Raw genomic sequence first — 245,249 nt, 5'->3', positions numbered from 1 at the left:
TAACTGCTCTTCTGATACAAGGTCATCATCCAGCTCCAAGGTCACATCTGTCATCGCGAAGGCCTGAAGCTGACTTGGCAGTTAGGAGAACATCAGTTCTGTAACCATGTACCCCTCCCCCAACAAAACGTACCCTCCCCCAGTCTCTGCCTGACGAAGAGCCTAAAAATTATATCCCTGGGAAAATCCCTTTCCATCTGCACGAATAGAGCCAAAGCCCATTCACAGCCTCATATCCCAATTACTCCTGGGAACAGTCATTGTTCCTAACAATGTCAGCCTCCAACAATGAGCTTTGGGCATCCGGTTGACCTGGGACCCAGTTGCTTCCCCACGCTGAAGACGTGTAAGGTGTCTCCCCTGAGGAAAGTCCAATTGTCCTTGTATCCTGACGCCACATCAGAGGTGGAAACATTCCCAACAGTTTACCTTCTGGTTCTGGAGGGGTCAGCCTCGGGCCGGTGGAGCTAGTAGAGAGAAGAGTAAGAGACAAAATTAGAGCAGTAACAGGGGCCAGGTCATGAAGGACCTTGCGGCCATGATCAGGACTTCTGCTTTGACTCTGAGCTGTACAGCTTTGAGTCTGATTGATGCTGAAAAGGGGTTCTCTGGCAAGGGGTGAAGCAGAAGATTGGTCAGGAGCAGTATGGCCACTGGCAACTCTATAGACATGAAAAGCAGTCACCTTGGTCGCCTGGGGCTGAGGTGGGGTGGCAAACGTGTCCTGAAACTAGATGGTGGTGGTGGTTGCGCAACGTGTTAAATTTATTACAAGTTATTGAATTGTACACTTAAAATGGATGAGTTTAATAGTCTATAAATTATACCTCAACAAATTTGTTTAGAAAAAGATCTGTATGCCTGATACACAGGAAATTTATTCACAGAAGCAATAGTGATAGATAGCCGGTGACAAGTTAGCAAGAATTCCAGTCGCTCAGGCAAGAACGATCAACCTTGAACTTGGGTGGTACAAGCAGAAGGAATTTGACTGTTTCTAGGCCAGTTCTTTTAGGCCAGGGATTGGCAAACGTTTTCTGTGAAGAGCCAGATAGTAAATATTTCAGGCTTTGGGGGCCACAGGTTACATTTCCTCTCCCTTGCCCCTGTAGCACATACCAAGCCTTGCAGGGTATGTAAAGGAGTGAGCCTGGCAGTGTTCCGATAAAACTTGACTTGTGGACGTTGAAATGTCCTGTTATTTTTATATGTCACGAAATACTCTTATTCTTTGGATTTTTTTCAACCCTTTAAAAATGTAAAATGATTTCAGTCCTTATAAAAAGAGGCAGCAGGGCCAGACTTGCCCACCCTGCTCTGGGCACCTGCTGAAAGTGACAAGCGGTGCCTCACCATTTGTTCAGAAGACTTCCGCTGACCTGCATGCCAGGTGATGCTTGGCTCACAGACCTTTACAACGGGAAGGGGAAATCATCACCTAGTGATCCTGTTCTGTTCCTTCAATATACATAATTACTGTCAGAAGAGATTTCCCATCCCACGCTGAATCGCTGCTTTGTCATGCGGCTCATAGTTGCTATTCAGCCCACAGCCCAGGCATGTTTCTCCAGTGACGTTGATCCTATTTCACTGCCCTGAGTTCTTGGTAGGATTATTATTCCATTTTTTCCCCCAGAGGATTTAAAGCAAAGTTATCACGTCTTTTCCCACCCCCACCCTCTGTATCTTTCACTAAAAACTCATATAAACCCCACAGCTCTGACTTCGCCATTAATCTTTCTGGTTGCTTAAACTCTTTGAAGTCATTTATCCCGCTCAGGAGACAGGTAAGTCCTATATTGGTGCTATTTTAAAACCCTTCGGTTTCTCTCCTCCCCAAAGAAGGAAGCCAGCTAAGGAATGCATCCGCTAGCATTCCCAAGCTTTGGGTTCCTGGATGCTGAAGGAGAGGAACAGGAGGAATCTGGGCATTTCTACCACCCACTATCTACATTGCACTTCAACTAAACTCCACCCCTCAATCACAGTCTGCTTCTTTCATTTTTTTTATTTAGTTGTTTAAGATTTTTTAAATTAAAATACAGTTAACATACAGTATTGTATTAGTTTCAAGTGTGCATCATAAGTTATTCAACAGTACCCGCCTAGCTCTATATAGTGTCATTACCACATTATTGGTTTTATTCCCTATGCTAAAGAAATGATCACTGTAAGGCCAGCAACCATCTGACACTGGACCGACCGTACTATCACAATATTACTGATCTTTTTCCCCCCTTTTTAAATTTTTCAATTAGAGTTGACATTCAATATTATTTTGTATTAGTTTTAAGTGTATAGCACATGGTGAGACATTTATATAATTTAGGGAGTGATCCCCCGACTAGTACCACCTGGCACTATACATAGTTATTACAATATTACTGACTATATTCCTTATGCTATACCCTACATCCCCATGACTACTGTGTAACAACCAACTTGTACTTCTTAATCCCTTCCCCCTTTCACCCACCCCTAACCCTCCTCCCATCTTAAGGAAGTCCCTCTAAGATTCCTCGTAATACTGGTTTGATGGTGATGAACTCCTTTAGCTTTTACTTGTCCGGGAAGCTCTTTATCTGTACTTCAATTCTAAATGATAGCCGTCATGGGTAGAGTAGTCTTGCTTGTAGGTCCTGGTTTTTCATCATTTTGAATATTTTCTGCCAATCCCTTCTGGCCCGCAAAGTTTCTGTTGAGAAATCAGCTTATGGGGGCTCCCTTGTAGGTAACTAACTGCTTTTCTCTTGCTGCTTTTAAGATTCTCTCTTTGGCTTTAACCTTTGGCATTTTAATTATGATGTGTTTTGGTGTGGGCCTCTCTGCACTTCCTGGGCTTGTATATCTATTTCCTTTGCCAGATTAGGGACATTTTCTGTCATTATTTCTTCAAATAGGTTTTCAATTCCTTGCTCTCTCTCTTTTCTCCTGATACCTCTATAATGCGAAAGTTGGTATGCTTGATGTTGTCCCAGAGAAACAAACTCTCCTCAATTCTTTGCATTCTTTTTTATTTTTGCTGTTTTTGTTGGGTGTTTTCTGCTCCCTTATTTTCTATATCTATGCTGGTTCGATCCTGTGCTTCATCTTATCTACTATTGATACCCTGTAATATATTCTTCACTTCTGTTATTGTATTCTTTATTTCTGACTGGTTCTTTTTCATGTTTTCTATCTCCATTTTTATATTTCCTATCTCTTTGTTGAAGTTCTCCCTGAGATCATTGAGCATCCTTATAACCAGTGTTTGGAACTCTGCATCTGGTAGATTGCTTGTCACCATTTCGTTTAGTTCTTTTTCTAGAGTTTTGTTCTGCTCTTTTATTTCAGACATGTTTCTTTGTCTCCCCATTTTGGCTGCCTCCCTGTGTTTGTTTCTATGTATCAGGTAGGGCTGCTATGTCTTCCGGTCTTAGTAGAGTGGCCTTATGTAGTAGGTGTGCTGTGGGGCTCAGTGGTGCAGTCTTCGTGGTCACCTGAGCCAGGCATTCCAGGTGTGTCCCTTACGTGGGTTGTGTGTGCCCTCCTCTTGTAGTTGAACCTTGGTTGATAATTGCACATCAATGTGAGGGACTGACCCTTGGGCTAACTGGTTGTGAGGACTGACCTTGACTACAGTGGAAGGGTGGTTGTGTAGGGGCTGATCCTAAAGAGCAGGATCTGTCTCAGCAGGACTCTGGTGCCTGCCCAATCTGCCCCTTGAGTGCGTCATTCTTGGAAGTGGCTAGGTGATGCTCCAGCTCGTTTTGAAGCTGGCCACTGGGGGCACCAGCCCCAGGACCACCTTGGAAGGAATCCGCTGCTATAGGTCAAGTTCAGCTACAGCCTGTGCCCCACCCAGGGCCACCCAGCAGGAGCCACAAAGGAATCCACAGATGGCTGCCACTGTGCTGTTGGAAGCACCTTGAGAGGCCAAGACTCGAACCAAGGCCGGCTGCCACTAGTGCTGGCCTAGGGTTGCTCAGCCAGACGTACAGGACACGCTCAAGCCAGATGCTACTTGTCTGGGTTCTGAAAACCATTGAGAGACCCTAGGAAAGTCTGCAGCATGAGCCAAGGCGGGCAGTTTATACGAAAAAGCCACTAGAAGTGGCTTGGGTGTGCCTGAAAGTTGGGTGGGGCAGAGTCTCGAATCGACAGGGTGTGGTCAACAAACAGCGGAGACTCAGATATGGTGGCCACCTGTGTCCACACGCTGGGAAGAGGGACCGCTCAGCAAAGAAATATGGCCTCCTCCAGCACCTCTGTCCAGGAGAAAGCTGCCTCTCCAGCCCCCGTCCCAAGCCAGACGACTTAGTTCCCCACCATTTGTCCCTGCCACCTTTACAGCTGCTGCCCCAGCGCTGGAGCTCAGAGCGAGTGATTCCATTGGTGGGTAAGTCCACACACGGTCCCTTTAAGAGCAGTGCCTGGGAATGCCGCTGCCCTCAGTCTCCTAAGTCAGGATCTCCGCTGGTATTCACAACCAGAAATTATGGGGACTTCTCTCCCTGGCACCGGAACCCGGAGCTGGGGTGGGGCTGGGACTTCTTACTCCTCTGGGGGGTTGGAGGGACCTCCACAGAGGTAATATCCCTCCTGATCTTTAATGGTCACATGCAGGTGTGGGGCCAGCCTGTTCCGTGTCTCTGCCCCTCCTACCAGTCTTGAGGTGGCTTCTTTTGCACGTCCTTAGTTGTAGGGCTTCAGTTCAGCAAGATTTTAGGTGATTCTCAATGATGGTTGTTTTGTAGTTTAGTTGTAATTTTGATGTGGTCATGAGAGAAGGTAAGCAGTATTTACCTACTGCACCATCTTGTTATCGAGTCCACAGTCTGTTTCTTTTATTTATTTTTTTTCCTCTTAATCTACTGATTAGAATCTTAATAAGTCATCAGCTGGGAGGATGGCTTGTCCTCACAGCTGTGATAAAAGAAACATGATCTTTAATCCCAAGACTTGGCATGAGGATTGAAAAATGCCCTAAAAAATGGCTAGCAGCAAGGCAGCAGCTAAAAAGTCATACTTTCTTAGTCAGTGGCTAACAAATCAGGGATTTGGGCTGCCAACAGATGGGGGTCCCAACCTGAGCTCTCCAGCTGTGTTCCCTTGGGCCAGTTGTTTGTCTGAACCTTGTGTGGGGACAGAGCCAGCAAAGCATTTCCAGGCTCTCGACCTCACGTGGAAAAGTGCTGGCTCGGGTAGTAAATGGCCATCAGCTGTAACTAGTTGGCCTTTAGCTGTAACCAGTTAGCCATTAGCCACTAATAGAACTGCCATGGCTACGCTGGCAAGGGGATTTGGTTGGTTGGTTAGTTGGCAGAGAAGCAGACTGCGGATTGCAGCTAGCAAGTGGGGTTAGCAAGTGCGGATGGTGGATTGCAGATTGTAGGTATCCTACTTCCTGTGTCTTGCCTGGCCGCCAGCGAGATTGGGGTGCAGGAAGACCTCTTGTTAGGGTACTGGCGGATGTTTGCTTTTGTGTCTCGACCAGCTGCCATCGAGAATATAGTGGTATGAACCCCCTATCCATGGCTCCGTATCCATGTTGTTCCTTTTTGGCCTCACGATACCCTGCGTTCTTGTGCGGGGAGCGGGACCAGAGATCCTACATGACACCTCGGTTTCCTCAAACTATAAAATAAGGATAATCACAACTAAGTAGGGTTGCTTCAGGGACCAGTGGATTGCCACATGGAACATTCATTATACGTCAGATGGTCAACAAATATTAGATTTTGCACCTCTTCTTCTGCCTTAACTATCCTTGAAAAGGCATTGGAGCTGACTGCCTGAGTGTGAAGTCTGGGGCTGCCACTCACCTGTTTGAGGATTTGGGCAAGTTGTCTGTCATCCCAAGCCTCTGAGTCCTTCTCAGGAAGAGGGAGCTGATACGGATGCTGAAGGTTGCTGAGTGAATGGACCACCATACTGTACATAAGGCGTAGCATTTCCTGTGAGTGGCCCAAGTGAGACAGCACTTCAGTGAGTGTTCACCTCTCTACTGAGTGTTGGAATTAACTCTGTGTCTGACTGGGCATCCTTCAGCTGCAAAGTACAGTGTGGAAGGTAAGTTTACTTGGCAGGCTAAACTGACTTTGGTTGATTGGTGATCCTAATTACTTGGAAGGAACACAATGTTGAATTAGGCTCTCACAGCTTTGTTCTTACCATTCACATTCCCGGCGCCAGGGCTATTGCCAATAAAACACACACATATTGTGAATTTATTTCACAAGACTGTTGAGCAGAATCCTGGCTTATCGATCACAACAGCACTTCTTAGCCCTTCTTCCAGGAGTGGGACTGGCTCTCTAACCCCTTCCATCCACCAAAATGCTTTGAAATGATCAATTCTGTTTGTTTTCCACATCAAACCTGTTCGTGGCAGTCCAGGATGGTATTTTGAAGGGCAGGGGAGTAGAGTAGAACATGGTGAAAAAGAACACAGATTTTTGTATCTGAGGGACCACAGTTCAAATCCCAGTTGTCCCACTTACAAGCTGTGTGACCATGACAGGGTACTTCGCCTCTGCTCCCCAGGTCCTTCTCTTGTATAATAGAATAATCATTTCACAGGGTGATTGAGATGGTAAAATAACAGAGAAGAATCAAAAAGCAGAAGAAATAACAGAGATGATACTCCAAATTGAAGGCTATGCATTATACTGTTGGAGAGGAAAAAAAGAGTTTCCTCTACCCTCTGAGGTGTAGGGACTGGGGTCCTGCAAATTCAACTGACAAAACACAGATTTACAGAAGGAAATGTTTAAGACTCTAGTTCCTTTGTAAGTCCTGTCTCTGTCCAGAAGAAACACCATTGACTGTCTACCAGTAATTAAAAAGCATTTTAAATGTTTATTGAAGTATCTTTCAATAAAATTCCAAAGGCGGGTCCATCGCAAATGGACAGCAGAACTTCTTAAAATTTAATTTACCATGAAGATGTTTAGTTCCTAAGACATTATCCTCAACCCTACTTTCTCTTGACTTTTTATCCCCTCCCCAGTTCACCTTCCAGATCTATTTAATTCTCTACCAATGGCAACTTTCTGCTCTTTTCAAATCAAGTCTGCGCAGCCTGCATGTTAAATGAGCATTACATTAATACCAACACAGAGATTTTATAGTTATTCAGTGATATTGTACGTCAGACAGCATTCTGTGTGGTGTCTGTCACACAGGAAGCACTCGGGAAATAGTCACCATTATTCTTATTAGTCTCAGCTTTACAGCTTTAACTGTCATGCTGATTCTGCACAGCAAATTCTCAGGAGAATTGCTGGGACACATTGCTGCAGAGAAGGAAAGAAGGTGTGAACACTCACGTACCCTCGTATATTAAATTTTTTCCTATTTATAAGCAGCAGCAATGTTGTATTTGAAGGGCATTTCCCTTCTACACAACCAGAAAAACCATGGAAAAGACATTGATTCTCCCTGAGTATGCACGCACGCTCCTCTCATATTCCCAGATCTCCTGCAGTTATGTAGGGCCGCATGAGTAATTCTGGCATGGGCTGTAAATAAAAGTGAGTGTGTCACTTCTTGCCAGAGCGTTTAAAAGTTGGTGCATAATCCTCCAGCTCTCTCCTTTCCACTGCACAGTGAATCAGTGACTAAGGAGGCTACAGGGACAAGATGGTAAACTCTCAGACAGTGGAGCCTCCATTTACTGGGGTCCCTGAGTGACTGTTGGAGCATAGTTCCCCACCAATTTGCAGCGACTGTGGGCGACAAACAAGAAATCAACTTTTGTTGTTGAATTAAGTCAATGAGCTTGTGGAGTTAACTTGTTACCTCAGCATAACCTAACCTACCCTAACTATACAAAGCCTTTTATAGATTGTGTTTCTAATGACACCCGTGAGAGTTCTCAAGGATATTCTGCATTCGTGTGGATAGTAATCCAGACTGTTTCCTCCAGGGCTTGCTTGCTTGTTCCAGGTGGTCCAGAATATCACGAATATGCCAGGCTTCCTGGTACACGGTCCTCCAGTGAGGCTATGCATGGGCGTAGCATGTGTCCTGTCCCTTTGGAACACAGGTGGGTCAAGAAGTGGCTGTTCTAAGTTTGGGTATTCATTGTGCTTTAGAGACTGGCGGCAGCCAACATCTCAGGCCAGAATCCTAAGTGAGTTTGAGTGAAATGGCAATAATAAATTCCCGATTTCTGGTTTTGTCCTTTGGCTTTTTGAGTGTAAGTCCCATTTATGCAACAGAATTATCTGCGACCTCCATGGTTACAACTCTTGTCCAAAGCATCATCTGCTCTTTCCTGGAGCTCTAAACCAGCTCCCTGCTTCTCCTCTTGTCTCTCCATGATCCATTCTCACCAGCCCGAGTGATCTTTTTGTGTCTCATTACATCACCTTCCAAGTTCTTCCCTCATGTCTCCCCACCTCAAAAATAGTATTCAATGATGTCCTACTTGTTTTGGGCTCCTATCCGAAGTCCTTTACACGATCTGCATGACCCTGCTCACCTTGCCTCTCCCAGTTCCTACAATCCCCCATCACCTGCATTCTCCTGTTCCATCACTGCTGCCTCTTTCAGTTCTTCAAAGTAATACTCATGCACATCTCAGATCCTGGGCACATCCTGTTATCTGTGCACTGAATAACCCCGCAGCGGGTTAACCTACTCAAATGCCATTCATCCTTCAGGTCTCAGCTGAATGTCATCCCAGGAAAAGCTTTCGGATCATTGAGATTACATCAAACTCCCTGTTACACACCCTCAAAATGCCCTTCTAAGTATCTGATATTGTTTGTAATAATATCCTGAGTCTTCATTTCCTTGATGTCTGCTTTTCCAACTAGACTATATGCTCCAAAAGGATGGAGTCGGTATCCATTTATTTATCATACTATCCCTGCATCTAACACACTTGTCTATCAAAGACCAGTGCTGAATAACATTATAGATTATTAGTATTATTACTGTTGGTCAACAAATATTTGATGACTAAATGATCGAATGAATGAACAAACCACATGTGGGATTTTAAGCAAGTTACTTCACCATTCCAGATCATAATTTTCTCATCTTTAAAATGAGTACTTTGGATAAATTCTCTCGGAGTCATCTCTGGATTATAATCGTTCTGATGAAAACTTTTTTATTTTAGTGTCTGCTATTAAAGAAGCAAAAAAGGAAAAGGTCATGACCTTCCTACCTGCAACAGGTAAATGGGTAGGTGCTCCTCTCTAGCTCACTCTGTTTTGGGCAAATTCCTTGGCTTTTCGGAGCCTCACTTTCTCTATCTGTAAAATGGAGATTGTGTTTGTCTTTCAAGCTCTGACAGTCATAGTTCATATGAGTCACTGCTTTATGGTTCATGGAACACCTGGATTTTCATAATCTTATTAAATCCGAAGACTGTGACATTCTATTAGCAACAGAAGATTTCATAATGGGAAGTACTGTTGTGTGCCATCATCACTTTTGTAATAATGCCATCTTTCTTTGCCTTTTTGTTTCTTTTCTGATGGTCTAAAACTGGCTGTGCAGCAACATGGTGAATGCACTGCAACATGAAGGACACAGGAGTCACGGGCTTGCATTTCTGTTCCTAACTTTTTGGTAAACACACTGAATAGTTTTTTGGTGTGTTTTTCATTTGGGGAAGGGAGATGAGGATTACTCTTTATTTTTTTAAATTTTATTTATTTTTAATTAGTACATGCATGTGGTTCAAAATGCAAATGGTACACAAGTAGGCAAAGTTGAAATGCTCCCCCACTTCCCTTCCCCACCAGAAAACAGTTGCACCAATTTCTTGAGTCTAAGCACAGTACTTTTCAATCACAATTTCCCGTACTTGAGCCTCCAATTTTCTCCTCTTTACATGGGAATGGCAATTCCTGCTCTACAGGTAATCATAAACGATAAAAGATGATAAAATACGGAGCACAAATGAGTATGGAAAGTACTAATACCTTCTATTTTAAAGATACTTCTATGGTGGTCTTTTTATCCAAAAAGAGAACAATCGTTTTATATTTTGTATTTGAAAAACGCTTCTGTGTAGCATCCTATTCAGAAAGTCCTGCTTCAGGTGTGTTTAGTTCACACTTCAAATATTGTTTTCAAAACCCATCCATGGGTTTGTAACTATAAAAAGGAGTGGCAGAAATCGTTTTTTCTTCATGAAAGGAGTGGTGTTCAAGAAACGTTCTTAGTGAAGAAGATGGCACAGGGCCCATCATTCTGGCTTGGCAGGTGTAGGCGTCCTGCGAGTTCACCATCCCTGTCGCCTGGAGATCTGAACCCAATTGTCCTAGTTCCTCACCTGTATGGAGCACTCTGATTCCTGGCGAGGTACCAGGCAAGGTCCATCTCCGATCTCCCTGCGGCCACGTCAGAGTGGACCGTTCAGGCAGAGTGTCACTCAGAGCGCCTGAGCGCGGAGAGCCAGACTCTCCCAAGCCAGACTTCCTTTCGTCATAACATAACCACCACCCGTCGCAGCCATATTGTTGGGAAGGGAATCCATAGCCCCCACCTACCCCTAACCCCAAAACTCTGATATTTAACCAGAAAGCTTGATAATCAGTGAAAGACCAAATTAGCTGACAACAGTTAATTGGATTTGAGTTCCAACAGTGTACTTGACAAGCAGGGGACAACCTAAGTGTCCATCCACAGGTGAGTGGGTGGAAAGTGTGGTATTCATATATTGGGGAATATTATTCAGCCTTGAAAGAGAAGACAATCCTGCCCTCTGCAACAACATGGGTAAATCTGGAAGACATTATGCTGAACGAAATAAGCCAGCAGAAGAACAAATACTACCTGATGTCATTTCTATGAGGAATCTAAAACCATCAGACTCACAGAAACAGAAAGAAGAAAGGTGGTTGCGGGGATGGGAAACAGGACCACTTCCCTTTTCTGGGCCTCAAGTTCCTCATCCTTCAAAGGGAGTGGTGTACAAGGTGACGTGTAAGGCTTGTGTGAGGCTGTGGTCCCACAATACTATTTTATTCATGAAAACTTTTATTTCAGTGTCTGGAAATGAAGTTAAGAAGGAGAAAGCTGGAACTCTCCTTAGTGCAACAGGTAACTAGGCCAGCCTTAAACAGGTAACAGTGTGACTCGGGCATGCATTTTTCAGCCTCTCTGTGACTTGCTTTTTTCCATCTGTAAAATGGGCATTAAGCACTGTGGGGACAGAGTCCCGGAGAGCAGTTTTCAGGCTCTCGGCCTCACGTGGAAAGGTGCGGGTAGTAGATGGCCATCCGCTGTAACTAGTTGGCCCTCAGCTGTAACCAGTTAGCCATTGGCCACTGACATAACTGCCGTGGCTGAGCTAGCAAGAGCGGAGTGCAGTTAGCAAGGGGTTGGTTGGTTGGCTAAGAAGCGGACTGCGGATTGCAGATTGTGTGGCTCCTGCTTCCTGTGTCTCCAACCCAGCCACCAGAGAGAAGATAGTGCTATGACTCCCCTATCTATGGCTCCGTGGGTGTTCCTTTTTGGCCTCACCGTGTCCTGCATTCTTGTGTAGGGAGCAGGAGCTGAGACCACACATGACAAGCATCTCCTCCATTGGAACGTAACCTGAAAAAGAATCATTGCAATAACAATAATAGTAACAAAGACTGTGTGATTAAATGGCATCTCATCCAAAACAGAGGGTCTTTCAGGTCTCGGCTTTACGTCCCTTCCACAGGGGGCTTCTGTGTCCCCCAGGCTATGTTGGGTGCCCTGAGACAGGTGCTCACAGCATCCCATTCCTCAGGTGCAATTACATGTGAATCTCCCTCCTCCTACCTGAGCCACAGGCAGTAAGCTCCACGGAGGTGCGGGAACACCTGGTCCTTTCCCCTGACTTCTTTACACCCAACACCTAGCGTATTGCTTGGCCCTCACTGAGTATTTGTTGAATGATAAAGGATGAACACCTTTGGCATTTCAAATTTTCCTTTGTCATTTTCTTCATTGGTACCACAAACTTTGCCGAGTGGGCAAGTGGCCTGATATTTTGGAAGAGCCCGTGCTCTGCCGCTCTAGGAAGTAGGTTCTGATCCCTTCTTTACCAGGACTCAGTTGTGCAAGTTTCTTCTTCTCACTGAGCCTCAGTTTTCCTACCCAGTAAAGGGGTGGGCGAGATTAGGCCCGCCGCATCCAAATCCCCTGACCTATTTATTAAATGATTCTCGGGGTCACTGCAGTAAAGGCCTCTGAGGCTTCTCCAACAACGTGTAGCTGGAAGTGGAGCCCCCACTTCTCCCCTGAAGTCTTTTCTCTTCCCAGTGTCTGGCCTTGGAGGAGAGGAGAGGAAGGAAAAGGGGGTGGCATTTCTGGACACCACAGGTGAGTCCCTGCCCTCCCAGGGCTCCGTGGGTGGGCTTCGGCTGCTGAGCAAATTCTCCCACTTCTGTGGACCCCACTCGAAACCCCCACGGCGAGATAAAAGCATCTCTCCAGTCTTCTGAATACCTTACCGACACAATGATCTGAACATTAAGTAAAAGTTGTAAAAGTCAACGTTTGTAAAAATATAGAGTGTCCACCACTATTTCCACCTTGTCAACTGTTGTTTGCAAGCTTCAGGGAATAGCTGGAAGAAGGGCAGATTTTTTTTTTTAATTAAAGTTTATTGGGGTGACAATTATTAGTAAAATTACATAGATTTCAGGAGTACAATTCTGTATTACATCATCTATAAATCCCATTGTGTGTTCACCACCCAGAGTCAGTTCTCCTTCCATCACCATATATTTGATCCCCCTTACCCTCATCTCCCACCCCCCAACCCCCTTACCCTCTGGTAACCACTAAACTATTGTCTGTGTCTATGAGTTTTTGTTTCTCATTTGTTTGTCTTGTTCTTTTGTTGTTTTTGATTTATATACCACATATCAGTGAAACCATATGGTTCTCTGCTTTTTCTGTCTGACTTATTTCACTTAGCATCATACTCTCAAGATCCATCCATGTTGTCACAAATGGTCCTATTTCATCTTTTCTTACCGCTGAATAGTATTCCATTGTGTATATATACCACAACTTCTTTATCCATTCATCTATTGAAGGACGGTTTGGTTGTTTCCATGTCTTGGCCACCGTAAATAAAGCTGCAATGAACGTTGGAGCATACGTGTCTTTATGTATAAATGTTTTCAGATTTTTTGGGTAGATACCCAGGAGAGGGATTCCTGGGTCATATGGTAATTCTATTTGTAGTTTTTTGAGGAACCTCCACACTGCCTTCCATAGCGGCTGCACCAGTCTGCATTCCCACCAAGTGTATGAGGGTTCCTTTTTCTCCACAGCCTCTCCAACACTTGTTACTATTTGTCTTGTTGATGATAGCCATTCTGACTGGGGTGAGGTGATATCTCATTGTGGTTTTTATTTGCATTTATCTGATGATTAGTGATGTTGAGCATTTTTTCATACGTCTATTTGCCATTTGTATGTCCTCTTTGGAGAAATGTCTCTTCAGGTTCTCTGCCCATTTTTCAATTGGGTTGTTTGTTTTTTTGTTGTTGAGTTGTATGAGTTCCTTGTATATTTTGGATACTAGCCCCTTATTGGAGGCACTGTTTGCAAAAATCTTCTCCCATTCAGTTGTTTGCCTCTTTATTTTGTTGATGGTTTCTTTTGCTGTGCAGAAGCTTTTAAGTTTGATATAGTCCCATTCATTTATTTTAGCTTTTACTTCCCTTGCCTTTGGAGTCAAATTCATAAAATGCTCTTTGAACTCAAGATCCATAAGTTTAGTACCTATGTTTTCTTCTATGCAATTTATTGTTTCAGGTCTTATGCTTAAGTCTTTGATCCATTTTGAATTAATTTTGGTACATGGTGACAGACAGCAGTCCAGTTTCATTCTTTTGCATGTGGCTTTCCAATTCTTTGCCAGCACCATTTATTGAAGAGGCTGTCTTTTCTCCATTGTATGTTTTTTGCTTCTTTGTCAAAAATTAACTGTCCATACTTATGTGGTTTTATTTCTGGGTTCTCAATTCTATTCCATTGGTCTATGTGTCTGTTTTTCTGCCAGTACCATGCTGTTTTGATTATCATTGCCCTTTAGTACAAGCTGAAATCAGGGAGTGTGATACCTCCAGCATTGTTCTTTTTTCTTAGGATTGCTTTGGTTATTCAGGGTCTTTTGTGGTTCCAAACAAATCTGATGATTTTTTTGTTCTATTTCTTTAAAAAATGCCATTGGGATTTTGATGGGGATTGTATTAACTCTGTGTATTGCTTTGGGTAATATGGCCATTTTAACTATGTTGATTCTTCCAATCCATGAGCACGGAATGTCTTTCCATTTCTTTGTGTCTTCTTCAATTTCTTTTAAAAATATCTTATAGTTTTCAGCATATAGGTCTTTCACATCCTTGGTTAAGTTTATTCCTAGGTATTTTATTCTTTTTGTTGCAATTGCAAAAGGAATTTTTTTTTTTTAATTTCTGAGATTTCATTGTTAGCATATAGGAATGCAATGGACTTTTGTATGTTGATTTTGTAGCCGGCAACTTTACTGTATTTGTTTATTGTGTCTAATAGCTTTTTGATGGAGTCTTTAGGGTTTTCTATATATAGCATCATGTCATCTGCAAAGAGTGATAATATAACTTCTTCATTCCCAATTTGGATGCCTTTTATTTCTTTCTCTTGCCTGATTGTTCTCGCAAGGACTTCCAACTCTATGTTGAAAAGCAGAGGTGATAGGGGACAGCCCTGTCGTGTTCCTGAATGTAGAGCAAAGGGCTTCAGTTTTTCCCCGTTAGTTATGAGATTAGCTGAGGGTTTGTCATGTATGGCCTCTATTATGTTAAGGTATTCTCATAAGGGTGGATTTTAGCCAAGCAGTGTCTTGGCACTTGTCTGCATACTATCCACATCTGGACGATGGCTGATTGATCGATGATTGATTTTGGTCCTGATGTCTGGGCCACATCCCAGAGCTGAACTAAATCTGAGTCTCTGAGGTTGGAGCCCAGTCATCAGAATTATGCTATTAAAACGATCTTTCCAGTGACGCCAGTGCCCAGCCAGGTCTGAGCGCCTGTCAGACAAGGTGCTTCTTCCCAAATACAGCAGCATGTTGAGAATCCTACGCTTTCCTAGGGCTTCCCGTTATATGTGCACATTCCCCACCAATCTCTACCCTCTCCACAGAGATCCAATATTCCCTAAAATAGGGGGTCCTTGTGCTGCACCCGGACTTCTTTCCTCTACTCTGTCTTGTCACGATGTATGCCATTGGCTGTCTCCTGCTGAGAGCAGGCACTGCCTTTTATCTTCAAACTCCTTGTGCCTGGAATAGGGTGTGAGTTCAGTGAATGCCCAAAGAGGAGGCTCGTCTGCCTGGACGTTGGAAATGAGGAACTTTTTCTGTTACCAACAAAAGCCAGCGGGTGACATTATCTTCGAATCTCTTTCAGAGCTGCCTGCAAGGTCGGTCGATCTGTCAGAACTGAACCTGACAGAGCTAGTGAACGGGATGCTGAGCAGAGCCTTGAAAGGTAACTTTTTCTGAAAAGCACAACCCAGGCCCATTTTTGTCTTGTAGCAGCTTCCCTTCACGGACGCTCTGTGACCTGAGCAAGACACCTCACACCACTGTGTCCCAGCTTCTCCGTGTTCAGAGTGGAGGGTGGTTTGTCCTACCTAAATCAGGATGAGACTGAAAACACCCAAGTGAAGTAGGAGCTTTGCCAGCGTTTTGAGAGCAAGCTAGATTCCAAATATGGCATATGCGCTGGCATTTCTAATCATAACGATATTGTGAGAGAACGGCCAGAGCTTAAGGACCGATAGGGAAATATAGCCAAGTGATATCCATGTATTTTTGCTTTTTTGTTTGTTTGTTTTGCTTGTGTTTATTATTTTCGGTTTCTATTGTTGTGTTGTTTATTTTTGTTATTGATTTTTATGATTTGTTCATTGTATTATGAATTTCTATCAGCCATTTACTCATGTACATTATCGTTCATAATACAAATTTGCCTTTCTTTATCTTGATATCATTGGCAGACAGCCAGAAATTTTTCTCCTTGCTGAGCATCACTTCCTACAGCTCCTTCGCTTTCCACAAGCTTTCTGTGACCATTTACAACAGTAAGTGCTACCCGGCTCTTCTTGGTGGCACCAATGGTGAGCGATGCAATACACTTTCCCCCTCTACCAAGTCAAGATTGCTGTGTGGACTGTTTCTCTTCCCAGTTTCTAACCTGAAGACGGTGGACCCAGCCAAATTCCCTACACGGTACTGCTACTGTTTAAACAATCGGACCAACGACCTGTCAGGTGGGAGGAACTAACCGTGACTTTGACACTTTCCTGATGTTGCCCGTGCTCTTTTAAATAAGTTGGAATGAATTTTTTCTCCTCAGAGCAAAGATAGGAAAATGCAGACGCTATTATGCTTAAATGTGTACACATGTCATCGTCCGAGAGAAAGAATTCTTTTCTTGGTTTACGCTAGAGACAGAGGGGTAAGAACAAAATGTGTAGGCCGCTTTACTTTAATAGCAAGATCTGAGAACAAGCTAAAATATCCGTCTTTGGGAACATAGTTAAATAGTCTACCATATAAACAGGCTTCAGAAAAAACAGCCATAGACAATATTAGTGAATGGATGTGGCCGGAGCTGGTCTACATATGGAAAAATGTCCATATTTTTAATTAGAAAAAGAAAGTTACGAAATAATATGTAGAATTGTACAATGTCACTGATGAAAAACATACGTGTGTGGGCACTGGATGGATGATTACCTCCGAGGAGATTGGGGTTTTGGAGGGTTGGTTAAGGGGGGCTCGTGTTATCTGATTTCTTTTCAATGAGAGTGTATTTGTGTATTAGTTATAATTTAAAAATTAAAAATATTACATGTTCCTTATATTTAGGGAATCAAAATGAAAATTACTCTCCCACCACTAATTCATCATTCAACAAATACGAGTCACCAGACATGCTTCTGTGGGGGGGTTACCACACTGACCAAAGGGGACACCCCTCCCCCCTGCTCTCATGAAACTTCGATTCTGTGGGAAGGGACAGCAAGTAAATAAATAAAGTGAAAACACACAGTATGTTGACTAATAGTGTGACAGTGAGAACAATAAAGCAGGGGAAGAGTAAGGAGGGAAGTGATGGTGGGAAGAGCTGCCGTGTGTAGGACACGCAGGGAAGTCTTCTCTAATGAGATGACGATCGAGGGGCAACCTGCAGGAAGTGGGGAGACAGCCCTGTGGTACCTGGAGACAGAGTGTTCCAGGCAAAAGCCCAGGCAGCAGAGTGAGAACTGCAGAGGCCAGTGTGCTGGAGCAGGTGAGCCAGGGCAGAGAGTCGTGGAAAATGAGCTCAGAATTGTGGGGGTGAGGCAGGAAGGGTGTTGCAGATCATGTAGAAGTTTATAGGGTAACAGGAAAACAAATCAGAAAAACCAGTATTCCACAATATGGTCTTGCACAGCTTTTCGGTGATGGAAAAAGAAAGGGGATGATAGGAGGGGTCCAAAAGTTTTCTGCCTGCCTGAAGTTAAGACTATTTTTATAATTAGTGACATTTCTCTATACGACTGTTAATTTTCCTCAATTCACTGAACTGAATCAAACTTGTAAAATCTACTCTGAAAAATCCAAATGCAATATACTTCCCCCCTCTACCAAGTCTCAGAAATTTAAACCTCCTCATTCTGTCTTGCAGATTTCACAGCCCTACTGGTGGACCTCATTGGAAATTCTACCAGCTACCTCACAGAGATTTTTAAGTCAACCTCTATCCTTTCAGGTATGTTTATCTTTAAAATGCTTGGTTATTTGCTATTTGGCATCTGTCGGGGAAGATTACCAAACCTAGTAGACACCCCCCACTGCAATCCCTGCCACAGGCCAGGCTGCCAGCAACGTTAGTGTAAGTTTTATTCAGACAGTCAGTATGGTCCAGTTTCAACCACCAGTATTTGAAGGTTCCATCTTCCCATCAGAGCTATTCCTGGTGTCCAGAATATTGGAGGAAGAGTCCAAGGCTCAAAGTTGGGGGAAATCCAGGCAGACTCAAGAAAACAGCTGCTGTTGGACAGCTGTGCCCCCATTTTGAATGTGACAAACCTGAGGTTCAGAAGGGTTGTCTTTTTGCTCAATGTTGTTCAGCATTCAGCTTTAGATTTACGTGGAGCCAGCCTAAGCCCATGTCTGACGGACAATTGAGAAAGACCTGCCTCGTTTCTAAGATGGCTTCATACAACTTCCAGGCAATTCACATTCCCGGGAGGACCCACTTTACAAAGCGCAGATCTAGTCAGCAGCCCAACACTTGGTGTCATCGGCTACACTATAGAGTAACTACTGTTTTCGAAGCAAGGAGAGAGGGACAGAGAGGAATATGAGCAGACGCTGCTTAAGCGGCAGGGCCTCTTCTAAGGGCTTTCCGTGAATTCTCTCCTTGGAGCCTCACTACAACCTCACTGGGTCGCTACTCTATGTATCCCCCACTTTACAGGTGGGGAAGCTGTGGCACAGAGAGGTTAAGTAACCCGCCTGAGATCACTCTGCAGGGACAGAATTCTACCCCAGGGGACCCGGTCTGAAGTCCATGGTCTTGGTCACTATGTTGACAGTGACATGTAATAATAGCAGCACATCAGCAGTAACAATAGTCTTATTATGACTATTTCCTGAGCTCGTCTATCGCCAGGCACCATCCATAGCGCTTCACACACATGATCTCATTGGACCGTCATAGCCATCTTATCAGGGATGTACGGCCACATGTCCACCGTCCTTTAGGCAGCATCTTCAGGGACGAGTATGTTTAGGAATTCAGAAGTTTTCCGACTTTTGGAGGTCTGATAGGGTGTCCGCACCATACGTGATATAACACCTCCAGCAGCATCCAGGACAGGGTGCTGTCATCAAACACATTCGTAGTCATTCAGCGGAATGGTTGACCCTTTACATCAAGAGGGATAGTTAAACAGCCTCACCTCTGTCAAGTCAGGTTTGGCCACCAAATGAGTTTGGGTACCAAACTCACCTGAAATCTTCCAAGTTACAGAGATCTGGGGATTTGGAAATGGCAAATAAAGGACTGTGGTATTCAAATCTTGACCATTTTAAAGATGGGTAAACTGAGTCTTAGAGAGGTCAGCAGTGCACTTATGTTCATAGAGCGAGTAAGTGACAGAGCTGATGTCATCAGGGAAGCTGACCCCAGAGGCTGTGCCCTTAGCCATTACATTGTATTGCATGCCACCTCCCCCAGAAACTCCAGGAAATCAGGGTCGCCTCAAAAGTAAGGAGTTAGCCCCATTTTCCTAGAGCGTCCTAAGCTAGAGGTTTCCAGCTTATTTTTCATTTCGACCAAGGACTTCTCCGCTGCAGACCCATTGCTAAGTCTTGTGTGCTCATTTGTCTTACAGTGAGTCAAACGAATGAATCCGACTGCACCTTCATCTGTGTGATGACAGGAAAGGCAGGTGAGCCCTCAGCCCTTCTTTGACCAACTCCCTGGAGAATTAAACACAGCCTTCCAGCAGGCACGCCCAAGACTTCATCCGGTTGGTGGGACTTTTGCAGGAAGGAACCTTTCTGACTTCTGGGAGATGGCGGAGAAATCTCCTGTCATCAATTACACCTTTACCAGCAGCCTGTCTGGGGTTCTGGGTGAGTGTCACCTCCCAAACCCTGCTCTAAATTCTCCAGACCACGGTCCCATCTAGCAACCTGAAGAGTAAATGTGGCCTGCGGGTATCTTATTTAGCTATACTGTGTTAAAATCAGAGGATGTTGTCAGTTTTAAAATGTTTTAAATTTCTAGATTGTTTTGCAAAAGAAGACCTGGCAATCTTGGATGTCACCCCCCTCCCCCCCCACACACACACACCATCAAGCAACTGGAGTTTGCTAACTGCCGCTCCCCTCCCCGCCATGAGGAGGGGGCAGCTCTCTCCCATTTTCCACAGTCATTTCGGCTCCCTGCTACCTTGAGCTTTTTTCTCATATTAACTACCTGGCTTTGTTTGTATTTGCACGTGGGACCCTCTAGAATAATCAGCCCCTACTCAACCATTCTCTGCCCCTCCACACACTCACCTACTCGTCCTGCCTTTTCCATGGCACCAGCTGGCATTTTTGCAATCACTTGTAAGCCCTCTTTCTCCCCTACTTTTAACTGTCATTTCTAGCTGAGTGAAGTTTCTGGAATGTGGGAGGTCCTCTAAGCTTAGGTGCCGGTGCTGTGATTATCCAAATTCAAGTCCTCGTCATCTTCCTTAGCCTCCTGCAATAGCCTCTTAACCAGCCCCCTTGACCCAGTCTCTTATTTCTCGAAAGTACCCATCCATTGCCAAAGACGGGTAGTCTTAAAATACGATTGGGTTGACTCTTCACTGCTCAGAACTCCCATCAGCAGCAGAGGGTCCAAAGGCCTTTGCGTGGAGTACACCGTTCTCTGTCATCAAGCCCACCCTCACCTCCTGCTCTCGTTTTCCATGAATCTTGTTAAAACTACACTAACATTCCTTCCTACATCTCCCTGTCCCTGCAGCTTTGCTCATCTTAGGCTCAAACTCCTCCTTTACTTTTCCATATTTCAGAACCTAAAGTAGTCTCTAATTTGTCAGAGGCCACCTCCTCTTTCGTAAAAATCCCCCCGAATCAAAATGAATCTTCTATGACCCGACATCATAGCCCTTGTCTGTCGCTGGGACTCTGTGTGACCCCAGGGTACATCACAGTTGACCTTGTATGTGTGTCTCCTCCCTGACTGGTACTTGAAGGCAGAGACTAAGTCGGCCTTCCCCCTCAGTGCTTTGCACAGTACCTTGTAAACTGTAGGTTCTTTATGAATGTTTTGGAGCAAAATAATGTTTATGAGGAATCTCCAATCCCATTTCTGTGGGCTACCTCGATTTGTTTTTATCGTAGGACATCTCTTCGTTACGCTGAGGAAAGAACCTCAGTTTGTGTGGAGCGAGGCTGCTTAATAAGGCAATGAAATGGGCACTTGGTGGGCTCTCTTCACCCATCTAATTCTGAGGACAGATCTGATGGTTGAATCAATCTCACTTCTAAGAGATTCCTTCCATGACCTTCCCACCCCCAAACTCAATTCTGTCTCCTCTTTGGTGTTTCTTTAGTAAAGCTCTCCAAGCAGCAAATGCTTGGGGAGAGAGAACAAGCTGACACTAAGGTTTCTGTGCCTGATAATCAGTCACCTGGCGGAGTGATCGTTTGATTGGGAGGCTCTTAGTCCCAGGTGGAATCAATCTCGGCGCAAGGCCCAGGCCTCCGCTGCATGGGGAGTGTTACTGAGCCCAGAAGTAAAGCAGGAGAGAGGAAATAAGGCTACGGGGCCGTCTCCAATTGTACGGGCTGTGCCCGACACACGGTTACCTGCAGAAAGGGCAGGTGGGGGCCGAAATCACACTGGTCTGCAGGCCAACGTTCGACCACCCAGAGAAAGGGACCCGATGGGCGGGGGGGCCTGTCCTCCTCATATCCAGCCCCGATCTCTTAAGCCTTCCTGAAGGGAGAAAGAGGTAAAATGAACACTTGAGCCTCTTCTCCCATTTCTTCATGGATTGTCCACAGGCACTGGGTAGAGCTCCCTCTGAATTAAGCCTTCCTGCTGTCTCTGTGGGGCTATCTTTGAAGTGGTTGCCACCTAGCAGCCTCTGATGCCCCTAAATTCCACCTCTGGTCCCCAGTCGCAATGGCAAGGCACATGAAGCCACCCTATACTATTTCCAGGGACAAGTGGCAGAGTCACGGAGGGGCTGAGGGCGGAAAAGTGGGCCAAGAACTCTGAGGATTCAGGTTCTGTTCAGGAAACACATCAAATGCCTGATACTTTTCGGTCTGACAGCTTTGCATTCTGTTCACAGCGCTTCTTCACATGGCTTTTTGGGGACTGATATTTTAGACTCATTTGCCAGTGAAGGAGAAACCTTACTTTGGGGACATAGGGTGCTGGTCCGAGAAAGGTTTGAATCTCTGCATTCTGAATATTTGCTGTGTGGTGACTTTTCAGGGGCACAGCAGTTGTTTGTGTCCAAAGCGTTGTTCAGCATATTAAAGCTGTCACGATATCTCCCTTGAAGGTGCAGCGACCAGGGGGACAGCTGTGGCTTCGAAGCTCACACCTGCCAGCCAGGAGACACCACCAAGGACGAGCCCTGCACGCCGAGCCCAGAGCACCGGCGTGTCTGCTCTGAGAACCTCGCCCTGGACAGAGCCAACTCATCCTTCAGAGGGAGGACAGCAGACCGTGAATACAGACGGGCTGCCTGAGCTTCTCGCCAGGACCACGGCCGTGCCAGGCAGTGCCACTCCCGTGCTCCCAGCCTTGGGTAAGAAGCTTTCTCACCCTTTCCTCTCCTGCCCCATTTCTCCCTCCTGTTCCCTCCAGGCTCACGTATGTCAGCGAAATCCTCCCTTAACCCTGCTCTACCAACCCCTTTCTTCTTCAGCCTCCCTTAAGTAAAACATCGATGGGAGCCAGTATGGTTCCACACAAACACAACACACGTCACTGGTATATGTGCTTCTAACATTTGTTTGTATAATTTTTTATTTTGAAATAGTTTCAGACTTACAGGAAGTCGCACTTACAGTACAGAGGGCTCCCTGGTATTCCATCCAGCATCCCTCACTGAGAATGTCTTACATACTTGAAGTATGTTATAGCATAAGGTGTTTTATTTCAGCAAAGCATTTACCAGTATCTCTCCTGAAATTCACACTAAATGCTGAAATGCAGTCACTTTATGGCAGGATTAGGTTACTCTGTAGCTGGATGTATAATGACGCCACGAATATGTTAATGACTTGATGCCAGCAGGAAAAGCTGGTGGTGTGCCAAGAGGATGCCCCTTCCCCACAATTTGTGGACACGATCAAACAGTGTGCTTATATTTGGAAATAAGATACAATTGGGATAAGTCTTTCATTACGAATCAGTCCTGTCTCAGCGAGTTCCAACAATGGACCAGTCATCAGAATTCATTCATTCATTCATTCATTCACTCATCAAAACATGTATTTAATACCAGATACCAGGCTAGCTGTTAACAATACAGCTCTGCCAATGTTCTCTTTCTTTCCTGAGCTCGCAGACCAGGGAGGGAGACATAGGCAAGTAAACTGATAGTTATGATCAAGCCTACAAAGCGTTATTGTCCTGGAGAGGAGGCAAGAAGTGGTAGGAGGCAGGTAGGCAGGGAGACAAGAATGGAGAAAAGCAATCTAGAAAAGTCCTTAGTACAATAGCCGCATTATGAAAATTACACAAAATTAGAAAGCTTTCCAGTATAATGGGGGAAAAAACAACACACAAAGATGTGATTGCCAGTGGCAAGAAAATTAATAAAATGCCTAACTATATACCTAACAGAAAAAGTGATGGTTTTGTGTAAGAAAAACTACAAAGCTTTAATGAAAGTAACAAAAGCATATTCAAATAAATGAAGTGGTATACGGTGTTGTGGATGAGAAACCTGAATATTTTAAAGATGGCAAACCGTTCCCAACTTATCTTAGAGATTTAAAGTCTTTCAAGGGGACTCATTTTGTAAAACTTGAGAAAAATGGATTTTAATTCCTACCTTGAGAATGAATAAGTAAGAATATCTAATAGTTGTTTAAGAGACCAATGAGGGAAGATTTGTCTTAATAACAATCCTGTGATATTGTAGGGTATTATTATTATTAATTATTATTAATTATTGTTATTGTCATCATCATCGTCTCCATTTTAATGATACAACTAAAAAGAGTTTGGTAACTTGCCCCAAAGTTCACAGCATGGAAAAGGCAGAAGCAGGATTTACCTCTCCAGTCCACTGTGTCACATGGCTAGAAATGTATTTCTTAATATTGGGAGAACCTATTGTCCCCCAAACACACACCCTCGCCGATTGTTTGAGTGTCCAAGGGATTTGGATAAATTTTTTTAATTGGTAGTGAGGAAAATAAAGTTGAGTTTGGCCATTCATTCCAGCTCAGGGTAGAGTTGAAATTCCCACGTTGCCTGTATTATGCATGCCCGTTGCATTTATCTTTTGACTACATTTCAATGTCTTGTCAATTTCATATCTGAATCCATTTTATATCTGAGTCGAGCATAAAACACCCTGTTGCCATCCCTTGCGCAGCTACCAGGAGAGTGGCCGGAACTCCATGGGTGACAGCCAACAGGCAGGCCTGGGCTTCTACGACACCAGTGCCCTGGGCTCAGACTGATGGTGAGAAAACAGCTGGAGGGCCTCCTTGGGGAACACTTTCCTCTATGTCAACATTGCCTGCAGAGGCCGTGACCACAAGTGGCCCTTCTGGGCCTCCTGCTAGGACAGTGGCCACGCATGGCAGCCCATCCCAGACCAGCCCAACCTCAGGTAAGACAGAATGTTCTCTCCCATCACCCCCAATTTTAAACTAAATGTAGCGTTGTCTGTTTTTAAAACCTTTTCCAAATTTTTGAAATATAATACATGTATAGAAATGTCATAAAACATAAGTTAGCAACATAATTAAACATCTTGCCTCCTTTTCTTTACCTCATTCCTTTTCCCACCTTTGAATGAATGAATGAATGAATGAATGAATGAATGAAAACCCCCTCTTCACCGGAATCTCCCACCTCTTCTCTCTTTTATGTACCCTCTTGACTATTTTTTCTCCTTTGCCCCCTTTCCACTGTCCATTAAACAAGTGACCACAAGAAGCTGACATTGTTCACCCCAGATAATTCAACTGCCTTTTTGACACAGTGCTAATGTGTATAATGTGTATGAATATTATTATATTACTTACATATACATTAAGTATATGCAATGTAATGTACCACATATATCAATTACATATATAAATATAATTATAGCATATACATTAATGTAATATGAGTAAGGCCTGAATTCTAAAAGGCAGGAGAAAAATTGTCGAGTTGGGATCCCAGTTTTGTATGTATATGTACTTATGTGTGTGTGCATGTGTGTAACAAATATACATAGAAATAGAAGGTAAAGCAAAATAAGACTGGAAAGAAATTCACGACATATTCACCCTGACTATATCTGGGAAGTAGATAAGATTTTTATTTTTCTTCACTCTAGCATTATGAATTTTCCATGTTCTCTACTCTTATAAGCAAACAAAAAAGGTTGGTTTATCTTAATCATTTCCTCCGATCCCTGCAGCCAGAGGCCCTTCTTCCATGCTCAGCACAGTCAATGCATCATCGCTTTGCTGTTTAGGTCCATGAACTTGACCTTCCTCCCCTGTGGGCCAGGCTCTCCTCAAGGGCCTGTGTCATTAGTCTCCAATTCCTGCGCAACGTAGCAGGCTTTCAGCTAAAAGTTTGTTGAATTACCTGAATTTCTTAAGAAATGGGGTGGAGGCAGGAGGAGTAGATGAATTTTAATGAGCATAAATGTAAAGTCTTGACTTTAGGAGCAAAATCTCAGTTGCACAAACAGATCTGGAAATACAGCGTTGATAGCTTTAATCAGCAAGACACCTGACATAATTGAATGGGGAAAAATGAAAACTAATATGCTTGGGTTTGGCCAGCTGGACAGCAGCAACCAGCACAGCCCTGAGGCAGTGAGCTCTGGTCTTTATTTCAGACACAGCAGGGCTGAAATCCTGATTCTCCCACGGCTGTGTGTCCCTAGGCAGTTTTCTTGACCTCTCTGAGTCCCCGGTTTCTCATCTTTGAAAAGGGGACGATGATACTTGCTTTTCAGAGTGGCGGTGATGATTAAATTAGGTGACATCTGTAAAGTGTTCAGCTCAGCACGTAGCATCTTGAAATCAATCCATCAGTGGCATCCCCTACCAACCTGTGCCATTGCACTCACAGCAGTGCGGCGTGGCCACCTTCAGGACACACGCTTTGGAAAGGGTGGTGACAAACAGGACGCATGCGAGAGGAGAGCACAGGTCTGCTTCCGCCCAGGTCCCTTTCAGCTTTGATCCTCTGTGATTCTGTAGTGACTTAGGTAAACTGTGAATATCAATGACCAAAAAGGAAACTCTGGGTTTGGGTTGTGGTTAAGGCTGCTCTGTTTCTAAAAAAACACCCAGGCAGCAAGGGTCTACGGGCGCCTCATTCTGTGTTTATGGGCTCACAGTCCAGTGCCTGAAAAGGAAGCAACAGCAAATGCTGACCCACTCTAAGAAAACGACAGACGTGGTCGTTTGTCTGTAAATGTGTTTCACAGCCCACCTCCGGTGCTAACGCGTGGTCCTCGTAGAGCAGAAGCGTGCTAAAGTACCACTGGGACACCCACAGTCCTAGTAACATAATCATATGTCACTGGGAGCATAATAAGGAACGAGCAGTGTGACAACACCAGGTGGGGTTGAGCCCCACACTCTGAGACCCTGCTTGCTTCTCACCACCTCCCTTCACCTCTCCACGCCATCCTCCAGACTCCAGCCATGGCAAACTATCTCCCTCTCACTTCTTTGTGGTTCTTCTGTCTCGAGACAAACAGACAATGTCACCTGTCCCTCAGGACCCCGCCCCAGCTGAACTGGGTGCCCACCGTCCTTGCTCACATTGCATGCCAGCCTCACCCCTTTCCTTCCACTTTGCCACACGAGTGCAATGACCTGTTTTAGCGTCCTCCCTCTCATTGCCTCTAAGGAGGATACTTTGCTGGTTTTGCCAGAGGCCAGAATCCTGAGCGCAAGGATCACTTCCTGAAGCAGTCCTCAAACCAGGACTTGTGAACGTGATCCAAAGAAATGCTCTATCATGAAATGGACAGGCAATTCATAGGGGTGCGGGGGCGGGGGGTAAATGTGTGCACTCAGACTCCGACGATGAGAAGCGTATCATTCTCTCTCTGCCCACGAGTAGCCGTGCTCAGACACTCACTGCCTGGGTAGCACCATTACGCTCCCATATAGTTACCAGTATTAACATTATTCCAGGGGCACCAACACATGGTCTCACAGTTACTGATGCGACTTGCCCATTTCCTCCTCGACACGGGGAGTGCCTCCACTGTGGGTTCTATTTCTTATGCATTTCTGAATCCTCAACGCCCTGCCTGGTACCTGGCTTAAAAACCAACATTGGATGAATAGGGCAGGACTGATGGCATGGGACCTCTTCTTCCAATCAGGCATCCTGAGAAGAAACACAGGTTCACCTCTCTCTCATCTTATCCTAGGAACGTTCACCCCTGGCACACAGACTCCAAGTCCAACCAAGGCACCAGCCCCCAAATATCCACAGACAGGTAAGAATGCGCTAGAAAGAGGAACCTAATACCACAGACAAGAAATGTAGCTTAGGGGCAGGGCTAAGCTGGTTATTATACTTTATTGTTTCTAGCAGGAAAAGAGGCAGGAAAACTAAGCCTTGCTCTTCTGTTAAATTGCCCTGTGATCTTGGATAAATCGCTTCGTCCTTTTTGGCCACAACTTCCCTGTAGGTTTCAAGAACTCTCTTATCCTTAAGGTGTCATGATTCTCAGCTCGTCTGTATAACCCTAGGCTATTTCATTTTGATTTTTTGAGGCCATCTTGCTCTTTGCAGGTGATCTCCCTGCAGCATGGCCATTTACCCCTGGAGAAGAGCCAGCCCTGGTCCCAGGACCCCACCAAGTTCAAGTTTCAAGTATGTACCATTGCCCTGTCACTCCTATTGCTTTTATTTGTTTTGGACGAGGTGGCGCAGCGTAATAAAAAGGGGTTCGTTTGATAAATTGAGATTCGCACTGCTGGGATTCAAAGCTTAGCTCTACCATTCACTGGTAAGGTGACCTCCGGCACTCAACTTCTGGAATTCAATGTCCTCAGCTGTAGAGCAAGAATAACAACAATTATTATGGGCACTAAAAAGGTCCTTTTCCCCCACAGGGTTTTGTATTAAGTAAGATAATGTGTGTGGAAGTGATTTGGAACTCTAGAGCTCTGTGTAATTTAATTCAGTCAACTTTTATTGAGTGAGTGACCATCTATGGAAAATGTGCCATGCACTTACTTGCAAACTGGAAGTTTTTACCGTATTTTTATAATGAGCGTGATGTCAGCAGAGGGAGAAGAAGGAGTAAAGGATGACTCCAAAATTCAACCCTCCTTCACCGGGTGCCTTACTTTTGTTCCGTTTTAAAGAACAGCCGGCCTTCCCTGTCCCTGCACGCTACTGCGTACGGGATTCTGCAGGAAACCCTGTCCTGGGTTTGGACCTGGGTTCTAAGGACGTCTGACAGACTCAGGGCTTCGAGTTTCTGTGGTTTGTGCTGCATCCTCCCAGGTTGTGGGTGTCTCACTCTCCTCTTTTCTGTTGAGCCAGTTTCCGTGAGGGAGAAATGGATACAAAGTGAGTCCTTCAAAGCTGGTTGAGCCCACAGGCCCCTCCCAGTCCTGAAGGCCTTTCTATACTAGTTTCCCGCATGTCCCCGGTGCATCCAGTCGTCTGTCAACGGGGCATTATTAAATGGCTGGAACCGGCAGTGTCCTTTTTCATATCACCTCACATCTGCCTCAGCCCCACCCTCAACCTGCAGTGAATGGTGAATGGGCTTTTCAGACACAAAGACATGATTATGCTACCATCAGAAATCATAGCCCTTTCCTTCCCCCCAGGGCTTCAAAAGAAACTCAATAGTGTCAGATTGTGTTTTAGGAAACAAGCTGACTACATGTTTTTGTGGTTTGTGACATTGTCAGCTCCGACTCCTGGAGACCCTACGAATGGGTGACGTCCACGTACCCTGTCCTCACACTCCTGCTCAGCTCCTGGAGACTCAGCCTATGGCTTCTTTTATGGAGTCAATCCATCTCATATTTGGTCGTCCGCTTTTCCTGCTGCCTTCAATTTTTCCCAGCATTATTTTCTTTCCAAAGAACCCCGCTTTCTATATCTACCTGTATCTATATATCTTTATCTGAATCTACATTTATATATCTATATCTACCTATGTAGCTCTATCTGTCCATCCATCCATCCATCCATCCATCCATCCATCCCTGTAATGAGAAATAGAAGTATAAAATAAAGGGGTTGTGGCATCTTCCAATAAATGATTCTGCCCGTCTACAAAAAACGTATACCACACAGTCTTGACATTCACTCCTTCATCCACTCATTAAATATTTATTGAGCACCTACTGTGTGTCAGGCACTGTGCTATGCCTATTTTTACTTTTTCTTTGTAATAATTCTGCAGGGTAGGTAATGTTATCTTCATTAAGCAATTTGAGTGAGTCCTACAGATCAAAAGTGACTAAGTTTGAGGCCCAGATCTGTCTAATTCCAAAGTCTTGTTTAATATTTCCTGCTCAGTGAAATCATCTTTCATTTCCTCCAGGAACCGGACCCCCTCCATCTATCTCACAGAACTCTCACAGCAGCTTTACCAGGCAGTGGTGAAGCAACACCATGTTTACCTGTCTGTCTCAGAGCAACCTGAGATCAGGGGCAGGCCTGTATTCACCTAGCACGGTACCTAACAAAGGAAAGATACTTGGTAAATTCTTATTGACTTAAATGGTCTGGGATTGTGTCTCGTAGGGTGTCCTCAGAGGCTCTTCAAAGAGGGGGCCATGACAGCTGCTCCTCCCACCCTGGCCAATCAGAAGCTCAACCCTTGCCTGATGGAGCTGTGCCGCTTTCTACAGCAGTGCCTCTGCGTGAGCCACAGGAGGGACCCAAGGATGGAGGCCATGAGGTAACCCGGGCCAGTTGCTGCCTTACCAGTATTTAGAGCCTTTTTATTCTGCCTGGCTTCTCTGCAGGCCACCCGGCATTACATAATCCACAGAGAGGTGACAGGGTACCTCAGTGTGGTGGACTCTCCGGTGAGTCGTCTGCTAGACTGTCACCTTCTTGAGAACCAGCATGGAAGCTCATTCATTTCTGGGTCTCCAGAACCAAGGGCAGAGCCTGATATAACAAGTACCATCGAGTCAAGCGGAGTCGAGTCCAGTTGAGTCAAGTCAAGTCGAGTTGAATTGAACTATGGCTTATCTGATAGAATGATTACAGAGAATATTGAGTGGTCCCCCAACTCCAATGCTGTCAGCCTGGTCAGATTTGCTAGAAAGTATTAATAATAATCAGAGGATGTGTCCATCTCTATCCCAGTTCTTTCATAAATCCCTAGCAGTCATTTGCAGGCCACATGAGAAGGCTGTAAAAAGAAAATTAGAGGGCAGACTCCATCTTATAGTAAGAACGCCTCGATGTGGACATTTTCCTGCTCTGGAATGCTGGCATACTATCTTTTCTTCTGGAATTTACTCTTGGCTATACACCCAGAACCAAGCAACGTAGATAAATACCTCTGCTCCAGTGGCTCGAGGCCCGTCTGTCAGATGTTTAATGTTATTTTTCAGGTCTACTCAGGAGATCCTTCAGCTTTTCAAATCTCCCTTATCCATTGGCTCTGAGCCCCGAGTTCAGGTTCTCAGCGGTTTCCCATCATGCCTTTCTGGCCCTGGTCTTCGATCCCTTGATGGGTATGGATATTTCCTCTACCCAGAGAGGGAAATGAGCAATGTCCATAGACCTGAGGGTGTTATCAAGCAAGGTGGTGGCATTCATTCAGGTAGAAAGATAGCAACATTCCCGCCTACATTTCCAGACTGTGGTGAGAACAAAATGAAATGGAATAATGTACTTACCCGTTCCTGCGCCTGGACAGCTGCACTCAGTGGTGGCTGATGGATGAATACGTTTGTGGTCGTCGGTGACTTGCTCTCTTTTCCACTCTCATAGCCAAGTCTGAACCCTGTCTCCAGAATCCCTGACATGTTGTAGCTATGGCAATGAAATACCTGGAGGTCAGGTCAGCTGCTGACCAAGCTTGATGTGTCAGTTGTTGACCAGGGTTTTGAGATGTCACCTCGAGAGCAGGAGGTCACAGGCTCACAGCAAAAGTAGCTCTGGTGGTCGTCATCGTTCCACTCAACTGTCAGATCCACTCTCTGTTATTTCTCTAGTCTGCGCTGCAATGTGGGGGTCTGACTGGGACATGCAGCACTTCCCAGAATGCTTGGCCAGCCAGCTTCCTGTAAGTTTATCCAATGAGAGATGCCTGCAGGAGATCGTAGGGCAGCAGAGGGGAGAAGCGAGGGGGTTTCTCCCCTTTTAGTTCTACTTTGCCTAGAATTTCCCCTGTTGGCTCTTTCTAACCTTTTTATAGGTCAGAATTCTTCCAACCCTTTTATAACTAACTCCCCATATGAAAGTCCCTCTCCACAACCACCTGGGTTCTGTTCTTTCTGCCTGGGTCCTGACTCATATCGGTCTTAGTGCCTGTTAGAATGGCAGTGTATGGAGTGGAGTACCTGGGTTAAAATCCAGTACTGCCATTTGAAAGCAGTGCATCCTTGGGCAAATCCATTCATCTCTGTGCCTGTTTCCTCAGACTGACAGTATCTCATAAACTGAGGGTGATAGAACCTGGGACATCTTTACAGCTAGCTCCCCAGAGTATGCTAGAATCACAGAATAATAGAGATGGACTAGAAATTAGAGAATGTTGAGGGCCCTCCCCCCGAGGTGAGGCATTGAAAGGGAAGTGAATTCTCAGAGTCCTACAATGAGTTAGTGACACAGCCTGCCCTGAAAACTCCTCTTCTTCCCAATAATGTGATCAGGGCTCCTTTTACTGCAGCCCCTTGCAGCAATCTGTGCAGTCACCAGCCAAGAGCAGGATATTATTGTGCAAAGTATTTGCTGCATTGTAAACTATAACGGCACTGTACTCTCACTCCATCTCACACACGAAATAGACAAACGGACATCATCATGTATCGAGCACCTATTATACACCAGGCACTGTTCAGGAGCTTGGCAAATGCTATCTCGTTTAATCCTCATGATAACCTATGAGTTATCACAGGTTCTATTATTGCCTCTCCTTTGTAAATAAAAAAGCTAAGGCCCAGAGAATTAAGTAATCCGCCCGAAGTCACACATTTTAGTAAGTAATGATGCTAGGACAAAAAATAAGCCTTTCTGACTCTAACGTCTAAGCACTTTTCAACTCAGCCTCATTCTGTACCTTTCCTCCCACACTCTGTAAAGCTGGTGAGGGGGTTCCTTGCTGTGAATAATTGGCCATTATCACTTTTTAAAATTCTGGTTGCCTTCCAACAGCCACAAAAGATAGTGATTGTTCTCAACTGTGATTTAAATTTTTAGGTACTGTCTTGAATACTATTCCTGGTTTCTGAAGAATGCAACATACATCTGTCAGAGGGTGAAAAGGGTGTCCCACTCACACAGTGAGTATACAGCTCGACTATGTGGTAACTTGGCAATAAATGCATTCTATGAAAAGGTTCTAGAACTCTGAGTGGTTTTAGTGCCTTAGCAGGGGGCCATGAACTTATCTAGTCATCACTAATTCTAGACAAAAAGAGTCAGATTCCTCTTCACCTAACAGCTTGATGTTGGCAATGAGGTATTTATAAAAAATAAAAAAGCAGGAGTCAGATGGACCAAGTGCTGTAGCTTTCTGTGTGACCTTACCCTTGCGAAGTACCCCCATAAGCTAAAAATACAAACAAAGAAAAATCAAACAGAAGACAGGCCCTACATCCACTCAAATTCCTGACCAAAGCAAATGTATACAAATAAATCAAGAAAAGGAAGGCAGCGTGAGGTGCTAAAGGAGGGTGTATGGTACCTCTCTGCTCGTCCCGATGGTATCAGCACCCCATTTGATCTCAGGGACGTCAGACATCTTTGTTTTTCTCCCACTCCTGCAGACAAAAGCAGCTGCTCAGTCTGTTTGGCCATTTTATTATATATCTACCTAGACTACGTATCTGATCAAGGATAGTCTGGCCTTCTCAAAATCATGTGACTATTTTGAACAGTGTGAAAAACGCCTTTTTAATGTAACCCAAATATAGGGTAGGAGACCATATGGTCCATTCTTTTTTTTTTCTTTAAAAAAAAAAGTTAAAATAAAAAAGCTTAGCCACTCAGTCCTTCCTTATAGCATGTAAAGAATAGCAAATGGAAATCATAACACTTCCTAGACACTGTTCTTATTCTGTTACCCTCCAGTATCCCTCACTTCCCACAAGCTACCATCTCAAAGCCTCTATCTATCTAGGCTGTATTTTCCAACTTATCACTCAATAACTCTCCTAAAATCAAGCTTTCTGGTTCCCCGCTTGGTTTCCTTATACTTCCTCCATTTATTTTCATTTCGTTTTGCCTCGATACTTTCTTCTCTCTCAAATGCATTCCTTTCTTTTTTTTTTTTTTTTTTTTTAATTATAAATTATTCAGCTCATTTATTATAGTCTCGATATTTTACAATTTAAAGAAATGCTTTATATATATTGTTAGTCATAGTTGATGAAAATTCCTTTCCTAGTTTATTTATGTTAAATTTAACTTAGATTTTCTGGTCTAGAAATTTTGTATTTTTATATAATTTAATTGGTTGATAGGTGTTTTCCAATTTCTCCTTTTCTTTTTTTTTTTTTTTTTTTTTTTAATTTATTGGGGTGACAATTGTTAGTAGAATTACATAGATTTCAGTTGTGCAATTCTGAATCACATCATCCATAAATCACACTATGTGTTCACCACCCAGAGACAGCTCCCCTTCCATCACCGTACATTTGATCCCCCTCACCCTCATCCCCCACCCCCCAACCCCCTTACGCTCTGGTAACCACCAAATTACGTTCCCCAGATTAATTTTCAAACCCCGTGGCCATCCTGTGGTCACCGACTGCCCTCCAATCCCCTCACCCTCCCCCCCACCCCCCACTCCCCCCGCCCATCTAGCAACCCTCAGTTTTTCCTCATTGTCTCCCAGTTTCTGATTAGGTCATTCACTTATTCTTTTCTTTAGAATCCGCAAATAAGTGAGATCATATGGAACTTAGCATTCCTTTCTTACTTACGCAAATCCATCACCCCACTTATCCTGTCTTCTCTTTCCGTTATCACTTTTATTCTGCCTCACAAAAGCCAGGCATTGGAAGCATCGAATAGAGCAGTCCCTTTACCAGGTACGGAGAGAAGGAATAGGAAATCTTACAAACTACTTATAACTGAATAGCTCTTCTTCTTCCTTACCACATTAAAATTGCCACACAAACAACAGATTACATTAACTGAGCAATATAATAATGAGTTTAGATTAGCTTGATGCAAACTAGGGTGATGAATAGATACAGCCCGGAATTAGCTAAACATCTCTGGGCAGAGAATGGAGAAGGAGCAATGCTTTCAACTTGATTTTGCTGCTCCCTGGCAAGGTGGTCTTGCACAGGTTCTTTCTAAGAACACGTTCTTTCTAAGGATGCAAGTGGAAAGAACTGACTGGTACCCCCCTGGGTGGTGCATTGCCACGCATTTGTTCTCGAGAAGAGTCTGGCCCATCACTGGTGCTGTCAGAATTGATGTCTCTGTAGCATTTCCTTCTCACAACTTGAGCTCCCTCTTCTTTTTTTTTTTCAGCCTTAAAACAAATATGCCTTGAGAATATCTGCAAGTCTGTGTGAGGCCTTGAAAAAACAATGGGACCTAACAGTCAGTTGGATGACATCGCCTCACCCAGGCCCAAGATGGCGACATTTGCAGAATTCACCTAAGCTCCAGCTAGATCATCCATTAATTGAAAGTGGTTCTTTTTGAAAATAGCGTTTTTTTTCTGTCCTGTGAATCTGTGGAAGCTATGGAAGGTGGAAGGCCACATGATAGAAGCGCCACAATGAATGCAGGAATGCTAACTCCCCTGCCTGCTCCAAGGTCACAGAAACCTAATATCTATGCTCAAGAAACTTCTAGGATGAATGCAGCAATCGTAAGAATGTAGAAATGGCAGGTAGGGAGACACACTAGCGTGAACAACAAGCCAGTCTGGGCACTGGGACTGACACAGTACCTGACTTAAGTGACTTCAACTAGGGACTTTGAGAAGAAAACTGACCCCATACTCTGCAGACACTCACGTATGATTTCTCTATACAGTTAACTTAAACTTGGTCTGTGCAGCTAATCAGACTTGCGGCAGCCAGATAATCTTCCAAGCCCCCAGAGTCAGAGGGGACGAGAACCTTCCCTAGATTCCTCGTGGGTGTGTCCCACGGTATTTGGGGGTCCCCAAGAGTACCCCCACCTGCAATGATTCACCAATAGGATTCACAGAACTCAGAAAAGTGGCTATATTCACATTTACCACTTATTATAGCAAAAGGGTACAGATCAAGATCAGCAAAAGTAAAAGGTGCAGAGGGCAGGGTCCAGGACAACCCAGTTGTCCTCTCCATGTGGAGTCGCATGGACAGCATTTATCCTCCCAGGAATGATGCGTGACAACACGTACAGAGGATCGTCAACCAGAAAACCTACCCGAGCCTCGGTGTCGGGGGTTTTTACTAGGGGTCGGCCATGTACGCATTAAATACCCCCATGGATGACCTTAGTTAGTCAACTTTCAGGGACTCCAGAGGTCAGACTGACATTGCGTGATTCAAGACCCCTTTTCCCCCACTATAAATCACATTGTTAGCTTAGACTATGCCGTGGCCCAAAGCCCCAGGTTTGCTCTCTCCGGGGGCCCTGCAAGGACCCCTAAGTTCCTCACTATGGAGATAGCTTCCCTCCAGATGGGCCCGGAGTTTTTGGTGCAATCTCTCACCTTAGTGCTGCCAGGCCATCAGGTGCCACCCCTTTGTGATCTGTGCCTGCCTTTTTGTGAGAAAAGTCGAAACAGTTCCCCCATCGGGAGACGCTGCCGTGTCTTTGAACTACCTGGGAACGTAGGTTCTTGAGGAAGTAGAGCTTGAACTCTGGAGAGAGAAACAGCCAGCGGCTTCCCTGTCTGGTCAAACACAGAAAGATTTCTTTTTAGTCTCCAGCACTGGAGAGAACTTTAAAGTTATGCAAATATCAAGCACATAAAGATCTGTTGTCATGATTTGGGGGCCCAGGAATGGGCCCTCTCGTTTGCAAAGCTGCGGAGGGTACAGGAAATTTGCTGGGGCACCAGGGACGCATATCTGGATGGGAATCAAGAAAACAGCCCCATTCATCAGGTGTGTGGGTTAATCTGACGGACGAAGTTGATATTAATCAAAGGCCTCTAGCAGGAAAGGATTCTGGATGTTTCCCAAAGAGTAATTTATCACCAGAGAGTGAGGACTGATGACTTGGCCCCAATACCCAGCTGTCCGCTTGGGGGACGGCCTGTGTGGACTCAGCCTCCCCACCCTTTGGGGATAATCACTGAGCACCACTGTAACTTGTAAGAGCCCAGATGTGGAGGACCTCGGAGGCCCGTGCACGGCTCTGACCTCGCAGAGGGGACAAAGGCTCAGAGGACCACATGGGACTGGTTTTCTAGGGTCATGCCAGCAGGTCTGGCAGGAGGAAAACGGGCCGGAGAGCCAACGGACCAGAGCCTGAAATCCACAGTCTCCTGGAGTTTAAGGGGGACTTCCCCCCACCTTTAACTGAATAAGTCCTGATTGGGGGGTGCTTAGGGCAATGGGGAGGCCTCAGGGTGCTCCCACACTGGAGTTCCTACTTATTTGTGCATGTGTGGCCACCAGTGCTTCACTGATGAGCTCAAAGAGATGGGACAGTTATTGTCCCCCAGCTGATGAAGGAGACTGTAGAGTTACACGGGTGTCATCATTAAACAGGATTGTCCCTGGAAACAAAGGCACAGGTGCATTTCTGACTATTTCATTCATGCCCAAAAGACAGGGCATGAGAAAGAGAGGGAGAGGGAGAGGGAGAGGGAGAGGGGTGGGAGGGAGATTACATGACGCCATCTGTAATTTTGAACTCTAATACAACAGCCATTTCTCTTCTGCCTGAGTTCTTGTGAAAGGGCCAGTATCACCCTACTCCACCAACAGAGAAGTGAAAAGCCCGAGTTCCAAGGATACTGTAGGCCCGTGGTTCTCCATCAGGGGTGATTTGGACGCCCCCCCCCCCAAGGGGCATCTGGCAATGTAGAGAGACATTTCTATTTGTCACAACTTGGGGACAGGGTCTGCTACTGGTATCCAGTGGGTAAAGGCCTAGGGCCGTTACCTACAATGCGCAGGACACTCCCACAACTTAAAAGCATTTGGTCCCAAAAGTCAGTAGAGGTAAGGCTGAACTACCCTGCTGTAGGCTCTGGAGAGAAAATGACGCTTCTTATCCTGTGAACTGTCTAGAACAACATACCTAACCAGGGCGGTATCAGGCAGTGAGCAGTGTTTACGCTCTGGAGATGCTGGAAGGATGAGTTTTGCCCCACGGACCTCATAGTTTTAGATATGGTGCGTCTTCTGTGCTAGTCAGAAAGCGTGGGTGCAACGTAGCTTCATTCCTCAATGTACGTGAGATACTGAACCATAATTCATGCCCTAGATACGAAAGCCTCAATGCACAAGGACAGCTAATTACTTGAAGAAACTCTTCAGCGGAGTCTGTAAAGGCTCAGCTCTCCCCCAATGTAATCGCCAGGAGGCAGTGCTAGAGTGAGCATGTCACAGGGTTCGCAGCCAGACTCACCTGTAAGCCAGAAATGGTCCCATCACCTGGGAGCTGGGACAAACGCCTCCACCTCGACGACCCCACTGGTCCTGTCTGTAAGACGGAACTAATGTCCCATTCCCCTACTGTAGGGATAACACAGACAACATCCTGTAAAACATATTTATGATGCAAAATGGGTGCTCAATGAATGTTAGCTCTCCTTGTTAAAATGTGGGAAGGACACAGTTCTCAAGGGGGCCAGGAGGGGGAAGGGAGGAACCAGGATTTATTAGCCCCACTACCATCCCACACACTGCTTGGCTCATTTCATTCTCACAACCCTCGTGGGATGATTCCCAGTTAACGGACGTGGGAGCTGAGACTGATTGGGGACAGGCTCAAGGTCCCGTAGGTCATGAGTAAGCAGGGCTGGCACCGGAATCTAGGACGTCTGAATACAAAGCTGCATCTCGCCCTGCCACACAGCTTGGGCAGAAAATCCCGCAAGGAAAGAGGCATCACATTCCTAGGCCCGAGGCCGGAAACATGTAGGAAGAATCACCCCAGAGATCCTCTTGCTGAAGAATTAACTGGAGCAGACAAAGCCAGCCCTCTTCTTAGCAGGAGAGCCCCTGTGACTTTCATCCGTCTTTCATCCCTCAGAGTTCCCCTGAGGACCCTGAGACCTAATCCCTGGGCCTCTAAGCCTTTGAGGTGAGGTGGGAGAGTGGGACAGGGGAGCCTTTGTTCTCTAATGAGAGCCTGGGTGTCCTCTGAGGTTCAAGATGGGGCCTCTTACCAGGGAGCAGGTCACATAGCATTAAGATGCCTCCTCCCCCGAGAGGCAGCCCCCTGCCGACTTCATGAAAGTCTTGATGTGCGAAGGGAGGGGGGTCAGGTGACCAAGGGTCTTTCCTTGGGGTATAAAGGACTGGGTCCCCATCTTGTTCAAAGCCGAGCCTCGTTCATCCAACTGCTTTAGAGTGGGACCTGCACGGTAGGTACCCCCTTCTTCTCCTGATGGGGTGGGGAGCCAAAGAGGGAGGGAGAGAAGGATGGAGGGAGGCGGGTAAGGGTGGAAGAAGGAAGGGAGGGGGTAAGGGAGAAAAAGGGAGGGGAAGATGAAAGAATGGAGGGAAAAATAAATAATGGGGAGGACAGAGCGGTGGTGGGGGGTTGCTCTCAAGGGGTGTCTGAGACGTGGATGCTACTCCAGGATGTCGCTAGGAACCCAAAGGCACTAAGCCCTGTACAAGGCGCTGCAGTGCCAGAGGGACACACCTGGTGCATTTATCTGGGGACAAAACCCAGCACACCACATCAGTGAGGGTCCTGCAAACCTGTGTGGGCCAGTGAGTCTCCCCAGGGCACCTGGCGTGCAAATATAATCATCACTAATTATGGGCCGACCTTACTGACCGCTCAGGACACGCCAGGCACAGTGCCCCAAGTTTACAAGGATTATTTGTTAAACCCTCATGATGGCCTGGGGAAGAACCACCATATGGGCATTTTACCGGCCACAAAACGGTTCCAGGCAGCTTCGGTGCCTGGTTCAGGGCACTCGCTGAAGTGAAAGGCAGAGCCTGAGCCCCCCCCACCCCCCACCCCAGGTCTGCCCACCTGGAAAGGCCTTGCTTGCAGCGACAAGCTGGCCGCTCTGGGGGGGATCTCCTGAGAAAGAATTGTCAAAAATCATGATCGTGACACAGTGAACAATTACAGCTTGTTATGGATTTCATGGCCAGCATGGCTGTTTAGGGAGCAAAGACTTAAGTCGGGCTGGCTGGCCTCAGTTTGAATCCTGCGTCTGGTGCATCATGGGGAAGGAAGTTTGACAAGTCACTGGACGTCTCTGAGCCTCAGGCCCCCACCTAGAAGCGGAGGCATGTGACAGTAAAAGTCCAGGGTTTCTTTACAAGCTGGTCCATGGAGAACGCAACGCCCGGGGTCGCACTGGGCGTGAAGGACAACCCAACCAAGAAAGGGGGTGTTTAAAGGAATGAGGTTCTGAACTCCTCTGTGTCTAGTGGTGGTAAAATACACATAACGCAAACTTTACCATTTTAATCGTTTTTAACTGTGCGGCTCAGCGGCATGACGGCCTCTCACGTTGTTGTGCAGCCGTCACCACCATCCACCTGCACAGCTTTTCCATCTTCTCCAACTGAAACTCTGAACACATAACACACAAACTCTCCATTCCTCCTCCCTCCAACCTTCTTAAACACACACACACACACACACACACACACACACACACACACACATTAGGTGTGTGTATATATATATATATATATTAGACATAATATGTATATTATGTCTGTAATAAGGTCACTTTTGCTTATTTGCATTCTAATAAACATATGCTTGAAAATCCAATACACACATCTGCAATTTCAATGACCGTCACCATCAGCTTCTCTTCTCTGAGCGTCAGTGCAACCCAGGGGAGCGTCTCCCTGACAGGAGAGTCACATGAAGACACAAAAAACATCCACTGAGCTCACGGGCCCACCCTCCCTCATGCACCAGACAGAGGCTTTTCCTCAAACAGGGAATCGGGGTCTTTCTTGTAGCACCTGTTATTTATTGAGTGTGAGACACAGTGGTTGTAATGACTAAGGTTTCTGAGCCTCTTCTCTCCACCGGGTTCTGTTGCAAGTGTCCTGCACGGATTAACGCATTCCCTCCTCACAACCACCTAATAGACAGGCACTGCCATTACAATGAGCCCTGGAGCTGGGAAGTGGGGCATTTTTGCCATAAATTGCCAGTCTCTGAGTCTCCATGATCTCATCTGTGACGTGAGAGTTTGGACTAGATGACCCCAGTGCCTCACCTGAGTTCGAACATTCTGGCATTCTCTCATGTACGTGATGGCAACAATAAAACCCCTGACTTACTGCCAGGGGGTGACACTGGCCACAGTCGTGTGGGCACGACTTCAGTGGGGTCATCTGAAATGCTGCCAGCTGCTCACTCCTGGGGCTTCCAGGGCATGCCACTTTCCATCTGGAGATGTCCCAGGCCTCACCCTTAACTGTCAATCTGCTTTCATGGCCTTGACAAGGAGTCATTCAGATCTGAATCTCCGCAGGACAATCAGAAAGCCTGTCTAACCTTGACCGTTAACCTGCTCTAAGAATGCGTGTGACTAACAAAAGCTTATAAGCAGAGCATTATGCTTGAGCAAAATCAGAAAATAATTAGAGGATTAGAGAATGTTTGAGCCGAGTGAGAATCCCAAAGCACTCATGCCCTACTCTTTTGCATTCATTCAACAAACATTTATTTTACAACCACCAGCGGCTGTGCTAGGCCCTGAGACAGGTTCATAGAGTAGTGATCCGACAGCCTACAATTGTCTTCTCCTCTGGGACACATTCCCCAATACCAAGCCCTACGTACAAGGTAGAGTGGCCCACCACGGCCCTGAGTACACACACACACAGGGCCATCAGGACATGGGGCCGCATTGGGCTCTGGGAGGACAAACTGTGGAACGTATTCCTTCCTCCAGGTTGCTGCAGCCCTGCAGAGGCCAAGCTTGGGAGTTGAGCACTGGCTGCCTTTCAGCCCCTACCTGCCCCTTTCGGTGCAACACCTTTGCACAGTGCAAACATGTACAACCCTACAGCAGCCTTGTGTGAGCCACCGGATGTTCACATTGTATTATCATTCATACTTTGTCCTAAAAAACACACCCTAAAGCAGCATAAGCACAAATCAACTATCCATCTAACATTCTTTAGGGAGTTATATTCCCAGGGAGCTAAATCCCTCAGGTTTCTCCCTTCCCTGCCAAATACATGGTTGACCTGCTTGAATGCAAGAAGTGCCTACTGAGGTTAAATATTTGCTCATCAGAGCACAAGGCAGCCACCAGTGAAATGTGGTAGGTTCCCGGACCCTGCCCGCCTTGCCCCTTTCCCCCACGGCAGCCCGAGGTACATCTCTCAAACTCCTAGTGCAGCAACAAAGTATTCGAACGGCTTACAAACTAAGGAAAAGAAGAAAGAGGGAGCTGCTGCAGGAAAAGCATAGTTTGCTAGCAGGCAGCGCCTCCGTGTGATCACCAAATGTATTCATGTCAAGAGATGTAGGTAAGAAGGTGCAGAGTCAGCCTTCTCAATAGATATTCGGAACGCTAGCATATCGTGACTTATGGGTTATTTAAAATTCAATTTGTATTTCTGTCTTAGTATATAATTTCATGAACACTGGGATGTGTTGTCACTTTTCATCTGATTTGCTTATTACTTTATCCCCTTGCCTAATGAGTGATGGAAATCAAATATTAATTCGCAAAAGTCAAACTAGAGCACTTTTTCGATTGCCTCCCTTCCCTAGAAATCTCCGAACAACCCACAGGTCAGGAGAGTGCTTTCATCACCTTGCATCCCTGGACCCACCCCTGCAACATGCCTGACACACAATACAGGGCCATGGAATTAATGAATAAATAAAGGGGACCACAGAGGTGTCCTCAAGGAGCACGCAGCTAAGTTTCCATGCTACAGATGGATAAACTGAGTCTCACAGAGGGCACGTGATCTCTTCAATGTCACACTGCTAGTTAGTGGCAAAGCTGGACAGAAACCCTTTCAAGGCTTTCTCCTTTTACCTCACTGCCTCATGGGACAAAGGGCTCCTGTGGGTTCTCATTCCTGAAAGCACACTCGCCATATTCCACGGACTTCTTTCCCAGGAGCCGTTCCTGTTGAGGCCACATTCCCACCCTGTGCTCTCCTGCTATGGTTGTGCTTCTTCTCATGGGGATGCTGATGGCCCCGCATGTCGGTGAGTATGGGTACTTCACACTGCATCTCTGTCTCAAGATATAATGACATGAACACTGGGATGCCTTGTCAAATTTCATCTGATGCCCTTCTTAGTACTTTGTCCCCTCGCCTAATGACTGATGGAAATCAAACATTAATGAAAATTCATAGGTTTCATTGAACTGATATTTTTGAGCAAGTTGTAGAGTGCATGAAGATGCGAGGAGGGAGATGAGGTGGAGAACGGGGAGAGCAAAAGGCAAGGTGGCCGGCGAATAATCTCCTTCCCCGTTGGCTCACTGGCCGCGGTGCCTGGCTTTGCTGATGTCCTTGGATTGGGTTGGCCTTCCAGATGTGCAGCTGCCCCCTTTCCCCTTTTGCAGGCACGTGGATTAGAAAGCAAAAACTCTTCCACCCCCACACTCTAAAGCTGGGTCTCATGCTACCAAACCCTGGTCATCAAAGCAAAGTTCTTGGTAGCCTGGGTTAATAATTTCAAGTTCACTTAGAGTCTTGGTTTCAAATCTGAGACTTCTTGCCCCATCCTCTTTTCTTTCTTGTTTGCATGTTTGTGCAGCTATCAAACACCCCAACTCACTTGTTTCCTTCCTACAACGGATTGGGCATCACCAGTAACTGATATCACTCATTTATCCAGACATTCTTCTCCTTCCTTTCTCATATTCAGGTAAACTCTGGATCAACACACTTATCCTCCCCTCTCTAAGTAAGGTTTCCTTCTAAACACAGCAGTGAAAGTGAGGCAAAGTGAACCCACAAATATTACGGGTAATTTATCTTGACCATGACCCAAGCTAGTGGATAATACAAGAGATGAACATGTTACCCAGAAGTTTGTATGTTGAAATGACAGTATAACCACTGTACGTGGGACACAAAGTCTTCCCTCGGGTCCAGACCCTTCCAAACACTACCCCGGACCTTCTTTCCAAGGCAGAGTGGACCAACCACCTCCAGAAGTGGCTGGGTTTCTACTGATTCATTACTTCTTCCATATATGATTTTTCTCCTTATTAAAACATTTTTGTCATGACTGGGGTCCCCACCATCAGAGTGACTGGGACTAGTAGGTCAGCTGCTAAAGCTTTACCAAGACCTCAAGTCAACTTGATCAAATTGCAACTACGCTCTTGACCCGCCTCATTTGGGGGGACAAAATTCGGAAATAGCCTCTAGTTTTTCAGAGCTTTCTCATGGTTGCCCCCAGTACAATCTGAGTCAGATGTGAAGACAATGCTGGTTGATCTCTGGGGTAGAATACATAACACTGCGAAGTCTCACTCACGACCACTAATAGACCTTATCCTCCTACTTTCTAGAGATGACATCTTGTAAATTTGCTTCAAGTTTTACTAGATGAGGATTTCTGTGATGCTAGTGGGGCATCACTGGTTGGCTCATAAGTTGCTCACTGGCACAGTTCAACCACGGGAACGCTCCTTCACTCACTAAACAGGCCACGGAACTTGCGCTTCCATCTATCATAGCGCTTGCACACAACGAGTGCCTAGTGTAGTTGAGGAAACAGTTACAGAAACGGATCATTGCAACCTGGGATACGTACAATGAGAGAAGGCTGCCTGGCAAGAGGGGAGCACAGGAAAGTTATCCCTAACAGACCAGTTTGGGGGTGAGGTAGGGCTCCTTGAACTTAGAGGGGTACCCTAAAATGTCAGGGAGAGTCAGTAATGCAAAGGGGAGCAGACAAACAGGAGGATACCCCAGGCCTAGGGCACAGCACAAGCAAAGGCAGGATGGCAAGCAAATGACAGGCTTTTCAGCATCGCAGGAGCATATGGTTCAAGGTAAGAGATGGTCTGTCAGAGCCGGTAGGGGCCAGATCAAGAAAAGTCTAGATACCTGGTCAGAAGATGCTAGAGCTTCATCAGTGAGTCTCAGTTTCGTTGTCTATGAAATGGGAATGACCATACGTGCCTCACAGCACCGGGCAGAGGATGAGAGGAGGTCATGCAAAGTGAGCCTGGAACGAGACGGATGCTCGTCCCCTTCTGCTCACGATGACACGCTTGCTAAGTCAGAATCAGTTTTATTCTGCTGAATTTTGGCCTTACATTTCCTCTGCCTGTCGCTCTCTCTCCCAACCCCACTCCTCTGGACAGTGAGGGTGAACTAACTCAGTCCCTCTGGGAAAGCAATTTAAAATCCAGGGTGACTTTTTGGGTTGCTACAGTGTTTCCCCAAAAATAAGACCTAGTTGGCCCATCAGCTCTAATGCATCTTTTGGAGCAAAAATTAATGTAAGACCCGATCTTATTTTAATATAATATAAGACCGGATAATATAATACCGGATCTTATATTTATTTTTGCTCCAAAAGACGCATTAGAGCTGATGGTCCAGCTAGGTCTTATTTTCGGGGAAACACGGTAAGGAAATTTGTGGGTGGTGACATCCTGAGAGTGGGCAGGAGTGTGGGGGCGCAAACACCCCCTATCACTAATAGGGGCACCTCCCCCTCCAGGACAGGAACTTCATTCTCAGCTGTGTAAAGGAATCACCACGGAAGAATTCCCAAGGAGCAGGCAAGGTTTTACAATCGCTGCTTAACTATTCTTAGCTGTTGGCTGGCATGCTATTAAATAGTTTCCGAGGCAGTCATGCCAAATCTAAGATGTGCCAGAGAAATTACGTGGGCTCTGGGATAAGGTTTCAGATGGAATGGAAGTCCCGAATCTCCCTCCTGGTTGGAAAGTCTGCCTTATTTTGTTCAGAAGCTCGCACAGAGACCTGGCACATAGCAGGTGCTAGAAAAATATGCACAGACCTGAATTTGCGTGTTTCCATGTTGATGTCCTGTCTGCCACCTTCCAGCCTCAGCCCAGCAAGTGGGCTGTGACAGCGTTTGTACTAATCCTGCATTCCTGCTTATAGGGGGCCACCCTCTGGACACCCCACACCGCCCACAGGTGCTGCCTCTGGGACTCTCAAAAAATCTCAGTATGTATTCGTTGAACTTTTCTTCGGAGACCTATCCGGGTAGAAAGTTGTCTGGGATATTGGCAGAGAAAATGAGCCCTTCTGAATACACCCTAGAGCCACTTACTGTATGATACTGACAGGTAAAGGGACTCAGGTGAGACTCAAAAGCCTCTCCCCTGGTGTCTGAGCCACCACGGGTCTCTCCTTTGAGACAAAGTACTAGAAATTTCCATCAAAAGATAAATGTCAGCTGGAAGGGGAAACCAGGAGAAGGAAGTAAATGGGCTGATCATAATGATTATATGGTAACTGTATTTTAGCTTCCAATGAGTTCTGAGCTTCCTAGGGCAGAACAAAAAGAGACAGATGATTGATTGCCGGGCTCTAGTTATTAAAAAGAAGGATGTATAATGCTCCTTGGGGAAGGGAACATTTTCCTGGTGATGGATGATAAAGATTTCTCAAGTGGGTTCTTCTGTGGGTATCGCTGAAGAACTTAATACACAGTGAACTAGCGGATGAATTAAAGGTTCATTTTCGACCTTTCAGGGAAAAGGTGAGTTGAGTCAACCACATTATTTGTACGTGAGCCGCTGTAAGCAAAGTGATCAGTCCCATCTAGGTCCAAATGACAAGCAGCCCCTCTCCCAAAGGTATAACCTCCATGGGAAGTCCGATGCCCACCAGGAGGTGTTAAGTAGACTTTCAGACTTACAGGCCACGCTCGGCACTTAGAAGGATCCAGGCCAGGAAACACAGCATGCCAAGCAGGGAGAGTGGCCTTGGCAGCGACAAAACAGTGGCCCAGGAGCCCTACGTGATGAGTCAGGTGCACGAGAGTGGGGCTCGCGTGGGGCAGCCACGGCCCCTGCTGGCCTCGCAGCCTCAGTCTCCGTAGGAATCAGTGCCTCTAATACCAAGTTCATAGCTATCATTTCTAGGATGCCCAGAAGGGACATGCCCCTTGCAGGAGTCATCACACTGAGAGAGACCCAAAACAGTAACTTCCCACCTGGTATTTATAGTTCATCCATACTTCTTGCCAGTCCAGAGACAACTTACCATCCAGGGGTCTTTTTTTTTTTTTTTAACCATGGAGCAATGTTGCCTGGTAACACAAGTCCTATTTCATCTTATCAGGTCTCCATGGTAACATGTGTTACTAGAAACTTAGCCCAAGGTCAAATCTATCCTTAGAGAAAGAGAAAGCGTTTTACTTACTCTTTACCCCGCCCGTGGATGGGGAGGGTAAGGGGAGAGACCACAGCTCTGTGATTTTTTTTCTCGTCCTTCCACTTAGATATCACGTTCTTCAACGGGGTGTTTAAAAATGTGGAAAGTGCGACAGAAATTTTTGGTAAGTTAAATCTGAAATTGCTGTTATCCACCAGGTGTCAGGACATGGAGGGTGTGTGGGAAATCTAAGGGAATCACCGGGCCTGGGTGTCTGCCCTCTGAGCTCCCATGGCCTCCCAGCAAGCCCCAATCAATGTGATCCTGAAGAGAGCAGTGGTACCTAGAATGCAGGGTGCCTCCCTGAGTTGCAGAGTGACTTCACTAATTAGTCCTGACCACAACTTGGCAAGAGGGAAATGGCATCCCCATTTTACAGATGAGGAAACTGAGCCTAAGGGAGTTAAGTGACTTGCCCAAAGCCACACAACTAGAAGGGAGAAATTTTCCTCTGAGACCAGAGCTCAGTCGCCCTACACCAAAATAATTTTATCTTTCCTCCTTGACTAGTAAATATACGTGAAGCGGAAGAATTTCAGAGTGTCAAGTATCCCATTTATCAGTTATGTATCTATTATGCAATCGTATCCCATTTATCAGTTATATATCTATTATGCAACTATCGATTGCAGGACACCACAATGGATCTTATCAGTGATTAGTAAAAGTGCCTAAAAAATAAGTTTATAATATGATTGACATGAGTAAAGAGACTCTGAATTGCTATTGGATTAGACAATGGTGGATATAATACTTAAATGTGTATATATATATATATATATTTATATATGTCAATATCACACACACACACACACGTGCACATGCACACACCCATACCTTAGAGTGGCTTTTTCCATCAGCATAGAATAATTTCTTCATGTTTCTGATTACGCTGTGTAGAAACAAAACATGAGAAGGAAGTTTGCTTGAGGCAGAAAGAAGCTAGAGCCGTCAGAGTTAGAACTGGTCCTTACAGGCAACTTGAGAGGCCCCCAAGCTCCCTCTCATGACCCCGTGCATTTAAATCAGGGCTGTGAGACCAGCCCACTTGGCACCTACTGGTCTCCCAGTCAGAAAGACAGAGAATGGAAAAGTGGGCAAAAGGCAGCCCCAAAATCTGGGTACTGTCTTCTTGCCAATTTTGTTTGCAAGAGCATTTTTGTTTAGGGCAAGTCATCATTGCTGGCAGGTACCTTGGACATGTCTCTGACCTTCAGTTTCTTTACCTGTGAAATGGAGGTGATAGAATAGCATCTACCTTGCAGGATTAACATGGGATTTATGGGATAAGAGACAAAGCGAATGCTTTCTAAAGCATTAGTTGCTCTATCCATCATCACTATGCTGTTATTTAAAGCACATAGTACAGTTTCTGGCACATAGAAGGTGCCCCCAAATTATTAATGTCTGTACCTCTTCTCTCCCTGCACTGACTTACAGTTCTCCAGTGCTGGTACTGTATCATTTGGGATCCATTCAGCAAACTAAGAGTGACCTAAATAATAAAGACATTAAATTATCTCCCACAAGCTACGTGAAGTCACCAGGACCGGTGCCGTAGCTCAACACGGGTATCTGAGAGCCAGCAGGCTCATTCTACCTCACCCCACTGGTTTTCATCGTTAGGCTTGGGGCCTCAAGGTTGCAAGGGGGTTGCTGCAGTTCCAGCCAGCACATCCTCACTCACATTCAAGGGAGGAGAATGGTCGATCAAAAGGATCTTCTTCACGCCTTTGTTCTTTATTAGGCAATAAATATTTCCCCAGAGCCTCTAGTGGACGTCCCCTCAAGTTGTTTTGGCTAGATCTGGGTCCCCTGCTCAGCCCTAGGCCATCATGGAAACGTGGGATTACGATGATCAGCTGAGAATGATCATGTGACATCCCCAGGGATTTGGGGAGAAGGCCCACCTTTCTGGAGGCCTTTTCAGGTTTGTTGGTAAGGAAGACGGGATATTGGCTGTTAGGTGGGCAATCACCAGGGACCCCATCTTACAAACCACTTCACTTTAATTGCTTAACACAGTCCTGAGTCCCCAGGAGGTGTTTAGTAGGTTGACAAGGTACCATCAGCTCATGCTGTAGGGAGTCCTGGGGATGGGGACTCCCTCCTCGCCCTGGCCCCAGCACCCTCCCTGCTGTCCCTCCTGCAGACTGCCTGGGCTCCCATTTCACGTGGCTGCAGGCCGTCTTCACCAACTTCCCGGCACTGCTCCAGTTCGTCAGCGGTCTGAGGTGTGTGGCTGGGCTCTGTCCCCGAGACTTGGAAGACTACGGCTGTGCCTGCAGGTTTGAGATGGAAGGGCTGCCGGTGGACGAGTCTGACAGGTGAGAAAGACCAAAAGGAAGGCTGTGGCAGCCTGGCTGGTCCTTGGGCGGAATGGGACACAGAGAGCTCCCTGGACTGGGGACTCGGGAGGCGTGGGAATTCTACGACTTGCCTGCTGGGTGACTGCTCTCCTCATCTTTAAATTGCAGAGCGATCTGTGATCTGCTCATGTTCTGGGAAGTTATCATGATCCTATGTTATGTCTGATACGCAAATCTTCATTTTTGTTTCTCAAAGTTTGGGTCCACCTGTGTCAGACCCACCGGAATGCTTGCTAAAAGTGCAGATTCCAAAGGTCCCTCCCAGACCTGTGGACTCAGACTACCTTTAGGTAGAACCTGGAGGTCTGGATTTTCAACAAGCTCTCCGAGTGACCATTAAGCATAACAATATTTGAGAATTATTTTTATTCAGGATAGTCCTACATACCAGGACTATCATGGCTGCTTCAAAGCGACTATGGAGGTTTCTGTCCGCTTTTCAAGAAACACGCACCAAGTCCAATAATCTGTGAACACTGTACTCGATGTAACCAGTCCCTGCTTCAAAGAGGTAAATGCCTAGCAGGGAACATGGGAAAAATACAAGTGGCCAATAAAGACGTACTCCCTACACACAAGGGAAGTGAATTAAAACCAGATACCAATTTTACCCATCAGATTGGCACTCAAATTTAAAACCTTAGTAGCATCAAGCATTAGCAAGGACATGCCAAACCGACACTGGCCGCAGGGAGATCAGTCAGGAAGATTTAGTGGAATCTGTCAGAGTTTTAACACATATAGCCTACGACCCAGTAATTCCAGGTCTCTCTTCCTATGGGCTCCATGACCTTAGGCATGCCATTGTTTTGTGCTCCAGTTTCTTCGTCTCTAAAATGGAGGTAATAATAATGCCGGCCTCCTAGAGTTATTATTTAGGATTACATGGCCAAATACAAGTTAAATTGATTGGGATTCTGCCTGGTGTATTAAGTATTCAAGAGTATTAGTGGTTAAGCAATAGTAATAGTTGTAGGAGGGCTCTAGTAGGAGTAGTGATAGTAACTATAGTAGTAGTTAGAGTCGTAGGAGCAATAGTGACAGTCACTGGAGGGCCGTAGTGGTAGGAGTAACAGTACTCGAGTAACAGTAGTCATACTATCAGTAGTAGTAGTAGTAATAGTGGTAATAGCGCAACAGCTGCAATACTACTAGCAGTAGTAGGACTACTAGTGAAGCCGGAGTAGTAGTACTAGTACTAGTACCAGTAGTTGTAACCATAGCAACAGCAGCAGCAGTTGTATGAAAGCAGAAAATTGAACCCTGGTCTCAGTTCTACTCCAGGCACCATGTCCCCCTCCTGCTGGTGCCTCTATCTAGTGTGATGGCGTGTGTGCTGTCAGCTACACAGACTCCCAGAAGGGACGGAAGGACTCCCCTTTGTCATCCAGCGGGCAGCCCATTGTCTCCCCTGGCATTTCTCCTCTAGGACACTCTGTGAACGCCTTGCCTCAGAGGCACAGGGCAACCTCTGGGCTCCCAGACACCTGTGCTTCCGTTTCTTGCACCTACTACCACCTGGGAGAGTCTGCACGCATGGCCTCTCTCCCGCTCCACTCCACGGCCTCTAAGGAAGGTCTGCATAGTACTATTTCTTTGCACCCACAGCCTGGACCACAGCCCCTGGCACATAAAGCTCAGTAAACCAACTGATGGAGTAGGTGGTCAGCCTCCAGTTGGTTTTCGGAGATGAAAAATAAATAAAGGAATCAATCAAAAAGTGATATCTCCCTAATTGATAAGGAATAATAGCTTTGGACTTAGACAATAGATCTGTCCCATCTCAAAATCTCTAAGACAGGCTGTAAGTCACTTCTGGACCCATAGGGCAGCTTCCCATTTCTGGGACCAAGAGCAAACCGACCCCTGGAGTCAGCTCATTGAGATTCAGAAAGGGAGAGGCTGGTCCTGTATGGGCCTGGTGCTACAGCCATTTCTGGGAACAAGTTCTCCTGTCAGGCCCTCCCTTGCCACCTCCTGTAATTATTCAAACACCTTGCAAACCTAGAAGTCAAAGAAATGAAGCAGCAATTCATCACTGTCCCCAACCCAAAAAGAATGATCAAAGCACTGAGGGCAAGAAACTGGCAGAATTGTGGGTCACACCCAATTTCAATTACTTTATACAGTTCAGTTGATGGAGATGGGGATTCCCAAAGTCCTGGAGGACAGGTTATTGCCACCTTGAACTGGTACCTTAGCTTGCAGAAATAATTGCTACCATTTCCTGAGTGCCCACCACGTGGCAGAATCTACAGATGTTTTCTTGAATGCCCAAAATTCTTATGAGCTACATAGTAGGAGAAACTCAGTAAGTTGCCCAAGGTCACCAGCTGCCTGTGTATTTTTTTCTTCTTTCCATTGTTCTCCACTGATGTCCTGTGTGCAGGTGCCACCTGACCTCCCACATTGAGTGTCAGCCACGCTCTGTGATCAGCCTCGACCTTGGCAAGTTACAGAGCCCTGTGTGTTTCAGTCCCACATATGGAAAGGCTCATAATAACAACAGAACCTGCTGCCTAGATGATATCATTCAAACCGTGTGTGTGTACTGAGTATTACAAACAGACCACTGCCAGGCACCATGCAGAGACATGCGTGATCACTGGCTGCCTCCCTCTCTCCTGACCCTTCCCCTCCCTGCATAGTTGCTGCTTCCAGCACCGCCGGTGCTATGAGGAGGCTGCTGAAATGGACTGCTTCCAGGACCCTGCCAGGCTTAGCACAGAGGTCAACTGTGTCAGCAAGAAGATCACGTGTGGTGAGCATCCCCAGGTGTCCTGGGGACTGGGCGGAGAAATGACAGTTCAGAGACACCAGGTACACAGTGAACACTCAAAGCACTATTCATTCATTCGTTCATTCATTCATTCATTCATTCATTCAACAGATACTTACTGAGCACCTACACCAATTGCAAGATAAGCATCAAGGTGCGGAGATAACCTGACCTTCTGGAATTTTCTCATGGTTGTCTGACACTGAAAAATACCAAAAACCAATGATAGAGTATGTTAGGTAATGGCAAGAGCTGTGTCAGACAATAAATCAGGGAAAAGGCACAGGGAGGCTGGGGGGGGGGTGTCCACTTAAACAGGGAGGTCAAGAGAAGCCTCCCTGAGAAGGTGACAGTGAGCAAAGACAGAGAAGAGCAGTGCAGATGGAGGAAGCAGCACGTGGTAAACCCCGGGGCTCGAGGTGCCTGAGGTGTTTGAGAAACAGGGGGACCGTGAGTCAAAAATGGAGTGATGAGGCGGGAAGGAGATGATTTCTGAGAAGGAACTTTGAGTTGGGGAGTTGTTGGGGGATTCTGAACACAAGAAAAGACCTGGTGCGATAGTGTGACCTGGGTTTTCAAAGGACTGCTCTGCGCCCCCAAACCTGGGCAGCAGGGAAAGAAGCGGAGAGACTAGTTTGGAGGCCACTCTCATATCCCAAGTAAGAGATAATGGGGGGTGGTCCAGGGCAGTGAAATAAAGAGCGGAGATGTGTCGGTCTGTTAATAGGATGAAAGGAGAGCCAATAAGACGGCCTGATGGGTTGGGTGTGAGTGTGACAGAAAAGGAGTGTGTCAGCTCCCCGACTGGACCCGCGCAACTGAAGAGATGGAGCTGACACAGGACACGGGGCTGACACAGGACACGGGGCTGACACAGGACACGGGGCTGACACAGGACACGGGGCTCACACAGGACACGGGCCTGACACAGGACACGGGGCTGACACAGGACACGGGGCTGACACAGGACACGGGGCTGACACAGGACACGGAGCTGACACAGGACACGGGGCTCACACAGGACACGGGGCTCACACAGGACACGGGGCTCACACAAGAGAAGAGACACCTGCAAGAGGCATGGGGCTTGGCAGGGGCTGAGGGAGTTCAGGTTGGGAGTCTGTGTCAGTTACCTCAGGATTCCCAGTGACATCTTCCAACTGGCTGTGCCCTTGTTCTGTGCACAGAGTCCAGAGACCCTTGCGAGCACCTGCTGTGCACCTGCGACAAGGCTGCCATAGAATGCTTGGCTCAGTCCAGCACCAACTCCTCCCTGAACCTCCTGGACTCCTCCTTCTGTCTGCTTCAGCCTCCGGGTAGGAAGGACTGGACCCTGCATGTCTGACGATCAGGGGCAGAGCTGGTGGGGGACCCTCAAGGGGGTGCTGTGTATCTTCAGGTGCCAAGTCCAGCTCCTTCCAACATCCCCCAAGCCCACTGCTCTGAATAGACTTTCCATTTTTGTTTTTGTTTTGTTTTTCAGAGACAACCAGCAGGAAGGAGCTGACGACCCTTCTGCCCAGAGGTAAAGCCTCCTCGGGAAGCTTCTCTTACTTAGACCACAGGGGCCAGACGCCTGATGGGAGCCAGTGGATACACACTGGCTCCCATGAATTGTACACATACAATTCATGCCTGTCATTCCTTGTTCACCAAAGTTCCCACGATCTCTCAGCCCCGGTTCCATGGGTACCTGGGCCGGGAAGTTCAGAGGTACACCTTGGCAGAGCACCCCTCCTTTCCTGGGACTGGCTTCTCCTTCTCAGAACGAGTCCTGCAGTGCTTGGTAAAGAAGAAGCCGGTGTGTGTGTGTGCGCGCTTGTGTGTGGCTGTGGGTATGTGTGTGGGGGCACATGTACACGTGTGTAAGGGGGGTGTACACGTGTTGTGTCTTCACGTATCTTCTGAGTCCCGCGTTCTTTTTTTCTCTGCCTTCTGCCTCCCCCTTTGAACAAAGGTCTTCTCAAGTCGAGATACCATACTCCATGGCCACAAACCTTTGGGGTTTGCAGCCCTTTCATTGTCACAGGCCGCGTCCGATACTGTCACCAGAACCCAGAGCCAGCTGGAGTCCCTCTTGAGCTGGGGCCTTGCTGGGCACCCCTGCATTATGGGAGGTGTACGCATGAGAGGCTGGGGCTCCTCAGGCAGGAGGGAGAGCCCTTTTCTCATAGCACCTGGTACAGCCTGCTCCTCCTGGGTCCTACGGTCCCATGGCCTGTTCTCATTTGAGACCTCTGGCACTTGCTGTTGACACTGCATCCATCAGTCATTGCTGTTGGGGGCTCTCTTTTTCCAGTGGATCCCATGGAGCCCACAGAAAGCAGCCTGATGGCCCTCTCAGGAGAAGGTGAGCACGGGATTGGGGAACTGGCATGCGACCCGCAGGCCCACATTTTAATTGTACCCTCACCGACTTGCTATAGAATGAACTCCCCTACGACACCCCCTGCTGGGCCTTCCCTGGAATGGCCTCAAGGACTTCCCAGAGCCACCCTTTGTTCCTCCTGACCCCAACCCTCTTCGCTTGCTCAGCTTTCTCCCACAGCCCTACTCCCGACTCAGTAGAACTGTCAGATAAAATGCAGGACGCTCACCCTCCACCATCTGAAGCCGAACTTCAGATGAACAACAAATAACTTTTGAGTGTAAGGGACATACTTATACGTTACTTTAAAAGTATTTGTTGTTCATCTGAAATCCAAAGCTAACAAAATACAGGGCATCCTGTATTTTTATTTGCTAACTCTGGCAACTCTAGGCCTCTCTGAGTGGCCTCAGGAAGACCCCTGGGCACAACCATCTCCCGAGAAGTTTGTCTATTTCTCTCTGCTGCTGCTGCTATGACGATAGAAGCAGAGGCTCATGGTTCGTTCGTCTCACCCCCGGCCATGTCCATGTCCAAGGGCGTCTCACTCTCAACAGCTCCAAGACCGCCCGTGCCTTGGGGCCCAGGTCTAGAGAAAAGAGGAAATGGCACCTACACCAAACCAAAGCTCCACCAAACCACCACCACTCCCAGCACGGTTGGCAGCCGCCACTTCCTTTCTAAATCGAGGATACGCTGTGGACATCATGGCCCCGTCAGACAACCACAGAATAATCCCAAATCGGTACATTTTCCATTGTGGCCTGACCGTGGGAAACACGCCAAGGAAATAAGGGTCTTCAAGGAGTCTAGAGACTGACTGGAGAAAGGGAGTGGATTCACTCACACCTTCACCCCGCACACACGCACTCACGCCCACGACCTCGACAGTGCACACCAATGCCCTTCAGAGGCGGCGGTGACCTGAGTGCAGGTCGGAAACCAACCACACAGGTGCAGGTGGGACACTGTGAGGAAAAGCCATCGGGCTCGTACATGCTGCCGCCATCATGTCCTAGAACAATTAATGTTTTAGAGTCAGACAGATTGGGGACAGAATCCTGGCTCTCCCATGTTTCGGCTGTGTGACTTTGGGAAAGTGGCTTACCACGCTGAAGCAAATAAGCTGCCATGTCTTATTTGCATAAAGCAGCAGTCGGCAAACTTTCTGTAAAGAGCCAGAGAGCAAATATTTTAGATACAGGCTCTCTGGTGTAAACGACTCAACTCTGCCATTGTAGCAGGAAAGCAGCCATAGGCAATTCATACCTGGGTAAGTGTGACTGTGTGCCAATAAAACTTTATTTACAAAAACAGGCCAAGAGCCAGGCCATTGATACCAGCCCCTGGAAAGGGATGATTACACCTGTCTTTTAAGGTGGCAGAAGGATGAAAGGAGAGAGAGCATGGGACGATGCTGGACCAGCATCTTCTTCCAGAAATTCTAGTGTGACTATAAAAACAGCATATACCATCAAATCATATACAGGATACTGGACAACTTGCTTAAAATATGTAATCTCATTTAATGCTCACATAGCCCTATGAAATAATTGCTATAACCTCCACATAGAGATGGTAGGTTGAGATGATGAGAGAAGTCGTCCCAGGTACAGACCTGAGTGGTAAGGCTGAGATTTGAGGGTTCGTCCTGACTGCTAGACTAAACTCCCTTTTTAAGGTGCCTGATCCAGCCGGGGGAGATAATGGCCCCTTCTCCCATTTGCTGGTTTCTTTGCCTGAACACAGGACTGACCCTCATCTGGCCCCTTGCCCACTGAATCCAGACTGAATTGAGCACCAATGTGCAGACTCCCCAGTCGGATTTCCATGGGCCTTCTCTCCTTAGTCCCTCAGCCCCAAAACCCGTCTGGTTTGCAGGTGATCCCTGGTTTGCAGGCTAAGGTGCTGAACGGATGGTTGAAGTTGGGTGGTTTCTTTTCACAGTGGCTGCTGACACCAGAGCTGACCAACTGACCAATCTTTCCAGGACACATCAAGGAACCACTCTCTCCAGGACAAGTAAGAATAGGGGACTTCACAAAGGACAGCATGGAATCCAGTGGAGAAATGTCACCTAAATATGTGTGTTCAGTTTGGTGACCACTTTTTGGCAGGACCCAGAGGAAATAGGAAACTGAGGCTCCGGGAGGTTAAATGTTCCACAGCATTCACCAAGTGACTGACTTGTTGGACTGGTCTCTAACCACAGCCTTGAGGCTGCAAGACTTGTTTTCTTTCCATTACACAATAGTGACTCATGGAGAACAGCCCCTTCCCTAAAAATGTCTAGGCTGACAAGTCATTGGAACAATGAACCTAACCAGATACTTTGCTTGTGGTGATTAATAATCATGGCTCCTTTATTAGTTAAGTGTAAATTACTGATAATAACTACTCAGTAATTACTAAGAATGGTTGAGGGCAGTGACCTTGTGAGGACCTCACTGTACCAGATGGGTCCAAGCCCCTACACCTTGTGTTGTCTGGACCGTCCTTCCCTGGCCTGGGGGTCCATTGTTATCCTATTTTACAGATAAAGGAGAAGCTGCCAGAGGTGGGGTCATGTGCCTGGGGTAGCACAGCTTTGTGTTCCTTTCCTTTGAATCTATACATTTTGCCTTTGAAGAGAACCTTATGCCCCAGCTCAGAAGGGTTCAGATGCTCCCTGTGCTGGAGGACTTGTGTCCCTCAGTCAATGTCAAAGCCTGATTTTCACATCACATCATCATAATCTGGGTCTTTGACACACTGAATTTCAGGCAGTCCCTTTCCTTTCCCAGACATTGTGAAGTTACCATCTCTAGCTCTTGGTGGTACAGCCAGAGTGAGATAGTAACGTGGTGTCATGGTTCGGAGGGTCAGCTTTAGCCAGGTGATCTGGGTTTGCATTCTGCCAGAGTCTAGCTCCTGACCTTGAACAAGTGTGTCCCCGTTCTCATCTCGCAGTGAGAGCAAGCATAGTCCTAGCTCACCGGGTTGTCACTAAGTTGATACAAGAAAGCACTTGACGCTGTATGTGGCGTGTAGGAAGCCTTAGTCAGTTCGGTACTATAACAAAGTACTAAAGGTACTACAACAAAGTACCTCCCACCGGGTGGCTTATAAACAACGGAAATGTATTTCTCATGGTTCTAGAGGCTGGAAGTCCGAGATCAAGGCACCAGCACATTCGGTGTCTGGTGAGAGCCGGCTTCCTGGCTCATAGCTGTCTTCTCCCTGTGGCGTCACATGGGGGAAGGGGTCAGGGCACTCTCGGGTCTCTATAGGGCATTAAACCAATTTATGAGGGTTCCGTCTTCATGACCTCATCACCTCCTAAGGCCCCCACCCCCTACTATTGTCACATTAGGGGTTAGCATTGAGGGGACACAAATACTCAGGCTACATAGCACAGTATGAGCTTAATTACAGTTAAACAACAAACGCCATTTCATAGAAAAACAGGCTCAGCAACCTTCCTGCAGCCAAGACATAGCCAGCAACTGGAATCACACAACTCTACTGCTACCTTCTCCTCTGTTCAAAAAAATAGGACTCGAAGACATTTTTCTTGTGTAAGTTCTGCAGAAATCGGTTTTTCCGAAGTATTTCAACAGACGCACCCACAGCTGAGTGTGTCAGCAAGCCTGCGTGTGTGCACAGAGGGGGTGGGGGAGTCTCTTTCTGGCGCAGCAGTGACCTGCCATCACCAGCTGTCCTGGGAGGTGGGCAGGGGCAGAGCCCGTGCTGCTTCCTGCGCCCTGTGGGATGGGAGCTGCCTCTGGAAAACAAGGTGGGACAGGCTGGGGTTGATGTTCACCCTGTTTCTCTTTTTGGGGGGCAGAAGCAAGCCAAGAGCAGGAAGGCAGAGAAGCAGTGAGGACCACAGCCCCGCCAGGTAAGCACACTCAGTTTCTTCCACCTTTGTATATATCATTGTCCCCTATACATTTATGACATCAGGTGTGTTCCAGAGGAGCCTTGGGGAAAAGACCCCAAACTCAGAATGGAAGAAATCGGGAAGCCAGTTTGCTTTTCCACACCCCAAAAGCAGACAAATGAAATTAAAACTTAGATCTGTTAGGAGGAAGACACGGAAGGGTACCTGCTAAAGAGATGCATTTAGAAAAATACAGAAAGCTGTATTTTGTTTTCTATGTCAACCACCTGCAATTCCACATTATAAAGACACTTTTAGTACTTAAAGATGCTTTCTTCTTGTCTCCCCCCCAAGCATTTCTATGAAGACGGCCAGGATTCACCCAGTGCTCTGAACTGAGCCTAAGTCAGCAGATGGGTGGGGTAGGGCCTACTGCTGCTTCCTTTGTCTGGATGGGTCTGGGCTGGAGATTTGGCCTGTGGGTTGGCGACCTGGCTGCCTGCAGCTAAGAGGGCAGAGGGGACGGACACAGGAGATAGATCCTGGCCGGGAGCCTGTGTGAGAAGGCAGGGCCAGCTCACCGGCAGCCTTGCTGGCCATGGTGAGGACACTGTACTTAATTCTGAGTGTGATGAGAAGCTGTTGCAGTGTTTTGAGGGGTCTGAGGAGCTTCGCTGGCCTACACTGTTGGGGGCCAGGAGTTGGCTTAATTTCTCCACCATTCTTAGCTCTTCACTGGGGAGCACCATGATGGGCCTGCACTGGGGGAGGGGCACAACAGTGAACGTGACACAAATGTGGGCCTGGGTGGTTGTGACCGTTCTCATCCAGACGTCACCCACAGTCTAGCACAGACTCCTGCCCGTGTTAAGGTTACAGAAAACTTGGGATCCATGCAGCATTCATGGATCCCTGAGACTCTGCCCTGATGTTGGCGACCCCAGTTTGAGGACACCCTCCTGATGCTCTGTTGCTCTGAAATATCTGCCTGCACTCAGCCTTGACCGTGTGCTCACCTGCAAGTCCCGTCTGGAACCACCTTTTAAATGGGGACCATAATGTGCGTTTTCAGGATCTGCAGAGATCATTGCCGCAGCTAGAAGTGCAACTGTTGTCCCCTCTGGCATTCAATCTTTGGGGTTGGCTGTGTCATCCATCAAAAGCGGTCCTGAGGAAACAACTGGAAAAGGTGAGCAGAAGCAGGCAGGCTGAGAAATGTCTGTCCTCTCCCAGCCTTGAGATCCTTTGGTTAGGTCGTCAGCAAAGACCCTTAGGCCACTTATCACAGTGGACTAGAAGGTGCCATCCCCCTTGCAGATGAGAGACTTGGAGAGGGTGTGACTTGCCTGTAGGCATGCAGCTGCCGGGAGGCTGGGCCAGGGGAAGGAAACCCCTGACCTCCCCACTCTCACGGGCCCAGAAGGAAAGGGCCTGGCATTGTCCACCCCGTGGTTTCTTGGAAAGAATAACACACTGGGGTTTCATTCTTCCATGGCTCTCCTCCCTTGGGGTGCCTTAGCAAGGACACACGGGTGGATGACACAGACGAAGGCTTTGGCACGGCCATGACAGCTTCCCACAGTGTGTGATGCTATGGAGACAGCTGCATCTGAGCAGACTTTAGCCTAACTTACCCAAAGTTTCAGGCGGGGGGGTTGGGGGTAGGCTAGCAGTGGAGAGAGAGAGAGGGAGGGAGAGAGAGAGAGAAACAGAGGCAGAGGAAGAGAAGGAAAATCAAGGTTCTAAAGGCAATCCCTGCCAGCGTGTGCTTAGCTGATGGGGCCAGAAAGCCTGAAGACAGCCAGGAGTCCCCCGGGGGTCTGAGTGGGACACGGTCACTCTTCTAAGAAAAAGTGTGGCCCGAAGGGCATCTTTGGTCCTGACTGAGTCCCCATGCCTGGGGGGATTTAGCCAGGAGTCTGCACAGAGCATAGACCTGCTCTCTGAACGACAGCTCATCCCAGACGGGGGCGAGCCACAGAAAAGTTCCCCAGACAGCTGGAGACGGGAGCTGGAGGACACGCTCCTGGTGTGACAAGGGCAGTGCCACAGGTAACACTGCCCTCCTTCTGAGGCATGTCCTGCCAGTCCTCACTAGCCTGAGTCCTTGTTTCTCGTCAGCCTGTGACAGGTTCACCTTCCTGCACTTGGGGAATGGGGACAACACACAGGTGATGACCCAGCTTGGAGAGATGCTCTTCTGTCTGACGTCCCGATGCCCAGAGGAGTTCGAGTCTTATGGCTGTTACTGCGGGCAAGAAGGACGAGGCGAACCCAGGGACGCCCTGGACAGGTATAGCCGGCGAAAGTGTCAGGCCTGCAGCACGGAGGCGGCCTGCAAAAAGAGGTCATAGCCTTCCCCGACCTTGGACCTCACTTTAGGTTTCACAAAGAGCTTGTTGCTTGCACGATCTCACCCAGGACGGCCCACCACCATTATAGGCCCATTTTCCTGATGAGCAGCCGAGGCTCAGACTTGTCTGAGATCATTCAGCTACCCAGGGACAGAGTCAGACAGCCCCACATCTTTTGATTTGGGGGTCTAGAGCCCCATCACAAATACCTCCCCGTTCCCTGAAGAGAGTGAACCTGCAAAGACACTTCAGAGGACCCCAAATTTGCCTATTTTGCAATGAACGACATATAGAATGAGGGTGTGCAATTGATTTGTTCTGTAAGAGGCCACAACAACTTTGAAGTGTAACTGCTAAATTTTATATTTACCACTCTCGGGAGAATTTTCACTGACTTCATTCATTCATTCATTCATTGAGATATGTATTCAACCCACATTTCTTGAGCTTTTGCTCTGTGCCAGCCACTACGCTAGGTGGTAAAAGACACAAAAATGATGAAACCTCAACAAAGCAGATCAAAAGCAATGACCTGTGCCCAATAGGAGATTGCATAGGGAAAGAGGTGGGCAAGTAAACAAAAATCCCGCCCAATGTCATCAATGCAGTGGAGAAAAAAAACAAAAAAAAAACAGAGGAAGTGATGGAGAAGTCGACCTGGAGATGAGTTGGAGGAATATTCTGAGAGTAGAGCTGATAAGGTTGAAAGACGGGTTTGCACATGGAGACGGCCCCGGTCAACTGCGAGCCATGCAGTGAAGGGTACGCCCCTCTCAGAGGGTGTGATTCCCAAAGGAAAATCAACAACTATTGCTGAAATTTTTTTAAAAAAAGAAGAGACAAAGCCTGTCGTAGTTAACTCAAAGGATGCAGTTAACTCAAAGGTCGTGGTGGGCATGTGGAACGTGTCATCCGCAGGTCAGATGGCGTCTGGTGGCTGCAGTACTCACCACGCACCCAGCCACCATCGCCACCACAGGTTTTCCTCCTATTCTACTGCAGTCATACTTGCCCCTTCAAAATTTAAAATTTACCTTCCACTGGGTGACACGAAACAAGTTTTTTATTCTAGCAAAGTGTGTACCACACTGTGAAATCATAGCATGTTTACACTGTGAAATTCGGTAAGACAGAGAACAATTTCTTGTTCTTCACTCTCCACGACAGGAACAATTTATCATTCCTGAGTCCACAGCCCTCAGTGAGCTGAGACAAGGCACAGAAATCTCGGCAGCAGCCGTCACTGTGTTCTGCTGCACTCCATGGAAAGAAAGTGGGGATGCTTTTGAAAAGGTCTTCTGACCGTCTTTCACAAAATGATGAGATTTGACCAGACAATTGAGTCAGTTACAATACGGCTTCCCCTGAGATCCATAAGGAAGAAACTGAAACACTAAAATCCACAGCCTTGACGAAGCAAGAGTGAGTCAAACGGATAGTCATTTTCTGCAAGGGTGTCTTTTCAAAACCATGCATACTTTACATTCTGGGCAATTCAAGTGATTTTCCAACGACATTTTTGATCATACGTGATTTCTGACTCACTCAGACTTTAAACTATTGTATTAACGATCCACCGCCACGCACCCCAGCCAAATGCACACAAGAGTGTGGCTCTGCTGCAATGACAGTTGAATGGGGGCTGCTGTTCGCAGCTGACACCGACCTGCAGCCATTGGCTAATGAGACACGTGACATGGGGTGGTTCCCCTTCATTGCTGGCAACATGGAAAGGTTGGTGAAACTGATACTTAGCTGAGTACGAGCTCTATCAAAAAGATGCAAGAATCTAAGACTAATCCCTGCCCTGGCTGTGGTCTCCATGATGGACTGAGAGTTACTAAAGGACAGGCAAGAGTTGAAAAGGGAGGATTTAAGGAGCAATGGTAGCCCCTTCATTGGCTGGGGCCATCACAAGGTCCCTCCCTCTGGCTGGAGGGACACTGGAGATTGTGAGGCTTTATCAGGCCAGATGGCTGGGTCTACAAAGCAAGACCCCGTCTCACCCCTATGTTTACTGAGGTCACGCCGGGCACATTTATAGACACAGTTCTTTATTAATGTTCAAGATAGTTACTCCGCTCGCGCTCTTTCAAGGGTGGTGTCCTGTGGATGTGCGATTAATGGTTCCATTACGTAAAAGGTTGGAGGGAGTGAGGTCACCGCTAATTCGTACCTTGCTGTAAACTAAAAAGAGTTACCCCATCCTCAAGACCCTTTATTTCCATAGGATGGAAAATTCCTGTCAATGACTGTGACACTCTTTCATCTTTGCAGTCAACAGAATCATAATGAAAATATAAAGAAAATGTTTGAATTATAAGATGTGCAGTGTCACTCATACTGCCTTTGCTGTGGTGCCATTGTGCAGTCCACAACCTGAACAACCGTACGTAGTGGCTCTCGGCGTGCATATAAATCCGTGCTGTGTGCACTGGAAACAAGGCACTGGCTTCTCTCACTGCAAGAGCGTGTGGGAGAAGAAGGCCTTGAGGGAGAGCCTGGGGCAGCTGGGAGCTCTGGGCAGTAAAGGGTTCTCCTTGGTCTTAGGTGCTGTTTGTCCCATCACTGCTGCCTGGAGCAGGTGAGAAGGCTGGGCTGCCTGCTCGAGAGGCTTCCTCAATCAGCGGTGGTGTGCGCGGATGGTGTACCCAAGTGTAAGTGCTGCGGGCCTGCACAGTGAGTTACTTTCTTCAGGTCAGCCTCGGGACCACAGCTCATGCCTTCAAGTGCTTTCCCCAGCACTTTTCGTCTCTCCTGTGACTTAATATTCGTCTGAACTTTCAGGTGCCTCTTAGGACCCCCATTCCACTGAGGAGGAGACTCAAGTTTGAGAGGCTAAGTCAGCTGCCTCAAGTCCCAGAGCTGGTTGGAAGCAGGCCAGACACAACAGAGCCCATGCTTGTGGAGTGCTCACTAGGTGCTGCTCTAAGCGCTCGCTACCTATTAGCAGACTGTATCCTCACAGCCACCCCAGGACAGAGCCCGGGGAGTCTCCCCATCGTGCCGAGCTGGTGGCCGGGGCCCGAGGTCACCGAGGCAGAAGTCAGTGACAGAGCTGGGATTGGGACCGTAAAGCCACACGGCCTCAGACCTAGACCCAAGGGTCTGTGCCCGTGTGTCTTTTCCTAAGACGCAAACGCTTTTCCCAAGTGAGACATTCCCAGGGATCCCAAAAAGGAGAGTGGCTCTGGCTGGAGGCAGAGGTGCGGCTGCAGCTCTACTCCCCCCTACCCTGGAAGCTGGAGGCTCCTCTCTGACCACTCGGGGCCTCAGGCGGGGATGCCTGCCCGAAACGGGCACAAGTACCAAGCGTTGGTCTTAACGCAAATCCAGGCTTGCTTTCAGCACTGGCCTTATGGGCCTCCTTTGGCTCCATTTCCTCCCCCACACCAGTGGCTGCATTTCCAGTTTAAACGCTTTGCAATTTAAAGGGAAATGCTCCCTGCACCGCAGCATTTCACAGGAGCGCTGCGAGGGTCTGTTCTCATCCTCGTATTTCATCTGGGGAAGCCGCTGGTCCTTCCATCGGTCCCCCTTCCTTCCTCTGCAGTCCTTCAGCAGGTCGCACGCACCTCCAGGTTGTCCTGTCCTGCGGGATCACATGGGCCTCTCACTTCCCAGGAGCTCTGTGCTTATGTGTCACTCATTCATTCACTCATTCACTCACTTACCTACTTATGCAACAAACCTCCACTGGGAACTAGGAAAGCAGTGAGCATGCAGGATCCCTGCCTCAAATCCCTCATAGCCTGGAGGGAAGAGAGAAAAACCAGGACTTCTCTAATCTCATGGAGCAGACAGGTGTCCTGGGAGCGTGTGTAAGGGGGGGCTGGAGCCTGCAGAGTACAGCAGTGAGGACGGGGGAATTTGGGAGAAGTCAGAAGAGGTAGTGAGGTGAGCTCTTACAAGACGTTAGCAGGTTTCCCGACGGCCATGCTGGATGTGGATGTGCCAAGAAAAGATAGAGAAAAATTGTGGCCTTTTGGGGACTCCTGGCAGTTTAGGATCAACAGGTGGTTCTGTATTGCCAGAAGAGAAAGTGGGCATTGGGAGGGCGGGGTAGGGGGGGCTGTAGTGCTTCCGGGGGACGTTGGGGAGAGAGACAGTTTCCAGATCATGAACCCAAGATGGACACATTTACCTTCTGTCACATTTACAGGGGACGAGGGGCAAGGGTGGGCTTAGAATCTGGCAGGACCAGATTATGGTTGTCACATGATGCAATCATGCCATGAGGTGCCACCTGCTCAGCTGAGGGTTACCCCGTTCCTTCTGTGTCACAGAATCCAGGGCACTGCATTTGTAGCTTGAGCTCCCACAGAGCTCCAGTAACCAGTTCCTACCCCGTGAGCTCTGAGCTCAGAGCCGTACCAGGGGCAGCTGTCAGGTGACGAGACACGAGGGCATCCCGGAGCCTGCACTGCTCTGGGGGGAGCTGGCCAACGTGTGTGTCCCCTCTGCTCTGCTTCTCTCCTCTCTTTGCTGTTGAAATATGAGTGTGTCTGGGGCTGACGTGAAGGCCAGTGTGGGAGGCTCGGAGGGTCAGTGTAATGAGAAAAAATCTGATCTGCTGCATGAATACTTCATGGTAGGACCAAGACAAAAAAATTCAACAGACTGGAAAGGTCTTTGAAAACTACAGATAACAAGGATAATATTTGCAGAATGCTTATCTGTGTCTAAGCACCTTGAAACACATTATTTCATTCGAGCCACACAGATGCTATCGACGGCCACCCCCATTGTGTACAACTGAAACGTTCAGGAAGTAGGGCAGGGTGGCCAGATCTAGCAAATAAAAATACAAACAGAAAATTTAAAAGCATCTGCTGTCATAGAACCATAGGGTAAGACTGGATGGGAACCTGCAGGAAAGATACTCCATTGTAGCCGGGGCTCAGGGAAGCTTTCTGGAGGAGGTGACGCTAAGGCGAGTACAGTCGCACCTCAGTTTTCAAACCCTCCCTTGACGAACACTTCAGTTTGGTTTTCGAACACACCTCGGAAGTCGAACATGTCACGCAGCTTCCGCCGAGTACAAGATCCTGAGGCCTAGCTGTCGGCTGTTTTCAAACGTTTCAGAACTCGAACGGTCTTCCGGAATGGATTACGTTCGAAAACCGAGGTACCACTGTATTGACACAGGAGTTCATCAGGAGGAAAAGTTTGTATTTCCAGTAGCAGGATCAGTGTGTGCTGGACACCAAGTTCAAGATGGGGGGGGGCGGGGGCGGAAGGACCACCACGAGGCCTTCACCTGCCACCCTCCCCCGTCTCATGTCTGCTCCTCTGTTCTTACCCTCTTTAGGTGCGGGGCAGGGCCTGTGCACGAAGCTGCTTTGTGCCTGTGACCACACAGCGGCCGAGTGCATGGCCTCGGCGGCCTTTAACCAGAGTCTCAAATCATCAGGGAGCCAACAGTGCCAGGGAAACATGCTACCCTGCGAGGACGGCATGCACGCAGGGCCTGCGGCCTCCTCCCTCGGCTCCAGCTCTGAGGAGAACAGCGAGGAGGCCATGCCTCGGACGGTGCACCTGAGAAGGACCAGAAGATTTCTGGGGAAGTCACTTGGTCCCATGGGGACCAGGCTACCACAGGGCCCCAAATAAATCCCCCGAGAAAACGACAGGCACATCCTGTTCTGTTCCTCCCGTTACCATAACCTCTTTGGGTCTCAGTCTCCTCGTCTGTCCTCTGAGCAGAGGCTCAAAGGGAAGAGAGGTGGCGAGACCCTTGCCCACGGCGATCTGTTTGTGAGCTCATATTCAAAGGTGCATTTGGAGAAGGCAGACGAGCTGTGGTTCCAGACTTCTTGTCGTGCACTGTGGAAGTTCAATAAATATGCCAATCAACTTTTGTTTTGTTTTGTTTTTAAGAAATGTTGTGGATATCGGTGAATAGGTGGCGAAGGTGACAGAGCAGCAACAACAGAGGGAAAAAATATCTCCACTCCCTAAACACGGAAAGCTAATTTTTCCTATAAAAAAAAATAGAAGGGAATATCTTTAGTTAATCTTATGAGATCACCTATGGGTCACCAATAACCCACGAAGGTGTATGCCAAGAACTGAGATGATAGCTTTTTTGGGATGTGCTCTAAAATTACACTTGCCATTCTAGATAAGAGGGTGGCCACCACAATAAAGAACCACTACCCACAATGTCTTGGGTCCTGGATGTGATTTTTTTTTTGGCTTTACCCCATCTTTAAAAACCCCACCCTTGACTCATTAGGCAAGATGGCAGAAATGTGACACTGGTCTGATGTGTCTAGGTTTGGTCCTGTCCCTAAGTATCAGATTGGGCCGTGCTGCACTGGATGTCGTTTGCCTGGCCCCACATCGGCTAGTCCCCACCTTGTCCCCCAGACACCGCTGTGATCACCATTCCACGCAGGCTGACCAGGCCTGCTTTCCGTGCTTCCACACTTCCTGCGTTCTGACACAGGACTTCTCAGAAAGAGGTGACCCCTTGGGAGACTGCTCAGCACTCAGGCACACACAATCCAGAAATGCGGGGGAGTTCGTGGTAACAGGGCTTTGACCATGAGCGGAAGCTCAGGGATCCGTGCTTCACTGACTTCCGTCACCTGGGGTCAGTTCTGATTATCGCGAGACGCCTTAGACGGCCCCGTAGGACGGATCTTGTCACCCCCAGTGATGGCCAAGCCCTACCTGAAGCCACTTAATGAGATTTTCCTCCTTCCATTTCAGGGGTTCCCCGGGATCACGTCCCAGAGTGACCCCTGAATGTGAGCTTTGGTCTTCGGCTCTGCTTTAGAAAACCCAGGCTAAGATAGTACCCTCTTCATCGTCTGCCTCTGACTCAAAGTGTCAGTAAAAGGCAAATACAGCAAAACGAAGAGGTGGTTTGGTCTTCCTTTTTCCATCATTGGAACTTGCTACTTGAGATCAATAATATATCAGATGAGAGAATAGGTCACAGGATCCAACATGTCATCAGAGTTGGAAGGAAAGCATGAGATGGCAAATGCTACAGACTGCTCCTTTTATACCTAAAGGAAGGGTTCCAAAACATGGCGTGACTGGCCTCAGCCCACATAACTGAGACAGCCACCCAGGCTGCTTAGGTCCCAGCAGAGGGAACCCAAGGAGGGCTGTGAACAGCACCGAGCTTATACTGTGCCATGTAGGCACGGCAGTGACTTACTCCTCGAAGACCTCTCCCTTGGGTTCCAGACGATGGCTTCAAAGCTCACAGTTCAGTCTCCTGCCTAAGGCCACTAGGCCAGGAAGTGGGAGGCTGGGTTGGAAACGCTTTGCTGAGCTGCCTCAAGGGTCCTGGAGCCCAGGAGGCTGTGATGTGCAGCTGCGAGTGCTGCAGGCAAACCAGAGTCGCTATTATTTTAGAGCAGGGCTTCCCTGCGTAATTTATACAATGAGGAGAGAGGGTTGGAACGTAAGAGCAGGGCAGAGAGGGCTCTCGCCGTGAGCTTTACCTCTGTCTGTCTCAGCATAACCGGCAGTCACAGGCCGGAAACTTCCAGAGTCTGTGAGGATGGAACCCTCCTGGCAAGCTGATTGTCACTAAAACTTTCCATTTGGAACTAAAGCAGAATAGTGAATAAAGTTACCTTAATAAATGTAATAATAACTATTATAGAAACATACTTATACAGAAGTATTTTGATTTTGTTTTATTGCTTACATATGAATTGCAAAGTGAATTTTTACATTTCAAAAAAACTCACTTCATTACATTTATTACATATATTGGCATGAATATGACAAATTCCATGTTCAGACAGGAAGAAGAGACATATTTTGAGGAGGGGAAGTTAATTGCTGGTAAAGTGTAGTATTATTCTAAAAGATAATGAGTTCAGAAGTATTAACGAAGTGTGTGTGTGTGTGTGTGTGTGTGTGTGTTAACTCCAATGACAAACTATAAGCAAAGACAACACAAGTACAGGAGAACCATTTAAATGTCAACAAAACAAGAATGATTTAAGCAACTGTATACATCGAAAAGAGAGTGACTATCAGTTTACTAAGAGTTTTAAATATCTATAAAAATACAGCAATACAGTAAACTTCAATAAATCCTAAACTTTCAGTCTCTACACTGGCTAGACTCCAGTATGACACCTATTACCTGCGGGGTCCCCCCAATCTCCTGGAAGGGACAAGCCAAAGCAAAGATCCATTTCTAGGGAATCACTGTTAACAAGACCAGTTTAGTAACGGAGGACATATAGAAGTCTACTGTGATTTAAAAACAACAAGAAAAAAACCCATGAAACCCAAATCAACAGTTTACAAACAGACCAAGAGAAAGTCATGATAAACATTAATTGAAATGGTTTTCCTTTACATGCAATACATGCATTTATAAATCAGAGAAACATAAAATTTTGTAGAGCAAAGTTTTTTCTGCATGAGTGCAAACGAATATATATTTCCTTTTCGTATACTATTAAATTATATATTTTTTTCATACAAAAGCACACAGTGTTAATCTATAAAATGGCATCCAAGTGGATGATGATTGTTTTTGCATGTCCCCCTGCTTTTTCTTTTAAATGACGTCAAAAATTAAATCCTTTAAATACACAGAAGACAAAAAGGAAAATAAAAAACATAATATTAAATGGTGAAACATTTTAGCTGATCAAGAGGCCAATTTACAGTGACAGCGGCAATAGGGCGACTTAACACCCCCTACACCCCCCCACCCCCCCGTAGTGACTGCACTGTTACTCTGAAAACAAGGTCTTCTTTCACCTACATTTGATAAAGCGCCCAGGATGTCTGAGTATCATTTTATAGGTTCAAATGACTAGGATCGTTTGCAACATGTTTTAAGATGCTGTACTTTGGTTTAAATATTCAAAACATTTCGAGTATGCTTCTTTACTTTTTTCTGTTTCCACCACAGGTGTCCAACTAATCATAAACAGAGAGTTATAACATGTCTTTCTTCACTGCAATTTCTCAAACAAGAACAAAATCTAAACACTGAATTGTTTTTGAGCTAAAATTTTTGATAGGTATATTTTTATCTAAAAAGAAATGAAATCTGAAAAGGCAGAACTATAAACAGGTTTATTTTATAAAAATGTCCTAAGAGAATGTTATGAGTTACAAAGAAAGTCGTTCATTTTGCTGTGTAATGGAATTCACTAAAAGACATAGTTTTAAGAAAACAGGATAGGTTTGTCGGCACGTGCGTAGAGCGTCAGTGCAAGTCATCTTAGGCGCTTAAACCAACAGAAGCTTGCACGGATGAGCCTCCGCACACTTGACTGCTAAAACCATCGGCACCCTTTCAAATGTAGTATCACAAACGCCAAACAGATCCACACAAGCTACAGTTCAAATCTTATAAATTGAAAGTATATTTTGGTCATTTTCTGACTGTGAGGATTTAAGACAATGTACAGTATAAAAAGGTAAATTAATGTGTTCTTAATAAAAATCAAAATGTACACTCTTCACAGGTGAACTACTAGCTGTTTTAAATGTCTTTTCTTTTTCTATACTAAATATATAGCTCATTTAATTAATGGAGCCACAGCAAAATACTACTATAAATTCAAAGCATAGTCTGTAGACTAATACACCTCGTGATGTAAAAAATATTGCACAGTTCGGTATTCCGAGAGTAAGCTCTAAGCCTCCTAAGAACGGTCAAACTCTCGGCAGAAAATACAGTATTACAAGGACCAGACACTTTACAGTATGGCGACTGTAGGATCACATTCTAGGACTATCATTCAGCAACTGTCACCATAACAAGCTGACTGCCTATCACATACTATTACGGTACATAAACACACAGATGCCCATCACAACGTCAAAAACACAGAAAAAGCCACAGAGCAGTTTTGCAGCCCCAGGATTAGAATATATTTGTGTGTTTTTGCTTTTGCAGATAACCAGCATCAAAAGCAAGTTTACTTCTAAGCAGTTGTGTAAATGTGTAGAAATACAGCACATACTTCAAACATCTTCAACCCTTATAAGGCTTAATTTTTTTTCTTAAATTACATGTTTGTGAAAAGTTTAAAATATACTGTTTAACAATGAAATAATGCAAGACCAACACATGTTCACTTTTAAAAGCCAACAGGAACCTCAAATGAAATCAACGTGGCATAAATCTATCTTCAAATCAAATATAGTTTCAAAATTTCTCATTCGGTATGCCAAGCATTTGGTTAAAGGTTAAGTGCCATGGTTATTTTCAAGAAGTATGTTACAACAAACTAAGCACACCCTGAAAACAGCCTGACCTTAATTTGTAGGCTTTGAAATCCTGTGCTGAGTCTTCCTGAGCACTCAGTACACACAAAGGTCTGGGAACTTCATCTCATAGACCGGGACAGACTGGTACTGGGCATGCCCAGAAGTAATGGTCAGTGTTCCCGACGGACTGGGAGGAGGGCTGTAAAAGAGGAAGGAGGCGTTGTCAACAGGTGTATTGAAAAGCTGTTCATTCCATCTAAGCATTCTAATGACTACCCTCCGACAGCTGAATGAAACGCCTACATTGCAGGGATCCACGTGATGCACGTTACTGGACAGCTAGCTAGATGGATGCATGGAAAATAAATTATGGCGGTATTGAGTTGTTTTTTTAAGTCTAAACCAGACATTTTTCTTTGAATTTACATACACAATTTTTCATAACGGGTTTATAATATATACCCATTCTTGTAAGCTTGCTCTGTTTCACTTGTAAAAAATCTTTCATATATAGTATTATTCTTTTTTGATGACAGCGTAGTATTTCTTTTTATAGATATATCATAATTGATTTAATTCAGTGGATTCATTTCGATTTTTCAAAATTATATTTAATGCTTACTGGTCTTTTCTTACATATACGTAATTTTATCCTCTCTTCTTGATTTATAGTCTTACCAAGAGAATCTCTGGATCAAAGTGTACTTACAATTTTGACTTTGGACCATATTGCCAGAATACCAGTAATTTAACATTTGAGTGTATCTATTTTCTTATACCATTATAAATCTTGGATATAATCAATCTTTTTGTGTTTTAAATCTTTGCCAATCTGACAAGCAAATGAGAATTCATTCTTATTTTCAATTTTTGGATATCATTGATGCTAAATATCTTTGTAGATTTAATATCCATTTTATGTTTCTTTTAAAATGAATTGTCTATTTGTGTCCATTGCCTATATTTCTACTCAGATGCTTTTTTCTTATCGATTTAGGAAATTAATCTTTTGTCATATGATACAAATGCTTTTCCACAATTCATTATTTAATTCTCAACGTTGGGGTTTTGTTGTTGTTGTTTTGTTTTTTTGCCAAACGCTTAAAAACCTTACAAAAACTCAACTCATTTCTTATGATTTCTAGTTTTCATGTTATGCTAAGGGAAACTTTCCCCAAATCAAGATTACAAAAAATACTCTCGTATAAATTCTAGTATTTATTTGTATTTTTCTAAACACAAACAGTTTTGGTAAAAGAAGCGGGTGGATAGTCTTTAGCAGTTGTCCAAACAGGAGTGAGTAAACATTTGTTCTTTTTCCCTTGTCTTTTTCTTCCACAGCATTTTCCTGACTGCTTTATATGTGGATTCTTCCACACTGTCTTTAGCATCATTCGTTCAGAGGTTAAAAAATAATAATTGTGAAGATTTTGAGTAAAACTATAAATTAATATGCAGAGAACTTACGTATTTAAGACACTAACTTCCTATTCAATAACAAGGTATGAGTTTTCCATTTATTTAAGTATTCTGTATATTTCAGACTTGTGGTTATTTCATATAAGTCATATAGTTCTCTGAGTTTGTTAGTATGTTAGAGTCATGTCATGAATGTAATTCACATAGCAATGGATTTTCATTAATTATGTATAAATATAATTATCTAACTGTAAATGGTTCTCAATTAAGTCATTCCAGCTGGTTGTCTTATATTTTCCTGATATACGACTGAGAAGTGGGGTTGCAGGATCAAGAACAGGTATATGTTTAACTTTAACAGCTACAGTTTTACAAAGTGTTTGTACCATTGTAAACTCTCGTGAGCAATGTATGAGAGTTCTTTCATAACGTCCAACATACTGTTAAGCCCGTGCAATGAAATTGTTTTCTTTCCGGTATTATTCAGTTCTTGAACCACAATTTGGTTCTTTTTCAGAGTTTCCATTTCTCTCCTAAAATACACGTATCTTTTCCTTTACATTATTTGGGATGTGGGGTGTGTGTGTTTGTTTGTTAGGGTCCTCATCTACTAATTCCAATCATTGGATCGTCTGTGGGGCTGCTTATTCTACTGTATTTTCCTGCTTCTTTGATTTCCTGTAATTTTTTTAAAAATTGTACTAAGTGAATGAAACAACAATGGAGACTGAAGTATAAGATCGCTTGTTTTGTTTCTTTTCTCGAGAATACAAACTGCGCTGGCTGGTGGTTAGAATGAGGCAAATTAACAAGAGGAAATATATCCAACAAGAACTGAAAACTGAAGGGGCACCAAGAAGTCTGTTTAATTCCTCTGTGCCATGTAACCTATCCAGAACGGCTACTTCCTAACCACACGACCTTGGGTAAGTTTCTTAATTTCTATGTGCCTCTGTTTCTACACCTGTAGAATAAAAATAATCATTACTCATTTTTAAGGTCTATTGTAAATATTAAACGAAATAATGCTCTTTGCACAGTGCCTAAAACACCGTAAGTGTTCAATAAATAACTATTACGAGTAAATATTCAACAGACGCTAACTATTGGTAGTAGATGCAATACCACCAAAACAGAACGAGTCCTAACCCTTACACTAAAATGCTAAGTCTACAGTATGATGGCATGGCTACATGTGCCGTGGCAGTCCCCTGAAACATTCCTTTTAAGAACATGGGTTAGGAATTCGAGTTTTGATTTTTCCACTCACTAGCTGAATGACCTGCCTTCAGCAAGTTACTTTACTTCTCTAAGCTTCAGTGTCTTTACCTGGAAAATGAAAAACAAAATAGCATCTCCCTAACTTTTCAGGGCTGTGGTGAGGATTAGGAAAAATAACACATTTAAGCAGTAGCATCAGAGCAAGTACACAGTAGACATTTCCTATTATAACGAATAAGCATCAAAGAAGTATATGCCCACACCCAGCAATTTTCTCTGAACCTAAGGTATATCACATTGCTTATTTTAGTCTGAGTCTCTATTCTGAAATTTTGTAAATAAGTGATTCTTAATTTACGCAGGCGGGAGTTGGGGGGGAGGCAGGAATGGTCGGGAAATGTCTAGAGTAAGGTGTGATACTGATGAAAAACATTCCTTGCATATGACGGCGGAAGAAAGGCTGAAATAAAAAAGGAAGTGGACAAGAAAGAGTATGCATCTACCTCTTCTATTTATAGGACACTGGGGTTGAAACAAAACATTTTGATAATCGAGTTAAAAATATAAAAGACAGAGCTGATGTAGAAAAGAATCCCAAAAGCATGGCTTCCATCTATGGCTCCTGCACTCTGCCACCTCACACAAAGGAAAGCTTCCACACTGAGAACAGAAGCATGCTTTCCTTGGATGGAACTGGAGTCTGCCGATCCCTCGCTCATGTGCTTCATTACTTAATCACTGACAGACACAGAATAACTAAAGTATGTTAGATACCGTATGCTTTAGAGCATAAAACAACTCAGAACGGGACTCAAATGGATATGATTTAGGAAAGCTCAAGAGAAGTTTAATAATTCAAGAGAGCCATCTGCACAGCGAATTGCTACATAAAGAACCATGAGGTTGAACCATAAAAAACTGTAGCTTTTGCAGGTCAAAATGGTTAAGTATGAGAAATTACCTGGTTAAACAGATCATTAGAATGCAAGTCTTCCAAATTTCCCAGATGTCCTTGTAGAATCACTCAGAACAAATGAATGATCTAAAAAGGAGAGCTAGAAAAAACTGGAAGACACCTATGCAAGAAATGGTATCAGACTGTACCTAGGGAACGAGTAACTAAGACAAAGGTACCTTCATGACCTGAGTTTACCTTAAATGAAAAGCACAATTACTTATAACCAGCCACAGATTTATAGGGGTCCAACAGTCTCTATTTCGTCATCATTTTATTGCTAGCGTAGTAAGAAAAGCCTTACCGGATGGTGAGTTCCAATATTTGAGCAAGTCTATCATGAAGCAAATTTGCCTATGAAGGAGAAAAAAAATGTTAAGAATGGATGCATTTTCCAAATACCCATATGTAGTAATGTGAATGCAATTTAAAGACAAAGCATAACTGTAACTATTAAGCCAATGGTACAGAATGCCTTCATGTTTGAGTTTTATCTGCCTCATACTGGAATTTAATATAAAGTTTCTCTCTCATTCCTTTCCTAGTCTCGATGGTAAAAACAAACCAATAGACACACAAAACAAAATACCCACAACAAAATCACTGAAAACCACTGCAAAAAAAATGATCAAAGCAACAATATCACTGACGTGTAGTTTGGGACGTGCTGTTTACAGCAGCTTATATTACACAAACGGCTGAGGCTTCATAGCTGTTCCTTCCAAGTTTCTGGTCCCTATCTGATACAGGCGTTGTGTTCTGGTGACTTGCCTGAAGCTCAGAACCTACCAACCAACCGATTACCAAGAAAGTTTCCACAAAATCACACTCAACGCCCACCCTCTTCACCATCTGTTCACTCACTTTGGATTCACACTGTGCTGCTATTTCTTCAAAAGGTGCTTTCTGGAATTTCTCTATCACAAGACGCCTCTTCTCCTTTTCCTGTTCTTCCATTCCATTGGTATCTATAGAAATGTTTATGAAGACCCGTTAAAAGGAATACAGAATTTCAGAAGAACCTTGCCAAAGGCCTTAAGAGCAGATGATCTCTAAACCAAAAACAAAGGTAATTCACAGGGCTACTTTTATAAGAAAAAAAGCAAAAAACACAACATCCTTGATATGTCTTAGTTAAGGCTAGAAAGCACACATGTAAAAAGTTTTGTTCTTTTTTTTCATCTAAGGGTTAAAACTACACAAGACTGCTTTTCACAGACTACATCTCTCTTTTATCAGCAGAGCATAACTTCCTACAAGTCCAACAACTTCCAGGCCCTTCCTGAAGGATGACTGTTCTATTAGTCACCAGGCCCTTGCAGGGACAAGGAGCTACACTGAAAGGTTGCTAAACGTTGACACTGAAGGGCATAACAGAGAGCGTCATTTGGAACCACACTGGCTTAGCCTTTCCCATTTATTTTCCACAATTTGAAAAGGGATTTTTTAATCTTAAGATGATGTGTGCTCTAGCTAAAGTTTGCGAGACAGTAAAATGATAAATGTCTCTGTTTTGATGCTACTGATAACGTAACTGTGCGTAAGAACATGAAAAGAAGGCGAATCTGTGGCTTCTCTATTGGTGGTCTACTGTGACAACGCAGGGACCCCTCAGGGTTTCATTTCTCCTGGTTGAGAATTTCACAGGATGGAATATATTAGTCCAAGGTCCCTTATACAAAGCTGCCTTCCAGGTAGACAAACTGTAGGTGACAATTAGCTAGTGTTAAGAAGTGGAAATAAACATTATATTTTCTTCCTTTGAAATTATTAACGAAGTGAAAGAATTTATGTCCTTCTCAACGACTATAATAATTATGACCACCTCTACTGTTCACTAGACCAGGGGCACAGGCTCCAATGTGCCAGGGGCCAGGCAGGAAACAGAAATGGTTCAATCAGGTCAGGTAAAAGCAGTAGGAAATAAGGGACTTGGGCAAGCCAAGCCAATCAGTCTTCAGGATTCAAATTCAATTTATGAAAACTATACTTCCACCTAAATTTGGCCTGCAGGCAGCATGTTTGCTTTCCATGCATTATTAATCCAGCACTTCCTGAATTTTGGTTTTAAGACTCCTTGACGCTCTTGAAAATTATTGAGAAAACCAAAAAGCCTTTTAAATGTATGTTATATCTATTGATATTTTCTGTATTGGTACCTAAACTTGAGAAACTTTAAAGATATTTATTAATTCATTAAAAAAAAAGATACCATAATATGCTAACATAAATAACATGCTTAATGAAAAAAAACCCTGTATTTTTCAAAACAAACAAAATTAGTGAAGAGAGTGGCATTGTTTTATAAGTTTGCCAATCTCTTTAATTGTGGCTTAATCGAAGGCAGCTGGATTCTATTTGCAAATGTGTTCGACACACTGCAGAATGTTATTTTGGGTGAAGTATATAAAGAAAATCCAGGCGTGCACAGACAGGTATTGATAAAGGAAAGAGTATTGTAGTAGTCTTTTCACAGATTTGTGGGTATTTCTTCTTGGACCCCACAGCAAAACTCAGCAAGTGGTAGTTTCTTAAAAGTTAGTTGCAATATGGAATTTAAAACCTTACTGATAAACCTTTTATGATTGGTTATGTTAAAATCTACTGATCTATTTTACACTTTGAATAGATCTTTACTCACGCACGATTTTGTAACATCATGCAATGGTCATTTGGAATACTGGTCCACTGACTTACACAGATCCTCTAAATGTAGACACATTTCATTATAAAACATTTTTTAAAAAATCACACACGTTAGTTATTATCACTGATCTCATTAAAAAACGTCTTTAAATACTGGGGAGCTGTCAAACTCACAGTGGCAGACTGTTTCAAAATTCTAATTTTGTTCAAAAGTGCTAATTTTCTCACTGCAAGCAAATACTGTCAGTGTGTTTTGTTTTGTTTTGTTCTCTTGAAGCGACAGCCTCACTTCATTTATTTTCCAGAAAATGTAAGCCAAATACTACAGTTTTTGTCCGTCTTTTTTTTTAAAAAAGTAAAAATGGTGCTTCTTGTAAAAAACGGCTAGTTCAGTTTGCAAATCAAGGCAATCAAAGAAGTGTTTATATGTACTTCCCAAAGACACATGTACTCATGGGTTGAGATGAATAAAATTAATAATGTATACTAACTCACCAAGGGCATTCTTAGGTAAATCTTGCTTTTAAAATAACTGCGGGTTGTGATGCTGAAGAATATGATGATCTGTAGTGTGGTTTGATGCCTCTGCCCTTGTTCGTGTTAATCAAGGGGCTAACGGTGTTTTAGGATTAGGAAGAAAATCCTTTTGACTTCATGGATCCTTGAAGGAGTCTCCTCCAGGGCCCCCAGGGGCCCACAGACACACCATGAGAACCAATGCCCCAGACTGTACATTCCTCAACACGTCTTATTAACCTTTAAATGTCTCAAAGTATCTTGCACATAATGGGCATTCAAAAATTGCTTAATAAATTCACTTAATTTTATTTTGGCAAATTCGCTATTACATTACAGTAAGGAGAAAAAAAATCCTCTAATGGATTAAGCCAAAAGGGGTCAGATTTTGTTTCATGTACAATGGGTGCTGGAGTGCCTCACGTCCTTTGATAATGATTTTCTTACTGTAATATCCCTGAAAACATGAGAGCCAATTTCCACCTTAAATTGCTTTACCAATTAGAAATGAATTGGGATCAGGGCATCATTACTCTAGCAGTAATTAATACTTAATTGAAAGAACCATTTTAAAATAGAAAAGAGACAAAGTACGTAAGGTAAAATTTATTTCCATAAAGGCGTAAAGAGAAAAAAATCAGATTAATATTTTATACAAAGATAAGTGAAGACTACACAGTCCGACCTGGGTAAGAAATTTGGCTCCAGTATTTACTTACTAGCTATGTGATCTCAGCAGAATTTGTTAATTTCTCTGTCTCAGTGTTTTCATTGATAAAACAGTAAGGATTAACATGATACTCCATCATGCCTGATAATCTTGGCCAGCTCCTTTCTCCTACCCCATTACACACACACACCATCATACCTGTTAAAAATCACTCAATTTAGTTTTCTCAGAATTTTCATCTCCACATCTCCTAGGAAATGCACTGACTATTTCTCATAAGTTCATGTAGCCTGCATGCTGGCCACCCAATAGGATGCCATTAAAATACACTGTGATATGCTCGCATAACTCTAGAAAGTCAGTCTATATCAAGGAAAGTAATTATCTATGACAAGACAGGATAATTGTAAAAGCCTATAGAGTGTAGCTAAATAAATCAATTACATATTCATACAGAAATCAACACTATGTGTGTGTTCTGTCATGCTGCTTCTATTTACGTGGCATGTAAACAAGTACTAAGACAATGGAGAAAAACAGGAGAGTTAACAAGTACAAAAATCTCACCAATTGCCTTCTTTAATGCTTCAAAGGTGATTTCTTCAGTGTTACTAACCTAGAAAAAAGTGATGTGAAGTGAAATACAGAGTTAAGAACACTTTCACCCAGTTACAAGTCATCTAAGAACTTGTACACATTTTTTTCTTCTTTGTGTTAGCTTGATTTGTGATCATACTCCACAGTGTCCAATATTCTGTTTTTTCATTGGTTGTGACAATGGCCTACTGCAGTGGCTCCCAAACAATCTACAGGCTACCCTTACTTAGGCTGGCAGAATTAGCATCCTCTAAGCGACCCAACACGGCTGAGCTCCAGAACTCAGTCACCTACCAGTCATGTCATGTGCAACAAGAGTTGAGTCCCTCCGGGGGAACTATGCTTCCTAAGTGAACAACGTTGGGAAATATGCAAGGCAGAGACTATACATAAATATAGTTTCAGCCATGTAACAAAAGAAAACTAAGTACTCGATAGCCTCTATAATTTTGGCACCACATACAGTTTAAAATGAAATAATCTAAAACTTAAAATGGTTTAAAACAATCACTACTTTGGGAAGTGTTCAGTAAGTATAGTTAATCAACAGCGTAAAATAATCACACTCTGGATCCTCTAAGGTCAACCACCAATTCTTATTCTCCAGAAATACCCTTTCACTTGGCATTTGCAGACCTCTCTCTTGCTTTGAGATATGTAAAAGGTAGGAAATCAACTGTTATGATAAAAAAAAAAAGGCAGTCATACTTTTTGTGGCACCAGCACATTTTCAGGTGGAGTAACATACCCAGTTACTACAGTATCTCTGAATAAAAATTAAGAAATGATACATGAGTACTTGCCTGGGACTCTGGTCATCCCTAATTTTAGCTCATGAGCTTCTTTTGCTAAGTCTAGGGCAGAGGGCAGCAAGACTAATGAAAGCAAGACTTCATGCTTTGCACCTTAGCTTCTCTGCAATACAAAGGCTTTAGCTGGAAATCAAGCAGCCAGGGTTCCACTACCTCAGTTTTTCTACTGAGGGCTCATATTTCTAGTTGAAGTCAGATTAAACTTGGGAATCTTCAGTTGCTTTGTTCTAGATATTTGGAGCAGATATACAAGATTAGGTTCTGGCTGGTCAATTATTTGTATCTACAAACAATCTAGTACTTCAGTGAAAAACTCCACTGTTGTTTTTACAACTGGTTAAGAGCTTTTAGACTTTTGAGAAACAATTGTAGTGTATGAGAAAGAACACTGGAAAAGACAGAAGGCCAATATTCTTGTTACATATAATCATTACTTATTACCTGTCCAATCTGGATAAGTGAAAAGCTAAATAAAGTACGTTACCTAATAACTCTTCATCCCTGTTTGTTCTTGTTCTCCTTAATTCAGAGAGTTATGTCAGTCTCCCAGCATCAAAACCACCACGTCACTGGGCTCGTCCTTTTCTTTTTTAACCTCCTTTCTCTAAGCCACTCTAAGTCACCTGTTGGTCTTCCCCATTCTGCCTTTAGAAAAGGCTGCTCCTGCTCTCCTGTCCCTCTGCCTCCTCTCCAGCCTGACTACTCTAGGTCCTCGTGACCTCAGTGTAGGCTATTACAAGGATCTCCCTGCTGGCCTCTCTACCTCCAGTCTCTTCTTTCCGGTTCAGCCTAGTCACACCCGATATTCACTTTATGAAAGCAAAGCTCTGATAATGACACTACCGAATTTCTATAATTTGGCTTCAATCTTGTTTCCTGAGATTCCTTTTTGTGAATCCTTTTTTTTTTTTTTTAAAGACCGATTGCTTTATATTAGTATTTAATGATTCATCTTTTTCATACAGTGTGGCTGTTAGACACAAGCCACCTAATGCAATTCAGTGCTCAACTAAACTAGAACTGTTCCAACTCTAGAGGAAACACTGGTCATGTCGGAGTTCTGGAGAAATGGTGCAAGGCACCATCCTAGAGGAGTTTCAACATTCCTTTCCTCTTATGACTTTGGCCTTATTCGTGGATGTAGCATTCTAACCTCGACTGCACAACACCCTTGGGCCTGCATCAAATCTGCTCTTCCTCTTTCTCCAATCAGACTAGCTGTTACGTTACTTCCACTGATACTTTAGCGATTTGACAGCATAACAGCTTCTGACTAATATTGACTTGATGCTAGAATTACTGTTTCGTTAGCACATAAATGCAGGTTTCTTCAGCTATATTTGGGAAAAAGGCAAGCGTACATATGTGTAAAACAAAGACCTGTTATTTGTCCGAGAATAAACAACTATCCTTTTCAGCCTTTTCAGTGACTTAATTTTGTACAAAGAAAAATTTAGTATGTATTCAAAACTGGATGTACATTACCTCCCATCTCTTCCCCCAAATTAACAAACACTGACTATTACCTTTCAGAGAAAAGAACTGAGTGGTGATTTCAGATTTCACTCACATCAATTATGCACATCGATCACACCTATAATGCTCAAAGAGAGCACCAGAAGTCACAGGATCACCTCTAGTGTGTGCCTCTATTAGTCAAGCTGACAATTTTATCTCAGGAGGCAGACGCCTCTATTCTATTTTAGCTATTAATCTTCTTGAATACCTTAAGTTAGGTATCTTCATATGTATATAGGGCGATTTTTAGAAAAAGTTCACTAAGTGATTCCCAGTGGGCTAACTAAGGTTTGAACTACAAATGTTGTTCCTGACATACCTCAAGTGGACCAGGTATTTCAACAGACTATAGTAACAATGTGATTTGGATCTAGGGAATACACAAGTTTGATCTCCATCTAAAGGATCTTCTGACTTTCTTTTTAAGTTATAAACTCTAAAAACAGGTATCAGATATTTCTGAAGACTAACTGGGATTATGTATGTAAAATTTCAATTAATTTTGATCAAATACAAGAGTAATGTTTTTGAAAACAGCAATTTTTTTATCTGATTGTTAGCTAATATACTTATTCATAGTTTGATATTTCATCTCCATTAACTGGTGAATACCTAACTGATGTGAATTTTTCCTGTTCATACCATGAAATTAATTAGTTCTAGCCTAGAAGGTAATGTTATTCTGTCTTCTGGTATCAGAACAATAATTCCTAATTTGGAAATGGGAAATGGGTTTGAAACTTCAACGTGCTCAAGGAAATCTTATACTAAACTATTTACTTAAATTTTCAAATGCTGTGTGAGGCACACCTTACGGACTTATAGCAAAGAGAAAAACAGGATCTTTAACAAGTTAACAAATATATTAATGGACTTTTAATGTAAAGTTCATGTTCAACAATCTTCCTCCTACATTAAGTCTTTATGCAAGTGTCTTTTCAGTTCATTTTATTAAAATAGACTGATTCTTTGCAATAGTTTGAAGTGCTTTACATGTATCTTTAAAAGACATAAAAATGATTAACAAAAGGAGAATGGAATAATACCAGTCAATAAAATACACTGCACTCTTGACAAAATAAAGTATATAAACTAAGGCTTTAGATGAATTTATTCCCTCAAAAGGTAACAGAACAAAATTCACAATCATTAAAAGAGAGAGCTAGCAAGATACCCTGGTTACCAGTAATGAGTATAGAAATTACAATGGCTTTGAGGTGGTGAATTCTGGAAAGATGATTTTTCTTGAGCCTTAAATTGGCAAGAAACTTTAAACCAACCTTAATGCTCTCAGTTTCAAAATGAACACTAAAAGCCTCTTCAATTACCATTGATGCTCTACTGTTAATTTCTTAATAAAACTGATTAATTCTACATAATGGGGAGTTGAATAGCACGGAAGATACTATAAGTTAGTCGATGTACCCTGGCCACCAAATAATTTTAATTCCTGAAGACAAATTAACTGAGCAGAATTGGAAGGGAGGAGGAGTGAGGCGGCTGAGAAAGCATGAAGTCAGACAACTTCCTTCCTCTTTACTTAGGCAGATATTCTTTTAATTATTTATATCGTACCAAATGAGAATAATGAAATACCTAGGAAGGCAAACAATGAATAAATCACAAGGAGGAGGCTGACTCGACATGCTGGTATTTCGGCATTTTCACTTGACTATCAAAAAATTCTCTGGTGATTTGTGTGGAGTGAGTCCTAGAGAATACGGGCTGCTTTTTCTTCCTATAACTCAGGAGGGTACACTCTTGTGCTCTATTGAAATAAGAGGAGAGCATTAAATCTATGATGTTTCAAATAAGTCACAGTCCTTAAAGAGTACACAGGTGATAGACACAGCTGAACCTGCATTGAATTCACTATATTTACTACCTAAAATGATTTAAAAAAAGTTTTCCCTCATAGATGAAGTTTTGAAACTTTCTAAAAGTTGTAAGCATTTGCCTTCACATTACAGTATATAATTCTATTTATTCTCGAAATTTATGTTTAATAAATCTTTAAAATCTCGAGGTCCTCCGAATTTAGTAACAGGCCTTATATACATTTCTTACACAAAAATCTTATTTGAATATGTTTTACTTTTCCTTTTATTACACTAAATTACAATGTGAAATCTAATGATAGCATCACACATGTTAAATTTATCTGTCTTTATAGATAGCTGACAAGCGTTCAGTAAAATAAATTATAAGTAAGTTCAAGACTGAATCAGATTAATTTCTATGAACAATTCTGTTGACTTGGGGAAATTTACAGTTGCATTTGCTCCTATTTGAAACTGTGGAGGGGCAAGAATTCTGTTAAATTGATGTCTATCTCAAGACAGAACCCTGCCATAAACGTGCAGCAACTTACCACATCATCAGAAGGAACACTGTTGGATAAAATGTCCACCTGAATGGATACGGTGTCCACAATACTTTTTCTTCTAGAAAGCCGATCTTCATCTAAAATAAAATTTTTTCTCCATTACATGCTAGTTAGAAATGGTATGTCATTTATACGCTCTACGTATTTCAGATTTCAAAAAATGTGAGAAAATTAAAACAATTTGCCCTTTTTTGCTCTTTCTAAATACACAAAGCACTGCGTTCTCAGATTTCTAAATTTCGTGAAGCAGTCACTTCATAATCTGGCAACACTCCCTCCTTCTAATCCCATTGTGTACATACTGGGATTTTATTCTACTGAAAGGTAAAGAATGAAGACCCAGAAGGCGGCCAGCATAAAGGAACCGGTTTCTCTCTTAGTGAGTCCTCCTCCACTCTCAGGTAGCCTTAGGGGTGGTAACGGATGCTGTGAACTATACTTGGTCATTTACCCTCTTCTTGGGCACACGATAGGACAGCAAATCCTGGCCTCTCTGTGAGTAAGAGGGATTATGTGGCCAGTAAAGAATGAGCCATGTTCCACAGAGGGGCTGATCCATCAGTTTGGATTCCAGATATGGATGATACAAGTTCTGCCCAGTTAGTCTGAGCACCAAATAAGCCTTTCCTGTTTTAGGCCACCGAGAACCTGCGCTGGTGAGCACAACATAACTCAGCCAGCGTTTCTAAGCCCTGGCATCACTGTCATTTTGGGCCAGATAATTCTTATTGCGGGATGTTTAGCCGTTCCGTGCACTGCAGGATGTTTAGCAGCATCCCTAGCTTCTACCCATTAGATGCAGTAGGCCTAGCCCGCCTCTGCCTGCCCCAGTGACGGTAAGTAAAAATGTCTCTAGGACTGACAAATGTTCCCTGGGATGGGCAAAGCCACCCTCGGCTGAGAACCACACACCCAGTCCATCCTGACTGGTGGTAGGCCTTCCTACAATTTTCCCTACATGCCGCCATCGTGTCATAAGCTTCTTAACACACTAACCAACCACATCATGCCCCCAACAATCCTACCCACTGCTTCATGAACTGGAAAGGCATTCTGGGTTCTCGAGTCAGGTCTTGACAGCAGTAACTTCAACTGCTCCCTCATTTATGTACCGTTCAAGTCAAGTGTACCTGTTCTCCAAGATCTGCGCATGCTTTGGCGTATCTGCCTTCCACGCATTTCTACAAACAGAAACCCCTCCTGGAAACACCTTACTACCTGCCCTGCGTTACGTCCTCCCCACTATAAATATTCTTATCTTTCGAAGACTGGTTGAATATTATATCACTTCCTTAAAAATCTTAATATTACTCCAATTATTTCTACTTATCCATTTTTCTTCTAGCTACAAAAATTTACTATCAGTTATGACTGATAGTAAACATTATCACCCTTCAATCATTTACTGGGCCTTGTGCTACAGACACGTGAATTAATGCCTTATCCGCCCGACCACAGCAGCATTTCAGTGACAGACGCTGCGCTTTGCATCTGTCCTACAGAAATCACTCAGGTTCTGTGAAGGCTGGTTCTATAGAACTAACACATACTCAATTGTGACAAATCACTACATATTGCTTTGCTCTAGTTTCAGGTCGAAATATTTTATCTCCTGCATGTGGCTATTCCTGAGCTAACCTAACACACTGTATTCTTTGTTCTTCCTTCATAATCATATGTTTTGATATAAATTATCCAACATAATGATATTAATAGACCTACTACAAAATAGCACAGTCATCACTGCTGACTTGCTTGTACCCTCCAAACAGGCCAACTTCCAAGGTCTCGTCAGAACTCTAAACGAGGAATAAATAATAGCCTACTTCACAAAGAACATCATAAAAGAATCTCTAGGTTCATATACAAAGACTGATGGGTTACAGAAGCATCAAGTTGAAGCCTAGGATAAGAACAAAAAGGAAAAGAGAGGTATGGGGCAGAAAAGGGGTCACTGAGTGGCAAAAATCAATGAGAATAGAAGGGAAGTACTGAGGAGAGAGAGAGAAGCAAGATGTGAAATTTTAAAAGGGAAGAAAATGAAATTTAATGGGAAACTCGAACACTATATTCTCAGAACATTTTTTCTCTTGCCCGATACAATCACCTGCGTATAGTGACAGGTGACTGCAGGGAAGCCAAGGGACCGCTATAATCAGGTCTTATGAATCTACACAAACGTCAGGTTTCTAAAGTAGAACTTATGGGAGAGACGCCCCTATTCCCATGGGCTGTCTCCGTCTGTGCCTGGCCTGCTTTGCCAAGCCGACTGACATGCAGCGGCACTGTAGCCTGCGTGGACTGCACTGTCACCACCTCAGTGTCTGATGGGCACACTCCCTGGGGAGACCCCTGCTCCCCAAGTTGGGCTGGGGAGTCCCAGCCACTACTTACTGTGCCCTCCCCGGCCCGTCCCTCCTCCCCCTCAGCTTCCTGTACCTGCTGTCCACAACGGTAATCCTTGGTTCTTATTTTTGTTTTTAACTAGAACCTGAATTTCAGAAGCAACACTTAGAGAGAGCTATGCCTAACCTCCTTCAGTGATATTTTGCTGCCACCTGGTGTAGCTACGTATCACGTACATAATGGCACTCAAGTGGCTAAGGAACAGAGACGACAGTCTGAGTACAAGTGTGGCACAGAACATCAAATTACTCTCCATAGAATTTTCTATGGCTATGTGAAAATGAGATACAGAAACGGACTTAACTGTACATAATAAATCATAAATATGATTAGAGCTTCTATACTATTCAGATTCAATTAAAAAGCGAACTGGGGGCAAAATGAAATATCACAAATTATCTATCGACACAAATTTCAAAATGTCATAGTTCAATGTTGATGCTCCTCATACAGATATACATTTTTTGGTCCTATAGAAAAACACAAAATTCTGTCTAGAGTTAATGCGTATTTACAGAATAAAAACAACCCAAAAATCATAGCCACCATGCAATATAAAGTAATAACCAAGTTATTTCATTTCAGGCTCACTATCCTCATTTGTAAACAAAGGTAATGCTACTTTCCTCACCAAACGGTTTTAAGGATTAAATGAGAAAATGAATACAAAGTGCTCATTACAGGACCTGGCACACAGTTAGTGCATAATAAGTGGCAGCTCCTATTCTGATGACGACAGGTATATGCATGATGCACAATAAACTAAATGTTTTGCTTTTTCTTTTGACATATTGCTCTTAAATTCTTGATTTTGTAAAACGAGTATCTGATGGTTATACAAAGAAAAACTGCCTACCTGACTGAGCACCCCATGAAGTGTCACAGGACCTCTGAGTCTTTCTGCGTTAAGGCAGGACACGTGTGAATAGACTGTTCTAAACTACCGGAGTCTCTAAAATCAGAAGAATCTTATTCTGACTAAGGGATTTCTCTGCAGTTATAGAATTAAGTATTGAAATGTTCAGAATTCTTCCAGTCAGTGATCAAAAGGCATTTAGAAAGACAACACATCTTTTTCAGGGGTGGGGGAAAATGGGGAAGAGCAAACCACCTGTTAAAAAAAGAAAAGTCCCAGAATTTCCATTTAAAATTGTTAAGAGTTACAGGAACAGGGTAAAAGGAAATAACAAGGGGTGAAAAAAAAACTATAGCTACGGGAAAGGCAGAGCAAAATACAATTGAACTTGTAAGTATATAAAATATACAGGCACTGGCTCCATTTTCTAAAAGGCACGTTTTATTAAGCTATTTTCCTAGAGGACAGGCGAGGGAAAGGGCAGGCCGAACTGATACTTGGATTTACCTTTGTACTTGTGCCTGGGTTTATGAGGTTTTTTGCCTGAAGGAAAAAGAGCTAAATCCAAATAATAAGATTAAAATAATTTAAGTCTTTTTAAAAAAATTCTTTTAAATTACAAAGCTCTACTAATACTTTATTCTTAGCACTTTTATTCCCCAAGGAATTCATGAGGAATAAAATCTTTCATAGTATGGAACTGAAAAGAAAATGTAAAAGAATTCATTAACATCTCAGACTACTGTGAAAAACTATCACTGTAATGTATGTACATATTTTGGATTCACATTATAAAGACAGATAATGTGATTAATCCAGAAAACCACCCAACTGAAATCAAACAGTTCTCTTATAGAACAAAGGTATCCCCAAAGGAAGAACTAGTTCTTCCACCAAATTTAATATTTTCATCATCAAATGAAAATGAAGACAGAAGACAGAAATTCTTTGATTTTAGTTTTAAAAGTAAAAGTTGAATGCAAGACACCACTCAGTTGTCTTGAAACACAACAGAATTATTTCAGTCAATGAAAAGAACACAAGGAAATATATAGTATAGAGGAAAACATATTCTTAACTTAAAAAGTTTACAGATTTCTTTACATAATAAACGGTTTGTACTCTTTCAAATAACAAAAGTTGCCTAATTCATTAAACTCAATAAATACAAACCACTAATTAAATAATTTTCACCAACTTCCATAACTTAAATACAATATTAGTCAATGAGAAAAGACCTCACTTTGCTTCTTTGTTTAAAATATATTATTATTATTTAGTATAACAATAATAATCACTCAAGGACTCAATTTATTCATGATAAAATCATACACACACACACACACACACACACACACACACACACACACACACCCCGTGCCAAAAATATGTATACACGTTTGAAGAAAGGAAAAAACTGTATTAATATATACCAATAACAAAAGATGAATACAAGTCACATTTGACTTCTGCAATTATAAGAGGTGCTCAAAGTGGTTCCCATCAGCATCCAGACACTTCTGATGACGGCGAACTACTGCTTGAGCAACGTTGACCAAAGTGTTAACATCGCTTAAAATGTGTATACATTTTTTTGGCATCCCCAGTATATGTGTCTTTAGAGATTTACCAACAGTTTTCAAGAGTAAAATTTTAAAATAGAAATAAACCCTCTGAAACACTTGTAAAAGCTGTGATACAGTAAGTATACAAACAGAATTAATTTTCATTGCTAATGGGTACCACGGAAAATTATTGAAACAGACCACTAGAGCAAGAGTGCTAATTATCCTCCGCTTACCTGTTACTTGTGGTACATACGGTACCGACAATCTCTCAACACTATAGCCACTTCCACCGAGTGACTCTGCAATCTTGTTGGTCAAAAAGTACAGATTTTTGTCATGCTTCTCTAAAGACTTTGGAAGCCTGTCAGGTTGATCAAACAAAAGTCGTTTAGTGTGTAAATTACTGAGCAAAAATAAATTAACATGCAAACATTCTAGATCAAAACCTAAATATTATAAACACAACTTAAATTGCAATTAGTAGTGGACACAGTATACTTTAGGGGATTAATTCGAGCTCTTTAAAAACAAGGTATGTGGTCCTTTATATGAACCACGCTTCTGTGATTCCCCAATAACGTTCCAATGGGGAAGGCAGTCTTACATCATTCTGTTGGTGTTCACACATTAAATGATGACGAGGACTACACCCCACTTTAACTTCCATGCTAATTAAAAATCTACTGAGAGAAGAAAATAAAAATGCAGCTGACTGATAGTTAACGAAAAACATATCAGCAGGCTAAGTGATAAGAAACACTTGCCCAATCACGTAAGGTTTTGTTTCCCTTTCAAACTGCCTGATACTATCTTAGGGTGATGCTTTCTGTACTAAACCGCTTTTAGAGCCCAAAAGTGTGAATAAAATATTGTTCATATATACATTTCTTGTTTGGACAGCAAGGAAAATGAAGGGTGTAACATTAATTTTCCTTATTATATTTTTTCTTCCATAATTTTATGAGTATTGCTATCTATTATTAAAAGTCTTAAACAGGATATTATATTCTCTTCAAGGAGTGTTCAATGAGAACATGCTATATTTAAGAGAGATATCTCCATATTAAAAAAAGTAAGATAAATATGTTGTTATTCATCAAAGATTGACACTATGCGTCAAGAGCCTAAATTTATAATGAACAAGAACTTGTATAGCAAGGGAAAGAAGTTAAATGAATTAAATGACAGAAACACAAAGGTGATTATTATAAAACACCAGAAAATTATTCTAACAATAGTTTACTCCTTTATAATCATCACTGATTGTTTTTTCAAGTTAGTGCCCCTAAAATGTAAAGAATTAACATACATGCACTTATCTCTGAAAATATGCTCTGGCAGAAAATAAGGGGCTTCCATAGTTCGAATTTCAATAACCTGAAAAATACCCAAAAACAAAACAAAAATCAAAAACCTCACTTCTTGGGACCTTGCTATGAAAATGTGGAAACCCAAAGAAAGCAGAAACAAAACCTAAACATGTGTAAGAATTAACATCACTTTATTTTAGAATTTAAGCTACGCTTACAGCCCAAAGACAGAGTTCATTTTCACATTTATTATTTTCAAACTTCAGCAGGAATCAGAATCATGACAATAAAACAATACATGTAGTGAAAAATGATGACATATTACATCGGAGTAAACCTATGACCGAAGGAGAGGGACATTTAGTTTCGCAGATGCCACTACCTGGAAGCACTGGGCTCTCAGCACTCCCTCCTGCACTCCCCTCTGCAGCACGCACACTGGCCTCAGTGCCCTCGTGGGGTCTGAAGCCTCCACTCAGCTCTGAGCCACTTGCATACTATGTCTATCTATTATGGCAGGCATCAAATACGCACTCCAATGGGTGTTTAGTGAGTGAATGAGTTCTAGTTCTTAAAATGCACTAAAAACTTCCACTGTAGCAAAAACTGAGGGATGTGCTTCCAATTTCATAAAAATGAGGTTCTCCCTGACAAATGTCTTTAAAGAATGTAAATTACAGTAGCCTTTCTCTGCCAGGTAAGTTAAAGGCTCTGAAATGCATACTAAAGCATAAAAGTAACTATTTAACGAGTTACTGCTGAAAGATCTAAATATAGTTGAATGACACAGGACAAATCTCTGAGAGGCATATTAATTATTCAACTTCTGAGATACAGCTCAAGAAGATTGGTTTAAAACAACAACAAAAACTGCATAATTTCAGAAATGTTAGATACTAAGATTCATAACGGTTTTAAAGGAAAAAAAATTAAATAAAAAATTGCATGAAGTATTCTAGAAGAAAACCGTGTATTCTGCTCAACCAAAACATAAAAAAAAAAAAAAATCTAACAAAACAACAGGCATCAAAGAAAATATAAACACTAACTGTCGTTTGAGCTTTAGTTTCAATTTAGTCACTGCCTACTTTTATAGAGTTATCTTCATTTGATACATAAACATCAAAATTAAAACTAACCATCATTGAAAGGAAATGAGCCATTTTTCTAGTATAAAAACCAGGTTGAAGAGCTTTCCTGAACACCATACCTTGGTGACGTGCTGGCAAAGGGCAGGGACGGCTATCATCTGACTGACAAAGTTGAGGTACGCGGCCACCAGCGCCATGATCCCACAGCGGTGGAACATCGGCAAGTGGTCCTCGTTGATGATGGCACTGTCCTGTGATACAAAGTCAAGCACAGCAGACGGTTGCACGCTCCACCGGTGTATTCTCTATGACTGCACTGAAACACTACAGGTAGTCTGGAAGGCTAACAAAGTTATCATTTTTTAATTCTGAAAGGAGAAGAAATGTCCACTTACAGGAACGTTAAACCTCTCAACTCAAATAGCTCTTCCTCAGGGAAGCTTTTTTTAAAGAAAAAGAAGTATATACACATAACAAATACATAGCTGTCTGATATATGTGTATATATATATATATACATATATATATATATATAAACGTATACACACACACACACACACACACACACACTGCATACTGTCCTTTTTATTACATAACAAATTCCAATCAAACAACTATGTATATGTAATTATTATTTAACAATTATCTTGTCCACTAAGCTCAAAGTGTGGGCACAGAGATTATGCTATCTTTTTCATCACAGTATTGTTATGACGTGAACGATATTTAGCACAGTCGATGCTCAGTCAACATTTCTTAGAGAAACAAATGACCGGGATCGTTGTCTTGAGTATTTCAGATTTAAACTAGACACTTCCCGTTTAAAATCCATGTCCTTGGATAAACGTGACAACACTTTACAGATGGTGTTGGATTCACACAAAAATGTTTTCTTCAATGAAGCGTACCTGCAAAGCAATGGCTAGTCGAATGAGATCAATAACCACTTCTTCATTGGCCAATTCAATAGTTATAAGAGCGAGAGAAGTATAAAGTAGCTCATAGTTTTTTTGAACATTGTCTTCCTCTTTGCAGCCCAAATATATGTGCCGATAGAGTTGCTGTCCGTTCTGAAATGGGTAATGAGAGGAAAAAGAGAATTTTGCTTAAAATGTAGTAAAGGCAGATTTCCCAGGCATCTAACCTCCTAAACAGTGGCTATCTTCCTTATATAACTTACCAGCGATGAGAAATTTAAGTTAATAATCAGATGGTCAAATCATATTCCAACTATTAACATTAACAAATACCAATATACAGCTACAAAATTAACATGAGAGTTGAGAACAAACCTTCCATAAAAACAGCAAGTAATAGTTCTAGTGTCAACAATGTAAATGTTTTCAGTAATAATTTGAAAATACAAAAGCAAGTGATAGATTGACAGGAGAAAAAATGAAAATGGACGGCAGGACAATGGGAGCCTTGGCCACGATAAAGGACATCTGGGTGACGGGAGACATCCTAGGGCTCGTCCAGGGAAGAGCAACTGTAGGTTCTGCTATACTCTGGCATGAAGACCCCAAAGGCTACTCTGAAGCCTACAAATAGGGGAGAGGTTACAGAAACACCCCAGGGATTGTACTGAGGTTTTCCCCTCAACCAAACCAATCTAACTGTATTAATGAAGTCTGGCTTCACTTCAAGGTCATATATCAAAATAAAACTACCTAACAATTTAAATGGCTATCACTTACAGTATGCATTAATTTTTAGAAGAAGATAATCTTACCTTTTTCATGAAACTTGTGTCTTGTCTACAAATTTTTTCTCTTTTGATCTTTAGGTCAGCTACATCAGGTATTATTCTAGAGATAATCAATATATCATCTTTAATGAATAGTACATTTAGTTAGAACATCGTCACATATGGCAAATCAATAGTTATACTTAGGACTTTGAACTATGCAACATTCAATTCAATGAGCATTTAAAATAAGCCTATATGTAATGATACTACTGAATTAACAAGTTTAATTAAGAAGAATCGCATAAAGTAATCCTGACTCTTCAAGCCATTCCTAAGTTTAAAACAAAACCAAAATAAAATTCAAGTAACTAGTGATCACTAGTAGTTGAGACCTCTGAAAGTACATTAAAAGACTTCCAAACGTCTTAAACTATATTAATAATTAAATTGTCTCAATACCAATTAAGTAAAACTATGGATGAGTAAAACCTGGAAATCCTAGATTAAAAAAATCACAACAGTTATATACGTGAATGTAGAAATTTAAAAACGTGATCATTAAGCCAATTTCAAAATGCACGTTACCTGATCCCTCGAAGCTTTGCCCGATTGTCATGGCGATCCATGAGGTTATGCATTACTTCCAAGACTAACTGTCTCAGTTCATAGTCTTCCATGAGGGACGGTGATAACAGAGGATCCAGAAAGGACGCAGGCAGTGCGGTCACAATCGTCTTCGCTTTATAGCCAGAGGTGACCTGATTATAGGGCGGGGAAAAAAACAAAAACAAGAAACAAATAAAAACACCTTTGTCGTGAGTCCTTCTTTGGTGAAATTCTCAAACTGTTTCACAGGAACCATAAACTAAGGGAAACAGAAAGTATGGACATAAACCTGAAGGAAAAACAAAAAAGAATTTTGTAAGGTGATCAAGATTTTACAAAAACATCATTCATAAGGAGAATAAACTTCATAGGACACATTTACCATGTGCCGGACACAAATCTGAGACTGACTGTTAACTTCCCCCTCACCACGTCCTTGTGAAATAGGCACTAATATATCCCCATTTTATAAAGAAAACTGAGGCTCAGAGAGGTTAAGAATATATGGGATAGATAGTACTAAACAAATATAAGGAGATCAGGTGGCAAATAGTAAAGTAAGAGCTGAAAAGGTTTAATCTGAATTTGTAAACTATTCTTTTATTTTAAATTAAGTAGTTTCAGTTAATGGGAATACATTTTCAGTTTGGAAAGCTGTACTTTATTAGGTAATTAGGTACTTCACCTGACATTTATGAGTGCATCCCTATATTCTACATTTAAAACTTTTACAGAGCGTATACTTACAAGCTACTAAGCATTTTAACCATACCACACAGGCATTCCTTCAGCTGACTGGGTGGTACAATTAGGATTAGAGGCAAGATGATTTTTTCAGGGAATTTGTTTAACAAAAAGTTTAGGACCAAATGAAATTTCAGGTGGGTAATTTCAATTTATATTTGCAAGCACATATGGACCATCTAATATTTATATTTGGGTACTTATTATAGGATGGAGGTGATTTTAAGAGTGAGCAGAGAAATCGGTGGGACAACTGCTATCCACCTAAAAATTTAAAGTATGTCTCACACCACATACAAAAATAACCTTCAGATCAAAGTTCTAAATGTAGAAAGCCAAATTTTAAAAACTTTTGTAAGAAAATATCAATAAATATGATATGTTTACATCATCAGAAGACGCAAGGAGTTCTTAAACAAGATACAAATTAAAAAAGAACAAAACACATAGGAATGGTTTGATAAATCTGGCTGTGTTAGAATTTAAAATTTCTTTATGACAAGCACCATAAACAGGATTAAATATGAAATGACCTAAGATATTTCTGCACTTCTCCCTAGGTATGAAATATTTCTTTTAAAAAATGCGATCATGTACAATCAAGATTTCCAGAATAAATTCTAAAGATACTAATTTGGAAAGAACACACTCCCAACAGCGCACTTCTTCTCTGTTTTGGCATTACGCTAGGTGTAGTTCAATCAAAGATGGATATAATTACTGTAAAATAAACACAGGCCCTCACATCTTAGGGACACTTTTCCTTTTCAGCTATTTATAGCTAAATTATTTTCCAAATAAGAAGCCACTATTTGGTCAGTATGTGAAAGAAACAGTATGATAGGTAGAAAGAACATTGGATTTCAAGTCCAAGATCTACTGCTTAGCTCCGTGACCTTGGTGAACCTCACCCACTCCTTCTGCTGAAAGTCTCTGAGCCCAGGCATCTTCATCTATAAAACATGTGCCCCCTGTATGTTTCATCATTATGAAGGTCGAATAAGATGACAGGAGAAGTGAGGAATAAGCAGTAATAGTATAATAAAAGAACATGAAAGCATACTACTAAAGTATATAAACCAAAGAAAAAAACTAAACATAAATAATATCTGACTATATAAGAAAAAAAAGCTCATAACATCAGGCTATTCTTTTACATTCTTCAGTAATTTACGGTTAAGTGTGTTCTTCACCTGTCATAAAGGTCTTACCATAAGTAAAGATCTCAGCAGCATTATCTGAATCCGCCTGGTTCCCAAATCCCTAAAATACATAACATGCTAGTATTATCTTATTAATGTAATGAACATTTATATCACTCCCTTTCCTTATCATTTACTGATCTGAAAACTCTATTCATATTGACTAATTTCATTTTCATAATAACTAAGGTCATGGCTCACTTCATACTCTAAATTTCATACAAATTAGTTATACATAAAAAAACTCAAATTCAAACAAAAATAATTAACAAGTTACTGGCTCCAATAAAACAGACCTATGAATATAATGACATGAAAATTAAATCATATGAATACACAACAAAACAACACAAATTAAAAGACACTATAGGTGAAGAATATATTTAACTGTAAATATAATTGACTAATATAATGTCTAGTTAGGTAAAAACAGATGATTTAAAAAGAATTAGCAAATGGAAAAAGGTTGGTAACTACCTAATGGTTAAACAAATATAAATCAAGTAAGACTATTATTTCCTTACTAAAGTAACAAAAAACAAGACATTCACAAACTTAAGCTTTAGCATGTTGTAAAATCAAACCAAATCTATAGAATGAGGGCACAAAACATATGATCTTTAAAATCACTTTCAGTTCTAGAATTCTAGGAATAAACCAACATTCCTGCTACACGACATTAATTATTACATTTTTACAGGAAACTTGAAGTTTTACCCTAAATACGTATGTACATAGACAATGCCCAGGCTAAACAAACCTTCTACCTGGTCAATTTAAGATATAGAAAATTAGAGAATTTAAATCATTGTCACCCCAATAAATTTTAATTAATGAAAAGAAAGTTAGAGAATTTATGATGTACTGAAAGCTCATTCTAAAAGCATGCAATGCTAATTTAACTGCTTTGCAATCTAATACCAGAAAAATACTGCTTTCCATAGGACCTTTATTATTAGTGATTAAAAAATACAATGGAACATTTTCTAGATTTCTTTAAAATAAAATTTAACCCAAGATTAAGTTCTACTTTACAGTTTGAAAACTTAGGAAAACCATATATGCATACCCTAGTTGACTGATATCCAAAGTATGGGTGGATGTTCCAAAAACAGGTACTTTCCCCATAATGAACATCATGATTTCTGACCTCTGATAATCTGGTAGGTTACTTCCGAAAAATCCTATGAAAATATTAAGATAAGTTTTACAAATTGAAGTTTATTTTTCCATGTAATACAAAATTATAACGTATTTTTAACCAAAGTTTTCAATATGTGGTAAACCAATATCTTTAAGCTACATATAACACTAATGACATTATAATTTCATTTATCCCAAATCATTTAATCATATGCAATATAAGATTTATACAATGGACTCAGATAAAATAATTTGAAAGTCTTTTGTGTATAGTTAACAGTGACAAACCATCATCAATCTGAATTGATGGGAGTTTTAGAAAAAGGAAAAAAAAGAAACCTTTTGGTAGTATTTCTGATGATACTCTTCTTCAAATATTGTGAGCCTAAATTCTTATTCTGGTAAGGGAGTCAGTAATGAGACCACATTTTGGTCAAGAAGTCAATAATTAGGTCACTCCTTAGGTTTCCTAGGATTGCTAAATGTTTTAGAATATCATTGTAGTTCATTCAACATGCATAATTCAACTGATGTTAAAAAAGAATAACTTATTTATTTGTCATTTTTCTCATGCACTCTTGGGTTTTGTGGATACTTTAAATTTATCTGCTATAGTGTTTGAAGGTTTACTTCCTGGTCATAAAAGATTTACATTTAATTATCACTTACTCAAACTTCACACTTTGTTGTTTCTTTGAAAGAGCAGAACAGATATCAAATCATGGTTGTTTTTGTTCATTTCTTAAAATGTAACATAATCATTACAGAAACCTTCTGACTTAATATTTAAGAATAAATTAGCTTTTCAATTTAACTCTTTAGCTTCTATTATTGGAGTTAATAGTCTATTTACACAAACTCAAATTGTTCTACTCATTTTGTTTGGACAGGGTTAAAAATCATTTCCCATCATCACAAACCTTAGCAATAAAAAAAATCTCATGATCTTAATATGACTCAATCCACATAAAGTGTATTATTCTAGCTACCACTTAGGGAGCACATATTTCTGGGTAAGAAACTACTTCGTATTTGGACCTCACAACAACCTGAAGAGACTAGGTACTATTATTGGCCTAGTTTCCTCTTGTGGAAGGTTAAGAACTCATCCAAGAAACTACACAGCTAATATTAGAGCCTGAGGTGAGGGCTACTCTTTTGCAAAGCCTACGCTGTAATTACTCGCTACTCTTTCTATGGCACTTTTTAACTTTTGAAGAACTCAATTAGAAATATTACTACCGTGTTTCCCCGAAAATAAGACCTAGCCGGACAATCATCTCTAATGTGTCTTTTGGAGCAAAAATTAATATAAGACCGGGTCTTATTTTACTATAAGACCAGGTATTTAATATAATTATAATTATAATATAATATAGCCAAGTATTTAACATAATTATACTATAATATAATACAATACCAGGTCTTTTATTAATTTTTGCTCCAAAAGACGCATTAGAGCTGACTGTCCAGCTAGGTCTTATTTTCGGGGAAACAGGGTAACCGCCGTACAAAACCAAACACTGATTTTTCTGTTCCAAGCAAGTCAGTCATTACCACCAGACAGTCTCCAACATGAAGGACCGTGAGGACTGTTCTGAAAGTAACTCCTTCTCTACACCCAACCGTTGTATTTGAACTGCGGAATGAAAATGCTAATGAGCCCATCCCCAAACACACAGTGGGGAAAGATGCTGTGATTATTCTATTTTATATATTTTATATTCTATTTAATGATTTTAATATATTTTATATTCTATTTAATGATTTTAAAAGAAAGAACTCAGCCAACAGCTCCCTAACTTCCAGTGAAAATGTGATACCAGCCCTATTCCATGGCCCACCAACAGGAATAGCCATCTGACCTGGTAACGACCAGATTACCGTGAATTTCTAAAAGAAAATACTGAGGAAATCAGAAGTGTGATTTAAACACAAACCTTACTCACTTTGCCACACTGCATTTCTTTTCTGACATTTTTAAATTTTCACGTTATTTCTGAATGTGTTGTCACAGAAAAACTGTGACACAGAAACACAGAGTGTGCTGTATATGCGTATACATTTTATAATAAAATATTTGAAATTAAACATTCTAAAGTGAAACAGTACTACTGAATTAATTAGATGTCACTAAAGCAATTTGTATTAACTCTGTGAAAACAAGATGAGTTGATTTGATACACCATCTTAAAATATCACAGAAAATCCATCAATAATCCAAATAAATTTAAGAGTCACCATAAAAGCTAGTGTAGTACCATACACTAATACTAATTATTTTAAGCAGTAACTAGAATGTCTCGCTTTATTGAGATTCCAGGGTAATACTGAACTTTATCACATTTTGTCTTTTCAGTCACTCCCAAAATCTTGAGCACCTACTATGTGTGTTGAGTAAGACACATCTGGGACTTTGCCCTCATGAGGACAATTTCTATGCACATGATGAAGTTGTAACTGGGTAAAACAGAGGTACTGCACCAAGCAGCTCAACCAAAGGCCTCCACGAGATGGAAGCCACGAAGCCCTAGCATAGGGCCAGGTGTACACATATGTTCAATAAATAGGCGCTCATGCATAATGCATATGTGGATATCTATGAAACGTCAGAAATAAGATGACAAAGAGAAACTTTGTATTAAATATTCCAGAGGACTATTATAAGTAAGTAGGAAAATTACCCAGATGAAAGGCATAAGCTGAGCTGCAGAAAAAGTATGATATATAACTCTATTGTTAGCAGAAACTATTAGTTACCATTAGAGGTTTGGTACGAACCCCAGGAATACAACACAAGTTACTGTCAGATAATAGTGAATTTTTCTTTGTTAAATAAAACACATTTAGAAACACCAAAAAAAAAGAAAAATCTATCTCTGTGTATATAGGTATTTATATACCAGGGGTGCCAAAAAAATGTATATACATGACTTGTATTCATCTTTTGTTATTGGTATATATATTACAATTTTAATACAGTTTTTTTCTTTCTTAAAATGCGGATACATTTTTTGGCGCCTTCTGTATGCACATATACACATATACATACACACATGCATGCAACACAGAAATAGAGGGAGGGAGAAAGACAGAGAAAGTAAATGATCAATAAATGGCATAAAATATTAATAGGTGAATCTGGGTGAAGGGTATACAGTGGTCTTTGCCCTGTTCCTATATTTTTCTATTTTCCTAATATAACGGTTTTCAAAAGTCTAAGCCATCCTTCACCTTTGACGAATGTACTGTAAGACAAGCAAGCACCTTCTGTGAGAGCTTTTTTCACCACCGTTTTATTACATAATAGTTTTCAAAAGTGAAATGCACTCACCGATTGTTTGGATGATGGCATTCTGCACAATCTTCTCGTCGCTGTCTTTGGCACTTGTGTTTAGGTTGGCACTGCCTGCAGACCCCCCCTCCATGTCATTTGCTTCAAACTCCACACTGAGTCGCAGGTGCTTCAGCAGAGTGTTAAAGACTTCCAGCACCGTGGGCCCTGTGAACGGTCACTGAGGTGAGCAGAGGCACTTTCCCAGCATGAGGGCCGCAGAACAATCCGCATCTCCCTCAACAGAGATTTCTGGGCATGTTCCAAGTAGCTGGAACTACTTAATAATTTATGAACTAACCCGTTCATTAAAAAAGTAAATGAGAACTACCTACGAAAGAAAGTCTCCTAGTTATTCCAGCAAACATTTATTGGCATCTCTGAGTAACTCGTTGTTTGAATCTCTGGTCCAAACCTCACACGATGTGTGTATGCATACAAAGATTACCTAAAACTTTCCACCTACCTAATCTTGTGACTCACTGTATACTGGGACGACATTTAATTTGACTGTTGGGTCAGAATCCATAGAATTATCATAATACACACATTGTAGCATAGGAAATGTATTTGCATCTTTTGAGGCTGAAGGAAGAATTTGCTTCAATTATTAGACAGAAACTAGCAGATTCCAGTAAACCAAATTGTCTGCTTTAAGTTCTCTAAATTCTCTGCACATGTTTCTGTCACAGCATCTATTGCACACTATTTGAATCAGTATTTTTTTATTTCTGCCTCCTATTGTCGATTACAACCCTTTTCCAGGACAAGCAGGCCTGTTCAAACACTTCTCGGAATGTACAGAGTCTAGCACATAGTACCTCACACATAATATACAGTAAGTATAGCGATTCAATGCATCATCTATGTTCTATTTCATATTTCAAATTAAATAACTTTCCAATTATATCACCTGCTTCCATCTCTGAGATAAGTAATAAAAAGTCCATATCCAAAATGCCCACTTTTAGTTGACATTCATCCAATGTGAGACTATTTCAGTAGCTGATATATTGCCACTTTGATTTTGAAGCAAAAAAAACTATAACCAGATTCTCCTCCTAACTTCAGTAACTGTTATGGACGCTTTCATTCTTCTAATCATATGTAGGTAAAAAAACTACGATCTCTGCTCTGTCCCTTCTCCTTATTACTGCTACAGTCAGTCTGCTGTCAAGTAGTGATGACTTTATTCCCATTTCTCCTGCAGCCATCAAACGTTAAGCCCCTTCCCTCATGCTTACCACCTGGTATTTCTACTGTGTCCTACGTTCTGCAGCCATATGGATCATTGTATAGCACATCTCTCATAAAGATCACAGTAAATCTAAAGACTGTCAATCAGCTGTAAAATTACATCCACAATCCGGCCACAACCTGAAAGCCACTTCTCTACCACACACTGTAGCTGAACGCGCTACGTATTTTGCTCTTGTTAATCCATTTTCCCTCCTTTCCCTGAACCCCGATTTTCTTACATGTAATCAAATTCACCCTTATATTACAGTATTAAGTAGAGCTGTTTAACACCAAGTAAACTATGTGTCTTATGTCTGTATCATCCCAAATGTTTAGCATATAGTTGCTATTCAAAAATCTTTATTAGAAAAAAGGAAGAAGGGAAGAAGAGACCGATTTGGAGGAAAATGCTAACTGTACACTGAAGTCTGAGAATAATCATGTGAACCCAAAATTTCAAGAGAAATAATAGCACATTTAAAAATGTTAGAAATACTTCTGAAGAGTTCCCATATGCTGCTATACCTACTGAACAAAACATTCAGAAATAGATTAAGGCGTTAAATTTTTTTTTTTTCCTGGTACTCACCTATGGAACCTTTAGCAGCAATGGCGACAGCCTCTAACAGAACCTGAATAATACCTGCTCTAACCCGTGGAGAATCCTTTTTACGAGCATCAAGGTGTCCTAGAATCTCCTGGATCACATGGTGAGAATACTGAGCCTAAAACAAACAAAATAGCACAAAGAGGTATGAACAATTATATGCATCCTAGCAGAATTCATAAGAATGAAAAACCATGTGACACTTAAATGTCCAATTATAGGAGACTGGTACTTATGTTACAGAACAATATGTAGCCATTAAAAACCATTCTTATAAAGAATAAATAAGGATACTGGAAAATATTTATGATATTCTGAGTGAAAAAAGCAAGGTGCAAAATACTATGTTTAATACAATTCAATCTGGACTAGAATTATATATACCTAATAAATACTAACACTGGCCATCTCTGAGAGGGAGATTTATGAGAAATTTTTATTCTCCTTATACTTTTCTGTAATTTCACAAAGAACATTTACATACTCTAATAATTTGATAATAGGACAAAATGTTAAAAATAAACAGATCATGACATTTACAGTACTTCTCTCCTACCCAAACTAGATAAATACTATTTCTTATTATGAACACCTAACAATGCTGAACAGTCAAAATGTTCATCTAATCAAGATCCACTATCAAAATAAAAATCTTGTCATGTGCCTGATGAAATTTAAATCTCAAAGATATGAAATTTGCAATTTACAAGGCAATTTTATCATATATAAATAAATTTGATCAATCATAGTGAATGATATCCCAATACCATCCACTAAATCTTAAAAAGCCTAACTAGAAAAATATTTAACTCCAGTGACTATTCTTTGATTTTTGCAAGAGTAGCAAAGTTTGTCTTTATAAGTCAGTGAAAAAAAGGGCCCATGGCACTGATCCCAGCGTCTGTGTCTGCCTTGGGACAGGACCCACGACCCTGTTTTCAGGCTGCTTGCCTTTCTCTGCTGTGGAATGGGTGGTTTTACATAAATACGCAGTGTCCAACACGTAACGGCTACTCTGCTCAAAAGCACAAAATTGCCTCCACTTCTATCAACATAACCAACTTCATCTCCAGATCTTTCTGGAATTTCTGTCAAATACATTACTTTTATGACAACCCAGAGTAAACCACGTTTGCATTTTCCTCCACTTTTCATTCCATTTATTCACTTAAAGCTATGTTAGAAGAGAGGAATGCCAGACAGACAGACACGCATCTGAAACTGAACTTCTTGCCCAGGCAACTATACGCTTTTGCTGTGTGAACTTGACGCAAACAGAGCCTGTCTTGTAAACAGGATGGCAATTTGACTGACTGTCCACACCAGGACACTTCAGGAGTGGACGAGTGTTGTTAACAATGACAGATAGCAAGGGCTATCCTAACCTAAGCAAAAACAGCACATGTTCACATGCAAGTCAAGGACAGCGCCACAGAGGAAAAAGAAAGGAATGAAACTGCCAAGATGTCATACTTTAACACTGCATGGTTTTTAATTCGGGTTTATTGAGGTATTAGGTTGATGCAAAAGTAATTGCGGTTTTTGCAATTATTTTTAACCTTTTAAACCGCAATTACTTTTGCACCAACCTAGTTATCATTTACCTGAGTTAAAATTCACCCTAATACTGAAGGTTAAAGTAATATTAATGGATGAATAGCTTTAAGAAGCAACGTAATATAGTGGTTAAGTATGTAAGCCCTGGAGTCAGATTTGCCCAAATTCAAATTCTGGCTCCATCACTTGATAGCTTTCAGCTTAAGAGAGTCACTTAACCTCTCTGTACCTCAGTTTTCCTCATCTACAATATTTAGAACACACCAATAGTTACTTCATAGGATTGTTGCGGCCATTAAATTAATTTGTGTACAGCATCTAAAACTGGGTCTATCCTATGAAACATGCTCGGTAACCAGCTATTACTATTAATCCTTAAATGCTGACTCCTGGAACATTTCTACAACATTGAACATAATAGTAATGACGATAAAAAATAGGCTCTTCATCCAAAAGTAACCAGGTGCCAGGCACTGTTCTACGCATTTTATACGTATTATCACATGTGATCCACACAAACCGTTCTAGGGTGGAGGCTAAACGCAATCACACAGCAATTCACAGTGCGACTGTGGTAGGTTCTAAAAAGTGAAGTAACTTGCCCAAGGTCGTGCAGAAACACTAAGGGAGGGCCTGGCTGTGAGCCTGAACTCAGAGCCTAGCTCTTAATCACACACTTATTACCTTCAACAAGTCAATTTAGCACAAAAAATAAGCTTTAAGCCAAATATTTTGCCTTTACGAACAAATGCCCTACCATATTTGAAACCATCTGAAATGATATCTCCACAATCCCTTAGGGATAATATCCTGGTCAGGGCCAGCTAATTTAATGTTTTATGGAGAAGTTGAAATATTTAATAAACAAATATTTATTGATTCTTAACATTGTAATTTATTTTATTAATTTACTTTACGTCTTGCAGAACACAATTTCATCAGTAGCTAAATCTAAAGGAGGGCAAATAAAGAAAGACAAGGCTACAAAAGACGAGAAGAACAGCCTTAATTATGCCCAGAGATTGCCAGATCAACTTCTCATCTACTAAATCAAAATTAAACTAAAAGATCTTAAAAGTTCTCATCATGAGGGAAAAAAAAAAAGGTAACTGTGTGGTAATGGAGCTTCAGTGACCTTACTGTGATGACCATTTTGCTATACATACATGACTCAAATCATTGTGTTGTACATCTTAGGTACATACATGTCAGGTATACCTCAATAACACTGGAAAAAACAATGTTTATTATCCTTCCACATCTAAACCAGCTTTATACTACTACCATTTGCTGAAAACCTACATTATGCTAGGCATGCTATGCTAACCTTAGCTTAATGGTTAATTTAGTCTGAAAGTTCTGGAATAGAATGACCAGAATTTGAATCCTGACTTCCCTTTCTGCCTCTCTAAAGTTCAGCTTCCCTTTCTGACCTCTAAAGGTCACTTCCCCTTCTGACCTCTCTAAAGGTCAGCTTTCCGAGGTGTAAAAACGGGTGTAATAACAGTATCTAGTTCATAAAAGAAGGAGGATGAAATGAGGTAGAGCATGTGGGGCTATTAGCACAGTCACAGGCACAGCCCGCACTTGATAAATGGTAGCTCCCACTGTCATATATAAATGAATCATTTGATGGATGCCATTCAAGTTCTCTTTTCAGAAATGAGGAATAATTTGCCCAAGTTCATACAACAAGTAGTAAACAGCACATCTAGGATAAAGATAGTGGTATGATCTATACTAAAAGCTGGGCTCCTTTTTGCTTCCTTATCTCCTTCAAATTAATTACAAATTTTTAGGGCATTAAAAATATACGTGGTATAAAAAGACCTAAAATCCCACATGACTTAAGAGCTAATCAGGTCTGTTCAGGTTTCGATGTAAACCAACATGGTCTTCTGTAGTAGATAAAAGTGTCTCATTATATGGGTCTATAAAAACTAAAGGAGTTAAAACATGCACTGTCACATAGCCAATACTCAATAAATGGTAGTTATTATCATCAGCTATATGCTGACTGGTAAGAAATGTCAATTCCATTACCAGTTTATCAGGGAAATATAAATACACAGTAACGGCGCTATCATAAAACCATTTAGTTCTTTTTATTAGATACCTTTGCATCCTGACAAATAAGAAAATAAGTAGTAAATAAAAATCAATGAGACAAGTAAATGAGAACATGTTTTACGTCCTACAGTGTTCTATATCTCTGATGACATGCTTATCAATAAAGAACCAAAATTACTTACCTGAATGGAATACATTATAATTTTAAAGCAGTGAACTGCAAATTCATTGGGATCCCATAGTTTGTGATGATCTAAATGCCTGTAATTAATAATAAGAAAATTACTTTTAATAATTCCTTATTTTTATGATACTTTCTTCCTCTAGAACCCTCAACAATATGTAAAGCTTAGCAAGCAGAGGAATACTACCAAAAGTCAGTGTTTTCGTTTTCAGAAATATGATACATGTTTCCAATTGCCATATCCTCTCATAAAACAAGAATAAAAGGCTAGAATACACATAAGACTTTGACATACTTCATGAGCTGGCAAGAAAGCAAAGTCCCTCATTCCAAACTCCACAAGGCGGCAAAAATCTGGAGAGAGGTACATGTACACTGAAGCCGGCACCTGTCCCAGGCATGTCTTAGGATCTCTGGTGGCCGACAGGTAGTGGTTTAAAGGGCTGTATACACAGGAGACTAGAGATGAAGCTTAGAGCCCACCCAGGAAAGGCAGGCTATCAGATCAGAAATCCTTGCATCAAATCAGGACCTCCCAAAAGATGACACCCTCAGTGAATCTGGGGCAATGTTCTGTTGCAGAAGACTGTCAAAAGCTAGCCTGTGAGGGTGGCCGGTTAGCTCAGTTGGTTAGAGCATGGTGCAAATAACACCGAGGTTCGATCCCCACATGGGCTACTGTGAGCTGCACCCTCCTTAAAAAAAAAAAAAAAAAGCTAGCTGTGTTGGTCTTGGCTCTGAGAGGAACCACAAAAAATGGTAATCTCTACAGAGAATCCAACCAGGCTCTTCCCTTGGTTTGACAGAATTCACAGAATCTTTGTGGCTCAAAAAACTGAAGACAAGAATGTAGTTCAAAGTGGTGCCTGAATAACACTGCACCACCCATGCCTTCAGCAGAGGCAAAATATAGCCTCCGATGGAGAACACACCATAAATCCAGGCCTCAAGGATTCCCATAAATAAAGTTACAATCGACATGAGCTCAAAATTAAAATTCATACAACACACAGGTAAAGAGCTACTAAGAATGAGAGATATTACTGTAATGAATGGATTCAAATTTAAAATAAGTTTATTTTTATGCTTAAAGACGGGGAAAAAGTGTTAAAATTCGACAACTGAATAAAAGTCAATCAAAGATGACAAGTAGATTTAAAAAAATAACTAAATCCAACTTTCACCATTGAAAGATACAGTACTGAAACTAGAAACACTACCAGTTTACTTACACAGCAAATTAGACATAAAGAGAGAATTAGGACTACATCTAAAGAAATTGCCTAGAATGTAACACAGAGAAGAAAAGGAATAAACAATAAGTAAGAGAGCTTCAGGGACAGGAAGTGAAAAGGGAGAAGCCCTGACAAACACTTTTAATGAGAGCTTCAGGAGGAAATCATAGAATGAGAGTGAGCTATATTTGAGGAGCCAATGACTGAGGATTTTTCTAATTAAAAACGACCAAAGATCAAGAGGAACCCTAATCTTCAGGCTTAGGAGTCCAATAAAGATAAAGAGAAGATTACCAGACTAAAAGGAATATAACTAGATTCACAAGTAACTCACAAATAACAAAGTGAGTACCTACAGATTGAATTACAAAAATGTTAAGATCTCTATGATGTAGCCGGAACCATCTTCTTCTTATCTTATAACCCTTTCACTATGTCTGACACTCCAGCCAATGTATCAGCTAATCTCTGCCCCTCACTGATCTCTACCTCTGTTCACACATCTCAACCAGCCGGAGCCTACTATCCACCTGAGTCTCCCTCAAAGGAAATCGCCTCCAGTCTATACATGCTACAGAGATATTATAGTCAGGAAGGGAAAAGGAAAAGGCAAATGATTAACAAAAGACAGACTGGCAAAAATGTACAAAAATTACACAGAATATTATACAGTAGATCTATCATCTGATGATTGAGCTGGAACACAAAGGCCTGACAAGGCTGGAAAGCTAATGTCTATGTGGAGAAACTCAAAGCTCACAAATGTGTTTTGCCAGAGGGAGAATGTAGGTACCAATGAGATATTTACTATCCCTGCTCTGACTTACTCACTAGGTACAAGAAGAAATTTACTCAGAGAACCGAACGTGCTCTAAAGTAGTCCAGCCAGGGCAAAAAGAAAGCCAGTAAGTAGAAACAAGGGGCTAGGAGGACGTGACCACAGAAGTTAAAAAAACAAGCTACGTCACACTCAGACACTGTGTGTTTTACTATTCACTGTGCATATGCATTTCCAGGTCTGGGGGGTGCGGAAGGTCAAGGTACACGATGCACACGATGTCAAGCACAGGACCGCACTTCACTACGAAGGGGAAAAAGCTGATGAAGTGGGTGAACCAGCGCTCGAACGTCTATCTGACTCAATCCTGTACTCTGCCCACAATGCTCCACTGTTCCATTAATGACTCCCTCATACAAGAAGAAAGCCTTTGTCCTCTGTAAGTAAATTAACACAGAATTAATACAGCACAGTCACAAATACCCAGGAAAATACCAACTACTTACGCAAAGACTGGTCTGACAGCATTATTCATATTCCCGTAAGTTGCTCGACCCAGCAGCTCTCTGAAACAGTTTTCAGCCAGCACAGCGGGATTCTCCTCTTTGTCAGTGGAAGGGGAAGAAGGAGGGCCTATGCGACTGAAGAGGGGAAACAAAAAAGGAATGCAAGAATTCTAACGCTAGTTCTAACAGTTAAACAGATTTTACTTCTAGAAATGTTAAAATGACGTTTTCTTTTTATCCCAAAATATCTTAGAAGAAAGAATAAGAAATAAATACAGTCACACTCTTTTTGTTGAAAATAATTATAAAGTGAATAGTTGTCGTTGTTGTTGTTATTATTTTGGTTACTTCTAACTTCCTCTGAAAAAGCATGCTGGATCCCTAAAGGATAACAGAGGTCCAGTTGTAATTTCTATATCTTACACTTGCAGCTAAGTAATGTGAATTCAAACAGTAACGGATGCGCAATAATAAGCAGCCATAAAAGTATAGAATTATTCTAAAACAAATAACACCTTAAGTGTATGATTAAAAAAAATCTGTGGTCCGGTAAGCCTACTGTGATTACACTAAAGACTAGTAACTTTTCAGAAAGGGCACATATTTAAACTCACTCGAGTTTACTAAGAGACCACTATTTACGTAATAGTAAAGGCAACACTTTCTTACCCCAGCAAGCACACAAACACCTACAAATGTGAGGCCGCCGCAACCCTACCATCCATCTGTATCAGTACCTGTCGACCTCTTCTGTCTTCTGCATGTTAAACAGCAGGGATGGAACAATTTTATCCATATGCTGGGGTTCCCAAATAGTAGCCCGAAGCTCATCATTAACTGTTTTGCGAACCACGCCTTGAATACCCCTGATCCCGGCAATTCGAATTCTATAAAAAAGAAAAAATTGAGTCATGAAAAAAAGTTATTTGACCAAGTCTGCTTGCTTAGCTAAGAGAATGAATGCCAAGTAAATATCATCTCAAGTCAATGAAATAAAAATAACACAACAGTAAGTCAAATTAAAATCTCAAAAATCTAAGACGACAAAGAGATAAGGCAGTTCCAAAAGAGACTTACCTTCAATACCATCTTTTTAAAATCAGCATTTAAAGTTTAAAAGGACTGTAAAAATACAGTACTATCTATCTAGTCTGTACATTATTTTTCAATAAAAGAAAATTTAATCAAAAGCATTAGGTTCTCCTAAGCGGATGATAATATAAGAACTAGAGTATCTCCATTGCTTGCCCAGAGGTCTCAGCAGCTGAGCGAAGACAGGGTTTCACTCCGAACACGCGTCAGTGCTTCCTCAGATGGCTTTCACTGCTGCTCCCCTACATGGAAGACTACACTGCTTCCTTAAAGGTGACGAATAAGAACAATCCAAATGGAGTACAGATAATCTCAACCGTACACATCTGTGTGTAATGACACATACATTACCATGTGGATCTGTGACTTAAGACACAGTGAGAGTGCTATCCTATCCTCCATCACAATCCATGTCCCCAAATTCCTCAAGCTCTTCCTCTCTTTTTAAAAACCAAAACAAACAAAAACTACACATTCATGACTGAGAAAAAAAGTGACTAGAAAACAGCATACAAAAGATGGAAAAAACAACTTCATAAGCAGAGTTAACCTGGTCACCCATTTACCCTAAAATACGTTCCCTCTGGCCTAATTTGATTGTTATTTACTTCCTTTTTTGCTACTACAGGAAATACTCACCATTCAAGGTTTATTCCGTTTACCCAACCCATAAATAGGTTTAGAGAAGGGACGATATGGGGAAGGGGGTGGTACTGCTTTATAAACCAAGGGGAAAATGACGCAGGCATTTGGGAGGAGCAGATGGAAAGTGGGATGTGGCGATGGTACGACACTGGGCAGGTGAGAAAGTAAACTGGGAGACAGAAACAAAGCTTGCCTACCATGTTTCCCTGAAAATAAGATGTAGCTGGACCACCAGCTCTAAAAATTAATATAAGATCCAGTCTGATATTATATTATATAAGACCCGGTCTTATGTTAAAATAAGACCGGGTCTTATATTAATTTTTACCGGGTCTTATATTAATTTTTGTTCCAAAAGACGCATTAGAGCTGATGGTCCAGCTACATCTTATTTTCGGGGAAACGTGGTATTTCAAAGTTGTGTCTACACATGCTGCTTTCTAAACTACAAAGTGCCAAGAGACTTGGTGCAGCCATCACAAATGGGCAAGCCTAGCGTCAGCACAAAGGTGTCTGCTTTACGGACCTGCTGCTACTCCCTGGGTGACGAGAAGGCCAAGCGCGGGAGACACAGAACACATGAATAAACAAGGTGACACGAGAACAGTGGCTCAAGCCTCATGATACAGAAGCCCAAATGGAGGACAGCAGATGGCGACACCCTTGCTCAGGGCAGGTGGGGACTACCGATAGATACTACAGCTACACAGATAGCATCTAATTCAGATCTAGTATCTGGCCTAACCAGCATATTTCAGCCATGACCTCAAAGGAATTTCAGTTTCCTTATCAATAAAATAGAACAATGGTCTTACCTAACACACAGGAATATTGTAAGGATTAAAGTGAGTTAATTCATGTAAAGTGTTTAGCCAACAAAGTGTTAAACAGAGTAAGCACTCAATAAGTATTAGTGGCTCATGCTGTTTATCATGACAACGATGATGATGATGGTGGTGGTGATGGTGGTGGTGACAGTGACAATGGTGATGATGATTTCCACCATAGATGAAGGTTGCTCAGAAACTTAAGAGTTACAGCTTAAACAACGTGATGTGTAACTTTAAATGTGTAACTTTGCATTGTTGCTGCAACGCAAATGTTTTAAAAAATCTGAACAATGATCAGCCCCATTTCCTACTGCCCAGGCCCTGAGTTCTATTTGTAGGGTTTCACTAAACATAAAGGGACAGATAATAAGCATCTAAATTAGAACCTAAAACGGAATATAAACATGCCTGAAGAAAACCAAATGGGCTTTTACTTCAGGCAAAGCAGGAAAAACAATCAAGTCCTCTATAAAGGTCTTCAAGCATTTTAGTTAACATATTTGTTTTACAATAATTCAAATAAAATATTATTTTGGAATTTCAAATAGCATATGACATTGTAAAGACCTGGAATTCAGGTAAAAGCCTTATAAGGCCTTTCATCTGTGTATAGAAAATTTCAAGCTTGTTTTTGTATAAACATTAATGAAAAATGTTACATGAAAATATGTTCAAAAGATAAGACCTTTCAGTAGGGGGCGCTAAATATCTAAAAATAAGATGTAATAAAATTCTGAATTTCTAAAATGCATCCTTTCGTAAATAATATGGATACCACCATTTTTCACCTACACTGGTTTATATGTGAAACTCACTTCAACCAAAATTTGAGAAATTTCTAGGTGTAGTTTAGTAATCCTCATAATACTAAACTGAAAAAAAAAATAGTACCTTTAGGATATTTTCTGCATTTTAAAACTGTTATAATCTTGAAAAAAAATTGCCATTTTCTTTAGCTAGTCTTTATGCTTTTGTGCTCCATTAACAACTTAATGTCAGCTCCTGAGAACAGGGAACAGTTTTATAAAACATTTTTTAATGTCCTTTAGGGAGAAAAAAGAGATTTTAGTGGCGACTGGGAGAAACAGAAAATTAATTATTATAAGATAGTTACAATTATCTTTACCTTTATAAGGCTTTACCTCTCATCATAAAGGAATAACATCAGGAGTCTAAATGGCCTTGAGGAAAAATTACACTACCTGCATCTCAGACACAAATCATATATCTGAAAACAACTATTAATTAAATCACCTCTCAGCTTTCTTTCTCCAAGTTAAAAATAACTTTTGCACTTGTTTTTGTTTCTGTAAACCAACACTGTAACTTGCATACTAAAACCTAGTATGACTTTAATTCTTAACTTTAAAGGTTCTCATCTCCATGTAGAGCTCAACCTACAGACTGTGCTTGCAAATAAGTATTTGATTCCAGAGTTACTACTACAATGTATCTGAAAGAAATGTTTAAAACTGCCCAAATAAGTTGTCATGATAACCTGAGACTGACAATGATTCAGTAATATACATTCCTTTATTCAAATGATCTGTGTATTCCTTCAAAGAGCCTACTACGTGCCCAGCACTACTCAGTGCCAGTGCTCCAGCAGACCTCAGAAGAAAGCCTTTGTCCCCCTGGAGCTCATATTCCACAGAAGAGTGAGAACAGGTGAGAGCTATGAGAAGATGAAGAACAACTGGGGATGGGATGGCAGGACTGCTATTACCGACTGAAAGGTGGCCCGGGAGGACTCTCGCGATAAGGTGACATTTGCAGAAATCTGAACCAAGTAAGGAAAGAAGCCATGTGGGTGTCTGGGGAGTTATTCTAGGCAGAGGGACCCCTTAGTCCAAAGGCCCTGGGAGAAGTGAGCCTGATGTGTGTAAAAAACAGCAAGGAGACCCCCATGGCTGGAGTAGAGCGGAAGGAAACGAAACGGTGAGATGACAGGCCCTGACGGTGCGGCAGGGGTGCATAATGTGGCATCCTGAGTTACAGTAAAGGCTGAATTTTACCGAGTGAGCTGGGAAACCACTCTCAATATTGCCACTGCAGCTGGTTCTTCTAACAGCAATGAAAAGTTGTATTTCAGGAATAACACATACATTTTCACATTTCCGTTGGTAATTATTATGTAATATGTAAGCAAGATATTCATCAATAAATCACTATGACTTTAAATCATAATGTTAAATAATACCTACTCTGTTCGTATTTCTGGATCGCTGTGACAGGAATGACACATGGCACTGAAGCGAGATACAAAAAAGTCGTATCGTCTGTGATAGGATGGTGTGTCTTCTTCAATATTTGCAAATTTGACAAACTGGGAAAAAAAAAAAAACAATATAAATGTGTTACTGCCTTTTTGAAAGTGGGGACCAAACACATGTACTTTCATTTATTACTTGTTACGTTAACAAGACATGTTGAAAGAAGCAAATGAGACATATGAAATAGCATAAATACCACGTATATACAGTAGGAATCTTTGAATAATGAGCTTTAGAAAATCAAGGATACAGCATTATCAGTATTAAATATAACTTGCTAATCCAATTCCTTTTGAGTGAGTGAGCCGGCTGTCTAGAAAGAAAGGTCTTACTCTAAAGCTCATTTCCTGGATGCTAGCTTCAATGATGACCTCAGGCCCAAACTTACAGGCAATTTTATTTTTTAATTGTAAGCAGGAAATCTTCCTTGACAGCTGTTACATAACACATGAATGAATAATATTTATACAAATAAGATGGGATAAGAAAAGGGGACATAAACTGAAAGAAACATAACAAACTCAGTAGAGAAGAAAAATACCGAGATGGGTAAAATCACTCTACCTCCTTTAAAAGATTAAAAAAAAAAAAACTATCCATATGTCTAGGAAATTTTAAATATCCTACATGAATCACAGACTTGGCCTTAAGAGTCCTTAACATACACTATCCTTTCTCATTAGCTTTCTTATTCATTTGGTGATTTATTAATTCTGTATACCAAGTAGCCTAAAGTAATAAGCTGTTCGTTTCCTTGCAGATTAAATACATACATACACCCGTCAGGATACAGGCTGATGGCTTTAAAAGGCTATACCCAAAAGAATTATTCAATCAAATTTTCTGATACTCACCTGGAAATAAAACTGAACTATCACAGAATAAATTCGAAAAAATGAAATTATGATGCCAAAAAGACTTTAACTCAGGCAGAGCTAAGTCATCTGTTTTTAAATTTTATATGATACACATTATCTAGAAAAGGGCCACATGTACTATACCTAGCTGAGATTAAAGTGACATTAATTACCAATCTATACCATACACTGTACTAGGTATTTTCACATGAGTTCTTATTTACTCATCCCAATAACCCTCTAAAGACTTTGTCATTTCTCCCCATTTTCAGATCGGAACATTGAAATTCAGAGGTTAAATCATTTGCCCAAAGAGACACAGTCAGTAAATGGTGAAACTGGCATTACAGTCCAGGGGACAGAGTCTAATTTTCAAGAATCTCTGAGTACAAACTATAGTTTCAGAAAATATTAAATATATATTAAAAAGAAATAAAAATATTAAAGGATTAACTTTTAAATATTGGTATTACAGATGTCTTTAACCTGTTTATTCTTTCACATGTTCTAACATTTTCCAAATTTCCTACAATAAACGTGTATTTTAAAAGCAGAAAAAAATTAATCAGAAATAAAAATTTGGCCATTAAAATGTTAAAGGTTCTGGAAAAATTTTCAGGAGGAAAAACTTAATTCTCTTTCTATCTGTTGAGAGTGACAAATAGCAGTATATCTGAACGATCATTTCCAGAAGCATCTCCTATTGTCTACGAGCATAAAGAACAGGATAAAAAAATGGGCAGCTATGCTCCAGAAACATGTACAAAATACGTCTTCCTTCCCAAGTTTCCGGAAAAGCTCTTCTAATTCCTTTAACTCTGGATCTCTCTATCGAACTCAAAATCTATATACTCTGTGTTAAAATAATCCAATAAAAAGAAAGGTATTATCATTAAGGACTTCTTATCTTATGTAGCAGTGGGGGAAATGAGACACAGCACAGTGCAGAGATTAGGAACAGACTGTTAGATGGACCTAGATTTGGATGCTGAATTTACTAACAAAATGTGTGGCCTGAGAAATGGGATACTTAACTCACAGGGTTGTAAACAGATTCAAATGAGAACCCAATAAAAGTTAGCACAAGGCCTCATACATGGTATGCACTCAATAAAAAATAAGTCCTACTTATTTGTCACTGAAAAATTTAAGTGGAGAATTAGATATGTTTCAAAAGGTACAATAAAAGGAAGCAGCAATGTAATCTTTTAGATGTAAGTTTCTCCCACTGATCACTATTAAAATTTTGGGCCTGGTAAGTTCTTTGTTGTGGGGACCATATTACATGTGGGACGTTTAGCAGCAGCCTTGATACCATTAGATAACACTCCCCATCCTGCACTGTGAAAAATCAAAACAGCCTCCCGACATTGCCAAACGCTCAGGGACTGAGGGGACAAGTGCCCCCCAATGAGAATCACTGCTTCAGTGTAGTGAATGGTTTCAAGGACTGGTCCATGTGGACAACTGGTAAACGATATTTAAAGGAAAAGGTTAAGAAGAGCAATGAGGCTTGAAAAAAGTGAGATGGATCAACTGAACTCATGAGGAACAAAAAAGGAAAATAATGTATGCTTTTCCTAGATCTTAATCCACAATAATGACGGCGTATTTATATGCAAAAACGCAAGCTTTGGAGTAAAGAAGACCTAGCATTGAATCCCCTAGATACAGCATTACTTCATTGTGTCTTTGGACATGTTAGCTTCAATTCTTCATCTAGAAAATGGGAATAATATTTCTGAGCTTGAAGGGTTTTGTGAGAATATAATGATATAATAAATATGAAGCATCTAGCAAATACTGTATTACAGTTGACCCTTGAAAAACGCAGGGGTTAGGGATACTGACCCCCCCACGCAATAGAAAATTTGTGTATAACTTTTGGCTCCCTAAAAACTTAACTACTAATAGCCCACTGTTGACCAAAAGCCTTACAGATAAGATATATAGTCAATTAACACATATTTGGTATGTTATATGTATTATACACTGTATTCTTACAATAAAGTAAGGTAGAGAAAACAAATGTTATTAAGAAAATCATACGGAAGAGAAAATACATTTACAGTACTATACATATTTATTGAAAAAAAAATAAAAATCCATGTATAACTGGACCCGTGTACTTCAAACATTTGTTGTTCAAGGGTCAACTATATTTCCTTAAAAAAATCTGAACCAGTGTTGCATAGTATTAATATTTATCACCATTATGTATTATTATTTATAACAATAATGATTACATATTACCATTTATTGATAAATTAATTACCTAGCAATTTTCTCTCCTGAATCAGGGTACATACAGGTACACTGTATTATGCTCTATACTTTTCTGTATTTGAAATAATAGTTCACAATAAAAACGGGGTACTAAGGAAAAGTACCTAGCACAATTGCTAAAACGAAAGAGAAACTGAATAAATCACGCACTGTCACACTGGGTCAGCATCAGCACACAGGCAAATGTCAATAAATTAAAATAAAATGTACAAAAATCATTAATAAATACAAAAGTATTAATCAGTACCAGTAATGTTTGACAATATTTTTTCAATGTTTAATTTTCAATGTATCAATTTTCAGTGTTTGACAACTCAGCACCACTAAAAACTAAAATTAAATTTCCCCGGAATACTAGATAAACAATGTTGGTCAAGATTACACAGAATTTCACTTACTACAATTCACTCAAATCAAAGTAGGTAATTGAAGAATTTGGTCTTTTGGCCAAATGACTCATTAAAGAAATCCTACTGGCATTGCTGGCTGCAAGTAGAGAAACTTCTGGGAGTGTGCACTAAAACTTCCACCCCAACCAGGAAACCCTTTTCCCTCAAGTTTTATCACTAATTATAAAGGAAATAGGAGAAGCCTAAGTAGCTACACTGCCTGATGAGCCCATCACACCACTAATTGCATTTGCAAATATGCTACAGTTTCCCTCTTGAAATCACATTGAGGATTTTATATACTCTTGCTTTTTTCTTAAACATTCTACTACTACCAATAACGACTACCAATGCCATATACTATTTTAATAGCTTCATACATATTAACTCATATTACACAACACGCCTATAAGGTTGGTACTACTGTATTCTCATTTCACAGATGAAAAGCTGAGGCAAGGAGAGGTTTACTAACTTGCCCACAGTAGACAGCCAGAAAGTGGTTCAGGCATCATTCAAACCGGGGCAGTGGGATCCTGGCATTCGCGTTCGGTCACCACCTATACTTTCTCCCCTATACTATAAAAGAACTGCCCATAAACAATAGCAGGCGATACGTGACTCTCTGTTAGTTGCTGATAAAAATCTGGATGGGAACCTGTGGATGGGCTGAATGCCTGAAAGCTTCCTCAGGGGTGAAGCTGTACAATAAAACTAAAGATGAGAGAACAACGGTTGCCCCTGTATTTTATTTTCCTTTGCAGATTTGCCTTCCCCAACCCCACATATGTTTAACGAACTATGGTTCAGGATAGGAGAGAATGTGTGTGGCCAGCAGAAAGAGTTCAGAAGTAGTGTGAGAAGGCCTGGGGAAATAAGCCCGACTTTGATGGCCAGTGACTTTCTGTTGCTCCTTGGGATTGGTTAATAGCACAGATTTCACAAGGACGCAAAAGCTAGAGACAAAGTGTTCTAACCACCTGCGTCTATACTGGTCGTCCAAATGCCCTGACCCGAGCATTTGCCTTTACCAGGTCACGACATTCTCAGAATGCCTCTTCTGTATGTGCTAGTGAAACTCAAAGTCAGTTAAGAGAATAGTTTACTCACCGAATTTGTTCCAAGAACTTGAAGCTTTGGTTCGCCTGATTCCAGCAGCTTTGCTACCATATGAAGAAAGCTTTCTACAAATGGCTTGATGCTTTGAGAATGGCAAGCCATAAGAAGTTGGTCCAGTGCCTCCATAGCAATTAAAACATACCTAAGTGTAAGAGGAAAATAACGTCAAAGCATTTCTAGCTCTCTTAATTCTAAGTGCTTTTTACTGGAAGAATTAAAATAAGTTTATTAAAATGAACAAAACACAGGAAGGCAAATTTAGTGGTTTCTAAGTGGAATCTTAATTCTCACAAGCAGTAATGATCTAGATTATGAAATAATTCTCAATTGAAGTATACAAAAACTGTACTGGACTACTCCATTTTCTCCTTCTCACCAAAAGCTCTTTCAGAGCTTCCTTAACATGAGCTTTGTGTGTATTTTTCTTTGTAAACATGGACATTTTCTGTTTTCCAAACTTTTAACATTTCTTTGTATCTGACCCCAAAGAGTTATAAGCAACGTGCCTAAATTTCCAACATAATCTATTTGTAAACATCAATATATAAACATTATCAGCAACAACAGACTATTATCCTAAGAAAGGGCCTCGTAAATGTTCCCTTACAACTCATCAGATTTTAAAGCTTGTACAAAAAATTGAAAATAAGACTTTAGTTAACTTTGCTTCAACAATGAACTATAAAACTATGTGTATCAAGACTCACTAAAATGTTCTAAGTGCTTAACAACAGGGACGTAGAGAAAGCCAATATTTCACTTGCAGAATGGAGTACTCTTAAGAAAGTAGGATCATAAAATGACAATATGGCTAAGTATTTGTAATCCAAATGATCCAAGTCATTACTGTTCAAGCACAGAGAATGGATTGAGACAGGAGACTTTTATTTACAGGTAGTTTTGCAGCTAGCACCATTCCCAATCAGCATGCTTACATCTTCTGAACCTTAATATCTAAGCCTAGCAATAGCTCTATTCTATTACTCCTCTGACAGGTAAAACTGAAGTCGTGTTACAAATCAATTGGTTAACAGAATCTTCCTCTTTGTCTTCAATTTAGAGACTGGTTTTTAAATTACAGACTGCACTAATAGACTAAGGGAGTCCATTTCCACTATTTCCATTAGAGAAGTTTCAAAAACGAAGGGACACTTAAGCTAAAAGCAACTGCATTAACTAACATGAGCCTATTCTTAAAATCTGACCACAAGGAAAGTGAAAACTGCAGTATCTATTTAGTATCACACATTTCCTTGTATAATATCACAATGCTTCACCCTCACATATCACTTTTGCCTGACTAGATGGCAAACTAACTTACAGGATGACGGAGCCTGAAGAAGTTTCCAATGATACAATATGACCAGCAATTAGTTTCCTTACCCAGAACGATGTCTGACAACATCCCTGCTCAACCTTTCTGCCAGGTAAGAACCAATTCGATCTAGTTTCTCTGGAGCAGATACTGCATAAAATGTCAATTTCTCCATATCAGCTTTGACAAGGCCATCCTAAAACACAATAATAACAACAAGATAAACAGGTTATCTATATTTTCATGCTTATTTTTTTGTATTTCTAAGTGTTGCTTGCTTCACATTTCCCCTTTTTGGCTTGGTGATTAATCCATTTTTATGCTGAATCTTTCTGGATGTAGCTCCCTTAGTGCTAATATTCGCCATTGTAGACAGACAGAATTTTTAAAAAGTTGCAAATGCCCCATTTAGGCAAAATATTTAAATATACCTTCATAAGCAATGAATTTTTCTAACACCCTCCTACATAGAGTAAAGATTCCCAACGAAAGCTTTCAAAGCTCCCTCACTGCCTACGAGGCAAAGCGGGTAAAGCAGACACCTGATCTGTCGTTCATATTCCTCCTTCATACGGCCTCTACCTCATCTTCAGTGACCATACGCTCCAGACTACGGAGGGTAATAATGTGAATGTTCAGCCTGTTAAATAATACTTCTGAAATTCTGGTCAACATGATTACCTCCCATCACACTCTGTAATTTCAAGGGTCTGATCTCAAATGGATCTCTTGCTTTGCCAAGCCTTTTCTCTTGCCTGGCCCCTCATTTGCAACAGACAGACTAATCTTTACTTCTCCAGGTGGTGTACATCCTTCAAAGCTCAGCAAATCTCATTTTCCCAGACACTGGCAACCTACAGGGATACCCCCCGTGATTTAAAGGAAAAACTTTACCACCTGTTTTACTTAACATTTCACTTACTGATGTATGCACTGTGATTTAATATTTAATATACTTTTGCTTTATATCAGTCAACGGATGGAAAGCTCCTTAAGGGCAGGAAACATCTTAGGGTTTTTTTTCCCTACGCCACAAATTATGCAGGATATCTGACAGCAAACAGTATTTAATTACTAATTAGCCTCCTCTAAATAGCTTTTTAAATCAGATTTGAGTAAAAATGAGATATATCTCATGTCATGAGACATATAAATTAATGTTAAGATAACCAAAAGGTTTCTATAGTTGGCTACATTTTAAAATAAAGAATATTCTGGGAATCAAACCCATGTAACAATTTTGGTTCATATCCATGTAACACTAGACTAAAGGAATCTTAGAAAATTTAAAGAGTGTCAAACAAAACCATTTAAACCCAGTTGCTTTGAAACCAGTAATCTTCTACAATAAAGTAAATTTTACAAAAAAAAAAAAAAAATGAAAGAATTTAAGTAAAAACAGAACAAACTCTACCTGGAGTATTCTTATTTTACACCTCAATTCTCTTCTAAAAACTGTGTGGCCAGCCCTATTTATTCTTTGTCTCGTAGCTGAGATTTCATTTCCTTCAGGCCTTTCTTCTTCCAAACCCAACTTAGATATCATTCCAACTCTAGCAGCATCCTGTACTTCATTTCTCTATCACAGCATTCTTACACAATATTGTAATTGCCAATTTTCTTGTCTATGCTTGGTGACAGCTCATGTCTGCGTTCACAGTTGTATTCTTAGCATTTCGTACAAATAAGCTGGCACTAGTTCATAAGTTTTGATGAGTATTACTTAAATTTAGGAACTATTTGGACAAAAGAATGTCACCTGTCCGTCATTCCAAGTTTATGCTTTATCTATGAAAAGGATATGAAAATTAGACAGGCAAACATGGATCATTTAGAAGTTAAAGAGAAGTATAAAAATAGTGGTGGACACAGTGAGAGTTAGGGGTAAAAGTAGAGAAACGAAATTAGGGAAACCTTCAGGAGGTCAGCGGGGGGGAGGATGGGTCAGCAAAGAGAAGGATCAGGAGATGTAGATCAAATTACTTTTGGATCCTCAGGGAATATGTTGTCCACCAGACGTTTGTAGCGAGGACGCAAAGCAGAGCAGCAGCAACACACTCCTGTTCAAAAGAGAAGAAAATCACAAAGGACAGAGGTTATTCATATTGTAAACTGACCTAGAAATTCAAGTTTCTAAATTTCAATGGGTTATTTAAAGTACAGGGTAAAAACTCAAACTGCCACAAACAGAAAAAGTCACGCAAATTCAATTACTGATTAAGAAACGAGAAAGTTAAATTTCTTCTCCCCTCCCCGAAGACACCAGGTCAAAAGTAATACACTAACGAATTATTCCGAAGTTCCAAACCAAATTGTTTGCGGGCATGTGTGCGCGCACACACACACACACACACACACACACCCCTATCGAATTCATCCTATGAAGCAAATACATAATTGGCACCCCCCCTTTACCTCCTTTCTGATCTCATCTCATACTACTCTCTGTAGCCCCGTCCCTGCTGCCCCCCACTCCCCGTTCCCCCAGCCTGACCCAATCCACTCAGCTCCAGACACAGTGGTCTTAGAATGACAGCTCACTCCTAGCATAGCTGGTAAAAACAGGTAATACACGTATTTACATAATGAAGTGGAAACAAGCTCAAAGGAAAGTTCAGAAATTCCAAAAGCTGCTGAAGGGCTGCTCTGTATATATTCCGTTGCTGGTGTTTTGGAAAAAGCAATGGATTTGGATCCGGAAGACCTGGGCTCATTCCAGCCCTTTCACTTGAGTGGCTCCAGGAGCCTGCGGTACGGCACATGAGCCATCTGAAAAGCTTTATGTTAAGTGGGGGGATCGTTTTCTTGTCCTGCAAAGTCCCACCTGCACAGGAGTTCTGGTCCGGAGCCATTATAAAGCTGTTCTCATGATTTACGAAACGGGTTTGCATGTCTCTGTGTAAGTGTGATTTGTGCGTATTTAGAAACAAAAATATGGGATAAGAGAACACTTGAGCAGTAAGTTAAGAGGACTCAGATCTAAGCAGACATCTGCTACTATCTTATCGAGTAACGTTATGCAAGAGCCAAGTGCTCCGGGTCTCACTTTGCGCAGGAAGTTATGCTTCATTCACGCATGCAGTCATACACCACAGGTGAAGGGAGTGCCAGCACAGGCCGAAACAGCAAAGATTGAGTCCAGACTTGCAGTAAAGTGGAGCCATTCATGATAAAAAAACAAGGCAGTTAAGATTCGTACAGCATCTTCAGTGATCACAAGACGTACATGCATGTATACATACAGAAACTTACATAAATAATGCATAAATTATTGAACCATTTCTTGCAAACTAGTGAGGCATTATCTCTACCACTTTACAAAAGTGGAAACTGCAATAGAACTGACCACATAACTTACTTACACAACAGCAATGACTGGGTGAGACTCCAAGGTCTCGTTGTACACCACAGGTGTTAGTGGTCAAATCGATCAACACCTGACTATTCCATTTGCACCTACTGTGTGGCCTCATGCTAGATACCACAGATGCAAGAAAGTATAAAAGACACAAGATGTTTACCCTTGAGAAGTTTACAAACTGGTATAAAAAACAGTGGATAATTCAGCAGTAAATACTTAGGCACTATATGCTGATAACATAAAATGCTACCCGCCGTTTAGGGTGTTTTCTACTTTAATAGAAGCAAAAAACTCCAAAGAGTCCATTAGAGGATTTTTTTTTTTCAGATTAACACCAACATACCTGAATTCTTTTCAGAGTTCAAAAGTGAAACACAGGTCTGATTATGAGAAAGAAAAACAAGAGTAACAGCCAAATAAGCAAAAGTCCTATTTCTGTTTCTACTATACCTTATATAACCTTATATATACTTCAGATAAATGTTAATCCAGTGAAATAAATTAAAATCAAATATGTATTGATTGACTTATACAGGGCACTGAGCTAGGTATTGCAATGATGAAAGAAGCTTATAACCTGCTAAGAAGATGAAGATGAATAGTTTGCTAACACTACCACAAGGCCAAAGAGTACATTCAAATTGCTATGGTGGCAAAGAGACTGGCCACGGCACTCAAAACAAGTCTCAGTGTTTCCAGTTTCCCATCAGAATGGGAAATTGTGCTATTTTCAATAATAAAGGAAGGATTCTTAATAAGCTATTAAGTTTCATTTACATTGACACTTTCTGATGTTCTACTCGTATATGGCTTTTAGTTTAAAGAGGCTTCAAAAACATGTGAACTTGGAATACACGTGATATCCAGCTACTACTTTCAGAAAACGTAGGTCTGCTGGTGGGGACAGCCGAGCAGACAGCATGGTGTAAGGGGTATGGACTCCAGTGTCAGACAGACCTGGGGTTAACCCAAGCTTCCTCACTGTCCAGCTGGGTGGGCAGGTTACGCTCTCTCACTTCACCTGTTTCCTCATCGATTGAATGGGTGGAATCATGTCTTTTTCATATTAATTGGGAAAATTAAATAAAATTGTATATAAAGTTCTTATTAAGGGTGTAACATACCGTAAACATTCCATAAAAGGTAGCTCTTATTAGCAATGCAGCAAGAGAAAGAAGTACCGTAACGGACAACCAAGGTGCTTGAGGGCTCTTGAGATAATATTCCCAACATGTGAAAACCTCTGCTGTAAACCAGTCATCTAAAAATCACAACCGATTTTACAGATGGTTCAGCGGAAGCTTTCAGTACCAGTATCAGCACCAGTGGGCACAGCTACCACGAGCGCTATACTAGACAGTTTACAGCAGTGCTCACTCCCTCCCACGGCAGCTCGCTGAGGTGGTGTTACCCTCTCTGAGAAATGAGGCTCAGAGAGGCCCATTTGTCCCATCACAGGCTGGTAAGGAGAAGGCTCAGATGCCAACCGGATCTGATGACTCCAAAGGGTAACTGCCACACCAAATTCAAGTACCGGACAATTTCTAAATAACTAAACATGTTGGAGGCCCACACACCGTGACCAAGGCACATGACTGCAGGAATGAGTGTTAACAGATGCGGAGTGCACTCTCACACAGGAAAATAAATGATCCCAGCGCGGTTCTCCAGAAGCCCCCAAAGGAAACTACTCACTACAAACAAAAAGCTACCAACCACAGAGAGGACACATGAAATCAAGATTAAAAAGTTCAATTTACTCAGGTTTCTATAAAATGAGAACACTGAAGATAACATAAGGTTAAAATGACTGTGGCAACAGTAACGACAAAAGAAATAGCTACCGACTATTTTAAATAAAAGAACATTGTACTTAGAAACACCAGGAGAACAAGTGACACGAAATCAGTGGACCTACTCAGGCACAGAAACGTGGCTGACTCCCCCGTGGATGTCAGTTCGTAGGGCTCCTGGAGTTCGGCTGCGGGTACCTGCACGTACTCTTTCATGGTGTCAGGAGCTACTCTCCAGGGGATCCTCCTGCTTCTACATCCTGTTGCCTGCTGTTCAGGAAGCGCCGAGTTCACTGGACTTGTAATTCATTAGCAGAGGGCACTACTGTAGTGTAACTTACCCACCTTGCTGCTGACATCAAATATAAAGCTATCAAGAACTTGATAAGAACTTGATAATATCCATATCAAATTCTGCTGGCAAGGTCAAATCGCTTAAACAAGACCCTATTAAAGTATTAAAGTATTGCTAATTTAGTAAGAGTAGATTTTCATAGAGTTTAAATAAGAAAATAAACCTACTTGCACCTTTTTCCTTAAAGCATTCCTTTAATTCCACCTCATCCCAGCTTCTGATTCCTTCCAACACACGCCTCACTTTTCCATCTCCTCCCAACCTCTTCTTTTCCAAAGGAAAAAAACGCTAAGCATGTCACCAAAAGCCTCAAGCAACTGGCAAGTCTGAGCAACATGAATTCTTCCTTTACACTGAATTCTCGCACATAAAGCAATCCACTGTCCCCCTCCATAGCACGTGGAATTCAGAACCCTGCGTGTGATACACTTCGGAGGAGAAACACACCATCTCAAGTGGGTCAACTCAGCTACGGGAAATCGGAACTGGGGCAGAGTTGGAAAGAGAAATTATATTTAAAAAAATAAAGGGCCGGGCTCATGGGGCAGCATGTTCAATACTGCTTTCCGAGCCTTAGTCAGCACACAGGAAAACCCTTCCACCTACCTCTCAGGGTTAGGTAGGAGTGCTAAATTAGTATAAAAATCACCTGGAATCTGAAAAACATGAATGTACTTTAGGAAGTTTTACATACTTCTCATTGACCATTTCTTAAAGACTCCCCACGACAACTGCTTCTCCTTCACCCCCGACATCATTCTCCTCTGGATTCACCAGTGTCCCCTCGTCCTCACCTCACACAGGGGTCAGATGCATGGACTCCAGCATCCTCCTTCTTTCGTGGCCAGGTTTAGAATTAATTTCCAACCCGTCCTGACCCACTCATAGAAGGACTTGAATAGCGGCACAGGAAACCTCTTGCTGAGCTGAGAGTAGCATGGTGCGGGCGCTTGGACACACAGGGGTCCTGGGAGAATTCCGCTTAATTCTAAGAATTCCTAGTTTGGGATGACATTTGCTTTCCGATGCAGCTCTGTAAGTTCGGGCGTCTGGATAAGTAATAAAGACCCCTTTAAAATACGCCACTTGGAGTTCCAACTAACTACATTACCCAATGATAGTTTGAACCTAACTGGAAATATTAATGTCCCCATTATTAAACTATTAATGTCTCTATTATTAAACACCACCATGGCACTGGGTGCTTGGGATAAAACTATCCTCTAAAAGAAACAACAGAAAATTACTAACATCGTCACAGAAGTTGAAGAATGCTTAGATCCTATATGGGAACCCACTATCACGATCTGCAAAGGCAGAAAATAATGGTATCTACACCTTCTACGTTGCAATCATAGTATCTCAATTAATTCTTAATTGTAATGTATTAAGAACTCGCTGGCATATTTAGGGATCACCAAATTTCATTCTTTTAAATGGGAATGGCTGTGATTACTGGGTTTTGGTCCTTTATGCCCTCACTGTATATCTCTATCATAGCACCTATAAGAATGTATTGTACTTACTTATACACACCTGTCGTTACCATGAGAAAATAAGTTACTCCAACATAAAGCCCATTGTTGTGCATGTCTGGCTTATAACAGACATTTACAAAAACATTCCTGCACTAAATGAATGCAGACCCAAAGTTCACTGGTGGATAAAATGAGCTTCATATCTGCTCTAATATGTCCTATAAGAATCCAAATAATGATAAAGAAAGTACACTGTCCATTAAATAAATGCCAGAACAATATGAACCCTCCGACACACAGATGACAATGTCAACTGAATCACTTTAAACAATTACTGGTTTATTTTTAGGCCCAGCGGAGGCCATCAGTAATCAAGGTGAAAAGAGACAGACTGCTTTCCTATTAGAAGATTTTAAAAATTCATCACTTCAAGAATTCTGGCTCTGTGGTATCCAAAACGCTTTAAGAGTTTGCATCACATATATTCCCTTCAAGGTTAAAACTGAAAGTCAAGTTAGTCATATAGTTAGTGTCAGAACAACGTCTGCTTCATACAATTAAAAAGATTTAATAATGTCACAGTGCCACTTACACATCCCCCTCCCAAGTAGCAAATACTGAATATATAAATGTATACATATACATGGGTCATATACAAAGCCTGTAACATGGGTGTTATTCCTGTACTTTGACCCATGTGTACAGGGCACTGTGCTAAGAACTATAGGGGATTAAAAAGAAACTATCTATCTGAAAAGACAAAGGTTTAAAAACTGAATTTTAAAATAACATTTGGACAACATCTGATGACAAGGGACATCCTACGTCAAATGGACCACATGGCCAAAGGAGCCACAGCAGTTCAGAGAGAGAGATAGAGAGAGAGCGAGCGAGCACTTCAAGCTCAAGTGAAGAGAGGGTTTAGGAAGGACAGGGAACGTGAGCTGTGGGCCACCCTGAAGAATGAATAGATTGAACTATGAAGTCGGTGCAAAAGCAATGGTGGTTTAAAAGGTTAAAAATAATTGACAACACCGCCATTCCTTTTGCACCAGCCTAATACAAAGATAAATTGAGGGCACTGAAGGACGATTACAGTCAGATGGAACAACGCAAGCATCACTAGGGAGGGTGGCACGTGGAAAAACCAAAATGCATTTTCTAATAACCCAGAGCTCATAAAGAGAGGAATGGTAGGTGGCACAAAGGAAGCATCAAAAGGGTCAAGTGACTAATTAGACAGGGGGTCAAAGGAACAGGAACGAAATAAACTTATCTTCAGGAAAGTGTTTCTTTTAAAAGGATTTTAATCCATTAGAGGAGTATTTTATTACATGATTCTTTCCACATGTTATTCTATACCTTCTCTCCTTTCATTCTCAAGTTCACTACTTGTTCTTTATTCCCAGGCACATAAACAGTATGGAAAAGAGAAGAACAAAGGCAATAAAGGCAATGAAAGCTCCAATTCTGTTCGAAAGGAGGGTCTTCCCACTGCATTGCAATACGTGGCTCTACAACAGCATGACACACACAAAACCGTTACACTTTTCAGAACTACGGTGACTTACTGTCCGTGGGGGGAAAAACAGCTTCTTTCAGTCAACTAGCATTTGGTCTATACTCAACATCCTTTCCTCCCCCACTCTTACAATTTTTAATAGAAAAATATGTATTAGATAGTCTCCCGCTTACAAAGTCAATTTATAGGTTTACACCTAGATTTTAATGCATGCTATCATACTTAACAGAAAAATTAAACATTACTCAGAATTACCCAAGGACAAGAGCAGTAAAATGTAGAATAATCCTAGCTTTTAGAAAATATTATCCTGAAAGTCGGCATATGAAAATCTTCTGAAGACATAGGGAAAAAAATATTGCAAATGTTAAAATCAGAAAATATGTAATGCTCTAGCCATTTCATATGATGTTGGCTTAGTTTGTGAAACAAATAAGAAACCATCCAGTGGATGACACAGAAACCAGAGCTGCAAGCAGGTAAGAAAAGTCTTCATACCTCTGCCCACCAGCTTTAGGATGCAGCTTGAGGTTCATCCCTCCAGGTAAGACGGTACCTGGACCCTGTGTGCCTACGCCTTCCCTTCTTCTGTCCCCAGGTGGCAGTCTTGGAAGAGGAGGACAGCACTCCTGTGTCCCAGTCTCCGGAGGTAAGTAATTAGATGAGGCACTGAAATCGTATGCGATATGCTTTTTAAATTTAATATATAAAATGTTAACTAAACACCCTCTATGATAATGTCAGGAGCACTATTAAGAATTACGAAAGAAATCACATTTTCTCCAAGTGCAACTGTTTTTTAAAAAAGTATGTGAGCAACAACTTTCCTCTTGAGCCCAAGCCACGGTACGATTATATTGAGATTTACTTGGCACAATTCATCATTAGTGTGTCTGGGGGGGAGGAGAAGTAGGCAGCTGTGGAAAATAAACTTAAGGATCACGATTAAGAGAGAAAAAAATAGAGGAAGGGCGAAAGGCCAATCAGATTACGTAGAACTTACAACGGAACTGAGAAAGTAAGACACTAAGCAATAATATGTTATAAAAGTCCTACTTAAAACATGATCTAACAAAAACTCTAGTGACAAAAACAAACAAACAAACAAACAAATTTCCCTCATCTCCAGAAGGAGATTTAATGCCCAGCTAGGGAAACAGCTGGCAGTCAGTAAGGGTTCTGAAGGTTTCCATCTCCGGAGTATATTTCAACAAATCAATCTTTGGAGCTTTCTACAAAAACTTGTGTTCCACTTCTCGAGAGCAAATCCTGGTAAATATATATCATATAGTTGATCCTTGAACAAAGTGGGGTTGGGTATGCCACCACCCCCCGTCCAAAATGAGTGTAACTTCTGACCCCCCAAAAACTTAACTACTGATAGCCTTCCCAATAGCATAAACAGTTATTGACCCACATTTTGTAGGTTATATGTGTTATAGACTGTATTATTATAATAACGTAAGCTAGAGAAAAGAAAATACTAAGAAAATCACAAGGAAGAGAAAATACATTTACAGTATTTATTGAAAAAAAATCCACATAGAAGAGGACTTGTGCAGTTCAAACCTGTGTTGTTCAAGGGTCAACTGTGTAACGAAGCTAGCCAAAAAGTGAGGAGTCCCTCACTTCAAGAAAAGGTGTTCTTCAAAACAAACAAAAACTTACATCAGTGTATAGCCAAATGATTAGTGACAATCTCCTTTAATTTGGAACTGGAAAAAAAAGAACTGAAATTACAACTCTCTCTTTAGTTAGAATTGCTTATGAACTTCTTGAAACAGCGTGGAATACTGTTCTTTAAGTGTCTTTTCTTTTTTAAGATTTTATTGGGGAAGGGGAACAGGACTTTATTGGGGAACAGTGTGTACTTCCAGGCCTTTTTTCCAAGTCAAGTTGTTGTCCTTTCAATTGTAGTTGTGGAGGGTGCCGTTCAGCTCCAGGTCCAGCTGTCATTTTTCTAGTTGCAGGGGTCGGAGCCCACCATCCCTTGTGGGACTCAAGGAGTCGAACTGGCAACCTTGTGGTTGAGAACAAACTGGCCCATGTGGGAATCAAACCAGCAGCCTTCGGCGTTAGGAGCACGGAGCTCCAACCGCCTGAGCCACCGGGCCAGCCATTTAAGTGTCTTTTTGAAAACTGTTTTTGTTATATCAATCCCTAGACATAACCTAGGGATTGATCTCTAATGGCCCAGAAAGTCTCACCCATTTTTATACCATTCTGAAAGGGCAAAAATTTCTTGAGACAGAAAAAATTTTCTATAGTTCAAAAATAAGATTAAAATAAACTTAAAATTCCACATAAAACATGCAAAATTTCTGTTGAAAAATAAAGATGCGGGGCCAGCCCGGTGGCTCAGGTGACTGGAGCGCCGTGCTCCTAACACTGAGGTTGCTGGTTCGATTCCCACATGAGCCAGTGAGCTGCGCCCTCTACAGCTAAGACTGTGAACAACAGCTCTCCCTGGGGCTGGGCTGCCGCAGGCTGCTGTGTGCTGCCAGGAGCGGCCGGCAGCCAGTGAGAGCTGCCGTGAGCGGCCAACCGATGACGGATGACCGGCGACCAAAAGCCTCAGAGGAGGTGGGTGGAGGCTGGGGGAGAGCGCAAGGGTCATAATACCAGCCTGGGCCAGGGAGCTGTGTCCTACACAACTAGACTGAGAAACAACGGCTTGAACTGGAATGGGTGTGGGGGAGGCGGAAGAAGGGGAAAAACTAAAAAATAAAAAAATAAAGATGCTATTAGTACTACTTGCTAGAGGATTCCAAAGACTGGGGTGTATAAACCCTCACTTAGCAATCAAAACCCAGAAAGAGGCACTGACGTTACCCGACAAACGATGAGCTGGCAGAGCCCCGGAAGGCCCCCTGATGGACAAGGGAAGGCAAGAACTCACTTTGCAAATCACTGATCTAGATGACTTGGATGACCCCAAGGTCCAAGGGTGCGTAAATAACTCAGCATCTTCAGAGGGAGTGAGGGTACTTTAATAATTATGCCAGGACCAGGAGCACAAATCTTCACGGTCCCAGGCAACCTTGGACCCAGGATTATCCTTAGTCTCTTAGACTGAGTACTGGGATATGTCTAAAGGCATCAAAGAAAGTAATCGACTTTTCAGTTACAGATACAAAATGAGGAAAAGCAGTAACAATCCAGCCAGGGCAGATAAAGAGAGAGGTAAGGGAGAGAAAAAAAGAAAATATGGAAGACTGGTAAAAAAAAAAATAATAATAACTTAAGAGTTTACCTAAGCTGCAATCTTTCTGGTATACAACTACAACCTTAAAATATCAAATAATGCAATAATTTTTGTAGAAAGATCATTAACTGAGAAATCCCCTAGACGTGTGTAATTATATGTTTTCTAAAATGTCTACTACAGTCGAGGTACTAAGTTAGGCATCGTGGCATGTATGAATAAGGGACCTAACTGGCTCCTGACATTATGGTCCTTGAAATCTAACAACAGTGGAAGAAAGCCATGTTATAGAAAACAAGTATTCCTTTACTAAAAACAAGACTGATGCAAACAAAATCATAGCAATGGCAAATGACTGAATTCACCCTCGGTCTAAGTCGAATTATATATACCTAATTAGGCTGATTTCCCCACCACACTCAACACATCTCCAGGAACAACTACCACCATCCACTTCCCTAACAAAACCACCACTCACGAGTCTTCCACTTCCGTGTGAATGTGTTTATTCTCTCATGGTAAAGGGTACCTCTTAAGACATCCTTCCTAAGCAAACTTTGTTCTCATAGTACCGTGCTTTCTGAGGGCGCCCTACGAGCCATCTGAAGAAACATCTCCTGCAGTATGTTTTGAACTGAATACTCCCTAGCCCCAACCAGGACCTTCTGAGTCACTCTCTCAGGACAGGATATCAGAATTCCTATTTCTAAATCCACCCCTCCTTCCTATTAGGACCATCATGCACACCCAAGGGTTGGAACCACGGCTCCGGAGAGCCACTGCGCTACATAAGGATTTAAAGAACCAAGAACATGACTTTTTCTTATTGTGTACTTTAGGTACTTAGAACACTGTACTTATATCTAAGTTATACAACGAATAAAAAGTTATAATGCAGGGGCCGGCTCGATGGCTCAGGCGGTTGGAGCTCCGTGGTCCTAACTCCAAAGGCTGCTGGTTCGATTCCCACATGGGCCAGTGGGCTCTCAACCACAAGGTTGCCAGTTCAGTTCCTCGAGTCCCGCAAGGGATGGTGGGCTCCTCCCCCTGCAACTAAGATTGAACACGGCACCTTGAGCTGAGCTGCCGCTGAGCTCCCAGATGGCTCAGTTGGTTGGAGTGCATCCTCTCAACCACAAGGTTGCCGGTTTCGACTCCCCCAAGGGATGGTGGGCTGCGCCCCCTGCAGCTAGCAAGGGCAACTGGACTGGAACTGCGCTGTGCCCTCCACAATCAAGACTGAAGGGATGACAACTTGAAGCTGGATGGCACCCTCCACAACTAGGATTGAAAGGACAACAACTTGACTTGGAGGGGGGTCCTGGAAATGCACACTGTTCCCCAACAGAGTCCTGTTCCACTTCCCCAATAAAATCTTTAAAAAAAAAAAGTTATAATGCAGGCTGTACCTTAAGATTATCTAATACATTACAATAAATGAATCACACATGAAGCACTATATACGAGACCGAAGAAGTAACAGAGATGATAAATGCTAGGGCATTCGGGAACAACTTCACAGAAGATGCTGATGTGATAAAGGCCTATCAGCCAAAAACGCCCTGGAATTCTCTAGAGATCTCTAGAACTTCCCCATTACTTAGAAACGCTGCCACCATAGCTCCCTGCGGACTAGAATGTCTAAGCAACGCGGATAAATGAACACTTGGCAGACCCATGCTGGAAATAAATCAGGGTGAGGTACTAAATGGCCTTTAAACCCCTAAGGATTGCAGAAAGTCACAGAAAACAAATTATCATCATCAGACTTTGCACACTGTTTTCTAAAGTATGACCAGACCTTAGACATCTTCCCTTTCCCCAGAAGACTGCTCTGCGTCTCATGTATTTAAGGTACCCTGAAAATTACCATAGTTGTTGGGAATTATTTTACCAGCAATGGCTAGAGAAAGACCTATACATTTTGAAGAAACTACTCTATATTCTCTTGACCCCCCTACCCTAGAGAAGACTTCTGCTGTCGTGTAAGAGAGGAAGAGTGACTTATTGTACTGGTGAGTCTGGAAGAAGGAACTGAGCATGTCCTAAAACATAAGCTCCAAATCCGCATCCCGCGCACCGACCTACTCCGGGAGGGCACACGGTGAGAGCTCAATACGTATTTGTGGAAGGAAGAAAGAAGGAAGGAAGGAAGGAGGGAAGGAAGGAACTCTCAAGCGTTTCTCTTTCTGCGATTCCGTCTTCCTGCTTTTGTGTGACAGCACATCTGGGTCTGGAAGTCTGCGTGCCCACTCTGGGATTACCAAAAACTTGGAGTCAGTGCCCTTGCAGAAGGCTGGGTAACCGTGTTGGCTCTGCCACTCTGGAGTGTCCCTTAGACGCATCGTGGGAAAGTCTTGATTGGGAGGAAAAGTAAGCAGGAAGCCTGAGGACAGACAACAGTCAAGCCACATTCTCTGACCCAGGTATTGTGACTTGTACCAGATTGATTTTTATATTTCTCTCAATTGATCCCAAACTCACAGGGGGACAAGCGTGCAACTACTACCCTCTTCAAGTCAACAAATACGTGCCTGTCAGGAATATATGAAAAACACTTATACCCAACCTCGTTTATTCTTTTAGCGCATTTTCATGAGGACTAGCGTGGCCCAGGCCCGAGGCTACATGCAGGGAGTATCAACACCGGCCACAATCCCTGGTCTTCAGTAGCTCAGAGACTGGAGGGAGAAGACAATCACATACAGAGAGAACTAGGACTCTGTGTGACAACAGCTATGACAGAACGGGTGGCTATAGGAGAACAGTAGTATGAAACCTAACCTTCCTCCAAGAAGTAATGACTAAATTAAGTCTTAAAGAAAAAGTAGGGATTAGGCAAAGAGGGGAAAGCTCAGAGCTTTAAACAGTGCGGTTTTAATTTGCAAACAAGCATAAAGTTGTGCGACATGAGCGAAATGGCTCGACAGACTGCTGCTTGCAGAGGACCAAGGAACAGAGAAGATACATTGGGGGTGGAGGGAAGGTATCAAAAAGAAGGAGAGAATGAATTCTATTTTGCACATGATAAACTTGAGGTGACAAACTGAAAGTGGGATATCCTGTAGGGGGCAAGTGATCTAGACTAGAAATACAAATTTCAGAACCAAAAGCATTTAAGTGATAAGCAAAAAGCAACTAGCTGGATGGAGTAGCTGAGATCACCCAAGGAAAATAGGAGGTAGCTGGGGAGCTAATCCAGGGAAAGCAAAATTTATGGGATGATCAGAAGAGGAAGTGAAAAGACCTTTAAAGAAATTGGAAGAAAACTATAAAAGTGTTAGAGAATAAAAGTTTTTCAAATCCTGTACTTCCTACAAAAGTACCAATTACATGGGTAAAAGAAAAGAACTTTACAAATTACTCCAAGAATGAGGAAATATCAGAAAAAGAAATAAAGAGCATTTTTAGAAAAACAAGTACACGTGAAAATCTCAGATTTTATGGTAAATTAAAATTTCAAGATGAATTATCTTGACTAAAAATAAATCAGAGCAGTTGGCAGTTTCAAAATACCCAGACTGAAAATCACTGTTCTATAGATTCCACATTTGATGTGGAAAAAGAGTCTGATCACATAGTTTACAATGAGTATAGGCTCTTATTAAAAATAAAACAATGGATAATATCAAATATCCCTATAAGGATCTACTAATATACTTCATTATTATTTTAATCAGTTTTTAGTAAGCTACACGTCTTCCATCTAAAATATAGAACTAGATTATGTTTTAGAATTTTGAGTAAATGATGAAGGATAGAATAACTGACTAGAATGAGACAACAGCAAAAGGAAAGTTCCGCTGCGTCACAATAAAGCTTTAAGGCTTTGATTTCATGATGGTACAAAAGCATAAGGTTCTTAAATTTTTCTTTGTTGGTGTGGTCCTTTTGCTACCTTAACATTAAATATGCTACCTTAACATTAAAATGTGCTACCTTAACATTAAAAACGGTAGAATTGCTGTCTGTTGATCTCAACTATATAGCATGCCCTAGATATTTACAACTACATTTCAAGTTAAATAAACTTGAATCATAGATGATACAAATGCTCCTTTCAAATCAACACAAGACATTCTGAAACCTAGCGACTAATGTGTTGCATCTGTGATCCATGCAGTAAGCCCCTGAAGCAGCCGTTAGAACTAACATTTGAACGTATGTTTCATAATTTTTAAAGCAGGAATAATTTTCAAGTCATGCTGAGTACCAACATTACCCTGGTATGCTCACTGTTGTGTACATTACTCTTCTCTGTTCTATGCATCAATAGCAAAATTTGGGGACGAGGCCTTTGTTGTTGTTTTTTTTAAGTGACTTCCCCCCTTTGACCGCAGGAAACAAATGACTTGTTCTTGAGAACTTCCCTATTCAGACTTCTGTATGAGCACGTATATTCATAGCATAGTTACATTTTGGTGTTTTCATATTTTGTGTACTGTGAAATCAAATCTAAATGTTTCATAATCATTTTTATGAACTATCTGGATGCTCTTCATCACACATTAGAGGTCACAAATAGAGTGCAACGTGTTACCTACCTACAAGTAAGTACGTATCTTACTGTCAATTGAAGGGAGTTTTGCCCCACTTCATGTTCCGCAAAACTGAATTGCTATTGGGTTTGACTAACTGTAGATGGATTGTGATACAGAATATTTGCAGGCTAGTAAATACAATTCAGAATGCTTAATAAAAATCTTCATTCTTTTGGTTTTAAAAAAATGCTTACCGTAGAATGTATCATATAGTACATGTTAAAACATCAGGTATTACTCAAATATTTAAAGGACATGACATAAAAAATGGACTGGTCTGTGATGCCCTTGAAGGACAGAACTTGGACATGAGTACTCCAAACTGAGAATTCCCTGAGAGCTTCCAAACAGGACCATCTGTCAGTTAATGTCAAGACTCAAACCAGAGGTTACATTGTCATTTCTCTAAGATTCCTTCTAACTCTAAATGCACAGGACGTTCCAATTCAAATGCAAAGGACTATTAATGAACGCCATTATGGGGAAAGTACTATACAAGGTACTGTGAAAGGTACAGAAAAGCAATGCAATGGAAAATATTGTTTACAAAAACTCCGATGTTTGAAAGGGTGGAATAAGACCCACATCACAAAAAGAATATTAGTCAAACATAAGAGAAATAAGAAATTAAGCTCTCATTTCTGGGAAAGTCTAGAAATGAAATGATCTTAACTGGAAAAGTCTAGAAAACCTACTTAGAAGATGTGAAAAATGAGCTCGGCCAAGCATGAATACAAAATGAGTAGAATAGATAATTTCTTAGAGAAATTAGATAGAAGAAAAGAATTTTGTGAGCGGGATTGATAAGGCAAATATTTTCACGGCAAAGATCTGAGCTATGAGTTAGCCTTTGAACAACAGGAAGAAAATGAACAGAGTGAATGGGGTATTCTAGAAAGGCTGAGGAGAACAAAGGCTGTTCTGGAGTAGTAAAATGACTAGCCTAGCTAATTCAGCTTTCAAGCCTAGGAGAAAACAACAACTGGAAAGATAAATTAGCAGTAGCTGTACAAATGTATATGCTACTATGTCGTTCTGTTTCCTTCAAATGATAGACGATCTTAGGTGCCCAGAAGAGAGAAGTTCTGACCTCACTTTGCAAGAGGCCACAAGAACAACCTGAAATATTGGAGGGCAGTGCCATCATGAAAATAATGCCATTAGGAGTTTAGTCTATTGACTGTGTCAAATGGTGAAAAATTACTTGGGGAAAAACTGTCAGATAATCACAGTAACAGCTAAGGACAAAGTATGGAGATCTTTAGATTAAAACCTAGTTTAAGACAACTGTGCCTAAAAGCATTTAATGTACCTAAGCACAAAAAGTAAAGTTTTAAAAAATATAATCAGATCTTCAGATTTCTATTAGTTTAATTAGATGCATAATGTTATTTAATTAGTTTAATTACATGCATAATGTTATTTCTGAGTATTATAAAATTATTGAGGGCAGTCTGTGAAAATGATTCCTATTGCATAAAAAGCTAATTTAGTCCTTTGGTAGTGAATAACCTCTACACTGGTGCTTAGTTCTCATGAGAAATAGTCTAATAAACATTGTTTTTCTGGCCTAAGAAGGGGTATCTGAACAGCAGCTCTTAGCAGGACACACCCACTGCAGTAAAGTAAGTCAGCAGGGACGAAGAATCCAAATTAATGTCCAAAATGGAAATCGCTGTGCTGCAGGCTTGAGACTTTGAATTACTCAAGGACGGAATAAACCGACTAAGTCTACCAATGACAATTTTGAAGTCTATTTCATTCATCCACACTACCACAGTTCCCACTTCTTTCTAAGTAAAAAGAGGCTGCTTCCTACGGAAAGCTGAAGGTGCCGGCGGTTGGCAAGCAGCAGTTCTTCCCACACTGCACACTGGCAAGGAAGGTTAAGCAGGGGACCAGGACCTCAGGTAGCTAATGGAGGTTGCCATTTTTTCTCATTTTCATGCTTTGATACTTCCCTTCCAAATGAACTTGCCATGCAGGTAATAAGAAAGTCTACTGAAATTCTTGGTAAACACTTCACACTAAAACTAGACGAATGTTTAATGTTCAAAGCTCGACTCCCAAGAACAGCTTTTTATTCCTCCTTCCTCCCCTAGAAGTTGCCTGAATGTGGCATTTCCAATTTGTGAAAGTAAAAAAATAAAACCAGTTGACATTTTCCAGACACCCTTTGAAAAGGCTGTGAAGTCTATATAAGGCAAAATGAACAGAAAGAGTATGAGTTCGAAATACTTTAAGGACTCTCCCCTCCACAAATTAAAACACTTATATTGTTACTATGGTAATCTGATACTGGATGATGATCTCAGATTTTTAAACTTAAAAACACACCATGTAAGTTTAAAAATTCAGAGATAAAAATATCTTCTTAACAATCAAGGGGTTAAAAAGAACTGGAATTTCAGAATCTCACCACTCAGTATCTTTAATTTTAGCAAGTCTCCTAATAGTTACTTAAGTGTGACTACTCCTAAGTCACAATCTGGGGGGAAGGAAAGGTGAGGCATCTGGAATTCATGTTTATCATCATTGCTCAGGTAATTCCTAGGGTTTTTGTTTTACATAAAAATCAAGTATTTTCCATAAACTGAAACAGGTAAATTTTATGGTATACAAATTATACCCAATAAAGCTGTTTTTAAAAATCAATCTTTTCCCTTCATTATACTTATTGCGACCTGAATATGTGGTTGTAATACTAAGGTCAAAGTTCAAAACCCCACTGCTATCCTACTGTGTTCACCATGAAAACCTGAACGTGAGGAAAAAAAGATAAGGGTGGGTGGGGGGTTCTTGCAGTTTTTTAGTTAAGCTCTTCAAAAAGAAAGGACCATAAATGCAATTCCTGCTTAAACAAACTAAGGCACTACCGTCTGGGAAAATAAACCCTTAAATCTGAAGATATTAATTTGTCACCATTATGAGTATAAGCAATGACTGTGGCTTTTCTCAGTTAACAGGGTTGATTTGAGTTGTTTTTATTTAAAAATCCTCAAAATATGTCACAAGTAGGATATGAGTTATTTCAGGCAAAATTCAAAACAGCTTTAAAATTCCCCAACTACTTAAATTTTAACAAAGTTTAATTTCCTCATTAGTCATAAAGTTAACAAGTGTTAAATCTGTGGGGGTGTTTGCAACTTCTAAAATTATTTTTAGAACAAATCCATTTAATGTACCAACAGCATTGATTCTTCTTATAGATTTCAAAACACCCACTGTGTCTACACCATATGTTAAAGATTTTCATTTGAATTGAAATGATTAAGTTTTCTGATCAAACAGTAAAAGAAAAGATAAGTAACACGCTAATTACGTATCTAAACATAATGTATATTTTTAAGGTATTTCTCTACCCAAAGTTTGAAGATAGGAAAATATAACATAGGACTTGCTGAGTAAGTCTAGCTAAGTAAACAATTTAATTAAAAAAAATTAAGCTACTAATTTAAATGTTCAAGGTTCAGCACTTGATATAGTTTCCCCAAACTTCTAACTAAAGCACAGAGGTACCAAACATTTTGTATTCACTCCGTACATGAGATTTTTGGTAACCCGAAGTCATGAGCCTAAGACCTCTTTAAATTTTCAAGTATTCTTTTAATTTATCATACAAGTATATGCTACGGTCATAGTTTGTATACACAGTCGATTTTTAGGTGAATCAAAAGTCTAGAAAGACAATTTAATCTTTTCTAATCGATATTTTTAAAGGAATCATAAACCAAAATCTGATGCTACCGTATTTCAATGCATTACTAAACTTTCCTCAAGTTCAACGTTAAGACTTATCACTACTAACACATGGAAGGAAAAAACAAACCCACAGCAACTTTGGCTTTACATACAAAGAACCTGGAAATCTGTATACATTTGTAGTATTCGTTTTATTGTTGCAACTATAAAACGAAACTTATTTACTCTTGAAAATTTTAAAGGATTAATGAAAAACAGCATCTCAATTTTATGCAAATACTCAAGTTGTTAGCAGTGCAATTTCAGATTTAAAAAATGAAGAATGGTGGAATCGACTGCCATTCCAGCAAAAACTCAGCAGCCAAACCAACGGCAACATACTCACCCTCCCTAATGTGCTGGATACAGAGCTTTGAAAGTTGTTCAGCCATTAACCAGCACGTACCCTATCAGGACGGCAACGAAAAGAGCAGCAATATTTCTGTGTTGATGAAAAAAGAGCCTGTTTACTGCATTACAGTGAAAACTATGGGCCAAATACACAGAAACCAATGGATAGGGAGGGGAAAGGAGGCGGAGGGGCTCTACAAGGGGAGCAAGTCGTGCTGAAAACTCAGAGCTAACTGATGCTTTCAGGTGACAGCTCGTGTCTCTACGTGCCCCTCAGTTCTTTGTTTAAAATAAAGCAGTTCCTCAGCGAGTTTACATAAGCACTGTATCTGCTGCCAGAAAATCATTCAGTTCTTTCAAATACACATAATGATGAGACTTAAAGAAGACAGCAGTGGGATGATAAGTTACTAATAGTTTACTTCTGCCTGAAATACTTGAGGTTCCATATGGGGAGCCGCCCTAATTTCCACTTGCAAACTGCACAGTTAAGCGTGTCTACCCAGGAGTTATAGAACAGTTTACACAACCGCTCAACCAAGTACCCCAAGTACCATTTGACACTCTCTTCCCTCTGCTAGGAAGCAGCGACAAGAGAGTTAAGGACCTACGTTACAGGACAGTACACCATGGTTAAGACACACGGTCACCTTTAAGTCCCAAATTTTTAAAATAAGATTTTTTTCTTAACACTTCATAAGTCATTGTTGACATAACACCAAACAGTAAGGATGTCCAGCTTTTGTTTCTCTTCTACTTGCCATATTGAAATGTTTCGAAGGTGTCTCTAAATAAATGGACTGCCATGTGAACCTGGCGTAGTTCTCGGCAGACCAGTATTTGTTGCAGTGGTCGTGGTTTGCATGACGTCCCACCAGCTCCCTCTTTGGTTCCTCTGCCTATTCAATCCTTAAGTGGGCATGGTCATCCAGAACCTGCCCTAAGCCTCTTTACTTTTACTCTCTTTACAAGCTATCCTTTAGTGATTTCATCCACTGCTATTCCTGAAAATGTACCCTGAACGTGCTCACACACTTATCATGCCCTAAAGTGGACTCATCTTCCATCCCCATCCCCCCCCGAAACCGCTCTTCCTCCAGAGCAGTGACCAAGCCTGCAACTTGGGAGTGACCCCTAAGCCCTCCGCCCTCCCCCTTTCACCCACTTAATCCTATCAGTGGTACTCCCTCAGCAGCAGTCAGGCTCCGCTCAATCTGCCCCACGACCACCATCCACGTACAGGGCCCACCACTCCAACAACTGTACTTTCATAACCTCTGACTGCCTCCCCCCACTTCTCATGTTTCCATAGCAACCCATTTCCCCTTTCGTAATTTGAGTCACTCCACAAATATACACTGACTGTGTACCATGGGCCAGGCACTGTATCAAAGCTGTGTATACAGCGCCAAGGAAAACAGCTGCAGGCTCCTGCACAGCTCCCTGTCTGCTCAGTGGAATTACAGGCTCAGCACTTGATTTCCCCACCAGACTAAGCTTCGTGAGAGCATGTCCGATGTCCGTGGTGACACCTGTTATGTCCAGTATGAGGACCCTGCTGCACCTTCCGTGGCCGGCATAATAACTGACACAGAGTGTACAACAGAGCGTGGTGATTCAAAGACAAACATACCATATACATAAAGTGGTCACTTTCCTCAGCACCAATGACTCACTTCAACTGGTTGCTGGTTATTCCCCTGTACGACTCACCTCCAACATTTCCCCCAAACCCACATTTCTCCTATGATCACAGTTTCGGATCACTTAATATCTTTTAGGTCACTCAGGCTTACAATGTCATCTTCCGCTCATCCTCCCCTTGCAGTCTCTCCTCTGAACTCTGCAGCACCATTCTCCGGGCACCTGTCATTTACTTATTTGTGTTATAGCCATTATATAAGCTTTGCAAGGCTGGGGCTGCTTTCCTCACCTCTGTATTCCCCACCTAGCAGAGCTTTGCACATGTAGGCACTAAACTATCTGCGGAACGAATGAACCCCTATGAGAAATCCAACAGGAAAACAAGAAAAGCTGAAAGAGAACATTAGTGACTCCAAGCGCATATCGACAGTGCCCGTGACTGACATGACTACAGACAGATTACACGACCCCATTCCTGGGGATGATTAGGGCAAAACAGGTGACACACCATCAGCTCAGTGGCTTTGGGTTTCGCCCCTCGGTTCCTAAGCTTTTGATTCTAAAAAGTTTTATGTTCTCGTCAGAGGGTATATTCTAATGTCTATGAGTATAAATTTCAAACTTTTTAGAAGTACTCAATATTATTCCCCTACTGAAATCGAAAGCAGAATCCCACCAATAAATAAAGCAGATAAAAACAGTACTCCAGCTGAAGCTGGGTGGGGTAGACGGGCCCACCTGCTCGGTCTCTCCAGCACCCTCTCCACGTTTGACAGTCCGTTATACTTCCGTGGGAGACATTTTTTAAAACTTGAGCTCTAAGGCAGCTCCAGCTTCCTTGGTCCACCCTCCAATGTGGATCAAGAACATGGAGTTCTCAGGAGGTAACAATGGGAACCCTGTGCCAGGAAATGGAGTTTTTGGAAAGCTCATGTGAACAGAACTGACCTGGGGCAGACATCCGTGCCTCTTCCACCGCTCTCTCAGACCTGACTGTTCCATTTCATGAAGCTGGTGCACTAACACAAACATGGCACAGTTTCCCAAAGGTGTTTCCATCCTTGGATGACCAAGCAGAAAACCAGGAGGGAGCCAAGGGAAAAGGTGGCCTGGACAGAGAAGTCACTTAAGTCTCCTTCTAATCTGGGCTATAAACTAAAGAAGAAACCAGTCTTCTCAAGTTCACATCGCCCAGCCCAGCTAAGAGAGCAGGAGAAATCCACAGGGACTTAGACCCCAAACCCCAGCTGTTATGCATTTGCCTGAAGTGTCCTTCTTTTGGCAGACGCTCTTCTGGAAGCAGGTGCAGCAGATGGCGACGATCCAAGAAACAACGATCTTGTCCTGACAACATCTAATTCTAATAACACGTTCATACAGTATTTCTACCTCCAAAGCACAATTACACAAATGCTACCGCACCTCAATATCCCTGAGAAGTATTATCATTTTTCACTTAATAGACCAAACAGCTAGTAAAAATCACTAAGTTCCTAAATCCATTTAAGTCAGGTGTCATGAATGGGCCATTCCTTTCAACGTCCAGGCCAGTCCTTCAGCCTGGCAGAAGACCTTCTGCAAAGTGTATGTGGTCCCAGGAAGTGACAAGGGCAAACTTGAACACCTTATATTTCATTTTCTCTGCCCAGCAGGAGTGCGATCCTCTTAAAGTTAATTGCAAGCACAGCCCAGAGAACTTTGCAGCAAATTGCCAAGACGGTTGTTGAAAAAGCCAATTAAATAGCAGGGGTGTGAAGAACACTTAGTATTATCCAGAAAACTGTTGCAGCAGAAACACCCTGGAGTTCAGGTGATGAAAAGAAAATGGTAAAGCTGAATAAGTCACCAACTAAAATAAAAACAAAAATTAATGGCATTTAGGAGGATAGCAGTCCCATTGAAGATGTAGAGCCCAAGGTTTCAAGCCTAGTTCTAAGAAATACAAACTCTTGATTCACAGGTACCATGAAAAAAACCTAAGTAGTGATTCTTTCATAAAAATTAGAATCATGCTATCTAATAAAACCTAAAGTTAGGGAGCAGTTAATTAATATGCAAAAGAGAGAGTAAGATAGCCTACATGGAAAGAGGGAAAATAACAGTAGCTCCGTTTGCTTTAGCGCGTACATGAGAGCTGGCTCTTTTCAAGAACTGAATGAAGCTGGCAAACACAAATGATAAGAATTTTGACAGGTCTGACATATTAATCACAGGAGGAACTGCCAACATTCATTTAGTGATCAGACTTCCCCAGAATTGTGTTCATTCTACAATACACAATCGTTCCAAAAAAAAAACACCCCAAAATCTACAAATTGAACCCACACATAATGATTCACCTCTACTTTGCAGGTTTTCATCACTGACACCATCACTTAATAAATCAGAAGTCATGTCTTTCTCCTTTCAGAATAAAATACCAATGATAAGGAAAAAAAGCCCCATGTTTTTGCTTTTTTTGCTTCTTACTCTGGAACAACAGATTTCACCAACTATTGCTCAAAGTCATTCACAGAATTTTACATTTCCTGGCAAGGCAGCATCAGCAAGCAGACAGCAAACGCACTGTCTTCCTAAGCCAGATGTGAGGTCAGTTTCATCAGTTTGATCAGTTTGATGGGTTCCTCAAAATCCTTTTCCAGGGGCTAAAGGAAGTACAAGGTCGGGGTAATATTTGTAATGTTTCATTTCAGGTTTTTAAAAGAACTATGGAAATTTTGAAAAAATTATGTTAAAGCTACAAAATCTTAAACATCTGGTTGGAGAATATGTGCTATCTGTAGACAATCTGAAACACACAAATTATAGAGATGGAAATAAAAACTCATAATCCCAGCACCTTCATAAGTATAATTTTAAATGGTTACAAGATATTTTGTGGTAACAATGTTCTATATTCAATTTGCACCATTTCCCCATTATTGGTATTGAATTTTTCTGGGTTTTCATTATTTTCTAAAAAGTACTGTGACAGACATCTCAGTGCAGAAATCTTGGAGCAGTCCATGTTTTTAATCATAAAGGATAGATTCCCAAAGTGGAATTACTAGGTTAATAAGTAGGAGCATTGTCAGAGCACTTGATAAAATATTGCCAAATCACTTTCCTAAAAAGTTGTACCAATTTGAACTTCTGCCTTTTCTACTGCATCTCACTGCCTTTGTCTGTTATTGTTTTAAAAAGTCTTCAGGAAACTGACAATCCAAAAATAATTTCAGCTTTTAATTAGTATTTCTTTATTAGTGAAATTGAACCACTTCCCCCTAAATCTTTATCAAGCATTTGTAGACTTTTAAAAGTGTAGGGGCCGGCGGCCCCGGTGGCTCAGGTGGTTGGAGCACAGCACTCCTAACGCCGAGATCGCCAGTTCGAGTAACACCCACATGGGCCATTGAGCTGCACCTTTTACAGTTAAGATTGTGAACAATGGCTCTCCCTGGACCTGGGCTGTCGTGAGCAGCCGGAGGTTGGCGTGAGCTGCCACGGACTGCTGTGTGCCGCTGTGGGCTACCATGTGCTGCCAGGAGCAGCCAGCTGCCAGCGTGAGTGGTCGGAAGCCAGCGTGAGCGGCCGGCAGCCGGCAAGAGCTGCCATGAGCTGCTGTGAGTGGCTGACCTCAGCTGGGGGAGCACAAGGCTCCTAATACCAGCATGGGCCAGGGAGCTGGGTCCTACACAACTAGACTGAGAAACAGCAGCTGGAACCGGAGGGGGCTGCGGGTGGAAGAAGGGAAAACAAAATAAAATGAAAAACAAAAGTGTAGGTATGTACTTGAACCACGCAGGGTTGGTGCTGTTTTGCTTTCTGACTTGTATAAATGCTGCAAATGTTTCTGATGTTTGATATTAATTTTGAATCCTTCCACCGATTTTTATAATACTTCTATCCCATCTCCTTCTATCCCCAATAAAGGCAGGATGAAGTGTGTAGCTGTGAGACGACACAGCCAGGATTCACATGAGCCGGGTTCTATCCCCACACCATTACCCAGCTGCAGGGCACAGGACCCACTCGGTGTCACCTTCCTCTCAATGATTGGACTAAACGTTCTTTTCAGCTACCAAACTCAATTTGATTTCATTTTTCCCTTTCTTAAGTTCCTTCGCTGGTGACCCTAAGATTCTTAAATTAACTCTCTTCATAGATAAAGATTTTAGAAAAGCCTTACTGAATATTCATCGATATTATAATTTAAAGATTTCAGTAGGCTAGCAGAGACGTAAGGAAAAAACAAGCATGTAAAAACTTCGGGAGGAAATTAAAAAGCAGGGGAAAGATGCATTTCGAATGGCAGGATATATCTGGCAGACGATGATATTCTTCTACAACCTGAATTACCATCCTTTGGTCAAAGAACCAACCGTCACTCTGGTAAGCTCCGCTTTTTCCAGGAGATGCATCGCATCTTGAAACTGCTGAAATGCTACGTGAAACCCTGCATTTTCCTGGGGAAGAATAGTCATGGCTTTCAGATTCTCAACAAGTTTCATACTGCAAAAATATGTAAGAACCTCGAACTTAGACAAACAGCTCATGTCTTACCTTCTGGTCTTCTCTCCCTCCTTAAAAGCAGTGGGGTCCACAATTGGGATTTTCTGTGCTCTCCTTTCCACTTCGGAGAATGGCAGGGACTGGTTTCCTTCAATGATATCGAGAAAACCTCTCTCCTACCGCTGTAGGACAAAGGGGCACTCGCTTCCTACACAGGGGCTCTCCAGACGACACAGTTACTAACGAAAATGGAGTTTGTAATGGAACCAGTGTTCACACAGAAACACTGTTAAGATCAGAGGTACAATAAAAATACCTGAGTAGTGATTCCTTCTTTAATAAAAACTGGAATCCTGCTATCTAATAATACCTAAAGATGGAGAGCAGTAAATACAGATGCAAGAGGGAGACAATGATAGACTGCAGGGCCTCAGATCTGTCCACTGCACCCATCCCACTACTGCAGACACACTGAACAACTTGATCATTCCACACCAAAGTTCAGCTATGTGATGGGAAAATGTGGCTTTCCCCAAGAACTAGTACCTTCATCTGACTCAGGAAAAACGGTCTTTGCCTCCCAAACCACAAAAGTCTTTCTTCCCTTTTAGAGGGCTACAAGGGCTGGGGAGGGGGCAGAGAGGCAGGAGTGAAAATCACAGCCCAGAAAACCAAAGATGTTTATAGCTATTTTTGTTTCAAGTTGCCCACTCCAAATCACTCAAAGCAGAAGTCGAGGCAGATGGAGTTCCCCAGAAAGCGAGCTTCCTCCTCACGCCAGCCCCCTCTAATCAGGTGGCATAGTTTGGGGAGGTGCTTGGGACTGTCGGGAACTCCTGAAATGACCGAGTGAGGGTCAGGGGAATCTGCCCACTCTGGCTCCCCGAAGGAGCTTGACAGAGTCAATGCCAGTCCAGGGTCAGGTAAGATCATGCCCTGACCCAACAGATCACTACTGACTGGATCAGGCCTGCGAGCTCTTTGGGATGCCAGGTGGAGACGGCAATCTGTGGGCAAACAGCCTGCAGGGTCCCTGGGTGGCAGAGAGGCCAGGCTGCAGGCACAGCTTCATCTATAACATTTAGGTATTTAGACCACTGGTTCTCCGCCCAGGGACAATTTTGCCCCCAGGGGAACATTTGGCAATGTCTGGAGACATTTTTTGGTCGTCACCACTTTGGAGGACAGGGAGGATTGCTTACTAGCTTCTATGAAGTAGAGGCCAGAGGTGCTGCGAACCATCCTACCATGCCCAGGACAGGCCCTCACCGCCCAAACAAAAAATTATCCGCTCCAAGACATGGAGAGTGTAAAGGTGGAGAAACCCTGATTTAGACTGACTTGCAGGCCTCCTCGTTTGTACTGCTGTCTCAGGCCTTGCAAACGTTACAGGCAGGCCTGCTGAGAACCTAATCCATAAATTATAAAAATTTTACAACACTGTTTTTATGGGGGAAAAGTTATTTCCGGTTACGGTATCTAAAGAATAACTTCTCTGACTCTAGTTAAGATTCAATCGATCACTTATTCAATATTTACCAAACACCTACTATGTAACGAGGCACAATGCAAGCAAAAGTGACAGTGTTAAAAGAAACAGATAATATCTGATGACTGTGCATTCAATTCCTGCCTGGCTCAGAGCAGCGCAGTATGAAAAGCAAAAGCGGGACTTTGAAGTCAGACCCATCTAGTTGCAATCCCAGCTCTACCACAGTCAGTAAGCATGTTACTTAACTTCCTTGAACTTCAATTTCTGCTTCTACAGTAGGTCAAACAGGGACTCTCTCAAAGTGGGAGATCGTTCAATAAGATAATTCGTGTTAAGCACAAAGTATACTGCCTGGCACACAATCAGTATTTAATAATTCCTATTACTAATAGCAAATTTTAAGTTTTGATAAAGTAACCAGTAAGTTGGAAACTGTTCCTAAGCCTATAAAAACTGTTAGTATGCCTATAAAACAGGAATCACTGTAATGGGATTGTGACACCTTGAACACAATTTTAGTCAAGTTAATTGCATGGCATATAAAATCCTTCAAATTCTGGCTGCTTTCTCTTTCTCTGGCCTTATCTCCCACCACCTACATCATCTTTAATGCAGACCCATGTCCCCGTGAGTGGGGACAGGTGAAAAGATGAGATGGGGTAGCAACCAAAACAGTGTCAAGCCAAAGGTCACTGCAAGAAAGAAAATTATTCAGCTGTAACTCGCAGCGTATATGGGTGCTGGGTGGGAGAGGGAGACAGAATGAACAAACACAAAAGGTTCAACAGCCAGTAATAGGTCAAGTTTACTTGTCATGTGTTTCTAAACAGAAGCATGTCAACCAGCATCCATCCTTCTCTCCAAAATTAATTTATAGTCTACACTTCTTTCCTAAGAATGGAGTGAAAAAGTCAAATATAATTAGCCTCATCAATGGAAAAAGAACAAACATGGCGTGTCCACACTACCACAACCTAACAAACCTGGCCAGCTGTCAATGTCAGTATCTAAATGAGAAGACAAAGCATTAACCACAAATTATAATTCTACTGAAAGCATAGTTTAACAGTAAACAATGGTTAAGAGTTTCCGTTTCCCTTAGCCAACACCCAATAACTTTTCATATACAGTAAAAGAGCACATTTCACTGGATCTGTTTTGAGGCAAGTTATCTGTCAACTAAAGAGCCCTTTCATGTACGCAGTTTACTAAAAAGTTTAAGTCTGTGTCTATATACCAAGCACCTAATTCACACACCGGTAGTGTGCAAGGGAAAGTAAACATTATCTATGCTCACTGTGGTCACGGGTTATAGGACCCAATTTGTGTTCAAGTCCTGGTTCTATTCCACGTGTGACCTTAGTCAAATTACTGAAACTCAGTGAGGCTCAGTCTCCTGATACACAGAATAAAAAAAAAAAAAAAATGATGGGATTAATAAACTTCAACATTTCTTCCACTCAATTCTCATTCAGGCTTTGAAAATCAAAACGCTTCTTATTGATCCTTTGAAAGGGGGAGGATAAAAAAAGGGTTTTAGAGAAATGATGTGTCAAATTAAAGGTCTGTAAGTTTGAAAAGCTCATTTAGTGAACCAATCTTGAAATCTGTACTTTAGTGAATGTTGAAAAATACTGGTTGAATGAATGTAAGTGACAGGACCACAGAACGTGTCTCTGCAGCTTCCTGTCAGGCATCCATCCTGGTAGGTGCTTTCTGAGTCTATGGCTCCCCAAAATAACTCCAATTAAGCTACTATTAGCATTCACGAGATATACAACTGCTTAGCCTCCAAGAATATATTCCACGCTGAGTTTAAAGTCATATTGCAAGTCTCTGGCTCGTTTTCAAATGGGTCATGAGGAGTACTGTAGTACCCGGTCTGTCCAAAATGCCTCCAACAATCCAGTGATTCTCAAACTTTAGGGTCCCTGAATAACATATAGGACACTTATTACACATGCAGATTCCGGGGCCCAAGCTCCGGAATTTTATTCGAAGTGCCTAGGGAGGAGCCCTAAACCGTCATTTTTAATGAGCTGCCAGGTGACTCTGAAGCAGGTGGTCCAGCAGCCACACGTTGGGGCATCTAAGCCTAACAACTTCCCCAAAGAACACCGACTGCACCCACCCCGGACGTGTTACAGACAGCGAGAAAGTCAAGGCTGCTGGGACTTCGGGTGCCGCGCGGAAGGACTCCGGGTCGGGCCCGGACCCCCGGGCCGGTGCGTCCCACCAGGCGATGCTTGGTCACCGAGGAAGTGAGAAAGCGGGAGACCGCGGTTATTTTCAGCATTTCCATCAAGTTCCACTTTGCTCGGCAGAGGGCTGGCGGAAGACCTTGGACTCTGAAGTCCCCCAGATCTAGGTTACTACCAGTTCTGCCACTTACAAACCCTGCGCCCTTAACGCTCCGGGACTCAGTTTCCCCGTCTGTGCAACGGGCTCACGCCACCCCCCCTCCCACCCCCGGAAGGCAGAGCCAAAAGGAAACTAACTCGGCCGGTCGCGGGCACTTCCTGGCTCTCGCCAGCCTCTCCCGGCGTCCCCGCCGCCCCGGCGGACCACCCCCAAAGCATGCGCCCAGCAGGCCGCCGCCTCAACGCCCCCCGCCCGGCCCGACCCCCTGCCGGCCACTCACGGGTAGGCATGGTGACTCCGAGCCGCGCTCGCCGCCGTGCAGAGGCTCAGCGGGGACGCGCAGGGCGCGCTGACGGCACCATGACGCGCCGGCGCCGGGCCGATGCCCGGAGGAGGCGAAGGGCGAAGGGCGGAGGGAAGGGACGCGGACCCCGCGGCTCACGTAACGAAACCCGCAACAGCCGCCAGGGCCGGCGCAGCTCCGCGCCGGACCAGGCGTTGGGCGTCCCACGCCCTGACGTCATCACGTCGCCGCCGCCCAGGCCCCGCCCCCACTGGGCGGCCGAGCTCCGCCCAGGAGCGGACAACTCCGGGTCTGGGAGGAAGGTGGGCGGGGCAGAGGGGATGGGGTGGGAGGACTTGGGGAGGACAGCGCACTAGAACCACTTCGGGCTTCTTATTGTTAAACCCTAGTGATTTAGTGATTTCAGTAATATTCGTTTTCATTAATCCTTATGCGAGGTGCATTGGCAATATTTGTTTCTTACAGTTGCACCGCTTTATGATGTTTGCCGGGGTAAGCTTGATTGCTTTCAGTGCATTGAGTACCTATACCTGTAGGTTTTTTCTTTTATGAACTATTGAATTTACAGTGCGTTTTGTATCCTTGGCTGGCATGATTTTGTGTGGGTTTTTTTTTTTTTTTGAGACGCGCTGAGGTCATTTGGGGTGATGGCTGCACAATTTTGGAGAGGACAGAAAATGTCATTTCCTTTTGATCTACGGAGTGACTTTCAGAGAGATTTTTTACCACTCAGGAGTTAGCCTCCTCTAGAGAGGGGAGTTCTGACCACTTGGCTGAGCTATTTTTCTCGATTCTCTGAGTGTCATTAATAATTGATATAACAAATAGTCACCCCGCTAAGCGGACACGGAACACAGGGCATTTGGCAATGAACATGCACTTTTGTAGGCACTGAGGACAGCCTGTACCAAAAATTAGAAGGAAGCCACAGAGGTCTGAAACTGTTTCTCAAACTGCTTCGGAAACCTTTCCAGAATCACCTGGGAACCTGTTAGAAAGCAGATTCCCAGGTCCAGGCTAAACCTACTGACTCACACTTGATGATGATTCATATTTAAATTTGAGAACCTTTGTCCTAGAAGGTAGTGCTCACCTTCTGGTTAGGAAATGACACTGTGCAATACTGAGGGGAGAAGAGAAAGAAGATGAAGATAGGAGCCAGGAAGGGCCTGGAGGAAATTGGTCGTGAGGTGGACCTGGAAGAAAACAGAATTCAAATTAGCAAAGACCTGAGGAGCCCTTAAAGTGGCTGGGGGAGGGGGAAAGGCAAGTTAGAGTGAGTCACAGAAGCTGATGAGAGGGGAGTGTCTCACTAATTGTCAAGGCCAAACTACAAAGTACTTGGCCAACACTTACATGGCCTCCAAAGCACTGTTGCGTATTTTTATCATTTATCAAATCTTTACTGCTCCCAGTTTTGTCTTCAAGTCTTTCAAGGTCTCCTGATTTGTCTCCACAGTAGTTCTTTTCCCTTTGAATCCTAATCAAACTCTCCTAATCCATCACTGGTCTGTATACCCTTTTCAGAAAATGGCAAAAACTATGTTCTGTTCATATTTATGTATCTGCCTGGCCCACAGTAAGGGGCTAGCACATTTTAATTTAATAACTATATAAATGTAAGTACATATTTATTCAATGAGTAGGAAAACAAAACAGGTAAAACAGAAATAATTAACGACTTTACATACAAGCCTGGAATTTGGCCGTTAAGAAACCGTTCTAGATTCTTTATCAGGACAGTTGGCATTAAATTATCAGAAGCAGACCTCTGCAGCGTAGACAGTGTAGCAGAGAAATCATGGAAGGGTGTTTGCAAGAGGGGACAGAAAAAGTGGTGTAGAAAGGAGTTTTAGGTGCCTAGTCTTGGTAGTGGCTGTAGAAAAGGGAAGAGCTGAATCTTAGCAGAAGAAGAATGAGTGAGAATTGTTGCCCACTGACTTGGGAGCAAAAGTGTGGCATCTGTTAGTTATGTAACTCCAAGGTTGGAATAAAGAAATCGATGATGCTCGAGAGCAGCAGACAATTTGGAAAGAATGGTGTTTTAGAGAGGGAGTGTGAAAAGAGGATGAGTTTCTCTTTGACATATTAAGCTTGAGGTGACACCCAAGGGTGACATCCAAGTGAATAGACCTGAGGACAGCTGAGCATACCAGGCTGAAGGCAGACCAGGGAACTCAAGGTGGGAGATTTGGGAATCCTTGGCCCAGGGACAGAAACTGAAGCCAGGAGTCAGAGAAAGCCTGCAGAGGAGAGTGTGGAGCCAAAGACACAGTCGGAGACAGAGGAGATCCAGAGGGCACTGTGCCCCGGAAGCCAAGGGCGCATATGACATTTGTCAAAAGAGATGCAAATTCCAAAGGCCCTGAGGTAGTGTGGCCCATAATGGATTTGGTTCTTCTTCTTTTTTTAAATCCTCCTGGTGTTTCGGTTTTGTATTGTTGCCAGAAATAAAATCTACAGCCAAAGAGTCTGAGGAAGGACTGCTAAAAGTCAGGAATAATAACATAACTGATGGATCACACACATACGACACCTAAGTGTTTTCCTATCCTGTACACATAGGCTTTTAGTAACACTGTGGACCCCCTTTCCCTATCCAATCCTGTAGATCAAGTTCTTCCTGTGCACAGTTGTGAGAGGGTTGATTCTATACCTTACCATGACCTAAGAGTGTTTGCCTCTCCTGGAGCACTTTTTCTGTCCCCTCTTGCAAACACCTTTCCCGTCCCCTCCTCTGCCAGTGCTCCTCTCTTGAAGTCCAATTTAGACTGGTAGGAACCAGGCTTTATCCATCTCTGTCAGCCCCCACAATGCCCAGCACACTATGTCTGGCCACACAGAGATGGGCCACTAGGTCCCTATTCCAGAAAGGACGCCTGCCTGAAAAATATCGATTAAAATGATATTAGATCATTGTCAACATCCTATTAGAGCATTAGCTTTTAGCCCAAATTGCCCAAAATAGCTCCGCTTCCAGTTCGGTCTAGTATTTGTTCCCATTTCTAAATCAGGCATTGAGATGATTCACTTTTAATTAGTACACATTTTACTGTTCAAAGGTAATTGCCAAATTTACAGATGATAGGAAATAACTGTGAGAATATTTACTTCTCCCAAAAGCTTCTTTTCCCAAAGGTCATAATGATGCAATTTGATGCTTTCATTGCTTAGTTTTCTTTCTTACTAAATATTTATGTCAGTAATATGCCCTTCTTGTTTCATTTCATTCCATTTTATTTCTGCCATTGCTTAATAGTGACACGGCGACTTTCAGTTCTTCTGAGGCATAAAAAGCACAAACTTGGGACTTAGAAAACCTGGGTTTGAATCCTGCTTTCCCCCTTACCTGGCCTCTTGACAATCTTTGACCTCTCTGGACTTAATTTTCCTCAATTTCAGAATTAAGAGACATCGCCTTGTGTTGTAATGTTCTCTGAGTCTCCTCCAGGCTGCAGTTCTCCAACTGGACTGAACTTTGGAATCACACTAGAGGAGCTTTAAAAATATCCCATCCCTCTCCCAAGATTCTGATGTAATTTGATGTGCAGCGTGCCCTGGGCCTGGACTTAGTTTCAATGCTCCTCGGGTGTTTCTGTGTGCAGCTAACCTCAAGCTTCACTGCTTTAGGAAAGAACTAGATCAAGAGGAGACTCTAGTTCAGAACCTCATACACCTCATTAGGCCATTTCTGTTGCCATCTCAGCTCATGTATTTTGACATCACTGCACTCTGACTCCCAGAGTAATGTTTTCACTCACATGCTAGCCAAAGTAGTTGGAAACACTCATGAGAACAAATTAAAATAATAAGCCTCTAATCCAGGTCATTACTCCACCCCTTCTGTGCCAACTAGGACACTGCAAGGCACATATTCCTTATCTTCCCACCAGCCAAATGTCACAGTCATCTGTGCTTTATAAAGAGAACTGCAAATGGATAGGGAGCGAAATCCTGAGATAATAAGGTTAAGTGTTCTTGATTAAATCAGACAAAACAGCAGGAAACTCTTCCTTGGAAACACTACCATTTTAAACAATTAGAGAAAAACATCTCTCATTGCTATTTACTAAAACGCTAGCTAGCTTTAACATTTAACATGGGGTATGGTAGAGCTACTAAAAGGAGGGGGGAAAGCTCTTTTAAATGTAGGCAATTCTAGGCAGTGAGGTCCTTTACAAGACTTTTCTGACAAAGGGAATCAAATCTTTTTTTATTGCTATATATTCTATACATGGAACATATTAGGTGTTTAGTAAAGATCTGAGGAAGAGATGGAGAGAGGAAGACAGGGAAGGAAGGAGAAAGACAGGGAGGAAAGAGATAAAGGACATAAAGACAAGAAGCAAACATAAATAAATCAAAGTATGGGAAGAGGCTCTTGGTGACAGATTGGAAAAACTGGCCTCATTTTCTTTCCCTGGCTGTATGCACACTCTTGCGGTTGACTCTGTAACTCCTCCCAAAAGAGCTACAAGCTTGCTCTAGTCTTGAATCTGGGCTGGCCTTGCAACTTGCTTTGGCCAGTGGAACAGGGACAAACATCATGCAAGCAGAGACATAGGGAATGTGAAGAAGCTTGGAGAGGCCCAAGTCATCCCAATCATCTTAGCTAAGGCCATAAACCATAAACCAGCCAGTCCCAGCTGACCCTTCATCATCTCAAGTATTCAAGAGCGAGTCTAGCCAAGACCGGCTAGACATCAGCCCAGATGGCCAACACACGGGAGTCTCTGTGTGGGCAGCCCAACAGCTCTAGAAAAGGACATTGGGGACACCATATCCCAGATCAGTGCACCTCTTCACCCAGAATTTGAGCTGGAGATACAGAGAAAGCCAAAAGTTGGAGCACAAGTTAACAGCCTATCTGAGGTACTAGGCAGGGGTGTCCAAACTTTTTTCAACGTTTTCACCAAGGGCCATATGCGGTAGAATACACAAACAGCCGGGCCACTCACTCGAGGTGAAGTACGTATTGCCTCACCTGGTTTATTTAAGTAAACTGAATATATTTTTGGAATTTGTTGCGGGCCAATAAAAAATGGATCGCGGGCCGCAGTTTGGACACCCCTGTACTAGGGGAAGGGAAGGAAAGGATCTTGTATTACAACTTAGTACTGAGTAACGTCCCCCCTCTTTTACTGTACCCGCAATCCTGCCAGCTTTTGTGGTGATTGTGACAAGAACCTCTCAAAGAGAAAGGTGAAGTTCGGGGGGACAAAGGTGGGGACTTTTGGGTCCAGCTTCCCTTTCCCTGTAAAGTTTTCCCCTCCAATTGTCAACTTCAGAGGATTTGGTGTTTGCTTTTTTAAGGAAGAAGGCAACCTAACTAATTTACAGAAGTCTTCAGTGGAGGAAGGGATAGGTTCTTGAGGTTGGTGATAAATGGTAACTAATAACAACACAGAGAGCAGTTTTAACTGAGTACATAGTTTACAAATAAATGAAGAAGAAACAAACTGGGGAGGAAAGAAAGTTATAGGAATAAACATTTAGCAGTGAAATGAACAGGAATCTACTCTCCCAAAGATAGGATTAGTTGGCCAAAGGAAAACCCAGTGCTTCATGAAATATGGCAAATAGAATTTCCCATTTGCTATTAAATTTAATTTCAAACTAATGGTCCAAAACCACAGTGATATTTGTACACTTTTAAATGGTACCAGAAAGGGCAAGCATGGTGGGATGTAGAGTTCTGAACATAAGGGACCATCCGATGACTCAGATCAACAAACACAGCATGAAAATGAGCTGTGGGGAAAAACAAGAGAGAAAAAAAGTCATCCATTTCTGCTGATATGACAGCTCATTCACCAACAAGGTAAAGTAACACAATTTTACATAATTAGGCAGGTGCCAGAGTTTAAGCATTTAATAAGTCAATTTTAAAATTGTCTAATTTAAGAATAGTTTCTGCCCCTGGGTATTTATTCTAATATTCAGTAAAATTGTTCTTAATGTAATCTGACCTGCTTTACTTGTTTTATAATTGTGCTAACAATAAAATAAAGCACATCTTCCCAATCGTATCAAGACATATTATGTTAATAAATTTGGTATAATCTCACCAAATACAGTTTCCAAATGCTGTTATAACAATGCAGAATAATGGAAAATATTTTTTATTGCATTAACCAAAACTCTTTGCAGAGTCCAATGATTTCAGCTGGAGAATAAAATACAATCTGTCTAATGGAAAACATATGTTTTTAAAAGACATATATGCCAAATACAGAGAATCTGGAAAATTCTGAGAAAGAAAGTAACAGTTATGGCTAACTCACCTCACTCTTGCTCAGAAATAACATTTTGCTTTCGTATCTGGAGAAAGCTACGTCATGGACTTCAAAACTAGAAACGTAAAAAGGCAACAGCATCAAGATCAAACGAATTTTCATTATTATTTGAATAATATCTTCCTGTCTAGACTGTAAGCTCCATATCAGCAGAAACCACATGTGCATTTGCTGACTATTGTATCCATGGCATTTAATAGCACTTAGTTCAATGCTTTTTATATGGTAAGTGTTCAATTAATATTCAATGAATGCATGATATTAATGAGTCAGGGTTCAAAGTTTCAGTCAACGGAAACTAGCTCTGAATGATCTAAGCAGAACCTGAATTCATTGAAAGAGGACTGAGGACTCACAGGATAGTCAGGCAAGTCTGAGGTTTCAGCCCAGAGGTGACAGCCTGCAACAACACCCCAAATCACACAAACCCCGCCTGACGAAGCATCACCAGCAGGCTGCTACTGCCCACTCTTACACACACTTGTCCCTCATGCTACTCAGTGACTTCAGACATTGTTACTTTTGCCTCTGGCCACTCAGGGTTGCTGCCACCTTTCCCAAAAATAGACTCAGTGAGGTCCTGGCCCTTTTTACTTTTTCATCACTACCCTCCAATTCAAAGTTTGGTGCCTGGTAGGCAAGGGTGAGTCAGGCACCCCGTTGCAAGAAGGGGTGGGAAAACAAATACATGGAATTTTCAGATTGTAGTGGGAGAAGGGTTTGGCCTTAGCAGGAGTGCAGGGGTGCGGGGGCATTTTCCACACAAAGGAAGGGGGTTTACACGCTGCGCAGCCAAAAATTGTGGCAAATGACACCCATTTGGCTACTCAACATCATCCACGTGTCCATTGCGTTTTCCCCACATTTACACTATCAAAACACGCGGCGAGCGCACGCACACACACCAATAAAATCCTCACTTGATATAATGCAAATATCCCTCATGAAATAAAAAATATTTTCACCTCCTCCCTTAAGGAATCCAACAGAAAGTCACTGGAGTTCCCAAATCCAGCTCTAGGACCGGGTGATCTGATTGTTTTGCATTCTTTTTCTAGTCAAGTCGCAATCCCATCTCAATATTCTGTGTTCCATGGAAATAAATTGTGACGTTAAAAACCACCAAAACACCTTGTCAAACATAGCAAAAAAAAAAGAAGACGAAGAAGAAAATTAGTCAATCCATTTGGGTACATCAAGACAATGAGGAAGAAAATGCCCATTGATGCCAAGTGCTAATTACTGTAACTGTTCCTAAGGCTGCAGTTGGTATTTATGAACTTATGACCTCTCTACTATGTGTTTCCTGTTGCCCTGGACTCCCGCCAGCTCTTCACCTGTTTGACGTTCTCTACCTGATGGAGTGAACCACCTTTCTTTCCATTCCTGAGAAGTACTTTGTGTTCTGCCTGCGTAGGGTTGCTGTTACCGTCCACTAACTTTTGCCACTAGATGAGGCAATCATACTGAAAGGTCATCACAGGAGATCTCCTGGGATTCAGACAGACCCTTCCATGTTGCCATTATGGAATAAGCAACCCAGCCCCTCCTAACTGCCTAGAATTCATCAGCCCAACCAACACCTTAGCGCAGATTTTTCCTGTTCCTCTAATGGAGGAGCTGACGAGGCAGATCCCCATTCAGAGAAAACAGTGCTATGTATCCCAAAGGAAACATTCTTCCCATGTACACGAAATTTTCTAAATCATTCAAGTCCAGGGCTCTGGGAACAGAATGCAGTATATTCTGGCTATAGAAAAAATAGCCACCATATTATTATCTGGCACTGAGCATATACTACATTTTTATATGCATAGTTGTAATTTGGCCTTGGAAAGCAGTCCAACTGGCATCATAAGTGAATTATCAAGAAGCCTTTCCACTGTTCCAGAAGGCCAGGAGTCTTTGGGTGATTGGGGGACATGACAAGATTAGTGAGGCCCATGGTCTTCCAGCTCTTACTTTTCTTTTCACTGTAAAATGAGGTTCTTGTTCAGAAGCAATGTTGCAATGATACTCTGATGACGAAGAAGGCATTGAGAAACGTCATGGATCTCCCTGCAGAACCTTTGTGTTCAGGAAAAACCTTTCTTTTCAGATTCTGGAATGAATCTCCAGGAGATTTCTGGAGTGGGAAGGGCCCTCTTGCTGCATGTGAGGGTAGGGGAAAAAAATTCTGGTCTTTCTTTCAGATTCCCGACTGGGAGGTGGACCCTATCTCCTGTGTGGAGAGGTCAAATGCTGGATTGCGAAGACTAAAGATTGTCCTCTACAGAAGGAGGAATTTAAAAATGTAAAGCGGCTGAACAATACAGGAGATTAGAACTGAAAGGTGATGTCCCTCCTGCCCGCCCCAGGTTTACTTTCCCTCCCCTAACCCCCAGCTCTCTGACCCCAGAAGCAGCTCTTTGGACTTAAAATGGCTGGATTCAGGGCAAGGAATAATTGTGGTCATTTTTGCAAATAAATTACCATCCAGGCTTACCCATCTAGACACAGATGGAGTTGGAAACATGCAACTATCCATTACTGAGGCAGGTTCTTTTTATCACATGACAGAGGCCAAGCAAACATACATTTTATGTAGGCAAACTAGCAAATGGATGGAGAAAAGGGCTAGGCTGTGCATTTCCAGTTCTTCCTTCCAAACTCACCAAAATGCACTCTTGCCTTGGGGAGAGTGAGTGAAGCTGAGAGAAGCCAGGTGTGTTACTATGATGCATTTCCCCTCACTAAGGAAACAACAGGTGTAGAGCAGAAACGTTCCTCTTTAACAGTAACAGCCCTTTTTTTTTTTTTTTCTTTTGAATGAATAGTTTAAAACTACCCAGAGAATGATGTGCCATTTATCCTATGGCTTTGTTCAGGCAAATCCTTCCACACTTGAAAACATAATTCAAATACACCTCAGCAAGAGTTAAGGTATGTAGTCTTCCTCTTTCAGGCAGAAAGAACAGAAGGAGAAAAACAAACAACAACAACAAAAACAACACAGAAGCACAGAGAGCCTGGAGGGACTGTAAGTTATTTAGGATTGCTGCAATGAAAGAGGGAAAGGCAGAGAGAGGGGCACAACTGCGGTAAGGAGTATAAGTTGTATCTGGTAGCTCAAGAGTGGTCAATTCAGAAGGCTGCCAGGCCAGGCAGGTACCACATGGGAGAGAAAGGGGCTGTTGGGGCCCTGGCCAACTGAAGGGCAGACACTGTGCCCAGAAAAGCAGCTGTCACTCAGTTCCAGCCAACTGTTGCCATATGGAACCGTGAGAGCAGAATTGCCAGATTTTCTTATTTTTTTCACGAGAATCTGGAAATACAAATTTCCCAGTTTTTTAAGTACAGCCACGTCATTTCCTTTTGAATCGCTGACTAAACATGTGTTGGGATAATTTGTCCCCAGAGACCACCAGGTTGAATTCCTTGCTAGTCCAAGGGAAGTCCTTGTAAAGGATTGTCATATTTATTCTTCCTGCACCCCTGTGAGATAGTACTGCTATTATTCCCATCGGACAGATGAGCATCTGAGACTTGACAATGGTTCAGTCATTTCTCAGTAGCCTCATCCTCCTACATGGTAGGTAGAAGCCTTTCCAGATGACACCCTCCCCTTACCCACCAAAAGCTATTTACCTGGCCCTGCTCTGCTCTACCGTATCCACTGTCACAGTACCCCAGCACACTGGACAGCAGGGGCCTTTTAAATTAGCTGTCACTTCAGCTACACTGTAAGTTCTATGAGGGCAGGGACCACGTTTGTATCCCCAGTGCTAAGAAGTCTGCTGGGGACAAGGTAAGCATTCAATATGTAATTGTTGAATGAGCAGGGTCTGTTTCCTTAACCATGATGCATTTCGGTTCTCATGACTTCTGTGCTTTCTATTCTCTGGGCGTGATATCTCGTTTCCTGCAGAATTCTCATTTGACGTTATGTCAAGGCTCTTTATCTTTCTGGTCTTCTTCCTCTCCCTCTCTATCTTTTTCTTTTTCCTTCTCTCCAGCTTTTCCCTCCTCCTCTTTCTTTTTCTCCTTCTCCTTTCATAATTCTACATTTTGCAGCATCTCTCTTCAAGCATAGTGCCCAGAACAGAATGTATTGCTCCCAGTGTTGCCCTAGACATGGCAAAGATCGAAGGTAACACGGACTGAGCACTTCGCAGGGAGCCAGACACAACACTCAGGGGATTGCCTACATTTCTAGGCTTCCTTACATTCTCAGGCGTCTCAGCAAGCTCAGGAGGTACATCCCAACATTTTGTCTTTTTACAGCTGAAGTTGCTGAGACTGACTGAATCCTCACTCTCTCACTGTACTCCTCCAAATTGCTCAAGTGCTTTTCACTCCCTGTCTTGAGGTCTTTATCCCAGGATCTATGGAAAACAGAGGGAAGACGGGGGTTTTAGCATGTCAGACCCAAACATGAAGTGCTTGCCTGGAACAGATTTTGTAGTAGTCTTGTTTTCACTCACAACATCTCCTTTACGACAATCCTTTTTTCCTGTACACGGATGGTCTGCTGATTCCTGCCATGTGAGACCTTTCAAAATGGGTAGGGGGAACACCGGGACATTGATGCTGCCAGTCCGTGTTTCCTGAGCCTCTCCTTCGAGAACTATCCCATCGGAAAGGATCTAGATCAACTAAGGAAAACAGCTTTAAGCTTCCAAAGTTCAATTTAAATTGCAACTAAAAGGCATTTACCAATCCTGGAAAAAGCTTGAAGACAATGTCTGGATTGCTTTTCTCTTGAAACCTGGGAGTCAGTCATCTGTCAAAAGTATGAGAAAGTCAGATCGTAACAGACAGCCCATATCTGCAGAAACATAATACAATCATTGTTGCACACATGGGCTGATGCTCCAGAGAAAAGGAACAATGGGTCCCTGCAGATAGTATTTTTTGTGTCTTATTGTTTGGTTTCAGAGTTGACAATATTCTGTGGAGGTTCGTGAAAGAGGTCCCTATGCTCAACAGATAGAGAGCTTTTAATTACACTGTTAAAATGGGGGTGGAGGGAAGGTAGGCACAGAACCCAAAATGGTGTCACCTGAAGTGGACATAAGTGCGAAATGTCCAATGAACCCCGGGCAGAGCTTAGAAATCGTTTTGGAACAATGCCACAGTTTTGGTGCTCCCTAAGCATAATTGTGTGTGTACTGGCTTTAAACGGTAGGGAAATTATCTGTGGAGTGTGTAAACAAACAGAAGCAAATGCTTTTTAGAAGCAGTTGTTAGATAAAAATGTTCAGTTCAGTTCAACTGACATGTATCGCATCCAAGTTTTGTTTTTATTTTATTTAAACCTCAATCTGTCCAAAAAAAACCCCCAAGAAACCAAACAAACAAACAAACAAAAAAACACCCCACAATGTAAGCAGGAAAATGTATTGGTAATTCCTTTGTGCAAAAAATAACACCAGTTTTGATAAGGGAGATCAGAGATGGAATGCACTTCCATCTCCCAAGATACTGTGGATACAAAAGGGGCTGCATACTACACCTGACAAGCTCAGGGGAGGCCTGCACGGCCGGCCCTACAAACTCAGAGACAGAAATTAACCACCTAGGACATCCAACCATAAAAAGTCCTAACTAAAAGTGGGTCATGGCCGGTAGTCCCGTCCTGGGCCTGTAACTTTCTTGACAAAGGTCCATCTGTACCTTGAGTCTGTCTATTGTTTTTTGCATCTGAGATAACATCCCCTTGGAATGTCAGAGTCATCCCTTTTCTGGACCCATTGCGTTAGAACGGAGACCACAGAACCCTGGTTTTTATCTTGTTCTCTGCATACCACCTCTGTGTGCTGTAAATGTTAGTCATTAACTGTCCTGTACTCACCTGTGTGAAAAAAGTATGTGTCTCTCTATTCTACTTTTTATCCAATCCCAGGTCTTTCCCCGCTTTGCTTTCTCTCCCCCCACCCCAAATCTACCACCAATGGATTTCATGGAACCCTCCTTATGTCTCCTCCTTTGATTCTAATGTATAAAATAAGCTGCAAAACTGCTATTCTCTGGAGCATTTTCTCAATCCATTGAGATATTTGCTTCCTGGTAATTGCCCTCAGTTTGGCACAAATAAACTCATCAAAATTCTCTACAGGTTTGGATGTTTCTTACGTCATTAATACTTACCACACAGGAGAGACGAGGTCATTGGTATCAGTCAGAGTTCTTAGTTGAAAGAACACAAGTCATTTGTTTTGGTTATCTCAATGTGTAATAAACTACACCACAACCTAGTGACTTAAAACAATAATTCGTTGTTACCTGTCACTATTCTACAATACACTGGGCTCCCCCAGGAGGCTTTTGAGTCTTTCGTGTGGTGGGGCCAGGCTCTGGCCAGGCTGCTGTCACCTGAGGGCTCCCGGGGCTAAATGTCAAGGATTAGTCACTTCCATGGCTGGTAGTTGGTGCTGGCCTCAGCTGGGGCTGACAACCAGAGTGCCTACTCTTGGGAAAAATAATTAAAAACAAAATCTGCTCCCAACCCAGAAAACCTCTCCACAAAGGTAGTAGGGAAAGAAAACAGTCTTATTATTGAATGAACATTAAACCAGGATGTGTTGTACATCAGAGGCAATCTGCTAAGAGATCACGTAGAAAGAAATCTCACCCTTTTCTATAGCCAAGCAGATACAACCCATTACACGCGTGTTCTCAAGATAAACAATAACCAGTCCTCAGGTAAGAGGACTTGATGGCATCATTTGTTGCACACAGTTCATTCTAACTTCACCTGGTAGTTGGGGCGACCATCTATGTTAGCTAATTGGTTTTATCCAGGAAAACAACAAACTTCCGACGTCTTTATGACAGGGGATTATTTTGCAACATGGAGCAAGGCACCCACTCAAGTTAGACTCCTACCGTGTCACAGAAACTGTGTGTGAGTGTGTGTGTGTGTGTGTGTGTGTGAGAGAGAGAGAGAGAGAGAGAGAGAGAGAGAGACAGAGAGAGAGAGAGACAGAGAGAGACAGAGAGAGAGAGAGAGAGAGAGAGAGAGATCTTGATATTTACATTTCAAAGAAGTAGCTCCTTGAGAAAGAAAAACATTCCTGGATCATAAAGCTGACAAAAGACCTCTCTAGTGTTCCAAAGGGTTTATATACATTTCAAAGAGAGATACTTATAATCCCACATTTTCTAAAGTAAATGCTCTGAGAAAAAGAAAGGGAGAGAAATCAAGAGGGAGAATTAAGCCTCTTTTTTTAAATTTGATTTGTCCTTACCCTACATAGCCTGTGCCTGTGGCTTAGACTTCTCACAGCATGGCACGCGTATTCCAAACGGGAACTGCCCACGTGACGCAGGCAGAAGCTGCAAGGATCCCTATACTTTAGCCTTGGAAGTCGCACAGAAGTCAGTCCATCACATTCTGTTGTGAGCCAGTCACAGGGCTAGCCCAGAGGGCAGGCGAGCAACACCACCAGGAGGGGAGGCTCTGGGGGCAGTCATCTTTAGAGACCAGCTACTGTACCAGCTCTCTAGGTTTGAAGAGAAAAGTGTGTTTAAAGTAGCAGATCACTTAGAGACTTCCAGCAAAGCAAAAGAATCAGGCTTGGAAATGTGGATGAAAAAGGGGCCACATACTAAACCTGACAAGCTCAGGGGAGGCCAGCATGGCAGGCCTTACAAACTCAGAGACCGAAAGCAACCAGGTAGGAGGGTCTGAATGTAAATATTTCTAACTAAAAGCAAGTTATGGTGTGTAGTCACGTCCTGGGCCTGTAGCTTCCTTGACAAAGGTCAGGCTTTACCTTAGTGAGCTTGTCTATTGTCTTTGTGTATCTAAGATAACATACCTTTGAAATGTCAGAGTAATCTTTTTCAGTCCACTCAAGGCACAACTGCTGTCACCAGAGCAGGAGAGCACAGAACCCCTCATCGTAGTTTTGCTCCCCACATACCATCTCTACGTGCTGTAAATGTTAATCATTAACTACCCTGTGCCGACTCATGTTTTATTTTTTATCTAATCCCAGAGATTCCCTGGCTTTGCTGTCTCCTGTCCCCTTAATCTACAACCCTGGATTTCACAGAATCCTCCTCATGTCTCCTCCTTTGATTCAAATGTATAAAATCAACTGCAAAACTGCTGTTCTCTGGAGCATTTTCTCAATCTGTTGAGATTCTGCTTCCTGGCAATTGTTGTCAGTTTGGCTCACATAAACTCATAAAAATTCTCTACAGATTTGGATGTATCTTACTTTGACAGAAGCTCTATATTCAGAAGAGTGCCCAACCCACAAAGCAAAGTTCATATGGAGAGCCCACTGATGTCATGCCTGGGCACAGATGCAGGATGCCAGCCTCTTACTGCTTGAACTCCCACTACTTCACTCACAAATCTCTCTGGAAAAATAAATTTCACATGCCAGTGGCCTCCTCCCATCACTCGCTTTTGAATAGACATCTTGTACGGGTGCATCTAATTGGTGGAGCATAGGTAGGTCACGTGACTGGGTCTAGCTGAAAAGGAGGCTGTGAAAATGAGATCCCACCTTCTTTCCTGAGCTGCTTGAGCTTCTCTTGAGTCAGATTGCCCAACTCAGATTCCTGGAAGTCTGCAACCTCTATTTTCTTCTCCCAATCCAATCTCATAATTAAGTCATGTCAATTCCATTGAAAATACCCATTCTTCTCACACCAATTGTAAAAATCTTTATGCATGCATGGATGAAACTAGTTCACCAAGCAGGGTGGTAAAATTTGATTTCTTAAATTGTTTTTTATAATTTGCTAATTTATTCTATTGTTTCAACAATTAAAAGTGAAAAAGGTCCTTGCCATTTTGTGGGTCTACCCTGGTTATTGAACTTGAGAAACCCTTTCTTTGCTTCAATATTCCCATTGGTTGGAAGACAGAGATGGCCGTCATGTCCTGTGAGGTTCTTTTCCACTGTAACAACGAGTAGATTTTTTTTTTTGGAAACACCAAAGAAAGTGGGGGAAAAAACCAGAAATCTGTGCCTGCGTCCCTGTAGATTGAACAAGCACTAGATTTCAAATACACAGCTTTAGTGTATTAGTCAAACGCTAATCCCTTTCTCATAGAGATTCTGGAACAGGATGCACTTTGACCCCACCACCTGAGGCTATGCTTTTCTCGTGCCTTATAGTAAATCAATGTTGTTAGAATTTCTGGTTATTGTAACCTCCAAAAATAGAAGCTCGTTGTTCTCTTCCCATTTCAGGTTCAACAAAGTTAGATGTAATTAAAACTTTACAGGGAGTCTTTAGCAATTTTTATCTCCCCTTGCCATTGACTATATGTTTCTTTTTAACAGTATTTGTACATATTAGAGTTATTTTTTTTTCCTGTTTCTTAAAAGACAGCTGGCATGTGTAATGAGAGATGGTTGGGATAGTAAAAAGATGTTGAAGATCCCTAGCATTGCCCTAGCATGCTGTAGGAAGTTAAACAGCAAAATGTCTTACATGACTCACTGAGAGTTCTTGAACTCAATGGGGGCATCTCTGTAGAAATACAAAAGCCTAAGGACATCTCTGTCATCAGTATGTTCTCACCTTTGTGTGAATAAGAATAAGGAATAAAGCCACAATAATGAAAGAACAGCCCCATAGCATTTTTACTCTGAATGCTGTCTCAAAGGATACTCTTGAAGATATATCTCCAAACCACTTACGAAGATGTTTTCAGATTGTCTACATACCAGGGGTGCCAAAAAAATGTATACACATGACTTGCATGCATCTTTTGTTATTGGTGTATATTGAGTATTACAATTTTAATACAGTTTTTTTTTTCCTGTCTTAAAATGTGTATACCTGTTTTTGGCATCCTCTGTATGTATCGATCTTGCTACAGTACTATTCCACCATAAACAACAAAAATGAAATTTGACCATGGTTCAACAATGGAAATCTCCCAGAATTTAGTACAAGAATAAAGAGAATTTGCTGAGTATGTTGGGATTTAGCAATGCTTTTAAAATGTTTCTTTCTGTTCTCTAGAAGGAGACTTGGTGGTGGGAATGACACTGATGGAAAAAAGTTGTCCATATCACTGAGAAGTGGTATTAATGGCTTATAGTAAAAGTTTGGTTTTCAGTATATTCCTAGTAGTCAAGTAATTTTCCAGAAAAGCATATGTTCAGAATTTTAATACATGTCCAATAATCTAGTAATTTTTCAGAAACATATTTTGTGGGCCTCATGTGTGGCTCCTTCTGATTCAGGCTGGTCAATTTTTTTCAGAAATGTGTATTCTCCTTTTACATTTCTGTTTTGACAAGTGTTTATTGAACACCAGTTAAGTTCTACACTCTGTTCTAGGTACTAGAGATGAAAGAATAAAGAAAAACAGATGTGATCTCTGCTCTCAAGGGGCTCATAGTGGATGAGAAAAATAATAAATAATTAAGCATGCAAATGAATAAGACATTTTCAGATAACTGATAAGTGTTATAGCAAAAAAAGAGAGAGGAGAAGGAAGGAAGGAAGGAAGGAAGGAAGGAAGGAAGGAAGGAAGGAAGGAAGGAAAGAAGGAAGTGATATCTGAGCAAATCCTGAAGGAGGTAAATGAGTGAGTTACATGGCCCTCTAAAGGAAGAGATTCTAGGCTGAGGAAAGAGCAAATACAAAGGTTCTGAGGCAGCACATTTGAGCAAATGCAGGGAGGCTTGGGAGCCTGGAGCAGAGTGATAAAAGTGGAAGATTAGTTAGGAAGAGATTAGATCAGAAAGATGATAGTGGATCTGGGAGAGGTCATGTGGGTTTTTGAACTATTTTAAATACATAGGCTTCTACTCTGAGATCTAAAGTTATTAGACAATCCAGAAGAAAACTGATTTGATCTCGTTCAAGTTTGAATGGAATCACCCACTGCCGTAAAATAGACTGAGAGTGTAACAGGGTGAAATGCTTGGTCTTTCTGACTCCATCTTGGTCAGACCTGTGTGGTTCCATGGCCTTCAGGTTAATAACTCTCGCGTTAGACATGCTAATCATGAGAAGAAGTCTGCTTGGGGCTTCAGTTTTTATAACAGCCCCTCCCATTTTCTCTTTCCTTGACATGAAAGAAGCCTGAACTCTGTACTTTTGGAAGATGGGTTTGAGGAACCACTAGGACTCCCATCTTCTCGGTGGATGCCTTCTCAATCAACAAAGCTTTCCTACTCCAGACTCTGACTTTTTGAGTTCTGGCCTTTCGAAGCGTCAGGCAGTGGACTTTGGACCAGTAACAAGAGGGGCAATGACAGAAGCAGGGACGCCAAACAGAAAGCTCTCACAATAATCCAGGAGAGAGATGATAGTAACAGACAGGTGGTAAACAGTAATGCAACTGTATTTTTTCTCCTGCAGACTTTATTTCTCTGCTGCTTTATCACCACAGCAAATTATGGCTACTCTGAACCTCCCTACCTTAGGTGTCACTTTTCTTCCCAGAGACTGCTGGTCTGTGGTCTAAATTCCCAGCTCAGGTTGGGTACAGTGTTCCCCCTTAGTGCCCTCAGCCGTGGCTGGGGCATATGGGGCTATAGTACAAGCAGAACAGCCAGTGTAACCTGTAAAAACTTCACTTCTTTCAAATAACGTTTTCTCTTTTCTTTCTCCTGACTGAAACTGGCCTTGTCTAGTCTCATAGCACCATGGCTCACTTCTTTGCTTTCCTTATCCTTCCACTTTTACACAGACTGCAAGACCGACCAGTCTCTTAATCACTAAGCCCTTAAGACATCAGATTCTAGTCTTAGAAACAAAGCCTCAGGTCTGTCGACTACAGAAACAGAGTTTCAGTCAAACTAAAGATAACATCTAGACCTTGTGTTTCAGCTCCAGACCTGTGAAGGCTAAACGAACCTGCAGGCCACATCACCTCAAAACCAGACAAACATCTCCATGACTGACTAATATCAGGTCCTGATTCAATGATCAACTGCCTCCTACTCCAGCTCTGACCAATCAGTAGAGCCCACAACCCCGTCCCTTAGCTACCATGACTAATGATGTCCCCCTATATAACCTATCCCCTAGAAGCCATTGGGGAAGTAGGTCTTTGAGCGCTAGCTCACCTGTGTCTCTGGGTGTGGTGCCATTTCCTGAAATAAACCCTTACTTTCTTTGCTGCAAACCCCTGTTCATGTCTCATTTGGTTTTGACGTGCTCAGGCAAATGAACCCTCTTTAATTTGGTAATGCTGAGGACACCTCCCCATCAGAGAATTAGGGCAGCTCTTGGATGACCCCCAGATTTAGTTGACATCACTAAATAGCTAAAAACAGAGGGTGACAAAAAATGTGTACACATCTTAAGAAAGAATAAAACTATTAAAATTGTCATACAATGAATGACGCTACCATTCACTGGATTGATGCCATCTTTTGAGTGAATGTCATACTACATATTGCTACCATAATTCTATTCAAATTCAAAAAATAATACATAGATAACATCTCTTAAAATGTGTACATTTTTTGGCACCCCGGTATATCTATTAAGCCCTGCAGACTGAACACTTCTTCCCTTCTCTCTTTGGCCTTTACTGAGCTAGCTTGTTAAAGATTCCACTCAGAGACACCCCCACCCCCCCATTCACAGACTCTCAAAGGTGTGTCTTCTTTAGGCTCCCTTCCCATACTCTTTATAACTTGATCATATACTGAATCCCTCTGTATTTTAATTGTGTTTTAAAGTTGGTTCTTTGAAGGCAAAAGTTGTATCCTCTCTAGCACTGAAGTATCACCTAGTTTAGCATAGCACCTAGCTGAGCTAAGCACATATTGTTATTGCTAGGCTCAATTATTAATTTCATGTTGAGTTAAATTTAATTTGGACATATCCACAAATTTATTTCTTTGCTCTGATGTCTCTCCCTGCCCTCCTAATTTGAAATAAAATATCTCTTTGGTTGCATGTGTCACTTTCACTTCTTTTGGCATATTCTGATGCCTTGTACAGTGCTGATCTCTATTTTTCTTGGCTGGTGAAACAGCATCAATTTTGTAAGGCTCCTAAAGGGAAAGTATCAAGTTGTCTCCTGTTTAGGAAGTCACTTACTTCCGAACGGTAGGTGGCGCTGTAAGCGAGGCATAAAGATGGGCAGAACCGTTATCCAACACTTTGCTGTGTGGGAGGAAAGAAGCCTTTTCCTTTTCACAACAGATACTTCCTCTCACCTTAAGTGTTGCTGTGATTGTTGATCAGGACCTGGAAGAATCTGCAAATTCCAGCGTTAGAGGTGAGAAATATTTAAATGTGTGTTACCCACCAGCCAGGAAAACAAATGGTGTTGAGAACCAGTATCTTTGAGATAGAATAAGCCTAATCTTCTCCAGCGACAATGCCTTTTGAATCACTTAGATGCAGAAAAGCAGCAGATCGCCTTCATAAAGTACACGAATCACCTTTCTTGCTGTCTGTAATAAATACCTCCCTGGCCCACAGTTTTCAGCCACAGCCTATGAAACAGCCTTAGGGACACTGCCTCAGACCGGAGGCTCCAATCTCTAATTGCCGCTCTGCACAGAAGGTTGTTTGGGAATTGGGAGTTTGCTATCTCTACCTGGAGCTAACCTGCTAATTCTTTGGGATGTCGGGGTGATCTGCCTGTGACAGCCATCACTCGCTAACCTCTTGCAATGAGTCATTTATCTGGCTGGTTGGAGGGACAGCTGTCTTGGTCTTCACTGACCTATGCATATCCATCATGAGCTATTCCTTTAATTAAAGTGGATATGAGTTCTTCACCTAAGAAAATGGGACTCTTACTTCTTTGGCCTCTAGCCCAAAAGTCACCTTTCCAACAAAACCTTCCCTGAAGTCTCTTCTGTGATAGGAAATCGCCTTTAGTGAATATTTGTAGGAGTTAAGCCTTGAGTTAGGCTCTTGCAAATACTTTCAGTTATTTAATCCTTGCAGTATGGTGTGGTCATTATTGCCACCCCCATTTGCACAGAGGGAACAGACTCACAGAGATTTAAGATAACTTGTCTTAGGACCCATGGTGAGGAAATGTTAGAGCTGGGATTAGGATCCTGGTTGGCCAGCATCTTATTCTCCTATACATGTTAAATTTATTGCTTCCTTCTCTGTTCCCACAGACCTTGACATCTACTTCTATTGTGGGGTTTGTTACATAGATTTCCCCCTGGAGTCCCCCATGCCTTTGCACAACTGATAGCTTCACACATACTTTCTGTTTATCCTTCCCCATGCGTGACATGGGGAATGCATGACAGCGCTTTGCAAAATTAGAAGCTTTTCAGAGCTGCCCTCTGTGTTCATTTCCTCTTTTTACAGTCTCCACAGTGCGGTCTCCTGCCCCATAATTGATACCCTCAACACCCTCTTACCCTCTTTCTTTTCTTTCCTAATCCATTCTCCCTCTCTTAAAGCATAAAATGAATGACTGGGTCATTTATACGTGGCAATAAATCAACTGCTTATACTTCAGCCCAGAATAGGTTTTAGCCGAAAGAGATTCTCAAATTCTTTCAGCTGTGAAAAATGCTAACAGTGAGGCAGGTGCAGGCTTCAGAGCACTGGGTGGCACTCTTCCTCTTCAACTAGGACACCAATGAGTCCCTCTGCAGCAACGTTGCTGAGTCAGGAGACCCACCTGTAAGGTCCTGTCATTTGTTCACCTTATAAGTGCAGACATGTCTCCTGAGATGCAGGACAATCACTGACACGTGGGCATCCTTCCTGTGCCCTCAGTGTAATAAATGACAGTCCTACGTCCCTCCTATCCTTTCCATGGGGACCTAACGATCATGGAGCTTTGGGCTGTCCTCAGTCTTTAGGGTCTTCCTGACCCTAAAAAAATCCACCAATTCCATGCTGATAATTTTCTGATTTCATGAATATTGGGGCTGCCTTTACCACTTTTCTCCCCTTACTGCCTTCTCTATTTTTCTTTCTTCCTGTGAATTGCCTTAATTTTGTCCAAAAGTCCTCATGCGCGTTGGTGCATTTCTAGCATTCTCTACTGTCCCCCATTCGTCTTCTGGTGTGTCTCTTTTCAGTTAGTCTTTACATTCTGTTCTCCTTCAAAGTACATTCGTGAACCTCAGTGATCATTCATAATAATGATCCATACAAGTACAGGGGGGAATCTGGAGAAGTGTCAGACCCTGCCCAGAGCAACAAGTAAAGGCTCCACAGAGACGATGGGGTGAAAGCGGGCATGGCGGTATGTGTAGACTAAATTCTTTCTTCTGTAATTTATTTTCTTTCAAAATGCTGTTGTGCTTATATTTTTATAGATGAGAATACAGAGGCCCAGAGATGTTTTAGTCCTAACTTAAGTGAAGTTAGGAAACAGCTAACCTTCAACTGATTATAAGTTTAGTGAGTTCTTCCACCGTTTCGTCATCCATCCATCCATCCATCCATCCATCCATCCATCCATCCATCCATCCATCTTTCATGCGGTCATTAGATTTAACTCCTGACTCAAGATCGTGTAATTAGTAAGTAGCAACCCTTCTACTATTGTAAGTTTAGTAAGTCGTTTTCACCATTCAGTCATCCACCCATCATGCATGCGTGTGTTAATTCATTCATTCATTCATTCATTCATACATCTATCCATCAACTATTTGTTGAGAACTTACTACATGTTGCTGTGAAAATATGCACGAGCTATATAACAGCGAGCAAAACAGCTAAGTCCCAGAGGGTTTGTATCCCCCCAGTGGTGGGATGGGGAGGTGCCAGAGAGTACAACAACAGTCAATACATAGTATGTCAGGGAATGACAATGTCATTCTCTGGTGCGCGCGCGTGCGCATGTGTGTATCTGAACAGGTGTCAAGGAGGCTAGTGTAGAAGAGACAAACATGTGCACAAACAATTGAAATATCCACATTTTCCTTACTATCATGATTCATTTTGTGAACCTGCTTCCCTGCCTTTCGCTATTATCCTCAGTCCTCCAGAGAAGGAGACAGGAACAGGTGCAGGTGTTTGGCTGCAGATGGATGTTTTCTCCACAGCTGATGTGACAGGTAGAGGTAGGAAAGGGCTTGATTAGTGTAGCCCTGTAAGAGTTAATAAATTGGTCCATGTAAAGTGCTTGTAGAGTAGGACTTTATTAAAAGCAAATTCCCTGATGTGGGTTTGCTTCCATGCCTTTCCCTCCAACCCCTTTACTTCAGAAAGAAGCAGAAAAAATCCTGAGAATGAGGTTTCTGTCAGTGGCTTCTCATTAAGATTTCAGCGTGGCTTGCCAGGAACATTTCTTCATATGACTACGTTAGAGAGTGAGGAAGTGAGAGCAAAGGGCTTTGCTGGCAGGGAAAACACATATGTAGAGAAAAGTCAGTGTAGTTAGAAGGAGAAAGGCTACAGACATCAGAGTTGTAGGAGAGAAAACCGGTAATGTTGGGCCGTACCGGAAGGCCTCATTCTAAGGCAATGAGACATTGTTGGGTTTTAAATTGGTGAAGAGACATTCTTTAGATGAATATGAGACTCATCATGGAGAATGGATTGCAGGAGGACAAAAGGGAGGAAATAAGAAGGTATGGATAGAGAGAAGGGGACACATTTGAAAAGATTATTAGATTAAATCACCTTTTTTTTTTTTTTTTACTGTGGTGAGAACAGTTAAGATCTATTATCTTAGCAAATTGCAAGCTTACAATACGAAACCATTCACTCTAGTCACCATGTTGTACATTAGATCCCCAGAACTTATCCATCATGTTAATTAACTTGATTTGGTAATTATTTCATAATGTATATGCACATTAAATCATTACATTGTACACACTAAATATATACAAATTGTATTTATCAATTATACCTCAATAATGCTGGAAGGAAAAAATTAAGACGATGTTTAGCAGAATTTGTTCACCCAAGAAGTGAATAAGTAGTATTTATTGAGGAATTCCTGTGTGCCAGGCACTGTTTAAAGTGCTTTCCATGTGTGAACTCTTATAGTCTTCAGAAAAATCCCATAAGATAGCCACTATTTTAATCCTCACTTATGGACGTGGAAACAGGGTTTCAAAAATGTTAAATAAATTGCCCAACAATTGAGCTAGAAAGGGGGAGTTGTTGGGACTGAAACCCAGAGAGGAGGTCCAAAACTGTTCACTTGACTACTTCTGGTCTTTTGGGGGGAAGAAAGATTAGGAATTGAGTTATAGACATATTGAGTTTGAGAAATCTTTATGCAAATCAGTGGAGATTTCCAAGTCCAGTGTTTAGAAGAGAGATTTGGGTTTGACATAGAAACCTGCGAGTTGCTGGCATATAGTTGTTATTGAAAGCTATGAGATAGGGTGGATCACATGGGAGCGAATGTGGATAGAGGAGAGAGGTAGACTAAAGTCCGGGCACAAGAGCACTTCAGTAAGAAGAGGTTGGGAGCAATAAGCAAAGAATATTGAAAGGAAATAACAATCAAGATAGGCAGAAACCAGGAGAGTGGGGTGTCCTGGAGGCCAAATGCAGAAAGAGGCATCCAAGTCAAGCAGGAAGAAGTAACCACCTGTCGCAAATGATGCTGATGGGCCAGGTAAGAAGACGAAGAACTGACCGTGGATTCGTCATGTGTCTTCATGGAGACTTGAACAGAACACTTTTGATGGGGAGTGGGGGAGGAAGGCATGGATGTGAAAGCTGGACTGGATTTAAGAGAGAATGTAACGGGAGAACACGGAGGCAGCAAGTAGAGAGAACATTTTAAAGAGATTGTCTATGAAAGAAAGCAAAGAAACAGAGCTGCCGGGGTAAAGGGTCTACCGAGGGTTCATTAAATAAAGATGGGAGAGACGTAGTCATGGATGTTAGCTGATGGGAGTGGTCTAGGATAGAGGGAGAAATTGTAGGAGAGAAACTGGAGCAATGGTGTTGAGCAGGTAAGAAGAATGGTGTCTAGAGGAGCAATTTGCTTTAGAGGGCAGCACCGAAAGTCCATCTGTGGTGACACACAAGGAAAAGATTCAGATGAATGGGAGGGTGTGGGGAATCTCATCTGATGACCTTCATTTTCTCAATATGGAAAGCAAGGTCAGCCATTAAAAATGAGCTTACAGGAGGTGATGTTAAGGATGTGATGCAAAAGGAGAAGTTTTACAATACTGATCTAGTTATATAGGACAAGTAACTCCCTAGTGAGAATGAAGAGATTGTGACTTCCGATGGTTCATTTGATGCGTCAACTTGACTGGGCCAGAGGGTGCCCACATATTTGGTTACATATTTTTATGGTTGTGTCTGTGAGGGTGTTTCTGGATGCGATTAACTTTTGAATCCATATGCTGAATAAAGCAGAAGGCCTGAATAGCACAAAAAGGCAGAGTAAGAAAGAATTCCCTCTCTCTCGCTCTGACTGTCTTTGAGCTGGGACATGAGTCTTCTCCTGCCTCTGGACTCAGACTCGAACTGGAACTTACAGCCTCTTCAGTCCTCGTCGACATGCCTTCAGACTCAGACTGGAACTCTGCAGCTGGCTCTCCTGCATCTCCAGCGTGTGGACTGCAGAACTTGGGACTTCTCAGCCTCTATCATCAAGTTCCTTTAAATCAACCAATCAATCAGTCTCTCTCTCTCTCTCTCTCTCTCTCTCTCTCTCTCTCTCTCTCTCTCTTTCTCCCTCTCCCCCTTTTCCCCTCTCTCCCTCCCTCCCTCTAAACATTGGGACCTACCCCTGGATTGGATCTATACCATTCCATTAGGTATATGAAAAATTGTTACTTTTTCTCAAGATCCGTTTTTAGGCAGAACAAAGAACAAAGAAGGTGAAAAAAAGTTAGAAAAGAAGTAGCTATGGTCTAAAATATATCATGTTCTTCCTAATCTTATGACCTCCTATGGGTAAAAGGTAAAGAAACCAGACCAGATGTATTCTCTTCAACCCTTCTAGAGCTGAGATAGACGTGAAAGTCTCCATGTCAGCCCATGGGCCTAGGTAGGGAAGTGGGCTGAGAGGTATTCAATGTCTTCCTGTCTAAGGATGGAAGACATTGACAACTCCTTATCTATCTTCAGATGGGGCGTGGGTTGGTCTTGATGCCATATTGATACCTAGCCCATCTATCGTGTATGTCTACCACGTTATTACAGTACCCCTTACACAGCCAACCACAAATACATTTCTGCCACAGAGTCCTGACTACATGATAGACAATCACAGAGGATAAGACTGTCATGTCATGAAGGAGTCCACACAGGGTGGTGGAGAAAGAGCTGTTTCTGCCTGCATAGGACCAAGCAATATAATAGCTGGAACATTTTCCTACTTAAAAAAATGCTTATGTGTATGTTACATCATTTGATCCCTATGTCAACACTGTAAGAAAGGGACCTGTTATCCTGTTTGTCAGAATAATAATATTAATGATTATAATTATTCTGGGGTGGAAGAAGGAGGGCAGAAAAGAATGTTGAGACCCAAAATTCCTACACAAAATGGTGACTGTAAGAAGAGTTTTAATACCACTCCCCAACCAGCATATAAGGTCTTTCCACAAATTATTCTATTGCTTTACATTCTCATATAATATCTAAGGCTTCATAAGAAGAGGTTTTGTGATTTTTTTTTATGAGTCTTAAAGAAAATATTTCTCCACAAAATATATCTAGGTAATGAAATGGTAAACATAAAAAGTGTAGAATTAGCTCCAAAGTCTATGAAGCTTTGCAAGAACCTGATATAATGAACCAAAATGACCTTCTTCATTTTCTGTCATTTTCCCCAAGATGATTATGTTTTAGATCTGTGTGTGAATGTTAGATAGGCTCTCATTAGGTAGATATTTGCTCCTTGATGATAAAACGGTACATTTTTTTCTCCCAAATTTAATTTGATTCTACTGCAGCCATGGCCAATAAGGAATAGTCCTTGGAGATGGGTGTTGCCAAGTGACCTAATGAATGTGACAGTGTTCTTACATGGGGAAAAAAATCGCCAACAGTCTTAGAAGTATAACCTCAGAAAGAAAAGGAATTAAAGACCATTTCTCAGACTATAGGATTTGATAGTCAACTCACAGACTCTGAGAGTTTAGAAAATTCCATACTTCATTCTCTAGTTTACTTTAGCAGCTCGCAAGGCCTGTTTCCAATGTTTAGCTCATACACATAAATATCCAGGTGCAAAAGTACAACAGTTTGTCATCCATCATTCTCTCAGAATGGTATGTGCATCCTGACTTTATCACATGGGAGTGGCCTACATGTCAACATGGAGGGGTTCAATACAAAGATGGAATGGAGTAATGGAGCCATGTTTTCTCAGCTCCCTTGTGTAATCAATTTTACAAAAGACAGTGATCAACCCTAGTTTCCCCACCCCTTCCTTAATGTGTCTGAAACCGTGCTACGTTTTCAACCTCAACTGTTTGTTTCATTTTCTTCTTGGGTACACAGGAAGACCACATTTCTAAGTTTCCCTTGCAATTAGATTGAGGCTACTACGTATGTGACTGAGTTTTGCACATCACAATGTGTGCAAAAGTAACATCGGCCGTGCCTAGCCAAATACTTCCCTGTCCATGGAATCTTCTATTCTGTCTTTCTCTTTCACAAAGATTTTAAAGACCAATTGTTGAAGACGGTTGCACCACAAATGAACGAAGCCTGGATATGTAAATTACTGTGTGGAACGGAGCTTCCTGACTACTGTACTGGGCTATGAGGTGAGCAAGCAAAAGTAATTATTATATTAATCCACTGACCTGCTTTTTGTAACACTATTTAGTCAATCCTAATATATTTAATGTTGCCACCCTTCTTGTTTGTATTATTTGGAGGAACATTATATACATATTTGGACTAACAGATTAATAAGTGACCACCCCTCCACTGAGCGACAGACTTCCAATTTTAAGTACATGAAAAAGCTGACCAAACACGAAAGCTAGTGGAGCCACTTAGGTTCAAGGTGGGAGATTGGCGTGTCACCTCACCCAGAGTACCAGCCTCTGAATTTTTCTTCTTGGCAACATTCTGAGACGTAGGTGCTCAACCACCAAAGACCTTCTGAAACAGACAGTAAAGGACCTTGGAAGGTGAGTCACCAATAAGAGGAGAAAGTACAGCAGAAGCTATCTTTGCTAAATGTTTAGTTTTCTTTTGTTACAAGCATTTTCCTAATTTAAAGAACTACCTCTTCTTTTGTGTAAGTGACAGGTGGTTAGGATTGTTAACGTTTTCTTTTGGCAAACCCTGTACAGAAGATGCAAATTCTCATGGTCTGGAACTAGAGATTAAACTAAATATAAAGATATGGTCGTAAGACTTAGCAGCCGCAAATAGACACAGCCTCCTACCGTGAGCCCTCCCTAATCCTTCACCGTGACTCAGTAATACCCAATTGCTTAGAGTTTTTCCAAGAACACCATAGGCTGCATGCAACAGCATCTGGTTCATAAGGCTCTTCTTGCCCTCAACAGCCTCCCTCCTGACCCAGGTGGCCCCTGTCTGTCCTTTAGCACTACACCAAAGGGCATCATCTCCTTCAGAAAGCCTCCTCTGACGCCCAAACTCACAAAGCTCTTCCCTTTGTGCTCTTACCTGTACTTAGCCCTAATCACAAACATGATAAGTCTGCATGGGAAATATGTATTTATGTCTTTCCAGTAGGCTAGGAAACCCTGGAGTACAGGGTTCCTGTTGTATTTATCTCCGCATACCTAGGGTTGGCAAATGCCTGGCATATTAGACGTGCTCAATAAGTTCACGTTGAATTTAACTGAGCTGACCAGGTAACAGAAGTCCCAGAAACAGAACAATTTTAAATGTCACCTGTAATCTATGGACAGGACAACCTACAGGATGGGAGAAAAGAAGACACAACATAGAGATGTAGCTGCTAGTTCTCAATTATCACTGTGAAGAAGGCCTTGGCTTGATCCCAAACCATCGCCCTATGATGCAGATGTATCTGGGCATGTCACAAGGCCACTTGAACACACCAAGGAGCATTCTGTTGTCACGACTGACTAGGAGTCTGTTGGGGAAGACATCTGAGCAGAGACAGAGTTTGGACAGAGGATTTTGTCTGTAATACGATGGTTTGTGTAGGAGTGCAAGGTTATTCTGAATGGCGCCCATGTCTGACACTTGGCTTGCTCATGGCCTAACTACCACACGCTCGCCTACTCCTAGGAAGAGGGGACGGAGAATAGAACCTCAACAAGCTGTTGCAGCCCAAGAAGTCATGCTGCTTTGTGGCTGGTGTGACAGGGCTGCACAGGGATCGGAGTCTTTCCATGTTGGATTACTCGGAAGCACAGCACAGACTCATCCACCTGGGAGCTGGCTGAACTCGATTTTATCGCCAATGGAGGAGTGATAGACAACGTCACTCTTTAGTGGGTGTGAACAGAACAACAGAGGACATAAGGCAGCTTCAGGACGGTTTCATGCAACAACAGGACACATCAGAGAGAAGGGATATGGTGGATTTGATAGCAACCCAGAGGATTTGTCTTTTGGGTTCCTGGACTCAGTTCCAACCTGTGTGTGGGAGGGGGCTTCTCCATACCAACAAAAAATTCTCAGACACCAGCTGGATGTCCTATAATTTAACTCAATTCTGACACTGTCTACCTGGAGATAATGTCAGATCGCACAGATTAAGGGCTCAGTCCTACAAGACTCCCTCCCCCCAGAACCCCTCACTTCAAACATCGGTTGCAACCCGCCGTTGTTACCTGTGCTTCTGAATGACTGGGCTACAAATCAGAGGTTCCCACAACCTCCTCCTTGGATTCGACTAATTTGTTAGAGAACTCAGAAATATTTTACTTATTAGATTATCGGATGGTTATGGAAAGATATAACTCAGGCACAGCCAGGTGAGGAGGACACACAGGGCAAGGAGTGTGAGGAGGGGTCTGAAGCCTCCATGCTCTCCCCAGGTACCACTCTCCCAGAAGCCCCAGGTGTTCACCAACCCGGAAGCGCTCTGAATCCTCTCCTCTTGGGTTTTAAGGGAGGTTTCATTACACAGGCACGATTGATGAAATCATTGGCCATTGGTAGTACATTCAACCTCCAACCTTCTCCTCTCCCCAAGGTCAGGGGTGGGGGTTGGCCTGAAAATTCCAATCCTCTCATTGTAGGATTGGTTCTCATGGCAACAGTCCCCATCCTTAGTGGCTTTCCAAAAGTCACCTCATTAACATACAAAAGACACTTGAGTGCTGTCATCGCTTAGGAAATTCCAAGGGTTTTGGGATCTCTGTGCCAGAAACAAGACAAAGACCATATATATTTATTTTTATAAATCACAATTTGTTTGCAAACATGAGACATCCTTAGTGACTCCCAGGAACACTGTGTGGGGAGGAATTTGAATCAGAGGAAAGTGCCATCATAGCCTGTGAAGCGGAAATATACTATTTTATTAGTGTTAGGACAACCATGTTTTTAACCATAATGCTGGTATGGCCTGGGGAAATCTTGGTTACATTTCAAATTAGTGGGATGCATGCGTTTTCATCACAAGATTGAGTTTACCCCAGGTTCAGCTGGGACATTACAACCAATAGCAAAGATTATAAATGACTCGTGAAGATTGGGGAAGGTGGTCAAAGTGAACGGAAGGAGCAAATTAAAGAACATTTTCATGAAAGGAGAGAAAGGACAGTGTGGTGTGATGTGGATCCATCAACGTGTCATACTGCAAGACAAATAAACCAACCGAATATCTCACCAGAAATCAATTCCGAAGCAGCCATAAGAGCACAGGGTTTGGGGTGAAAAACAGCAGGGCTTTGTGGAGAATCGATATCATCAAACTAGTCTGTTTCCTTTCTGTGACAGAGTGGTAGAAAAATGGAAACACACAGTATAGGTACTTTGCTAAGGCTTTTGATTTGTCTTGATGAGAATTTCCTTCAATGAAGAGGATAATTCAACAGATACTTTTGGAATGCCTAGTGCATATTCTAGGAAACATACATACTGGGATGACCATTCTCCATGTGTGAGAGACGGAGACTCTTCTGGGGGTAGAAAGATATAAGTGGGCAACTAAAATCAGGGTTAACAGGCTTTAATCTAATGATGTGCAAGGTACTACGGCAGTACAAATCTAGAGCTTCTAGAACTTTCTGAGGTGGTCTAGGAAAACTCCTGCAAATAAAGAAAAGCTTGAGCAATAGTTAGAAATTTGATCAGAGAGCAAGGGCTCGGGACTTGAGAGTTTGGAGAAAAGTATTTGTCTCTACTTCTTGGCATACTCACATGAACACGCAAACGCCCCCAAAAAACACCCTGGAGAGCATTGTTGTTCTCCTCCAGCTCCTAATAATTTGGTCTTTGTAACTAGAGAAATGGCCATAGTTTTCAGCCCAAGAAAATAAAGCGAGATGGTTAGTAAAAGACAAAACAAAGAAACCCACCGACCAAGAAGGGGCACTGTCCTAGACCTCTTTGATCATTGGATTAATATGCGCTCTTACAAGCCCACGTAAGAAACCAATCAACTCTACAGAGGTAGCTGTCAATACACATCTTTCCTGACTGATTGACTCCCCCTTCCTTGCTTGCTGGCAAATGGAAGAAAACGATAGCACATGTTTCAGGGGATCAAGGAATAACCGTCCGGGGGTCAGTTTGTGTGACGGCCATCCGGGTTTGCAGAAATGATATCAAAGGTGTAGAAAAAGACATTGGGTGGGATGTTGGTGCCATCCTCCCCAGGGCTCTGGCTTCTGCATTTCCTTTCATGCTGCATTTCGGGAAATAGATAGCAGACATAGCACCTCCTGTACTGTAATGGCTGGAACAGGTCATGGGGGTATGACACCAACAAGCAGGGACATATCTTTGCTGTATTTTAATATTTTTAGTGTAAAAACTCTCTTACGTTAAAAACAATAAAGTTCGTTTCGTTTAAGAGGTTTAAATGGCTAGGATTCGTTCGTTTCTTGATGTACTTTTCCTAAGAGGAAAAGTAAACCCACATTGTCTGAAAGGAAGGAAATAGGTTAAACCCAAAATTTGGACCTAATTTCTTAGCAGGCACATCCTAGATGGATTCAGCATCACATACAAAGGAGTCGGGACATGTAAGGTACTTGAGAAATTTGCAGTGAACTGGCAGTGAATGCAAACAAAGACAAAAACAAAAAACCCTAAATAATTATGGACACAACTTATGGGAGAGATTGCAGAAATGAGGCTAGAAAAGTGGGAAACAGCCAGATTACGGAGGTCTCACGTATGCCATTCTAGGGATTCCCAACTCGTCAAAAACTTATTTGTACTTATTTGTATTTATCAAAACTTATTTGTACTGTGTTCCTCTTCTCTTTTTTTTTTGGCTGCCCTCATTCATTCATCAGCTGATTTATTCATATCTTCAACCTTCCTATTGATATAAAATATGCACATGGAAAAGTGCAAAATTGGATGAATTTTCACAAGTTAACAGGCCCATGTAAGCAGCAGCTAGAGGAAGAAGCAGAACATGGAAAGCACCCCGAGTCTCTCTTTGGAACCCTCTTATTTATTACTTCCCACAAAAAATAACCACGACCCTGGTTTCTAACACCATACTGCTTATGAACTCTCTGTAAATGGAATTGTACACTGTACTCTTTTCAGTCTGGCTTCTCTCGGTTAACATAACATTTGGGAGATTTATCCATGTTGTTGCATGAAATCTTAGTTCACTTATTCTCATTGCTGCGTAATATTCCATTACATACACATCCACCGTGTATCCATTCACTATAGATGGGCATTGAATTCATGGTTAGTTTGGGGCTATTGTAAGCAGTGCTGCCTGAGCATATATTTTGCTGAGTATACATAGGTGTTTCTGTCACATACACCCTGAGAAAGGAACTTGCTAGGTAATTGGACACATGTATGTTCAAAGTCAACAGATACTATGAAACTGTTTTCCAACATGGGTGTGCAATTTATAGAGCCGTGTATGAGAGAGCCGTCTATCCTTTAGCTGATTTGCTGTGCTTGTACTGCAAGTCCACAGAGTGTGTGCGCGGTGTTAATCTGAGCACTGTTGGGGTGGAGAGATAAAAAAAAACGAGGTGCTTGTCTTCAAGGAGCTTAGAGTTTAGACAGAGTCACAGACACACAAGCACTTAATAACGGGGTCAGGCAGAGAGAAGTAATTGCTTAAGAGGCACAACAACAGAGAGGGGAGAGGTACCTTGGGGAAGATGAAAACAGTAGGGAGGATTCATAGAGTGCTTTGCCGTGTATGTAGCATTTTCCACGTGAGCTCAAACGGCTTCCCATGGCTGAGTTGGTGGGTGGTGGAGTCCCCATTAGCCACAAGCCCTCGAAAGGCAGCTCTGGTAACCTTGCCCTCTACATACTCTGTGGTCTCAAGAGGGCACATTTTGAGAATAATCTGGAAGCATGAGGCAGGCATGTCGTGAGGTAGAAGGAACATAGAGGTTGGAATCATGAAAGCTGGATTTCATGCAATACGTTTGTGATTTCTTAGCTTTCTAATTTCTCAGAGGCTCTGTTGCCTTATTCATGAGAAGGGAACAGTAACAATGTCTAAATCACAGACTAGATCTGGAGAGTCATGCCCATTGACTGCTAATCAGAGCTGTCAGCAAATGCCTTCTCAACCCCAGTTTGTTGAAACTGACCAAAGATAGAGTAGATGATGGCAAAGAATCTGAGTTCTTTGGGGACTTAGACTCAAGCCTATGTGAACTCTGAATGTAATGTTTAGCTGGAAGAAAAGAACACTGCTTCGTAGCTCTGGCTTTGTTAAAAAAATGGGCATGTTGGATACAAGCATCCTCAGAGGAATTCTCCTTCGTGCCCATCCCGCTGCCATTTCCAAAGCAGAACATCAATATTGCCACAATGTTTAGGACTTGTGATGTCTCATAGTCTGTTCAACATATGGGGTATCTCTTGAGAGCATCGAGAGTGAGTCAGGTATCACAGGAAGCTGACTGGATTGATGGCTAGGACACAAACCTGAGAACAACAACAACAACAATATGAAAGTGGAGCAGCACTAAGGAGCCAACAGAAATTGGGGTGACACATTTCTCTCAGGCTCAGTAAGAGGTGGCTCAGGGGGACCTGCCACACCAGCCAGTGTCCTTGCAACCCCCATCACCTTCCCACTCTATAGATAAAGATGGGGTACAAGAGGAAGACATCTTTCAGAAGACAGTGCTAAAGGTGAAACGAGTTTTGCCTCGAAGTGATTGTAATGTTTACAGCCCAGGGCCTCCCCGCTTCTGAGTGGTACAGGGCTCCAGAGAATCCTGGCAGAGGCAGAGGCGTTGGCAAGAGAGGAAGACTGTAGCATCTCATGTGCTGGTTGGGTATCTGCTTAGGCAGTGGGCCTGTTGGTCTGGCCTGAGCCTACCTGAGCAGGTGGAAAGAGAGCAGGAAAGAACCGCCAGGCAGCAGGTTGGGGGCGTGCAGCTGCCTTATCCTTCCAGTGTTTGGCGTCCAAATTTGTATGAATTTCCTCTGCCATAACCAGAGTGGAGCCATCCCGTCCTAGGCTTTGGCAGCCAGGCACGACGATGCCAGCAGCAAGAGCCTCTGAGCTGCACCACCGGTGGTCGGAGCAGAGGAGGGGGAAAGAGGAAGTGATGGAAGAAAAAGAAAACTCTTTCATGGTGACACCCAACCAAATTGAGACAGCTCACATCATTAATTCCATGGGATTACAATGGAACCTTTGGACGGAGCAAGGGGTTCCCAAAATTTAACAGACCCTCACGGTCAATGAAATGCTTCCGACAACAGTAACTCATTTCTTAAATGTGTGCCCATTATGCTGTGTCAATTGTCTGTGGTTTTCACAACAGCCCTTCAAGGGACTTTGCTTAGGAATTTTCCAGATGAAGAAACTGAGCTGAAAGGTGCAAAGAGCCGTGACCATATCACACAGACAATAAAAGAGCAAAGCTAAGATCTAAATCCTGGTCAAGGCTGTCTGACTTCAAAGCCCATATTCTTTCTTGTAATCCTCTCATCAATCATGTGAAGCAAGCAATACTTTATCCCCATTTTTCTAATGAAGGAAAGGAGGCTAATAAAACGATACAACAGGGAAACAGCAAGGACCAAGGCTTGAGAACCCACTAGGCTGAAATCCTAGAATGCCTTGTCTCTCCCACCTGCCCAAATTATGCCAAGAATAATTTTATTCTTTCCAATTAGTACGGAACTGGGTGCTAGATAAAAGCTCAATGCATAGCGATCCATGACTTATGGGCAATGCTATCAAGGGAGAACAAAAATTCTTTTCTTTTCTGGAGGCGTATGGAAAAGAACAGGCAAGGATTTTTCTGGTCTAGTGTTTTAGCTGGGTGACGACAGAATGATCTCTTGGGTCTCTTCTCCAGCCCCCAGATTTGATGATTCAGAATGGTTTCAGGGAAATATGATTTCATTTTAGCCGATTTCTTTAATTAGCAATTCTGCCAAGCTTCTGTGTTTCCCCCCAAATTATGATTCTATGAGGGGAAACTTCAGATTACAGAGCTCTTTCAGAAACTTTATTGATTTTTTTAATTGAATCTTTATAGAATTTTTTTTGGTTCACACACATAAAAACAAGCAATGAAGTGCAATTTGTCTTCTGTTTTTAATCTTTACCAAGCACTGAAAAGAAAAGAAAAAAAATATTTTATGAAAGTAATAAGCTTTCCTGGGGCTCTTGCTAAGGGATTTATTTTTCTGTTGTTCCAGAGAAAAAAACACATTGCCCCGAATATAACTACCATTCGACTGCTTGTTCTGAAGCCAAATCTGTGGACCTTTATTGTACTTTTTGCAAGAACTTCACAGAAACCTACATCATATTAACCTCTGTGTCTCCTGCCTGCTAGGAAACCCCTGTCCCCAGACACAGAGGTAGCAGACATTTTCTTCTGCTGGGTTTCCAGACTTCATGCTGAAAGAAAGCACAGTTTTCTAGGTCAGGTACAAGACTTTACTACCCAACCTGTTTTCTGCCATATCTGAGGTCTCGCCCTGTGTTAGTTTTCTGTGGTCGCCATAACAAATCATTACAGATTGAGTGGCTTAAAACAACAGAAATGTATTCTCTCACAGCTCCGAAGGCGGAAGTCCAAAGTCAAAGGTGTCAACAGGCCACCCTCCCTCCGAAGACTCTAGGGAAAAATCCCTCCTTGCTTTCTCTGGCTTCCGGAGGCTCTAGGCCTTCTGTGGCTTGCTTGTGACAGCATCACTCTAATCTCTATTTCCATTGTCCCATGGCCTTCTCCTCCTCTGTCTCTTATAAAGACATTTATCACTGGATTTAGGGTCACTCATGTAAACCAGGATTATCTCATCTTCAGATTCTTAACTACATCTTCAAGGACGTTTTTTCCAAATAAAGTCATATTCACAGGTTCTGGGGCATGGACACATATTTCGGGGGCGGGGGGTGGGGTATACCATTCAGTCTGCTACAAACTTTTCTATAAGAAGCAAGTCAATATGATAAAGGTACAGGCTGTGTAAAGTCCCCAGGGAAACAGGTTCATGATTATACACTGGCCAGGGAAGAAGCCCTAGTTCTCCTCAAGAAGTCACCTATTACCAGGTTCTGGATCCCCATCCGGAAGATGACCCAGTCGGAGGAGATCAAGCCTGAGGTGAGGAGTTGGTCTGAGAACTTTGATCCAGGGATGACCACTTTGGGGCTTTTCTTCTTCTCTTCGGGGCTTTGAGGTCATCATGTTTCCTAGGTGAGCCCCGAGGCTGACAGGAGGAAATTGGACTTACAAAGTTTCCGTATTGGGGTGATATAAGAAAGGACTTATACGACTAAAATTAATTGTTGAATAAATCCAGTTGAGTCGATTGTATTTAAAACTGTGCGATTTAAAAACACATGTCCCGTTGTATTCTCTGTGACACGTGGTTGCTTCCTAGCTTTCAACACCTCCAGGATCTGCCCTCACCTTTGAGCCGAGGCTACGTTCTCCTCAGGCAGCCCCAGCCTAAGACTGAACATGGTGGGGGTACCACGGCCTGGCCATTCCTGCCTAATGTGGGACTTCTCTAGTGGGCGATCTTTGTTCTGCAACTTCTGATGGGTTGGCTGAGACTTTATCTGATCTCCATCATGAATCTGACCTTCTCCCTGCGCACCCCTTTTAACCTTTCACAGGTATCCCCCTAAATAAACTTCTTGTATTCCTAACTCTGGTTCAGCCCTGCTTCCTGGAGGATCCAACCAACACACTCATGAGTTAGACATTCAGTTTTAATCTTTTAAACTGTAGGGTTTGTGGCCATGGAGTTAAGAACATCACTGGCTCCTAGGATAATATTCTTCAGTTAAATTATGGACAGTATTTTAATATTGCTTAAAGTAGGCTGCATTTATGTTGTGATTGTGTTGCTAAGATGTCACTGAAACTGTATTGCCAAAGGACTGCACAAAACATTATCTCACCAAGGTGAGACACATTGGAGGGAGCATACACATGAAAATTACATTAGAGAAAGAGTTAATGGAACAGTATTTGGGACTGGAATTCAGAAGAGGAAAAAATAAAAAAATAACTAATGAAAGCTATACAATCATAAGTATTTGGCTAAACGATGCCTAAAAGGAGCCATAATTCTGTATTCTAACCCTCACACAGCAAACTGAACTTTGCTAAGCTCCTGCTAGGCTGGATGATAAGGGGGAGCTTTGTAAGGGGCAGCGGACGTTCTGAGAAACGTCACCATGAACCACAGCCCCAGGGCAGCTTGTGCAGGACAACCTTACACTCACAGGGAGCGTTCACCTAGCACTAAAGGTGTGTATCGGCGGGAGAGTACAGGGATGGCAGGAGGCAAGAAGTTATGAGAATCTAAGTCAGTAACAGTGAAGAAGAGTTTCAATTTAGCAGCATCCCGCTGCGTTGAGTAGAATCCAGCCCATGGACCTCTTTGGCTTACTCGCGTATCCACGCCACGGTGCTGTCATGAGCTTATTTCAAGTACAAACATACCCTGTTTCTTGTCCATTAGATCAACTTACCTTCACCAAACCGGAGGCAGTAGGGCAGGTGCTATTATTCCTCGACTGGCTAAGAGAGATTGGACCTTTGTCCAATGTCACACAGGTGACTGGTGGCAGTCTAAACAAGGCCCAGGTCTTCTACCTTCTGAGTGGTCTGTAACGTAGTAAAATGTAATGGGAAACCAAAACAAGCATTGAACGGGAGCCAACAAACAGAGATTAAGATAGTCTAACGTTTTCACATAACCTCTCTGAGTTTATATTTTCACGTTTTGAGGGCGTTGTACTAGATGACTTGTGAATCCCCTCTCTCGGTAGATTCTAAACTGGTAGCTGGGGATAGGCTCAGTCTTTCTCTGGGGGATGGTTCATTGAATTTGAGTTCAAGCTCTGGTTGCTTTACCCCTTTCCACCTGCATAGAAGGATTTAATCTACATAGACTTGTGTAGAGACAGGTTTTAATCTCATTTTACAGTGAAGACAACTGAAGCTAATGGAGGTGATGGAATGTGACCATGGCCAGAAAGTAGTGGAAATGAAATTTGTACTTCAGATTCCAAAGTTTCAGAACTTTGGGCACGGAATAGGAAAGATGGACAGTTGTGAGCTGTGTGAGACTATTAGACATCTTATGTTTATGCATTATTTGGATGAAAAACAAGTAGCTTAAATAAAAATGAGGAGCAGAGAGGCTCAGTGTCAAAATGAAGGTCACAGGTAGTAAGAGGCAGACAAGATCTGAACTGAGGTGCAGTTTATTTAAAAAAAACCCTACCTGTTGGCTCTCTGTCTTCCCTGTTGTCCACTTCTCTCTTTTCTTCTCTTTCCTTGATCCCTTCTCCCATATTCTGTCACCTATGAAGTTCTGATATTTAAATTTGCGAACTCATCCTAGAAAAAGTGCTACATCCCTCATTGCTGAATATCACTTTGATGTCCTCCCCTTGGGAAGCTATGCACCGACGCCAGCACCTCGTCCACCCTTCAAAGCAATTTTGGAACTCTTTTTCTGGAATGGCCCTCAGAGCTGTCATCATATCACACTTGCTGTCCTAAATGTCATCAAAATGTCTTCCTTTCCATATTTCCTTGATCTTTGGGTAAAGAAAGAAGTCATTGGGGGCCAGATCAGGTGAGTAGGGAGGGTGTTCCAATACAGCTTTTCTTTACTGGCTAAAAACTCCCTCACAGACAGTATCGTGTGAGCTAGTGCAGTGTCGTGATGCAAGAGCCATGAATTGTTGGTGAAAAGTTCAGGTCGTCTAACTTTTTCACGTAACCTTTTCAGCACTTCACAATAGTAAACTTGATTAACTGTTTGTCCAGTTGGTACAAGTTCATAATGAATAATCCCTCTGATATCAAAAAAGATTAGCAACTTTGTTGCAACGAGTTTGTGAACTTAATTATGAGAATTCGTATTCTCTCTTCCTAGTCTTCCCTAGTCTTTTCCCTTCCCTTTGCCTACTTTTTTTCCACCTTCTCCTGTATTCTTTACCCTTGTCTGAAAGTGCACCTGAGCTCCTGACCTTTTGCAAGGCTCTCGACATGCCTTCCTGGGTGGATTGACGACCATTGCTGGGTCTCTATCCCTTCCCCCAGAACCTGGCACAGACTGTGCTTGTACTCTCTTCACAACCTGGTGATTTTTCTTCTGAAATGTAGGGTTGGCATTTCTCACATATGAAGTCTGAACTCTGCAGGGTATTATTTTTAGAACTATCATTTTAGGAGAAGGCAAGAAACCCGGTCCCTTTGGGCAGATTTCATGAATTCCCAGGAGTATCCAGATGAAAAGCACTGAAAGATAATTCCACTCTTGAGTGATTTAATAGTTTCTTGGCTCAGCGGGTATATTATTTTGCTAATTCAGGATAACAAAAGTAATATATATTTTACAAAACTAGCACAAAGAAGAAAATAGAAACATACCTAATAGCACCTTCTGGAGATAACCAGGCTGAACTCATTGGTGTCTATCCTACTCTTTTTTTTTTCTTTTTGGTGTGTGTGTGCTTGTATTTTTTATTAGTAATTTTTGAAGATTTTTATTAAACTATAGCTAACATACAATATTATATTAGTTTCAGGGGTACATCATAGTTATTCAACATCTATGTATCTAAAGAATTGATCAGCATAAGTCCAGCAACCATTTGACACCTATGCTTTTACAATATTATTGACTATATTCCCTATGCTGTACATTACATCCCCATGACTTATTTGTTTTATACCTGGAGATTTTATACCTGGAGATTTCTTATTCCCCTTTAGCTCCCCGCCTTTTGTAAATTTTTCAATTACAGAGACATTCAATATTACTTTATATTAATTTCAGGTGTACAGCATAGTGGTTAGACATTTACATAATTTAAGAAGTGATCCCCTGATTAGTCTAGTACCCACCTGGCACTGTACATAGTTATTACCATATATAATATATTCCCCGTGCTTTACTTTACACTCCCATGACTATTTTGTAACTACAAATTTGTATATCGTAATTCCTTCATGTTTTTCACTCTACTTCCCCAACCCCCTTCCCATCTATCACCCTGATAAATCTAGTCCCCATCTGACGCCATACATAGTTATACAATATTATTGACTATATTCCTATGCTATACCCTACATCCCCATGACTACTGTGTAACAACCAATTTGTAATTCTTAATCCCTTTCCCTTTTTCACCCATCCCAACCCCCCTCATCTGGCAATTATCAAAATGTTCTCTGTATCTATGAGTTTTTCTATTTCGTTTGTTTGTTCATTTTGTTCTTTAGGTTCCACTTGTAAATGAAATCATATGACATCTGTCCTTCTCTGTCTGACTTACTGCACTTAGCACAATACCCTCTGGTCCATCCATGTTGTTGCAGATGGCAAGATTTCATTCTTTTTTTATGGCTGAGTGATATTCCATTGTATATATGTACCACCTCTTCTTTATCCATTCTTCCATTCAGGGACACCCAGGTTGCCTTCATATTTTGGCTTATGTAAACAATGCAGCGATGAACATATGGTTGCACGTGTCCACTCAAAGTAGTGTTTTGGTTATTTTTCAGATAAATACCCATGAGTGGGATTACTAGGTCCTTATTTGTCTCTTGTTACAGTCTGTTTTAAAGTCTGTTTCGTCTGGTGTAAGTATTGCTACCTCAACTTTTTTGTTTGTTCCCATTTTCATGAAATATCTTTTTCCATCCCTTTACTTTCAGGTACTCCTATAACACAAATGTTGGTACATTTGATGTTGTCCTAGAAGTCCCCTAAATGCTTCTCATTTTTTGGATTCCTTTTTCTTTTTGCTGTTCTGATTGGGTGTTTTCTGCTACCTTATCTTCTAAATCACTAATTTGATCCTCTGATTCATCTTATCTACTTTTGATTCTTTGTAATGTATTCTTCACTTCTGTTATTGTATTCTTTATTTCTGAGTGGTTCTTTTTTATGTTTTCTATCTCCATTTTTATGTTTCCTATCTCTTTGTTGAAGTTCTTCCTGAGATCATTGAGCATCCTTATAACCAGTGTTTGGAACTCTGTCTGATAGATTGCTCGTCTCCATTTTGTTTAGTTCTTTTTCTGGAGAATTGTTCTGTTCTTTTATTTGGGATATGTTTCTTTGTCTCCCTATTTTGGCTGCCTCCCTGTGTTTGTGTCTATGTATTAGGTAGGGCTGCTATGTCTACTGGTCTTAGTAGAGTGGCCTTATGTAGTAGGTGTGCTGTGGGGCTCAGTGGCACAGTCTTTCTGGTCACCTGAGCCACGCACTCAAGGTGTGTCCCTTGTGTGGGTTGTATGTGCCCCCCTCTTGTAGTTGAGCCTTAGTTGTTGTTTGTACGTTAAGAGGAGGGATTGACCCTCAGGCTAAGTTGTGAGGACTGGCCTTGACTACAGTGGACAAGTTGTGGTGCAGAGGCTGACACTACAGAGCAGGATTTGCTTTAGCAGGGCTCTGGTGCCTGCCCAATTTGCCCCTTGGTTCTGTTGTCCTTGGAGGTGGCTGGGTGATGCTCCAGGTGTTTTGAAGCGGGCCACTGGGTGCACCAGCCCCAGGGCCACCTGGGAGGGGACCCATTGCAGGTCAAGTTCAGCCGCAGCTTGTGCCCCACCTGGGGCCACCCGGCAGGAGCCACAAAACAATCCGAAGATGGCCCCCACCCACACAATACTTGGAAGTGACTCGAGAGGCCAAGCTGCAAACCAAGGCCAGCTGTCATTAGTGCCGGACTGAGGGCTGCTGTCATGCAGGGTGGCAGGCGGGGTCTCTGGTCCAGCTCCTCACATAAGAACGCAGGATATGGTGAGGCCAAAAAGGAATATCCACGGAGCCATAGGGGAGTCATACCACTATAGTCTCGCTGGTGGCTGGGTTAGAGACACAGGGAGCAGAAGCCACACAATCTACAACCTGCCGTCCACTTCTCTCTGCCAACCAACCTCACTTTCTAGCTGCAATCCACGTGCTAACTGCAATCCGCTCTTGCTAGCTCAGCCACCATCTTCTTGCTAGCCCCCATTTTTTGCTAGCGTAGCCACGGCAGTTATATTAGTGCCCAATGGCTCACTGGTTACAGCTGACGGCCAACCAGCCACAGCTGATGGCCATCCAATCACAGCTGATGACCATTTACTATCTGAGCCAGCACCTTTCTATGTGAGGCCGAGAGCCTGGAAACTGCACTCCTGGCTCTGTCCTCACAGCTGCTCAGCCAGAGCTACAGGAAGCACTCAAGTCAGATGCTGCTTGTCTGGGATCCTCGAACCTTTGAGTGACTCTAGGAAAGTCTGCAGCATGAGCCAAGGCAGGTGGTCTACACAAAACAGCACTGGAAGCAGCTTGGGTGTACCTGTAAGTTGGGCATGGCGGAGTCTCGAATCACCAGGACGTGGTGAATAAATGGTGTCAATCAGTTTGATGAAGACTCAGACATGGCAGCCACCTGTGTCTGCATGCCAGAAGTGGGAGGGCTCAAGAAAGAAACAATGGCCTCCACTAGCTGCTCTGGGGAGAAAACCGCCCGTCCAGTGACACCAGACAACTCAACTCCCTGCCATACATCCCCAGCACCTCTTCAGCCACTGCCCCCATGCTGGAGCCCAGAGCTTATGATGCCCTTGGTAAGTTCATGCGCGGTTCTTTTAAGAGGAGCTCCTGGGGCTCCAGCTGCCCTCCTTCTCACTCAGCCATTATTTCTGCTGGGTTTTATGACCAGAAATTTTGGAAACTTTTCTCCCTGGCACTGAACCCTGGGCTGGGGGAGCCTAGTGTGTTGCTGGGACACCTTGCTCCTTTGGGGAGAGAACTCCATAGCTGAGATATCCCTCCTGATTTTCAATGGTCACTCTTGGGTGTGGGAATAGCCCCTTCCACATTTTGACCACTCCCACCAGTCTCGAGGTGGCTTTTTCTGTATATCTTTAGTTGTAGGGCTTCAGTTCAATACGATTTCAGGCAATTCTCAATGATGGTTGTTTTGTAGTTTGCTTGTAATTTTGATGTGGTTGTGAGAGAAGGTAAACACAGTATTTACCTACTCTGCAATCTTGACCGGCTCCTAACTGGTTCATTTTTATGTTTTGTGTCTCTTTGTTGATGTTCTCCCTGAGATCACTGAGCGTCCTTATAGTCAGTGCTTGGAACTCTGCATCTGGTAGATGGCTTGTCTCCATTTTGCTTTGTTCTTTTTCTGCAACTTTGTTCTGTTCTTTTATTTGTCTCTCTATTTTGGTTGCCTCCCTATGTTTGTTTCTGTGTGTTAGGTAGGGCTGCTGTGTCTCCCGTCTTACTAGACTGGTCTTACGTAATAGCTGTCCTGTGGGGCCCAGTGGCACAGCCTCCCTGGTCACCAGAACCAGGTACTCTAGCTGTGTCCCTTGTGTGGGCTGTGTGTCCTCCTGTTGTAATTGAGCCTTGGTTGCTGTTTGCCCATCAATGGGAGGGATTGACCCTCAGGCTGAATGGTTGTGAGGACTGGCTGTGACTACAGGGGAGGAGTTGTGGGCAGAGCTGACCCTACAGAGAAGGCTTTGCTTTTGCAGGACTGTGGTGCCTGCCCAGTCTGCCCTATGGGTGTTGTTGCTCTTGGAGGTGGCAGGGTGATGCTCCAGTTCATTCTGAAGCTGGCCACTGGGCATGCCAGCCCCGGGCTTCCTGGGTAGAAACCTGCTGCAGGCCAAGTTCAGCTGCAGCCTGTCTGAGGCCACCTCACATGAGCCATAAAGCAATTCACAGCCTGTGCTGTACTTTGAAGGTGGCTTGAGAGGCCTAGCCTCGAACCAAGGCTGGCTGTTTGTAGTGCTGGGCTTAGGGCTGCTCAGCCAGAGGTACGCTGAAGCCAGATGCTGCTTGTTTGGGTTTTGTGAACCTGTGTGAGATTTTAGGAATGTCTGCAGCATGAGCCAAGACAGGCGGTTTGTATGAAAAGCCACTGGACGTGGTTTGGATGTGCCTGCAAGTTGGCTGGGGCAGGGTCTCAGAATCCCCAGGGTGGGGCGAACAAATATTATTAGCCAGATTGATGCGGCACCTACCTGTGTCTGCACGCTGGGAAGTAGGAGGGCTTAACAAAGAAACAACGGCTCCTGCCAGCTCCTCCGTCCGGGAGAAAGCAGCCCCTCCAGCCCACACCCCAAAGCCAGACAACTCAGTTCTTCCCTGTGTGTCCCTGGCGCCTTTTGAGCTGCTGCCCTCGTGCTGGAGCTCCAAGCTAGTGAGTCCATCAGCGAGTAAGTCTCTGTGTGGGCCCTTTAAGAGGAAAGCCTGGGAAGGCAGCCACCCTGGTCTCACTCAGCCACAATCACTGGTGGTTTTCACAGCAAGAAGTTATGGGGACTTCTCTGCCTGGCACTGAAACCCTGGGCTGGGGAGCCTGGTGTGGTGCTGGGACCCCTTGCTCCAGTGTGTGTGGCGGGTGGCCTCTGCAGCTGAGATATCCCTCCCAAGTTTTAATGGTCACGTGCAGGTGTGGGGCCAGCCTGTTCTGAGCCTCTACCCCTCCTATCAGTAATGAGGTGGCTTCTTGTGTATGTCCTTAGTTGTAGGGCTTCGGTTCAACTAGACTTCAGGTGATTCTCAATGATGGCTGTTCTGTAATTTAGTTGTTATTACAATGTGGTTGTGAGAGGAATCTGCATAGTGTTTACCTACTTCGCCATCTTGACTGGAAAACTCAAATCCCTTCTAGGCTTTTTTATGCATATGTCGCACATATGTTGATCTTTGGCAAAATTAAAGACATTTTGTATATATTAATTTATAGCACTTTTATATTAATGTTTTATAAACCTTTTTTCTATATAACTTTTAATTGCTACATAATACAAAATTTAAGTATATAGATAACACTGCAATTTGCATATAATTTAGTACATGCTTTAAATGTCTCTAAGACATTACTTTTAAAGCGTGGCCAATATTGATTAATAGCACTCTCAAAATATTTTATACTCTCTCCCAATGATCATGTGGCAAAGATGATACTTATGAATTCAACAAATCCTGTTTCTTATTCCTCCCATCTAGACCTATAAAAAAATACATTTGCCAGTCCTTCTTGAGGTTAGGTGAGGCCATGGAACCAGTTCTGGCCAGAAATGTGAGTGGAAGTGAAATGTGTTACTTCCTAATGAGGCAAGAAAAAGCACCTTTGAGATTTTTCAATCTTTCTTTTGCTGCTGTGATCATGGCAACCTTGATGTGGGGTGGTGAAGTCACAATATGAAGCATCCTTGATCACTGAGTTACATCATGGAGCACGAGTTCCCCAGAGATTTACCTGACCAAGGGATAACTCTGTGAGTGAGAAATAAACTAGGGGTTAACACTTGAGATTTTGAACTGTATGTTTCTCAGCAGAGGGCTGACTGGTACGGATCCTATATGGAAGTGATCTAATATGATTCAGAGCATTTCTTCTCTGATAGTCTCAGGATAGAGCAATTACTGATTATCATTCAGCACTTACTGATTGAGGATTGTATGTGCAGACAGAGTGTTGGCCCTAAAAACACAAAGAGACACAGATCTGGTTCCCAAAGCAGCCAGAGGAGGATGGCACAGATGATAAGAAATGAAACAATAGAAATGACGTCATAGACCAGGCACATCTTCTTATAGGATCCCAGATAATGGGATCACTTTGGGGAAGGATCCTGAGAGCTTCAGACCTTGACTAGGAGAGGACCAGAATTACGTGTGTTAGGAGATGATCATTCTAGGAAGAGATAAGAGCATCTGCAAATCCCAGAGACTTCAAATGGCATGGCATATTCAGAAACCCAGTATGTCCACTGGCAGCGAATGGAAGATTATGAAACTCTATTGTTTCCAATAATAGGAAGCTATGTTTCAAGATTAACTGTCCCATTGTTAAATGGATCGCATCAGTAGAAAAATCTTTCTTATACAAAATGAAACTGTTCTATTCTCTAACGTTTCTTGACTTGGCCCTCATTTTCCTTTCTGGAGATGGGAGATGAAAATTAAATTCTCTTGATATGATAATTCTTCATATATTTAAGACACATACTATGTCCCCTAAATTCTGTGATTTCTTTTTCCAGTATTAGTTTCAGTCTTTTAAAGGTGGTGTATAAAATCTTCCACAAAACCTGGCATAGAGTAATTACTCAATGTATGTTTAATGAATTAATGTACAGATCAATTTAGATGTAGTCAGCAGTAGTCTCTGCTCAGTAAAAAAATTATGAAGGACAATACTTTATTATACTCATTAGTTAACTCTTATTGAACACCTAAAGTTTTGCCAAGCAATTCACCAAGTTCTCTACATGTGTATCAGCTCACAATCTTTAAAACAACTCTATGGTGTAGATACTAATATCCATCCTATTTTAGAGATGAGGATTATAAGGTTTACAGAAGTGAAGTGCCTTGCTCAGTCACAGTGCTAATAAGTGGTAGAGTCAGGATTCAAACTCAGGCCTGTTGAACTTCAGAGCCTGTCTTTAACTATTTTCATAGTGTGTTATGATCTCCTCTGACTCTTCTGCAAACTGTCAAGTGGGCATCTCACCTGATTTTACACTTGAGTGCAGTAAGCATCAGAGAAGCTAAAACACTTGCTCAAGGTCACACAGCTTGCTAAGTTTGGAGCTAGGATTTATCTAATTTCAAAACCTGTCTATGACTGCTTGATCTTTTCATCCCGTTCTGCTGAGAGAATGACTTGGGTAGTGATTTCGTCAGGATTTTTCTAATAGACAACACCAATTCAATTTCTCCCTTACCAACTTTGCTTCCCTTTTATTATTTCACTCAGATCAACCTCCATTTAATTTTTTAATGAATTAAAAAAACAGGAGTGAAGCTGCTTAATGTCATTTTTAAAAGTTTACAAATATCTGTATTGATGTTTGGACTAAGGATCATTTTTTTTTTTCTGTCACTGCTGGATTTGCTTACTTCTCCATGGCCCCTGTTAGCATGGGGCAGAGGGCTTTCTCCCTGATGTCAAATGAGTGAAGTAGTAGGAAATTAAGTAGTGGGACTATATAATTGTAGTTACCTGCTTTAATAACATAATTTGTTGCCTGCTTTATGTGAGGCATACATTGTGCTAACCTTTTTATATGTGATCTCCATGAACACCTGATGAGATGTTTGTTATTAACTCCATTTTATAGATGTAGAATTCAAGGATAAGAAGGATAAAATAACTCAAAGCTATGTGGATAGTTATCTAGGTGGAATTCACCCATGTCAGAAGTAGTACCATTGAGTTGTGGTTAAGAGCTAAAGTGGGAGTTCCAACTGCTTATAGTCTGGCCTTCACACTCAGTCAAGTCTGGTATTCTCCTCATGCCTCAGCCTCCTCATCTATAATATGGGGACAATACAAGTGCCGACCTCCAAGGGTTATTTTTCCAATTAAAGGTGAAAATATACGGACAATTCTTAAATACAGTACTTGGCAGATAGTAAGTAGTCAAAAACATTAACTGATATAATTGAAGGGTTCTACAACAATGGTTACTAACTTTTTTTGGGGGTTATGAATCTGATCCCAGGTGTGCAGAGAAAAACAGAGATCTGAAAAATAATCTTCCATAATTTCTTGAGGATTTAAGGATTTATTCCTACATCTGTAGGCATCTGAGGGTTAATAAACCCAAGGTTAATATTTCCTGGGAAAGACAGCACCTCCCAGATGGGAGATTTTACAATTGATGATTCTCTAAATGTTTCTCTTTCTTCCTTTAGGGAAATGGCTTAAAACAAAAACCAAAACACAAAACAAAACAAAAAACCTTCTGTAGTAACTGCCTCTTCCATCAACAAACAACACTCATTTTATCCCCTGGGGGGGGGGTTTAAGTCTCCTTTGCGGCCTGGCGCTCCGTGGAATTCTCTGGTTGTTGTGTGCTTACATGTTCAGCAGCCATTCCTGCATTTTCTGCCTCAGCTCCTTCAGCATAATTATCTCCACATATTATTTCTACCCCGTAAAAATGCATACAACCTGTCAGTGTTGAGCAAGCAGGGCTGTACTTTGCTGCTGGGGTTTGCTTTACAGATTTTTTTTCCCCTCCTTTTGTGGAAAAACTGAGAGTGGCATGAATTTTATATTAACATGCAAACCTTCACTTGGGGGATGGGATGAGGACAGGATAGAGGGTGACAAAGGAAAGCCTTATCATTCCAGCACCAAGGACAGAGATGGGACATCGCAGAGCTCAATATGCAATGATGGAATGAATGAATTTCATACCATCGGCAAAGGGAACTACTTTTAATTATTTTTTGACTACTCACTTATTCAGTCACTATCTGTTTAGCAACTATTATATGTCATCACCATGCTGTGCGTTGGAGGTTTAACTTTGAGCAGTACCTACGGGGTCACAGCTGACACGAAGCATATAATCTAGTGTATTCGTATATATCAATTATATATTATGGAGTCAATAGATCCAGTTTTCCTAAGCAAAGTATAAGGCAGACGCAAAATATTATGATAGTGACTGTCTTTATCCAGCCACTCATATATTTATTCATTCATTCAATCATAAACACTTATTGACAACCTACTCTGTGTTATGTTTGGAATTGTGTCAGGTACAGAGTTACTCTGATGCAAGATTTCTCGACCTTGGCATGATTGGCCGTAGTGATAACTCTTTATTATTAGGGGCTGTTCTATGCATTGGAGGATGTGTGGCAGCATCCCTGGTCTCTACTCGCTGGGAGCCAGCAGCACCCTTAGTTGTGACAATCAAAAATGTCTCCAGGTATTGCTGTATATCCTCTAAGAGGCATATTGCCCCCAGTTAAGGACCACTGCTCTAATGAATAAGATGTTGACTCTGACATAAACATTAAACAGAAATCATTTTAATAATGTCAATAATACAACAACCACAGCGTGTGAAATACCTCCTTTCTGATAGGTTTCGTGCCAGGTACATCATCATATTTAATACTCACAGCGGTCCTATGATATGAATGAATGTTTATTTATGGATTTCTAAAGATTTATAATGAATAGCGCTATTCACAAAGATTTGTCCATGTGTTAATTCCAAACTTCTAAAAGCGAAAATCAACATTTAAAGCACTAGAGGAATTATGGAACTTACGTTCCATAACGTAAGTTCCATTACGTTCCAAATGGTAGGGGCTAAAAATGGAAAGGGTATTTTCAAAGAATTTGTTAGGTTGTTAGAGTACAAATGCTAAAGCAAATAATTCTTACATGAGAATATATACGTAGCTAATTTTTTCCTTTCTTTGTGCTTTAAGTTTATATTGGTTAAACTCTTCACTTTATTTTTTTAAATATTGTTTTCAGAACACACATTAATTTTTTGTTTATATTTCAGTCGACTACAGCCTTACATTGCATTCTTCCTATTGCTAATACAGTGAGTATAACTCTCTGGGCTTCAAAACAATAATTAATAATTGAGTTTCAGAGTAGAAAGTCATCTCTGTTTCATTAAATCCAAGTCATCCAGTTTTAGTGGTGAAGAATCCAAAGCTAGGTAAGGGGAACTGAATTGCTCAAAGTCAGGCTTCCCCAAACTACAGCCTGTGAACCAAATTCAGCCTGTTATTTGTTTTTGTAAATACATTTTTATTGGGACACAATCATGCTCATTCGTTTACGTATTGTCATGGCTGCTTTCAACAACACAGTGGATTAGTTACGACAGAGACTGTAGGTCCCTCAAAGCCTAAAATATTTACTCTTTGGTCTTTGCCAACCCTACCCTAGGTCTCACCTCAAACTAGGGCTACAGGAGGATTTCAAATTGATGTAGTGCTTACTGGGTAGCCATGTGCTTGAGTGCAAAATCCCTGGAAACAGACCAGGATTGAATCCTGTCTCTACCATGCACAAGCTGTGTGGCCTGGAACATACAACTTGATCCATTTGACTCTTGTTTTCCAATGCAGTAAAATTGGGAGGAATACGTCCTGTCATTTTGTTATGTGGGTTATGCACATTTGATAAAGTCTCTGGTGCATCCTCAAAATAGATCATATTAAAATGCAGTGCCCTTTCTGCTGAATAAATGTGACTTTTACTCATTCATTCAATAAATATTTATAAAAAGAAACAATGACTGCTAGATACCTTGGTAGGGGGTGGGGGCACAAGAAAGGTAATTGCAGACAAGGTCTCTGAACCCCGTAAATTTCAGCCAAGCAGAGAGCGGGTAGGAGAAGCACCTAACTCACACCTTACTCAGGTGTGGTCTCCTGAAGGAGAGGACATTTCATCCGAGATCTTGAAGAAGGGTAGGGATGAGCAAGGCATAAGAGGGTGGGAATGAGATAAGGAATGTTCTAGGCAAAGGGAAAAGTAAAAATAAAGGATTTAAGACCAGTGCTCCTCTGACACCCTACGAAATCTTTACCACATTATTGATTCTATTCCCCAAACTGTCTTTCGTATCTCAGTGGCAATATTGTGACTGGTAATTTGTACTTTCTGATCCCTTCACCTTCTCCCTCATCCCCACCCCCTCCCATCTAGCAACCGTCAGATGTTTCTCTATGTCTCTGAGACTGTTTCTGATTAGTTTGCTCATTTATTCAGTTCTTTAGATTCCACATATAAGTGAGATCATATGGTATTTGTCTTTCTCCATCTGACTTATTTCACTTAACATAATGTTCTCTAGGTCCATCCATATCGTTGCAAATGGTAAGATTTCCTTCTTCTTTATGGCCGAGTAATACTCCACTGTATAAATGTCCCGCAGTTACTTAATCCAGTCGTCTACCGATGGGCATTTCTTTTGTTTCCATATCTTGGCGATTGTGGCTAGCACTGCAATAAACATAGGGGTGCATATATTCTTTAGAATTAGTGTTTTAGATGTAAGATTAGCAGTACAGGGTACCCTGAAAGAGCTAAAAAAAAAATAATGTTTGGTAAAGTTTGATGGGAGTTCAACTTTGGGAAGAGGTGGGGAGAGATATACTGGAAAACTGAGCAAGATCCAGACCCTAAAAAACCAATGTAGCAGACACTATTCGTTGCCTGCCCGACATCCATGGCCCTTTCCCTAGGAACAGAATATGATTTGTACAAGTGGCAATATGCCTACGTTAGGGGCTGCGGCAGTGACAGCAGAGGTGAGTCCAAGGTGAATTGGTGACTGGAATCTGGCCAATGATATCAACAGAAGAATTTTAAAGTCCTTCAGACATGGTTTTCAACCTGAAAATAATGAAGAGAAAGCCTTTTTCCTCCCTTTCCTCTCTTTCTGCTTTAGATGCAAGTCAAGTCAGCTTATCTCCGCCCAGGGCTGCTGGAGCACTTTTGACCCTGATGATGAAAGCCGGCAGGCGGAAGCTAGAGGAGAGAATGGCATCAGAATCCAGTTTCAGGGATGTTTGGTGGGATCAGGGTGGTCACCGAGGCCAAGTTCATGCACGCCCATGAACTTCCGGGTCCAGAAGGCAGGGTGAGATCTCAAAGGGCTTAAGTGGCCGGGGAAAATGACATTGAAGGAGAAAAGCAAACAGCTGGTTCCCAATGTTCTCTCAACTGCAAACAACTGAGCTCCAAATGGACTAGATAGCCCTCTGTGAGAAGAAGCTAGCCTTTGGCAGAGGCCTCAGTTTCCTCATCTGTAAAATGGAGGTCATAATAGAAACACATAAAGAGCTGTTGTGAGGATGAAATAGTACGTAGGTTTGGAGTCCAAGCAGGGGGCCTAATATATAGTAAGTGCTCAAAATGGTCAGTGAATATCATTGTTATTCTCCCATTGTCTTGCACGACTTTGATATTCTTAAAAAGTATGATGGCATGAATCCGAATTTGCTTGGGCATTCCGTAGGAGATTGAATGAGATATTCTCCAAAGCAGTTTTTTTGCCTCCTAACTACACGTTATGCTCCATTAACATCTTGAGAAATTAATTCACTGGGAAGTGGAAAATAATAGAATGGGTTAGAATGGGTGATGTTAGAATGCATCACCTGTGCTAAAGATAGTAATTATCTCATCAAAGTTTTATTCTATTTGTGTATGAATGCGGGTGTTTGGTGGCAACTGTAAAATGTATTTCTGATTGTGGGTTGCATTGAAAAACTTTTTTTTGATGAAGACGACTGTGAAGTCTCGTGCAGCTGCAGGTTCTGCGGCTGTGCTCAGACACTCTGGCTCGTTTCAGCGCGGTGCCTTCCTGTTACACAGCACTGTTATCCTGCTGACTCACGGTCAGCAGGCAGTTCCCTGGTGGCCAAGAGGTTCCTCTTCATCACTGCCCTTTGTTTTCTTTACTCAGCCCTGTTCTGTTTTAAAAGGGGCTAAGGAAGCCGAGTATCTTCTGTAGAAGAGACTCGTTGCCCAGCAAACAGAAATGGATGCTAAGCTGATGGCTTTAGGGGTCTCAGCTGGGCTCTTCAATTCTAGTCCGCGGGAGAGTAAAGTCATCACCTGCAAGGTACATGGGCCATGTCCGAGGAGCAGAGTAACTTTGCAGGGTTTGCAGTTTTAGGATGGATTTCTCCACAGGTGTAACGAGCCACTTTAATTCCCTCTTCCGATTGTAGTCTCTAGTGTTGACACCCTGGGATTGTGAAGCTGGGATTGGGATAGCCGAATTTTGGTGGGGAAAATATCAGACCACTTTTATTTCATCTTTTCCTCCTACCTGGACACTTAAGGAGAAAAAAATAAAAGAAAGAAAAATGTGTAAAGTGCATATATATAGGTAAACAGATAAGTATAGGTCCAGATGCAGCACCTGTTCTATTTTTGCCCACAACAGATGATTATCTAAGCGCTATAATTTGGCATGGTCCAGAGGGAAGACAGGATTAGAATCAGAGACTCGAGAGTTCCCGCTCTGTTCACTACTTGGGTGACCTTGGGCAAGACGTGGAGGTATTCTGAGCTTTAGTTAGTAACCCAAGGTGCTTTTTAGGGAGTACTTACCGTGCACCAGGCACGTGGCAGATGTTACTTACATAAACCTGAGAGCAACCCTGAAAGGTACTGAGTACATTAAGTGGCCAGCTTGGGACCTACCACATTGCGAGTCAGAGCCTGAATCTAGAGCTGGAGATGAGTCTGGTTGGCTCCAAAGCCCACAGTCTTTCCCTTATGTTTCTCTGTTTCCTTTTTAAAATGAAGTTAAAATAAAAAATGCTTACCGACTCCCAAGGTGGTTGTAAGGTTGAAATCAGCTAAAAGAAATGTAAACGTTCTGATTGCTGCTCGTTACTGTGATCACGGCCATTATTTTTCTTGGGAGCCGAATAAACCTGAATGTACTTATGGTGACCCCCAACTGTTACTGCACGTATACACATGTCTTAGGCTCTGTTTACTTATCGGTCTTCTGCACTTTAGACCGTGTGCGTCTTGCATCTTGACAGAAGGGATCTTGACTTACTCGACTGTGCGTGGCTGATAACTGATACAATGCCGGACACAGAGTGCAGTGCTCGATTTTGGGGTACTGCAGCAAACATATGTATACATTTCCAGCCTGTCATTATATAGAATATTCTCCTATCTTGAGAGCCATGTCTGTATTTTAAGAATTCATGTTTTAAATTGCAGAAGTTCAAAAAAGATGTGAAAGAACAGGCATCAATATATTAACAGGAGGTATGGGTGAAGTCTCTTTTTCCCCTTCTCCTTATATTTTCTCATTTTCTTTAGTAAACAGATGTAATTTGTTCAATTAAGATTCTTAGTTGTGTCATGCATTTTCACTAGAAGGAGTGACATCTATGGATCCACGGAAAACCAGATACATTAGTACCATTCATTTATCTCTTAAGTGCTGAGATCTTGAGACTTGAAAAGGTGGAATGGAAGACAAACAAAGGAAAAGACTTGGGGCTGGGTGCCTGGTGCGGACAGGAAGGGGTCTTTATGAATTGCAGAATTTCAGGGGTGTGCACAGGGGCCTTAATGAACCATAGAATTTCAGATTTGAAGTTATAAATTTAAATCTGGGGGGAGTTCAAGTTAGAAATTCTTCCCAGAATCCCTGATGATGGTTGTATGTCTTCTCCTTCAGGGTTGCCAAGGACAGGAACACAGGTTACTGTGCAGGAAGTGCCCCTGCTTTACTGGTCAGTGTGGATTGTGACCACACACCCTAAGGGGACTTCACCATCTGCGTCTCCGAAGTTTCGACTGTTGGTCCCAGTTAGGTCCTCCATTGCAACAGAGAGTATACAGAAACTTATTTCCTCTTTCCCGAGTCTTATCTATACTCTGCTGAACACACTGCATCTGTTAACTACTGTTCAGATGAGCTAGCTCTCAGCTCTCTCGCTGGCTTGGTTGCTGATTTCTGGAGAAAGACTTTATGGGATGATGAAGGGCATAGGTTTTGGGAAGCATATAATCTGAGTTCTAATCTGGACTACATCTCCTAGGAGCTGTGTAAAGACCAGTTACGGCAACAGTAAAAAGTACCATGATAAATAATGATGATGGTGGGAATAACAACAGCTAAAATGTGGGGTGCTTATTATGCAGCAGGCACTGAGCAATAGGGCTTTACTTGCAAGACCTCATTTCATCCTTGAACACTGAGTTTTGGTTTCTCAACTGTTCTATGAGGATAGTAATAGTAACCCTCATGGAGCTGTGGTGTGATTTAAATAACATACAGCATGCAAAGCGCTTAGAACAGGACCTGGCACATACTGCGTACTTCACAAAGATATAATTATAATAACCACAGCGTCCACAAAGGGCCGTAATACCTTCCATGAGGTCACTTCTCTGCAGAATAGTGTGGGATAACAGCTCCTCTGTCAATATGGCGGGGAGTTCATTAGTGAAAATGGGTAGAGGTTCACTGATAGGACGTGAGACAGAGGGGCAAGAACAGCACAGAACTGCGATTCTAGATCAAGTTGGTCTGTGTAGCCATCTTGTCTGGAGCCAGGGATCAGAAATGGAATATTTTAATTTGTGGTTTTACTTTAAATTGGCTTTTTAAGAAAAATCTCCTGGGTTCTGGTGTGTGTGTAGACGGGTCCCCCAAATCAATTCCGCCAGTATAATGAAAGGGTTAACAGTATGAGCTCTGGAGTCAAATGACCTGAGTTCAAATTCTGTCTTCACACTGTGCCGGCTATTTTATTGGGGCGATTTTCTTACCCTCTCTATGTCTTAGTTGTCTCATCTATAAAGTAGTGATACTGATCATAGATACCTTCTTGAGTTGTTTTGAAGATTTACTGAGTGAATAGGTATAAAACACTTGGGATGAACCAGGGAGAATGTTGGCTGTTTTTTTCTTTTGGTAGAGTGTAGGAAAAACAGGGTCAGAGTTATTCTTCCTGGATCAACTAGCTCTTTGAACAAAGAGGTTTAAATCAGCCTCAGTGTAATACACATGTGCACGTGCACACACACACACGCACACACACACCCTCCAGCCTCTGAGCTATCGAACAGCCAAGTCTTTGGCAGATGTCATCTCCATGCTATCTCCTTGGTCTAGCTGCAGTGCATGGCCATTTGTTATGAAATTGCCTCTCGCTGCAGGGGATCAGGATGTGGCAATATTAAAATGTCCACACGAAAAAGAACATACAGTGGAGGTGAGAGGCACGGCCCTAGCAAAAATCCACAGGCTGGTGCATCATCAGAGTGCAGCTCTTTCATCATGTGAAGAGATGTTTCCATTACCATTTTATAAATAGGCAAAGAGCCTGAATTAGATTAGTGGGGACGTTCATTTATCTCCTAGTACTATAGTCTGATGCATGGCTGTGTGTGTGTGTGAGTGTGTGTGTGTGTGAGAGAGATACATTTTTCTTAAGTTTATTTTCAAATATCCTCATGTTATTGTTCAAGATAATTGATGATGGGGGTATAGGACATTTCTCAATAAAACACAAACAAAGCCAAACTCAGATCATGCAAATTGCTTTATTTGTGGGGATAACACTTAATTGATTGGCGAGGCAGGGAGTCAAAGAGAACAGAAAAGATCCAGAGGGAGCAGTGGAGGAACAATCAGTGTGCTTTCCTTATTATTTCTGCATTTGTCGAAATGGAACATACCCTTTCCTATTTTATATTCTTAGCTCTATACACAAGGCAATCAATGGCTTTATAAATAAATCTACTTTTGTTATGGGCATGAGACTACTTGGGAAATGAAACAGAAAATCACTTTCCAGTCCAGCCTCAAAAATCAATCTTTTTCCAAATTATTTTTCTTATAAAACTTTTATTTGTGTCTTGGAATTTTCTTTCATTCACCACCACCCCTGTCTCTTTTCGAGGGTGTTTCACTGTCTCTTTCGCCACTTGTGATCTGTATCGTAAAATCAAGCCCTTAACTATTATTGTCATTTTTCTCATCAAGACTGTAAGATTCCTGAAGGCAGGCCATTTCTTACACTTCTGTCTCCTCTGTGGAGCGTAGCCCAGGGTCAGCAAAATAATAGGCATACGGGAAAATCAGAGGTTCCTCTTTGCACACTTTGCAAAACACTATCACACAGTGATACTGTATTGAATGCCTACTGTATGTCATGAAGTGAGCAACATTCCTTATGCCATTTGATCTGCACCCATAGTGACGGCCCTGGGGGTGAAGCCGGGGCGCCTTAACCCTTCTCTTCCCACCCCACTGTCCCTGGACCATGGACGATTGGTTTAGGAAGAGAGAGAGAGACCGAAGCTAATCCAATGAGATGCCTCCTGGTAGGGATGTGAGACTGCCGGGGAACCCACATGGCATGGCCTTGCTGTGGAAGAAAGTGTCACAGGCGGCCCCGCTGAGCAGGCCTTCTCCAGCCCACACAAGAGCTTGCCTCAGGTTCTGTGAGTTGCTTCAGGTTTTCAATAACCCCAACTCCAGTTTCCGGGAGGTGTTTGATGTAAGCTGTTGAGTGGTTTGTCCCCAGTGCTCTGGCCAGTGAGTGGAGGAGCAGGTCTGATAGGCCCCAACCCCGACGTCCTTACCCCACACAAAGCATCTCTCATTTCAGTCTCCCAACAGTTCCACAGACTAGAAATCCTACTCCTCTTCTCTTTGCCGTGTCAGATCCAGAAGCCCACAGACTCTGCCAAGCTCAGCGTCACAAGTGGTGGGTGGTACAACTGGTCTTTAACTCCTAGCTTCTCACAGACTCAGACTCAGAAAAGATGTATGGGCCCTCCGCTAGGGTCTAGACCCTTTCAGATAAATGCCTACAAATTAATTCACAATGAATTCCTACAACAACTATCTGTTCTGTGCAGATCAATACCAAACCCGTACCCTCCCAGGGGCCCTAAGCCTTTGTCCCCCTGCACTGTAGCTAAGCCCTGTCTTTTACTGCTCAGGCCTTCCTTCTCTCCGGGCCCAGACTGGTTCTTAATATTCAGTGTGTCTAAAGTTCAGGTAACGTAGTCACAAATTGTGCCAGCAGTCATAATGAAATCATCTTGAATGGCGCTACAAACATTCCATGTGTGTAATCTTTAGGTCTCTAGAACATTGTAGAATTGGAATCCATAGGCATTTATTTATTTATTTTTAAGAATTGCCGTGTGAATATTGTTTTAAATTTTGGAGAGACAAAGATGAGAAAGGTCTGGGCCCATCACTGAGATGCTCATAACCTAGTGATGGCAGAAGGAAAAAAATGACCAAATGTATTTTCACTTAGTCCCTTCATTACACACACATATGCAAAAAGATGTGCTTTAAAAATTTTAAACACAAAACATATAATGGCCTCTTGGAAGCATGTTTGGCTGAATATGAGTAGGTATGGGGATAAAAAGGAATACATTAAAAAATACAGTAACACATTTTTTTTAAAAAGAAAGACTGTACTAATGAAAAGCAAGCTATTACACTTACACATTATAGTTTAAACAAAAACAATAGAATTTCATTTGCTTCTACAATTGCAAAAAGCTTGTACATTTCAGAGCTGAAGCTGAGGCAGTTGAAGTCGAAGCTGACGCTTGGACTTGGGAACATGGAGGGAGAAGCATGACAGAAGCTGCAGAAATGGACACAGAGCTGCAGCAGCCTGTGCCCTGCCACCACTGGCTACGTACTTGTGAGGAGGAACCAGTAGGCTATTTGTACCATGCTCCCATGGCCGTGGCCTTGGTACATTATTGGCAATTTTTCCCACATATTTAGTATGTTCACGCTCCAGGTTACAATTTGATCTCTCTCTGTAAACCCTATATACAGATCAGTTCATAGTTGCTTCTTTTCACAACCCGGAGCTTGAAGCACTCCTCTCGTGTCAGCTGACCTTGGAATCAGCTCCATGTAGCATGGTATCCAGGGACCCTGTTCAGATATTTCATTTGGATAAGTTAGATGAGAAGAGACTCAAAAACAATTGCAGAAAAGAATGAACATATGTTGAGTGTTTACTGTGTACCATCTCATTTGTTCCTTAGACTATGGCCAGTTAAGTATTGCTTTTCTCATTTTTACATGGGGAATTTTGAGACTTATAGAGGTTAACTCATCTGTCCAACACCATCTACCAATTAGTATTGGTCCCAGGATGTGACAACAAGCTTATTGGACTCCAAACGCATGGTCTTTCTACCAAACCCCACAGAAAAAATAATGATGCCCAACTTCTATGATGTATGTTCATTCAGTGTTGTGATATCTCCACCAACTTCAGGCTACCCTGGACTCTAGCTAGAGATGATTTTTATACATTTCTTTGAGTCACTGCTTCTCAAACACACCCTCCTCATTCCTGCAACTGTGGTTTCGTTCGGGTAGTGAGCCTGGCCATAATTTCCTCATCCCTTCTTTTCTGCACTCAACTATATTTTCCCATCTGTTTTTTCTCACAACTCCTGCCCCCATGACCTCAAGCCTTTTTGCATTCTTTGTGCCTGTCATCAATCCCAAATACATCTTTTTGCAAATGCTCATGTCCTGCTTCAAAGTGTCCTATAATTACTTACGTTTGTAAGTTGTAGCTTTTCGACTATATAAGCAATGGATTCCTTCATAGCCTTGTCGATTGATCTCGAGCAAATCCTGACAGTTCAGGATGTGGTAAAAAGGGCACAGGATTTGTCATCTTTCTTCTCCACTCTGCTTCCTGCTCCTCTTCTCGAGCTCAGAGAGCAGCATCACTAATCCCTGAGTGGTCAGCCCAGAGTTTGCTGGTTGCGAAAGCAATAGCCAGGAGGCACCCTTGAGCCTCTCCTGTTCTACATGGGTCCACATTTAATCGGTTACCAGGTCCCATTGATTGTACCACCCTGGTATCTCCCTATCCCTACTGCTGGTACTTGAATTTAGGTCACTGTCATTGCTCGCTGGATTACTGTAACATCCTTCTAACTGGTTTCCCCATGCTCAGGTTATTCCCCCCAATCTATTTTTCATGTTGCAGCCAAAGTGATTTTTAAAAATAAAACGAAAACCTCATGCTCTCTCTCCGTCATCAATGGAGACAATTGCCCTAGGATCATTGTCTCTTAAGGAGATCATTTTCTTAAAAGGATGTCAGCGATCAAGACCATGGAGAGCAGAAGAGAAGAAGCAGGTAATTGCTGCCCAGGTTCCTAGGTGAAGTGAGCAGAGGCAAAGGGGACCTGCAGCCATCTTCTTGATTTTCAGCCCAGCCGGCCGTGTTGAGCATGTGGCCAGAGTCTGAGGACAGAAGTTGTTCTCAGATGCAACTTGTGCATTTGACAGGACCTTCTCATATCCTCTCCATGGAGAGTAAATGTAAGAGAGCACCTAAGATAAGGACTCCAGTGGGTCCTAGTGCCTGGGCAGGTTTACTATTTTGCACTTGCAATGCCCTCTGCCTATGATGTTTTTTCCTCCAATTAATGGCATTATTTCATCCTCACTTGCTTATGGTCGAGACCACTTTGGACATAATATGACAGCCCTTCCCAGTGTGGCAGTCACCGTACCCCTGCCTTGCTCTGTTTTCTTGCTGTGCATTCATTCATTATTTGTGTTTTATATATTTATGCATCATATCCTCTGGGAAGACCTCCTGAATGCCAGAGCAGCCTAGAAGCCCCGCCTGTGGGCTTGCAAAATTCCCTCACATTGTAATTACAATCATCTATGGTAGTAAATATCACTACCTCGGTTTCACAGATGAGGAAACTAGGGCAAGAGATACAAAGAGACTGGGCAGAAGTCATGCATTGATAAGTGCCAGAGACTTCATTAGAACAGGTATTCTACTCATTGACTTGCTGATTATTTAATTAATTGAAGAACTCCTGCTCTTTCGACAAATATTAGTTGAAGGGCCTCTCTGTGCTCTGGGTGGCATAGAAGAGTGAATGATCGTAGACTCTGCGGCATACAGCTCGTGTCCATAGTCTAATGAAAGAGGAGGAAGCAGAAACAATTCTAAAACCTGGTGATCATGGAAGTAGAGTAGGGGTACTTAGTCTGTGGGGGGTCTGGTCCGAGAAAGGCTTTTCAGCTGTGACATTTACAATGAAGCCCTCAAAATGAGTGGGGGGTGGGGTGAGTGGACTGGGGAGGGAGGAAATGGGGAGGGATCGGGAAGCATCAAGTACAAAGTTCTCCTAGGTTCCCTTGGACCAGTCACATTAGGACATAGAGGCATTGTCTCTGGAGTGAAGGGAAGCCAGTGAGGGCTGGAAAAGTGTGTGGGATTTCAATAGGTAAAGATAGGGGAAAAGAGTGAGGGAGTGCTTTCCTGCAAAAGAGAGCAGTCCAGCCACCCCTAAAAACCTGATGGTGTTTGTGGTTAGATTAACCATGGATTACTAAACAGGGAGGCAGAACAGGAGACATAGCTCAGGCATCCATTGGATGTGGCATCTGTCCTTTCCCTTGCCCTCCCCTTGCGGACATTTATCTGGAAAGTAGGATTCTGTTGAGATAACTGAATTTGTGGAGCTATGTCAGCTTCACTTATGTTTTAGGGAAAGAGGAAAGGTGGTGAGGTAGGAAAACGCCAGAGCATTTTGGAGGTGATGTTTTGCATGATAGTGTCCCATCCACACCTGCCCACCTGCTCTTGTGCCTCACAGATTAAGAGGAGATAAATCAGGCAGCCTGCATAAAGGAGCAAGACTTGTTCAGAAATGGCCTAAGGAGGAGCAGGAAAAGTGCCCCCACCATGCAGTAGGTGGCGCCATTGCCTATGTCTCAGAACTTTCTAGGTTGAAGAACCATTTGACAAATTTGTTTTTTCTTTGCTCTGGGGATCTCAGTCTCAGGAATGATGTCTTGTAACCTGTGGAAGGAAGAAGGAAGGAAAAGGTGACTAACGGGTATTGAGGTGCTTTTATGTGCTGGCCATGTGCTAGGCACATTGAAATACGGAACCTTATGCAATCCACAGAACAACTCTATGGCCCTCCTCCTCCTTCTCCAATCTTGTTCCTTCCTCCCCCTTTTTCTTTTTCTGTTCTCTCTCCTTCTTCCTCCTCTTTCATCTTAATTTTTATCATCACCATCGCAGCCACCATATACTGAGGACTCAACTGTGAGCCAGGCTCGAAGCCAAGCCTTGTCATGCATGATTTCATTTAATCTTCATGCCAAACTTCTTTGCTGGGTTCCTTTATTGTCCTGCTTTTGCAGAGAAGGGAATTGAGCTGCAGAGAGAGAAAGTAATTCTTCAAGATCCCACAAGTAATAAAGGGTAGAGCAAAAATTTGAGTCTGGTTCAGCCTTCCTCAACAGTAACACTTCCTTTTCCTGGTACATCATGTTATTTGTTTTTGAAGGTTCCAATTTACAAACACAGTCTCTCCTCCACTACATACACACAGCCAAGAACTTTTGTCTTTTGTCCCACACCACAGACTGAGGACTACCTTATACTGAAACTCAGGCTTATGTGTATCTTTGCAGTAATTTGAGGAATGTCAAAATGGCCCCTCCCTACATCACAGATGTTCAAATCTGGAGTCTTGAGACGGAGGTGACAGTCTGTCTGTTTCTGCTCCTTTCCTTCTCCCACTTCAGTCAATCTCAGCGTTAGCTGTGTACCTTTATGTCCTTTGGTAGATCGTGTCGTGTGCTTATCTATTACTCATGTATTCATTCACTCCTTCATTCATTAGTCATTTCAGCTAACAGTTAGTGAACACCCACTATGTGTCAGGGGATGTCCTAGAGAGGCTTAATCAAACAGAGTCTCTAGTCTCAAAGAGCTCACAGTCTGTTAGAAGAGACAGACCAGTAAATATGCCATCATAACACAGTGTGACAAGTGCTATGATACAGGGGACCATGTGGTGTTGAGGGAGTCACCAGGAGGGGCACCTCTTGTGTGCTCAGCGCAGTGTTTGGCACTTAGCAGAGGTGCACCAAAAGTCTGTTAAGTGACTGAATGAATAAACCCAGCTTGGCGGTCAGATAAGGCTTTCTCAGGGAAGAAAAGGCATATCTGCAAGTAGGAGAAGAAAGGGGGAGAGATAGCCAGGTGGAAGGGGTAGGGGTTCACTGGATTCACTAAACTTGTGTTTTCTCATCGGTAAATTGCTAAAAAGCTATTTACCGAGCTAAAAAGAATGACAACTCCATGGCCATCCCCTCTGCAGCCACTTAGTGCTCCTCCAGCCCTGTCCCCATTAATAGCATTTATTTGCTTGCATTTTCTGCCTCCAGAGGTTGGAGGCTACAGTTTATTCAATCACCAAATTAGCATCTGGCAGAATGCTCCTTTCTCCTCCTTACCATGAACCATTGAGTGCCTGCCATGTGCCAAGTCAAGTTTACGTACTTTATCTCATCCAGTCTTCACAACAACTGCATACGTCCCATTAATATACCCATTTTATAGATCCAGAAAATGAACCTGAGAATAGATAGGGACGTTGTCCAAGGTAACTGGTGGGTAAGTGTGAGCGCCAGGATTGAACGCATGCAGTCTGATCCGAAAGCCTGTGCTCCTGTCACTCGACATGCCGTCCAATGTAATGGCAGATCAACATTCGCTGAGTGAGGCAATTGCATGTTGCAACAGTTGTTCCGTCACATCACAGTTCCATATGGGTATCCTCTACCCGGTGTTTTTTCAAACTACTGGTAGTGTAGGACGAGGCTTTTTTGTTTGTTTTTAAAGTTTCCATCTTCTGTGGTCCAATACTTTTGTACTTTACAATAAAAAAATGAATTTGCTAGGGAAATGATTGCACACTAGGATACTGTGACATATCAACTGGCTTCAAATGTTTCTAAATATTTACTCTCAATTCCCGTCCCGAACATGTGGACCATCTTTGAACAGCACTGCTCTCCCCGACTGTCAGCTTGGACTAGCAATATGTTGAGGATGGATTGCAGAATGAATCTGGGTTGTTTGACTGAGGGTTCTGATGAAGAAGAATGGAAAGCTGCAAATCTTGTGAATTTTTACCAAGAGGCAGATCCTCCGCTGGGCCTCTGTGAGAAGGGAAGCATTCCATCCCTTAGAGGGCGATACTGAACACAGAGGTCTGGGCAAGAGCTGCATCCATCCTAGAGACCATTTGAAGATGTCTTCTGACAGTTGGAGAGGTGAATGAGGTCAGGACCTTCAAACAGTCCAAACTGCTATTGCAAAAGACTCCACTGCTCTTTCATGTTCAGATTGGTTTTTGGAAGGGGATGATAAACTGTGCTACTGATTCAATAAGGTGGTAGTATTATTGACGAGTTCTCTGGTAGAACATTATATTTTGAAAAATCTCATTTAGAAGTTTTTCATTGCATTGTAACATACTTGTTATTTTTTATGATAAATAGCAGGAGATTATGAGGAAGCGGGGTTGGGGAAATATACTGGATGCAAAAGCATAAATAGCATCAAACATCGCATCTCCAAAGGGCCCATAAAGGTCTAGTTCAGGGTTCTCATTTTACGAAATCTGGGGGCTCATGTCTGAAGAAGGGGAAATTAACGCTGAGGAGACAAGAAGAGTAGTTATCCATTGCATAACCTGCTTTGACTGGCTCCTAACACCTAAACTGAACCCTGAAATTAATTTGCTGGGGACAGTGTAAAAAGTATGGTTTTGGAGTTTGAAAACGTGTTTGAATCTTTGCTCTGTCATTTCTTAGCTGAGTGATATTGGACACGTTTCTTAATATCCATGAGCCTTGCACTCCTCTCTTTAATGTGATAATACCTTAAAGAGTATTATCTTTAATACTCTTTAATACTCAGTGTTTGTTTTAAGGGTTAAATTGTGTGTTATTCAGTGTCTGGCATGTAGTAGGTAATGCCAGTTCTTCCATTCTTTCTATATTGATACATCTGACCCCCACTTGAGTTTGTTACACATGTATATGCTTTTCATCAGAACGTTGGACTACCCCAGAGAAGCTACTTTTCATCTATTTCTGCTTCCTCTTTATTAACATCAATGGGTATCAGAGGATCCATCCATCCTTCCATCCATCCATCCATCCTTCCATCCATCCATCCATCCATCATCATAACTAGTAACATAATGATAAAAAGAGTAATAGTTCTGCCATTTTCTTCTGTCTGACTTGTCTTTTCCCAAGCATTTTGCGTTTTCTCTCCAATAGTAGAACAGCAGCTGATCTGACGAGGCAGGGTTCACATCACAATGGTCTGTGGTTATACCGCGCTGAGTCAGTCTGTGGAAAGGCCTCTCGGCTCCGCTTCCTGCCTCCGGTCTGGCCCCGCCATGGCTCCTCACTGTTCCATTGCATTTCATAGAGGGCTGTGTGGGTACGTAACCCGGAATCTGATTATACAGGCCAGGTCCTATCTTCACCCACTTTGTCTTCCTGGAGTATGTGGTTCTAAGGTTTATTTTCTCAGGTAGGAGGGCGGTGGTGGCGGTGGGGAGGTGATGAGAAGAGGAGAAGACTAATAGGTCCTGTGTGAGCCTCAGTCATGTGTCTTTTCCATAGTCCTGAGCTGGGGTTCCAGGTATTTGTACAGCTCTGAGTGCTTAGATTCCCACGCTCTCTCTCTGTCTCTGTCTCTCTCTGTCTCTCTCTGTCTCTCTCTCTGTCTCTCTCTCTGTATTTATGTCCTAGTAGTAGCTATTTACTGAGGACCTTCTGCGTGCCAGGTCTGTACAAAGAGCCTTACATATATTATTCCATTCATCCATCCGTTTATCCAACCATTCAACATTAATCGAATGTCTCTTCTGTGTCAGACCCTGGTCTAGATAGACTCTGGCCTAAAGAAGGCCACGGCCCTAAAAACCGCCCTGTGTAGCGGTTTCAGACTTTCTCATCCCTCATCCCAGCTAACCGTCATTTTCCTTCGTGTCAACTAAGTAATATGATCACTGCTGCTCTGAAGATGCAGCAGATTGTCCCATTGACACTTAGGCTTGTTGGGAATATCAAATGAGAGAACGCAAGTACAAAGCCTCCATGACTTCAGTCCTCAAACAAGCCTAGAAGCTTGATCTTCTTTGCTCAACTTTGAGACCTGAGAGGAGGGAGCTGGACAGGTACCGTGTTAGTTTCTTCTTGCTTCTGTAACAAATTACTACAAACGCAGTGGCTTAAAACAACATACATTTATTCTTTTGCAGTTCTGGAGTTAAGAAGCACAACATGGGCCTCATGGAGCTTACATCAAGGTGTCGGCAGGACTGAGTTTCTTGGGAAAATGGTGAGTACAGTGTGTCTAGGGAAGAACCTGTGTCCTTTCCTTGTCCGGCTTTTAGAGACTGCCTGTAATCCTTGGCTTGTGGCGCCTTCCTCCATCTTTAAGACAGCAGACCCGGTCTTCTGGCCTCTGCTTCTATAGTCCAATCGTCTTCTCTGATCCTTCTGCCTCCTTTTCCCCCTCTTTTAAGGAGGGTCAAAGGAGATAATGGAAGTGGAAAGCCTTCATGATCTTTGATTACATTGGGCCCACCCAGAAAAACCAGGGTAATCTTCCTATTTTGAGATCTGTAGCTTGACCATCTCTGTCAAGTCTCTTCTGCCCGGTCGATAACATCTTCACAAATTCTGAGGATGAAGGAGTGGATGTCTTTGGAGAACTAGTACTCTGCCTCCCACCGGTATCATCACCATCTATGCTCCCCGGAGAAAACTGCTAAGTCTCAGTTTTCTTACTTGAAAAATGAGCCTAACAATGGCACCACCACCACCACCATAGAATTGTTGTGAAGATTGAATGTGAAAGAGCTTGTGAAGCCTTTAGTGCAATGGCGGCACATAGTAAGTGCTCATGAAAGTATAGATAATAATAAGACCATTATTATTACTTCTTGTGAAGTGATTCTCTTTTCGGCTTTCATGGGGATTGGTCAGAAGGACGGGGGGCAAAAAGAGAGTTGAAGAATAGCTCTCCAAATAGCACCCCTTTGCCTTCTTCTTCTGGTAAAAGCCCAGACATTGTCTTTGAGATGTACTAGTCTTATATGGTCCTTTTCTCAACCTAAGGACTTGGACTGATTTTTTTTTTTTTAGGAAAGAGAAAGAATTGTTTGCTTTAATCAGAAATAGGAATTTAAGTTTATGGAAAGTGTATCAGTGTGTATATTGGGAATACAAGGGCTGGGAGGGTGTGGAAAGAACTATAAAATGTCTCTGCCTAAAGGCATAATGGTTATGACATCCAGAACATAAATGCTTTTTCTTTTTTTGTCCGCATAGGAAATATCTGAATCCGCCAAAGCAATTTGGTTTTTCATTTACAGGGACCGCAGGTATCACTTCCAAATATTGTTCAGAATAAAATTTAATTGAAAACATAATCAAACTGAAAAATTGCTTGACAAGGCCGGGTCACATTTATAAAGGGATGTTTGTTTATCCCCCAACCGTGACAGGGTCTGTGCTGGCACACGGGGTCGGTGGGTGGGGAGGAGATTTGTCACATCATTCACTGTCCCAGTGGGGAGGGAACCCCCTCAATTTGGCTGCACTGTGTTCGCTTAAAGGTCACCTGTCAGAGAAGCAGAGAGCAACCCTTCCTGGGGAAGCACCAAAATAGGTCCCTTTTGATTTCAGTGCAGAATATCTGTTTTCTGAGTTCAAGTTGCTTGTCAGACAATGGAGGTTTCACTGCTGGTTACGTAAGAATTTCTTGAGTCAGGAATCTCTGGCTCTGACAGCCCAGACTCTGCCCGTGTCTCCTTCTTGAAGCTGGCCTGTGCCAGCAGGAATACAGACCTCTGTGGCACTAACACTGGGTAGGCTTCTGCTCTTCGGTGCCACTTGCAGAGAGGTAACTGTGCCGTTCTGTGAAATGCTGGTTAGGGACGCAAGTCTGGAACCTTAAAGACTGTCATGGGCTGAATTAGGTGTCCATGAAATCCACATGTCGAAGCCCTAACCCCCAGTATCTTGGGATGTGACTGGCTTTGGATACAGCGTCTCTAAAGAGGTGATTAAATTAGAATGAGGTCATGAGGGTGGGCCCTGATCCAGTCTGACTGGTGTCCTTATAAGAAGAGGAAATTAGGACACAGCTCTACAGAGGGAAGACCGGGTGACAGCACAGAGAGATGTGGCCGTCCACACGCCAAGGAGAGAGGCCTCAGAAGGTACTAATCCTGCACACACCTTGGTCTCAGACGTTTAGTCTCCAGCATTGTGAGAAAATCATTTTGTTGTTTAAGCCCCCCAGATGGTAGTATTTTGTCACAGAAGCCCTAGGACACCAATACAGAGACCTGGGATTTAAATACCATCTCCTTTGTGTAACATCAAGAAAAACATTAGATTTCTCTGAGTCACAGTTTTCTCCTCTGAAAAACTATCATTAATAATAATCCTTGTGTTGCCAAATGCACAGAGTTGTTGGTGAGTGTTAAATAGAAGCAAAATATATTTTCTTCCATGCATCTCAGCAGCCTGAGGCCACGGGCATCCACTGTGCAGCCTCAAGATTCCCTAACGTGTGGCCGGTGGTGGCACGGGCTTCACCACACTCAAGCCTCTATTCTGTACCTGAACTTACCCTTTGCTGTTGCTTCTTTTTTACTCTGGTGACCTAACTTATGCCTCAGTCTTCTCTTAGTGCTATGGCCTGACCAACTTTTGCCAGCCTTACCGTCAGACATTGGGACTTGGCTTTAAAACCCAATTTAGGAAGCAAGAGAGATTCCCCACTGATAGAGGTAACTCCCTGATGCCAGCGACCTGCTTGAAATCTCAAGTCTCAGAATCTCCTGTATATGCCATTGGTTTTTCTCTTGGGACAGCATTCACTTGTCCATCTCCATATCCATGTGTCCATGTATGCATGCACCTGCTTTTCTACTATCTGTTGAACCCCTCTCATAACCCTGTTTAACACAGAGACAAATAACGTAAAGTCCTGGTCCCGGCCTCAAGAAGCTCATACTCCAATAAAGGAGACAAGTAAACAAATATGTAATTCAGCATAAGATATTATTCAATTAATACATAAAAGAAGTCCAGCGGGACCTCAGAGAGGGAGGCACTTAACTTTGAGGTGAGAGGTTAGAGGAGCCTTCACAGAGGAGGTGGCTTTGGCGCTGGGTGTTAGAGGCTGAGGAAGAGCTTGCCAAGGGGACAAGGAATGGCATCGCTACCACGGACCGCCTGTCCAACCTGTAAGTTGGTTCCTTGTAATTCTCAAGGCTCCCAAAGAGCGTCCCGCCACTCCCTGCAGTTCATATGTTGAAGCCCTCACCCCCAATATGACTGGATTTGGAGAGAGGGTCTTTAGAAGGTAATTGAGGTTAAACGAGGTCATAAGGATGGGGCCCTCATCTGATAGGACTGGTACCCTTAGAAGAAGAGGAAGAGACACCAGGGATCTTTGTCCACCGTGTGAGAACACAGTGAGAAGGGGCCGTCCACAAACGGGGGAAAGAGCCCTTACCAGGAACCGAATCAGCCAGCACCTTGATTTTGGACATCCAGCCTCCAGAACTGTGAGAAATAGATTTCTGTTGTGTAAGCCAAAATACCAGTTTACTATAATAATATAGTAAGTGAAGGAAATTTGTCCTTTTGGCTACCCAGCAGGTACATTGGAGGTGATGAACAAATACTTATTGAATGAAAACAGGCTAAATGCTTTAAATACGTCTTTTCATCTTCATCATGACATGTTTCATAAAAAGGGCTTATTATCCCCATTTTACAGATGAAAAAATGGGAGTTAAGACTGGGTCAGTGCCTTGCCTGAAGTCATCTAGTAGAGCTGGGGTTTGAACTCAGGTCTGTCTGGTGCAAAGTTTGAACGGCTCTGCTCTTTAGCTAAGGATTGTTTCTAAAAGTAGTAAAACCCACTTGCCTGTCCCTCGGTCCCATTCAACCAGGTGTGACACTTCCTCTGGGCCCATCCTAGATACTGTAAGCGTATGGAGACAGGGCCCTGGGTTTCAGGAGCAGGCTCAGCAATCCCTTCGCCCCTGGCCATCAGCCTCAGAATACTTTCACAGGGCTCCCTCCTTCCACTGTTTGCATTTATGAGTGTGCCCCATAAATCTCAAGAATTAAAATATACACTGAACCAAATAACTCACCTTACCTGAGCCTGCTGCTTAATAACTGAACGTGATAAATGGCTACAACGTTATGCCTCAGGAACAATACATAACAGACGCGGTCACCTTTTGAGATGATATAAATGAAGCCCCTTCCTTCCCATCTCAGCCTTAAGGAAGTTGTTAAGGCAGTCTTTAGAGGAGAAATGTGCCAGATTTCATCATTGCACACATGCACCGAGCACCTGCTGGGTGTCGTGATAGGCTCTGGGGATTCCGGGAAGACTACGATGCAATCTCTGCCCAGGAGTGAGACTGTTTAAATAAATACATGGACCTCTGTCTGTAGCTCTGCACGAGCTGTGTGCCCCCGAGAAGTCCATCGATCTATTCAAGGCTCAGTGTGCAGATCTCAAAATGGAATCAAAAGACCCAGTTTTTATTACAAAACAGCATAGGGCAACACACCCAGTGCCATGCTTGCAACATGGAAGGGGCCAATGTGTTTGTGTGTCTTATTCTGTAAGAAATAGAGGCAGGGGTGATGACACGTTGGGTGTTCGTCTTTAGGGGAACTGGGACTACAGCTCAGTTCTGAAGAGAGCAGTTAATAGAACATCATGGCCCCTTCCAACGTGACCCAGGTCTTACAAGATAGATGGGCCCATTTCTGGGTGTAGAATGATAATTGAACCACGTGTAGATCAAGAATTTTTGTGACCTCTTGGTTCGATTTTACCTTGATTAATGTTATCGCTACAAGTCACTCTGACTATGTGGTCTCTGGGGAATGATCTAAAGCCCCCCAGTTTAAGATCATTGGCTTGTTGATTTGAAATATAGCGGATTAGGAGACGGAATAAAGATGTGATTAAAAACATGACTCAGGTCTGGAGAGGTTTAATGACTGGCCCAGGGACCACAGGGCAGAGTCGAGTTTTAACAACAACAACAAAAAACTTTATTGAGGTATGACGGACTGTGATAACTGTACATATTTAATGTGTATAATGTGATGAGCGTGGGGATAAGTATATACCTGTGAAACCATCACCACCGTAAACATCCATCGCCTCCCAAAGTTTCTGACCACCCCTTTATTATTATTATTAGTAGTAGTATTGTAGGAACGCTTAACATAAGAGCTACCCTCTTAGCAAAGTTTAAGTATATAATACAGTATCCTTAGCTCTATGTGCTATGTGGAACCTATTTGTCTTGCATAACTGCAATGTTGTGTCCTTTGGTCATCACCTCCCCATTTCCCTCGTCTTCCAGCCCCTGACAACCACCACTCTCCTTTCTGCTGCCATGAGTGTGACTATTTTAGATTCGACATCCGCACCACAAAGTGTGTTTTAAATTATGAAGGCGTGCTTCCAAAACCCCACGACCTCCATTATTAAATTACTCGTGCGGCTGTGATTTTTTTTTTTTGTTGACATTAAATATTAGTTTCTCCCTCCAGACTCCTCAGATGCATGAACGCTAATTTATTTATCTTAGCGTCTTTTGTGCCTAACAGCTCCAGGCAGAAAAGGTGCCCAGTCAGTATATTTTGAAAGAATGAATATGTGAATTAGGATTCAAGAGAAAAGAGAAACCAGGAGAATAAAGGGAAGAGGAAGGCTAATATTATATTTAATGCCTAATGTGTGCTGGACTCTGAGGCATTTTGCATACAGGGGCCAGTCTCCTTCTAGGAGTCTTCCCTCTCCTGCAGAGACTATCAGGCTACAAGCTTCAATCTCAGACATACCTGCAGCTAACATAGGTTCATCCAAACAAATGCACATTAATGAGATTTGGGAGTCAGAACAGGACTTGTTAAGTCCCTTTATCATGGAATCCTTTCTTCCCCTCCAGCCTCAGTCTTTTACTTCTCTTTTCTCTCTGAGTCTTCACTCCAGTCAGCCTGATTTTTTCCCGCTGTTATCCGATGTGTCTAGATCTCCCTTGATTCTTTGCTGGGAATGTTGCCAGTTCCTCCAGGCAGCCTTCCACGACTGACAGTCTGGGTTATGTGTCTTGCTGTGGTAAGTAGAATTCTCAAGGTGCTCCTGAATTCTGCTGCCAACCTGAATGAGTTTGAAAATAAAAATAAAAGAAAGAAAGCAAACAAACAATGCTCTCAAGATTTCCATTCCCCAGTTACTCAACCAAACACTAATCTAGGTATTGCTGTGAAGGGATATTACAGATGTAATTAAAATTTCACATTAGTTGATATAAAAAGAGCAGATTTTTTCCAGGTTGGCCTAATCTAATCACATGTGCCCTTAAAAACAGAGAACATTCTTTGGCTGGTGGCAGAAGAGGAAAGCAAAAAGGGAAGTTAGAAAGATTGAAAGACTCAAAGTGTTATTTCTAGTTTGAAGATATAGAGATCCACATGAGAAAGAATGGGGATGGCTTCTTAGGGCCTAGAGCCCGCCATAACAGCCAGCAAGGAAAGGGGAACCTCAGGCTTAACACCACATGGAGCTGAATTCTGCTACCAATCTGAGTGAGCTTGGAGCCTTGCGTGGCTGACACCTTGCTTTTGACCTTGTGAGATCCTGAGCTGAGCCTCCTGGACTTCTGACTTACAGAACTGTGAGATTATACCTGTGTGTTGTTTTAAGACACTAAACTTGTTATAATTTGATACACAGCCATAGAAAACTGATACCCTTGCTCTGTGTTCCCTTGGCACTCTGACGTCCCCTTATTTTCACAGTCACGTTATGGTGGCTTATTAAATTATGTCTCTAACTAGATTGTGAGCTCTCTTAGGGCAGCAATCTTTTAGCTCCCCCATAGATGCGTTCCTGTGCCAAGCACATGCCTAAAACACAGAAGGCATTAAATATCTGTTAAATGAGTAAATGAATTTCCACAAAAAGGGACTAAAATGAAGACCTATCCGGACTGATGCCACTGGGCCTGTGTAGAATGCTGGTAGGGTGCCATTTTGTGAAAGACCGCGTTAGTCTCTCAACCTAAGAAACATGGCCATCATACCAACTTAGTATCTGAATGTTAAGGAAAGATGCTGCTTACCTTCCTGTGAGCACCTGATGTTCTGTTGCTCCTGTTTTCTTTGGTCTAAAATATTTCTCCTTCCTGAGCAACTACTTGACAATTCTCGTTGGATAACTGGAAAACCCAATCTTTCCAACTCCAGTGTGGTGCCTCTAAGGACACCCCCTGCCTGGGTAGTATGTACCAAGTTCTACACCAAATGCATTCCAGTGTGTGGACTTTTCCCTGAACCTGTCAGTATTGTCAGATCTTCATCTCAATCCATGTGTTAGCCAGGACTCTTGGTTGCCAGTGGGCTTGGGTGAAAGGAGAATTAATAGTTTCCTGTATCTGGAATATCCAGGACTTAGGAATGTGGGTTCAGCCTTGATTGGGCTCAGGGGCTCAAATGGAATCATAATGGATTTCCCATCATACTTTTGTTCAGCTTTCAACCATGTGTGGGTTCCATTCTCCAGGTGGCTCTCTTCATACGGCAGGAAATAGGAGGCACTGACAATTAGTTCTACGACTATAGGATCATCACTGCTCATCAATCCCAAGGAAAAGTGCAGTGCTTATTTTTTGCAATGGTCCTAAATTAAATCTTAAGAAAGTCTATCCTACTTTGGCTCATGGAGCTTCTTTTTGGGCCAGTGTCTGGTCAGCCTTGATCATCAGGCTGGGTGACCCCAGAGGGAATTACCAGATAAAGATGGATATGATCCCAGATGAGCACAAAGAATGGTAACCTCTCCAATGCACAATCTGCTTTCTTGACCATCCCTGGGCACCAGTCATTCTCTTATGTCCACCAACTCATTTCCCCCTTATCATTTTGAGTCATTCCACATGCCTGTTCTTCTCAATTTTGACTTCAGTCATTCTGACCACACCCTTCTATCTATTCAGCATAATGACCTCACGGAAATCCCTGTCTTGTGTCTTCTAATACCCCAACTTTCTGGGAAGTCCCCCCTAGGCTGTCATCACATCCTGTACAAAGCCCAGGCAAACACAGATTTCTTTAACAACCAGGATTGCAGATCTAGTCAATTAATTAAGATTCAGGTAAAGGATGTAATGTCTAGAAGAGTAAATGTTACAAATTTACCTTGAGAAGAGAAAGTGATAAAGTGCTATTTCTACACCTCGAGGGATGCGATTTGGCATTCCAAAGCTAACGTTCTGATGTCTGTTTTCTTTCCTGGAGAAAAACAAATGAGTTGAAAAGAAGGCTAAGAAGGGTAAGTATGTCCTCACAGAAGAGCTGGTCAAGGAGTAGAACGTAGATTGGGAAGATGTAAGGGAAAGGGGTTGGAGTTGGACGGAAGGTCTTCAGAGAGATGAAGAAATTACCTACCCGGAGGAAGAAGCAGGTCTTCTCTGTGACATTCAGGGAGGCAAATGGCAGCTCATACCTGGAAAGCCATCTGTGCTCTCTAATGGGCATATAAGGTGACTCATGCAGTAGTAAATTCTTTGATTTTTAGAGATATTCAAGCATGGGTTGGATGTCCATTTATCAGGGATACTATAGAGGGGACACTTATAGTGTATGAAAGGGATGCATTTCAAGATTTCTTGAAACTAGAAAGGCTGAGATTAGACATTCAACCTGTTCCCTTCCAAAGTGGGGGGGGGGGGCATCAGAGATCATGACTTATTACTGGAAATGAGCTTAGCGGATCATCAAACAATTAATTGACGGTCATGTCCTCATGGGACACAGCAGAAATTTGTGATTTCCGTGAGTACCAAGAACCATCTAAATTTTTCCTTTTGTAATGTGAGTTCAAAAGCATTCAGAGGTTTCCTGCTATTGTTTCAGAGTTTCCACCATTAAAAATCCATGCTTTTGAAGACTTAGGCCCCTTCTGCACTTGGTTAGCCACAAACCGTGGTTCTAAGGATGGTAACTCTACCTGACGACAGGTACCTGGGTTCTAAGGAAGGTAACTCTACCTGATGACAGGTAACTGGGTTCTAAGGATGGTAACTCTACCTGATGACAGGTAACTGGGTTCTAAGGATGGTAATTCTACCTGACGACAGGTAACTGGGTTCTAAGGATGGTAACTCTACCTGATGACAGGTAACTGGGTTCTAAGGATGGCAACTCTACCTGACGACTGCAACTTCCTTATCTGCACATTAAGAAGATGAATGCGTGTCCTCTAAGGTCAGTTCCAGTTCTGACAATTCACATAGTCCCATGATTCCAGAAACACACAGAAGGCATTTATGTAAATGAAACTTGGCTTGGGCACTGCCTGAGGCAGCAGGCCTGGGTGGGCCACTGAGATTGATGGGGCCTGCGTAGATAGGGCAGGTAGTGCTACGGCAATGGGTTCCACAGCTGTTATGGTTGGGACAAGAGGTGCAAATGGGAGAATGAACAAGTGAATAATAACTCTATGAGAGACATCCATGTTCTTTTATAGACTCATTGTCTGCTTGGTAAGTGGTTGCGTGTCTAATCCACAGTGGGCATGCCGTGAGTGTACGTGGAATTGACTACTATCAAATCTGCTTCAGCTTCAGCGAAACCAAATACCTCATGATTCCCAGAGCCATGATATGCATTTTGTGCTGATTTCTGTGCGTCCCTGTGATTCTGGTTTGTGTTTTTGGCATGTTCTTGACAACCAAAAGTCTTTAAAGACAGCCTAAGTCAAGGGGGAAGGGTATTAGGAAGATGTGATCGGCCAGTTCATGGATGTCAAAGGCAGGAAACAATGTGCAATTGGGCCAAATGGACTGGAACGTTGGACACATTGATCTCTATGTCTCTCCAAGGTCACGTGGTTCCACATTTTGGTTTATCTCCATTCTCCTGCTTCTGTCATTGTGCAACTTGCCCTGCTGGGTCAAATACTGTGACCAGGACTTTAGCCTAATGGTTTTAAGAAGGTGGGACTCACAAACCTCCCTTCCAACGTGTGAATCCTGGCATGCTGCTCTACTGCTCCAGGCTCTTTTATCTTGAGCTGTACAGTGAATACAATACTGATGATAGAATGTCGTAAAGAGATGCAATAGTATATGTTCAACCTTTGGGCAGTAGCTGGATGCTGGTTTCTTGAGCACAAGTATTTCTATTATAGGGAGAGGCACAAAAAAGCAGGAGGCGGAAAGGGCAAGAAATGGATCCCTAGAACTACCTGGCACAGTGATCCGGCATTCAGATGATTTCAAGATTGAGGAGAACTTTGAGGTCACATGAGGAAATTTTGAAGTCCCAGCACATTCCTTTCTTCTTCTGTGTGAGAGCTTTTCCTCTTTGTCACACAAATGAGAAATGAGCAGTGCCTGTGCCTATGAAAACACGTAGGAGTTTTGTTTCTAAACACCCCTTGCTGCAGGTGTGAGAGCTAGTCACATTTTTATTACTGCTGGGTTTTATCCCATCACTGGTGCTGACACATGAGTCACTCTGCTGGTCCTGGGGCTGCCACAGTGCAATGGATTGATGGAGACAAAGAGGCCAATTCTGTCTTGTTTTCATTTTCCCGATGCAGCCAGAACATTGCCAGCCAATGGGGACAGCTGGGATGCTGGTGTATATTTCCATTTAGGCAGAAAGCCAGGCCGAGCCACCTGGACCTTCTGAGTTCTAACAAGAAAGCCCTGCGCTCCCTTCCAACATGGTTGCCAGCAAACCCACTTAGTGTGCCTCTACCGGCACGAGCAAATATTTGCTGTGCACATCTATGGACCAGGCACTCTCCGAGGTAGTTCATTTAATCCTGGCATTAGCCCTATGAGTGAGGCACTAATATTCCCATTTTAGGTAAAAAATAACACCTCAGAGATGTTAAGTGACTCCACTGAGGTCGCACTGCTAGGCAGTGGGGCAGCAGGGATAAAAACCAGATCTGTTTATCTTCAAAGCACAAGTCCTTCCCCTACGGCAGGCTATCTGTTCAAATTCCTAATTAATCGTTTCAAGGTACAACTGCATTTAACCTTTATAAAAGCAGTGGAAGTATGGTGACTGTTAGCAAGGAAGTTGAGGCTCAGCGAGGTTTATTAATTTATCCAAAGTCCCAGATTCAGGGACCCCTCATTTCTTCATCTTATATTTAGTAAATACTGCCATGTCTTATTGCCTTGGGTTCTGGGTTACAGCTGGGATGAGACATACGGTATTTGTTATAGCAGCTTGAGCAGACTAGTACGATGGGATCCACCCTCAGCCAGGGAGGCCACAGGCTCTGTTTCCTCTGCATGCTGCATTCTGACAGCAGTGGAATAAGACATATTTGCAATGCACAGTTTTCCAAGTTACTCAAACATTCTGCCTGAGCCTGCATAGATCTTTCTGGAGTAGGTTAAGAACAAGTTCAGGGAAAGTTATTGGGTTTCACTGGGGAGAAAGCAATAGACATGTACCATTAACTGAAATGTTTTGGGGCATTAAGTCAATTTCTAGGGGAAATGGGATCTGGCTGAACTGGTATATTTGAATGTATCTGACATTCACATCTCTTTCATGGTTGTCAACACAATTTCACCAGTAAAGATTGTTTCTCAAGGTGAAACTTGTTATAATATTTCCAATGAAACCCCTTTGGCCTTGTGAGGTGAGGAGTAAGAGAGAGAAGCCAGAAGATACTTTTCTAGTGAGAATGATTTTTTTTTTAAAAATCAATTCACAGCATGCTAGAGCTGGAAGGGACCTTATATTCAGCTAAGTCCAATACCTCATCTGATAAATGAGGAAACTGAGACCCAGAGAAAGGAAGCAACCAATTCAAAGGAAAACCTTCTCTGGTGGTAAAGCTGAGAATATAACTCTAGTCTGTTCATCTTGCAAACAGAGATGTTCTAAGTATTTCAAGTATAAAGTGGTTTAATAAAGGGAATTATTGGCATGGAAAATTATTGAAAGGATTAGAGAAGCAAAGGTTAGGAAAAGCTGTGGACACTCGGTCTTACCGCTAGCTGTCAAATAATCTAGAAGCTGCAGGGAACTGCCACCAATGATTATGGTTGCTTGTAGCACCAAGGTAAGTGGTTTGTAGGAGAAAGCCTGGAGACTTCTGTAAAGTCTCTCATCTGCTGAAGTCCCTGCATTTACTCAGACGATGTAGAGAAGCAATAATATGGCGTCTGCCTCTTACCCCTTTCCCTGCCTCTACTGGCAGAATCTAAAGCCCATCCTCAGTGACAGAGAATTCTGGGAAATGCAGCTTCCAGGCTTCCAGACCTTGTGAACAGTGGAGAGCTTAGGAGGAGTAGAAATGGTGTTGAATTGATAACAGAGTTTCTGCCATAGCAGGTCTACTGAGTTCTCTCCAGACTTTCTTCTACTAACCTCTCCTTATCTTCCTTTTCTCCTCCCATATTCTCTTTTCTTCCTTTCCAGGAGATGTTTCTGTTTAAGTTGAGACCCGACTTGGGTAGAACAGCAGAAATTTGGCTTGAACAATAGCACGCATTTAATGGGGGAAGGACCTTCCCAAATTTTGTGAACACGTGATATTGATTTGAAAGAAAATCTTGACATGTTTATAAATCAACAAGAAAAAGTCAAACATTATGACAACGAAGGGTCAGGATACAGTAATGGGGCAGGACACAGAGTAGTATAGACAGATCTGGATTCTACTTCTGCCTTTACTCCTATCTGCTGAAACTCTGACTTAATTTCTCCATGTATTAGTGACAGGAGTAACACAAGTATTAATCGTAGCGGGTTCTTGTGAGAAGTACATGAAATAATACAGATTGCAGAACACTTAGCATATGGTGAAAATTTAGTAGTGGTCCTACTATGTCTGGGTGCTTAAACAACAAATGGTTATTTCTTACAGTTCTGAAGGCTAGGCAGTCCAGATAAAGTAGCCACAGATTCCATGCTTGGTAAGAGCTCTCTTCCTGCATGGCAGATGGCTGTCTTCTTGCTCTGTCCTAACGTGGCCGAGAGAGAAAGAGCTCTAGTCTCTTCATCTTCGTATAAGGATATTAACACCATCATGGGGGCTCTACCCGCATGACCTCATCAAAGCCTAGTTATCTTGAAAATAGCATTGCCCAGGGATGAGAGCTTCCATATATGAATTTGGAGTGGGGGCACAAACATTCAGTCCACAGCATTATAATTGTTTTAAATTGCTAGCAGTAACTCCTTGTTGAAAGTGCAAAAGTTAGGGCTCAATTGCAGACATCAGAATTCACTCTAGCTCATATTACCACAAGTGAATCAATGACAACATTTTAAAAGGCTTCCAGAATCTCTAGAGGGGCTGAAGAAGCCAAATCTTGGTTGAGCTCTCAGGAACACCTTAGAGAACTAGATCCCCCCAGAAGTTACTGTCTCTTTCTGATCTGAAAGCCTCCTACTGAGCTGGGAAACTGCTACTCCAGCTGCCATCTTGAGAAACACTTACCTCTGCCATAAATAGAAAGCCAGAAAGACCAGGAAGTCATCTGCTACATTGGCAAGCTGCTTCTACAGATACTGGCTTGTGGCTCACCCCTGCATGGTCAGGAAGCCGCCAGGGAAGTCAGACCCATCCAGAATGGAGACTGCCCACTGAAGAAGAACATGCAGCAGAAATGGCCTCCACCCCATTTCCACCTTCCAAATTCAGCCAAATGCATCTAATCCAAATAATTGAGTACCGTAGGTTAAGGGAATCTGGACAAGGTAGTATTTACCTTTCCAGACCCTGCAATCTAGTGAGGAACTTCCAAGGACTGTGGAGTGCTGTTCCATCGTATTAATCACTGGGAAACCTAATTTTTGCCCCCTCTCATGTTTTCATGGGTAGGACTTGCCTAGATAAACATTTCTGGCCACTCCACTCATTACTTCTTCTTGCCCATGGGAGCAAGTATGAAATACGTAAACCTGAGTTTGGCTCTGCCCCTTCCGGCTTCCTCTTTGGGTTCTGCCCACCACCAGCAAGGGGCCGTTCTTCTCTTCTCCCAGCTGTGCCATCATCTTAGCCCGAAGGTCCTGCCCCTGTGCAGGGTGACCTGCAACTTTCCAGCTATGGGGAGACTGGGTGAATAAATCACTCTCATTGAGGAGCCTAGGGTTAGCAAGCCCACTTGACTACAGAGCTAGGTCGTATTCTCTAAACAGATTCATCACTAATGAAACTTATATTTTGACCCCCAAATGCCTGAATCATATGTCTCTTCTTCAACTGATTCCAAATGTAGGCACAGGATAATGGGTGTTATATATTGACCCATTAAAATCCCATTATGTAATTAGAGGATGAGCAGAAAATTAACAAAAGAAATAGAAATGGCAAATAGAGAATGGTCAAACTCAGAAGCCATAAACTCTTAGAAAATGCAACAAACCTGAGAGATAGGTAGTATCATCCCCATTGTGCAGTTTAGGAAGCTGACTCTCAACCACAGCAAGGAAACACGGTCTACACCTTATCACAGCAGGTGAATGACAGAGTTGGAACCAGAACCCAAGACTGCCCAGAGCCCAAATCTCTGTTCTTAGCCCTGCATTCCACTGCATGGGGCTACAGGAAATGATTTATCTTAAGTGCTTAGCACAGGGCCCAGGACAAAGGAAGCCCTGAACGCATCCTGGTCCCCTTCCCACTCCTAAGTGCCTGTTCATGGAAGGCAAAACCAAGGGTCACACCCTCAGTGTCTCAGCCAAGTTCCAGGAAACATCCAAGCCTGACACACACGGTACAGAACCTGTTCAGCAACGGAAGAACTCTGAAGATGGCGTCTTGGACACTCTCAACGTCCAGATCTACCTTAAACCAAGGAAGTCAGTATTTCTAGGGGGCGAGACCCAGGCATCCGTGTTTTAAAGTTCTTCAGGAGAATTCAGTAGGAAGTCAAGTTTGAATTGACCAGGTCACTCATTCACAAGATGGTGGTCAATTATAGGGAAAGGAAAAGAAAATTACCCTCATCAGTTTCATCGCTCAGCTAGCTTGCTTATAAATGTGAGCAATGGAAGTATTTATCAGTGAGTGAAGTGACGTTTTAAGTGATTATAAATGGCTTTTTATGTGAACTGCATACTAAGTGTACATTGATATGGGCACCATGCATTAGCAATACATGATAAGTTTATTTTAAAAAATTGATAAATATTTGTACTTGGCAAAATAAACAATCTTTTATATTTTATGCTATTTTCTAACTGCACTATATTATAAATACTGGAGTTAATATAGTTTCGTTAAAAAAAATCAAACTCACAATCAAAAATTATATAAGAAAGGCCAACATTTATTAAGCATTTCTTTTGTGTGATGTGGTATATATATTATGTGCGAAGCCCTTGACATATGCCAATTGTATTCGTCTGCTCAAGGTGCCATAACAAAATACCATGGACCAGATGGCTTAAACAAAAGAAATTTATTTTCTCACAGTTCTGGAGACTGGAAGTCCAAGGTCAAGGTGCTGGCAGGGTCAGGTTCTGGTGAGGGTTCTCTTCCTGACTTACAGGCAAGCTGACTTTGCTATGTCCTCCTATAGCCTGTCACATCATAGAGAGGGGTAGAGGAGGAGAGGGAGAGAGAGGGAGAGGGAGAGACAGGGAGAGAAGGGGAGGGGGGGGACAGAGAGGGAGGGAGAGAGAGAGAGAGGGAGATCTCTTCTTTTAAGGCCACTAATCCTATTGGATTAGGACCCCACCCTTCTGACCTCATTTAATCTTACTCACCTCCTAAAAGTCCTGTCTCCAAATATAGTCACACTGGGGATAGGGCTTCAATGTGTGAATTTTGGAGAGGCACAATTCAGTCCATAGCACCAACTTTATGTTTTCCTTCCACAATGTGAGTTATTTACATTTTTGGAATGGAAAAAAAAGGCCCAGAGAAATTAAGCAACATGACGCAAGTCGCATAGCTAGTAAGTGACACAGCCAGATTTAGAATCCAGGACTGACTTCAAAGGCCGTATATTTAGTACTCTATCCACAATCCTCATTCACATTTATTCCAACATGCATTCTCCTTTGGCCAGTGTGAATTCTACCTGTTTGGCATTTAACTTTTCTACTAATCTCATTTAAGAAAGCAGGAAAAGATACAAGTGACAGCCATTCTTTTCATTCTTACTTGTCACGTATATTTGTTCCGAATTAGGTGTGCAGCAACATCAGATTCATACCTGAGGATGCTTAGACATCTAGAGGAAGAGACAGAGCTATACACACGCAAGGATCATCCAGGGTGAAAACTGATCTGACAGGATGGTCTTGGGCTGGGACAGAGCTCATACAGGATGTCGACTCTGCTTTGGGTTAGTGTGGTGGGAGCCTAATGAGATGGTGACCCCTCCCTTTTATTTTAGACGTGGAGAAAATGGGTGAAGAGTGGGAAGGGAAGCAGGCCTTCTAGGTGGAGGTAATAAACATACAAAGGAGACCTGCAAGGACTTTGACACAGCTACAACTGAAGAGGGCTGTCCCGAGGGACTTTACCTTAGGTATCCAAACTTATTTCCCTGACAAGTCTCACTGGTGCTGGGTCTTGAAACTTATTCAAGCACATGACAGTAATAACAATAACAACAATAATAATATAGATAATACTTATAGGGTCCTTATTTACATATCTAAATATTTTCTACATTTTCTCCCTTAATTCTCGTAACAATTTTTGTGGGGTGGGTTTTGTTCTTATCCCCATTTTATTAATACATCTGACTTAACTGAGGCCGGAGAACAATAGTGAGCTTTCCAGCCAGACTTCCCCAGCTGAAAATGCTAAATGCAGATGTGGCCTCTGGTGTTCCCATGGGGGCCATAATTTCTGGGATGTATATGTAAAAATTAGCAAATACCAGATACCCACATTTCCATGCTGTGAAATTATTGACATGTACCAAGTGCGTGCTCACGTGTCGGCATGCCTTGTATTTATGTATAGTCTGTGCATCCCCACAGGGGTCTAAGGGAGCTATGATTCTATATTACGCCAGACTGACCAGCTAGTTAATCTGAGCTATGAGTGTCAGGAGGGACAAGGCTTTTTAAATGAAGCTGCGGCAACATTTTCTCCCCTCTCTCCGCTTTGCGGCATAATCTTTTGCAAAAAAAGAAAAAGATAAAGATTCACTCTTAAAAGTAGAAGAATCAACAGATGTCACGGATATTTTTAAACCAATTACCGAGGCATTCCTGCAGAAGCAGGCACATGAAATATACATGTGGCTTCCTGCACCAAATCTGATTTATTTCTGCGATCATTCCTTCATCACAGCTTGAGCTGCATTCCGATGTATTCCAGAACAAGGCAACGAGCAGTCAGGACATTCCTAATTGTTAGCAACCCTGCAGACCATTTACAAGGCATGTTATTGCCACCAGCTTTAATAACAATTACCGCAGATCACTGTTTGCTCACCAAGGGCTGGGAGCAGGAAGGACTGCTCGGACCCTCCTACGTGACTGTTGAAGCAAGTGAATATCTCCTTCTGCTCCTCTTACCTTCTTCCAGTTTTCACCGCGGGCAGGTCTTACTGGAAATGACCACCCTGGGGCAATGGTGCCCATGAACACAGGTTGCAGATTTGGGGGTGCAGCCCTGTGAAGTTTTACAATCTGCAGCCTGTGCACCTCCCAGGAGAACACCCTGTAATAATAGCTCACTGCCTTGTGGCAGGGCCAAATGTTCTTGTGTGACAGAGATGGCCCATTAATAAGGACAGGTGTTCGGTCTGACTCATTAACAAACAATCACTGAGCTCCTAATTTGTGCTTGGCACTGGGGACACAGTTGTCAACAACACAGACAAGGTCACTGCACTCCTGGAATGTTGGGGGGGAAATACAATTCAACAAGGAATTACAAATGTAGTGAGTATTATGGAAAAGTTTTGCTTGCCCTCCCTCTCTTCCTGTGTTTACCAGTAGTTCTCCAAGTGTGGTCCCCAGACCTGCCATAGCAGCCTCACCTGGGAACCCATTAGACATGCACATGCTCGGGCTCCGCCTATCACCTTCTGATTCAGAAATTCTGGGGGTGGAGTCTTCCAAGAGATGTTTTAACAAGCCCTCCTGGTGATCTGATGGTCTTCAAGTTGGAGGACCGCCATTTTAACGCAATCAAGGATAAACCCAGGGTAACCGAATGAAGATCCAAGAAACATGTTATTATAAGGTCAAGAAAATGCTCAGCTACCCCATAGCATGAGCTGCATAGTAAACCGTGTTGGAGAATGGGGTCTTGAGGCCACAGTAGGCGATCTGCTTCTTCCCCGCATCCACACTTTAGAGCGTGCTTGTGGGGAGAGGTGGCTCTTCTAATTCAGGTGACTCCCAGCTGGTGGCAGCTGCACTGCCTAACTGCCTCGTGAACTCAGCAGCACGGGGAATTTCAGGCCTTCACTGAGCAGGTGGGCTCAGGAGAGTGGAAGTAGAAGGGGCGCCTTTCTTATAATCCTGATTTGGCCAGTGAAATTGCAGAGACAGGCTGTGCTGTGTATTAAATGAGAACTGCTAACCCATTGGTTCCACCCCTCAGTGAAACATGGATGGGCTCAGATTCTCACCAATCAGATGAACTATTCTTTCTGGGGGCAAGGGGGGAGGGGTGAAGCAAGTGGAACGGAGAGTTTTGGGCTTACACTCCTTTCCTGGAAGAGAGGAGCTGATGTCTCCCCACTATAGAAATAAGGGATGGGGCCGAGGATCACAGCTTCTGCTAAAAAGGAGGAAATAAAGATGCCGTAAGGTGAGGGTGGGGGAAAGTGTTTGAGGTAGAAGTAAGATCAGGAACCTTCTGGGGCCACAGAGAAGACACTCCATTTTGCTTGATTTGACTGTATTAGTCCCCACCAATTGCATTCTTTCCATTTTTCTTTGTTTCTGACTTTCCTCTATTTCTCTACCTTGGGTCCTTGACTTCTTTTCTCTTTTTCTTTTAATTTCTTTCTCCTTAAACGTTGTCATTATGCCAGGCAACTGTTACTGACGGAGCTTACATAACTTTGAAACATTGGCTAATTCCATCAGAACTGTTCTAGGAACACAAGGCTAGGAAATATGTCTCTGCTTGGGAGGAGACAATGATTATGAGAGACGGCTGCTGCGTGCACAGGCCAGCGATCACCTTGAAAATTAATCGGCAACTTGCCGAAGAGATTTGCCACAATAGCTGAGATGTGGCCTTGAATCTCATCAGGGGACTGACACGGGAGTAGATGGGAAAGGAGCACGGGGGAAGGGCATCTACCTTGTGAGGAGAGAGAAGCAGGCTCACCTCCGACAGCCTTCGGAAAGCCAGGTCGGCATGAAAAGTCACATAAAAATGACAGACACCCAGGAAGTCTTCAGGTCGAAACATGCTGCTCTCAAAACTGGAGAAAAGATCTTTACTCCTAATCACCTCTTCTGTGTTTCCTATAGCAAGTAGATAAAACACAATGGAATACGTGCTAGACAGGTAAACAAAACAGAAACTCTTGGTAAATCCATTCGCACAATGGAAGGTAGCCCCAATTTGTTCAGTTGTTAGAGCTCTTTCAGGTAATGCAAAATATGGCATGCCTCTTTCCCCACTTAAGGTCTTAACCAATGGAGAAATGAGGCAAAATAGGGAGCACATAGAGAAACAGAACACCTCTTTATTAATGACAAAAGTTAGGTTGGAAGGTGTTGCTTAGTTTGAGAGCCAAAATGAGCTTGCTAGTTTCTCCAGCCGAGGTCTTGGAAGAGCCCGCCTGAGAGAAAATTGGAGTGTTCAGATGTCTGCTTACCCAGATCTCTGCTTCCCACGGTTCAAGTAGAGATGGAAGGAGAGACCAAATGACTGATGTTCATGGCCTTTGATGGGCAACCTCCAGCCTCTTTAGACATTGGACCAATGGACTTGTCCTCCAATCATGTAACCCGCTCCACCACTGTGGGGAGGAGCAGAGGCAGAATATTTTAAGAGAAGGTTTCCCATAACAGCAATCTGAATGCCCTCATTCGCCTTCATCTTCTCATCTCGAAACTGGTACAGAATGACTATGGGAATTCAAATAAGAAAACAAACAGTTGTGACAGCCTGGAGTAGGGAGTAATCCATCTGACCTGAGGGTTTGGAGAAAGGTTTCACAGGAGAGGTGATGGCTGCCTGGGTCTTGGAAGATGAGCTGGTATTTACTAGGAAGAGAAAGAAAGCATTCTTGGCAGAAGGATGGCAGCTGTGCAAGTGTGGTGCAGAATAGTCCGTCTTACTTGGGGAATAGCAAAATGTTCAGTGTGTGTTGAACACGGAATATGGGGGGATCTTGGGGCAGGAGGTCTTTCTTATTAGACAAAGTGCAAAGAGAGAAGTATGTTTGGGAGGAAGGCAGGTCAAGGACAAGGGGTGTCTCTCAGGCATCATTGTGGCAGGGACAAGAATTTGGGACTTTGGAGAAAATGTTCTTGCTAATGTAGAGATTTGTCTCCCTGGCTCCCGTGCTAGCTACCATAGTGGAGCGCCTGGGACAAGAGAGCCTTGTTCTTTTACGTAGTGTCATGACAATTCACAGAGAGGTTGGGTCAGAGATGGTGCTTGAAACCCTCACAGGCATTATATTTTCTAAAGAGATTGGCAAATCGCCAAAGCAGAAATGAGACTCTTTTGAAGCTGTGAAACACAGTTAAGTTTCATCACTTAGGGTCAAAGGAGAGAGTGGCCTTATTTTTTTCTAGAAATTCTTCACACAAGCCATTTTGCAAGGTCTGAAATGCTGGATGTGTCACACTGAGGGCACTTGTGTTTTTGCCTTGGAAGAGAAAATGCTGTTGTCATCTCCCTTTTGTTTTAAGGAATGGGACATTTTTGGTGTTGTGAGAGCAGTGCTAGGTCATTTTCCTCCCAGGAAGCACCTCTTTTAGTTTCAGAGGCTGTGGGAGATAGAAATTTTCACAAAAGACTCAGGAAGATGTGAGAATTGGATGTGCACGTGCCTGTTCTTCTCTGTAGACATGGCTATTCTGGCTTGGAGGAAAATAAGTACCCCAAATGTGCCAGGTACCGTACCAAGCACTTTAGGCACCTTTTTGAATCTTAACAAATAAGGTATAGTTATTCCCATTATACAGATGAGAAAACGAAGCTCCAGGACTGTTTAGTTTACGATGCCAAGATCCATGCTCTTCCCAAGGGACCATCCTTGTTCTCTAGAACATTGGACCAGAAATTAGGTCCAATGTAAATTTTATTTCTTCTCTCCCTAAACTCAATTTCTGCCTTTCTTCTGTTACTCTGAGTTAGTGGCGAGCACTTTTCCTTGTGCTTGACATACCTGGAAGAAACTATTCAAGGTGAAACTTTAAAAACAATGAGATTGATGTCGTATGCCAACTTCTAAGTAACACATTCTATGGCACGATTACATTTCCAGAACTTTCCCGAGAAATTGCTACTTAGTGTATGAGCCTCATCAGAAGTATCACGACTTTATAGCCCAAACTTCTCTTTAATGTTTTTGGATGTAAATTGTAGCTGTTTCCCCCAGTTATTCTATTTATTTGTTTTTAGTTTCAGGGGTACCACACAACACAAATTTCAAATTAATATGTGCACCTAAGAGATAATTTTTTTAAAGTGAAAATTGAAGAGAAGCTAAAAATGAAAATTCTTCACATTTCTATTAACCGCCATAGGAATATCTAGCATTTTTGTTTTCCAGATTTAATGGTAAAACCATTTTTGGACCAAGACGTTCTAACTCTGCCTTCTTCCTCTGTAAGCTGAGTCCATAAATAAGTTACGCAACTTCTCCAAGTCTCAGTGTCCTGCTACTCTCACGGTTGGCATGAAGAAGAAATAAAACACTGTATAGAAAGTGTCCAGAACAGTGCCTGACACAGAACTGGTCTTTAATAAATAATAGCTGTCACACTGTCATCTAAGTTTAGGAATCTGCACCTAGTGGATGGCGGACATTAGTGTTGAATGAAACTAAAAGTGAGTGGCTCATACATGACACTGACAGGGGTTATGAAACCAGTTTGGGCCAGTTTGGCAGTTCTTAAGAAGGTTGAAGAGAATCGTTGTGCTTGCTGGAATCATAAACTGGTGCCACATAATACACGTTTTTTTTTCCCCAGAGACCTACTGATTGTCTATTTGGGGATTTTGATATTTAAAAATAATCAGTTGAGCACGATGTAAGCCCCATGGAGCAGGGCCCCTTGTCTCTGATTCATTGCTTATATTCCCAGTACCTAGAAAAGTAACTAACACATAGTCATTTTTCAGCATTTATCATTGAATAAGTGAATGAGGAAATAGGCACGCAACAGTTTTCTAAAGGGACACACACTGTGTCCATATGGCACTTTTCATCCGCTCACTCATTCATAAACATTTATTAAATGTGTACCATGTTCTTGGATCCTGCTAGAGCTTTTAGACTGAAAAGAGAGAAAAATTCCAAGGGAAAAGTGATAAGTGCTGAGAGAGGTAGTTAGACAATGTTATAGGCGTTTTTAGAAGGGACACATTGCTTTTAGCTGGTGGAACCAGGGTGGCAATGACATTTGAACAGACCCTTGAAGGATACCTATATATTTCTTTACTCAGTCAATTTAGAAAAATAACCAGCTACTCGGTTGATAAACGAGTTGGGATGAAAAGTACATACAAGTAAATGCTCAACTGAGTTGACAAGCTGTCTAACTTCACCGAGTCATTGATTCAATCAAATAATCAATCTTGTTTGGGTACCAACATGTATTTCCCTGGCAAATGAGAAATGAGCCAGGCCCAGGATCTTGCCTCTACTCTCCAAACTGAGAGTTCTTATTTCAACAATTCATTAAAACCCTGCATCTGTGCCAACGTCTCCCTTGCTTCCTTTCCTCCTCTCTCCTTCATTAAAACAGCGATTACGCAATCCTATTCTTCTGCCCAGGGCTCATTCTAAAAATGTCCTGTGCAAATGCCACCACTGCTGCTGATTGGCACAAAGAGACAGTGGAGACAGCGGGAGATGGCAGAAGCTGGCAGGAGCTCTTCTGAGCCTAGTTTGGTAAAATGCTTTGTCAGGGATGGGCGGTGGGTCACTCCCAGCCTCAACCACAAGAGCAGGAGTCAAGGGGAGAGGAGACAGGAAGGCAGTGAGGAAAAGGCAAAATGGTAGTTGAACAGGTGACTGGATAAATCATGGACTTTTAGAGCTCCCAAGATGCTTTGCTACAATATGGTCTGAGATGTTCATGGTGCAGAGGGAGAAATGGAGCACCCCAGACAGTGGCCTGACCTGCTCAAGAACGCACAGCTGGTGATGAGAACACTGCAGTTGACACCAAGCTTTCTTTTCCTCATCCCCATGTGTCTCAACTCCTGAATGGAGAGGTGGGAGTTCAGCAGGTACCTGAGGGAGGCCCAGGACCCCTTTGTTCACAGGTACGATTGCCCTCTGCTGGGTGCCTCCTGGCTGACGGAATGGGCGCACAGTATCAGAGCCTAGAAGACAATGCTGGAGGAGGAAAGGGAGAGCTCTGGTTTGGGCCTTTGAGAAACATCTCATGAAGAAGAAAGGGTGTGTGTGAAGGAGTGAGGGAGGCTGAAAGAAGCAGCGGAGCAATGCTGCAAAGAAAAATGTGAAGGAGCCCATTCCCATGAGCGACTGTAGTCACCATCTTGAAATCCATCAGACTAAACCAAATAGAACAACCTCTCAAATTCCCACACCCCCCAAGTGTGTTAAACCCCTTAATTCTCCCAACTGCCCTAAACCTCATTCACATCCTAACCTCCAACCTCCCAGAACCCACAGCTCACACACAAAATGACTTCGATGAATTGTATTGGTAATGCAAACTCTCTCCTGTTTGTCTCGAGAGTGTGGGCTGTGTAGGCCCCAGGGCTCTCTCTCCGCTCCGCACGTTGCACTTGGTGCGCTCCTGGGAAAGATGAGGACAGGTTGCTCCCTTGATTTCTCCAGGGCTGCAAGAGACTAGCAGGACCTCTCTCAGGTTCTCTCCTAGCCCAGTCCTGCCCCACTCTGACTCAGCGACGAGGTCAACTCTGAGCACACACTTCCTTTCTTGGGGGCCCACTTGGTGACGGGGTGTTGAGCACAAGTGCCTGGAAGGGAACACGAGTCCCTCTGATATCTGTTCCTCTTTCCTCCCCTCTGTGTTCTGTTGTAAACCACCTTTATCACCCTTGGTGATAACGCTGTATGTGGGAGGGGTTGTAGCTCCCAATGTGGAAGACAGCAAGGATAAGGGAACCTTCTCCCAAGATTCCATCAGCATCTGACTCCATTACAGCTTCTCTAGTACTTTTCTTCTTTCCCGGTCACTTTAAAAAATCCAGCTGGGGCAGGCAAGTAGAAATCCTTTCAGTTCATATTCTTCCCCAGAATAACAGCAGCTGTGGTGCTCACTATCTACTAGGCACTGTTCTAAGGGTTCTATACGTTTCAGGTGATACTCACAACTTTCTGAAGGAAGTAGTCTTGTTATTACACACTTGACATCTGAGAAAACCGAGGTACAGACAGGTTAGCTTGTTCTCATGCCAGGTAAGTGGCGTGGCCAGTATTTGGAGCCATGCAATCTAACTGCAAAGCACGTGCTCTTAACGTGCTCTGTCGGTTGTAGCCCTGCACTGTGGCTCCTTACAGTGTAGAAGCCAAGAATTTGATATCCTGTGTTCTTCCCATGACAGTTTCCCCGGGTATTTTGGTCTGAAGGGCGAAGGTCAAGGTATCACAAGAAAGCAATTAAATGTTCCAGTTTGAGACGAGCTACACTTAAGAAAAGAGAAATAAATAAAGTGTAAAGCCCAAACTCAAGATGCTTTTTCATTTTGAGTTGCTTTCTGTAATTGAGAACGAGCTCAGTATTTTCTATTTATTTTATTGGGAAGTGAATAATGGCTTCTTAGAAGCCTGACGTTCTATCATTGTCATGGCTACAATCCTATTGGTTTATTAAGAGGGAACAGAAGTACTGTTTGGGGAAAAAGTCCATGTCCCTGATCCCGTCTTACTTACCTTGGTTTAACAATCTCTTTCCTTCAAGGCAGACTCTGGTTTCTGGTTGGCAAGATCAAAATATCTTCTCCCTAATTATCAGGCCAGTTGAGGGGTTGCCTAAGATCTAGCCTGTCATTCTCAGAATGGTTAAAAATTGGATTTCCCAATCCTCTGACATCCCCTGACTTTATGGATGCAAGTGCCTTAAAACTTTAATACAGAAATCATGGTAACTGTGAAAACAAAACCGTAGAGGTCATAGAAGATCACTTTATCATCCATCCATCCATCCATCCATCCCGAACCCCCTGAGTACCTACCCTGTGCTAGCTAGAGCCACTAAAAGCTCAAAGCACAAAGGCCTGAGTTTGTAATGAGCTTAGCCTATCTAAAGAAGAGGAAGGAGACAACGTGGTTAGAGGGTGGGGAAATCTAAAGATACCAGAGAGGGAGGCAGAGACCACCATGGTAAGGATTGTGGATTTTAATCTAATTACAATAGAATGTGATTGCAGAGTTCTAAGCAGAAGGCACTCTGAGCTGATTTTGTTTTAAAACCACTCCAGTTTCTGACAGAAAATAGATTACGGGCAAGCATATCAACAGAAAGGCTAGTTAGGAGGACATTGCAACAGTCCAGGCAAGACGATAGCTTGGCTTGAACTAGACAGCAGCAATGGCGTTTGTAATAAGTCATTGTATTAGGGATATAATCTGTAGGTAGAGTAAACAAGGCTTGATGATGGGCAAGAGGTGAGGGGGCAAAGAAAGAAGAAGGATATCATATTTTTGGCTTCAGCAACTGAGTAACCGCTGGTGCCAGTGTCTGAGTAACTGCTGGTGCCAGCTGGGGTTTGGGTGAGATTAGAGAATCTAAGGTCCTTCCAGCTTTAACTCTCCTTGACCCTCAGTAGAAGCCCAAAGCAGGTGCAATGCTGGCCCTCATTTAGCCTAGACTTTATTTTGTTTTTTTTATGTGGTGAGCAGCTGCTGCAGTCACAGGGGCAAAGCCTGAGTGTGCATGAGGCCCTGCTGAGAGCTGAGAGGTGAGGACCTCAGCATCTGGCCCAAAGCTTTGGAGCAGACTTGCTGAGTCAGCGCAGGCAGAAGCAGTGATGCTCTCTAGTGCCATATCTCACACTATGTCCTTTCCTGCCTCAGGGGGACACAGAGATTAATTAGGAGATGTCAAGAGGCACCTTTCATGCCTTGGAAAAACCTGGGCTAGGGAGATCATCCCCATTTTAATCACTTCTATTTAAGCAGTAGTGTCAGGGTTCACTGTGTATTTTCACATGCATTCTGCCATTGGTTTCTCACCATAATATAGAAGAAGTAGGTTCAGTTGACCGCGTTTTATAGATGGAGAAGCTCTTACTGAAATTATGTAACATGCCTAAGAAAAGTCATAGGCTATGAAGAAGTAAGAAGACAAAGGCAATGAAGGTAGAGATAAAAGTTAAACATTTTTTTTCTAAAGAAGTTGAATGTAGGTGGTGGAAAGAGGGCTAATGTTTGCTTTTAAAGTTTTTGGAGAGGCAAGTATTAGCAAACATATTTGGCACTAGATGGAAGGGGAAAAAAGTCTCAATTCATCACAATACAATTGATAGATAGTGTAAGTCTGCGTGCCTTTGCACATCTGTCTCCTCCAGCTCTAAACATTTTCTCCTTTGTTCATTATGAGAATGCCTATTCCTCCTTTAAAACCTAGCTCAGATATTATAGCTGACAGACCCTAGGGTAACGTTCTTACTGCCAAGTCTCTGTTCCAGAAATTTTTCCTCCCAGAAGGGACAGTTTTAGAATTTCCGAGTTTTACCACTCCGTAGCTTCAGCAAATTGAAGCTGAGATGAACACCTGACCCAGGAAAAATCAATTTATTGGCTAGCCAGTGACAAGTCTTTCTCTCCCCTGGGAGTTTGAACTAAGGGAACCCAGAGACCGTAACCCGTGGGTGATGGATTTTAGAGATGACCAGCCATGTGGAGGTAGAGCCAGAGTCAGCATCTAGTGTGTCAAAGGCCTGTGTCCACTGATCTTATCATGGAGATCAGGAACCATGAGTAAACAATGAAGTCAGACTATATCCAGCATTTGCTCAAGAACATTCATTGAGTGTCCAAATTCTGCAGACTGGCTCATTCAACATCCACCCTAACCCCCTTCTAGCATACCTCCCTGTTCTAAGGGGGGTAGGAACCTGAACACTGCATTTTTGGACTCCGTTGCAGCCCAGATTCTGTCAAGCAGATGAAAGAGGCTACAGACTTGGAAGGAGGAAGGGAGCTAAGTCAGCCAGAGGTGGGCAGACTGGATCTTTTGGCACACGTGGTGGTTGAGGTGTTTGGTTCTCCGGGATCTGAGGACTTACTCACCTCTGACTTTCAGCACCATACATGCAGAGATATCGGGGTCTCCAATGGGCAAGGACTTCATTTCTCCTGGTTTAGTTCCTGTTAGAATAACATCTACCCGTAGGCTTGGGACTTCTAGAAGAGACTTCATGCCCTATAATAACTTCCTAGTTGCTTTAACTAGATAAAAGGAATTCTGTTGTTTTCAACCAAGCACCCTGACCCATTCAGGAATAAATATAAGGTGTGATTATAAGCAACAGATCTTCATAGGAGAGGGAATCAGGGATTACGAGACTCTTTGACGAGGTTGGGTTTGAAGGCAGTGAAGAGAAGGCCTGCACTAGATGATGGAATACTGGCCGTGAACTGTGCTCAGTAGCGAAACAGGTAGTGAGACTACCCTGTGTGATGTAATCTCAAATAAAGTGCCTGTTCAAGGAAAAGCTTTGCTAGACATAGTGACTGATGCTTTGTATACCATCCTAAGACCTGGCTGCAAAAAGTGTGGTCCATGCAAAGTCAGCATTAGCACCACCTGGGAGCTTGTTAGAAATGCGAGATTTCAGGCCGCACACTTCACCTATTGAATCAGAACCTGCATTTTAACAAGATCCAAGTGTTTCAGAAGAAACTGCAATGGCTTATTTACTTTACACTATACTGTGGAACTTAAAAGAAAACAACTGACAGGATCAAACAGGGATGGAGCCTAAAGTTCATACAATTTAGGCTGGTCTTAAAAGAAAAAAGGCATACAAAATTCTGAATATAAAATTAGGGATGCAAGTATATGCATATTTAGAAGGAGCATGAACAAGTGAGGAATGCTGAAGCTTAAATTTCATTAGAATCACAGAAAAACCGCCTCTGGCTCAAAGATTAAAATTTTCTCTTCAGGGACTTTCTGTGACTGCTCTAAAAAAGTATTTTATTACTTTTAGTCATAGGGCTGATGAAAACAAAACTCAAACACAGACACTGATCCTGTGGGCTGTTGTAGTCCAGCTGGGACTGAACTGACAGCACTGATTAAGAACAAATGAAAATTGGAAAACAAAATCAGCCACGTGAGAGTATTTACACCACAGAAATTGGCAAATGCTACAAACCAGGGCTTCCAGTACACCCTGCCTCCACAGCTGTTAAACGTTTACCACCATCTTCCCATTAGGCTGTAGATTTTTGAGGGCAGGCTGAATTTTATTCATCTCTGTACTTAAGAAAATTCTAGGAGGCATAATATTGCTGTGACAGAAACAATATAGGATTGGTCCTTTCCTTCTTCCATTCTTTGCTATAACCCAGAAAACCTAGTACTACTCAGCTTCATTGTTGGCCCACATGTTGGGCATTGGCTATAAAACAGACGATTTACTGAGACACTGGGATGGCAAAGAGATAACATGCTGTCTTAAAGGGAAGCCACAGTCTGTTCCTGTACCTCTGAGTGAGCCTTTCCCTTGGTGATAGAACGCTCCAAGAGGGAAACGCAGCGAGACGCTCGCTGAGCTCAGCTTGGGCCTTCTGGCTGCGTGTTGTTCTGAGAAGCTGTACCAGGGAATGAAATGGAGAAGAAGAGACAGGACTGGTGGGCTGGTCAGTGCCCATCACAACTCCCTCTGCAGTGCAGCCCTTCCAGGATACAGCTACCAACTCAGGAGATGGTGCATTACAACTTTAAAGTGCTTTCATTTCCACTGAGATCAACGAAGCACTGTGGTAGTTATCTAACTGGTCTTTCAGAGAGGGCCCAGGGAGATACATGACAACCTTAGTGCAAGAAGTGCTATTAGAGCCGCAGGCACAGGGGACCAAGGAGGAGAAGATAGGAGAATCACATCAGCAAGCCTTGAGGTATGGGCCACAGGAGGCTTTCTGCAAAGGTGATGCTTGAGGTGAGACATGAAGGCTAATTTGGAGCTAGCCTGATGAGTAGTGATTGTTTTCTGCAGAGGGTCTATACATGCAAAAGGCATGTCATTAAGAGAGGTCATGGCTCCCTTGGGAATCTATGAATAACTCAGTATCCCCAAGTCACTTGGTGAAAATAGGGAGTGGCCTTCTCCAGGGCAATGTGACTTCCTGGCACAAAGAATACCCTATGAATTCTTTACTCTCTCTGACAATTGTGTAAACTGAGGCCCAGATCATTTAAATTCAGCATTCAAAGCCAGTGCTGCGGACTTCAACTTCTAGTATGCTCTCGTCTGCTTTGCTGTAGCCCCGTTCATTCAACTCTGCTGGGACATTAGAATCACTTGGGGGAACTTTTTAAATAGTACCAGTGTCTAGGCCCCACCCTCAGAGGTTCTGATATAATTGGCCTGCGGTGGGACCTAGGCATTGGCTGTTAAAAAAGTAATCTCTCCAGATTTGAAAACACTAACGTATAATCAAATAAAGAACAAACCTAATCTTAACAAAAGAGGAAACTGCACATTTCACAGCAGTCCCAGGGTCACAGCAGGTAAGTACAGAACATGTGTTATAATCTTAGTTGACCATCCTTAGCCTAAAGGAACAGACGTTTCCAGGAAGACCTTTCCTCCTGGATCATGAGGGTCACAACTCTTGAGTCCAAAACCTGGCATATCCAGCACTGATAAATAAATGGGTTACAGATGGTCCTGTGTTATTAACTTCTTCACAACAAGCTAGAAGTATTAACTTAAAGCCTGCTGGCAACAAGTTCAAATTCTTACACATACAATTGCTGTAAAGATAGTCCAGATAAGCATATTTTAAGTCATTTAGAGTCTGACTGGTTTGCCTACCCCATAAAACTGCACCTAACATCAAGCTGTAAATAAGACAAACCCTGTGGCTATAAAAGACCCTTAAGGGCTACTGGCCTTTGGAGCTCTGTGACCCAGAGGTTCCTCACCTTGCTGCTGAACAAATTTACCTAGATACTAAAGTCCTCTCTTCACATCCCCTCTTGCTTGGGCGTCCCAGGACTCTCTTCCCCTCTGGGTAGTGACCCTGTGCTAACTATCTCTGGAAGGTCACATTTGTGAGGGACTTCCCCTCTTAGGCAAGCCGGAGTGCCACTCAGTAAAGCTTGTTGTATGACATTGCCATCTCATGGTCCTATCTTGTCCTTGAATAGCCCCCAAATCCTTGAACTCACTACAGGTACAGGTGTAGATGGAGTAGAATTAGCTGAATTTTCAGTTGTCATTGGTGAGGTCTGCCTTGTAATCCTCTCATGGGAGGGAGACCTGTGATGAGGTCATGGCCAGCCCCACCATTATAGCTTTGATTCACAATGAAAATTTTAGATACTACCATTGCCAACACAGCCCTGAAACAGGAGGAAGATAGAGGCTAAACTACAAAAAATTCTGTGCTGTAAGGGAGCCCTGTATTACTTGATTCTATAATATCACAGCTTTATACAAAATCAGAAACAATCTAAATGTTCAATAATATAAAAGGAAAAAAGGACAGCCAGTCTTTGTCCAAAAATTTGTATCAAAAAGTTATGTATAACAATAAAAATTTAGAAACAGAATGGTTAAATATATTATAGTACACTTGATGTTTGTGAAAAGTATAGAAACTAGGGAATCTGATTAGGCTATAAGTGATAAAAACAGATTATCGGAGTATATTTTCAAAGGGCTCTGGTGCCTGTTGTGGTCACCCTGTTTGTGTGCCACTTGGGCTAATTGGGCAGAGCTCTGCTGTGGTCTGAAGCCAACTTCCTAGTATAGGTTTTGGGGCCTCTCGGGAGGGGCTCTGGTGCAGGCCCACATCACCTACTGTCTGTCACTGGCCAGGGACTACCTCGTAGGAGCTACAAAGTGATCTATGGTTGTTTGCTGCCTGTGCTGTACCTGGAGGCATATGGGAGAGGCCATGCTGTGAATCAAAGATGGCTGCCACCATTAGCAGGCCTGGGGTAGCTCGGCAAAAAGCTAGGACATTCTGAGCCTGCTACCACCTGCCAACTCCCCTAAGGTTCAGCCATTGACAAAGCCTTGTGTGGTATGCAAGTAGGGTGAGGCAGGGCCTCAGGGAATCACTACAGTGGGAAGAGCTGTGGTCACCATGTTAGTGTAGATTCTGATTTGGGGCCAGTGCTGAACCTGGAGCTACTCAGCAGAAGTCTCACTGAGGCCAGCCGCTGCCTGCCTGGGGCCCGTGGACTATAATACTTTTGTAAGAAAGTGCAATGCAGGCAGGGCTGGTTGTTCCTGGAGAAAGTGCCTCCAGCATTGGA

The 245,249-nt window shown here is 42.5% G+C and overlaps 3 protein-coding genes across 5 annotated transcripts; 2 read left to right on the top strand and 1 right to left on the bottom strand.

The window, feature by feature from the left end:
* Nucleotides 1–1,683: 1,683 nt before the first annotated feature.
* Nucleotides 1,684–36,582, top strand: HHLA1 (HERV-H LTR-associating 1). The gene is made up of 18 exons (XM_033126443.1): nucleotides 1,684–1,787; nucleotides 7,910–8,029; nucleotides 9,113–9,169; nucleotides 10,993–11,046; nucleotides 12,241–12,300; nucleotides 15,390–15,470; nucleotides 15,982–16,065; nucleotides 16,171–16,254; nucleotides 17,658–17,741; nucleotides 19,372–19,428; nucleotides 19,529–19,615; nucleotides 22,054–22,302; nucleotides 24,106–24,345; nucleotides 27,133–27,201; nucleotides 27,501–27,581; nucleotides 29,481–29,637; nucleotides 32,118–32,200; nucleotides 34,404–36,582. Exons 2-18 carry the CDS (start codon nucleotides 7,951–7,953, stop codon nucleotides 34,445–34,447), a joined length of 1,650 nt encoding a protein of 549 aa, XP_032982334.1. The 5' UTR covers nucleotides 1,684–1,787; nucleotides 7,910–7,950; the 3' UTR covers nucleotides 34,448–36,582.
* Nucleotides 36,583–38,319: 1,737 nt separating this feature from the next.
* Nucleotides 38,320–65,987, top strand: OC90 (otoconin 90). 2 transcript variants are annotated; one of them, XM_033125760.1, is made up of 15 exons: nucleotides 38,320–38,418; nucleotides 42,133–42,224; nucleotides 45,119–45,184; nucleotides 46,467–46,523; nucleotides 48,552–48,726; nucleotides 51,417–51,529; nucleotides 52,735–52,863; nucleotides 53,031–53,072; nucleotides 53,847–53,897; nucleotides 55,863–55,937; nucleotides 57,742–57,795; nucleotides 58,850–58,966; nucleotides 59,899–60,070; nucleotides 62,682–62,810; nucleotides 62,919–62,961. In XM_033125760.1, the coding sequence occupies exons 2-15, from the start codon at nucleotides 42,179–42,181 to the stop codon at nucleotides 62,944–62,946; spliced, it is 1,254 nt and encodes a 417-aa protein (XP_032981651.1). In that variant the 5' UTR covers nucleotides 38,320–38,418; nucleotides 42,133–42,178; the 3' UTR covers nucleotides 62,947–62,961. The 2 variants fall into 2 exon arrangements, with proteins under 2 accessions (XP_032981651.1, XP_032981650.1); XM_033125759.1 differs by lacking the exon at nucleotides 62,919–62,961 and adding an exon at nucleotides 65,443–65,987 and having other exon boundaries at nucleotides 38,351–38,418; nucleotides 62,682–62,788.
* Nucleotides 65,988–69,182: 3,195 nt separating this feature from the next.
* Nucleotides 69,183–148,876, bottom strand: EFR3A (EFR3 homolog A). Of its 2 annotated transcripts, none has more exons than XM_033126083.1 (23): nucleotides 123,295–123,366; nucleotides 119,999–120,075; nucleotides 118,084–118,211; nucleotides 116,692–116,842; nucleotides 111,981–112,102; nucleotides 107,947–108,096; nucleotides 107,210–107,344; nucleotides 104,689–104,767; nucleotides 100,862–100,997; nucleotides 99,034–99,201; nucleotides 95,626–95,740; nucleotides 94,566–94,617; nucleotides 92,590–92,762; nucleotides 92,047–92,122; nucleotides 91,223–91,384; nucleotides 90,434–90,565; nucleotides 89,223–89,290; nucleotides 88,147–88,274; nucleotides 83,069–83,160; nucleotides 78,338–78,386; nucleotides 74,803–74,906; nucleotides 74,243–74,292; nucleotides 69,183–70,542 (listed from the first exon to the last, which is right to left on the bottom strand). In XM_033126083.1, the coding sequence occupies exons 3-23, from the start codon at nucleotides 118,188–118,190 to the stop codon at nucleotides 70,437–70,439; spliced, it is 2,355 nt and encodes a 784-aa protein (XP_032981974.1). In that variant the 5' UTR covers nucleotides 118,191–118,211; nucleotides 119,999–120,075; nucleotides 123,295–123,366; the 3' UTR covers nucleotides 69,183–70,436. The 2 variants fall into 2 exon arrangements, with proteins under 2 accessions (XP_032981974.1, XP_032981973.1); XM_033126082.1 differs by lacking the exon at nucleotides 123,295–123,366 and adding an exon at nucleotides 148,631–148,876 and having other exon boundaries at nucleotides 70,300–70,542.
* Nucleotides 148,877–245,249: the final 96,373 nt, after the last annotated feature.

This window comes from Rhinolophus ferrumequinum, chromosome 14 (genome assembly GCF_004115265.2).
Source record: "Rhinolophus ferrumequinum isolate MPI-CBG mRhiFer1 chromosome 14, mRhiFer1_v1.p, whole genome shotgun sequence".
Lineage (NCBI taxonomy): Eukaryota > Metazoa > Chordata > Mammalia > Chiroptera > Rhinolophidae > Rhinolophus > Rhinolophus ferrumequinum.
The sequence above is the reverse complement of the archived record's forward strand: the minus strand, read 5'-3'. Positions and strand labels throughout refer to the sequence as shown.

Bases quoted from the DNA above. Each gene is read 5' to 3' on its own strand.
- HHLA1 (XM_033126443.1), top strand. From the start codon at position 7,951: ATGCCAGGCTTCCTGGTACACGGTCCTCCAGTGAGGCTATGCATGGGC. The intron at 11,047-12,240 runs GTAACTAGGCCA...TTCTCTTCCCAG, and splicing joins AACTCTCCTTAGTGCAACAG to TGTCTGGCCTTGGAGGAGAG. The intron at 19,616-22,053 runs GTGAGTGTCACC...TCTCCCTTGAAG, and splicing joins CAGCCTGTCTGGGGTTCTGG to GTGCAGCGACCAGGGGGACA.
- OC90 (XM_033125759.1), top strand. From the start codon at position 42,179: ATGGTTGTGCTTCTTCTCATGGGGATGCTGATGGCCCCGCATGTCG. The intron at 42,225-45,118 runs GTGAGTATGGGT...TCCTGCTTATAG, and splicing joins GCTGATGGCCCCGCATGTCG to GGGGCCACCCTCTGGACACC. The intron at 53,898-55,862 runs GTGAGCACGGGA...TTCTTTTCACAG, and splicing joins GATGGCCCTCTCAGGAGAAG to TGGCTGCTGACACCAGAGCT.
- EFR3A (XM_033126082.1), bottom strand. The intron at 116,843-118,083 runs GTAAGGAAACTA...TCTTACACTTAG, and splicing joins GTTGTCAGACATCGTTCTGG to GTATGTTTTAATTGCTATGG. The intron at 78,387-83,068 runs GTAAGTTGCTGC...ACTTTTTTCTAG, and splicing joins GTGTTCCTTCTGATGATGTG to GTTAGTAACACTGAAGAAAT.